This window comes from Heterocephalus glaber, unplaced genomic scaffold (assembly GCF_053883595.1).
Source record: "Heterocephalus glaber isolate CG9 unplaced genomic scaffold, H.glaber_assembly_v1.0 deba00001571, whole genome shotgun sequence".
Taxonomy (NCBI): Eukaryota; Metazoa; Chordata; class Mammalia; order Rodentia; family Bathyergidae; genus Heterocephalus; species Heterocephalus glaber.
In genome coordinates, this window is record NW_028258356.1 from 10,769,586 (window position 1) to 11,057,943 (window position 288,358).

The following is a 288,358-nucleotide window of genomic DNA, read 5'->3' on the forward strand; positions in this document are numbered from 1 at the left end:
AAAGTGATTTGTTTTTCATGCAGGTATGTGAAATCTTTTACAAACTTATGATGGACTATTGGCCACAGTGAGAATTTACACCAGAGAATCAACTAGCTGTTTGTGCAGTACAGCATTCATCAAATAATTATGGAGCATGGGGGATAGGATATGGGATTAGAAAACATAAAGGCTGGAAAAAGCAAATGTCATCCTCAAAGACAATCAAATATTTTCAGTCTAAATATGTAAAATACTCATAAGTAACTTACACAATTTCAAGCAGATAAACTGTAAAATTAATTCATACAAAGAAAAAGCTTTGGATTTAGAGTTCTAAGAGCTCTGCACTGCAGCAGGCTTGGGGGGGAGATTTGTAACCTGGAAATCTCAATTTTCTTATCTGTAAATTAGAGATATGCCCTATTTACCTAGCCTGTTTAAGGATCAAATAAGATTAAGCATTGAGTACATGCCCTTACCAAGACCTATTAATATTGCTCATTTCTTCCAAGTTTTCCTCTTCTTCTTGGAGTTTTTTAAAAATGAAAATCTAGTTATTTCTGTGCCCCAGACATTTACTGGAATTTAAGCAGCTACATTTTGAGATAACCTGGCTCAAAACAGCTTATTTCTAACAAACTTTAGAAAGTTTTTAATAAAAACGCAGTTACAGTAGTAAGATAGAATTCATTATTTGTTACCTTATTACAGAAACAGCATCTTATACTTCTGGCTCCTATATTTTATTTTTAATTTATTACTTTTTAATCTAGTGATTTTGTAAGTATGGAACAGCAATGCAATACTCTTTATGTCACTTACCAAAGAGAAAGAGCACTATGTTATTTATATGGTAATTATCCTGAGATGCTTTCCAAAATGAAAGCCAAGAAATAGATAATGTTGACAGACATATAATAAAAGAATAAGTAATTTACACTTCATTAAAAACCCAGTATTTTTGGACATCGGAACTTCGATATATATTACCTTTTGAATTTGCATACTGAAGACAGATCACACACATAGTACAAAACGCAGAACATGACAGAAAAGACTGCACACTGGTCAGCTTTCATCTTTACAATACGGGTTTTCATTAGCACGGTAGGGTTAATGGATAATTAATAATCATTAATGGAGTTTGTTGTATCTTCTGTTTACAATGATAAAACAAAAGAAAATCTACCAAGCTATTATGTCCTTGGAAAAATATGGTCCTAGTTTTGAGAGAAGAATTTGGCCTCTGGTTATTTTCTTGTGACAAAGTCATTGAATGCTAGCAGTGGGCGTCATGACAGTCTCAGATAAGCCAGGAAAGACCAAGAGGTAAAAAACTTTTAGGCAAACGAATAAAGTAGCCAAAAGGATTAGAAAATAACTATTTTACTCTTACATAAGAATGCTCTCCTAGATAGTTCTATAGTTGCTTTTCATTTGGTTTTCTGGTATTTGCTTATGAATGCTTTCTTTTTAATAGAGGACAAATAACAGCAATACCAATAATTCTGTGAGAATGAATAGGCAAAGTTTTGGAAGTAGAAAGGTCAGAATTAAAAAATTTAGCTAAATATAGGCTTAATACAAATCTTGCATCAAAATCAAAAACCAAAAGTGCTTCTTAACAGAGATGTTAGCAGACTGAACCCTGGACAAATCTAAATTGGAAAATGGCCTAATATTAAATTTTTTAATTTCAAAGATATTTTATTTATGTATGCATAAACCTATGTTTTAGCTAAGAAAAAAGTGTAAGTTTAATTTTTAAAAACCACAAAATGTTTATGGGAATGAGACTTTGTGCTGTAAACCAACTATCTTGAAACTCACAAATTATTTTTTTACCCACTTATCATAAAAAACTAGTTCTCAGATTCTGCATACAGACAGCTTTATGTAAAATATATAAACAGTTGTCCAAATTGGTACACAGATTGCATAAATATGGCAGTTAAGATTGCATTTACAGATGTGCATGTACAATGTGCAAATTACAATATTACAATTTCAAAAATTATTAAATTGGTATCCAAGAAACGCAATTAGTGAAAAAATACCCATGCAGAATTTAAATATCTCAGAACAAAATTTAAAATGTCTTCATTAAAAGTTCACACATTTAAAATAGTTTTATTCATTTTATTTGTATATGTCAAAATACATTTTTATGTCCAAAATAGTGGGTTTTGCAACTAGTTTCATGCAGAAACAAGGTCTGCTCAATACTACCAATAAAATCAATATAGCACAGTAGCTGTTCAGTTTTAGATACAAAGAATAAATAACCTAAATACAAAACACTAAAATATTAGAAACAAGTATTTAATCATTCTTCACAGGCACCCAAACTTCACAAATATAAACCATAGCATGCCTAACTGTTGTGCAACCAGGATATGTTGCAGTCACTCAAGCTGGTCAATTATTTGTACATTTTACCTCCACATTAGACCATAGAAATTCTCTATATTTAGACCCACCATTCATACAGTTCAAATATAATCAAAAATATAATCCCACAACTATCCTTGTACCTTTAAAATCAAGAATCCTGAGCTTGGTAGTAAGAGCATAACCTTATATCTTCATAAAACCAATCAAGAGAGAGGACTTAAAATCCTGCTTACCAAAACACCCTTTTCCCAATCCCAAAGTAATCTAAAATAGGCAGTAGAACACAATGACCTTTTAAAATGAAGGGGTACAAATTCACATTTAATATAGTATACAATACACTCAGTAATACAATCAGCTACTATAAGCTTTACAATGTACAATTTATTCAAATGGCTGAACTGTTCAGTGGTTAAGGAGACAGTTATGTGCCAGAAGTATTATTTTTTGCATGGTTTAATGAAAATACAAAAGCTATTTGTCCAAATAAAAGCCTTCTTCACTATGTACTTGGTTTTACTTTTTTCCCCTTAAAAAAGGCCACTGAAATGTATAAAATGGTCTGAACATGATGGTGGTATCAAAGTCAATGCCTCTTCACATGGCAATAACAGTGCATTTAACACTAACTCAAGGTTAAGTCTGCAAATAATTTCATAGTGTCACTTTGGCTAGCACAACAGTTTTAGACAGCATTCAGATAAATATAAGTATGTGAAATGTGAAGCAATTATCTTATACAATTTTAATTATGGTTGAATACTATCAAATTAAAAAAAGTAAAAGCACTTTACAGTAGAAAATTTTTGTAAAGATAGGGCTCCTCAAAATGTGTAACTTTTAAAGTCTTCATATCACATAGTTTTAGCAAATTTTGTTTTTAACACTATCATGGAGTAGCCTACTTTGCATTAACAGACATTTGAAATAAGAAAATAGTGAAGCATGCCATGTGATGGTCTAAAAATCAACACAATACACTTATTTATATATACAGCATCACTTAGTACCTACTAAAATGAATGTGAAGATTACAGAATCTAACATGTTATACTACAATAAAAAACAAAAAGTGACCAATGAAGACAGAATAGGACTTAAAAGATCTAATCTCAATTGACTTTAAAGCATTCATATAAGAAATAAATGCATATTGCACAAACAGTGAAAGCAAATATTCCACCAAGCAATTCAGTTCCAGGTGGGCAACAATACATTAGCCTAATACATGACAATAATCTCATAAGAGCAAGTTTGTTTTTTCTGTAAATGAGAAAGCTGTAAAAACATAGAGGACTCTGCCACATGAAGAGTTAGAAGGAAAGATACAAACCCAAACTCAGATGTAAAGAAAAAAAATTAAATATTGAAAAACTGGAAACTGTGGCACATCAAAAAATGTTGAATAACTGTCTTCCGTGAGAGCTGAAAGTTTCTGTTGACACAAAGGTATTTATGTACAACTAAGGCTTACTGGTTAAGTATCTGAGGCATATCTGGCCTTGAACACTTTCCTTATATGCTGGAGCTGTAAACAAGTTTTCTCAGTCATTAAAAAAAAAAATCTTCTCAGCAGCTGCATTAACATGAAACAATGGTCTTGATTAAAAAAAAAAAACAAACCCAGAAAACTAAACAAAACAAAAATCCTAATAAGAGGGCATTTGGCAGGATATCCGAAAATGACAGCCTCCAAGGATTCTTCCCAAGCTTCCAGTGACTGCCAATTATGGTCCACGGGGGTACTAATATGTGCAATTTTGCTGCTTTTTTTTTTTCCTTTTTCTATTTGGAAAGTTTGCTTATAACTCTGATCAAGGCCCCATTTTCATCCTTTAGCCTCTGGTTGTCTGCTTTTAGGTCTGGTAACATCTGTGAGAACAAAAACAGAAAAATGTTTTACCTCAATAAAAAGATACAACATTATTCTTAACAAATGTTACATTTCCACTACAAAACAAATGATCAAGCTGTCAGCTATATGTATTTCTAATGTCTAAAACATGTATCATGAAGATGGAAAAAACACCTGATTTGTGAAGCTAATTAGTTTAAGAAATGATGAAATGAAGTTTTATTCTCTCAAAGTTATCTGCTGTAATTGATTAAATCATTTGATTTTATAACTCACAAGCACACCATATTAGAGCAGCCAAGAAAATGAAGCCTGTATTTGTTAGGATAGGCTTTTTTGGGAAGAGTTTCTGTAACAGTTCCTATGCACACCTAAACCCAAGTCTCTTGCTTTATGCCAACACTAATGTTCCACTAATGTAATGTAACTAATGTAATGTGACAATAATGTTCCACAAGAAAACCAGCTTATCTAGGAAAGTTTTGAGGGAGTTAGACTTGTTCTAAATTATTAAAATTCCTTGAAGGATTCACCTATAGGGCCTAAATGCTTAGTACAATGATCTAAGATAGGTGCTCATTACTGGCAATTATTACTGTTATTGGGGTAGTATAAAATAATTTTTAAGTTAAAGTAGTAAATGTGCATCTATGAAAACATTCCTGTATAAAAAATAACAAGCATCTGAAGCACACAGAAAAACACACCTCCTCTATACTGAAACAAAGCAATTCAATTTTCTGGTGTTTTACGACAAACTAAAGGAGGAATAGAAATGTCACAAATTTTCTACCGATTCGAACTGTATGTACTTTACCAAGATGATTAGGAAATGGAACTAATTAATTGTATGGAGCCAGTTAATTCTTATTTGTGTTCAGCATGCTTAAATATAAAAATACAGTAATCTGAAATTTACATATTAAGATATGTGTAACAGAAAGCTAAATGAATATAAACTAAGCTGGTTTTCACTGAAAATGACATTATTTCCCCAAACAGATAATGTAGGCACAATCTTCAGTGTTTCAAAATGTATTATATATATATATATATAAAATAAATGTTGCATTATGTACAACTTTCCAGTAAATGACTCCAAATATTAGCCTTATGTTAAGCCCCAGAGTATTTTTAGATGCAAAAAATGTGCTCAAGCTTTACAAAGCTGAGACATCTTTAAATTCTTCAATCACTCCTAATTTTACTGTAGCTTATCAGCTGCAATATATAATTAGTGACATTTTCTAACATTCTGAGAAGCCATGCATAATTAAACAGTTATATGATAAGCTCCAGACACAATGGCATTAATTGGTAAAAGTAAGCTCTTAACAAAAACACGCTTACTAACACAAGAACACCTGCCTGGCTCTACCAAGAAGAAATGATGAAACTATAAATTATAGGCTCACAGACTGCAGTTGCCTACAGAACCCTGAGCGTTTGGCTACCACTCTTGCCAAGGCCCTATTCTCAGTCAGGAGTCGTTCATTTAACTCTCTCAGAGTTTGAATTTGCTTTATTTGGTGCAGATTCTGCAGGAATCAGAACATAAAGAAATAAGAATAAAAAAATAAGACAACAGTACAATAAAAATATAAAGGATCACAGGTAATGAATACAAAAATAAAAAATTAAGAGTATTAGAATATTCCAAGAGAATAAGGTAAACAATGTAGTCCTAATTCCATTTGAAACTAAACAATACATAATCAAAATTTGTCTCCAAAGCCATTCAATGACAATGTTGTAATCACAAACTAATTTCAATAAAAATAACTTTTGAAATTCTAATTCTGTGGTACAATTTCCAATGTAGTAGTTGATTCATAATGTGATAAATATTTTAGGTAAGATGCTGCAATAAGTCATCAATTACCTCTGGTTATTTTTCCCCTGTAGTGTTCAACCTTCAAAACAAATAATTACACCTCCAGGTAATGCAGAGTTTTGTTTTGTTTTGTTTTTTTGGTACTGGGGATCGAACTCGGGTCCTTGCACTTGCAAGGCAGGCAACGGAACCACTGAGCTAAATCCCCGGCCCAGTGCGGAGTTTGATACAATACACCTCTGCCTGTCCCTTCTTCTAATGTCTTTTTGTTTTTTGGTTCCGGGGATCAAACTGGGGACCTTGCACTTTTGAGGTAGGTGGCGGCACCACTGAGCTAAATTCCCAGCCCTCTAATGTCTTATTTTTAAAGAACATTTTATCTTTTATTAAACCCTCTACCATTTACTCTCCAAGAAGTACAGTATATAAAAATGTAAAGAACTAATAAATCTCACATCTTACAGTTATTATGACCTAATATTTTTATACCTGAATATAAAAAGTGCTATATAAACTGATTATCCAAATAATTTGGGGTTTAATTCTCTTCTAGCTCACTAAAACTGAGACTTATTAAGAAAGAGAAGCATAAGATTTAAATAATTGACAAACTAGGTAATGGCTTTGAGAACAATTTTTAATATCTACAATAGTATTAAATATAAATTCATAAACAGCAATATCTCTCAAACATAGCATTAGTTTACTTACTTTGAGCTCTTCTTCCATTTCAGATATTCTTCTTTCTAGAGCTCTTCGTTCCTAGATCAATTTAAGGTACTGATATTAATTATATAATTAATACATTAAGTTTTCTTCTATATTATGAAATAGTGCTACTTTAGAATTAAAGATAAAATCAGGAGCAGTGTAGAAAAAGACGTGATGCCAGTGATATGTAAAGAGCTCCCCAAAATTTGAGAGAAATAAACATGAAGATCTTTATTACTTTTTGCAAGCTCTTTCTTTAAAGCTTTGATTTTTTCTGGTAACATGCTACATATTTAAATTATTACCATATTTTAGTATATGTAAAACAGTGACAGAGGAAACCAATACTCAAGACTGAAAATTGAATAGAACAGAAAAAAAAATTCACACAAAGATGCAAATATACTAAAGTGATAGAAGCGAAATAGCAAGAAGCAAACGTGCCTAAAATACGTGTACTTTACAATCTCAAAAGAATCTAAGACAATCTCCTCAACCCACAATGTTTACTATCCACTATTCATCCAACTGACTTTATAGTTTTATATATAGGTTGATATTGTGTGTAGCATTAATGCAGTGAATCTAATGGAGAAGCAACTGCCGCATTTATTTTAAACTCAAAAGAGTGACAGGCAAAGCCAACATAACAATGTATTATTGCAGTGTACTGTTTTATTCTCCCTTATAAGATAAGCATTGTGTTATGCAAAAAGCAAGCAGCAGTAAATGATGAGCTGTAAAACTGGTTAGGTCATACCGCCCAGAAGATACTGACTCTTGCCGGTCACCTTTCAGATACAAACCATTTACATTTAGTTTAATCACACTGACACTATTTCCAAGACATTCTTTCCCAGATTAATAATTAATGTTGATATTTAGTAATGAACCACATTTACAATAAATGTCAATGTTTTTAGGGTATGTGAGTTTTAAAAAATGGAATCCCATTCAAAGTCTTACATTATTCTAATATTTACATGCTTAAACATAAACACGTTAATAGATGAAAATGTTGTTTTCTATATATAGACCCTTTGCTTAGCTAATACTTTAGTCATGGCAAATTTATGCAAACCACTGCACTTCCCAAAATATAAACATATACGGTGCTATATTTGATTCTCATAATTTTTTGAAATATCAGAAATAGAATATTTCTTCAGATTGAGAGGTAATTTAGCTATATGAGCCCTCAAGTTTTTTAGGAGTCTTCAAGATTTTAACTTGGTATACAGCAAGACAAGAACACTATACCCAACTGCCTCATCCTGTTGGTAACTAGAAACTGCAGGTAATTTCTTGTGTTGAACAAACAAAAGTTACTAATATAAAAATTATTAAGAAAAAATATATGTAAATTGCTTAGCCCAGTGCCTGCCTGATATATACACAGTGCTGATTAAATGTTATTAATACTATGATCAATGTCTATAAAACTGAGAGTGAATATAGCTACTTGTTTATCTGCATTCAAAAGCAGAAAAAGAAGGCTAGTTGAGAACGTGTGTCAATAAAATTCACGTGTGTGATTATGAGGATAAGTAATAAAACATTAGTTATCTCTGTGTGAAAAGATTGAGTGATTTTATATTTTCTTCTTTTGCTGGCTGATATTTTTGTAGTGAACATAATACTTTCATGAGAAAAATATTCTTAAAAATGTGATTGTCTAAAATATAAATAATATTTTGATTAAATATAGTTTGTTATCTTTCATGTTGACCATTAGAATGGGTAATACAATAACGATTTTATTATTTCTGCCTATCTTGGAGATAAAATTCAGTAACAGCTATATATTATAAAATATAACAAATATCAATATAAAAATTATAAAAGTCAACATTAAATTTAATAAGCAACTATATTTTAAGCCATTATTAGTTATATCAATTTTAAAAAAAATGACTAAACAATGATTTTTAAAAGCTGCTACAATCATAAATGGCAGCTATTGCAAGTCATAATTTACTAAGTAACGGGCATTAACAGACTATATTTTAATTTTATATTTTACATTTTTTAAAATCTTTTTTGGTAAAAAGGTAAATTGGTTATTTAAACAACCAATTGAAAGAAAAATGTTTTCATGACAATTGCTTCTGGCTATTCATTCTTTGACCCAGAAATAGCTACCAAGATGAATTTCTTCTCGGTCAAAAGCCCACAAGTCTAGCCACTGTTCAGCTGCATTACAAATATTCTTGAAGCATTTTAACTTTTAGATCATTTATACATTCTCAACTGGTCATTCCCAACTAAACTTGTGGATTTATTCCATGTCCAAACTTCTAAGCAATAACAAGTGGAGAGAAATACAAGAAAATACAAGACAGTCAATAAAAAATTATAAAAAGGCATAAAATGGCATAAAGATATTTTGTAATCTCAATTTTTGTTTAAAATATCCTACTAAAGCTCAACTCAAATTTCAAATATTGTTTAAAAAGAATCTGAAGTCTCTAGATTTGAACATTTTATTTCAAAAGATATTTTAATTTTGAAAATAATATACATGTGATTACAATGTTTTAATAAATATATCTATAAAAAATCAAAGAGATGAACAGCATTTTGAAAGTATCAGCTTCACTATCACAATATTATATTTACATTTCAGTAATAAGAAAAAAGCTTTAATAAATAAGAAGAATGTGAGCTGGGCTGGAGGCACACACCTGTAATCCCAGAACTCTGAGAGGGTGAGGCAGGAGGATGACAAAAAACAAGATGGTGTGTGTGGGCAGGGATATAGCTCAGTGTGGAGATCCTGGGTTCAAACCCCAGTACCACACACACGCACACACGCACACACACACACACACACACACACACACACGAAGTAGTTCATTAAATTTTATTTAAGTTCATTTCATCCTTCAGAAACCCCAGAGAACTTTAAAAAGCTAAGCTGTAAAAAAAAAATTCCTTAATGAATATTAATTTAAATTAATGAAAACTATTACCTATAAAAACACAAAAAGCTAACCACTGCTTATATAGAGGGAAAATAACTACTTAGTCAATAAGATGGACACTTACCCTTTTTTCCTTTTCCAATAGTGACCTATCAGTATACCTTTCTTGTCTCTGCAAAAAAGTACGAAATGATAAAAAGGGATTAAGTGTGATAAAAATGGGCAGGGTAACTTTTCTTTTACAGGTGCTAAAGGAAATCACATTTTGGTGGCATAATATACAGATGTGAGAAAAAAAAGAGAAAACACAATGTGTACTGAAATAAGAATAAAAGCAATATTCAGAAATGGAGTGAACTCCAAAGCTTTCATTTTATGGTTTATAACACCTTTCCACAGGAGTTTTCATAGTTTAGTTGGGGGTGAAGATGGCTGAGTGCTGTGGAATAAGAACAAAAAGATCCTGGTTCCACTCAGATGTTCAAGTTCCCTTCTTATACCATCAGGAGTGGCTCATCTGAATGGTCAGATTCCAGGACCCTGAATGAAATGTTTATTACCACACTGAGTGACTTTGTATGCAGAGCTAGACCATTAAACTGCACTTTTTTGTCCTCTTTCACAAGTGTAATAGTCTTGCTCAATTGACCTACATATTTCTTTTCCAATCATCCATGCTCTAGAATTGGTAACAGGGTTCATACATATTTTCACTTATAAAAATCCTTGCTACACAGCTTTCTTCTCCTGGTGAGCACAGGCTTGTTATTTGATACACTATGCAACCAGCTCAAAAGCTGGTAAAATACTGAGACCTAAGTTTGGCTGTAGGGAAGGTGAAAGGGCCCTTGAGTTTTAAGTCATGTTACACCATATCCTAGACAGCTCTTTATCTGGTTATTGAGCATGAGCCTAGTTAAAGCATTTTAGATCTTATTTACCTTTATATAAATGTTTTTGCTGAGGTTCTTGATCAATCTGCTGAAAATGAATTCCTCAAAAATCAATGTGCTAACCAATTTTATTTACAAAAATTTACTGACAACTTTAATAAGAATGATCTTTTATGACTACTAACCACAAAAATAAAACATTTCATCAGCAATTAAAGCACAATTTCATCTTTTAATGTAATTCAATGGCTTTTTTTTGGTAGTACCTGGGATGGAACTCAAGCCCTCTCGTGCACCCTGAGTAAGCACGCTCCAATGGACCCACATTCCAGGCTTAATGGAGAAACTTACAACTTTTTCTTTTATGTTTCACATTCATGTTTTAACACCTTTAGCACCAGTTATTTTTTGATCCTTCTCTCAGAATTTGTTTTTTATAGGTATAGTATATAAATTTTTTAAAATTAATCATGACCAGGTTATCTTTATTTATTGTCATTTTAAGTAGCTTTATTATTTTGGATTTACTTTTTCTGATAAACAGTTGATGTATTTCAATTGCTTCTTGTTAGAAATCCAATTCAGAGTTTCAGATATGAACAGAACTGTTTTAGGTAATTTTGATTTCTTTTTGATGGTTTAAACTTTTTCTTTTTCTTGGTACCAGGGACTGAACTTGGGACCTTGCGCTTGCAAGGCAGGCGGTGGAACCACTGAGCTAAATCCCTGGCCCTAAAATCATTTTAATTGCTAGATATGCAAGTTAAAGACTGACAGGTCACTTGAAGATCTACAAATGAATCATAAAAACACTTAAAAGGCTAAAAGTAATTTTAAATGACACTCAAATCACCTGAAAAAATTCAGAAATAGCTGGAGCAATGCGATCACATAAAAATTAACACATTTTAGAGGGAAAATTAGCACTTTATTGGAGCCTTTCCCTAATGGAAACATTTTATCAATTTTATGATTTGCTTGCCAATTTAATGGATTAAAAAAATCATCAATTTAGTTAATACTTTTAATTACACATTCTAGTTAAAGCTCCTAAAATCATGACTTGTAAATCTAGTGAACTTGTCATTTGGCAAAGTGGTATTCGGCACACTGGGAGTTTCCCTCCTTGTGTAGAATGGAGGGTGCTGGAATAAAGAAGGATTCAAGAATTCAGTGTTTCTTAGCTAAATACTCTCAAAGAGACCTAAATTTCAAGATTATTATTTCTTATAGTCCTGAAGATTGAATCTAGGGCCTCAAACATGCTAAAGATTCTTCACAGGATGATAGTTTTCCTTGGGAAAAATTTCACACAACTATCGAAACTGCCACCAATATGTATATTCATGAATAGTTATAAAAAGTGATTAAAAAATTAAGTGGAAGAATTCAGAGTAGACTTTACTCAAGACAGATGCTCTAAAGTTAAACAAAATAATGTTTATCACTTTGTTTTTATGAATTATCCTTCTCATTATTAACTCAGTAAATTGGGCCTGATACTCAGAACGCCTGCCAATTGCCAATTTGGAAGCTGTTTTTCTTTGTAAACCAGTGACTTCTTTCTCCAGATAAAGAAGGATTTGAAATTTGTACCTGACCCACAGGCAACTAGCTTTTTTTCTTTCTTAATTTTTGGTGCTGGGCTCTGAGCCCAGAGTTTTCCACATGTTAAACATATGCTCTTCTACAGAGTTACACTGCCACCTCCCCATAAGTAGTATGCTATAGGTTATTCAGTGATCTAGGGCCATGTTCATCAAGTAGAACCATGAGCACCAACAGGCTGCTTTATACTGGATGGGAACTAATAATAATTCTATCAGTTCCTCTCTCTTGAAAAGTTTGAATAAAACACATACAAGAAGAATTAAATGAAAAAATATGTAGATAGAGAAACACAGGAAAGGAACTAAGTAGGGGAGACAAATTAGTTGTGTCACTATAATAGGGAACAGTAGCAGGGGCCAGTCACCCAGAAAACATCATGACCAAATCTCAAGAGCTAATGCTATGTTCAGAAAATTTATTAGAATATTTTCATGTATGGACGCTCACTAGGGTTCTTTTGCAACTTGAAGGATGATAACTTTCTAGTTTACCATGAAGTCTAAGTCAGTAACTTTAACTTGTATGACACTCCAAATCAAGACATCTCACTATGAGAAATGTTCTTTTTACTTTTCTATGTATCATCACAGTAAATCTCCATCGCCTGAAAGAATCTCTAGAGCTTTTTCACTCTCATAATGTTAGCCTGACTCCTGGAATTTTAGCACATCATCCATTTTGCATAGACAACTGCTTTATAACACAACAGAGGTTTTTAAACGAAAAAAGAACCTGGTAACAAGTATAAATTCAATGTAGTTAATAAATTTTACAAATTGAGAGAAAGTGAATATAAATGTAGTCCTATTCATAGAATTGAATATGCCATTTTTGGGGGGAGAGAGGATCTCGCTATGTATTCCAGGATGGCCTAGAACTCACTATGTAGCACAGGCTGGTCTTGAACTCGCAGCCATCCTCCTGCCTCGGCTTCCCTAGTGCTGGGATTATAGGCATGTGGCACCATAACTGGTGAATATACTATTTTAGATCATTGTCACTTATACTAGACAGTATCATATTAAAATTAGGCAAGTTTGTTTTCTTAAAAATTATAGGACTCGGCCCAGGAATTTAGCTCAGTGGTGCTGCCAGCTGCCTCCCAAGCGCAAGGTTCTGAGTTTGATTCCTGGTACAAAAAACAAGGACTCCTCAAAAAGAGCAATGTTATCACAACATGTAATTTCTAAATATACTATAGTGCCATGGTGACAAAAAAAAAATGCTACAGTGGTATAAAAATGGACCTGTAGATGAATAAAATACAATAGGGGATACAGAGATAAACCCACACAGCTATAGCCATATGATTCTTCACAAAGGGGGCAAAAATATATTGGAGAAAGAGACAGACAGACTTTATAGTAAATGGCGATGGGAAAACTGGTTATCCTTATGTAAAAGACTAAAACTAGATCCCTATCTCTTATTCTGCACAAAAATTTGCACAATATGGATCAAAGATCCAAATATATGATCTGAAATTTTGAAACCGTTGGAAGAAAACACTGCAGGATACAGGCCCAGATAGTGACTTCCTGGATAGGACACTTAATAATACAAAAAATAACAGCAAGAAATGATAAATGGGATTGCATTAAATTAAACAGCTTCTGCAAAGGAAACAATTACATGGACAGCCCATAGAATGGGAGAAAATCTTTGCCAGCCACTTTTCTGAAAATTAATATAAAGAATATATAAAGAACCCAAGAAACTTAATTCCAAAAAACCAAATAATCCAATAAAAAATAAAAGACAATACCCAAAAGAACTACAAAAGAGCAATAAATACATGAAAACATGTTCAACACTTTCAGCCATCAGAGAAATGCAAATGAAACTACACTAAGATTCTATCTCATCCCATTAGAATAGCTATAATAAAAAATACAAAATAAGCAATAAATGCTGGTGAAAGCAGTATGATGATTTTTCAAAACAATCAAAATAGAACTAAAACATGATCCAGTGATATTGTTCCTCGGCATATAAATGAAGGAATTTTAACCATCATACTACAGAAATATGTAAATATCCATGTGTATTATAGCACAATTCACAAGAGTCAGGATATGAAAACAACTTAAGTGCTTGTCAATGGATGAATGCATAAAGAAAATATACATAAGGCAGTATCATTCAGCCATAAAGAAGAACAAAATTATGTTATCTACAGGAAAATAGATGGAACTGGATATCATCATGAAATGAGTCAGACTCAGCAAAACAAGTTTTGTATGTTTTCTCTATTTGTGGAATCTAGAAAGAAAACAAAAAAGGATGATGTGTCAGGGTGGTGTGTCAACTTGACTGGCTGTGGAATCTGCCTGGGGGATTGGTGAAACACATTTCTGGGTATGTCTGGGTGGATTATGGAGGTATGACCTTGAGGGGGAGGGGGTCTAAGCCTGTTCCCTGATCCCTTCCTTTCTGGCATTGTCCTCTTGCTAACTACCATGCAATAAGCAGCTTTGCTTGGCCACACCTTTTCACCATGATGTTTCTGCCCTGGAGATAGCTGACCATGGTCTGAATTCCCTTGAATAGTGAGCCTCTCTTCGTTTAAGTTGTGGGTGTTGGGTAATGTGTCCTAGTGACAGAAAAGCTGACTAATATACAGATGATATGAAAACTGAAGAGGAAGGGGACTGGGGAAGCAGTGTAAGGCAAGGTAACGGGGGATAGGTATGATCAATATATGTTATATGCATGTGTGAAAACACCACAATGAAATTCAGTATTTTGTAAAATTAATATGCACTAATAAAAATATATTAGAATAACGTAAAGGAAATTTTAACATATAAATAGTAAGTGTATAATACTGAAGATGTACAAATATAGCATTTCCTGAGATCCTCTGACCATAAAGTTTTGATTTATCTTGTTTTTAAAAGGAGGCTAGGGAGGAGATGTGCCTATTACTATCTCCCAAATTAAGTGTTTCATGGGAAAAGAACTTGGGAAACAATTCCTAAATCATTTGTGCAAGGTTTTAAGTTTCACTTGGCTGTCTCAATTTGTTATGTGAAACTATCTTCTCTAGGCTACTGCACAGAAGGAAATTATAAAAGGAGTTAAATTATCCTCTTCAAATCACTTGAACAAACAAAGTTTTCACAATATACAAAAATTACCATAAAGAAATTTTGGGGCTGAGGGTATAGGTCAGTGGTAAAGAGTAACTGTGTAGCATGTGAAAGAAAAAGAATGAGAAGGAAAGAAGGAAGTATGGAAGGAAGGAAGGGAAAGAGGGAGGGAAAATCATCTTATGGCTGTCAGATAATTCCGTATAGATACTTTTAATATCTTGCTACATTTAGTATGATGAAAATAAACATTTAAATCTTTTATGTACCACAATATTGGTATTAGAAAGATTAAAAACATCTTGACTTTTGACTATACTTTTACATTTTTAACTTACCCCATAAAAAGTGATAAGTAAATGCTACTACTGTAATTTCTTTTTACTAATAAACAAGTTACTATTAATAATCAAACTTCTTTTTAATACTAGCATTAGAGAAAATTTTAATGTAATTTAAAAATAGAATAAATCACAACCTAATTCTCAATTATCTTGAGAATAACAAAGAAAAAAATGATACAAACCTGGGTGGCCTTTTCCAACTGCAATTTAAGGTCTGTTAGTTCCATATTTGTATCATGTAGCTGTGCCTTCAGCTTTTCATTTTCAGCTAAAATTTGTTCATAAAGCTATGAAAATTAGGGGAGAAGAACAAATTACTTTTCTGCTCTCCTAATATTTTAAGGAGGTATTCTCAATGGTTAGTTCACAATATTAAAACAGAAAGATTAATGTAACTTATGTACTATCAAGGATATACTAAAAATGCTTTTTAATATTTTATAGTTGCAAGGTGGAGATTGATGGTTATATGCAAGTACTGTAGTCTAGCATAAATTCATAAATTATTCCAGCATTTAAAATGTGAAACTTTACTGAAAAATAATCTGAGTTTGCCCGTTCTTGTAACAAAGATTAACTTATCTGATAAAGTGGGACCACATATCTACACAATACTTGACTTTACTGTTCCCCCGCCCCTCTCCACTATTTTCATGGTAATTTTCACTATAATCATCTCTTACCTGGACTGTTCTAACAGGATGTTTTTTCCTGTCCTTCTTCTGTTTTACACAAAGCAGCACAACTTTTCAAAAGGGAAATCTCATACTTTTCATATGCCAACTGTTCTTGGGTCGCCCCCCTGCCCCAAGACCTCTGAATAGCTTCCTGAAGTTTTTAGCATACGGCCATCTTTAAAATGGTCTAGAGGAACTACATGGTATAGTTCCAGCCTGTATACTGAAACTTTAGCTATTTCAATGCATCATATACCCTTTTGCCACCAGGTCCATGTGCTTACAGTTTATCTAGAACACCTTTCTCTTCCACTTTTAGCAGCTTAAACTAATCATTCTTTTATTTTTGGCTAAAGCCTTACTTCCTTAGAAAATATATTCACAGGACCTATTGCTTTTTTTTTGTTATACACTTTTATAAAATTATTATCTTTTTTTTTTTTTGGTACTAGGGATCGAACTTGGGTCCTTGCGCTTGCAAGGCAGGTGGCAGAACCACTGAGCTAAATCCCTGGCCCTAAAATTATTATCTTTACTTCTGGGTAACTGTCTCAATTTTAAACTTATAATTCATTAGTTTGATGTTTGTTTTTCCCACTACATGGAAGATGATCATAAGAGTAGGACAATACCTCCATCTTCACTTGCTCATGAGTACAGTATCATTAGGTAGCACATTTCAGTATCCTAAACTTTTCTCAGTATATACCTGACTGTTACTGTAAAATAAGTGCCTTCTTCTTAGTTACTGATCTGGCTAATCAGAAAGCATTATAATTCAAATAGGTGCCAGGTAGCCAGGGAAACACATAAACACTGTAAGCCTTTTCAACAAACCACTTTATCCTAAGCTCGTAATGTAAAGATTAATAAAAATTCTAGGTTCCAGAGTTTCTAGGATTTCTCATAGTACTTTCATCCTTAATCCTTAATAGCCTGGGCTATCAGAAGTTTTTTAGTTATCTAGAAAAACTACCGTTACCTTTAAAAATCCATATTCTCTGTCTGCCTATTAACAAAGAAAAAGAAGGAGTGTGTAATGCTACACATACCCCACACCTCTGCATGCCCCCTTTCAATTTAATCACAGTAATGGTCTGAAACACTTAAATCTGGAAAGTCCTGAATACTTTTCCCTTTGAAAAAACAAACAGCTATTCACATTCTGCCCGTCATCACTTGTCAAAAACTATGTAAGTTATTTCAAGATATTGATTTCATTATGAGGTCATCAAAATATAAATATCTCAACACAAATGATAACTTAATTTTAACTAAATATAACTAAATAACCCAAGTACCTTTTTAAAATCAGTTGAGTCGTCCTTTTCTAGCCTGCTACTATATGGTTTTCTTTCTTCTAAGTAACTGTATGATCCAGAGCGACCCAGCAGGGAATCATAACGATCACTAGTTGATGTGGAACTGGTTTCATACCTTCAAAAGATGAGTTTAAATCAAAAGCTTTATTATAGGCTTCCACAAATTACATTAACATATATTCTAGTATATATTTACTTAATACTCCAAAATAGTAATAGTATCCCTAACTTGTTATCTAATCAATTTTCATGATACATAATAAAAGGGGGATTATTTTTAATATTACTGACTTCCATTATTTGAAGATTCAAAATTTTCATATCTAGAAGTCAAAAGTAGTTTCACGTTATGATAAATTATTTCAACAGTTTTAAATTATATAATCTTTTCTCACATTTTAACATCTCTGATGTCAGAACATAGATTATAAAGGATGACATATCATTTAAGTGGTAGAACTTTTTCTTTTTTGTAGTGTATAGTGTTGTTTTAAAATTAGTACCATTTTAGATTTTATAAAATACAGAATATCCAAAATGACAGTGAGCTGGTCCTAAATAGGAAGAATGTTTCTTATTTGCGTGAATTATTTTTTCTATCTGGTTCTGAATTTAGGTTACCTTTTCTAGAAAATGCTATTGCTACTGTAAGTCAGAATCATCAGAGCTATATATAAATACATTCTTGGTCTTACAAGGCTTTGGTTAACAATCATGAGTAAGAGAAAATCACTTTCTTTTACCTAATGCAGAGATAAGGAAAAAGATGCTGAATACTTAAATAAATTTCTGACCAAGTACGGATTTCATCAGTCCCTGATATTAATGAGACAGTCAATGCTGAAATAACTTAGAAAACTTTGGAAAAAGTACCACTGTTGTACAGATTTGGGAAAAATTTTTCTTCTTTCATAGAGACCTAGTATAACCAGTGAACTAAAAGTAAAGCAATCAAGAAAGCTAATAACAGTGATTAAGCCATCTAAATTTTTACAGATTTTTATTACCGAACTAATTCTAAGAATGTACAAAACCCATAATTACCTAGCAACATATTTTTAGTAAAGCTAAAATAGAGAACATAAATTAGTACAAAAAAGTAAAACATACCTAGAAATGGAATCCGTCTAGAAAGAAGAAAACAGACGTAATAAATTTTATGTTTTCATTAAATCAAGTAAATTTAATATAATATTACTAATGTTTCTTAGCATTAACACGTTCCTGCTGGCTTGAACCAACACTGGTATACGCACACCTGTCCCACTGAGTAGCTTGTACCAGTGGTGGTACAAATGGATCTAATCACTTCTATGGTTTTTTACTAATAAAATTAATAAAAAGCTGCCTGATGCATGTACCACTGGTGATTCAAGCTGCCTGGCAGTGAGACATGAATTACGGCCTGGTCATGAATGTGTCAAACTAACTTATCTATGCACTATGTATGCTTTAATTTTACTGTGGCTATTTTTAAAAAAAATTGTAGAATACAGAATCATTGTATTTTTTACATGCACAATATCATATATATTTGGAAATTCATCATGTGTGACTTCCTACAAAAATCACTATTCATTACTTTTTAATCAGAAGAAGAAACAATAGACTAAGAACGTATCCATTACTTATACTCCCTCAACAGGAGTGACATATTTCTATTAAGAAATGTCAGTTCATTATATGACATCTCAAAGCAACCATTTTAGCCATTTTTTGTTTTTGAGGCAATAAGAGACAAACGAATACCTATTTCATGCAAAACAGTACACATGTATTTTGTTTAAATTTTACTCTGGAAATCTAGTTATACGATATTCTTTCTCAGTTTAGCAACTGGGGGTAGGACATTATGATTAACTTAAGTAACTATGACTACCTCATGAAAGTGGTATGCTACATTTAAAATTCCTATAACTCTTCATATCTAAATGATGCAGTGATTAATATGGTAAAACACTCTTAATGGGAACCAAAGTAGCTTTTTGGGGTGAATTTTACTTTTGTTTTCTTTCTACTTAAAACTTCATGGAATCTACAATTTTATGTAAAGGAGCTATTCAGAAATGGTTAGCTTTCTGAATTTAGGTATTTGTAATTTTCCATTTATTAATCTTTAAATGCACTGTTAAATTACTAGGTTCCTTTAGGACTGTTTAAAATCTATTTCAGATTTAAAATGTTTTACTAAAGTCTGCATAAATTTCCTTTGCAAGGATCAGTCTTGTCTTTTGCATTTTTTAAGATATAATATTTAAGATATAATATTTAAGATTGTGATTATGAATATAAAATAAGTCTTTTGCAGACTCTAAATTTCTAAACACAGGTAAAGAAAGTCAGAGGCCTATTTTCTCCAGAACATACTCCTAACTCTGCCTCTACAGAAATAAAATCTGAACCTATTACTTCTGAATTTCTATTACTTCTGAGTCTCTTTTAGATATTTTCTTTTTAAAGATGCTATTCAACATTTTTTCTTTTTCTTTTTAATTCTTACGATAAAATAACAATCAACTACATTCATTTAGGGTATACAATTTGATAAGTTTTAGCAGTTACTGTATTATCATAAAACTGCCAGTAAAATAAAGATTCTAGAATTCCACACTGAAATATTATATATTCCTGTTCAGTCCTTCTGCCCCACATTTATCACTTATACCCACAGGTAGGTAAGGTGTATAATAACTATTTCGCATGAGTAAATACAATTAAACACATTTAAAAGTAATATTTAAAAATATTAATACTGCTCAATACAAAAAGCAATGCTATTTACCTGAGTTTCTTTTTTATTGGATCCCTCTTCTGTATCTGACTGTTGCTCTTGTTCATTTTCATCACTCTAAAACAGATTGTCAATTTATTTTAGGAAAGAAAACAGATTTCAAACAGTTGGTATTTAAGAACTTTAGGGCTTTTCCCATTTAAAATGACTCTTGAGAGAAACATACTATGAAATGGTCAAAAGAAAAATGGATTTTTAAGTGGAAATTTTCTATCCTATTAGGAGGAAGCCTATTCTGCTGGCATAGCACAATATAAGCACGCCTAGTATATGTGAAGAGAACTTATCTAACATGTGGTGTAGGAAATACATCTATTTGAAGATGAATAAAAGCAGAGCTTAATACATTATATTATAATGATACTGCATATGCTTCAAAAGTCAATATAAGTACTATGTATTTTGTCACTCAATTTTAATGAAGCAGCAAAAACAATTTCAAATTAAAAAGCTAAATTTGCTAAACTTAGCAAGACTTTACCAACAGTCCTACTACATTTACATGGAGTTCTTTCTAGAAATTTCTAGGAGTTTAATAGAAAATCAAGGTTATAGTAGGATATATCTAGAACCTCAGCCTATGAGAATATTCCACTAGAAGGTCTTAAAAATATCAACAAGCAAAAAAAAAAACAAACAAAAAAAACCAACAAGCTTTAAAAGGTTAGAGAATAGAAAAGAAAGATTTGTGTTCAAATATCTGGCTCAAGTTCACTGTAGAAATACTGTAGGTTTTAAACTACATAAATCTAGTTTAATATTAGTATAGTTATTTTTAGTTGTGTGACTTAAGATACATTATTTTAACTTTCTGAGCCATTGTTACCCATGAGTGAGGACATAAACTATAGAATTTTGTTTCATGGATTAGAAAGACATTTTGTACAAGATACCAGTTTGGTACCTAGCAAAAATGTTATGTGAAGTTAAGTGAATAGGAGCAATTAATGATGTTGTTGCTATACTATTATTAACTCCATGCCATGAACTCATAGTCTTCCTGCAATTTTATGGGGGAACACAGGAACTAGAAAGAAAGGAATGGGGGAGGCTCAGTGTTTCTAAAATGTAGTAACTATGAAAAGGAATCTAATACTACGATAGAAGAAAGAGCTACCTAACTACACACCATCTCTTTGACTAAGCCCTTGGGTTCTTTTTGTATGCTGTCTGTGGTTAATAGGTTCAAACAGGAAGTATTTTATCTTTTCATTCCAGAAAAAAATAGTTCTATGCCTTGACGGCTCAGTTATTCTACTCAAATTAAAAATATGGGTATCCCAGGCTAGGGATTTAGCTCAGTGGTTTCGCCACCTGCTGCGCAAGCGCAAGGACCCGAGTTTGATCCCCAGTACCAAAAAAAAACTATGGGTATCCATCCCACTATGGATCTGAGGAAGAATCCTTATAATGCTGGTTAAGTGCATAATTTTACAAAGTGGATTTCTGAACGAAGAAGCGGTCTGAATAAAAGTGGGGAAAAATAAATACTAAATAATAATAATACAGCTTTGCCTATGAAACTTCTAATACATACGAGTTACTAAGAATAATTTAAGTAGTAAGACTTACTAAACATTAGGATGGGAAGACTAAGGTTTTATTTGTTATTAAAAATGTTACTGAGCAATCAGTTAAAATCAACAAGACATTATGCATTTTCTCACCAAGAAATAAAAAACCTTGCCCCAAAAATAGTGAACCAGAATCAATTAATAAAAAAAAACAACATGTTAACTTACACGTCACAGAAATAATTCAGTTCCTTCAAAAATAATTGTAAAGAAAAATGGAGAATCTTACTGATTGAGAGACTTCAAAGAATTAATATAATCCTTATTTCGATCCTAATCAAACCAACAAATGATAAAGCTAAAACCACAAACCACTTCTGACATTTGAGTCAACTGGATCCTAAAACTGGGGAAGTGGAGGACTGGGGATTGAGCTCAGTGGTTCCGCCACCTGCCCCACAAGAGCAAGGACCTGAGTTCCATGCCCAGTACCAAAAAACAAACAAACAAAAAAGCCAGGGAAGTGCAGGAAATTTAGCTGAAACAACAGATATTTGGGATGAGATCATTATACCATTCTTTAACTTTTATATATATATTTTGGTACCAGGGATCAAACTCGGGACCTTGCGCTTGCCAAGGCAGGTGGCAGAACCACTGAGCTAAATCCCCAGCCATGTATATGTTCGAACTTTTCTATATTAAAAATGAGAAGAAAATACGATTTATCTGTTTTCCTCATCTTTATTTATCCTTGTCATTTATGTATTATTTTGTTTTCTATGTCTTTTAAAACTGTTTTAAAGCCACATACACCGCTGATCCATAAAGAGTAATATATGTGAGTACTCTGCCCACATCATGGAAAACTGAAGGATACTAAAACTATTCAACTCCATTTAATACTTTCCCACATTTTGTGCTACTGCTTTTATGTCTTCTTAGTTCTTTATATGTTTTAAGCTATATATAACATGATATTCATAGTATATATAATTATATTATTTAATAAAATGAAAATGAACTAAATCACTGTAATTAAGATAGAGGTATTCAAAAAAAGTTTTCCTAAATATGTGTATAAGAAAAACAGCTGAAAATAAAAGTATACAAAAGATACATTATGCAGTTTAATCAAAAGAAAGCTTTCCAAAAGGCAGCTATAAGATAAAAAATTATTAGAGACAGTTCAATAAGAAGACAGATGATCTGCTTTTTCATGTAAAAATGGAGACATAAAAACTTTGGTTTTGGTTGAAAACAGGTTTATATTTAAGATCAATACATAGGTTATGCAACCAATTTTAGCTTCAGTTATGTCATTTCCTTTCTTTGGAAAAGCATTTTTATACTAATGAAAGAAAGTGTACTGATACATGTAACAGCACAGATGCATCTCATAAACATATATTGAGCTGCATTTCTACTTCTATAGTTCTATTCAAATGCTTTTCAAAAACAGGCAGTTAATTTCAATGTTAAAAAATCGGGATACTGGTGCTGGGTGTGGTGGTGGACACCTGTTAGCCCAGCACTCTGAGGCTGAGGCAGGAGGATTGCAAGTTCAAGTCCTGCCTGGGCAATTTAGTGAGAAGTGGTCTCAAAATTTAAAGAGATGAGGATGTAGCTCAGTGAAGACCATCCCTGTGTTAGATCCCCCAGTATAAAAAAAAAAAAAAAAAGACTGGATTCTGGTTGGCTTTGAAAATGAGGATGATTAGGATTGAGAAGGAGAGAAAATATGTGGGTGTATGCATTGCTCTTTTTAGGTCAATTCCTTATGCTAGACATTTAGGAATTATGTTTCTGCATACATGTCATGCTTCAACAGGATTCTTATTCTAAAACGAGAAAAAATCAAGACGCTAAAAAAGAAAAGACCAATTACGTTTGCTCTTCCATAGTTACATACTGTTTTGAAATATAAATTTCACATTAATGCTGCTGTCTCATAATTCTCTTACATACAAGAAAGAGATCACACACAGAGATCTGAATAAAATGTCAGGCATATAGTAGAGTCTGGAAAAAATTAATTTTTAGGGGATTGTTGTAATTTCATTAGTAAAACACTCTTTCTACCCAGAATCCCTTGAGCTAGAAACAATTCTGTTACATAGATCTTATAATACTACTTGTGAAAATGAGATTAATTAAAGTAAAACATCTTTTGAGAAATCTCTAAAACACATAAGCAGTTTAGTTATTATAAAATAATCATATAATATATAGGTCCTCCAAGCAGCAGCCATTTTAATTTTTATTCCAAAACTGGGGCAGATCTCCTTTTAAGTAATTTCGAAAAATCTAAGTAGCTGTAACTATCTTTATAAAGGACTTTTATTTAACAACCAACTCAGAAAACACAATGATGATTTAAAGAAAAGTAAGAAATTATTAGTATGCACTTTTAGAAATATCAGCTATTCTATAAAAGTAGTTTTAGCAGATCCTCACATCTTGTGTCCAAAAGGAAACTCCTGTAGATCTTCTTTTCTCTCTTGGTCGCCGTCGTTCTCTGATGGATTTAGGTTGTGATTTATCTTCACCTTCTTTTTCGTCTTCTTTTTTTTCTCCTTCTGTTAAGGATTACAATAAACCACATGATAGCACTGTATCTTGACAGAACTGTAAAGCTATATATGTCAAAACTATTCTAAATCAGCCTACTTTGTGAAGCTTCCTAAATTTCTCCAATCAGAACTTTTGGCCCCCTCAGTGCTCCTATTCTTTTGGTATAAACATGCATCTTCATCTCCCATTAAAATATGCTCCCAAGAATCACAAAAACTAATGATTTCCATTTTCCTAGTATCTAAAATAAAAATTTTGCTCAAAAGATATATTTGCTGAACAAAAAACAATGGAATTCTATGAGGACAGGGTTCTAGTTATTAATGTGTGCTAGAGATAGCTATGATCCCCAAAGCTAACACTCATGTGCTTTTGGCTTGCCTGGGCTACAGTGAGTGAAGTGGAACTGTCTTGGGCCACATATAAAATAAGCAATATAGTTTATATAAATACAGAACTTCCTTTTTTTGGGCTAACGGCCTGTGGGCCACAGATCAGGCATAGCCACAAGTCGGGGGGGGGGATCAATCCACAACCATCTTAATGATGGGACATGTAGTAGGAATGATATCAATCTTAAGTTTCTTTTTTTAAATTTTGGTGCTGGGGATCAAACTCAGGACCTTGCATTTGAGAGGCAGGTGTGGTGCCACTGAGCTAAATCCCCAGCCAATCTCTTAGTTTCTACTCCTGTTATCAGTCCTCACTTAGGAGAAATACAGATTTGTTTCATTTCTACCACAAATATCTTTCTGGAAATTATCTTTTATTTAAAACCAATCAACATAAAAATATTACTCTTAAAATTTGTTTCCTCCCTGCAACACTTAAAATGGCTTTAGGCTTACATACTACAAGAATACTAATGTTTTAAAGCATACTAAATAATAGACACAAGGAACAAAGATGATTTTTAAAAGACTATTAGCAGATGGGCTGGGGATTTAGATCAGTGGTGCCGCCACCTGCCTCGCAAGCGCAAGGTCACGAGTTTGATCCCCAGTACCAAAAAAAAAAAAAAAAAAAAAAAAAGACTATTAGCAGGTTGGGGATTTAGCTCAGTGGTGCAGTGCCTGCCTTGCAAGCACAAGGTCCTGAGTTCGATCCCCAGGAGAGGGGGTGGAGGCTATTAGCAAACAGTTATGGGAAAGGACACCCTAAAATTAGTTTTAAGAGAAATTCTTAAAGCTATTTGAAAATTAGTTCAGAGCAAAGGTCTGAAAAAAAAAATCCAATGCTATAGTGTCTATCCATATAATATAAATGGATAAAATGGACTAGTAAAGCACTATCCAGAGGAACGAATAGCTGCTACACTTAATTCCAGCCAATTGCTGACAAATGTGAATTCAGACCCAGTTTTGACAAATTTTTAAGTTTTTTTTAAGAAAAGCCAAAAATCTGAATTTTATCTGAAATATCCCTAAATTTAAATTTGGCTCAAAATTTTACAAACATTACATGGGCCTCATAGACAACAGCTTAAAGAATTGAAACATCTTGACCAACACAAGAAAATCTAGCTGGAAATCCAGAAAAATTTTCTGATGTGTATTCTATATTACTGATTTTAATAATGATTAATACTATGAGATTTAGCTTTTAAATATAAAATGGAATCACTTAGCACTCATCTTTGATATGAAATAGGAATTAATCAGACTTTCAATAGGAAGTTGAATAAGAATTAGAATTCCAACAGGAAGTCTGTATCAATAAAATGGTAATAGTGTCCATTAGTGTGTCAAAATATAGCTAAGAAATCTAATTTTCAAGAAGCATAAACATTTTTTTCTTATCAAGAATATTACATATGTTAAATGATTTTAGTTTAAAACAGTCTCCCAAAAATAAATGAAAAGTATGATCTGCATAAGAAATAGATTAATGTTCCTGAAAAGCCCTGCACTAAAAACCAATCTTAGTACTAGTGGCCCACTACTGTTTCTAAATTTACTTTTTCAGTAGGAGGGCATAAAGGTATTAGGTTACAAAGATATATGTATGAACTCCAGATTGTAACATTTTCTGTATGGTTTTTTTCCCCCTACTTTTCAAATTCTCAATCTCAAGTTTTTTCTGTTCAGGGTGAATAAGTCACAATTTAGAATGTTGTTCTTTTCACTGCACTATTAGGAAAAGCCAAAGGACTATTTGAAGGCAACAAAGTATTTTCAAAATTGTTCTTCTTACCTCTTTCATTTTCTTTTGTTAATCCTCTGGAGTAAGCAGAAGTTATTCCCACAAGACTATTTGGCCTATTTAGTTGACTTGAAGAATAAAGTGAACTGCTCATTGTAGAATGTGAAGAGGAAGTGGCTGAACTCGAAGTTGATACTGGTCTATAACGTGGATAAGTCTGTGAAACAATAAAATTAAAACCCACTTGAAATATTAATTACAAAAAAGACATACAGAGGGCCGGGGATTTAGCTCAGTGGCACCACACCTGCCTTGCAAGGGCAAGGTCCTGAGTTCAATCCCTGGTACCAAAACAAACAAACAAATAAACAAACAAACTAAAGACATACAGAAAACTTAAAAACTCATTTCAAGAGAAAAGTAATGTTCTAATGCCTAAGTAATAAAAAAACTGCAGGTAAAATAATTTCACGTTTTATGTAGTTTTGCTGGTACATAAATCTCTTGTGTATTTAAGGTCATAAGATCTATTCATACCACTTGACCCAACTGTACTGCTAATCCACTATTACCTCATCATATGTTCTGGAATACTTTTGTTTATATTCATCTTCTCTAGATGTTTCTGATTCCCTCTTTTCCTCTTGTTTCTCCTTATCCTGTTTTTCTTTTTCCTCTTTTTCTTCATTTTCTTGTTCTCTAGTTCTGGTAGAACGACTTCTTCCTATTGTTTTTTCAGCTTCTTGAAGATCAGTCAATGTCACTCCCTGCACACAAAAAAGGATAAATTTAATTATGAAGTGTATTGAAGCTTGTTTCAAAATAACATTTTAGAAATAGATATATTAAATATGAATGATTAAAAGTCAAATATGCATGTTTTCAATTGGTTGATAAAAAAGAAACAATTACACAGCACATCACATTAATTCTATGAAGAATCACCATGAGTAAGCAAAATGACAGGTTCTGGGGAAGATACCAATGTGGATGAGAAACTGTCCCCATATTCAGAAATTAACAAACTATTAAGAGAGACAAAAATACTATATGAATGTAAATGTTTCAAAGTTCAGAGAAGGGACAAGGAAGCAATAGATACATTGTTTTTATAATACATTACATAAATATGTGAGTTTATGTATTTGCATGTATAATAACATTTTCATATTATGAATTACATTATGATTAACTTTGAAGGCTTAACAGAGATTTCAATGAAGAAATAATTTTTTTAACTCTGAAGAACAGGTTAGACAAGAAGTAAAAGGCATGAGGACAGCAAAAGAGGCCAGGTGTCATGCATGCCTGTAATCCCAGCACTTCAGAAGCTGTGCTGGGAGGAATGCCCCAAGTTTGAAGCCAGCCTGGACTACACAGTGAGTTCAAGGACAGGCTGGAGTACAAGCAAAATCTTGTCTCAACTCCTCTGAACCCTCAAAAAAAAAAAAGGAAAACAGATGTTAAGACCCAACCAACAGCTCAGTTTGAAAGTTAAGCATTGCTAAGGATCTAATAGTTGAATCTGTACTGTGGAGCTCCTCAGCTGTAAGGAAAGACAAGAGGGCATTATCTTATATATCATAACCAGAATAACAGAGAGGAAGAAGCTAATAACTAGCCTGAGAGACATTTTTCTCATACTTGCATATTAGCTGTTTGATATATACTTAATAGAGGCTTATTCCTTACCCTACCCTGCCTCCAGAAATTCACAGAACTCTTCAATCATTATTAGACATCATACACGATTAATTTATTCTAACACAAATCAAACACTCTTCCAGACATCAAATTAGAAGTGAGGAATAAATAATAATTAAAGCAACACAAAAGTATACAGCTAATTAGATGAAATATAATAATAACAGAGCAACTATATACAAAGGCTATGAGGGGATTACTACTACAGCATTTTTTAATGTTGACTAATACAGTGATATTCATATTGTCACAAAAAGTGAAAAAAGGGAATTAGTTTTTGCATATCAAGCATATGCTCCATGTAATTCTTATATATTACATACACAGAACATACCTGTGTTGATCTTCTAGACTGTCTTGCTTGTCTAGATCTTGCTTTTCTTTGGGATTCAGATTCTTCATCCCTAACAGGAGTGAGGTATGATCTAAAATAATAAATAAAAATTATTAATTAGGAAATTGAATATCTGTGAATGTAAATATATATATATATAATGTGTGTGTGAATATAAATATAGCATTTAATGAGTTTTAAGAAAAAGAACCTTTACACAATGGTTGTACCCACTCAGAAATTCAATATACCATCTGATCATTTCTTTTTAGATTAGAACTAATTATATTTTAGTATATCATATTTTAATTTCTTCAATTATATTTTTAACCATATAATTTTAAGAACCACATTTAGAAAAATTTAGAGAATCAAAGATTCAAAATTTTATCTCTGACACTGTCAGAAACATTTAACTTAGCAAAAGGTCAATTTTTCAAAAATGGATAGGGAGTTAATTTTTTTTATTTCTAACTTAGGAAAGTCCTTTATCCTGCCCCAACAAAATCCAAAAAAGTGACAATCTAACCTCATTTAAAAAAAAAAAAACTCATTCAATGGTAATTCTCTAGCTCCTCTTAAACGTCTGTCAAAAATCTCTCCATTAGTTCTATACCTTTAATGGGCCATGGTCTATTACTAAAGGGGGAGGGCTTTAAATTCTTCTTTATCTACAGTGTTTTTAGATGAGACTGGGAGCGTTCGAGGTTGTATGGCCACAGACATCCACCTACAGTATTTTTAAAATTAAACTACAATATTAGATAAGTGTCAAACTTCTCTCTAAATTTCTTACTAGAGTACAGAATCCTAATTCTTTAAATCATTCCTTTTGCCCCCATTTTGGCGTCATATAATATAATCTCAAATGATATATGAAGTTATGTGACCAAATTCTAGATTCTCCATGCTTTCTTTTAGTATAATGGTTAGGATGGGATGCAACATTTTAACTACAGATGTTGTTCCATGCATTTTTTGTCAGTGTGCCTTCATTAATACTGTTTTTTTGGCAGACATCATACTTTTGTTCATACTTTGAACAAGAACCTGATCCAAAGTTAAACAATTAAAGGGCCGAGCAGAGATAAGACAGAGCCCTGCAACACGACATGAAGACCTCCCTCTACTAATGAGTTATTACCTAGGAAATTCAGTTGCTAACTCTAATTATATTACTACACAGCACATATTTCCTCTTAGAGCACTTAGAAATTGACTGTCTCTATTTTCTATGTTTAGTTTATTTACTTATTTATTTTGGGGGGTACTGGATATCGAACTCAGGACCTTGCAGTTGCGAGGCAGGTGGTGGCACCACTGAGCTAAATCCCCAGCCCTTCTATGTTTAGTTTAATAAGTTTAATTTATTATATGTGCACCTTTCTTAAATCCCCTAAGTAACAGTCTGGGAGTTTTCTTTATTCAAATGCTAGTTTTTAAGAGTTCTTTTGTTAAGTTTTGTATCCTTCTCAATCTGTAATTCATTCTGCTTTTTAATCTCTCTGACACTATTCATACAAGCATAACAAAATTTTGAATTTGTAGTTTTATGCTTTTTCTATTTTTTTGTGTGCCCTTTAACAACTCTAAATTCAAGGAATTCAGTAGTATGCCTTCAATTTTCTTAGAATCTACATTTTCTTCAGAATTTTCAGAGAGCTCTCATTCCTTTTATATAGAGGAGCTTACTTTTCTTTCCCTCCACACCACTGAACTTTTAAATATATGATTTATTATACCTAGTACTGTATTTACCTCCTTAGATAACTAACCCTATGATGACAAATTTCTTACTTAAATCTTATTAGACTCAGTTTTATTAATTAGGTCTTACTTATTAGTTACAGTTAGCTTCAGAGGACTGGCTCTCCTTGTTGCTGCCATTACAATAACCAACGAACTGCAAGCAGAGTAAGTCAAATTCTCAAGCGGGTGCTTTCACTTGAGTAAGACATCCAGCAAACTTAAGAGAGAAATGAAGATTCTATTACAATTACATTTTGGCTTGTTATTTTTATGATCTAGTTTAAGAAAACAGCACCTATTTCTGGTTGAATAACTTATGGCACTATTGTATCATGATATAACTACATTTTCTCTTTATTTATATGTTCTTTATCATGTTTTGACTTCCATGTTGTTAGACTACTGAAAGATGATGTGTTTTTGCTCTCATAGTAATACATTATCTCATAATGAAGGCACACCTCTTCCAACTAAAGCACTTAGTAAAAGAGTTCTCTTATCAAATTTCTACTAAAATATTAGTACTGTCCTAAATTTATAACATAAATTTTTTTGTGTGTCACTTTAACTTGTTCTCCTAAAGTGGAGGCACAGGGGAAAAACAGAAATAAAACAATTTGGTGGTTGGCCTTTTCTTAGTTTGACTTTCTCTTGCAATCTCAATTCACATTCTGCTACACATAGTTTCACTGTACCAATGCACAGATACAAATGAGTACAACTGGGAAGATCTGCTTTCCCTTCCTTCCCTGATGTTACACTAAGCTTAATATTTTTATTTTCTCATTGCTTTATAATGCTCATTTATATCACTAATCTTGAGTTTTCGGGCTTTTATTTAAATATGAGATACTTCCTGTTTTTAAAATAATTATACTGAGTTTTCTGGGACAAACAACTTAAAAGGAGGAGGCACTGACCAGTACTCTTATTAATTAAAGTTTAAGACACATTACTGCTAGGATATAAGGACTTTAATTCTTATTTATGTACCTACTGGCTCTTTTTGGACTTCTATCAGATAAACACAAATAAAACATGATACCTAAAATGAAAGCTAATCTGGTTAAAAGAATTTATAAAGGCCAGATAGATTATGTATTTCTTCAGCATTTCATAAGCTGCAGGCAGGCTTCAATGAGCCTAAATTCCTTTTTTTGGGCAGCAGTAGTACTGGGAATTGAACCTGCGGATTGAGCTACATTCCCAGCCCTTTTTCATTTTTTAATTTTCAGAGAGAGGGTCTTGCTGAATCACTAACTTATCCAGGCTGGGTCTGAACTTATGATTCCCAGAGGCTGGGATTACAAGCATGCATCACCATGTCCAGCTGCATTCCTTTTTTTTTGGTACCGGGGATAGAACTCAGGACCTTGCGCTTGAGAGGCAAGAGCGGTGCCACTGAGCTAAATCCCTGGCCCTGGATTCCTTTTTAATACAGCTTCAGGCTCCTGTGAGAGTTTCAAAAACCCTATCTATCATACCTGCTTTGACATATGCAGGTTAGGGATGTAAGTTATTAGTTAAGACACTTGTAAAATTTATTCATTTAATTTTCCATACAACATTTGCCTCAAAATAGCATAAATCTAGCATATTAATTTGTAATATTTAAAATATTTCCTATATTTGATAGTTACCATCTGATTTTCAATTACTGTCTCATCCCTTGAGATGCCTATGTAGAACAGACCTCCAAGAATAGGATGGAGAGAAGAAAATAATTTATATATTTTCTATAGTTTTAATTCCAAAGAGGTGATCATCAAAAATACCTAAGAATATATCAGCCAAACTCTACTGTTGTCTGAATCAGTGCAGTATTATACTGTCCTACTGTGTTTGTTCCTCATGACTTACACAGGGTATAATCTTATTCATCTTTCTTAGATTGTTTAATATTTTGTGAGCAACCTTAAGATTTTTTCCAATAAATCATTTGACATTTTTATTTCACTGACATTTATTGGCTGTTAAAATATTTATTTATAATGGTTATATTTTCACTAGTTAACCAAATTACACCTTTAAAATACTGAACATTCACCCGTGTTATTTCACACTCAGCATATTTTTTTTCAGAGAAAATATAAGTGAGCAAATAGGGGCTGGCTAAACCAAAATGGTAGAAGAGGAGTTATACTGAAACAGTTCATATAAAGTTATTTTAAGGCAAATTTCAACTATATACATTTCAGAACGACTGATGAAATTTAATTAAAAGACAGAGAGGCCAACGATGTATTAAAAATTGCAAATAACTATTTCACGTGGAAGAAAACACAAATGCTGTAACAAACATCATTGAAACAAGGTAAGACAAACACAGTCTCTACAATGTACACCAGAAACAATGTCAACAGACAGATTTTGTTTCTTATGCTATGATAATCTTCTTTGTCCTAAAAATATACATCAAATTTAATTTTCAATCTTCAATATCTTTCATCAATTAGGATTAGTTCTAAAAGTCAAAACTCAACTCTCTCCAACAGAATTAAAATATAAACCTAATGTTTAATGTTTATAAACATTAGATTTATATTTTAATTCAGGAGCTGGAGGTATATAGCTCAGTGGTAGAAGGTTAGATCCCCAGCACTCCCTCCAAAAAAAGGAATTCTGGGAAGGATTCATTAGGTTAAGTGTTACTGAAGTGAAAAACTTTTTAAAAAGCATGGGATGCCAGATATAGGATTTTAGAAGTTAAAATATGTAAATCAAACATCTTTTTTTTTTTTTTTTTTGCAGAAGAAATTATAATCTGGAGAAAGGATCAAGATATAGAAAGAGGCTGTGGTACGTATCAGTTTTGCCAACAAAAAAATCAAAGCCTATGTTCTTACTCTAAATATTTTGACCAATTAATGGGTTATTTTGATGAGTTTGATGTGTACAATCCTCTAATTTCTGTTGCTTGTGTGGTCTTGTTGAAAGTACCACAATAACCTAAAATAGACTTAAATTTATAGAAAAATAAAGGAAGAATAATTAAAACATAACATGACATACTGGCATTCCACTTACAAAGTACTAACCACTTGCAATGATGTTATGAAATTATCATTAAAACTCACCATTAATAAAATTTAAATTGAAGATGTAAATAAACAGCAAAATAAAAGATAGGTGATAGGAAGTAGGGAGTCAGATCTTTTTCAAATGGAAAGGGAATATACATGTACCAACTCCCCCACAAGGAATGTAATCATTATGTACTGCAAGCATACTAATAAAACTGAAAAAAATAAATTTCACATTTTTTATAAAAAGATACTGACAAAAACTAAAGATGCAATAGTAAAATATTTAATAAGAACTTGTTATTTTTCATATATTCAAACACAAATATTAACTAGTACAGACCAAGCACTTTGATAGGCACTGTAGAAAAGACTGTATGTACTATGTGACAGAAAGTTAATCTAGTCAGTATTTTAGTAAGGAAAATACTGTATATAGCTAATTTAATTTTACAAGAATAAAGTCTCTGGGTCTCAGTCTTCTTCCGTAAAATAAAGATAACCCAAAAGATAATGAGTAAGTACTTTTCTATATCTGTGATTTCATATTAATAGGTTGCAGCAGAAGATGTAAGCAATGTTTCTAAATGTATTTAAAGAACACATAATAAATTCGTAAGGTTCTTAAATAAATTTAATTAGTGAAAAAAATTTTTTAAATTAAAAATTGAATTTTTATGTACTAGAACTAAAACTAAGTGAATGTACAAGCTGTATTTAAATTATCTGGCTTACTCATACATACAGAACCTTTTCCTCACCTAAACAATCTCCCTTCTTTTTCCACCCCATTTTTGTAGAGCTATGGCTCAAACTCAGGGCCTCACACATGCCAGGCAAAAGTACTCTAACCAGGCTACATCCGCAGCCAAAGATGAAATGAAACTTTCAAAAACAATTTAACATTCATCAAATTTCTTAATAATGGGAAGAAACAATGAGAAGAATGACAAAAGCTGTTTTTGTCACACTGCATCAAATTTCCCATAAATGTGTTTAGGGCTTCATCACAAAAGTTTTTTTTGAAATAATACCACTAAACCCCAAAAAATGGCTAAGTAAGGAGATAACTGTTTAGCTCACTGCCTTTACATAACATTAATTGTCTCGGAGGGTGGGTTACCAAGCCTAAATACTAATAATTGCTAGTTATATCAATTTACATAGTTCTGAGCTAAAACAGAATTATTTTACTTATTAGCCTACTAAGAGATGGTCATTAACTTATCAAAATGTTTAACAGCCAAACCCAACTTTCATCACCAGACAAACATATCAGCAGTACTTTAGGACCTTTACACACCTGCGTCTCTCCCTGACCTCTGATGTAGAAGAGACAGTGCCAGCAGTAGTTGTTGTCAGGGTTGTGGTAGGAGCTGCAGCATTTACAACAGTTGGAGCAACAGGAATGGTCACTGCCGTAGGAACACTGTCCTTTTCTTTTTCAGTACCATCCTCAGCCCACAAACGATTTGAGGTACTATAGCATCATAAGCAGCAACACAAAAAGAGAAAAGGAAAATAGCTAAACAATGAAAGCACTTTGTAGCAGCTGAAAACATGTGACTACAGGGATGGATTTTTTAAAAACACGTGAGACATCTTTCAACTATAAACCAAAAAGCTCACTCAGAGCTGCCAGACAGAAATTTACATTTTAAGCAGTCTAATTCAGGAACTTAATTTCTTCCCTAGACATGCATAGTTGCTTCATTTTGGAACCAATTTTTGGTTTGGAAATTAGTTAGGTAAATGAAAAAATCCAGAGCCCCACAATCTTCTAAACAAAGATGCATGCACATACATAAGCACACAGTAGATCTGAAGACAAAGTGCACCTGTGGCTTACCTGCTCTGTGTGCCCACTGAGGAAGAACCCGTCGTAATCTTTGCAGTAGTGCTTGTGCTGGAAAGCAGGCTTTTCTGAAGTCCAGCTGCAGAGGTAACTGTTGGTGTTGATGTCGTGCTTGGAACACTAGAACTAATCAAATCATCTTGTCTTCTACCAAAGGAGCAACTAAAGGAAAGAGTCATTTCTATATAGGATGTGTCTGTATGTATATTCTATATTTAATGTCTTACACATTATACAAATGCACAAGGCTAGGAAAAAAATCTAGATACTGTGTTCCTAAATAAATCATCAGCTCCAGCACCAAGAGTTGCATCTATAACTTGCTAGAGTTTGGATGACTTAGCTAATTCGGTAGTGTCTCATTTTATTGTCTCTGCCCCACTCCTTCAATAAAATTCAGATGATTTCATTTAATATTTCACATTCGAGAATATTCTAGATCATGTGATCACACCAGGCCAAGTGTATGAAAAACTTTGGCCTGGTTTTATCCAGGAAAAGTAAGACATTTGGCATTTTTGAGGAAATTGTTTTTAGTCATGGGTCAGATAACTAGGAGTGACCCATATCTACATTAAACTTGTCTATCTTACTTTTCTTTTTAGCTGCTTTCAGTAGAGCAACCCCCCCCCTCCGCCCAGTACAATAAAATTTCCAACTGAAGGAGTTCTAGGATAAGCAGAAAGCTTCCAGATTACAAGTGATGACTAGATCAATTAAGATACTAATTTGCTTCAGTTGCTCTAGTCAATCATATAACACATTCCTTTTAAATATGCTACAATCTAAAAAATGCTTCCATAACATATCAAGTTAATTAAAAATATAGAAAGATATGAGCAAATCATCCCCACCTTTAAATATATATATATTCTCTATATTCAAATCAAATTTTACTTAAAGAACAAAGGATACAAAATTTAACCAAAGAACTTATTTGCTTAACTGATGTTAAATTGATGGTTTCAAACTGCCTCATACTGGGGTGGGGATGTATCTCAGTGGCACTGTGCCTGCCTGGCAAGTGCAAGGTCCTGAGTTTGATCCCTGGTATGGGCGGGGAGAGCAAACTGCTTCATATTTTTTATGAAAGAATTCATAAAAACCACTTCAAAAGCATATTATTACCTTTTATGATAAGTTGATCCTTCATTAATTGAGCTATTTTTTTTAAGATCATCTTCCCATTTTCTTCTTGTATAAGAACTGCTTGTTCGCAAACTTAAAGAGTCTCTGCGAAAAGAACACAGGCAATTTCAAAGTATAATTCTAGTAGTTTTGAAAGAGGATTAAGAAAACTGCACACTAATAAATATTAGAATTAGAAACTAGTAAAATCTCATCGGAAAGTACTTTGGGTATTTATCAAGAAGGGAACATAATTCCAGTTCTAAGACTCTATTCATGAAGGTCTAATACTAAATATATGGACAAGGTTAAGATGTTTATAAAAATACTATTTATGATAAAAAATACCAGACAATATGTCCATAAAATCGGAGGTGTTATTTTTACCTCATCAGATCTATTCTATTGTGTATTACATACTGATGAAAAGCAATGCTTATTCAAAGTATGCATTAACATATAAAAATGCTTATAAGATGTTAAATGAAAAAAATCAAGGCACAAAATGAGATAATATGATTATGATTATACTAAAAAATTCTCAAACTCTGTATGCAGAAAAATCAGAAGAAACCAATGAAAATATGGACACTAAGTATGGGCTTTTCTTTCCTTTTCTCAATGTCTGAAATGTTTAGAAAACTTGTACTAGTTTGTGGTCTCTTTTATGACTTTCCCCTTACTCTACTTCAGCCACAATGCTTTCTTTTCACTCTTATGAACATATTAAGCCTGTACCTCCCCAGGGCCATGCACCTGGTGTTCTCCCACATAACCACAATGCTAATGTGTTGCCTCTATCACTAAATAATAGACTTCACAGTAAAAGTCAATTTTAATCAACTTACCTGTTTTCTTTCTCTTCAATGTCAGATGTACTAGCTAGCCGTCTTGGTATTGTAGGTGTAACATACGCAAGCCTTGTACCTTTACTATCTCTTTCCTGTACAAAAGGAAACAAAATTAAGGAAAACAACATTGTGTGCTGATTTTAGACACTGCTGAAAGTACTAAGAAAAGGTTATTCAACAATGTATAATTAGATGGCCAACACAATTTACTTTATATTTCCATAGTGCCTTACTAAACTCTAAAACTGATGTATAACAATAATCAGTACCACAAGCACAAAAGAAATCTGTTCAAACTAATTTTTTTCCATTCTCCTTAAGTCTAGAATTAGAAAATAATTTAACACAAGGAAGAAAATTTCTTTCACATCTTAGTGAAATTTTCTGTAACAGACTAAAGTAGTGTCATAAAAACACTGATTTTTTTTTTTCAGAAAAATAAGGTCTCAAGGTTCACTGAGAAGTCACAATCATTTGTTATATAAACTATTCACAACCATGATAATCTAGGCTTTTAAAATACATTAAATAGTCAAAACAATGACCTAAGCTAAATTTTTCAACTGTTATTATTAGTACATGTTTGCAGTACATAATAATTACATTCCTCATGGGGAGCTGATACATGTACATAACATATCTTAATTCTTATTTTACTCTTTTCTTCTCTCCTTCATCTCTTGGTCTTCTTCCTATTTGTAAAAGATCTATTTCCCTCTTTCCTATTTTCTAACTTGTACTTTGCTCTTTATTTATATTTTGGGTTTTTCATATAAGAGAAATTATTTAATATTTAACCTTCTGTGTCTGATTTATTCCACTTAACAGTATGGTCTCATGGTGCATCCATTTTCCTACAAATGATTTTAGTTTATCCTTCTTTATGGCAGAGTAGTCCTTCACTGTGTATCAAAAACACAATTTCTTTATCCATTCATCTATTTATAAACATATAGGCCACCTCCAAAATTCAGCTATCATGAACTGTGCTGCTATAAACAAGGGTACACATATACCACTGTAACACAATATCTTTAACTCTTTTTGGGAGGCTACCCAGAACAGGAACTGCTGGGTTGAATGGAATTTCTATTTTTAGTTTTTTGAGGAATCTCCATTCTGATCTTCATAGTGGTTTTATAGTTCATATTCCCATCAACAGTGTAGAAGCATTCTTCCCCTACCAAACACCCTTGCCAGCATTTGTTATTATTTGATTTCTTGATGATAGCCATTCATTCTGGAGTAAGGTAGAATCTCAATTTGCATTTCTCTAAAGGTGAGAGATGTTGGATGCTCAGCTATCTGGTCTTTGGTAAAGTGGCCAAAAATATACACTACAGGAAAGATAGCCTCTTTAACAAATGGTACTGGGAAAACTAGCTATTCACAAGCAGAAGACTGAAGCCATATCCATATCTCTCACTGTGTACTAAACTAAAATTAAAATGGATCAAAGATCTAAATGTTAAAAGATATGCTGGAAGATAAAATGGTAAAAATTTTTAAGATATAAGTATAGGCAGGACTTTCTGAACAGAACCTCAATTGGATAAGAAGTAACATCAAGAATGAATAAATGATAGGTGAGGGATTTAGCTCAGTGGTGCTGTGCCTGCCTTGCAAGTGCAAGGTCCAGAGTTCAATCCCTGGTACGGGGGTTGAGGGAGGGGAATGAATAAATGAGATATCAAAGTAAAGTTTCTGCGCAGCAAAGGAACCAAGAGAGTGAAGAGACAACCTGCAGAAAAGGAAAAGATTTTTTTCCCAGCTATCCCTTGGAGAGAGGAGCAATACTAAAAATATAGAAAGAACTTAAAAAAAAAAAAAAAAAAGATCTCCTACAATAAAAGACCCAATCAAAAATGTGCAAATGGGGCTGGGGATTTAGTTCAGTGGTTCTGCCGCCTGCCTGGCAAGCAGAAGGTCCCGAGTTCACTTCCCGGTACCAAAAAAAAAAAAGGGCAAATCAAATAGGCACTTCTCAAAAGTACAAATGGTCAATAAATACATGAAAACAATGTTCACTATCTAAGGTATATTTATTCAAATATGCCTGAGTATGCAGTGACATTGACACAGACACATTCCTGATATACTGTCATAAAATACCTAAAAAGTGGGTAATAAATTTATAAAAAAGCACACTATTCAAATTAACTGATGAGATTCCACCCTAAATTTCTGATATGAGGAAACATTCTTCAAGAAAGTAAACTATATAAGCAAAAAAAAGTTCAAGCACAGAAAATGCAGTAAAAAACCCATAGTGCTGGATAAACTGTGATATACCTATCTGATGTAATACTCATCCTGCTGTTTTTTTAAAAAAAATTTTTGGTGATAGTACTGGAGATCTAAGCTACTAAGCTACATCGCCAGCTCTTTTGTCCTTTTTTATTTTGAGTGAGGGTCTCGCTAAGTAAGTAGCCCAGGTTGGGCTCAAACTTGTGATCCTTCTGCCTTAGCCTCCCAGAACACTGAGATCACAGGCGTGCATGCCTCTATGCCTGGCTAATACGGCCTTCAGAATAGAATTAAAACTGCTCATTAAGACAAAGTCATTTGTAATGTATCAGATCAAAATGAAATTGGAGATACTGCATGAAAGTAACTTATAAGTATGCTCGTATTGTAGAAAATATTTGTTTCTAAACTTTGGAAAACTTAGGAACCATAATAAATAAAATAAGCCTAATCCTTCATACATTCTATGATAAAGGCTTTTTCACTTGAGTACATGTTATGTTTTGAGCAAACAATCTGATCTTTCTGGTACTTACATTTTTTCTTTTTTGGTACCAGGGATTGAACTCAGGTCCTTGCACTCTTTCTGGTACTTATAATGCCATATATGTTTATGGAGATATATTGTGTATTATAAAATTTATTAAGTCAGGTATATTAAATTGGTTTCTAGACTCTAAAGATATCTACTAGAAAATCTATCAGATTTGGTATTCCTGGACAAGAAATTATTAGAGTACCTATAAAAACCACATGGTGAGCCAGGGATTTATTAGCTCAATGGCGCCGCACCTGCCTGGCAAGCACAAGGTCCTGAGTTTGATCCCCAGTACCAAAAAAAAAAACCTCACATGGTAAAATATATTACCTTTTCTTTATTATCCAAAGAAGAGGAAAGTCTGGGGCTTGAAGCTGAACGTATAACCCCTGCAGTGTCTTTTTCTTTCTGAGCTTCTTTTGATGCTGTGATTTCAGCAAGTGCACCATAACTCCCAGTCTTTCTGAGTCCTAGCCTCCAAGATGCAGGAGACTCATCTTTTCTCTCTTCTTCTTTGGGAGAAATTTTTGTAGTTGATGTTGGAAACTATTTAATTTTTAAAAGAAAAAAAAGAAAGAATTAGTTGATCAATCCTTAATTTGGAAATGATAAGGTCTCAAGATAATGTCTAAAATTATAGTTAATAGTTTCAGGAGAAAAAAACTTACTCATTAGGTTAATATCTTAGTAAAAATTTAAAAATCTAAAAAAGAGTAGACTATCTTTCTAAAGGTTAGATTTAAAAAACACACTACACACTTTTTATTACACAGAAAATTATGATGCACATACAGAAAACAGAAATGAGCACACCATAAGGACTTAAAACCATGCATCTCTGGAACCAATATTTGTATTAAACTTGTTATATTGTAACCTAATATAAATTCTTGCACGTAGAAATGCCTCACCATAGATTTTTCACCCTTATTGGGCACAAGAACAATGCCAGTTTTGCGCAAGCCCTGCCTCCATGATGCAGGATCTACAGATTCCACCACAGGCATGATAGGAGCAATGAAATCATACTGAAGCCAATTAAAATAAGACAGGTGAAGAGATAAAGAATGAAAGCATGACAATAAAAAAGGAAAGTTAAGAGCAAAAAAATACTTTGTTTTTCTTTAAAAGAAAAAAAAGTTTTATAGTGAATTAAAGCTCAATTGGGCAGATCCAGGAACAAATACCTTGTTCCACAAGGAACAAATTCTAGACTTAGCATGAGATAATGTGAAAGAATCTAATAAAGAAACTTCTATTGCAGTAAAAGTAGATAATATTATTGCACGTAGAGTAGATAATATTATAGTCCATGAGTGAGTGAACAAAGTATTGCATGTAAATTTTGTTTTTATCTATGTACATATTCTGGGTAAAAATTTTAAACTTAAAATAATAAAAAGTCTAATAACTGATATTTTCTATCATACATTTAATTCAATAATATTTTAAAATATCACAGCTTTATACCTACTGTCTGATTTTCTTGTTAAACATTTCAAGTAAAAACTATTTTTAATATTCCACCTTTAGGGCTTTGCAACAACTGCATTTTTCCTTCAAAGTGCAACATCTCTTACCTTCAACTAGTTCACAAAACTTCATTTCCAGAATTTAAACGTTCGACCACAGTTAAATATGGACATGTGACCATCGCAACTATCTATTCACTACAAACAGAGGGTATGGGTTTTTTGAAAAACAATTCCCTCCCTCCCTCCCTTCCTCCCTCCCTTCCTTCCTCAGGACCTTGTGCTTGCCAGGCAAGCACAGTGAAACTGAGCTACTTCCCGGGCCCTTGGAATTTTTAAAAAAATCTTTCATATTTATTTTCATAGTTTGCTATAACTAGCAGGTCAACAGATTTTTGTTAAAGCTCCCATGATGCTAGAGGACCATTTTATAAACAAAACTATCATAAAATATCTCTGGTTCCCCCAGTAATAAATTTGTATCAACATACTCTATGCATTCCCCAGTTCCCAAAATGTTGACTGACATATTCAGGGTGTCATAACAAAATCACAGAGGCTCTGAGGGATATTTTAAAGTTTGAGAAATGCACAGTGACATCTGATGCACACTGCACAAACTGCCATTATGAACTTATTTGCAACTAATTACTTAAAAAAAGAAAGAAAAAGAATTGGTACCGTAAAAAAAAAGCTAATAAAACACCAGGGGCTACAGTGACCAAAAAAAGCTGCAACCTCTGTAATATTGTATGCAATATAATAGGCACTGAGACAACTGCTAATTTGTTTCTAAGTTTTAAGGGCTAGATTATACATTTTAGGCTTTGCAGACCATAGATAACACGAACAAGTGTGGCTGCATTCCAATAAAAATTTAATTACAAACAGTGAAAGCCAGGCCAGGGATTTAGCTCAGTGGTTCCGCCACCTGCCTGGGAAGCGCAAAGTCCTGAGTTTGATCCTCGGTACCAAAAAACCCCCCAAAAACCCAAAATGGAAAAAAACAGTGAAAGCCATTCTTAGTGTGGGCTATACAAACAAAGGCAGTGTGGCCCACTAGCCAGTTTGCTAATCCCTGTTCCACACCTCTCTTTCCTCAAAAATCTGCAAACAAATGTTTTACCTCCACAAAACAAAACATAAAATGGATAGACAGCATTTAGCTGGCTTTAAGCTAAGTGCTTCACATGGGTTATTTTATTTAAACCTACAACTACTCAGTGAAATCATATCATTACTTTCATTTTAGAGTTGTGAAAACTGAAGCAGCAATAACCATTTTGAAATGTGTATTTGTTGTGCTGTAATGGCTTATATGTCTCCACTCTGCAAGACATGAATCTGGATTTAAGTACTGATTTTTATGCTTAAAACTTCCTTTTAATTTTACTTTGGTGCATAAAAAAATCTGAAACACTTAGACACCTCTTCCCTGAAACTTCTAAAAAGAAAAGTGTATCTTGACTTTCCTAGCCTTCCACCCGACCCATTTATGTTAAAAGCTGTTTTTTCCTATCCATGAATCAAAAGCACTCCAAGAGTCTGCTGTTAGATCTCTTATTTTCTTTCCACTTTCTTCCATTCAGAATTGGGAACAGGGGCTTGAGTCTAAATATTAATTTTATTCAGCTTATTCTCTAATTAGTTATATTCCAGTACAGTCTGACTCCTAAATTCCCAGTCCTGAACTTTTTTTTTTAGGCCAGAATTACTAATTTATTTTCCCTTAGTACTCTTAAAATTTTAGCTTCATCAAGTAATAGGCCCCAGTCCTGAATTTCTATTTCCTATATAATCTCAGAAATGGAAACTCAACATGTTTAAAATAAAACATTTTTACTACCAGACCAACTCTTCTCAATTCTCCGTTTCTAGTAGAGGCACTAATATTATGTCTTTAATCTCCTGTTTGAAACTTTGCAATCATGTTAGACTTCTTTTCTGTCATCATCTCCATCCATAAATTAGGTGCCAAGTATCTACATCTCCCTCCTCTCCTTTATAAGCCCATGCCAACTGGTTTATATTCTTATAATTGTTGGCAACTTCAATGAATTTCTAAAAAGCCATTTCTTAGTCAGCCCTTCATCTTAAAATATACCTGCATACTGCTGCCAGAATATTTTATTAAGTATAGTTTCCTTATGACATTATTCAAATATTTTCTATTATTCTTTACTATATATCAAATAAATTATAAACATCGTCCTAGAAATGAAATATTCCGTAATTTTACTAACTTGTGTTTTGCTTTATATACACATACCTTATAAATCAATCAAATTTGACAATTTTTTCTTACTAAATATTATTATTGCTTGCTCACATTATTTCTCTTCTCTCCTTTTTTTTTTTTTTTTTTTGGTACCAGGGATCGAACTCAGGTCCTTGAGCTTGCACAGCAGGAAGTGAAACCACTGAGCTAAATTCCTGGGCCTCTCTTCTCTCCTTTTAAACAAATTATATAAACCCCTTTCTCTCAGCTGAAGTACTACTACTTACCTATTCTTCAAAGTCTCAAGTGTTGTGTTCCTATAATTGCAACTCAAACTTAATTTTTCACTATTGCACCATCATGCTACATCTGTATACTGTCACTGGCATACTTCGTAGACCCACAGCACACAGTAGTCTTTTACTAAATTATTGTTCGGATTATTAAACTGGATTCAAGTTTTTGGGACCCGTAATTCTGAATTTCTAGAATCCATACAGAAAATTTAATTTATACTTCATTAGAAGGTGTACCCATACAACAGAGTTTGTAATCTGTTTTATATATTCTAACATTTACTTTGGCTAGAGATTTATATAAACTTATTGGTAGGTAACATAAAGCATAAAGTCAAACTAATGGTTTTATATATAACATCTCCACAAATTATCATTCTGATATCACTGATACAGAAAAAGTATTTTTAGTTCAAAACTTAGGAACTTAAGGAAAGAGCATTTAAAATGAATTAATTTAGGCTGGGGATTTAGCTCAGTGGTGCTGCTGCCTGCCTTGAAAGCACAAGGTCCTGAGTTCGATCCCCAGTACCAAAAAAAAAAAGAATTAATTTATTGTTTTTGCTGTGTTACTTTGTGCTATTAATAGAAAGTAAGTGAAATTTAATACAAGGTTTTTTTGGTGCTTTCTTTTAAATGATCTCCTTTCCATGGGCACACACAAATACAAATACAGTGGTACCGTGGTTCACGAATGAATTTGTTCGCAAACTCTGCATCAGGTGACAAACACGACCACAGTCATCTTTCCCATACAAGCCCAAATGTGGCCATCTTTTCCAGAATCATAGAACAAATCAGGTTTGTGAACCAAAGTATCATTGTAGCTACAGTTTATGCACTGGTGGAGGAAGCTGGATAACTTAAAATAACTGCACAAATATTAAAAGCAGAGTAGTGACTGGAAACCTAAAATTAGAACTCTGTAACTGCACAATCTTTTATGATACATTTACAAATTAACAATTCATTTAAGGAAATCTGTATTTGTTAGTTCTCTAAAGTTACAGGAAAATCTTGATTAAACTTAAAACATTAAGATGCTAAATTAAAATAGATAAAAGAATGTAGGTAAGTATCAGTGGATTCAAGAACAAATTTTAAAAGTCACATAATACTGATAAGACTCCCAAACATTGAAAATAATACAAATCTTTAGCATATAATGACTTTATTGCTTTGAGTAAAATTCAGATACAAATCGTGAAGCACAAAGACTAAATCAAGGTAATTAAGTTATAATGCCTGAAATTGAGAATAGAGTTGCTAAATACGCAAATTACAGAAGCAGATGTTTCTCATACTTCAGTTTACTTACAGAATCCATCAAAAGTGATTTTTGAGTAAGAATTCAGGATATCATTGCCCCACTAAGCTAATACAGGTATAAAGTATTTCTTTCAGTTAGGACACTAGGTATAAATGGAGAAGTAAACTGATGTAAATCTGGGGCTATGCTCAAAAAAGCAATCTGGACACAAGAAGTCTATTGTAACTATTTGACCACAGTAGGAAAGGGATTGCTTTGCCAAATACCCCCCCAAAAAGAACTAGTTCTTGCCCAGTTATACCAGTGATAGAGCTTCTGGAAACTTGTAATAATTCTATGGTACTAACAGACAATATATATCAAAAGAAATCAAAGATGCAGACACAACTTTAGTATTCAATGATAGTACATGGGTGTCCTAGAACCGAATTTTACTTAATTCAACTTGGTTTACTTTAGTTCAATTTAACTAACCACATTACAGAATAACAGTTTTCAAAATTTTGCAGAGAAACTACTTTTAGAGTTAAAAGCATATGTAATTATGATCACATGAAAATGGGTTCTAACTGAATTCAAGTTATCCTCAGTTCTGGAACACAGAGGGGAAAATAACTTATTCACGACAATTTCTTGACATTTGAACTATGTACCAGTGAAACATACATTTCTACTCTCCTCGGGAAGAGTTTTAAATGACTGTTATTACTAACATAATAAATTTTAAAATGTTTTCCTAGTTTATTATTTTTAAAAGATCTACATTTTGATCACCTTGAGGAAGACTGAGAAGAAACAGAGTGGGGATCTAAAATCAGTTCTTCAACTCATGGAACCCAAATAGTGCCAGACAAGAAACAAAATAAGTCTAAAGGCAGAGATGTGACAACCATGTCTAATCCCTGACTGGGTCCTTAATTTGAATCTTAGAAGAAGCACATCTGGAAAAATGTGACTATGAGTATTAGTTAACACAGGTAACAGTATTGAATTGCATTAAATTTCTGAAGTATTGATCATTTTTTGGTGGGAATGAAGGATAATGCCTTTGGATTTAGGGAACATATTTAGGGAAGAAGTTTTATGATGACTGTACTCAATTCTTAAATGTTTTGGGAAAAAAGTTTGTGTACAGAGATGTACACAGGGATGAGGATGTTCATTAAAGATACGTAAGGTCTGGTGAGAAGAAACTTTATAAGGAAACTAGTGGGTTAAAACCCAACAAAACCCTTAACGTTTAATTTGGTGAAGAAAAAAACTTTTTTTTTTGGTACCAGGGATCAAACTCAGGACCTTGTGCTTGCAAGGCAGGCGCCAGCACCACTGAGCTAAATCCCCACCTTTAACATTTAATTTGGATTAAAAGAAGGACAGGATCCAGAGTAGCAAGGAAAAGGGATGTTTTTAAGAGCAACACAATAGATGGAAAACACTGCTTTGGTAGAGAACAGAGGCGGAGAAAAAAGGGAAAATGGAAGAAACGTGAAACTAACATTTTGGGAACCACTTAATGACTGGCCAGCATTTCAACCAACTCTTGTAATAGTTATTTCTGTTTGTTTTGTGACAGATGAGGAAGCTAAGTTGCTCCAGGTCTTAACAACTAATAAAATGTGGGGTCAGAACTGATATGTGGTTTGCTCTTGCTGGCATACTAAAATGGCATGCCCCCTACTGTGTACGATGATTTAGAAAATCTGGATTCTAGTTCTCATTAAACTGTGGTAGCATTTTTTGTGCCTTACTTATTTATGTATGGAATTATAAATATACACCTTTACTTAACAGTGATAAAGGATATTAGACTTGAGTTTCTCAAAATAAATGTTCAGTAGAAATAAAAACTACCATGATCACTGGTTTTAATATTATTAAAAAATGTTATCTTATAGCCATTTTACAATTTATTATTATTATTATTACTATTTTTTTTTTTGTACCAGGGATCAAACTCAGGACCTTGTGCTTGTGAGGCAGGCGGGGGCACCACTGAGCTAAATCCCTGGCCCCACAATTTATTATTTTTAACTGTCAAATATATCAACTGTGATTTGCAAAAAAAACCAAAAAACAAAAACACAACTAATTATAACATGGTTCAGAGGAAATGCCAAACTAAAAACAGAAAAGCACAATAAATATTTTTTTAAAAAACTAAAAATTTAGAACTTTTAACAAGTGAGTTCAAAAGATACTTAAAATAGAGTACATACATTTTTAGCAAACACAATTTTGGCTTACCTTTTTAATAGGTGATGTGGGCGTTGCCTGACTGGATGACAGAGTAGGTGTTGTAACAGCTACAGGAGCTGCTTGTGTACTAGAAGTGTTGGCATTAGTTACAGAAGCAATGGGTTTTGTCTTATCTATAAAAAAAAAATTAAGAGTCAAGGTTCTACAGGAATTTACCTTCAATGATTGTCTTTTACTATTCTTTTTCACAAGTCGGTTTTTAAAGTAGTATCTAGAAACATTTCCACATGTATGCTAAAGTTAAAAAATAGTAAAGATAATATGAAAGAAACACAACAAATCTTCTGAGGATAAAAAAGCACAATTTCAACAAGCCTTCTGTATTTTTAAGACTAGGAAAATTTTAACTAAGATTTAAAAATTTAAATTTATAAAATCAGTATGACTAAAAAAATTATAATAGCCATGTAATTTTATAATGAATAAACAACTATTATTGATGATCTAAAATTGATTGCGCTTTATTTCAGGAAACCTAAAAGTATTTTTGTCAATAATCAGCTTATATTCACGTCAAACAACATGGTTAAATGTCTCAAAGAACATGCCTTTTCACTTTTAATAGATATAAAGTTAAATGAGCACAATATCATTTTCCTAGAAAATATTTCATGTGGCCTGGGGATTTAGCTCAGTGGTTCCGGCGCCGGCCTCGCAAGCGCAAGGTCCCGAGTTCAGTCCCCTGCACGAAAATATTTCATGTAACTGAAGAACGTCATTCAACAAATATTCTGTCTCTCCATTTCAAGTATATCCTAAACACTGGACATATCAGCCAATGAAATTGTCTTAGCTAGATGGCACTTACAGTCTAGATAAAGAAATGCTAAATAAGATAAACTCCATGCACCACCACCTAGCTTAGTGAGTAAACATTATCAATATTGTTGAAGCCCTTCTATTTGATTTTTTTTTTTGGGGGGGTACTGGGGATCAAACTCGGGTCCTTGCGCTTGCGCAGCAAGTGGTGAAACCACTGAGCTAAATCCCTGGCCCCTTTCTATCTGATTTTAATGCAGTATGAAAATTTTAAGGTCAACTCTAAAAGTAAAAATACATTTCCCCTTTCTCACTGTCTCACCTCAAATTTATAAATCATTTGGGAGACAGTTAAAACTTTTTTTTTTTTTGGTACCAGGGATTGAACTCAGGACCTTGCGCTTGTGAGGCAGGCACTGGAACCACTGAGCTAAACCCCCAGCCCACAGTTGAAACTTTTAATTGCATTCCTATTTTCATTTGACACATGAGAAGAGAAAGAACAGTGAAGGAAAACTGGCTTGGTAAATAACTTACAAAAGAAAATTCAGCGAAATAGTTATTTTATGTCAAATAGTTTCCAGAGGAAGTAACTTTACAAAAAGTAGAAAAAGCAAACTATTTAGAAATTGTCAAATCAAGCTTTAGGTCTACAGGAAAAGGGCTGCTTTCTCAAGCCTGCCAAATAAACTACGATACACCCTGGTTGACATTAAAAGCGTGAAAGAGAAGAAACCACACAGCATTTACATGGGTTAATACTTGAGATAGAAACAAATTTTTCTGGCACAACCGACAACCAGGAACAAGTGGAATGAAGTTATCACAGTACAATGCTTAGATGAGCATTTAAAGTTAGCTTAACAAGGGCTGAGGATTTAGCTCAGTGGTTCCGGCACCTGCCTCACAAGTGCAAGGTCCCGAGTTCGATCTCCGGTACCAAAAAAAACAAAAAACAAAAAAAACCAGTTAGCTCAAGGAGATGTTGAGCAGAGGCTGAGTGTCGTGCTTAAATTCCAAACAGGAATTAATATAATCCAATTTAACATATTTATGGAAAGTATTATTTGTAGTTATAGAACAAAAAGTTTAAAGAGCTATCCAGATCATATAGTCCAATTCTTCTCCTTTTAGAATTATTAAAAATATTTCAACTAAAAAATGCCAGCACATTTACTAGTTAGGGAACTAGCATAAGATTAGTCTTTCATTTGTTTTAAATGGCTCCTCAGTACCTAATACTGAACAATGAATTCACTGAATATTAAATAAAGAATACATTAAGAAAATGTTAACAAGAATCAGAAATCTCTGAAAGAAATGCTGCCACTTCCTGTTCTTGAATTCTACCACATAAGACTTGATACAAGAGTTAGGAGACCTCAATGCAGGGCCTGACTCTTGGGGACATGTACATACATGGAAGTTTTTAATCATATGAAGTACTTTACTACAGAGTGGGAGCCAAGGTATGTCTGGCAGAGAAGAGATTAAAAGCATAAAAATAAACTTCTAAATACTCTCAAAATTACATCTATTTAAATATCAATGACATCATTTGACTTTTTAGTTTTTGTAAAATGCACAAGGTAACAGTATAAATTCAATAGAAGTTAACATTAGGTAAGTATGTATACTGATAATATTTGGATAAGTTATTATCCTGATTTCACAGGTAAGAAATATGAGATTAAATGATCTGAATACATAATTGCTTGCATAAATCAGTCCATGTTCTTAAATACTATACATGCTGATTCTCATATAATTTGCTTTTTATAATTAGAAATATCTTAATTAACATGTTATATAGGTACATTATAATATTCACTAAATAGCTATTGATCTGTCTTCCAATTTTCCCCACATGATTATCTCACCAAGGCAAAAGATATGCTGATTCACGGGCCCAAACAATGTTAACACCAATGAGGAAAAATTTAAATCTCTAAGTAACTAGAATAATCTAGCCATTCATGTATTTGATAAACTCTTTGTGTGTTACAGAAAAATAATTTACTTGTTGGCTTAGCAACTTTCAGAAAACAAAAAATCCAAAACACATCACCGCAGCAACAGAGGTAGCCTACATCTGCATCTTATTTTTTAAACAATTATTAGTATGTTCTTTTCCAAGTGTTATATTTAGAAAACCATAGCTGCTTACATTTTCTTAGAGGAAATATTTTGCTAAGTAGAAATAAAATGATTTGAAAGTTTTGTTGTTTATCTAGAGGAAATATAGGGATTCCATCATCAAATGTGTAACTCCATTTGTGTTTACCAATGACCACCAAACTGGTCCTGATAAAACAAGTTTTTTCAGTGATCAAAAATGTTAACGGAAAGTGCAATATTTTCTTCTGAATAATACATATGTTAAAGTGGCCAGTTCTACGTTCAAACACGGCAATATCGGTATCTCATGCCATTCACAAGTTTTGAGTGATTAACTGACACAAAAAGTAAATGTTATTGGGGCCGGGGATTTAGCTCAGTGGTTTCGCCATCTGCTGCGCAAGCGGCAAGGACCCGAATTCGATCCCCAGTACAAAAAAAAAAAAAAAGTAAATGTTATTTAACAAAAACTTTGTGGTAAACAAAAGCTATAAAAACATGTAGGCCAGACAAAAAAGATAGCGAAACCATATTTTTAGTAATAAAAAGGAAATGAATAAATTATTATAGTAGTATTATGAAACAATTTATGAAAACTGAAAATTTGTGCAGCTTATGACTAATGGACTCAATTTTTAAGTCCATTAGAGAATCTCCTACAAATTAAACAAGGAAGCACAACTGCTGTATTATTTAAAACAAAAAACTGAGAATATGTTAAATGTTAATCAGAAGGGAAACATGTATTTTTTGGAATGCTATGCAACAGTTAATGTGATCAGTATGGAGATAAAGGTATGGATTTATGGACATATCTAAAACAAGATGCACAAAATTCCTAGAGTATGAGAGTAAATACGAACCAAAAATATAGTTGCTACATTTTTTTTTCCTGGTACCAGAGATAGAACTCAGGACCTTGAGCTTGCAAGGCACACACGGTGTCACTGAGCTAACTTATGAGTATACATACAAGATAAAATTAGAAACATGGACTAGAATATTACACATCATGATAACAACTGCCTTTAGAAAGGAAGGAAAGGAAGAGTAGACTAAAGCAGGTGGGCAAAGAAGGCAACTGTAATGTTTTACTTTTTTATTTATTCATTCATTTTTCAATACTGAGGATTGAACCCAGGGCCACTGCAAAATAAACACCTGAAGTATGATTAAATATTAACAGCTAGTAAATCTGAAGTCTTAATAGCTAAAATATGAATACTTATTTCACTCTTCAATATCTTATACTTTCAATATCTTATCTTTCACTCTTCAATATCTTATTTTTTCCAAAACAATGCAAATTCCCTCATATTCTCAGAAGAGTATCTTGATTAATCCCCACTTTACTATTTCTTAGGGAGAGTTTGAGATGCTGCTGGAAATATTTTCCTGGGCTTTTGGGTCTCAGAAAGAAGCAGGAGCATTTCTGAACTGCTGAGAACCCATTCACACCCTATCTGTACCAACCTAAGGGAGTCTTAAAAGCCTCAGCATCTTCTTTAAATCTAAAATATAGAGCAACAATGCACAGGGATGAACACCTCCAGATAATTAAAGAACAATAAACTCACAACTACACATAAGTTTCTAATATTCTCCAAAAGGTAATTTCTGGTTTGGCAGGTTATTGAACAAGTAACAAATCCATCTGAAAAGCTTAAAAATTAAGCTTTTTCATGTTTTACTTCACACTGCCACAAAATTCAGTAAAATTTTATTTATTGTTCAAATTCTACCTGTTTCAGCTTCTGATTCTGAGTCATCTTCCTCATCTTCTTCACTGGAACAACTGGATTCATCTTTCTTCCCTTCTTCTTCTTCATCAACCTTTTCTTGTTCTAGAGACTCAATACGGGATGCATTTTTCTCTGGCTCAATAATCAGCGTTTCTTTGCTGTGAAAGAAAAACAGCTTTCAAATGATTATAAACACAAAAGGTTAAAATACATTGGTTTTTCCTCAGATCCACAACAACTGTGCCTGTGGCCATTATGCCAATGCATTCATAACTTAAACACGCCCTTTACATTTTACTTACTTTTTAAAGGTCTTCTGTGACTGGTTATTGTCCATATTTGCTGTTGATTCAATTAATGGAGATTTCTTATCTCGTTTTTCACTATGGAGCTTTACACAAAGTTATGCAAAGAAAAATAAGAATACTATTAAGATAATAGTATGTGTGAAACACAGAGTTTAAAATAATAAAGTAGTTTCAAATAATAAAATAATAAAGTATTTCAAATGCTAAGCAAAAACAAAATGAAGAAATAAAAGATTTAAGTTTTCTGTAAAGGAAAGGGCTTGAGTAAAAAAAAAAATAAATAACACTAGACAATTAAAATTCCAAGCAGGACTCAGTTCGAAGTTTTAGACCCCTCTAACTTCAGTTTCTTCCCCAAAATGGTCAAGATGCACTAATTACTTAGGATGGGCAGTGCCATTTTACTTAGAAGTCTAGTTTCCTGGTAACACAACTCCTTGCTTATGTATGGTATGCTATTAGAAATCTGAGATTGTTTTGAAATAAACTTTGTCCTGGAATTACAAGAACATGCTATTGTTGAGAACACACAGATTATTTAAGGATTTGTTGTATGGTTGTATGAAGGAGAGGAAATAGAAACAGGGATAAATAATACGAAAGTCTATCACAACCATCTCTCTCACTATTATTTAGTGTTACTGCTAGGAATAAATTAAAATTAAAAAACACAAAATATCACAAGAATACTTTTTTTTGGTACCGGGGATTGAACTTGGGTCCTTGGCTAGCGAGGCAGATGGCGGAACCTCTGAGCTAAATCCCCGGCCACAAGAAACTTTTTAAACTGAGAGTCAAAGCTATTAAAATTCATTTCTACAGGAAATTTTTAGGCAGTCATTAAACATACCAGATTTTGTTTTTTTTGCAACTCTTCTAAATATCCTAAAATGTCTTCATCTGCTACATCAAAGGCTGTTTGGCCCTAGGCAAGAAACAACAGGGGATGTGATAGTAAAACAGTCAAGTTACAAAATACTTTCAATAATTTTGTGTAACTATGTACAAAGAAGTTAGTAACTTTTTTTTTGATTGTTAAATGACACAATACACATAACTCAGAGGAAATGTATAAGAAACCCATGTGAGAAAGAAATTGCTGTAGTATCTCCCCTTTTTAAATTAAAAGATCTAATTTAATTAAGATCTAATTCATATACCATGCAAAATATCACCCATTTAAAGCATATGATTCAATGCTGTTTTAAATATGCTCACAAACTGTACAACTAGTCTCGTAATCAATTTTACAACATTTTCATTTCCCTAAAAGACAGAACATTGCTTTCCCCATTTTTCCATTACCCTCAGCCCAAGGTAACCAATGATCTACTCTGTGGACTATGCTTATGCATATCAATGGAATCTTGTAATATATGGTCCTCTGTGACAGGCTTCTTTCACTTCGCATGTTTTCAAGGTTGATCCACATTATGGTATGTATCACTACTTCACTGCTTTTCACTGACAGGTAAGATTCCAATGCATGAAATACAAGTTTTGCTAATATAATCATCAGATGAATATTTGTTTTTTGCTTATACTGTAAATAATGCTGCTATGAACACTGACGTACAAGGTTTTTTGTGGACATCTATTTTCATTTTCTCGGCTGTACTGCTGGGAGTTGAATTACTGGGTCATCTCGGTAACTATAATTTCAACCTTTTGAGGCCTTCTTTTTTGATACCTTCCTAAAACTCCATTCTTGGTAGACTAACAGAATACAAATATATCTTTCTTTCTCTTTTTTTGTACCGGGGATCAAACTCAGGACCTTGCACTTTCGAGGCATGTGCAGCACCACTGAGCTAAATCCCTGGCCCAAAAATATGTATTTCTAAACTGCTTAATGCTCAGCCAGGCATACGTATTGCTTAGTTTCAAAAATTAGTCCAAATGAACATTTGTCAACCAATTTGCATTCATTATGAAAAAGAAAACTTCAAAGGGCTGTTACCTTTCCTTGCCAGAAAAACTTTCCAGCAGGAATTAAGACCAATCAATCCTTTCCCACCCAAATTAAGATGAAAAGCTTTAAATTTAATAAATTCTCCCCATTCAACCTTGAGTATTAAAAATAAAAAATTAAATTCCTTATAAAAATGTTATGAAATAAATGGCTCAGAGATTTAAGATGCCTTTTAAACTAGCAATATGTTAATTCCAGTTCTTTAGGACATTCTTTCTGTAATTAGTTCTGAAATGTTATAGGTGCTATACTCGTAAATTGCAATCAAGACCACATTATTACACGAAATAACTCACCGATCCTTCCTTCCCTCCTCCCTCACTTTCTCTCTTCCTCTCCCCACCAACACTCTCCACCCTGGACCTTTGCACCAACCTTATCTCAAGCCCTTTAGGTCTTGGTTGGGCTCGAACTTGCCAACTTCCTCCCTCAGCCTCCCAGAGTGCTAGGATTACAGGCGTGTGCCACCATGCCTGGCTTTGCTGACTTCCTTTTAAGTATTATTTAACATGTTTCTCAATCCTTAAGAATGAAAAACCCACCTTGAAAAATATTTTCAATTGTAATTAAATTTCTGTGGCAGTTAAATGGAACCAACGCATTTATTTTAATAATAAGGCATTTTACTGCTTAAGAATAAGAAATCAGGCCACCAGATAAACCCTTCTTTTCATTTCTTCCCTTCATGAATGAGTCCACTTCGCAAACAGCAGAACAGAGAATAAAAACTAGAGTAAAATTCAGGCTATAAACAGAAAAATTTCTAATTTTAAAAAAGCATAGCCATCACCTTAATAAGTTAATCATGCTCTTCAAATAATCTGTACTACAGTTTTGAAGCAAACAATTGTGAAATGATGAGCATTACCTAATTCTTAGCTACCATAAGGTCACTACACTTCACAAAAGGAGTACAAATGCAGTGAAGTATGCCCAAAGCAGTCAGGAAACAAATGAAGACACAATGGTGAAGTGTAAGAAAATAGGAATTCTATCTATCAAGAGAATTATCTTAAATGAGAAAGTCAAACAAAACAGGTTGCTTAAAAAAAAATCAGTTCAATACACCTACAAGTTACCAGGGCTACAGAAATACTACAGCCATTTTCTAAGTCTAACTTCGTAATCTCTTTTGCTTTACTCACTTACTATATAAATGGATTATTTTTGTAGATATGATCTTTCTTCATCCTCAGAACCACCAGTGTAGTAGTTGAAATGTGGATTATTATGATTCTCATTGTACAGATAAGAAAATCCAATCTCTGAGTGCTGGATATTTGCCCAAGTCATGAAAATAATGAAGGGGAAGTTGCTACTATTTTAGTATCTCATTTTGTCTTTATAGTAAATAAATTCAAGTTCACACAGAATTAGAGTAAAAAAAAGAAATATTTTTGCCTAGGAAAAACAGCTTTGTTACTCATTTACATCAAGTTATCAAGCTAAAAACTTTTCTGCTAGTCACTGTATTATTACACTAAAAGAAATTCCAACTAAAAAAGCAGCCTAGTTAACATTTAAGAAGGGAGAATACTTAGATGCATTCTAGTAAAACAATGGCTTTAGTAAGTTAAGGAACCAAAATAAAGGGTCTTTATCCCTAAAATCAGTATCACATAATTTATAATAGTTAAAATGATAGCAAATGTATTTTATAGTTTACAAATAAGTTAAATAAATCAGATCAAAATGTCTAAATATTACTTTCAGAACATTTTACCTATTTGCATATAGAAAGAATTTCAGATTTTCTATAGGATTTATTGTATTTTCTACATTACACATTATTTTCTCAAATCATGTCTCCTACTACTAATGAACTCATCTAAGATCTGGTAACACCTTTAGTGTATTTCTTTGATATTTTAAAAAGAAATTTAGTAAAGATTTTTCATCTATAAGTACTACTGAAGGTATAAAAGAAGATAATTTCATATAGTCAGGCTTACAAATAAAGACAAAGTGATTTTTTTCTATTTAAACATATTATTTTACAACACAGCCAGTAAAAACAGAAGACAGCTTGATGTACAAAGGCAAAGTTATTTGTTAAAATTTTAATAATTAAGGGCCGAAAATTTAGCTCAGTGGTGCCACATCTGCCTGGCAAGTACAAGGTCCTACGTTTGATTCCCAGTACCAAAAAAAAGATAGGAGAAAACTAAAAATTTCTTCCATTACCATACAAGTTCTTTGGAACTTTTATTTGGATATATTTAAGGCACAAAGGCTTTTAGAATGAATAAAGTGTTTTAAAATAAAAATATTTTATATAAATTTAAAATCATATTTTTATAAGAATAAGCATCTGAAAAAGCAAAACATGAAAATAAAGTCAAGAGAAGAACTTAGCAGAGTTTTTTTTGGTTTTGTTTTAAAAAGCAGCACTCAATTTTCAAGGCTTTAGGAAAATTACTCAACTTCTCCAAACATTTTCCTGAATAAGAAAAATACTTCACAACTTCATAGCATTGCTGAAAGGGTAACATTAGATACATGTGAAAAACAAAGGCTGAGTAATGCAAAAGAATTATGAAGCACAATTATTTCAATATTGTATAAAGTTCAACTGAAGTGATGGAATAAAGAGGTAACATACTAAAATTTAGGGTGCAATCAAACTAGAGGGTGGTGGTTCACGCCTGTAATCCCAGCGCTCTGAGAAGCAGAGGCAGGAGGATCATAGGTTCAAGCTCAGCATGGGCAACTTAGTGAGACCTTGTCTCAAAAAATAAAAATTTAAAAAAGGCTGTGGATATAGTTCAAATTTGGTATATATAGACAATATTTTTTTCTTATATATACTACATATTATGCACGTTTCACTAGATTACTAATTCAGCCAAGGAAACATTAACATGTTTAAACTAGGAAGTAATATAGTCTTTCTGGGAAGGAATTTCAATTAATAAGCATGATTTTTCTGCTCTTATCTGGAAGCAAATACATACTAGTGAATGAAATAATTATTAGCACTGTCTATGAGAACAGACAGGTAGCTTTTAGAGTCACTAGGAGAGAGACTGGAATCCAGGCTAGAGTTCAGAAAATAATAGGTATCCACTGATTTCTTTAGAAAAATCCTATCTGCAGGAAGAACTTTCATATGAAAAGAGGAAATATGAATCATAAGGCTAAAATTACCTGGTCTTTTACTTAAAATTAAACAGTATCAACATTTAAGAGAAAAAGCAAGTTATTGAAAGTTTGCACTAAAAATTCAGACTGAAAACTCTTGTATTTACAAGTACAGATCTCTTTCAGATGAGTCATTTTCAAACCTTCTGACTTTCCCGAAGATTTTCACTACTTCCTATGATTTTTACATGTGTTTTTAAAATGTAAAACATATTTTAAAATCAGTTATTGAAATATATATTGAAAAGAGTTCAGAGGGCTTCTTTATCTCTTTATGTCAGTACACAGCACATAAATCTAGCCTCAATCTCCAACTATTTATGCATGGGCAAATCTTAGGAATATGGCATGCCTTTGTTCTCTTTATTTTGTAGGTCCCCATTAGAAACTAGCACCAGCACTCATGGCAATGTATACAACAGAATTAAATGGTCCTATTTTAAATACAGATAAGATTATTTTATGAATCTCTGCTAAGTAATTTACTCTATTACCTTATGAAAGTCAATGTATTAGAAACATTCTATGGAAGTTAATGAGTAATTAAACTCACTAGAGAACACATTTTAGCTTACTACTGTTGGCAGAGTTCACTATCAATGTCACTTAATCACTGTAAGGACACTAATGTGACTATTGGCTAAAGACAATCTGAAACACCCTTCTATGTGTTCCAATTCATAGTGATGACAGAAAATATTTATATAGAAATGCAAATTTTCTTAAATTATAAATCCCTAAGTATCCCTACAGTAACAATGCAATATTCAAATGTTCTCTATATGTACATGATTATGTAAAGAATACTTTCTTTGCAGAACAAGTCCAGAACCATTCCATTTGAGAAACAGAAGGACTTCAACTATTACTTAATAAATCAAAGGACAAAATGTTATTTTATATAGTTGATGAAAATATAATTATGTAATTTATATTTCTCATAACCTTTTCAAACTAAAATTTTATTTCTAAATTTTAAATACATTTTAAAAGGCCTACCACTTTGTTGACCATCTCCATATCACACAGATTGTCCACTAAAATTCGGCATGCTTCTTCTTTACCCCAATGAGCTGCAGCATGAAGAGGTGTCCAGCCATCATAATCTTTAATGTTAACATCATAGCCTGCCTGTATCAAAAGTCTGAAGAAATTAGAGTGAATTAGATAATCATTAAAGTCTAGAAATTAACAAACATGATTAACTGCTTTCTACCATGCAATTTATCCAAAATTTGCCATATAGTTCTTTTCAGAGTTCTCCTTTCCTTTAGTGAATTAAGTAGAGCAAGTAGAAAGTGATTTTCAGGAAAATGCAAAAAGAGGATCTTGAGTCACTGTCATAGCACTGCAATTTTAATTAATTTCCACTGACTACCGTATATGGTTTGGGGTAACACTGATTAATTCTTGTTAGTATCACTTGTAAGTGAAATTTTCAGAGAAAAGCCCATCATTTTTCAATGTAAGATCAAAAACTGATGGATCAAATTGTATATAAAATTGATGTACTTCAGGAACTATACTTAGGCATCCATAAGATATGTTATCTCAGGCTAAAAATATTCTAGAATCAAACAAGCTTGTATTGTAATGTTTTGTTGCCTTGTAGTTGAAGAGCTGGTTTATGAAAGCTTTCATGAACCATGATGATCTTCCATGAGAAATTTTCAAAGAAAAGTGAGAATCTGACTCTTAGAAACAAAACAAAGCAAAACACATATTCTAATGGATTGAGTTTATTTTTCTGCAGTAGTAAAAAGCAGATATTCTAATCACCAGCAAGCTAGATAATAGTAATAAATTTTAATACAATGCAGAGTGGCATAAATATGTTAGTATGCCCTTTTAACTGCATAATGCCATCAACCTTTATTTTATTTAGAAATTATGCTTAGAGAGAGCAAGGAGTAGGTCCATAAATTGCACAAAGCACAGATCCACACACACAGGCGAAAACTAAATACTTTACAATTCATGAAATCTAGTATACTTTTACCTTACTTTCCAAGAAGTTGAGCTTGAGAAGGGGCTTCCTTTTACCTACAGAAGGTGGTAGTGATAGCTAATATATAATCTCCCCTTTATTTTTAAGACGTGATACCCTACTTCCTAACAATATCTGAAGTAGCTGTCTCCAATCCTGGCTAAATAAGAAAACTATCTGAGGAACTTGCTTAGGAGAAAAAAAAAAGTTCTCCGGCTCCAACCAGTACTATTAATCAGCAAGGTGGGGCTCTGTTAATCTGTGTTTTCATTAAGTCTCCCTTATGACACCCATCAGCAGACCAACATTTAAAAGCCACAATTTAAAGAAAAGGCTAACAGATGAAAAGTCCAGAGATTAAAGAAATACTGCTACAATTGTATATATTGTCATAAATTTTATTGAAAGAGGCAGAAATAATACTGGAATATAACAATAAAAATATACTCCATTAACAATGTGAATTATAATAATGTTAAATATCATAGGCAACATAAAATTGTAAGTAACTGGGAGTCTGTGGAGAGGTAAGAGAGAACTAAGAAAGTAGATTATTGTTTTTCAACAAACATGATTCTCCATATATGCCAAGCCCTACCAGGAAATTTTTGAGAAACAAAGAAAAAACAACAGAACCTATATTCAAGGAGCTTCTAATGGAGGACAAAAATTAAGAAAAACAACAATCAGCCTTCAAGTATAGTTTTGTGATGGAGATGGAATGGAAGTACAGAACTGAAAATCATCAAAATCAAATCAAAAGGCATAGTGTATTTGGGGGGGGTTATAACTGAGAGAGACCCGTTCCATTTAGTTATATAAGTACCACACACATGTGCATGCATAAAAAATATAAAGGAAAGTCAGTCTCCCAGTGCAAAACATTAGTCAAATTTTTCCTTTCTGTGGATCAAAATATTATTAATTTTGAGTAGGCCCTTGTTGAAAGATTTCATGTACAAATAGTTTTTAAACTTAAAGACAGAAAATATATACTCATATCCTTCCTTTTGACATTTCACAATATGCCCAAATATTCTTTCTATAACAATGTTAAAGGATATTTCTTACTCATGTTTTACTTACTGCAGAATATTCCAGGAAAAAGATGTATCATGCTTTATTAAACCTTCTATTATAAATAATAGTATTAGCAAATTCCTTTCTTCCCATATGGATAAGAATATCTGTAAAAAGTCCTAGAGGCATAATTGCTGAGCTGAAGAATAACTATTACTTTGTCGGAATTCACTGAATTGTCACTTAAATTTCCACCAATATTGTAAGAGTTCCTTTTCCCCCACATTTTGCCAATACAGTAGGCCAAATGTTTGATGTATGCAATATGATTTAAAAATGGCAACTTATTGTAGCTATATTTGTACTTAATTATGAATGATGTTGAATTTTTTCCCATACGTTTAACACACTTGAACTTGTGATAGGATCAAACAAAATTTGCCTCCAAGTTAAAGAGATGACAACAAGGCACTGAGACAAAAACAAGAGGAGGTATAGTATTAAGATATCATAGGGCCGGAGATTTAGCTCCGTGGTTTCGCCGCCTGCTGCGCAAGCACAAGGACCCAAGTTCGATCCCTGGTACCAAAAAAAAAAAAGATACCATGACAGAACTTCAAGTAGGTATAGGTGGCTGAAATAATGCATGGCTGAAGTGCAACAGTGGCAGTTTAGCTTAAAAGAACACATAATGGCTAGATGATAAAAGCTCTTATGTGCTAAGTTGAGAAGTTTAACATTTATCCTGATTCCTACCCAGAACCTTAATAAAGGATTTTAAGAGCTTTCATAACCTAATTACAAAGCTCATTTGGAAGCAATATAGAAACTCATTTCACAATGCAATCCATATCCATATACATGTTTACAGAAACAAGTTTTAAGAACCAATTCTTATCACTACTATAAAATTTAAAATTGCTGTTAATAACTCACCCTGCTCATTTCATGACTTGCTAATAAGAATTTGAGAAATTTTAGATTAGAAAGAAAGATGGGGAAAAAAACTGCTTAAAAAGCAACATTCTCTTCTAGGAGAAGGCCTATGTTATTGAATGAGTGAAGATGGAAAAAAGTAAGAAACTTGGGAACAGGTGATCCACTTTACTGCTTTACTGATGAGCAGGAATAAGGAAGGCATCGATAGCAGAAATGCAAATGTATTACTACAAGTGATAGAAAGAGTGCAGGCTCTGCCAAGGGCTGGCCTTACTACTTCCAAATCTGTTCAATAACAGTTATGCACTGAATACATTTTTTAATATAGTTGGCAAGCCTTTGGCACTGCATAAGTAAAATGAGCGTGCGTCCACACATACACTCACTCTCTCTCCCATTCACACTGTGATATAAAGAAACTTGGTTCCAAGGCAAATGGGTGACCAACATATAGCTCCATATACTCATACTGCTGATGGCTGGACATTTAACATTATGGCATTAGCACTCTGAGTTCTAGTGCTCCTGTAGTAAAAAAGAAAACCGCATTTTAGGTAAATTACATGAAAATAAGTATTCAACAGAAAGTAAGCTCTCAATTTGATATGTTTATGTAATATTGTTCTTAGTCTCAGGAACCAGTTAGTCAATTTGGGAACCTCAAAATGACTCTGTAATAATTTGTCTGGAAGGTAACATAATGGTTGAGTGACATTTAGATTTAGCTTATGAGAAAACTGCAACTTGAAAAAGAACAGAGTAGAATAGTCAAAATTTGAGTGAAAGAACTTTGGAAATAATATTCAAGGTAGTTCTTTCTGAAAACAGTCACTAAGTAACTCCTTCATAAGCTGTTTCAAAATAATGTTTGCAGAATTACAAAAGTTATAATGAAATAAAGAAAACAAGCCAAAATATAACACATTTCTACAAAAAACAATACTTACTTTAAAACTTCTGTATAGCCTTTAGCGGCTGCAACATGAAGTGCTGTACCTCCAGATTTCGCATGCCGCACATCATTTATATGGCCACTATTCAACCACTGCCTTGCATCTCTAAGCATTATCCGTTCTTCTTCCTTTCGCGCTGCTTCTATATCAACCCCTGATAAAATAAAAATGATTGTACTTTTTCCCAACAGAACATGTTCTAGTTCTATGCTGAGAAATAAAACTATACAAAATATTTCTAAAAGTGAAGACATTTTTTCAAAAATAGGCAGTTTATACCATCCATATTGGTTAAATAAATGAATGTGGGAACACTGTAAATAGTCTATTAGCTTTCTCTATGAATTACTTTTTGCCTCGCAATATTATTTTGGTTCTCTTTCTGCTTTTTCATATTATTTTGTTTTTAAAAACTTGAACAGGGGGCCAGAGATTTAGCTCAGTGGTTCTGCTGCCTGCTTCGAAAATGTAAGGTCCCAAGTTCAATACCCATACCAAAAAAAGAAAGAAAGAAAGAAAGAAAGAAAGAAAGAAAGAAAGAAAGAAAGAAAGAAAGAAAGAAAGAAAGAAAGAGAAAGAAAGAAAGAAATGAAGAAACAATTCAAATTATCTACAAAATAAGAAGTTTTGGGCCAGGGATTTAGCTTAGTGGTGCCACTGCCTGACTTGGAAGTGCAAGGTCCTGAGTTCGATTCCTGGAACCACACACACACAAAAAAACCCTTGAACATTTTCTAAGGTATAACAATCCATTATAGTTTAGGGTAAGAGTGACCCACAAAACCCTCATACACTCAGAGGCAGGGCTTTTGGAAGGTGGCTGGATCTTAGGAGCACTGTAGGTATCACTGGACTCATTCACTGGCAAGTTCAGTGGCTGAGTATTGTTGGGAGGTGGGGTCTGTTCAGAAGACGGGGTTCACTGGGAGTGTGACCCAGAAAGGTCACATCTCCTACACCAGCTCCTCTCTTTTCTCTGCTTTCTGGCTACCATTCTGTCTCACAGCCAGCTGACCACAGACTATAACTGTGAGCCAAAATAAACCTCCTCTTAAGTTATGAGTACTGGGTATTTTGTCACAGTGACAAGAAAAGGTGACTAAAATCAGGGGCGGGGGCAAGGTTTCTTTAAAACAATTATATATGAGTATTTTCAAATTGGTATCTTCAGTTTTAACCAGTTTTCTGAACTGCTAAAGATATATATAAATATAAATGTTTACTGAACACTTAAACTTGGAAGACCTGATTTGACCTAAAATTTATCAGCCCTACACTCCCTTCTCTTTCTCTAAACTCCTTTTCTTTTCCCAACACAGCATATTCTTCACATCGTTATGATTTTCATGTAATATTAACAAGTTAGACAGATGTCTATTCATTTATAATCACTGTGCTAGGCTGAGGTGATAAAAGTGAGAAGAATAAAATATTAATAGGGCATTCTAGTTCCTACCTTCAAAGAGCTCCATATCTAGAGAATAAAATTAAATTACTGAAGACAATACTGAACTCCTGAAAAGTTCCATGCTGTCTTATACTTACTATTTAATAAGTAAAAATGTAGTATATTACATTTACAATCTGTACTTCATATTTAAGAAGCATAGGTAGCTCATGAGTCTGAGCTATTTGAAGGTAATTGATACTGCCTTACAGATTAATTTGTATCCCCACTATCTGGCAAAATTCTTTTTTTTCAGGTACCAGGGATCCAACTCAGGACCTTGTGCTTGCAAGGCAGGTGCGGTACCCACTGAGCTAAATCCTCAGCCCTCTGGCAAAATTCTCGAAACAAAGAGCCAGGAAATTTTTACTAAATGGAAAAATAAATAAAAATAATCAATACACTTTTAATTCTTCAGCTTATATCTCTCCCATAATCCATATGTCTGGGCAAGATTTTTCACCTACCCACCCACCTACCCACCCACCCATATATCCATTCTTCCATCCAATATGTACTGAGTGCCCACTATGTGTTAGCTACAGTACGCATTAAGTGCTTAAATACAGAAGTGAATTTATTATTATATGGCAGAAGATGATTAGTCTGTGAAATTAAAAAGAAAATGGTACTGAGAAGAGGTTTTATGTAGATAGGTAAGAATAATCTTTTTGATAAAATGACATTACAGCAAGAAATAAAGTGTGTGACCACATTATTATTGGGAAGAACAATTCAGTGAGTAGGAAGGAAATAGTGATAGGCTCTGAGGTGAAAGCCTGGTTGGAATGTTCTTCTGTATAGAAGAAGGTCAAAGTGTCTATAGAGTATTGAAGATGACAATGAACAGAGACACAAGGGTCTTGAATTAATTTAAGAGGATCACTAAGGCTGAAAAGTTAAGATCTGAAATTAAGATATCAAATAAGAGACTACGGCAATGATGGTAGTGAAGTGATTGGATTCTGGATTCTTCAAGGGACAGTAATAGAATTCGTATGTTTGGATATAGATATTAGTATGGATATAGGAGAAACTGAGAAGTGAAAAATCAGGTTTTTAGGCTGAGCAAATGAAAAAATCAAAATCTTGAATTTCATAAATACAAAGTATGACGTCCCACAGACATGTAATTAGCCTATCAAACAGTCAGATGGCTATATGAGCCAGGATAGAAAAAAGTAAAAGAAATAATAATACATCACAGCCAGCTCAAATTAAAGGCTACAGTCTTAACTCAATTTTTCCTAACTAATCTGCTTAGTGTCTATCTAGTATTTTCTGCACTAGGTACCACCACTTACCCCACAACCTGGGAGTCATCTGAATTCCATCCTTTACCTTATTCCCACTTTCCGATCAATTACCAGATTTCAAGTAGTCTTCTAGATGGCGTCTATCACTACCTTAGTTCACATCTTACATTTCACACTTTTGACTACTACCACTGATCCTTAACTCATTTGGCCTCAGCTGTTGCCAGTTCATTCCCTCCACTACTGCCAGACTGAAAAAACCCCAAGATACGATCATCTATTTTCTCTGCATATATAAAGTTTGTTAATGGCTGCTCACCTTCTATGAGACAAAGCTCAAGCTCTTTAGAGTAACGAAGCCTTTTATGACCTGGTCTCAATGCATTTTTAATTTCATCTCTAGTCTCTCTTTTCTACCATCAGTGGTCTAACAATTTAAATCTCCACATAGGTTGCCAAGTGCATCATGCTCTATGCTGTTGTACAAGATACTATATTATACTCTAACTGTATTATATCCTTATTTACCTTGCTTAGCACATTACCATTTCTTAGACAATAATTCAAAAATATTTTAAAACTTCAAGACTATACAAGTAATAGGAAAAGTATCTTCAAATTAGAGATATCTCATTACTGCATCTGAAACTTATAATAGAATTTTCCAGACTTCATAAACACAATCAACTCTATATGCTATACATAGGTAATGAACACGAGGTAATTATACTTTTTACAAAAATAAAACGTGCTGGGTATGGTGGTGCACATCTCTAATCCCAACACTCAGGAGGCTGAGGCAGGAGGATCACGAGTCTGAGGCAGGCCTGGGATACAAATCAAATTCAAGACCAGCTAGGACTGCCTAGTGAGATCCTGCCTCAAAAAACCAAAAATAAATAAATAACATGCCACTACTGCTAAAAGACAGCAATACTATGTAACAAAAATGTCCTATCAAAAGATAATCAGAATACTTTAAGATGCCTTCTAATGAAATTATAAGGCTATAACTGTAATACATTAATAACAATCTTTTTTACTAAATGATTTAACTTTGCTTTTCTTATACTTTATTCTTTTACTGTGTCTTTAAAACATGTACCTCCCGCTGGGCATAGTGACACATGCCTGTAATCCCAGCACCCTGGGAGGCTGAGGGAGGAGGATCCTAAATTCAAGACAGCTTGGGCAATTTAGTGACTTAGTGATACCCTGTCTCAAAATAAAAATAAAATAACATTTACAAAAAGGCCGAGGATGTAGCTCAGTGTGAAGGTCCTGGATTCAATCCCCAGTACTGCAAAAACAAAAATAAAAACACAACAAAAAACACATGTACCACTTTATTATTTATATTTCTACTACCTTCACCATCTTAAACACTGACTCTTATTTTTGTTTCCTCTGAACTTGAAATTTTAAAAAAAACCCTATTTCTTATGTCTCTAATTTTATGCTACCTTTTCCTAATTACAAAGCAATACTCCCTTCCATTTCCAAATGATGCTTATATTGAATCTGATTTATATACAAAAACAAAAGATTCAAATTTAAAGTATATCTGAAGGGAAACTTGTAAATTTAAAAGAAGTTAGAAAAGAAAAATCCTTTTCTTGTTCTTAACTAAAAAAAATACAATTGGGCCGGGGATTTAGCTCAGTGGTTCCGGCACCTGCCTCACAGGCGCAAGGTCCCAAGTTCCATTCCCGGTACCAAAAAAAACCCAAAAACCCAACTGACTGGAATATACAGACCTTGCATAATTCATCAAAAATCCAAAAAACATAAGTACTCTCTCTAACCTTACAGTACTATATATTAGGACACTTGTTTTCTAATTTCAGTGTCTTGACTAATTAGTGATGTTGAGAAAGCTCCAACTTTTTGGGATGACCGGTTAAAAACTGGATAATGAGCATAAACTGGTTAAGAGTGAACCACCTTATTAGATGTGCTATTTGAGCAAGACACTTAACCTATGCTATGCTTCAGTTTCATTTGTAAGATGGGAGAGATCATAGTATCTATCCCACAACACAGAAGAGAAGCAGAATCAGAGTTTTAGAATTGGTAATAATAGTTAATGTCTTTGTACTTATTGCATATCTAAGCATTTGACATATGCAGATATTCCTCATTTAACAACCTACCTGTTCAATGACTATTTGGACTTCCAACAGCTTCCAACTTCACTCAAATCAAAACCTGAGTCCTCCCAATGGCTCACAAGGCTTTACATGATATGGCCTTCTGCTATTTCTGCATCATCTCCTAAGCAGGGTCTTCCCTTGCTCTGCCTACCCTAGTCATCCTTGCCTACTTGCAGCTTCTCTGCAATATAATAGACACCCTCTCATCCTTGTTGCTTTCTTTTTGTGAAATGCTCTTTCCACAGATTCATAGGACTCATTGTCTTATCTCATTCAGATCTCAGTCTAAATGCTGTCTTATCAGTGAGGCCTTCCTAACTACTGTACTTAAATTTGCAATGTGTCACAACCACCCTATGCACTTTCTCTCCCCTTTGCCTGATTTATTTTGCTCTACAACATTTATTTTCATGTAATATTAAGCCCAAATTTGTTGCTTATACTTTCTTCATGTTTTTAAAATATTAAAAAGATACAGAGGTGAGAATCATTTATTTTTTAACAGAATCACTGTGCATATTATTTGGTAAGTTGATGATTTTTTCATTCAAATTACTATCCTTCAATGTTAACAAATACATTTATAGGAAAACTCAAGTATTACATTTTTTCTAAAGCAGTTTTTACTATTTCTCCCATTTAGGTTTCTTTGTATATTACCTTGCCGGTTAACTTCATTTTGAAGTAGTTCTTCCATTGCCTCCTCCTCTGCAATATCTAAAGGCGTGTCTCCTTCACTGTTGACAGCTCCTACATGTGCTCCCTGACCAATCAAAAACCTGTAAAATCAAAGGAAAGTTAGTTATGATAATATATTCTTTCACTGAGCCTTTTCATTATCTTCAAATGTAGTGATTTTTTATTTGATCTCCATGCCTCTAGTCTTATCACCATAAACAAAGAGTTCTTAATCTGTGGTCCACAAGGAGACTTTAGAAAGGTCATAAAAATTCAATTTTGGCTGGGTGCAGTGGCACATACCTGCAATCTCAGCACTCTAGGAGGCTGAAGCAGGAGGATCACAAATTGGAGCCAAGCCCGGGAAATTCAGCAAGACTCTCAAAAAATGAAAAGGGATGAGCTCAGCGTTCAATCCTTAGCACCATAAGAAAACAAAACAAAACAAAACACCAAAAGAAAGATCAGATGTATAACTCTGTCACAAATATTGTTTTCCTAATATTCTGTTAAATGAATTGCAATATAATTGGCTTTCAAATTTCAAATAAAATATTCACCTCAAAGAGTCTAGTAAGAGTTAATTACACAAATAAACGTAAAGATGGGTTGAGTCCTATGACAGAAAATGATGGGTCATCTACAATTACAGGTTGAGTATCCTCTCACTTGAAGTCCTTGAGACTAGAAGCGTTTAGATTTCAGATTTTTTTGAAATTTGAAGTGTTGACATATACACTACATAACAAGATATAATGGGGGCCAGGGATTTAGCTCAGTGGTTTTGCTGCCTGCTGCGCAAGCGCAAGCCCGAGTTCAATCCCCGGTACCAAAACAAAACAAAAAAAAAGAAAAAAAAAAAAAGATATAATGGGGATGGGACCCGAGACTAAATATAAAATTCATTTATGTTGTAGGCCTTTATAAATATACCTTATAATCATAGCCTGAAGGTAATTTTACACAATGTTTGTAGCGTGCCTGTGTTTTGACTATGACCTATCACATGAGGTCAGGTGTGGAATTTTCTACTTGTAACATCATGTTAGAGCTCAAAAAGTTTCAGACTCTGGATTTTGGATTTTCAGATTAGAAATGCTCAATTAGCAATAGGGAAAACTGATTAAATGAAGTAAAGAAAGGATTTTCTGAGAGAGGGACAGTATTTCCTGGTTAAGTGAGAACAGAAAGTACCAAAGCCCTGTGACAAGATGTACAGCAAAGGGAGCCAGTACATTTCTGCAGAGTAAATGAAATAATTAATTAATTTATGTATCTTTATTATACATATACACACACAGCACAGAAAGAGAATGAAATAATTTATACCATATGGTTATCAATGGGTATCTCTAAGAGGTAGATTAGAAAAGATTTACATTAGTTGTTTTGAGTATTGGTTGGGGGAAGATTGTATTTTGTTATACAACTCCTCTGTAATAAGTTTATTTTGTAGATTTGTATAATACACAAAAATAGTAACCAATCATTGTGTAGCCTGATATTTTCACAATAGACTGTAAACATTTTTATGATTTTCATGCAACTTCTATTACAGACTACACTTGAATTAAACAACTTTTTGTTTTCATAGTTTAAAAAATGTAATATAAGGCCTGGGGATTTAGCTCTGTGGTTCCGCTCCCTGCCTTGCAAGCACAAGGTCCAGAGTTCGATCCCCGGTACCCCCCCTGAAATGTAATATAAAACTAAAAGAATATTTCATTAAGTATTACAAATAAATAAATTACTGTAGAGTAGAAAGACAGGTTGTAATTGGATTAAGAAACTGTGCTACACTTCAAGATAATAAACATGTTAATTATTCTGGCAGACAAAATCCCAAGCAATTAAGAAACATTTACCTAAAAATTCTGCTTAGGAATTAGAAAACAGTCAAAGGCTCCAAAGACTGAGAATAAAAAGAATACTCCAGAGTTGCCGCAGTGTGTTATATGAAGCACAGTTCAAGGAAATACTGTTGAAGCCACACAGATAATTCAAAATTTATATAAACAGGAAAGACAGTAAGAGAAACTAAAGAATGTTAAGTTCCAATGGCCGGCAAGAAGTGGGGCCTGGAGCTGTTCCTGGGCCAAAATGTATATCTAGAACTGTCATTTAAATAATAAACGAAATCCCATGGCATTAATTCTTACTATGAATAATTGCCAAAAACCATTCAAAGGTGATTGGGTAAAGAAAAGCAGAAAACCTTATGTTTTTCAGATTCAGGTTTAGTTCCCACCTATAAGTGTATCTATTTGACATTAATTCACTTAAACATTTGAAGCCTAACTTATAACTTACAGTCCTCTGTGGAGTTTAAATGAGTTAAAAACAAACAAACAAACAAACAAAAAACAAAAAAAAAACTACTCTGTTATGACATCACGCTAAAACATTACATTTAGAAAGCAATGTTTAAAGTAGTCTGTGCAAAACACAGGTCACCTGGAACACTAGACATTAACTTTGAGAAACCCTGAAGATACTGAAAATAGGCTAGATTTTCTCAGAACATCAAAAGCTGGGGTTACAGAAGCAGCCTGTGTGACTGTTAATTTGGAAAAATATGCAATACTTACTTTAAGTTTTCTTGAAAAGGAAAAAAATAGACTTTGCATAGAAGTTCCAAAATGATGGGTCAGAATATTGGGCTGCTTCTAAGATGGACAACTCTATTCAAATGGTTCAGGGTAAAGAAAATCAGACATATATATGCGTGTGTGCGTGTGTGCGTGTGTGCGTGCGTGTGTGTGTGTGTATTTTTTTTTTGGTACCAGGGATCAAACTCGGGACCTTGCACTTGTCAGGCAGGCATGGTGTCACTGAACTACATCCCTGGCCCTGACTTATATTTTCTTAACACTGGTTAATGATTTTCTTAAACAATACAAAGGAGGCCAATGTAGGAGATTCCAACTAGTGCAGGATGATATTCTTTTTTTTTTTTTTTTTAATCAGAGATCGAACTCAGGACCTTGTGCTTGCAAGGCAGGCGTGATACCACTGAGCTAAATACCCGGCTGCAGGATAATATTCTTAATCAACTGTAAAAATGAAAAAAAGGGATCTAGCAACTCTGACTTGATTAATAAATAAGCCTGAAAAATCAAGACATGATTTAAATGGAAATTTTACAAAATATGTATGTGCTAAGGGAAAAAAAATCTAGCAAAAAGTGTAAAGTTGCTAACAAAGCTATTACTGGTTGCAATTTGGCTATGGTATGTTAGATGAGCACGAAGAAATCGGTGTTAAGTGAATTTGGAAGACAAATTTTGACTGTCTTTATTCTGAATTTTGTCAAAAACCAAACTATACCAGGGATTATTTAAGACAGGGAAAGAGTTCATCTTAAGAATTGGGTATTTTAATAAAAACTCTGCTTCTAAGTTAGGGCTGGGGATGTAGCTGTGGTACAGCACCTGCCTAGCACACATGAGGCTCTGAGCCTGATCCCCAGCACATGTACACATACATACACAGTAGAAGCTGATAAGAACACAGAGAGCAATGAAGGAAACAAAAAGTTACTGCATCAACAAGAGCTGAGGAATTTTTTGCTTATTTATTGTAGGAAAACTAATATCATTTTAACCACTACATGAATTTTTTTTAAAAAAATGAGGAAGTCAGCAAAGTAACACTATAATAGCTGTATCTCAAAATAAATTACTCAGATCTATCCTGGGGATAGAAATGGTTAAACCCATCTACCTTGAACTTTTTAAAGATGGGCTAAGTAGAATATTTATAAATGCTATTTTGTGTTTGAGCAACAAAAATTACAATAATGTGTCTTTAGTGCGAATCCACTTTCCCATTTCATTTTGAAAATTCTACACCTCTATTGCTATTTAGTATTTAGTGGTTTTATTTTTTTGGCAATGTTCCTTTCACCTCTCCCAATGGAGAAGACATTATTGTCAGCACCACCAGCCACCAACTTCTTGAAACATCATAATCTGTTATCTGTGCCTCCTGAATGTTCCTTGTATCACCAACTTATGCCAATGCAAAAATGACTACCTGTGGGAATGCATTAACAATTGGTAATTGTCATGGATCTCTCTTTGAATCATTTCTGTAAAATACAGCTTTTCCCTGAAAATGTGGGCTTCATCTTTTATTCCTACAGTTTACAGAAGTCCCAGCAAAAGTGGCTATTCCTGTTACTGGAATTTTGGTCCAAATTTCATTGATACCTAAAATTTCTGTCCGGAAGTATAAAAGTATTACTTTGAATTGCATCCAATACAGCTTGGTGATCCTTATCATTATTTGCAAATCACTGAGTCTTGCTGCAGTCAAAAAAATCAAGTACCGTCATGGCTATACACTGAAGAGGGAAATATGAGTTTCTGATATCACAAATATTACCATCAACCAGCTACTGGTTATTTGGAAACTGTTACCAACTGTTTGGCCCAAACTTTGCTGCAGAACATATTATCAGTGACTGAAGAAAACCCTGAAGCAATAATGGAAAATTATTAAACAATGTTTGATCAACAATGTTCTAAATAGCACAGAGAATAATACTGTGTGAAAAAAAGACCTATAGGACATAAACAAAAACTATATAAACCTTTTATTTTTAACATTTTAAATTCATAAACAATGTACTCTGCTATAATATGACAGCTTAGATTTGATGAAATCCAGTATGTATATAAAACATACCCAAAATATTGCTGGCTTCCTACCTCACCTTTCTATTGGCATCTCAAATTAGGCCAAACTAAAGTTACTTTCTATTACATTGTCTCCTTCTTCCTCTTGGAATTCTGCTCTTTAGATCCCTTACTAAATTTTAACAGAATCATTTTCCAATTACAAAGAAAAAGGGAGCCAGAATAGTATAGTGGCTAAAAATGCAGAACTAAAAAGACTGTTTTGGTTCAAATCCTAGCTCTGCCACTTACTGTGTGTGATTTCGATCTATAAAATAACAATTACTAATATAGATCTATCATCCGTCATTCCAAAACAAAATGGCAAACTTTCCGTGTTTATAAAAGGAACATTATGTATTATACCTCCACTAGGTTTGAGGAAGCACTCCACAAACAAACACACTAATGTTTTTATTAGAAATAAATTTACCATTGTGTAATAAAATTACAAATAGCCTCCTAGTCATGGTTTGTTGTCATCTAAGCCTACACCAAACTTATAATTTAAAGCTCTTTGGAGTTCAGAATTGTGTGTAAGGGACGGTGAGGTAGTAGTAGTCCATTTTCATGTGACTGTTAGGATGACTAAAATTATGTTAAAGAACTGAGAGCAGTAAAAAAGCAAGTAAGTACTTTTGAACATTAGCTATTATCATCACCACCACTTTTGATTTTTCTGCCTACCTTAATAACTATATCGAATAAATCATAGCAACCCTTCTCAAGTTTATTTTACAATTTTTTTCTGCTATTCTCCATTTCTCCACTGCCCTAGCAGTCTTGTTCAACCTCCTTAATCTGTCAAGGATAATCTTCCTAAAAAAAATAGACTGAATATCATCTCTTTCTTAAAAATGGATCTTCACTCAAGGACAAATTCAGCATGGCATATAAATCCCAGTGTACTGTGACTATCTCTGTGTTCCATTAATGTCATCTCCTTAAAAATCTACGACTTCAAAGAAGGCCTTTTATTTAACACAGTCTGGCTGAATATTTGCTTGGTAATACAGTTATTAAACTAAAAAATGAAAAATCATATATATATATAATTAACACATTTACTTCAATATATAAGACAAATGTGTAATAATTTACTCATTCTTCAGTGAAGGCCAAACTTTTTCTTTGGGTAATGTCTCCATGCTGCCTTTCTAACATAAATCATATCTGTAATGCCTTATCTAAGATTTCAAAGTACCTTTAGTATGAAGCACAAACCTGAAGTTAATAAGCAAAGGAATATCCTAGATTTTTTTTTTCAGTATTTTAGTTTTCTCACCCACAGCTAATTCAACAGTAATTATAGGTCTTAATAGGCCTGGCCTTTTCATTTTTCCAAAGTATTCGACTTAGTTATCATAGCAAAAATTTCTTTTTTTGCGCTTTTCATCTGTTTGGTGGCCATACAATTAAATTACACAATGCTAATAGGCATTAACAGGCTGAAAATACATTCAACTAACTTTTTATAGACTTGCAATCCAACTGATGGAAACAGCCCGTGAGCTTAGTAGAAGTAGTCTATTTTTGCTGCAGTGTTCAGGTTATCAGTCACTATGTTTTAACAAAGACAAAGCAAATATTGTTAATACGGCAAGGGCCAGTTAAGAGAGTTTTACTGTATGTTAGGCTTTCCTAGGTAGTTGGCTCCCAACTCCCAAAGGCAAAAACTCTGCTCATCATTTAATGTAACTCCTCTAGAGAATCCTCTAGAATCTGTTTAATTGGCCTAAGCAGAATTATCTCTTCTTCCTCAGTGTTCCTGGTATATTTGCTGGTCTATTTATTCGATCAACTATTAAGAGCTAAATTACTTAAGGGCCGGGGATTTAGCTCAGTGGTTCCGTTGCCTGCCTCACAAGTGCAAGGTCCCAAGTTCAATCCTCAGTACCAAAAAAAAGAGTTAACTTACTTGATATGTATCTATAAGCTTGACAATTAGGAACTAGGTTGAGTCTTTTTTGTATCACAGTGTCCAACTCCACTATTTGAGATAGATGTGATATAACAGAAAAAATACATCGACATTTAACCTCAAGAATGAAGATTCAGTTCTGATTATGTAAAAAACGCAACAGGAAATATTCTCACAAATTTCCTTTAAAATCTGAATAAGGATATATGTAAGAACACGATCTTTACAGTTTTACTCAAGTATATCTAATTATTTCATAAAAAGATATTTTAAAATTTCAGTATTTTCATACTAGATTTAGTTTTCTTTTCTGAGACTTCTCAAAATGCATAATCTATTCTGCACTAACAAAGTATCATTAATGACAAAAAAATATGTAAATAAAACAGAAATTCACTGATTTGCCAACTTTCTTGTTGCCCAACAAACTACCTGCCACAATCAGTATGAGAAATCTCCTTTGCTCCTCTCATGTAAACAGATGTGCCCTAAAAGCAAAAGTTTATTTGTTAAATAATACAGGGAAACCAAGAATACATATTTTTCACTGGAAAGTGGTGACCAAAAATTACTGAAAAATAAAGTTAATTTAGCTACCATTTAGTAAATATAAATATGCGTCATATATTGTACAAAGTCTTATCACATCCAATATAATCTTCACAATAATCTCATGAAGCAGGAACACATTAATATTGCCATTTTATGGGTGAGTAAATAGAAATGAGTAATTTATCCAAAGTTAATAGTAATTTCTTGTAAGAATTAAGATTAAATCAGAATTGTCTGATTCCTCAGCTTCAGCTCTTCACCATTACTGTATATTAAAATGTTGCATGTGAAACCTGAAATTTGGAGAGAATTTCTGAAATTCTTAAAATTTATATTTTTTAAATTTCTATTTTGAAAAGCATCAAAAATAACATTATTGAATTTCAGACAGAAGAATCAACAGGTACAAAGATCATTAAACAAGATGCCCAGTTTGCTTAAAGGCCAAGGAAGAGGACTAGTGCAGCTACAGCAGAGAGCCTAGAGAAGAGCAGAGCCACAGCCAGAGCCAGAGCCAGAAAGTGACTGGGAAGCAAATCATACCCTAATAGGACACCAAAACTCTGGCTTCTACCCTGACTGCAGCATAAATCCATTAGAGGGCTTTGAATAAAAATTTGATGTTATCTAGCTTGAAATATTTTAAGGGATCATTCTAGCTGTTGTGAAGAAAACAAATGAAGGAAAGATGATAGTTATTCTTAGGAGGCAACTACAATAATTCTAGTGAAAAATAACATGGTACAGGATCAGGGAGAAATAAAAGAGGTGATGAAAAATAGTTAGATATCGAACATATTTTGAAGGTTGGGCCAACAAAAATCTTAAGGATTCTTTTGGATGTTTATGAAACAAAAGTTAAAATGAAGAATGTACAAGACATAAATAAGCCATCACAAATACTTGAAGTTATCATATCCTTAAATAGCCAAGTCTTTAAAATGACAGGACAAAGTTAATGAAGCTTTTTCCATGCTGAAGATAAGACTATGAAAATGCCATTGAATGTAATCCTATAAGCATTTTATGGGACACAGAATCTTCAGCAGCAGTGACATTAAATTCACTCCAAACATGAAGAAAAATATATTAAAGGTACAAATTAATCAAGTCTATTTTATATTCTATGAAACCATACAATGTTAGGTTAATATAGTGCTCATTTTCCTGATATTAGATGACATACTGCACAATAGAGTACTACACGTAAGAATATGGAGTACCTCTCTATTCTAGTACATGGTAATCTCTAGACTAGACTAAAACAAAAAAAAGCAAATTGGAGAAACAGTGTGATATTCTATCACTTACCTAAAAAGGGGAGGATTACTTTGGAAGTGGGGAATTTGAGGGGATCTTTCCTGCCTGAGTCTCCTGAGTACTGGGATTACAGGCACACACCACCACACCTGGCCAAAAGTAAAGACATTTTTAAAAACCACTTTATTTGGTCCTGTCCCAAGGACTTCAATGCCAACTTGAAGAGATTCTTCGGGACCAAAGACTGCATAATTTGCTAATAAGGATGACTGCAATGGATTGAAACACATCAAACATGTTCAAACACATAAGCTCCTGTTATTAAATTGCAAAAAAAAAAATTATTCCCTGTTAAAGGTTAGCGAGCTAACTCTATTCTAAGTATCAGTACAGTATACAGGGAAGAAATAAAGAATATAGCCTGTTTTGACAATAAAAATTGTTTTACAGGTAAAGAAATAGTAGATGTTTCTTTTATAAAAATGAAAAAAACAAAATGCTGCCACAAGACTCCTATATTTCTAATTATTTTCTTCAGAAGACTTGATTTTCAATGTTTTGCACATAGTAGCTTAAATTTATCATTTTGTTTATTTATGGTTATACAGTTATAACTAATTGATGGTTACATACTAGAACAATATACTGAATATAGTTTATTTGGCCCTAATCATGTCTTTTCTAGTACACATTTTGTACCCTGTGAAATGACTGGGACCAGCAGTAAGTGTTTCAGATTTTTGAATTCTGGAATATGTGTATATAATTTTACCAGCTGAGCATCTTAAACCCAAAAACCCCAAATTTTAAATGCTCCAAAATCCAAAACTGAGTTTCACACTGGCACCTCAAAGAGTTTTGAATTTTGGAGCATTTCAAATTAGGGTTGCTCAATCTGAATGTCCAGAATCATATTTTTAATTTTTTGATCCAAAGACAAAAACATTGACACGGAAATGTTTTATTTACTTTGATGTGGTAGTGAGACTTTTACACTGTCCATACTAGTTTGCTGGAGCTACCATAACAAAATATCACAGACATTGGGTGGCTTAAACAATAGGAATTTAAGGGCCGGGGATTTAGCTCAATGGTTCCTTCGCCTGCCTCACAAGCACAAGGTCCCAAGTTCAAACCCCAGTACCAAAAAAAAAGGGAATTTATTTTCTCACAATTCTGGCACCTAGAAGTCAAAGATAAAGGTGTCAGTAAGTTTGGTTTCTTCAGAGGTCTCTCTCCTGAGCCATTTCCTGTTTTCTGCCATCCTCTTCATGCAAAGAACCTACTGTTTTTGTGTCCAAATCACTTTTTATAAGGACACTCTAGTCTGAATTACAGAGGACCCAAACAGCCTCATTTTAATCATCTCCTTAAACACTACTGTATTCAAATACCAACCATATAAAGTATGTGTATCATACCAAATACAGTCATGTTGCAAGATACTGAGGTTTAGGATTTAAACATATGACTTTTTGGTGACACTATTCAACCTATAACCTGCTAAAAATGGAAAAAATGATGTTAATGCAATACATTTCAATTATCTGACCTGATACAGAGTAGGTTCATAAGTATTAACTTCATGACTTAAAAAAAAGTTAAAGTAATAATAGTTGCAAGAATTAAAAACTGGAGACAGTATTTATTCAAAGAATGCACATGCTAAGTACAACTTCAAACTCCCCTCAACTAATCTCATTTATTTATCCTCCATTCCATTCAGGAAAAGGGACGTTATTTTAAAAAACACACAAAAACAATTTTTTAGATTTCAGTACACATCTAACTTTTGTAGAAGCAGGAAGAGCTTGATGGTAATTATTTTGGTGAGACTTAAGGAGGAATAAATCAGCCAGAATTTAAAGTTCTATCATTCACCTATTTACTTCTTTCTTCTGCTAGGTTACAGACAGACGTAAATTGTCTAATGTCTAGTGATAAAACAGTGACCTTCAATTCTTTGTTTCACTACCTCCAACAGAGGCAAAAAATTTAGAATTCAATATTACTAATCATCCCCAAATCCTCAAAGTAAACAAATCTGGAATAATCAAATGATAGCACAATGGGACAGGCCAACATCAACCAGGCAGCTCCGAAGTGGCCCAGGCTTCCAGTCGTCTCCCTCGAAAATGTGCAGAGTTGGGTACCCAACAAGTAGCATTTGCTAGGGTCTCTGGGAGGAAGACTGCTGTGGTGGCCTTGTGGGCAGGATGTTCGAGGGTTTAGTAGTTGGTCTGGCTTGCAGTTGACTGTTATCTTTGGTGAAGGACACTCCACCACAGCAGCACTCAGAGGACCAGGTGCTCCTTAACCAGGCCTCAGCAACTATCTGCTTAACTTTGCAAGTGCTGCCACAAAGAAGATAACTGAATCAGTTGCTGAAACAGCACAAATGATAAAGAAATCCATAGAAGGAAAAAAATAGATGACATCATTGATAGGCAATTACAGGAGACTTTCAAAGCAGAAAAAAATTGAGGAACAATATACAAAGCTGTGCCCCCACAGATTGACTGTAATGTAGAAACAATTCAACAACAAAACTTTTTTTTTCCAAGTTCTTTTACTGGTATATTTTAGGTATACAATACGTTTAGATTTATCATTGGGTGTTTGTACCTGTACATGATGTATCTTGGTTTTTATTTTTCCCCATTACCTGTGCGCCCTTCACCCCCTCCACCCTTCCCTATTTACATAGACATCATTTCCATTTTTTCTTTTCTCATAATTTTTCCTTTCCCTTCTTTCCTTTCCCCTTCCCCTCCTTCACCCCTACGTCTTTGGACCTTTTTTCCTATTTCAAATCATTTTAATAATTTTAACCCTTATTTACACTATCCGTTTCTCACACTAGAGAAACTATTCAGTATTTACACATGTGTGTCCTATTTATTTCACTTAAGAGTATGGCCTCCATATGCATCCATTTAGCTATAAATGACTCTAGTTTTTCATTCTTTATGGCTGAGTAGTACTCCATTTTATATAAAACCACATCTCCTTTATCCAGTTTCCAGTTGATGGGCACTTGGGCTGCTTCCAAGCTTTAGCTATTATAAACTGTGCCACTATAAATATGGGTGCACATATATCGCTGTGGTATGATTCTTTTAATTCTTTTGGGAAGATACTCAGCATCAACAACAAATCTTGACCTTATCAGCTGACAAGAAAAATTTCCTTTGCAACCCTCTGGTATGCAGTGTCACTTTGACTTTGATCAGATGTACCCCATTGCTCTGCTCACACAGCAAGAAGAGGAGCTGCAGAGCAAGATGCGCTTGGCTCAGGTTCCCAAACTTGTGAAGGAAGAGGTGTTCTCTACTTTTATTGTGTCTCCCTGATCAAGCAGTCAATCCCGCTTACAGCCCTGGCCACCCAGCCTTATAGCAGGAGGAGAAAACTGTGGAGGGGATGATTTGCCTCTGACAGGTAGGTTCCAAGGAAGAGTCATCACTCAGGAAAGAGAAAAAGAACTGCTGTAAAAATATTCTTAGCTTAGAGATGCCAATGAGTTTGTCATCTCCTAAGTACCATAAATGAATGATGCCATCACAAAACCATCCTTTTCTCTCCAGAGAAAATTTTCACTTTTCTCATTGCCCTCTATCTGACCCAGCTTGTACATGTCTTCCTTACCACATTGTTTTCTTAGTACGTTTGTGCACGTAATTCTTTTTATTCCCTTTCTCCTCCCAACTTTCCTCCATCTTTTGCTTCCCTTCCTTTTCACAAAAAACTATCTCTCTGTCCCAATTATCTATCTTTCATTTTGCTCTTTATTTATACTTTGGGTTTCTCGCATAAGAGAAACCATGTGATATTTAAGCTTATGTGTCTGAATTGTTTTACTTAGTATTATGGTCTCAAGGTACATCCATTTTCCTACAAATGATTCAAATTTATCCTTTATGGCAGAGTAGTCCTCCATTACGTAAAACACCACACTTCTTGCCCTTTCCCATGTGGCCATTTTGTACCTTTTGTCCTCCATTCCGACTCAGCCCTCTCCTCCTGTTTCTCACCCTTTAATTCTACTTGCTTTCTAGGTATGCATAGTCTGCAGAAGAAGTTAACCCATCCACTCTGAGCTCGACACTGCTCAGTTAAACACTGGAGTCTTTTTTATGGTGACACATTACCCCTGGTTGTGGAGGACAGTGTTTTAGCATATGTAACACTAATTAAAATAAGGAATGTACTTTGTGTTGGATTGATTTTAATGAGGACCGGCTATGTACAGATAGGTAATAATTACAAGTGGACATTCATCCTACAAGAAGGTAATTTAGTTCATGAAATCCTAGATGATTAAGCGAAAGAGTGTGTCCCAAGGGACAGGTTGTACAGATTCCTAGAAAAGGCTCTGAAACTGCATCTAGGATTAGGGAAACGTAATAAAGTTGCTGTACACAATAAAAAAAAAAAGACCTATTTTGTTCATAAAGCAGTTGGAAAAGAAGAATGTTAACTGACATGTTATAGATGATGAAGAATCAGACAAATCAGCAAAATTTCCTAGAAGTAGCACTATGAAACAAGCTCCCTTGAGAGCTTAGTAGGAGCTATAGAAGTAATGCAAGAGGCAAATAAACCACTGTAGGAAAGACATACTGACACAAGCTAGTAGGAAATGTTACAGAATTAAAAGTATTCCAGTACTGACAGAATGAAAATAGTGAAATGCAATGCAATATGAGAAATGAGTTAAAATCTTCAATCATATGTGCTACACACCTTGGCCAGCAGCATAAAAGCTAACGAATGGCAGGATCAGGATTTGCAACCAACTCCAAAATACTTCACTTAGCAGAGTGATCACATGCTCTATTTTCTTTAGATCGTATCTAGTTTTTTACCACTGTGTCTGTTTATAACCATTACCTCTATAAAATTCTCAGATCTGGGAATATCTTTGGCCTATCAAGCCACTATGATACATTTTTTTACCGAATAAAAACAGGGTTTTATTAATTATTTTCACTCAGTGAAATTAATTGCTGAAAGAGATTAATGACGCTGATAAGAATAACTGAGTATTTGGTGAGACTATCATCACATTAATATACAATCCAGTATATACTAAACTTTTACAAAAATACTGTCATTATTTTTAAAAAAGACCTCAGATGGCAGAAATATCAAAAAGGGAAACTTATTATACTTCTAATTTTACTATGATTCAAAGAAACTGTGGACTTAAATATTTCATATATTCCACAGCCATAAATTCAAACAGACTGACAAAGCTCTAATCAACTTTAGCCAAAACAGGTCACCTTTGTCTGTGTAAGTCTTGTGAAGCATATTCCACTACCTTGCCTTCAAAAAATTTTAATAGTTACATTACTGATAATAGTATGTGCTTATCCTTCCTCATAAATTTATTGGCATGTAAAAAGAAATATGCCAGTTAGATGCTTTTCCTAGCTGGAAATAATAAAGCCTAGAAGAGTTCCTTAAGGGAAAGTGCGCACCATTAGAGGGCTCTCTGGGGAAGGTTTCCCTCCTTGATATACACAGAATATGGAAAAGATATTTTTACCCTTGACCTACTTTGTCCTTGCATGGGAATGTGCAAAAACACAATTTTGGAGCTGCGTCAATCATCTTGCAGCCAAGAAGAGACAAGGCTAAGAATAAAGTCCATATCTGGGAAATTCAGAGGAAAAATGGAAAGATCTCAGGTCTTTGTTACATCACCAAGCGGCTTAATCAACCTGAATGCCCTTCCTCTAAACTACATATTATCTGATACAAATGTCCTTATTCTTCAGGTTATTTAAAATTGGGCATTCTGTGCCAAATGTTACGAACACCTTGCATATTCCTGTAACTAAAACCAGGCTAACAGTCAAAGTTGTCACTGAACAGATGATTTACCTACACTTGAGGTGAGTTAAGAACCAAGCCCAATACATCTGGGCCAATGGGCCACTATAAGCATTTCCACTGTAATGCCCACATTGGTCAACTGATCACCCATTTAAGGGAATATAATTACACACCTCAGCCTATGCCTCCCTGCTCATAGGGCTTCTGTATGCACATAATGTCTCAAAAACTTCACATTATTCTTGCTATAAAACTTGGCCCTTTCACTGATTTCCACCCCTAACAATTGTCCTGTTTGTCTTAACAGAATTCTACTAAAAGTTTTGGGGTAAAGGTGGCTCACTATCATACCCTGTCTAACTCCCACTGTTGGCTTTCCCACATTCTTGGAAACTCCATTCTATGAATTAATCTTCTAATCTTAGTCACAGAAATTTAATAAACATTTTTTGCTGCTTGAGAATGTACTGGAAAGCTTTACTCATGCTCAATAAGCTTATGAAAGTGCCTCTTACAAACACATATAGTACTTTTCCAAAGGGACCTAAAGAAATAAAAATTTCTCAAGGATAAATATGGGTGATATAAGATTTTAAGGGTGAGGTTTTACCTTAGTTGGTAGAGTACATACTTAGAATGCACAAGGCCCTGGGTACCACAAAGATCAATCAATATAAATACATGATTTCATAAATAAATCTAAAAAAAAAGTAAAAGAAAAAATTAAATGTCTGAAGAGTCTGAGTTTTCATTTTCTCCAAAGAGATTAAAAAAAAGATAATGGTAAAAAATTAATACATAATAATAGGGAGGGGAGGAGGGGTTGAAGGAAGGGCAGGGGAATGGGGAAAAAATAAAACCAAGAGAGATTATGTAAAGCTACAAATTTCCAATGATGAATGTCATTATATTGTATACCTAAAATGTACCAATAAAACAAAAAAATTAATACATACTATTTTACACTATGTTTGATAGATTACCTCAGGTAAGCCTCAATAATTCAGGAAATACTGATTTTATAGAGAAGAATACTTACATTTAGAAAAATTAAGCCATCTGTCAAGGTCACATCACTCAATAGTGGTATAAAGAACATTCATAATACATATTATTTGACTAAAAGCCTAAGTATCAAGTCTTTAAGTATAGGTGAAGATAAATGCATAATTATCTATTATTTTTCTATGAAAAAAGAGATCTAAGACCCCTACTGAGTGTATGTATCAATCAGTGATCCAGTAGCTGGAACACAAACCTCACTTACAATTTAAAGGAGGAGAGTTTTAATTTGTTTCATGGCCTAGGGGATTCATGCTGGCTCCAAGGCAGAAATTTCATGGTGGAAGCACATGGTGGATGGAGCAAGGCTGCTCAGTCCAGAACAGCCAGGAAGCAAATCAAAGGAACAGTGCCAGAAGAATGAGCTAGGGGCCTTTTATAACACCCACGGCCACACCTACATGACCCACTTAAGACACACCTAGGAGTAGGCTTTACTAATCTACCAGGCACTTCTTAATCCAGTGAAGTTCATGAATCAGAATTAATGGTCCCACAGCATGGGAAGTACAGAAAGGAGGTAAAAAAACTTGAGAACCATGGTAATAATTTTGAGTAATCACTATTGTTTTGTGAGGGCCAAGATTTCCTCAGCTTAAATATAAAGAAATCAAGGCTCAGAAAGGGAACAAATTATTACAAGATGCAGTGCAGTATCAGAGTCAGTAATACAACTCAACTTATTCATTTTTCTGACTTTCAGGCCAGGACCTTTTCATTTCACAGTACACTGTTTCCTTTGAAAATAATGTATACTATTTCAATGTAGGCAGAGAAAGAAAATGAAATGTAAAGAAAAAATTATGAAAGCTTATTAAGAAGGATTTATAATAGCTCCATGATCTGCAGTTTCACTTTCCAAAGTTGCAGTTACTTATACTCAGCTGTGGTCCAAAAATATTAATATTAGTCTTGACACTTTGAGAGCCCACAGAACTTGTATTACAGTATCTTATAATTCTTCTAACTATTGTTGTTAATCTCTGAGACCAATTTATAAAATAAATTATCATAAATACATGTATGTAGGAAAAAATCATAGTGTGTATATATGTACACATATATAGGGTATGATATTATCTGCTATTTCATGTATTCACTGGAGATCTTAGAAGGTATTCCTTAGGGATAACAGGGACTAATGTATGGAATGGAGCTACAGTATCCAATATTTATTAGATAAGGATTGATAATGGACAAATACGCTTATGGTTTGTATATACATAGTAACAAAAAAAGCTGATGAAAAAAACTTCAAGATAGCTATACTTCCATGTTAAATTTTGAAGAATGAGATTTTCTTGGAAAGTGAACACACAGTAATGGTAATTGAGAATATAATGATTATTTATCACTAAATGCTCTAAAAAACAAACTTTTAGAAAACAATCAAGAAAAACTAAGCAGACTAACTGTAGTATGTATCACATTCTCCTACAGTAGAGTAATCCAACTAAAATTTACTATTGATTTCTCCTAACAATTCATAATTATACAGGGATAGACTAGACTGCTAAATATTAACTCTGAATCTTTTGACAATACTGTATCTGTATTCAAAAGAAAAAAATGGTAATGGAGAATATGTACGATTACTGATATTAATATAAAAATACCAAAGGCCAAAGATACTTGAAAGATAAGATCTGGCACTGCAAAATTCAGTATTTGGACTCCCAAGAACTACTTACTCTCTTTCTCAGGAAGAATAATTTTCATAAATTAAGGTAATACATGGATTCACTCATAAGTCAGTAACAATAATTTCCTATAAAATGGTAGATCTTTAAGATGAAGCTAAAACACAGAGAACTGGCTTACTCTGCAATATCGAGATATCCACAGGAAGCAGCTGCATGTAGTGGTATCCAGCCTTCATTATCAGGTTGATTAATATTTGCTCCATTTTCTACCAGAAACTTCACCATATCAACATTGTCATCAATGCAAGCCTAAAAACAAAATAGAAAGCATGACTGGAAAAAATTTGAATCATTACTCCAAATCAAAAGAATAAAATTTCTGCTCTATAGATTTTAAAAATATAAATATTATCTGTAAATTAATCTATAACTTTCTTGATTTCATAGCCATCAAACAGGTCAAAGCTACTAACTAACTTGTAACAGTCCTTGCTTACATATACATCAATAGTGTGCATTTGATTTTTTTTGACTTTAATGTGCATTTTTCTTTATGGTAACCCAATTAAGAAAAAAATATTAAAATGAGAGGAATCAAATATTATGATTAAGTACCAATCATATCCTCTAGAGCAGTCGTCCCCAAAGTGGGATCTGCTAGATTTCTGAGGGGAATGGCAATATCCTTTTATGGAATTAAGAAAGCTAAAACTATATTCAAATGTTATTAGGATATTATTTCCCCTTTTTTTCACTTTATTGACATGTACACTTGAGGGTACAAAAATCAATAGTGGTAAAACTGCACACATCTTAGCACAAATCAAGGTAGTGACAAAACTGAACAACCACTTCTATTAATAGTTACTGTACTGACCACTATGCCCTCAAGTTTTTTAAGCTGTTTCTACTAATGAATATCCTTAACAAAGCAGTGAAAGTTACAAGTTATCAAATCTTGACCCTTGAATATGTATATTTTTAATATTCCGTAGAAGATGGCAAGTGTGCATTAAAACAAGTAAGTTGTCTTGAGGAGAAACACTTATGCAACTGGGTTGCAAGCTGAACTAGCAACTTTCCACAGAATATTACTTTTATTTAAATGAGAAATTATGGTGAGCCTAACTTCGATTTGTGACATTTTCTTGAAAGTGAATGAGACCGTCACTTCAAAAAAAAGCAACTAACATCATTATACAACATGCAAGTAACAGTTAGCAATGAGAAATTCAAGCTTTCAAGAGGAAATGAATTAGCCATTTAAGAAATTTTACTTATATGAGAAGATTAAACAAATTAATAAATATTTTAAATCCAGTTTTAACCTGCAATACAATCTACAGAAACAAAAGTTCACCTGGGATTTTCAATAATTCTTAAGAGTATAACAAAGAGGTCCTGAGATAAAATAAAACATTTTGAGAAACACAGTAAATAATGGAGGAACTTTTATCAACAGTTTGTGCCAGATAATGATATTTGCTTTCATTATTATCCTCACAAAAAACCTCTAAGGTACTCACTGTTCTCCATGGTTGTTCCTAAGGTCACTAAATTTCAGACATAGAAAGCACCTTTCTATTCTTTGACCAGGTATCTTGGAGCTCTTGGTCTTGTTCTCACTGTTGCGCCCTAGTTGTGGGCATGCTGATTTATTTTTCATCACACAAGTCCTAAACTAGATGTTTATTCCTCAGAAACAGCTCTTCTGGATGTCTTTTATACGTAATTTCTATTACTTTATCAACACCAATACTCACAATTATCTCCTTTGTATTTATTTTCTACCTCTAAGCTCCACAGAAAAGGAACTTTGTCTCACTCATAACCCCAATCAAACCTAGAACAGGGCCTGACATACCAGAAAGTTATCTATAAAAATATATTTTTTTCAAATGTGTTTTGACTATTCTTCCTTATGTATATTTTACCAAGTTAGCTTGATTTTCTTGCTGTTCTCTACTTGGATGCCATGCTTTTCAGCTTTGGTGTCTTAACTCATTTTCACTCACAACAATGAATGTACACAAGAAAAATCATGTACAAATTCTTCCCATCCTTCAAGGCCTATCATGTCACCTTATCCAAGAAGCTGTCCAGCTAACTGAAATATCTGTAATTGGCATGTTTGGGCATCTCATAATGGCCAATATTTTCTACTATATTATGACTATTTACATATAAATGTATCTGTGTCTTTCGTTGTGCAGGCATGGCTGCCTCAATGTCCTAAATCAAAAAATGTTTACCTTTCATGGTCATTTTGACTTCGGAGAACAGAGAGAAATCTCATGCTGCCAGATCCAGTGAATAAGGTGAATGAGAACACACCATAACATGTTTGCAAGCCTGGCTTTCTGCTGGATAGCACTCAGCAGCATTTTAATCACACCTCATAAAGACACAAAACAGGACTTCCAGAAGGGGTTCAGAAAATGCCAAAAATGATGGGATAAGTGTATTTGAAGCAAGAGGAGTATTTTGAGGGGAATTATTGGCAATGTGTCCTTCACAGTAATGTATTTTTAAATTTAAGCATTCACATATATTTTGATCAACCCTTGTATATTATGGTTACTGATGTGTAAAATCTTAACTTTTTAATTTAAGTATAGTCCTATAAATGAAACTACCACTAACAGTGTATTTATTACATGGCAAATACAATAAAAATACTTCACATTGGGCTGGGGATTTAGCTCAGTGGATTCACTGCCTGCTGTGCAAGCACAAGGACCTGAGTTTGATCCCTGGTACCAAAAAAAACAAAAAACAAAAAACAAAACTTCATATATGTCCTATGGGACAGGTTGTATTTATCAATATGCACTCAATTTATTTCTGAAAGGCTTTCTGGATTTGCCAGTATTTATGATCATTATAATACAGTCCTTATGCAGATAAAATCACCATGTATTAGCAGAACCTCTAAGAATCTGAGGCCAAAAAAGTATGTGATTTGGGGAGGCTGGATGGAATCTACTCAAGGAGCCAGTTTCTTCCCTTTCTAATCAATACAAAGTCACTATTTCCCCAGAGGGCCAAGTGATTTTTTTTTCTAATTTGGTTAAAAGGGGTAAATTAATTCATCAGCCACAATTTTAAAAAAAATCTATGATAAATATATAACTGACACATAATTAGGTCTATATGAGCTGATGGCTATCCCCTCTGAATTTTAAAAAGTATTTCTAATTAATAGACATTTATTTAGACTCTCTTCAGTTTACTGCCAAGAGATCTCTGTGGGAAAAGTGTGCTTCCCATTTAAATGTACTTAAAAAAAATCAAGTTTATTAAGAATCCAGAAAGATTTTTAAATAGCTACTGAAAGTAATAAAGATGGGTGTGTCATAAAAAAGGGTTCTAGCAGATTTTGCTGCACATACAACATTACTTGCATTTATCTATCCCTTTAAAAGAGCCTTAAAACTTGCACTTTAACACCTGGCCAGTTTTTAACCACCAGAGTCTATGTTTATATTCAGGAAAAGAAACTGTTTTCTGTGAGGGAAAATACATCATCAACAAATATATGAATGGTAGAAACAAAGAGAACAAGTGGTGGTAAGACACAAAAGGTCCACTAAGGGATAGCGTCAATTAGGAAAAAGTGTGGAGCCGGCTGATCACATAAAATGAATCAGCACTGTAACAGGAGCGATGCATAAATGAGTTAGTTCTGTGTGTATCCTCATTTTGAAAAGGAAGTGTTTGCCTAAATGGCAGTTTTATGATAAGGTCATCCCTGTCTACTATGTATTAAAAGTATAAACCTTCCACCATTTTTCCCATACCATATATTATCACAAAATATTATACACAGTATTTCTGCTTTTTTATCTGTTTACCATATATTGGCACGAAGGCCTGATGAGAACAACTCTTGGCTTTAGGTTCTTGTTCTGGCTCTGCCACAAATTTTGAGGCTCTGGACAAGTAACTTAATCATTTTGGGCTTTGGTGTCTTATTCTTTCAAGTGGAGGGAAGAGGTTGAAGGGTGTATTATATCATTAAAATTCCCTTCCGTGTTAAAGTTCTTATGTGCCCATGCTTCTTACCTCTCTAACAAGTTTTAACCTTATGGTCTCAAAGTGCCAGAACATAACTCACACATAAGAGAAGATAAATGAATGTGTAAATAACATTTACATATTACTTGAGAAGAGAACTTTGTGTTTTTCCTGGGGCATTGGTTAAAATGAGAAAGTTTAGAAGAGATTTGAGAACCATAGCAATAAAATAAAAAACCCAAGAAATCTAGTTGTATTGTATTAGAAAGTAGTTTACAAGGGCCGGGGATTTAGCTCAGTGGTTCCACCACCTGCCTCGCAAGGACCTGAGTTTGATCCCTAGTACCAAAAAAAAAAAAGAAAGTACTTTAAAAAATGCTATCTGAGACAAATCTAATGATTCAAATGACTTAAAACAGTACTAGAGCTAGATACAAACATAATCATTAATTTCCCTTAAGATACTGATTAAATTTTATTCTCTTAACTTTTTAATTCTCATCTCTATGTCGAAATAGTATCTTGATTTTTATCAATATACAAACATAAAACTCTATTCAATAAATGTGTATAATACAAATATGATTATTGTTTTAAAAGAATAAGCAAACAAGAAATGCTGCCTTATAAAAGGATATCTTGCACTCTACTCCATCAGTAACTGTGGCTCAATTCACCAATGGGGTAAGGAGAAAACATTTTGGAATTTCAAGATGATGTTTTGGAAATGCTATTCAGTTTTTAAGAAGAGGGATGACAAGATCACCAGAAGCAGTATGAAGAGGACAGAACCTAAACTAAGCAGTAACATACTCAGAATGGGACTGTATTAAGAGAAACTTAAGAGAAATATGCAAGACTTAATGAGAGACTGAAGAGCAAGGGGCAGGGAGAAGCAGCCATTCATAGAGACATCACAGATTCAAGGCACAGAGGAAAGAAAGAGGATGACATCTGAATTTTTAGGTGTCTTGATCTAACCATGCAGACTTAGAGCTTTGAAAATAAACGGGAGATAAAAATATCTACTTGTGAATTATATGCATTGAGGTAATAATTAAAATAATGGGATTGAAATCACTCATGTAGAGTGCAGAGAAGTGATTATGAAATGTTAAAAAGGCTAAATTAGGGCCGGGGATTTAGCTCAATGGCGCCACACCTGCCTCGCAAGCGCAAAGTCCTGAGTTCGATCCCGGAAAAAAAAAGGGCTAAATTAAATTACGACCAGTATGGAGAGGGATCTAAGGACGGAGAGGGAGGGGAAGGGGAAGTAAAAAGGATTACGATAGGATATAGGTACACATATGTACCAACTCTCCATGATAAATGTATTCACTACGTACTGCAAACATGTACAGTATTAATAAAAAAACAAAACAAAACAGGCATTTGTGTCATTTTATTCAATCAGTAGAGAACTAAAAATACAAAATTCAAAACACTAGTACTGAACACAAATATATGATAATATCAAAAGGATGTAAATACAGTTACAGAGATGTATAGTTTATTATGCAATCTCAGAGAAAGTGAACTGAAAAGGAAAGGATAGTCTGGGAATATTTTCCTAAAGCTGATTCTACATCTGAGTTTAAAGATGTAGAGCACAGTAAGGTGAAGATAAAGGTAAGGAGGACCCAGAATAAAGTCTTATTTGCCATCTTATGAATAATTCTTTGACAATGATGATAAAAGATTTTTAGAAAAAAATTATCAATTTTTAAAGTTGAAGAAGGCAATATGCTTAGCTCCTTAAAAATTTTAATATACAGGAACAGCTATTCTCTAATAAATGAAACACTAATTTTGATTACAAATATGTATGCTTTGAACTCAATATAAAAACATCAATAAAAACACCTGAAGCAGTTAATGTTAAATCTGTTTCTTTTGTTTATAAATGTAAGGTTTTTGAATGTTTTAATATAAAATGCTAAAAGTGCTGTCACAGCATACATTATATATGAATCTCAAATTCACAGAATAAATTGTTCAAACTGTTCTCCTGAACATTAAAAGGTCTACAAAAGAAACTGGCAAAGCATACCCAGAAAAATACCGTTGCTAAGAGAATCAAAAGCTAACACACGCAGCACATTAAGAGACACATGACTTGCTGACTTAAAATATCTTACTAAATTTGGTCTGTTTATTCAGCCTTATAAGGAAAGAAACAGAATGAAATCAAATATACTTCCAAAATCTTATCAAACATGGTTTATCCTTTTATTGAATGCATATCCAGAGCAATTACCAATAGTAAATGGCTGTGGGAAAACATTTTCATTAATTCCAGATACAGGCAGCAATGTTAACTTGAGCTGCAGACTCACTGAAGAAAGTAGTTCAAGTACAAAAAACTTCTGTTTTTATTGTTCCACCCATGTTTACAGGAAAAAGTTGAGAAAGTTGATGACAAAGAGTTGAATAAAGGGGTTAAACAATGCTCAAAATAGAATCCATGGCTTAAAGACAAATATTTTGTAAAATGTGTGTAGCTTGAAAATTCATTAAATTTCATTCCTAAAACAGATCAAAACAAATATGCTTACCAGTTATGTAATTTAATTGGGCAAAAACACAATCACAAAATTAATAGCATTTGAAATAAATGCTGACACTGTTATATTTCTTTTCATGAAAGTGTTTTTGTAAAAAACACATACTCCAGAGCCATATTGCCTGCAATTAATCCAGTTCTGCCACTTACTGCCTGGGAATCTGTTATGGTTTAGATCTAGAATGCCCCCCCAAAGCCTCATTCGTTCAGAGGTGGGGCTTTAGGAAGGTGATTAGATCACGGGGGCACTATAGCTGGCTTGCTGTTAACAGGTGGGGTCAAAAGAAGGGGGATCACTTGGCGTAATCCTATATTATCCCCCTCAGCTTCTCCTTTGGGTCTCTGCTTCCTGGCTCCCATGACAAGAGGAGCTTCCCTCTGCCAGATCCTTCCACCACACCACTTCTGCCCTCGAGCAAGCCAACCACGGACTATAGACTAGAGGACTGAATCCTCTAAAAATCATAAGCCAAAATAAACTTCTCCTTTAATTTGTGGGTTGCAGATGAAGACAGTGAAGAAATGAAGAAAGTGACTAAAACAGTGTCCTTGAGTAAACAACCTGTGTACCATAGCTTCCTCTGAAAAATGAGGATAATAACTGTACACCCACTATCTCAAAAGTTTACTATAAGAAGTAAAAGAATGTACACAGCATAGTACCTGTTATATTCATACAAAAACACAGTCCATGTGCTAAATCTTCCCTGCTTATTTTTTTTTAATATTTGCATCCAAGAATACATTTTCATCCTTCGATAAATTAAAAAGCAAAGCTAAATGGTAGAAAACTCTCAAATATTTCTTTTAGTACCACTTTCGGTAAAAGTTCCACCTAGGAATGATTTCTAAGAGGATGACTAAGTTTTAAAAGATGTACTAAGAAAACCGTGGAGATTCCAAATCTCCTGCAAACTTCTGTAAATCTCCATACAAATTATATACGATACAAAAGAATAAAGCAATAGAAAAGACTTAGTTGTACATAAATGAACTACAGCAATTTATGGTAAAAATGTGATCATAGTCAAGAATTGAAATGCTTGTGCCTAAACATTAGTAACATGGTTAATTATGGATAGGTAAAAGATAAATTAATTTAAATGTATCAAGTTGTCTTAGTCAATTTCCACTTCACAGAAACAACTCTTGATGCCCCTTAGCAAAGCCAAGTTCAAGCCATGGGAGCAGAAATTTGTGGTTATACTAAGAAATAGTTCATGCTCCCAACATTCATTGTGACACAGATGTCAGTGAGTACTAACTGGATATTGTCCAAGTAATGTTTCTATTCTATTTTAAGGAAAAGTGAAGCTGGATATTTTAAAAGGGTATTTGGGTGTGGTTTATACAAGCATGACAATGAAGAACTTCAAGCACTACTGCTATTGCTAAATAATAAGAAATAAATACCTTGGTGTTGGGTGTAGTCGCGTATGTCTATAATGCTAGCTACTGTGGAGTCAGACAGGAAGATTGCAAGCTCTGGCCAACACTGGCAACTTAAAAAGACCCTGGTCTCAAAAGAGAAAGGGCAGGGTGTGTAAGCTCAGTGATAGAGTGCTTGTCTAGCATGCACAAACCCCTCCCTGGGTTAAATCCCAAGTAACATAAAAATATTTGAATGAATGAATGAACAAATGAATAAATAAATATCTTGGTCTTGCAGTAAGACTGGCAAATAAACAAGCATATATAATTTTAGGAGGCCATTTATTGTAGTTAGTTATGAAAACAAGAAAGAGTTCGGTGTTACGAAGTTTAAGTTTTTCTACCTTTCTATTCTTTTACCATGTAGGTATCTGGGAAATCTAGACACAACAAAAACCTGTCCTTTAACACATGTTCACAACAGGGCCATATAATTCATATGTCTCACTGGCAGGCAGCTCTGAACCACAGGTGGTAACAAGCTGGTGGGAACATGTTAAAAAATGGCATATATTCAAATGATCCAAAACACAGAGTAAACACAATGTTAAAGCCATTGGAAATTCTTCACTTGTAAAGAGAAGTTTGAGCTTACATCTCCTAGAGAGATTAGAGAAGACAACAGTGCCTGTCAGACAAAAATACTGTATGTATGTTATGACTGAATGAACCAGAGATGAAAAATACAGGCTATAAAAAAAAATCTGACAAAAATATTTTTTGAGACTTTAAAAAAAAGTGTCTACAGAAAAAGTAATTTCAGTATTGCTCAAACATTACTCAAGGAACACTATTTGAAAACACAAAAAAACTGGAAACTGTAAATATTCAAAGATTAAACTATGCCTTTTATCTATTTTTGTTTAACAATTCTATGATTTTCTTTACTGATAAACATCAATGGAGTACACAGCAAGTTCAATCTTGATTTTGAAAGGCCAACACTCGTTTAGGGACTCAGCAACTGAAGAGCATTTCTTTCTTTCTTTTTTTTTGGTACTGGGGATCGAACTTGGGACCTTGGGCTTGCAGGCGGCCACATCCCTGAGCTAAATCCCTGGCCCTGAAGAGCATTTCTTTAAAAATACACATAATTTTCATTGCCTACTACATACAATGCATAAAATCATCCATTTTAATAGATACAAAGACCAGCTCTAAGGGGAATAGTCTATTTGCTTGGCATACAACAAGTACATAATACACATGCAGTGAATCAAAATAAATTTATGATCCAGTGTGTATATATGTGTATACAAAACTATGTTAAGCATTGTCTGAGACACACTTCCTTTATGTACTTTTAGTCTTTACTCCCAACTAGATTATAGTTGCTTAAAAACAGAAACTGGCTTATAACTCCCATAATAACTAACAGTATTATTTCAATAAATGTTAATGGACTAAAATAATAATGTAGTCCTGTAGCATGACCAATATTTTTTGTGTTTTTTGTATCCGGGATCTAACTCAGGATCTTGTGCTTGGGAGACAGGCGTGGCCCCACTGAGCTAAATCCCCGGTCCATGCCCAAGTTTTAATTAGGAAAAAAGCAGACAAAGTAGAAAACTACTGTAAGCAGTTTATGCAAAGTAATGGACAGCTCAGTGTGTGAGAAGAGACAAGTCACTGAAAACTTTGGAGAAAAAAAAAATCTCATGCTTGATCTCATTACTTTCTGAACTCCAATGATGGGAAAGCAGTTACAGTTAGTTGTTTTCCAGTTGAATCCTGTATTCTATCAGACATGGTCACAAACCCAATAACGGGTTTAATCAATGGATATACTAACAGAAAACTGTTTATTCTAGTTTTAGGTCAAGAAATAGAATCTAAATACTATCTTATTCAAATAAATGGGAGAAATAAATTACAAAAGCATATCCATAATGACACAATTCTTGACATTGACATGTATAATAAAAAGTCTAGAAGAATACAAGCCAAGTTAAGTTCCTGAGTTATTTTCCAAAACTTTATCTATAGTAAGGATATAAAATTCTTACGCTTTTCCAAAATAAAAAAATTCAGTATTTCACTATCTAATTCTGATGAACTTCTTCAGTCTTCTGCAAACTTGGTGGGCAATAAAGAGCACAGATTCTCCACTAGTTCAACAAATCTCTGAGTACCCACTATAGCCAGACACTATTTTATATGTCAGGAATTCAAGAGTGAGGGATTGAGACCAGATTTTTGCACTCATACAGCTTACAGTCTAGCAGACAAGAAACACAACCAAATGCACAGTAACAAAAGGAGACATAGTTTTGTAAATGCAAAGGACTTAGATACTTAATCTACATTTGGAGGGGAAAATAGAAATCTCTTGAGAGTGGTGTCCAGGAATTCTCATTTTAAGGAAGTCCCTGTCTAATCTGTAAAATACACTAGATTGAAAACCACTGATAGCCATGGTTACTGATGTTGAGAAATAAATGGCAAGACATGAGCACCCTATTAAAAATGTGAAGAGAAAAGCTAACGTTAGAATCTAGAGTAGTAAGTAAAAAGAAGGAAACAACAAAAACATAACCAGCAGCTTGAAGAGGTAGGAGAGAAAGAAACAGAATGACTGCAACTCTAAGGAAGCAAAGGGAAAAATGGAAAATAAAGTTCTAAAGAGTTCAGGGTTTCTTCCTAAAAATGGCAGCATGAAGCTAGATTTCACAGAACCTTTCCCAAATACACACTAACCTTTTACTGCACCTTTGTATGTGCCAGGGGACTGTTGTAGGTGCTTTACTTCTATTATCTAATTTGTATGCATTTAATCCTCACCACAACTCAATATGTAAGAAACATTATTATCATTTAATAGCTGACTGGCAAGATTGGCATTTTAATCCAGTAGTCTAACCAACTAGGTTATGCAACTAGACAGTAGCTGCAGGACAAAGTAAAGTAACATTCCCAAACAATTTGGACCTACCTATCAAAACTTCAAATGCATATACCCTTTGACATTGTAATTTAATTCTAGGATTTTTTTTCCTGCAAATATAATCACACATGTATAAAATGACATGTATAAAATTATTCACTAAAACTGTAAGTATAAGATGGTAAACAGTTCATATGTTCTTAAAAATTAACTTATGGGCTAATTTAAATAAATGTTCATCAATACAGAACTAATATGGACTAATATGAAATAAATTTCTGGATATTTTTCCAATAAATAAGTATAAAAGAAGTAAAATCTCTAACCAATATATTAAAAATAAAACCAAAATAATTTATACATGATTATATACATATTTGTTCACATCACATAAAATATTTCTGAAAGGATATATAATATGGCAATTGTGACAGGACATATCCTGGCCAACCACAGGCCCCATAAAGTAGTATGAACTGCTAGGAGAAGAAACAGCCCTATATGGTAATACACTATAGCACGGAGAAGAGGAAGCTAAGTGGCTTTCTTCCCGCTTTCCCCACTGCCTAAGGATACAAATGACAACAAAATTCAGGTTCTGAACTTCTTTTTCCTAATGGGCTCCTTACTCAAGTGAGACAAAACACCTACCAACACATAAATAACTAGGGAGATACCCACATACCTGTATTCTTACCTGTTTTATATCCTTTGTACTATTTGCTTGCCATTTGGTACAATTCTGTTCTGAGTCTAAGTCTTTCTTGCCAATCCTTGAACATCAACCAGACCTTTTTAAAAGTTTGGCTTACTTCAGCAAGTATGAACAGACTACAGGAAGAAAAACATTAAATGGAAAGAATTGGGGGAAAAAGTATGTGACTTAGTCCATTTAGGCGAATACAAAAATTTCATGAACTAGGTGGTTTAAAATCACAAGCATTTATATCTCACAGTTCTGGAGGGTGGGAAGTCTAAGGTCAAGGCACAGGCAAATTTGCCATCTGGTGAGGGCCAGCTACCTGGCTAATACACAGTTAGATGGTCACTTCTAGCTGTTCCTCACACATTGAAAGGCAAACAAACTCCCTTAGTCCTAGTTTGTAAGGGCATTAATCCCATTTGTGGATTTCTGGGGGAGGACATAAACATTCAGACCACAGTAGTACTGTACACGCAAAACTCCAGATAGCAAAAGCAGTATAGAAGAAAATATAACTGGACAAATCAAAACCAAAGGATAGGGACCAGGGATTTAGCTCAGTGGTTTTGGCGTCTGCCTCGCAAGCGCAAGGTCCCAAGTTCGATCCCCGGTACCAACAACAACAAAAAAAACCAAACCCAAAGGACCTATCAGACATTGAATAGAACAAGAGATGAAAGGTAAAATGATAAACACTACTTGACAAGAAAATCTAGCATATTAAAAGAAAAATTCAGAATTCAAGGCAAGGTGGTCAAAAGATTCCTAATAAGTAAATAAAAAAGAATGTAAATATTTTAAATCCTAACTAGGTAGAAACATTAACATAGCTAGCAAAAGGAGATGAGGGAAGAACAAAAATAGTGTTGATTTTTAAAAAACTTCTCTGGTGAGCAGCCAATTAAATGTCTAAAACTGAAACAATGTGTCTAAAATTGGATGGAGGTTAGAAATTACTGTAATGTTTTCATGGCCTATCTTGTTAACCTTAAAGGAATCCTTAAGGAAATATTCTCTTTAGTTGTAAAGAAAAAAATTACTTAAATTCATTACTTCATTCTTAGGTGACAAATTTAAACAAATTGAACATTTTGATTAAAACAGTATATACAATATGCATTCTTTTAAAACAAATGTATCAAAGGACTTCTACAGAGAGAGATACCAAAACAATACTTTCTATTGAATTGATTATTACCTATAGGTGAACAATATTCACTGAGAAGTACTGGTTTTTTTGGCATCAAGCATAGTGCCTAGGTGACTGATACACTTCATGTGAGACTTACATATTTTGGAAGTTTTTCCGCTATCTGAAAAATTCTGGCCTGCACAGGTTTCTCTGCCAGAAAGAGGAGCTACAAAGCTCTGCTGAGGCAAATAAAAATTCTTAGGTAAAACAAAAACCAGTGCTGAAAATCCCACATATTCTTAGCTATACTATGGTTTGATACGTATTCTCAAGGGTTCATGTGCTGGAGACCCGGTCCCCAGAGTGGTGAGGTGAGAGGTGATAGAATCTTCAAGAGATGGAGCCTACTGGAAAGGCACTGGAGGAACTGCCTTTTGAAGAGTTTAAGGTGGTTATCATGAAACAACCAAGTTGGTAGTTTTAAACGGGCAAGGCTGGCTTCTTCCCTAGCTGTCTCTGGCTTCCTGTCTTGCCATGTGATCTTCCCTCTCACAGGCACTCATTCCTGCCACAGTGCCATGTGTCAATAGGCCTTCCTAAGACAGCAAAATGACAGGAGGCCTGATCTTGGGCTTCCAAGCTTCAAAACTGAGCTAAATAAATTTTTCTTCATCATCAAGTAGCCAGCTTCAGGTATTTTGTTATAACAATTAAAAATAAGTAATCCAAGCTTTACCATAAGAAAGCAAGTTAGGGAAAGTAACTGAGTTCAGCTGCCAAGATAAACAAAATTTCAAATCATTCTGATCACAAGAATTAACTTGATAGTTTAGAACTTGATAACTTCTCTGGACAAAGACAAGGAGTATACATTCTTCGGCTTTGCCTAGTTATGGTTGGAGTTTTGCTATATCTACCGATTCTTCCTCATTTTAGCTGCCTTTTACACCTTAGCCTTTATTTCAAACCTCTTCCCCAGCCTAGTTAACGTAACTAGGAGTGATTCTTTCCCTCCATTTTCTATAACACTGTGAACATACCTGTCCTACCACACTTAAAACAGTTTTAATTATCCACTCATATATACTAGTTCTGCATTTTCTTCCTCCTGCTTCAGCCTCCACTCCTTCAAATGCAGGGAGCCTATCTTAGTTGTTACTATACCCATACTATCTAGAATACATTAAATAGTAAATCAAATGTTGAATGGAAGGAATCTACAGTACATTTAAAAATTTTTTTTGGTACCAGGGATCGAACTTGGGACCTTGCGCTTGTGAGGCAAGCAGCAGCACGACTGAGCTAAATCCCTGGTCCTAGTACGGTTTAATTTTAATCAGAACTCAGGACTGAGTTGGCAATTCCTTGCCACTTCTAGATCACTTTAATCAGAGAAACTATTTTTCTGCATCCTATCTGACTTACTAAAGGAATATGGATAAGTTACAAAGCCTCTGCAAGTTTTCCTATATTAAATGGGAAAATAATTTTCCCTTTCCTAAATGAAAAATATGAAGTAGATAGTAAGAATTTTCTATGAAATATTAAATGATCTTGGAATAAAGTGTGCAAGGTGTGATCAAAATATAGTGAATGTTTAAATTTTAAAAATTTAGTACAGTAAAATCCACGGTGCCATTAATTCTCAAAATACTCCCCCCTCACTTCAAATACACGTATACCAGCATTCTTCTCACGTTCTGAAGCAGTTCTAGAAAGTCCTCTTTTGTGTCTTTATGAAGTATGATAAAAAGATATATAGTGAATTCTGCTGTTGTATACCATCCAATAGAAAGGTAGTCTCATAAAAACATTATGGAGCATGGTCATCCACCTTTTATTTACCAGACTTGTCATTGTGCAATTTCTGGCTCTGCCCCAAAGTCAAAATGACCATGATACATATTTTGAATGGATTCAGGACATGGAGACAGCCACAATAATACAACTAAAAACACAAAGACACTCATGAAAGAGGACTTCCAGAACTGCTTCAGAAAGTGGTAAGGACAATGGGATAATATGTTCAAAGTGAGGAGGAGTAATTTGAGGGGGTGATGGGGATAAGTCTTTTATTGCAGTACATTTTAAAAATTTAAACATTCATCATATCACATTATATAATTGAGATATTATGACCATTCCGAAAAATCACATTCACCAAGCCAAAAAGAACCGTATTAGAGCAGAATAATAACACAGCAGAGTAGTAAAAAGTCATTATACTAGCATCTCTATGATGGTTATTATTGCTGCTTATGAATGCTTACACCTTTTCCACCTCTGTCCGCTATTCACACAGTTCCAATTCCATGGTGGAAACACTGAAAGAAGTAACTTCACTTTCCCTAGTACCTGCCAATAATGAATTTTACATTTCCTAGTTGTGCCACAGGCAGATACAGCCCCTTTCCCTTGCTTCTAGCGACATTAACCGGAACTGCTTTAAAGTTTCATTTAAAAAAATCAAATTAAATAACCAAAAGCATGTACTGTTTGTTAAAATAACATTAGCATTCTAGCATAAAACTACTGCCCCAAAAGGAATTCCTTTCCTTACTAAGACACCACCAATACACAAAAGGTTCTTAGCAATTTAGCTACTGGGGTAATAAAAGCAGCCAAGATGACAGAATAGAAGACAAAGTAAACACCAGCCAATTTTTTCTTTTTCTTTTTTGAAGTGGTGCCTTGCCTTTTACTGACAATTAAAAGCTAAGTCTTGACCATATAAGGCTTTGGGATTCCCATGAGTGGTATGGTGGAGAGAAAATATTAAATTCGAGAACACTAAAATACATGAATATAAGTACAAAACTACCATGAGAGGGTTTATATGTTTTAAAATTCTAGTTACACTAAAAAAATCCCATAGCCAATTCCAGAAATGTTCCTGTAAAACATTACGATCAAATTCACAAAGTAAAAAAAAAATATAAAGCAGATAACTGAAATTTCCTTAAACAAATTTTGCTGGAAATCTTTCCATAGTGTATTATACATTCCTTTGTTATTCTAAACAAATCAAACAATTTAAGTTTTCTCTATAACTCATGATAGCAATGAATAAGGTTAGACAACAATGTCCTTGTACCAAATAGTTTACACTTAGATAATGGCAACTAAAATGATACCTAAGATTCTCCTAAACAATCATGTTTGCTTTTAATAGTTTTTATGCTTTCCATCTTGCTTTTAGCTGTCATCTCTTAAAATTATCTGACAGCCTCTATATTCTATTTGAATTTATACCTCTTAATCTCCAAATACTTTTTTAATGGAACCTAAACAACAGAACACAGAAATTAGGTGAAGTCTACTGAATAAAGTAAAAATGCTTGTGCTTAACTGTATGGAATCTGCAACTTGTTTCAGATCTATGAGTAACATATTTCTCAGTTACTTTTAGTTCAGTTTCCAGTCTGGGGGGGAATTATTAAAGAAATTATACCCTGTAAAATGTAGAGGTTGACATATAACTAAGTACTGTAATATCAAAATTGATCACTTTTTTTTTAAAGGAAACTAATAAAGGTTTTGTTTTGTTTTCTTTGTATGGAGGTGATTAAGATGAGCTATCAGGGCTGGAAATGTAACTCAGTGATAGAGCACTTGCCAAGCCCCTGAGTTTAATCCCCAGCAAAACCAAAAAAAGAAAAAAGAAAAAAAAGAAAAGAAAAGAAAAGAACAATCATATGAAACAGCTCCTGGAGATAATTTCAGAACTGCTAGGAAAAGCTGGAAACTCAAACCCTAAGCTAATAGTTTATCTTTGTATTATTTATAGCTTATTTGAAACTTAACATACTCATGATTTTAGAATAAAATATATTAGTAAATCACCTTGTGATTTAACTTTTCAGTATTCCAGAACAAAGGGGAGAGGTGTGTGTGTGTGTAAGCTCATTTTATAAAACTTAGTAATGTAAAAAGCTCAATGAATATAGCTTTTTCATGATAATAAAACAGATTGTATGAATAATAGATAATACATAGAGATTGGTAAACTTTAAAATTCTATTTTATCACAATAAACTTCTTCTTGCAGAAAACATCTTTCAGAAGACCAAAAACAGTTGTTTGACTTTAATGTCCTTCACCAGCAGTGCTACAATGTTCCAATCTCTTCAGTAATTACTGGCATTTCTTAGATATTATATGCTGGGTATAGAAAGACATACCATAACTGATACAAACCCTTATGAAATATATTAACAGAAAACCAAAGAGAAAACAAGATAAACTACATTTAATACCTCAATATTTAAGTGGCATTTTTTTTTTTTTGCAGGCTCTCAGAAAATTAGTCAATAGCCTAAGCAGGAAAAAGATTTCTATGAAAAATCTAATCTGTATCTTTATGGATAAAGTGACAAAGGTTAAAACTTTTTAAATTAAGCTTATCGGTAACTTTTTAGGTATACATTATTGATCACATTCATCATTGGGAATTTGTACCTGTACATGATATATCTTGGTTCTTCTTTTTTCCCCATTCCCCTACCCTCCCTTCCACCCTCCTCCCCATTTACAAAAAACTGTTTTTACTTTTTCCTTCTTTTCTCATATTTAAAAGTTTTTAAAAAGGGGCAGAGAAGTGTATCTGATAGTGAACATTAATACTACTTAAGGATCCTAAAGGGCAAGAAAGGGTGCTATGTGATTAGAGAAAATTAAGTTGATATAAGGAGAATTTTAAGTTGACCTTATAAACCATGCTGAAGGGATCAAGTTCACTCTGCACAACAGAATTTTTCCAATATAAGTAAAATAAGAGAATCCTTCTAAATGGAAAAAAACAAGGTCCTCTAATACTGACTGAAATTATTTGCATTACAATGTTATTTTAATAGGTACTAACATAAATCTACACTTTTATATATTCTTCAGTGCAAATACAAATCAAACTAAATTTATAAATTTTCTCACCACCTTTCACTTTATGTTTGCAAAGGTGCTGGTCAGTGGCATCATTTCACTCCCCATTCATTATAAATATGACGTTTTCATTAAGTTCATGATCCTTCACCATTTGTCTGTGGCAGTGAATCTAGGTGGCACAAATGCATTATAAATGTAATTTTGTGCAGAACTAAAATTTAAGAAGCAGTACACAGCTATAAGACAGCCATTCGTCTACCTTTTTAGCTAGTCATATTACTACATTTTACATTATCTCCACAATGAAAACTCAAGAATTAAAACTTCTTCTTGAGATGGAGATTTAGAGAAAAACAGGTTTCAAGAAAACCTAATTTCAGGATTATAATATGAACAAGTGGAGGATGATGCTGCCACTATCAAATGTTTTCCCCAGAAGACCACAAAACTGTGAGTTTCCACAGAAAAGTGTGCCCTACCCTACACTTTTACCGTCTTTCAAAGGAATACCCACCCCGTGTCTCCATTCTCACTGTGAATTTCTGAATCTTGCCAGCTCCAATTCTCCCCAGCCCACCATTCAATGACTTTACTCCTTTACAGTTCAACTATGCAATTATTACTTGAGAATCTCATATGACTCTTGCCAATCTCTAAGACTGAGTAATATAAAGCAATGCTAGGAAAATTAAACTATGTTGATTTAGCTACTCTAAATTCACTGTGAATTTACAGTGTATTTACTTATACTGCACAGATTTTTTAAAGTCTTCTTCCTGAATTTCTATCACATTCTACTTACCACTCCAAATATCCTCTAGTATGATGATCTCACTGATACTAAACTGCACTATTCTACAACCCCACTTACGATAATACCCAATGCTTTACCCTTATACTATTAAGAAAACTGACAGTCAATTAATTGCACTTCTCTAATGAGTCTCTTTTTTTTACATTCTTCTTTCTACATTTCTTATACCTTCATTTTCTCCTTCCTTTCCTTTGGTTTGGAGGAAGACAGGTTTTATCATTCACAAATGAAATTCCTAATGACTTTTTCTTTCTTCCCCCAGTACTGGGGATCAAACGCAGGACCTTGCACTTGCAAGGCAGGTGCAATGCCACTGAGCTACATCCCCAGCCCCTAATGACTTCTTACACAAACAACACCTGCTTTCCATCCTCATGTTTCAATTTTTTACCCTATGCTTCAGCCAAACCAAACAACTCACTAGTCTAATTCTGAATCTGGTATTTCTTCTGCTGCTGCTCTCTCTATGCCTTCCCTATACCTATACCTATACAACCCTCCCTCCAAAATCAAAATCTTTTCTATCTCTTCATATCCTAAAAGCTTACAGAAATAAAAATATAAACATCTTTCTTATTCTACTTTCCAAATATAAGATTCCTCTCTTTTCCCTTGTATTTTTATTACAAAATTGTTTATTTTATAGCAAAGTTGAAAGAATTTTACAGGGAACTCCTATATATCCACCACTTAAAATTCCTATTAACATGTTACTACATGTTTTATACATATATAACCATTTTTCCATTTCTTTACACATCCATTCATATTGTCATTTAAATGTACAGTTGTCTATCAGTATGTATGGGGACTCTATGGATACCCAAATCAAGTTCCTTATATGAAATGGGATAAAATTTACATATAAAACCTACACACTTCCTCCAATGTACTTTAAATCATTTTTACATTCTTATAATACTGAATACAATGTAAATGGTATATAAATAGTTTATTGTTTCAGCAATAATGAAAAGAAAAAAATGTGCACATGTTCAGCACAGATGCAATTATTTTTCTGAATATTTTCAATCCATGATTGGTTGAATACTATATTTGGATGCAGAATCCATGAAAACAAAGGGCTGACTGTACCAAAAGAGTAAAACTATAGAAATTAGTTTCTGCCTTAATACTTCAAGATATGTATTACTTTTGGTGCAACATTTAGATACAATGAAATGCAGAAACATTAAATACATATTTGTTGTTTCACCAATGCCTACAACTGTTTACCTAAACTTCAGTAAGATCTAAGCCCAGCACTCTGAGAAGTTAAGGCAAGAGAGTTGAAAGTTTGAGTCTAGCCTAGACAATTTAAGGACTTAGTGAGACCCTGTCTCAAAAGGCAAGGGAGTAGGTTGAGGAGAGCTAGGAATATAGTTCAGTGTGAAGGCTTTGCATTCAATCCTTAGTATCACAATAAAAAACCATCATTTAAAGAATGCCATCATTAAAGAAACTGTCTTCATGTCCCATTTTAGTCAATCTTCCTGGCCAAGGACTGCTCTGATTGTTTTCCATTATAAATTAAGATCTGGCCATTCTACAATTTAACGTAAACAGAGTTTATCCTTATTTTGTGAAGCTTCTTCTTTTTTTGGTACCAGGGACTGAACTCGGGTCATTTCGCTTGCGAGGCAGGCAGTGGAACAAGAGGTAAATCCCCAGCCCTTGTGAAGCTTCTTTACACAAATATGTTTATAAGATTCATTCATGTTGCTCTGGGTATCAGCAGTTCATTCCCTTTTATTGCTGAATCCCTCTTCCTTTTTATAGCTATCATAGTTTATCTACTCCCCTAGTGATGAACACCTGGGCTGCTTCCAATTCTCAAATATTCCAAGTTCCTATGAACATTCCAGTGCATTAGTGTTTTTGGAACATGTCTTCTTTTCTCTTGGATAAACATAAGGAGTGGTGAAATGTCTGGGCAGGTGTATAACTTTTACAAGAAACTGCCGAATATTTTCCCAAAATAATTGTACCAATTTACATCTCCCCATAATGAGTGAGGAGCTCCATACTCTGCCAACATATGATGATGTATTTTTTCATTTCAGCCTTTCTGATTAGTCTATGTCTCCCTTTTTGAAATATAACTGGCACTGTCTTATAGTTTTCATTTTATGTTGCATTGTTATACATTTCCTTGTTTATAAACTATACATGTCGTATAGGTACAAATGGTTAGCCATTTTCCCTCTTACAATACTATGGCAGAGTGCTTTGTACATGCTAGAATAAATATCAGTTTATTTGTTTAATAGAACTTATTTGCGCTTTGTGTTCTGAATAAGCTGAAGGAGTGCTGGGGACACCAAAAAAACAAGTCTATGTAATAAGGCTACAGATAACCACAGATTGGCAACTATCCTCCAATTTTATCCTAGTCTCGTGTTAAAATACAAAACATCCTTAAAACTATCTTAATACATTGACTCTCCTATAGCAATGTCATATCCAGACACCGGTACATAAAAACACACAGAAACAGAACATAAGCCACATGTAAATGTGTAGGGACTTTGTCTACTTTGTTCATCAATGGATCTGAGTACAGTGGACTCTTGAGTTAAACTCAATTTGTTAGAAAGGGCTGATTGTAACTCAAGTTGGTCAGCTGAAGGCTCAGGCTCCGCTACACAGCCTTCAAAGTTTCTCTCCTGTATAAAGGCAGATCTGTGTCCTTAGAGACACACTGACCCAGGATTTCTCAATTAACCCTACACGGGAAAGGATGTTGTAATGTTTCTTCCAGAACTCTTTAAAGGTTAAATCTGTATCTGAGACCTTCTGGAAGCACAAGCAGTCGGCATTTGGGTTGTAACTCAAGACTTTACTCATAAGTTAAAACTAAAATTCCAGTCATAACCCAAGTTGCTTATATGTCAGTCCAATTGTAATTCAAGGGTCCACTGTAACTACCACATAAAAGACAAACAAATACTACTGAATAAACACCCGTAACACACACATTTCCATACTTCTTAACAAGTCATAGCAAACTTAAATCACAAACAACAAAGCTTCTTTCATTTACAGTTTTTAGCCCAATACTCATGAACCTGTCCTTGTAAACACAGAAGTAGGTTTTGTTCCAATTTTTTCAAGGTATATCTTCACACAATCTGGAATAACAGTTCACTTTAAGTGCCCATATACATACTAAGACCATACACTGAATTTTAAGGGAAGGAGAAGACTCCTGAATAGTTGCCCCAGATGTACCAAGTCAACCTATCAATCAAAATGTTAGATTCTAACTACTCATCTATCTATACACCAAATAAGCCAGTGAGAAAAATTTCAAAGTGTTCAATTCTATTTAAAGTCTTAATATGAAGTCTTTGAAACTGTTCATTGTGAAGAAAATCCTTCATACCATTAAGATTTCCTGAGTATCTATTGACCAATACTCTAGGTTCAATGCTAGGTACTAAGACTACAAGGACAATACGCAAGAGTTAGTGCAAGAGACAGTCAAGTAAATAATCAAAGGAAAGTTACATTATAGTAGATGGCTATGCATCGGGAACAAATTAGGATAAACTTCTTGGCAGAAGTCACTAAGATACTTCGTCACATAACCTCACATGATGCATCCCTTAAGGAAAATTTTAGTAGTAATCATACTCAAGACACAGCTTTTAAGCAATCCTTTTCACAAGGGTTCCTACTGTTACTGAAATTTGGTTACTGATATGATGGTGAGGTATTGTCAGTTTTGGACTAAATAAAACACTACAAAAATGTGTATATATGTTTCTGTGTGAACATATGCTTTTATTCCTCTGGAAGAGGCAAAAAAGTAATCTCACTCCAACTTAACTTGCTCCTTGCTTTTTGAATAAGGTTATTAGAAAAAAATACGTACAGGACAACTGAATAGCTTCCTGAATAGCTTCCCAAGGTGACTATTACCATGCAGTTTATAACAAGAGTGTAAATTAGTATCTAAATCTGGAAAAGAAGGAAAGAATGTAAGACAGATGGACAGAAAAAAAAAAGGAAAGAGAGAGAAGAGAGGAAGGAGAACAAAAATTGGATTATGACCAAAAAGATCCTTTAAATTAATCATTCTAGAATTCTTTTCTGATATTTCACTATGATTCAGGCACTAGAATAAATATTTGGGCTTCACCAGTGAACACATAAAAAATGTATAATTGTGTCTTAAGCGAAGAAGCATAAATGAACAGAATGCCAACACTGAAAGACAGGTTTGGGAAGAATCAGACAAGTGGTGAGCAAGGGCTTCTTTGAGAAAGTCACAAAACTTAATGAATAAGAGTTAATCAAATGACGGTAAATATAAGGGGTGGAGAGACTATACCAGGCAAAAAGATATACTGTACAAGGGCAGAGGTATATAAGAGCTTAGCATAGTTAAGAATCTGAAGAAATTTAGTTAGAATACAAATGAACAAGACAGAGACTACCAAGGAAAGCCAATTCTGATAGGTTTTGTTAAGAATCTCTGATCTTACTCCCTAAAAACTTGGAGAGGACTTTGTACCTTTGACAATTCTTTTAAGAGAAATACAAAAATCCAAAGTAGATTTCATTATCATTATATAATATCATTATATAATTATATCATTATCATTATATAATAAATGCTCTCTAATAAAAAATACCATTTCCTTTGATTCAACTGCTAGTAATATCAGTAGCATTGTTTAACACCTGGTACTGTAATGCCACAAAGGATAAACCTGAGTCATCTTTGGGAAAATGGATGCACCTTGAGAACACAATGTTAAATGAAATAAATCAGATATACAAGCTTAAATATCATATGGTTTCTCTTAGGTGATAAACTCAAAACATAAGTAAAGAGCAAAATAAAAGATTGACAATAGGACATAGGGAAAGGGACAAGGACCAAGACATGGAGGGAGGAGGAGAGAGGGAAGAAAAAATAATTCACATGTGTTATGTACAAGTACCAATTCACCTATGAGGAATGTAATCATTATGTACTGTAAAAAATATACTAATAAAAAATAAAACTAAAAAACTAGAAAAAAATTTGTCATTCCCTCTCAAGCCCTTTTAACACTCCACATTATACATCATTTTATATATTCAGCATTTTAGCTGATCCTCACAATAAGTTGGTCAGCTTATTCCAACAAACTTATACTAGATTCTTAAAATTTTTTATCTTAAATTGAAAAATCAGTAAGATTTTTATTTTAAAATTAAATAATATTTAGTTCAATTAGCATTCATTTACCAGCTACACAAAAGTTCTCAGTTTTCAGATATTAAAAAATGGACATCGAATTTTCAAATTCACCTTAAAAAATTCCCGTTTTCTAGCTGTTTACCTTATAAATTTATTTTTAAAGGAATCTCCCTAAGTACCAACTAAGTAGAACCCAAATTTTTACATTATTATAAATACCACAATCTGGAATGTGATACTATAAATTCATAGCCTGGATATGCACTATTATATTACAAAATTAATTATTTGTGGGCCGGGGATGTATCTCAGTGGCACCACACCTGCCTGGCAAGAGGAAGAAGGTCTTGAGTTCAATTCCCCGTACAGAAAACAAAACAAAAAGAGAAACCACCACAATTAATTGAGAAAATAAAGGTAAATATAAATACAATCATAATTTCATAGCTCCTCAAAGATAAAAATGAAAATAAAACCACACTAAAAAACTATTACTGTCTAGCTGGTTCATTTTTCTCTATAATCAAACAATTATTTTCCATACCACATCAGACTTTCTTCCCCTGAAAGTCTATCTGTACATGTCATCTACAAACAGGAAGATAATTACTTTTATGTAAAAGCTCAACCTTTTTCTTTCCAATTCTGGATAAGAATAAAATGATGGCATTTATATGCAGTGTTTTATTAAAGAGAAAATATTCTAAACGACTAAAAGTAATTTTAGATCCACTCATTTTATATTTGCAAATTTTATAAAAAGCAGACTGTTCATGTGCCTCAACAGCTAACAAACAAGATGCTGGGAAGAGAGAAGTTACTCAAATATTAGCTCCCTTTCTCCTTTGGCGGGAAAGTCTGTGTGAGGTAGTTTCACATAAACCATCTCATTTCAACCTTCTGAAAGCCTGCTGCAGAATACTGTAATCCCCATTTAGTAAACTCTGATGGGCAAAGAACTCAAGAGAGAAGTAATTCCTTTCAGTAGTGCAAAGTTCTTCCTCTACATTTTACTATTTAAAAGAGAGTGAGATCCCAAGCAACATATTTAATTATTTCATACCTTCAAAAAGCATGCTGCTTGTAGGTATCTATGATAACTGCCATACCTAAAAGAGGCTCAAATTTTATTCCAAAATAGGAAGAGAGCAGTTAATAATAATAACAACAAACCAACGCCTTTGATTACTTTTTTCCCTGAAACTAAGAACCGCTTTTCCTGTAGTCTTTTCTTCCTTTATCTCCCTGTCATCCAGAGTCCTGTAAAACGCAGTTCTAAAATTGGAATCAGATAATCCAATAAAAACAAACAAGCTTTTAGTAATGGAAAAAATGACTTAAGAGCAGAAGCCAAGAGAAAGCAGGTATATGATCCCATATACTTGAACTGAAAATGAAACAGAGGCATTTAATAAGGCTTTTACACAGTGTTTTTGTTAAAAGAAACATTTTTAAAGAGCAGAAACATAAAATGCTAACGACCTGTGGCCTGTTAGTTTAACACTATACTTTGACCATTTTATGTTCAGTTAACATTTTTCTGGTAAAGGTGCTCAGACTAAAGAGCTGATAATACAAAAATTAGCTGGGCACCAAGAGGGTCCTCCATTTCTTGTCTAATACCACCTACTATTGCCCTAGGACAGCAGAATGTTTTGGCAAGAAGTGCTAAACCCTGGAGATCCCTGGCTATAACCAATAAGTTTCTGGAACACAGCCCTGGTGCAGTACTAGGAGATAACTGTCCTATCAGATCTGTTCTGGCCTATCAATGGCTCTATAATTAGGCCCCAGGGATTCCTGAGGATACCATGAGGCTATAATCTGGTGATTCAAGTAATCCAGATCAATTATAGCAGAGTGTCCTAGAGAATAGTGTCTAAGCTACCCATGTTCAACTCCCAGCTCTGTAATATAAGTTTTGTAGTGACTTTGCAGTCACAGCCGTACCTTTCTTCACTGACATAATGAAATAATAAAAATAATACTCACCTCATATGCTTTTATGAGGTATTGTAACTGCCTAAGACAGTGTTTGATACACTAAATTTAAACACTGTTTTAAAAGTGTTTACTATTGGGCCAGGGATGGTTCCGCCACCTGCCTTCCAAGTGCAAGGTCCTGAGTTTGAGCCCCGGTAACAAAAGAAGTGTTTACTATTTATCACTCCGAACAGGTAAGTTCCTCTGAAGACGCAGATATTATTTCCCATACTTGTTACAAGACTATAAGAACCCATTATAAATGAAAAGTTCTACATTCCAGCCACAGCCCATTTTAATGTTACATTGATTTCACAATAAAGGGGGGTGCTGTAAAACTGACAACAAATCATATTTACCATGGAGCGGGTGGGGTGGGTAAAGAAACAAGAAGCTTACTGTGTGAGAAAAGGGCCTAAAGATTTAGCCTGAAGAAGCCTACTCACAATGGGATTTGATAACTATGACATCTAATTAAAATGTATTTTATAAAGTGTATTTCAAAATATAATCTTCATGAATTACTTTGTTCATTATAAAACTTTTGAATCTGTAAAAGCTATATAAGATTTAAATGCTGCAAACCTAGTCTATTATTCTACCTTGAGTTTCACTCTTAAAAACAATCCATTATCAGAACATACATATGCTTATGTTCTCTCTCTGTCTCTGTCTCTAACTTCAAGTTACAGTACAAAGATGGGTACTATTAATTCAAATTACTGAAAAATGTTAGTTTATTGTAAATATATGTAACAATTAAGGAACAGATTATTGTGGTTCATGGCTAAAATATTACTGACAGGAAAAGGAAAAATAGAAAAAAATCAATTCCTTGCTTTTTATAGTTTCTAATGCAAACTAATTTATAAACTAATTTCTGAACTGCAAAGATTAAAATTGTAAAATATAGATCAAAACCGAACTTTTTTAGTGAAGAGGAAACTTACAAGGTATGATAAAAATATACAGTGAATGTTTAGAATTTTTTTTTTAAAAATTACAGTAAAAGATACATTGCCATTAACCTCTTATTTTTAGCACTTACCCATCATTCTTGCCACTTTCTGTGCAAGGGGGCAGAAGTATACTTGAAGCAAGAGGAAGTACTTTGAGGGGATTAATAGCAATGTATCTTTTATTGTAATATATTTTATTTATTTATTTTTTAGTACCAGGGATCAAACTCGCGACTTTGCTTGGGAGGCAGGCGGCGGCACCACTGAGCTAAATCCCTGGTGTGACTATTTAATTTTTAAAATGTATTACAGGGCAGGGGATTTAGCTCAGTGGTGCCAATGCCTGCCTCCCAAGTGCAAGGTCCTGAGTTCCATCCCCGGTACCAAAGAAAAAAAAAATTAAACATTCACCACAATTTTTGACCACACTGCATATAGCAGCAAACAAAATAAAAGACTGAAAGGAATATTTTCATCTCTGAGGTAAACTAACGAAATGGGTTCCTTATGGCTGTGTTATTGCTATTTCCCACAGCTAAATTAACCCTCATACAGTAGACTTTAGTTCATTCACTCTATTGTTACAAATTCATCAATTTATAAATTGAAGTCCATACCACCAGGCTCCTATGATTTATCCCTCTAGTCTTCTTTCAAATACTATTTTTCTGGTTCCTAAAACCAAATCTTCTCCAAGTCAAACACTCTCATTCCATTTCTATTATACAGGTTCAGCTTCTTTTTCAGCTTCACTCCATTTCAGGGTACTTTACAAGACTACAAAATTCTAGCAAAATCTGCTTAACCTTGTTTAAAAGAGTAGCTGTAAAACCTGGTGGACACAAAATTTTGATCTTTAGTGTGCCTTTTAACTTCTTATAAAACAACAGTGTTTGAAAAGGCATATGGGAAACAGATCTGTTTAAATTGCAAAAGCCTCCTGGCAGATGTCCTCCTACCCTCCTCGTATCCCAGTCTCTTCTACCTAGCGGTATAGAACAGCTGTCTCTGAAAAATGTAAATCTGATTATACTATACAATTACAAATTTTCAAAGCACTCCTATATCCCTCAGAATGAAAATAGGCTTAGCAGGGCCTCCTGGGTCCTATCAGATCTAACCTCAGTCTAACTGGTTATATCTCAGTCCCACTGGTTGCCTTCTAATTCCTCCAAAGAGCCCTGCTCTCTCCTTCCTTTCTCTGAAGGGAGTTTGTATAGCCTTTCCTGTATTTCTCCACCCTCTGCCAAGAATCCACCTCTCTATCCTCTACCACCAACTCTTTACCAAGAGTTTATTTTTTTGTTCTCCCCTCAACCATTACTTCCAGAGACCCCATCCGAAATTTCAAAACCTCATACTCCCTAGCATATCTAGCAATACAAGGCACTCAACAATCATTTGCTAAGTGAACACTGACAGTAAAATCACCAACTAATCTTTATAAGAGAATCCTTATAAACATAAATTTCAACATTGAATCAGTTTAACAAGGAAACGTAGCAATGTTTAATGAAATCTGAGATTTAAAATATGTATTAATCTATAAAGCAAATGTCTCCAAGGCTAATACATCTAATTCAGCAAGAAACAATGTTTTAATACATTTGAACTTTTTAAATCAGCAGTATATGAAAATTCTACCACATCCTTTCCATCTGCTACTGTCAGTCTTTGTAATTTTAGCTATCTCAGTGTATGTGTAATGACACCATTATCAGTTAATTCCCTTTTTTTTTTTCAGGAAAACATGTTTATTATAAAGGACATTACAAAAGACACAAGGGTGAGACATGTGGGAAAGGATATGGAACTTCTTTGTGGGGTCTTGCCTGTATTGGGCTAGCAGGCAGCCCTCAGAATCTACAAATGGGGGAGGGGGGTTATGGGTGCTTCATTACTTAGGCATGATTGATGAATCCTTGGCCTTTGCTGATTCTAATTTTCAGCCACTCTCCACTCCACGGAGGTTGGTTGTGAATTGAGTTAAAAGTTTCAACCCTCTAGTTCTGCCTTGGTATTTTCAGTAACCTGCCCTCATCCCAGAGCTACTAAGGAGCTGCCAATTTTTAATCCACAGGCAAGCATGCAAAAAACACTATGACCTTGGAGATTCAAAGGATATTATAATTTATATGCCAGAAAACAAGAAAAAGACATAATATATATTTCACAATGTCACAATTATAAATCCCCACTAATTCCTTTCTAATCCCAATGACATTCTTCAAGGGATATCTGACATTTTCAGTAATTACTTTTCTTTTCCTTATAGTTTTACAACATGTTTGTGCCTCCTTGGAATATACAGTTTAGTTTTATATGTTTTTGAATTTTATATAAGTTGAAACATACTATCTGTATTCTTTTGTGATTTGCTTTTCCCCCTCAATATGATGTAGGTAAGATTCACCCATACTGCTATCTGTAACTAGTATTTATTTATCTTCATTGTAGGACAGAAACCCATTGAATAAATATGCTTTAATTCATTTGACCATTCTATTATTGGTGGTCATTTGAGTTGCTTCCAAGTTGGGCTATGATGAATAACACTGCTTTGAACATACTTAAGCTTTCTTTAGACACATGAATACTCACATCTTTGAGGTATCTCCTAGGAGAACTGCTGAGTGATGGGGTATGATGGTCTTCCACTTCGCTACATAATGTCAAAGTGCTTCAAAATAATCCCATCTATATATAATCCCTTCAGCACTGTATCAGTTTCCAATGCTCTGAATTTTGTTAACATTTACTAGTGTCAAACTTTAACTTTTATTGATATGATAGCAAGGCAATAGTATTTTATGTCATTTTTGTGTTTTCTTTTTTACTTCCTTGACTGCTGATGAAATTGAATGCACATTTATTGGCCTTTGCACCTCATTTTTTGTAATGTGAGATGTTATCAAAAAATAAAGCTTGTTTTTTTTTTCTGGTTTTTGAGACAGGGTCTTGCTATATAGTCCAGGCTGGCCTTGAACTCACTATTTAGCCCAGCCTGACTTCAAACTCTCGGTGAGCCTTCTGCCTCAGCCTCCTGAGTGCTAGAATTATAGGTGTGCACCACCATGCCTGTTAACAGTGTGTATTTAAATACTGAAATATGTACTACAATAAAAGACTCACTGCCATTGCCATTAATCTCCCTAAAAATATTTCCCTTTGCTTCAGATTGATTTATTTCATTGTTTTTGCCACTTTTTTGAAGCAGTTCTAGAAGTTTTCTTTTGTGTGCTTACGAGATGTAATTAAAAAAAAAATAACAGTGAATGCTGCCATCCACATGTAGTCAACTGGAGTCTTTAATGGCGGGAGAAACTTTTCATCATGAGTTGATTACATGTTGTTCTATCTTCCTAAATTCCTGAGTAGAAATACAGATCTATGTGGAGAAACCATCTTATTCCTCAAACAAGGGGAGCTGGTGGTGGTCTGCTTCTTGTGCCAGGATCAACAGGTGCAAGTACGGCGGTCTGGTGTGCCTTTATTGCAGAGATTCTCTTCACTTTTCCAGTGGGCTTCAGTTTTCATCAGGGAGCCTGAGAAAGGCCTCTATCTGTTGTTCACTTCAGCTCTATCTTCTGGAGCTCAGGACAATGGCCTTTATGACCCGCTATGACTTTGCAGTGTGGAACCAGGTAGCAGCACAGCCAGGAGGCCAGAGGCTTGGCGGGGGGGGGCTTAATTCACTTTTTTTGGGTGAATTATTTTTTCAGTTTTTCTATATTTATTATCACTTGAATGTTCTCTTTAGTGATGTGCCTGTGTATTTTCTATTGATTTGTACATGTACAGATACACATGTACCTTCTTTTCCTTTATAGATAATTACTTTGGTGTCCTGGTTTAAACTTTTTTCCCTACTGCAAGGTTATAAGGATATTCTCAAATACCTTCTAAAGTACTGTACCTGTTAACATCTTGTAAAACAAGAATGCATTTGTGTTTCACATTTAGATCTACAGTATAATCCATTTGGAAATGAGTTTGGGTACGGTATATAAACAAGAGGGTCAAGATTAAACTTCTTTCCCATATGGATGGGTTGGCTGAGTTCTACTTATTGATAACACTGTCATTTCCTCACTTCTCTGATGTGTCACTTCTTGCACTAATAATATACTATCCTAATGACTGTGGCTTTACAGTCTTATGTCCATCAAAGTATGTACTCAACTGTTTTTTTAAAAAAGGCTGACTTAGCTACGCTTGGCCCTTTTCATTTATGCATCAGTGCCATTTTCCACACACACATACACATACACAAACAAACAAGACATAACCTGAATTCTGGTTGGATTTGTGTTGAATCTATAACTCGTTTGAGGAAAACTAATATCTTTGTAATACTAAGTCTTCAAAGGCATGAACATAGTTGTTAAATGGTTTGAATTTGAAATGTTCCCTCAAATCAAGCTAAAATATTGGTTGCCAGCTGATAGGCTTTCTGGGAATTTACTGCATCAGGAGGATTTTTGCTTTATCCTGGATTAATCCATTGATGAGATCTTATTTGATGGCATTACTGGAAGTGATGGAATAGAAGGTAGGGCCTTCTCTCGCCCTCTGGTCCCCCCGCTTTGTGGGTGCTATGAGTAAGCAGCTTTGCTCCACCACACCGTTCTGCCACGATGTTCTGCTTCACCTCAAGCCCACAGCAATGGAATTAACCAACCACAGACTGAAACTTCTGAAACCTTTCCTCCTTTTAAGTTGTTTTCCTAGGTATTTCATCATAGCAATGCAAAGCTAACATAACACATTCCTTCCTTTATTTAAGCTCAATGATTGTTCTTAGACTCTCACAGGTAGTCTACAATATTAATACTCTCATTCTCAAAAGTGTACGATGGAGTTTTCTAGGGGTAGTACATGCGATATGTCAGCAGACTAGATGCTGAAGTACAAATCTGAGTTCAGCTGTCTTAAGTAAAACATTAAAGAAATTCACAAAAATATAAAACAATGGTATTCTTTTCTGAAGTTTTTTGTTTTGCAAAGTACACTTATTTTTCATAAACATTTTTATATTGAAATGTAATGAGTTATCATTTGAAATAAATACTTTAAAGTATTTTTTTGCTTTATTTTATTGTTTGGTAAACTACAAATAAGGTAACCAATATAAACAGAAAGTTCTTCGGGTTCCTCAATATTTTCTTAGCATTAAATAATAATAGATAAAGGGCCGGGGATTTAGCTCAGTGGTTCTGCCGCCTGCCTTGCAAGTACAAGGTCCCGAGTTCGATCCCCAGTACCACAAAAACCCCAAAACCAAACAAATGATGATAAAAATAACAAGGACACTGACAGTAATACAATTAATTTATCTTATTCAGACTTCTTCAGTGTTGCTTGTACTCACTTGTGTATTGTCTTCAATTTTTAAGAGTATACAGGAGGTCTTGAAGCCCAAAAGGCTAAAAACTGCAAATTCAAGATTTAATATCTATTACAGACTGTGGTTTTATACAACTTATATTTGCATCTTTCTGAACTTGTTTATTACTTCCAGTTTAAAAATTTATGATTCCACCAAAGATTGTTCAGAGGGGTCCACCAATAGCTACCACTGACGGTCAAAAATGATAAATGAACCTAAGATGATCGAATGATCCCTCTCCTGGGAATTTGAATTTGGAACTAAAAAGGACATCACTCTCTCTAGATATCTAGACCAGAATATAAGCTCTGGAATTGTTGGTGAATTTATTTTTTGCCTTCTAACCTGAAAAATCAGAAAATTTAGCTTGCTACAAGGAAGAATAAAAGCAGATTGTTAGAAACAATGATTTAAAATGTAAGAGGTTCTTCTGTGTTACATATAGCTTCTGGTTCTTATTCCAGAAAGCTGGGTTCTATGTGATCTCTATAATCTTATAATAAGCTCTAGAGGCTTGTTCCAATGAACTATTCTTACTTAAAACAAAGACTCCTAACTAATACGTGTACAAAATCCTTCTACATTTTCTTACTAGTGGTTGGTTTAAACCTGTGGATAAGTATGTGGCTTTGAAAACTGGCTCCTTTTGTTTCTCAGGAGGCTCAAAGAAAAATCAGTTGAGCTGATTGGCTAACTGTTGTACAGTTTCTAGGGCACTGGAAGAACTAATTTTGTTATACAGATCCATTCCCCTTGTGGGTAAAGGGTAAGTTTTATCAGAACAGTAGACATATTCTAAAGTACACCTCTCACAGGTAATCTCACAATGTGAAGAAACAGATTTAAAGTTCTTGCTCAGCTTCTACAGCTTTATTTACTAACATATTAAATAAGGTAATGTCAAGATTAAGAATCAAGAAAACTATTTCCCTTTCAGGTTGATATGAACAACAACTAATCAGAATGCTGTCATGTATATAATGACTCATCCAGCTGTTAACCTGCCTAATCTTGGCCAAAATATATGCCAAGTTAGTGTCATGTTAACCATAAAAGCAAAAAAAGCTGTTCTGTTTTACTAAAAATCAACCCATACTCAATTTGCAACATTTTCCTTATTTAAATTTATAAGCCTTCTTTAAAAAGGAAGTGAGTCAACATAACTTGTTTTCCAAAAACTCAAGCTGGCATCTAGTGCTCAACGCAATCTCTTCCAGAATTACCTGTTCCAGGAGAGATGGTAGGAAACAAAAAGGTAGATTTATTTTTTTAAGTAATGGGGAGGGGGAACAGAGAGAAAGGGAGGGAGGTAAAGGGATAAAAAATAATCAAAGTATGCTATGTTCATGTAAAAGTCCCCCAAAACAAATTTAACTATTATCTACCACAAACATTTGCTAATAAAAAAAACTGGAAAAACCCCTAAAATTATGTCACGCTACATAATAAACATTAGAATTATTTTTTTATTAAATTCTTTTATTGGTACATTGTAGGTATACAACACAATTACATTTCTCATTGGGAATTATACCTTTATATAATGCATCTTGGTTCTTATTTTTTCCCCATTCCTAGCCCTCCCTTCACGCCCTCCACTCTTCCCTATTTACAAAGACTTTATTTCCATTTTTTCCATTTCTCATCATTTTTTCCTTTCCCTTCTTTCCTTTCCCCTGTGCCTCCCACTATCCCTACCCCTTTGGACCTTTTCTTCCTATTTTACATTATCGATTATTCATTCTAATCTTTGGTACATTTTAGGTATACAATATAATGACATTCATCATTGGAAATTTGCACCTTTACATAGTCTCTCTTGGTTCTTATTTTTCACCCTTGCCCAGCCCTCCCTTCAAACCCTCCAGTCCTCCCTATTTACAAAAATTTTGTTCCTATTTTTCCATTTTCTCATATTAATCCCATTCCCTTCTATCCTTTCCCTTAGCCCTCCCACTTCCTTCCCCTTTGCCCCTTTTCTTACTATTTCACATGACCTATTATACATTTAATCCTTATTTACACTTTCAGTTTCTCACACCAGAGAAACTATTTGGTATTTACACATCTGTGTCCTATTTATTTCACTTAAGAGTATTGCCTCAATGTGCATCCACTTAGCTATAAATGTCTCTAATTTCTCATTTTTTATGGCTGAGTAGTACTCCATTTTATAAAAAAAACCACATTTTCTTTATCCAGTCTCCAGTTGATGGGCATTTGGGCTGTTTCCAAGTTTTAGCTATTACAAACTGCGCTGCTATGAACATGGGTGCACATATATCACTGTGGTATGATTCTTTTAATTCTTTGGGGAAGATCCCCAGCAGTGGAATAGCGGGGTCAAATGGGACTTCCAGTCCTAGTTCTTTGAGGTATCTCCATACTGATTTCCACAGTGGTTGCACCAGTCTACACTCTCACCAGCAGTGGAGCAGGGTTCCTCTTTCCCCACAGCGCCGCCAGCATTTGTTATTGGTTGATTTCATGATAGCAGCCATTCTTTCTGGAGTGAAGTGGAATCTCAGCGTTTAAACATTAGAATTTTGCCAGTCCATGGGAGAAGAGCATTTTAGATAAATATGCATATAAAAATATAGATGTAAATGCTATTCCATCAGTTTCCTTTGTCTTCCTAGTCTTGGTCTGATTTATAACTTTAAAGTCTTTCACTAGCCTCAAAGGTATTTTCACAAAATTCATATAATTCTGTGCTTTAACATTACCAATTCTTTTAGAAATTTGTGGTCATCTTTAAATTTATTCTTAAAATAAATTTTCATTATCAAATGCTTTTCATAGCCACATTAAACAGGAAAAGAGCTCACTGTATAAAAACTGCTTTTGTAGATCTTTCCTCTCTCTCTCTCATTGGAACTGTCTAAAATTCTGAATTCCAAATTGTTAGATTTTAAAATCCTTCCATATCTAAGACCTACTTGTCTTTTTGGTAATTATACTTTTCTTCAAACCTTCTGTAGCTCACTTGCCAAAAAGCTACAAAATATATCTAACTACACTCAGAATTTTCTTGTTTCTAAAACTCTCCAAAGGTATCCATCACAATGCCAATCAGCAATTCCTTATGAAATAAAAGGTTGAGAATAAAGGAGAGTGTAACACAGAAATAAATACTTAACCAAAAGACTAGCAAATTAAAATTTATTATATCAATGTGTTAAGCCCTTAAAACATTACTGGAAACAGCCATTTAGGCATTTTTCTCCTGTTCTGCTTATAAAAGATTCAAAGATGACACAATTCAAAATTTTTATTTTCCCAGATTTTTGTCCAATGCAAGAAACTTTTCTCCCCAAACAGATCATACCATACAAACTAATGTGCAATTAACTTTCTTATATTAACGTGTTTTTGGAAAGAGAACAATTTATATACTATCAGTTCATTTCATACATCAAACACATACATTCCAACTAAGATTGGCTTTAAATGTCAAGGACAGGTTGAAAAGAGAACAAAGATGTCATGTTAAATTTAGACTTAGAATTATATATATAATAACTCCATTTAAACTGAAAAAAGCCTAATGATGCTTCAGGTCAAAATAATCCACAACATTCTGTATAAAAGCTAGTTTCCTCATTAACTGTGCAACTTTAAAACACATTAAAATATGCCAAAAAGAAAACCTCACGGTCAAAGCAAGCCTAGCACTATTTTGGGCAATACAGAAAAAAAAGGTATATTAGGCATAAGAAAAATGTATCATGCGTAAGTTTCTTTGTTACAGCTAATATTTTACACTTATTTTCTCTGAAAACATCCCTGAGTAAACTGAGAAACTGAAAGAGAGCAGAGATTATTGCATGAATTCTTTAACTGTATAATTCTTGGGAGAATCCAATACATTCTGAGAAAATATACTCTTACTTCCCACTTTAAGCTGTGATCTTATTTTCTTTTCTTTTTTTTTTTTTTTTTTTTTGGTACAGAGGATCGAACTCGGGTCCTTGTGCTTGCACAGCAGGCGGGAGAACCACTGAGCTAAATCCCCGGCCCTGTGATCTTATTTTCATAGTGCACTGTTTCAGACAACAAAGAACCTGCAGATTGTCAATACTAGCACTCCTTCCTCTCCAAAAATTCTGGGCTCCATTTCTCTTCATATTCCTAAACACATACCTTGCACACCCTTTACCACATACACAATAATATCATAAAAATAAATTTATCCTTACTTTAGATGTTCCTAATTCTAAACTGAGAAACAGATAAATCCTAAAACAAAAATTTGCATGTATATTTAGGTAGTTTACTGAAACCCTAAAAGAACTTAGCATGAATCCCCTACCTGTGTGGGTTTTAAAAATAGTTTCATTAAGCTGTTTTATTTGGTCTTCACATTTCCAAACCACGACTAAGAACACGACAAAAGACTCCAAGCAAAATTTCAATATATTACTTATAGTAGTTAGGCTACCGTTCCTCCATGTGCCCTTTAGCATACATTTCATATTTGACTGTGAATTCTTTTGTTTGCCTTCCCTGATATCATTCTTATGTAATATGCTTCCAACCTAAATATAAAGCACGTAATAAATCTTTACTGTATGCTGTGAAACACACCTCATTCCCCTGTTGTCCATACCAGAAGCCAGGTACACACACATCTTTGACTGCTCTCCCTCTGCCCAAATCACTTCTAATTCCTACCCATTCTATGTCTTAGATATCTGGAGACAATGTACTGTTTCCCACTCTGATTACTACTGAGCTACTTCACATCACAGTCATTTCTCTGAGACTACTCAAATTCCTCAACTATCTTTCTGCCTCCAACCTTGCACTCTTTGCGGTGCACTGTCCATGCCACAGCAGGGATAATTTTTCTTAAAAAGAAAATTGGAATGTTTCAATTAACCAGATGAAAATCTTTCATCATTTGTTTATCTCCAAGTCTTTGTATGTATGTTATTTCCTCCCTCTGAAATAGTTGCTCAGTCTTCCCTCCCTCACAAAACTAGTTAACTTCTATTCATCACTCAGCACATGAATTTTATCCAGGAAGCCTTTCCCCTTCCTAAATCTAGGGGAGATTTGCCTTCATGAGCTTCAAAACACAGCCTACTCTCGTTATAATATCGTTCATTACACATAGCTGATATAAATGTATAATTGTCTCTTTAGTTACCTATGTACTCTAATAGACTGCAAACACTGTTAAAAGCAAGGGCAACATCTGGTAGTCTTGTTTGCCATCATAACTACATGACTAACAACAAGCTTAGGCTGCAGCTGGGGGACTGCCAGTGCCTCAAATGTTAGTGATGAATATTGATAAATATATAAGCAACTTCACTTTAAAAAAATAAAAGCATATTGAGATATAATTCATATACCATTTAAACTGTAAAATTGTGTGGGTTTTCAATCCCCGGTACAAAAAAAAAACCCGAATGGGGCCGGGGATTTAGCTCAGTGGTTCTTCTGCCTGCCCCGCAAGCACAAGGACCCGAGTTCTATCCCTGGTACCAAAACAAAAAACCCCAAAAAAACCCACCTGAATGGGTTTTAGTCCACAGAGCTGTACAACCACTGCCATAAATTAGAACATTTTGGGGCTGGGGATTTAGCTCAGTGGTGCCATGCCTGCCTCGCAAGCACAAGGTCCTGAGTTCGATCCCCAGTACCACAAAAAAAAAAAAAAAATTTTTTTTCATCATCCTAAAAAGAAACAGTGCACCCATCAGCAGTAACTTCCCAACTCCCCACACCTCCAGCCTCTGAAAATCATTTATCCTGGCCTTCTTTCCATAGATGTCTATTTTAGACATTTCATTTAAAAGAAATCATGTAACGTGGTCTTTTGTGACTGGCTTCTTTCACTTAGCATATTTTTAAGATTCATCTTCGTAGCAGATATCAGTTTTCTATTGCTAAGTAATAAGTCTCCGATTCCAGTGACAAAACATACTACTCTATTCCCTGCTTTATAGGTATCTATAATGTTTCTACTTTTTGACTATTAGGAATCTTGTACATTAAAGTACAAGTTTTCAATTCTCAGGGATACTGTATTAATGTTTTCACCACTAAGACAAAATAAAGGAGAAGAGGTTTACTTTGGCTTGTGTTCAGAGGATTCTGTCCACGTTTAGTTGTGTCCAAGACAGAAATGGCATGGCACAGAGGTATGGCAGAGGAAATGTGCTCGACCTAGGGTACCCAAGAAGCAGAGAGGGAGAGAAAAGGGAGGCGCCAGGGACAATAATACACCTTCCAACCTGGCCCTACCACTGAACAACACAGCCAGCTAATGAACTCAACAGGGAACAAATACACTGATGTCTACAGTGCTCACATGACCTAAACTGTAACATATATATACATGCCAAAGTAGTTTGTTGGATCACATGTAATTCTACTTTTTCTTAGTAGTACATGTTTAGAGTATATAATGGTTACATTCGTTGTGGGGAGTTAGTATATGCACATAATATATCTTAATGCTTTTTTAAAAAATCCCCTTGCTTTCTCCGGCCTGACCTTCCTGCTGCTGGGTCATCCGATAGAGCCGACATTGCAGTTTCCTTGCGATGGGGTCCGACTTGCCCCCTCTCACGACACTATGGTGGCCTACTGGCGACAGGCTGGACTCAGCTACATTCGATACTCCCAGATCTGTGCAAAAGCAGTGAGGGATGCCCTGAAGACAGAATTCAAAGCAAATGCCGAGAAGACTTCTGGCAGCAGGAAAAAAATTGTGAAAGTGAAAAAAGAATAATCAACTCTGATTAAAGCTTGAAATGCAACATTTTCCCATGAAGATGTGTGGGCACGTTATGGCAGATTGAAATCAGTGTCACTTTGTTGGGGGAAAAATACCTAACTTGTTCATAAATTAATGATGCCAATAAACTGATATGTGGTTCACTGTTAAAAAAAAAAATCCTCTTGCCCACCCCCTCTTTTCCTTCTCCCCTCTCAGGGCCTCTTTCCCTTTTGCAAAAGTTCTATCTCCCTGTTTCCTATTATCTGTGTTTTATTTTGCTCTTTAATTTACTTATACTTTAAGTTTCTCCTATAAAAGAAACCATACAATATTTAATCTTGTGGCTCTGATTTATTTCACTTAACATTCTGGTCTCATAGTGAGTTCATTTGCCTACAAATGAGCTAAATTTACCTTCTTGATGGCAAAGTTACTCCACTGTATATAAATACCATATTTTCTTTTTTTTATTCTGCTTTGTTTATGCTTTAGTTTTTTCATATGAGAAAACATAAGAGTATTTAAGCTTGTATGTCTCATTTATTTTACTGAGCACTATGTTTTCAAGAAGAATGCATTTTCCTGTAAGTAGTTCAAATTCAATCTTTTTACAGCAGAGTAATATTCCATTGTGTATAAATACATTTTCTTTACCCATTTGTCTATTGATGGACATATAGGTGGCTTCCAAGATTTGGCTATTATGAATTGTGCTGCTATAAATACTGGTATGCATGTATCAATCTGATATTCTTGAATCTTTCAAGAAGACACCTAGAAGGGAAATAGCTAAGTCAAATGGAATTCCTAGTTTCAGTTTTCTGAAGAATCTCCATACTGATTTCCATAATGGTTGTACTAATTCACATTCCCACCAATAATGTAGGAGGGTTCCTTTTTCACCACAGCCTTTCCAGTATTTATTATTATTTGATCATTTGATATTTGCCATTCTTTCTAGAGTAAGATAAAATCTCACTGTTGTTTTAATTTTCATTTCTCTAGTGGCCAGCAGCATTGAACATATTTTCATGTACTGAACTTTTTCAAGAAATGGGATTATTTAAAAAATGGCTACACATTTTACATTAATACTGACAGTGTATGTGGGTTCCAACTCCATATCCTAGTCAATACTTGTTATTATATATCACTTTCACTACAACCATCTCTACCAGGTATAAAATGGCATCTCACTGGTTTTTATTTGCATTTACCTGATGGCAAGTAATTGCATTTTACTGCAGATTCCATAAGAATACTACTGGTATCTGTTTTACTCAAAAATATATACTCCCCCAGGATTTAATAGTGTCTGGCACAATGTAGGTCTTTTAATGTTTATTAAATAAATGTTAAAGGGCCAGGGCTTTAGCTCAGTGGCACCACACCTGCCTCTCAAGTGCAAGGTCCTGAGTTCGATCTCCGGTACCAAAAAACAAAAACAAAAAACTAAACTAAATAAATATGTTAACACTATAATGGATTTGGAAGCATTTCTTGTCCAAGTGTAAGTGTGTGGGGGGAGATTGACTTTATGGAAGGAAAGAGAAAATGGAAGATGACCTTTGAGACTGCAATTTAGTAAATAAAAGACTGATGTGATAAATAAAAATGAGATATGAATTATATAGAAAGGAGAAAAAAATCCAACAACAGGAAAAAAAATCAAACTACAGGAACGAATATAGGATGAATGAGACCTTGGAAACATTCATCTTTAAGAATGAAATAGATCAGAAAGAGAAACTGAACAGAGCCTTTTAGAAAACAGTCCAGGAGAGAACAGGCTCATAAAAGGCTCAACACATCTATGGATAAGTTACCTATAACTTACAAAGCTTTCCCAGGGTTGCTCTTCCTGACATTCAGGGTTAAGTCCTCCAATAAGTAAAATGTTTGCAGGGTGTGGTGACACTGCCTATAAATAATCTCAGCACTTGGAAGGCTGAAGCAGGAGGATCACAGTGAGTTCAAGGGCCACCCTGGACTAAATATCGAGTTCTAGAGCAAACTACATAGTGAGACTCTGTCTCAAGAAATTCCAACCAAACAAATAAATAAAATCTTCATCTAACCCCATATCTCTACGCTGGCACTCACTGAAATTATAATCATTTGTTCATATTGCTATATCAACTACATTGTGCACTACATGCAGGCAATGACCACTGTTTTCAGAGATTAGTAAGTACAGTGCCATGTACATGGTAAATGATGACTTACGTATTTGCTGCATGAATGAATTTATCATTAATTTAAATTACTACTTAAATACAGAATACAAACGGTAGTATTTTTAATAACCACACCCTCTAAAACATAAGAGCTAAATCTTATATGAAAAAGGAAGAATATCTTTTCTCTATCATAAATACTTCTGAGTGAAATACAACAAATTTTATACACACAGTAATAAACCAATAGAATAATTTTTCTATGGGTGACCTAAAAGGGATGACATCATCACATGAATTCAACATATGTATGTCAACAAGAATACTTTCAAGGTTAGTATTCCATATTTGACACACTAGAAACACTGTTGAAAATGTTTTTTTATATAAACAAGCATTAAAATAGTGTATCATTTTAAATAAAACTGCAGGTGAGATTTTAAAGAAACAATCCTAGGAATACAATGTTGAGTAAAGATGTAAACAGTGTAATATTAACCCAATATCATGAGAAGTGGAAAATATACTGAATGCTCATCAAGACTAGAAAAATAAAATTTTATATTTATTCCCAGACATAATGGAAAGCCATAGAGCCATTGAAGGTAAAATGTATATAAATATTAACAAGTATTTACAAACATTTACATTTTTAAAAAACAAGTTATAAATCAGAAATGTAAGTATGATCCCATCTATAAAAAAATTATATACTTGTGTAGGGATGTATAAAAAGGAGTCTTTGAGACCAAAATAGGGCCACCTCCAAACCTGGAAATTTGAGTAGGATTAAATTTCTTTTACATTTTTCTATGATGCTTTAATTATTTAAATAATGGTTATTAAATTTTTAAAACCATTTTTATTTAGATAAAATGCATATACAACAATAAACTTGACAATAAGTCATGTTTAAAAATAAGAGATGGGAAAGACACTAAAGATTTAATTAACAGCATTTTCATGTATAAGAGAAAGAAAAACACTGAGATCAGAAACTTAAAAGACATTTTAGTGTTAAAATGAAGCTGAAAGAGTTAAATAGCAATGGATATCTTAAAAGAAAAAAAATGCAAAGTTTTTATGAATACTACAACACCATGTACTTGGAAAGTATAAAGGTTGCTAAACATGTCCTCTGTTCAAAACTTTGTTCTAGGGCTGGGGATTTAGCTCAGTGGTTCCGGTGCTTGCCTCGCAAGCACAAGGTCCCGAGTTCAATCCCCAGTACCAAAAAAAAAAAACAAAACACCTTTGTTCTAAAGAACTATAAAAATTGAACTATGTGAGAAAATTAACTTAATGAAATACAGTGTCACGATCTGGGAACAGGAGTATCAAATCCATTTTTTGAGAAATACATTCATATAGCCCCCCCCCCATCAAACCACAAACTATAACAGTGACCTATTTCATGTAAAATGTAGAACACAGAGAAGGAATACACAAGGTTCATCACGAAGACATTCTGAAGCATACTTAAGTCCAGACAATGTGAAAAGTTAACTAAAATCCAAGATTACTCTCTAAGCTCATGTTCTAATTAAGAATAAGCTTTTTAGAAAATATCATTTAGTTACTGATAATATTAACCACAATTATTATGATCTACCTTATTTACCAGATACACCTCCAAATGACTCACTTTCAAAAATTAAAAAACTCCCCTGAAAGAAAAAAACCCCTCAATACTGAGATATTCAAAAGAACCTTTTAGAGTTGAAGCTCCAGAAGAACAGCTCTAAAAATGTTCCCAGAGCATAAATATTAGAATGAGTTTATATCCATTCTGAAAGCTAATTACTATATATACTTCAGTATGTTTACTCTAAAGTATAGTTAACTGGTGTGTGTGCGCATGCATACATGCATGTACCTTTTCACAGTAACTTCATGAAAACATTTTCTCACAGGGTTACTGACCTTTAAGAAAGTATCAATTTACATATCACAAAATTTAATCCTCTTTGTATTATGTAGTACTCAAAATGACACTTTTTATAATCTTTTGTTAGATTATGTCAAACTAACTACACAGAAAAGTAATTTCAGCTCAATAGGAGTTAATACTCAAGGTAAAGTTTTTTACCTTGTGAGGATCTCCCAGTAAAATACCTTACTCAATGCACATGACATACTTAAACAGATTGCTAAAAAGGTGACAGCTGAGGAATGCTTTCACATCTTTCCATGGTTTCTAGTCAATGTCATTTCAGAAATGCCTATATAAAACATGACAATGTGGAATGTCTCCACCTATGAAAGAGCATGAGTTGTTGTCTTTGTATGGTCAGCTAGCACAACAATGGAATGAGAAACAACTAAAAATCTAATGAGGTAAGAAAATACTAGCATAGAAGGAACCACAGTGAAACCTTATTTTAAAAGACCCTAGGATTAAAATCCTAGAATACTATATGTCTTCCTTCTAATGCCACTGTGCTAATTCCCTTTCTAAGTGAACCCAAGGATTTGTATAGAGAAATTTATTTTAAAAGAAAATGATATACACTAAGCAAAATTTTACTTGGAGGTAATCAGTATATATTCTATTTAAAAATACATCTAAAATATCAATGGCTATATAAAAAGTAAGTTATTGGTATATGCTTTTGTGTTAGAATATTTTTTTGGGGGTACTGGGGATCGTACTCGGGTCCTTGCGCTTGGCGCAGCAGGTGGCGAAGCCAATGAGCTAAATCCCCGGCCCCTAGAATATTTTTTATGCTTGTATTATTGTCACACAAACTGCCATCATTTTGTTTTCTAAGAACTTTGTTCAAGACTACATTATGCTGTTTTTTAAAACCACTAAACAATTACTGTGCACTTCCTAAAATGATACCAAAGGAAATTTAAAGAAAAATGAATCAGATTTCCTATCGTAAAGAATTCACTATTTTCTCTGGAACTAAGATACAATAACAATAACACGCAGTGTATAACAGACAAATTTATGGTTTAAATGGTAAGTTAAAGAATCACTGTATGCCTTAATGGTCAAACAAGTTCACACTTATTGCTTTGGGCTGTGCCTTAATAAAAATAAGTTGGGAAATACATTCCAGAGGGAGGTAACATGCAGAGACTTATGAAAGTATAAACATGGAACCAATGGTTCCCCCAAAGAAAGCTTTCTCCAATCTCCTGAATCTCTTTGGATAAATTCATTACTCTACTGGGTAAGCAAGGCATGCTAGCAGCTTGATGACCCAGCCAGTCAAAACCTATGCTTGACCATGCCTTACCAAAAAGGAGGACACAGGAAATAAGAGTTATGAGATGATGTTAGCTTAGCTACTCTACTTTCATACAACAGTATAAAGAATATCTGTTACCAATCTGTCAATAATTATATAGACTAATGTATGAGTTCCCCTGTCCTTCATTTGACTACATCTTTTTGTTGTTAAAATATCTGTATGAAATAATGATAGTATCAAGTGATCAAACTTTTCAATAATTTTACAGGGCAAAATATAAGGCTACGCTCTTTCAGTGATTGAAACTTCTAAAAAACATATTGGCCTATGAAACATAAAATCAATGAATCAATGATTTGACAGACAATTAAGTATATCATATTGCACATTTTTACCAATAAGAAAGATTTACTGCCTATTCTGAATTAAAAACTAAAATACGACGGCTAAATTATGCAAACTAATTTAAGGAATGGACTATTCTTATAACTGTATTCTCATTAACAAATGCTCCCAACTAAAATCAAACATAATTAACACAAGTTCATTTTACTAACTCAGAAATCATTTTGGATAACTTTACTAAGCATTTATACAATGTCCCAAGTCCTAACTACAAGCATCAATGGTCACTGTACAGAAAGTAATTTGCAGAGATTAAGCTTAAGAGTGGTGATAAATTATGGTTTTCTTTGAGGTAAACTTGCTTATAGTTACTCTAAAGAGTCAAATATGCATTTATGTATAAAAACACATAATAAGGCTAATTAGGATAGAAAAATAAAGGTGCTTAAAAACATCCCGAAGGATGTTTTTATTGTTGTTGTAGCTTCCTTTGAACTTCCTAAAGCATTTGATCAAATATACTTCACATAATGGTTACTTAAAAACAATCTGCCAGCCTGGATTACATAGTGAGTTCAAAGCCAGTCTGAACTATGTAGCAAGACCCTGTCTCAGAAAATAACAACAACAACAACTCAAAAAAAACCCCACAAAACTTTGTCAGTTTCTAAAATTTAAGATAATTCTGAATTATAAGATTAATGTAGATATAGTGCTAATCCATTTGAATCACCATTGGAAGGTGATTAAAAGTGCTAACAAAATTACACACAGAAAACAATTATGCTTGTATTTGTTTTTCATTTGAATCTCTCTTGTTTTATAGGGAAATCTCCAATTATTAATCACCACCATAATGACTGAAAGATTTAAGAATGGTTCAAGAATAAAGTTTGGGCTCTGGACTCAGCCTGTATTAGAATCCCAGCTCTATCATTTATGTTGACAATTTGAGCAAGAGAAAAAGGATATCATGAGAATTAAATTATCTTGTATGCAAAAGCACTTCTCAATAAAACACTGGTAAGTCATAGCTACTACATATTCAACCCCAACTTAGAATAAACTAAAACAACTGTTAGAGGGCTTCAATCTTTTAAAAGGGCATACCAAAATGTTAATACTCTACTTTTCTACACAACTGTGGAGCCCCATAAACTTTCAAGAGAAAGGTGTAGTGAAAAATGGAAATTTTTTTGCAGGCAAAATGAAAAGAACAACTTCAGGAAGTGTCAAGAAGTAACATGTTAGTTACAGTAGTGACAGAACACTGTTTTACCCCTTCCCCTAGTAAAAGGTCTCTAAATAGTTATTCTTTAAGAATCAACTAAGTAGATTTTTAAGTACAAATACTTTTCCTGTGTGAATAATACGTATGGTTATAACAAATGGGTGAAGAAAAAAATTCTTCGATTCCATCCAGGGCTTCTTCTACCTGGCTATACTAGAAAATGTTCACTCACAGCTTGCAATCATGGTGCAGCTGAAGCACATGAAAGATGGTCTTGGTTACGACACTTTAAAGTCAGACCACAAAACTGCTGCCAGGAAGCACACAGGCAGTAACTGCAGAGATAGCGTTGTAACATCAGCAATGTAGGCATTGGTTCACTACCAGTGCATCCCATATATGGACTGGGTTGTCCATATATTTATCACAAGTGAGGGTTGTGAATGTGGGGTTGTGCAATTTGGTTAGGTGGGTTTTTAAAAACGGAGCTAGGATATTTTCAATGAAACAGTTTAAGAGCCATCAGAATAAAATCTTTTTGAAAGAAAATCATGCAGAAAAATTTCACTGTACAGTCTTTTGAACACAAAAAGTGATCCCATAGGTACTCCAAGAACTTAACCTTTCCCAGCCCCCACAAAAGGTAAAAATTATAAATTATAAACTCTATGTTGTTTCAAAAAGCTTCAAAATTGCCTGTTTCCTGACTCTCCAATACTTTATATATTAAGAGAAGACTGCACTACAGCATTCCTTTAAATGACAAGAATGAAATCTATTTTAGTATATGTGCTGCTGAAGCGATCACAAAGTCATCTGTTTTATAAAAAAGCTTCATGTGGCTCCTTTATAACTTGATATAATTTGTATTTTAAGAACAAATGGAAAAAAAGGATAAAAAATGATCAAGATATGTTATATATGTACCAAGTCTCAAAAATGAATATAAATATCATATATTGCAAACAAATACCAATAAAAAGGAGCAAAAGGATTTCATATAAAACTTATTTACAGTCTACATAGGTAAGTAAAAGAAAGGTATTATTAAAAAAAGAAAGGCATTATAAAATTAGAATAAAATAAGGACCTAATTCAATTTTGGATTCCTCTGTAGCTTCTAGCTCAGGCTCTGTGGAAGTAGTTAACTAATGATTCAGTTAAACACAATTTTCTTTCACTTAACCAAAACTGAACTGCTTTAGATTTTGTGTGTGTGTGTGTGTGTATACCAGGGATGGAACTCGGGACCTTGTGCTTGTGAGGAAGGCAGCGGAATCGCTGAGCTAAATCCCTGGCCCTGCTTTATAATTTTTTAATAGGAGGTTGATATTCAGAACTTTTAAATCTCAAGATATTAAAAAATATGGACTGAAGAGCTACAACAAAATTTCTCATTTACTTCATAAATATACAAGTTCTATTATGTGCAAAAATAATAGTCTAAGTATAAGCAGTATTTTAATAACAAAATAAACTGGGCATGGTGGTGCACACCTGTAATCCCAGCACTCAGGAGGCTGAGGTAGGAGAATCCCCTTGAATTTGAGGCCAGCCTGGTCTACATAAATTCAAGTCCAACCTGAAATACATAAAGAGATCCTGTCTGAAAGAAAAAAATAACAACAACTAAAAAGGCAGAATGTAAGGTATAATGAATACACCAGAAGAGCGAATGTCTCTACACTACCAGTATTATACAAGTTCAAAGAACAAGATCTCTTTTGTTTGGCAACTGGATTGAACCCCAAAGAATGATCTGGATTGGCAAAGAAGAAAGGATATTGTAATGGTGGAAAAAACATGGCTAAAGGCATGGAAATAAAAAAAAGTAAAAATCTAGTTCAAATGGAAGTTACCCAACTTCTATAGCAAAGGGTACAACACAATGAAAATGTGTTAAGCATAAGCTAAATGAGGAAATATCTTAAGTCTAAATTTAAAGAGAGTGACACAAAGTGTTACATTGTAGTCTGACAGCAATCTGCATGGTGGATGGAGCCAGAAAACAGAGGCAGGGAAAACAATTAAGCTATTACTATATTGTAGGGAAAAAATAATAAAGGTATGAAATAGGTTGATAATAAGAACAGCAAAAAAAATAAATAAATAACTGATGCAAAAGAATTGTGAAGACTGAGTCAGAAAACTGAATACATACATTTGGAGAAGAGGAACAAGTAAACATCTAAAATGCTTAACTTGACATAACCAAGAGACTAATAACATCATTAACAGAAACAGGGGCACCAAGAGAAGAGCAGTCTTAGTGAGGAAAGATGTTTTAGGATGAATTTAAATTCCTGACAAAGATCTAAAACTGCCTAACTGAATAGGAAAAAGGATGCCAGTGAAGTCTAAAAATATGAAAAACATATGCATCTAAATTACTGTTAGATGATAAAAATAATTATAAAACTATATTGTAACTGAAAAATCTATCTTTGAACAATAAGGAGTCTTTGAAGAAATCTCAAAAAGTTAATGTAAATACAATAATGGTCATTCTACAGTAGAGGGGGGTGGACCTGTATTACTACTTAGACATATTTTTAAATATAAAATCACAACATATTTAATAAGAACAAAAATTAAAATGAGAGAATGGAGCTCTGCAAAAACAAGCAACTGGAAACTGACTTGGAAGCCACTCACACAGAGGAAAACAGAAGATTTGAAGGGTAAGATCAAAAGGCTAAACTTAAAATTGTAAGAAGAAATTTGTCCTGCAAGTTACGAACACCCGTGAGGATCAGCAAAAGATATCCTACATATAACCTTATTAATCTCTTAAACCTCTAAAGAATGCTGAAATATAAATATAATCACATACTATAAAACTACTATATAGCTATAAAATCAGAAGCTGATTATTGCCTACTGATAAAACTGAAATTGTATTCTAAACCTCAGTTCTACAAAGCAGAAATTTATATCATAAACTTAACTTTGCATTGTTTTCCAGCTATTCTGGACACCAGGATAGGAAGTTGATTAAAAAAAAAACCACCCAAACAACAATCATAACGACAACTACAACAACAACAAAACAACCACTGCTTGTTCTCCATGTAGGATGACATTTCCATACAGAAAAGACAGCTGTAGACTATCTTTTATAATGTCTAAAGAATTCATTCAATGAATAAACTTTTAAATATAAGCTTATAATTAAATATAAGTTTATAATTAAAATGCAAAGCAAGTATTAGATTAAGAAGTATATTTGTGAGTTGAGACGTTCCCATAACTTTTCTCTTAACAATGAAATTTAAGAAACTCAATCAAAAATTTTTAAAAAATGAATATTCTAAAAGGCTAATCAATAATTAACCCAATAAAAACATTTTACATATTCTATGATCTTGTGAGACGTTAACATCAAGGACTACTTAACTAATTACCCATAGATAATTTTAATATTTCTTAGAAGCTTAAAATTTTCTTGTTTTTTTATTGTTTTTTATCAACTTTCAGTATCTGGTGTCCTGAATTTGCCCAATGTGAACTCCTTGTTCTTACAGTTACAATAGGAAAAAAAAGTACAAGATACATGACAAATTACAGCAAAGAAAACATAATAAAAATTTTAATCCTTGATCTTTCAAAGACATTGGCTTTACTGATTTAAAGAATATGCAAATAAATTACAAAAAAGGGTTTTAGGAAAATGGCATAAAGATAGACTCTTCTGGTTGCATGCTGTAAATTAAAACAAAACATGCAATAAAGACTGTATCTACATAATACTAAACTAACCACTGAATCTAGTTAATCAAGAAGACATTGGTAAGTCTGATTAATTCCTGCAACATGTGCAAATTGGAAGGAAAGAAAAAAAAAACCTTAAGAAGCCCATTACACTTACTTTCTCTTACTACCTAAACCAGTATCATATTAATATTAACGTATTAGAAATATTCCTCTTCCACCAAGCCAAAATGATTACGTTCCTCCGCAGCAACAGCAATTTTAAATTTATCTTCAACAATTTTAATAAGATATATTGATATGATTAAAATTAAAATGATCTCAGACATATAATAGTTGTCTTTCAAAATCAATATTATACTAAAAACGTATTTGAAAATATTTTTCATCTTATATAATTACACTATCACTTTTAATGTCAAAAATTGCTTTCATTCTCAAAACCATTTTTTTGAAGCTATGGTTATATTATACCTTTAAAAAAACCCTTCAGTTAAATATAAGTTTGTTGCACATTAGAGAACCTAAATTTAACAGAATAGAGAAAGAGCTAAACGCTATATTTTTATTGGGTGCCACATTCTGAATTTCAACTTGTTCTGCAATATGTCAATCATTTCAATCCATCCAGTCAACTTTGTAAACAAAGGCCACAAGCCAAGTATGATATGAGAATTTGATTAAATAAAACTTAATATAGTCATCATTCACTTAAACAGGAAGCAGTGAAATGCCATTAGTCACCTCTCTTTTAAAAGGGCATCAATATTCATGAAATATAAACCCTTAAGTTTCAACATCCCAAGCACGTTTTTAATACGGTATTATTCAAAGCTACATCTTCCACATGCAATCAAAGCAAGTCTGTGATATTCCAAGGCTTTTCACTGTAAGATTTTTTTTGTAATTTCGAGTTGCTCAATAAGAAAATGGAAAGAGACTATGTTGTTACCTATTACTATCGCTTAGAAATTGCTTTTTATGCAGAACTCTACGGGTTGTGTTGCTTTTGGCCTGTTAAAGGCAACGCAACATTATCTCTGGATTGCCAATAGTTTCTCCTTATTTGGCTAACACTGCGAGATCCCCATCAGACTACTATAAAACTTTAACATGCACAAAGCATCCATTTTGAGAAAAGTTTGGGACCAGCTTTTTAAATTCCCACTCCCAAAAGAAAAATCAGAACTTGGTAACTGTCTTGGAAGAGTGCACTGTGTTTTCTTGTTTTTCTTGCCCCAGAGCACACCCCAGGACCTAGAGCTCAAGGATCTCTGACACTGCGGCAAACTCTGGACTCAAAACGTTCCGGTCCAGAGACAGGGGAACCTTTTGGGGAAGCTCCTTTACCCTACACGTTCCAATTCCCTGTCTCTCAGCCAATGCAGATCAGCTAATTACATCCCGTTTTCCCCTCCCCAGTGACCAAGAGTAATAAAGGAGAAAACAGGAAATCGTTTGCTCAGGGCATTCAGCTTAGGGCCCTTGATTACTATTATCATCATCATTTGTAATCAAGTCCTAAAAAGTACAACACATCCAATGCCCACCTACCAGCCGACTACGTCCAGCTGCCCAAAGCGCCCCCTTGTTAGTCTTTTTTTTCAGCACCCCCTCCCAACATATCGTTGACACCGGTACCCCGGCACGATCCAATACACACACTTTCCCGGTCTCGACCCCAAATACCAGACACATGTTCACAAACGGCCCTGGGCCCCAAGACGACCACAGTCCCTTTCTCCCTAAGCCCCGGAAATCAGCCAGTTGGTTCCCAACGCCAACAGCAACCGGTCCGAACGGGGCCTGGAGCCCAGCGCCGCCACCGCTCCTCTCCCTCCCTCCCTCCCTCCCTCCCCCGACAAGCCAACCCCTCGCCCCGCAGCAGGGAGGGAACCTCCCGCCGCCCCCAGGCTCAGGGAGACGCGAGCCGCGAGGAAGCCTCGGCGCGCGGCCGAGAAGGACCCCAGGCTCGGGAGACCCGGCGGCGGAGCGCACAGACCTGATGCAGGGCAGTGAGTCCGTCCACATTGGCGTAATTGATGTCCGCGCCGCGGTGCAGCAGCTTGAGCACCTCGTCCGTGTCGCCGCTGGAACAAGCAGCCAGAAAGACGGCGCCATCGTCGAACTTCACCTTGGTCTTCTGGCGCTTCACCACGGGCGGCTCAAGGTCCGTCTCGGAGCCGATCCAGCGCTTCAGCTGCTCGTTCCGCTTCTGCTTCGCGTCCGCCATCTTCATCCCCTCTCCTGCCGCCGGGTCTTCTTATCGCGAGGGGGCAAGGGGGAGGCGGCGAGGGAAGAGAGGGGAGGCAGGGGGTGTGTGACTGTTTCTATGAGTGCGGGCCAGAGGGAGGCTGGGAACCGGGAGGAGACGCTCAAGACTTCCAGTATCCCACAGAGCACTGGGGCGGCGCGCCCGGCCGAGTGGACCTCCCTTCCTACCACAGAAGCCCTCCCGCCCCCGGCTAGGCCACCCGTCACCGGCGGCTGATCTAACGTAACTTCGCGAGATCCGGGCAGGGAGGCGCCCTTCGGTCAGTGCGCATGCGCCCTGGCCTGTACCCGCCCCAGGAAGAGCGCTCCCGCGAACTACGGCGGGGGCGGCCGGGCCACCGGAGGGAAGCGGGTGTGGTCTGGGCCGTCCGGGCTGCGGGGGCTGGGACCAACCTGGGAGGGAGGAGGAGAAGCGGGAAGGTTGTCCTGCCCGGCTGAGGGCTCACAGCGTTTCTGAGGCCAGCAGTCGCTCCGCAGGACTCTAAAGGGCAGACCTTCCTCCAGGGCTGACCTAGCTAGCCCAGAGATTTGCTCAGGCCCAAGGATTTTCCTATTGGCTGCGTTATTTGAATGGGATGAAAGATAGGTCGTGAATTAGGTGCTTTTGGTTGCGCTTTCTAAGGCATTCGGTTGAACTTCGACATTTCAGTATTGATAACGTTTTAAAAGTAGGGTTTGTGTAGCAGACCGCTTTCGTGGTAGTTACCGAGGTGACCACCTATTGACAAGGGTTGACCTGTGGTAATTGCGGTGGCTTCCTGCCAACACCCACTGTAGAAACGTCTTTCCTCTTAAGCTAGCTTGTTATTGTTGTTTTGTTTTCTTTCTCTTGAGCTTACTTTGAGTCCTCTTGGCCTTCCTTCAGTGCGTTAAGCCTATGTGGCACTACCCATGAGCTTAGCTCAGCCTTGTTAACTGGTCCTGGCCTTTTAAGGGATTTCTGGTTCCAGCTCCATTGCTTTCTAAGGAGTGAAGACCCAGCTGTGTCTAGAACTCAGAAGGAATGTTAATAAAGGCAATTAATTCAACCAGTATTTATTGAATACCTATCTAGTAAGCCTTGACTTACTAGGCACTGAAAGTACAAGGGGAAAAAATTAATTTATTTGAATTCATGTGCTCAAAAAGATTTAATTTATCATCCTCATAAAGGACTTTGCCTTGTATGACTGCAGGCACGCACATGCATACAGTTTGTAATACTGGTACCTGATAAATCATCTATCTGCAATCTCCACCAATTGGAATATTCCTAAACACCCACTTGATAATCATCTACTATTTTCTGGAGCATTTAGAGCCAAAATAAGTCATAAAACTTTTATCATTCAATGGGAGTTAAGGGGTCATCTAAACTGAGGCTAGGCTAAATGGTTTATTACTGAGAAACAGAGTTAGGATTTATTATGCAGTTGTTCTGGGTCAGGTTTTGGGATGTGTGTGCTGAGGATACAGCCATTAACAATGAGAAATAAAATAATTGAATACAATCTGATTAGGAAACCATCCACCTGTAAATATTCTGAACCTCAAAATACTGAAATAGTAATAGAATCTAAGTTGTTTAAAAAGCATCCCCCTTGAAAATACTGCAGAAACAGCAGATAAGTGTAATGCACCAATGATGATATCAGACTTTTGCATTAATAAGTTAGGTGCTGAACACTTATTGACATTAAAATAATAAAATCCCTTTCCACAGACTGTAATTCTCAGAATAAAATAAAGGACTTTGCGGATTGCCTGGTCAGCTACCCTGTCTACTTAGGAAAACTGACAGCATATCCCTGTTTTCCAAGAACATAACAGTCTATTTGGTAGCCCTTAGAAGTGCTCTTTGAGTATAGATCAGTATCTCAGGTTTTCATTTGTGCAAGAAGAATCTGCTGGGAAGGATAGTATTTGTTTCAATCACTTATTTCTAGATATAAAATTAATAAAACAGCAGTTTAGTAATAAGTATAAGTAAATCCAATTTCCAAAGTTTACCAGCTTAAAAAAACAACAACAAAAAAACCCTGGTCTGTATCTGAGTGTGGCCTTGGTTCCAACTGTTAAATGTGGAGATTTATTATTATCCATTAGGACTTAGAATACTGAACCAAACCCTGAAAATAGTATTTGATTCTGGTATAATATATGAACACAAGACAAGGGAAAATAAATGAGAGTTGGATTTTAAAGTCAACCTAAGGTAAAACAATAAAAATTCCAGAAATAAAATATTGTTCAGTAAATTATTATTTGTCATTGATAGAATTTTTTTTTTTCTGTGCTGAGGACTGAACCCAGGGCCTTCCCACTGAACTGCATCCCCAGCGCTCCTCACCCACCTTTATTTCTGAGACAGAGTTTCACTAATTTGCCCCAGCTGGGGTCCAATTTGTGATCCTTCTGCCTCAGCCTCCCTGAGTACTGAGATTATAGGCACTTTCCCCAAAATCTTTTTACATGTTAAAAGAAGTTAGTCTTGGTTATTAAGAAAAGACTTAAGAACTCTTGGGTCCTAATGGAATCTAAGTTGTTTCTCTGCTTAATTGAGAACTCACTGCTTTTCTAGCTTTTGCATTATAAGATGATGTAGCATACTAAATGATGTAGCATACTGAAATTTTCTAAAAACCATTTTTTTTTGGTTTGGTGAGCCCTTTTCCCCCATTGACTTTTATTATACAATTGGAACTATATTTTGGTACAAAAATGTACATAGGTTGTAGATAAGTACTTTAAATCCATGTATTTATTTTCTCATTATCCTTAATTTAAATCTAAGATTCTAATTTACATTTATTCACTTGAGAATAAAATAGTAACAAGGCACTTCATTCTTGCTCTTATCACTTCCTGTACTCTCCATGTGGCCTAAGCTCTCTCCCACTGTATAATTACTTCTTTCCACTGTTATTATTTAAGAACCTGAAGAAATCTTTACAGTCTGCTATCCTCACAAGATATTGGATCCCAACCAGGGAGTTGACCAAAACCAATAATAAATCACCCCAACTTTCTTTGGATTTCATTTCTAAACTAATCCCACTTGTAGATCAGAGCATCTCACCCCTTTGTAACCTCAGGTTTACAAAGTGGATGTCACTCCCAGGCCTAGTGGTCCTTAAACCATTCTGAAAATTAGCTTTCTTCTACTTCTTCAGGCTAAATTTTCTGTCACATCTGGCTTCATCCTAAGAACCTGATCCTAAATACAAGTAGTGGCTGATATTACCGTGGTGCTACACTGATCCCCCAAACCAGGAATCACGTGAGTTTCTGGCAACCATCCAAAGTGCAGGCATGGTGCGAAGGAGATGATAACTCACTTTCATTGCACATGACTCCTAACCTGTTTCAAGTTCAGTGTCGGACATCACATGACCATTCGCATGTAGTATTTAACTTAGTGTTTCCCAAACTCATCACAATTGTTTGCTAGATACAAGAACCACAAATATTATTATTTACATAATGTTTTCCTTTTAACCTTTTAAAGGTTTGAAGGAAACTGTATTGGTTGCATGAGTGAAAAACATTTCCAATAGATATAAATAAAAAACCATAAAAACAAGTACAATGAAACCAAAACAATATTAGCCTAATTGGTTGCCTATCAGGGAGCCCAAAGACCTGCTCTATATTTATATTAAAAAGGAAGACAGGTTAGGGTTGGACATATTCACATCAACTTGAGAGTTTTCTACTTAGCATAGTCATAAAGCATTAGAGACACTAGAAAGACAATAACATTTTTGCTAAGGGTTTCTTTGTTATTTTTAAATATTTTTATTAGCACGTTTGTAGTACACAATGATTCATTGTGAAAAGTTGGTATATGTACATAATACATCTTAATTCTTTTTACTTCTCTTTCTCTCTCTCTTCCCTCTCTCTCCTTCTCTTGGTCCTCTTTCACTCTTATTTTAATGGTACATCCACTACAATTACTTCACCAGTCTATGTCTTAACTTTGGGAAATTAGCAGGCTTTAATTATCATGTATCATAATTATAATTAATGGACACTACAAGAAGAGCCATAGTGGCACACCTGCGTAATGGTATGAAGGCAAGCCATTGGTGGTTTATATGAAAGTATCTGTGCAAAAATCTAAAACAAAATCTAGACAAAAATCTAAAAGGAACTTCAGTACTAAGAGTCATATTCCATAGCACTGAAATTACAAGAACAACTGGGGTCTTCCCCAACATCTGGAAAGAGTTTAAGTGCATGAGCTCCGTATTGGAGCACCAGTATTTATTTGTGGAATCCATTCAGTTGTTCTTCAAATTAAATTCTAGGAAAGGCTTCTAAATTCCTCCGTGGACCCAAGAGTATAAAAATGGACAGAATAAGATACTAGTGAGAACAAAAATGTGCAGTAATAGCAGACATAGAATTACTAGTAATGATTCTGTCTGTGCTTAGTTTGGGCAGGTGGGAATAATAATCATGTTTCAGGTTGTCTTCAAAATTAAATGGATAATGTATGTGAGAAAAAAATTAAAATTTTTATTTGTTTTCTTGTGTTTGTTCCTTTTCTTTCCTTCATTTAAGCTGGTAGCAACTCTACTTCCTTACCTTAGGTCACGTTTGTGGCAAGAAGGAAAGCAGAAGTTGCTTTCAAAATTCTTTCCTAGCTTGAAATGGCCACCCCTAAATTTCTATTTAATAAGTGTTTAAGACTAGTAATCTGGCTGGAATTAGAATTATGAGATGGCTAGGAGTGTACTAAAATTAATTTGCATAGTATTAGAGGTCAATAAGAATAGCAACATTTTCTAAATTTGCTTTTCTGACTGTAAAAAATGTTGATTCACAATATCATGGAATGCTATTTTTATTTAAGATAGAGAAGAGAGAACAAAGCAGAAGGATTTGCCCAAACCATCCTTTGGTGATGTCATGGGGGGAAAAAGGATTTCCCTGAGAATGAACATCAACACTTAGACACAAAAGGATGAGAGAGAAATTTATGAGTCTCTTAAAGAGTAGAGATTAGCTTCCTAATACTACCTGGAAGTACCTCCAGTGTGCAATAAGATCTCAAAGTAAATGGCTGAATACCGCTTCAAAAGGACTGGAACATACAAGCCAGGGACCCCACTTGCTGCATATAGTTGTGCCACAAATGTGCCTGGAATATATCTGTTTGGTAGATCTGAGGACAGCCAATGGATACCTATTGATTGATACCTATTATTTATCAATCTGTTTGTCATTCCTTATTCTAGGAATGAGTGAGAGGAAGTACCTGCCATCACCAACAAGTTTACATTCTCATGGAGAGGGACAGAGAATGAACACATTTTACATTTGATCTTAGCCACAAGGCCAACAAACAATTGAACACATTTTAAATTAACAGATTCAAGTATGGGTGTAACAGAGATAAAAAAACAGGACAAGAGAATAAGCAAAAGGCAATGTCTGAAGTCACTGGTAATTAGGGGATGGAGGGAGAGGCGAAGGGATTACTTTAATAAATTAATCGGGGAAGGTCTAAAATGAGGGGAGAGCCAGGTTTTCTGAGATCTGATATTTGTACAATTGGGAGATTTTTTCCTTTGAGAAAGAAAGACTTGAAATTACAAATAATTAAATACAGGCCTTAGAAGGAATCCATTCAAGTGAGAAGTCCTGAAGTTTCACAGAAAATCTATCCCTGGCTAGGCCTTGATTGTTGGAGAAAGAAACTCCTACAGGGGAGAATAGATGTTTCAGAATTAATAGTAGGCAAATGCACACAACTCAAGACCACATTAGCCCTGTGTGGGTGTGATCCCAGAAACTTGACACAGCCATAGTGGAGATGAAAGACCAAGTATGACTGATACAGAGTTTGCTATTTAATAGGTAGTAAAGTTGAAACCGAGTTCTTTATAGAAAATCAGGAGAGATCTTGAGAAGTGTTTACCAAGAGTCATTCCCAATACATACGTCAAGAGACTTCTATATATTTGGCAGTAGAAGCTTGTTTTCTGTTGCTACAGCAAGCATATTAAAACAATATCCATGTGTCCTCTCACAGTTCTGTAGGTCAGAAGCCTGGTTGGGCCTCAGCTGGGTGCTATGCTCAGGGTTAAAAGCAACGTGTCAGCTGGTCCAGGTTAAGAGCCCAGATAAGATCCATGGGCTCTGGGGAAGAACCTGCTTCCAGTTTCATCCAGGTTGTTAATAGAATTCATTTCTTGCAGTTGTAGGAATAAGGTCTTTGGCTGTTTTGTTTGTTTTGCAGTACTGAGGACTGACACTGAGCCACTCTTTCTTGTGGTGGTTGATTGGGGTCACTCTCAGATATCAGAGGCCTCTGCTTCTTAAACATGGTGTCCTGTCTTCAAAGCCAACAACACTAGGCACAAACATGATGTGTGTGTGAACAGCAGGTTAGCATGGAGGCAGATTTTCTATGCATAAAGTCACAGAGAGCAACAGTTACAAATCAGAACACAAAGCAAGAAGAAAGTCTTTGTAGGATTCAAAGCTAGAGAATAGCAACCTAATCTCTGAAACTGTTTGATATAAATTAGGTGACATATTTATCATAAAAAGGATGGGAGTGATTGTAAGATTTCTTAAAGTGTTGCACAAAATTATTAGGAGTAGCTCAGACTGCTCTAGGTAAAATGTAAAGAAAGCTTTATTTATCTGTAAAATGTTTCCCTCCTTCAAAAGCATTTATCCTTATGGAGATACTTCAAAGAACTAGGACTAGAGGTCCCATTTGACTCAGCTATTCCCCTGCTGGGTATTTTCCCCAAAGAATTAAAAGAATCATACCACAGCAATATATGTGCACCCACGTTTATAGCGGCACAGTTCGTAATAGCTAAAACTTGGAAACAGCCCAAGTGCCCATCAACTGGAAACTGGATAAAGAAGATGTGGGGTTTTTTTTTTAATAAAATAGAGTACTACTCAGCCATAACGAATGAGAAACTAGAGACATTTATAGCTAAATGGATGCATATGGAGGCCATACTCTTAAGTGAAATAAATAGGACACACATGTGTAAATACCGAATAGTATCTCTAGTGTGAGAAACTGAAAGTGTAAATAAGGATTAAAATGATTAAAATGAATAATTGATAATCTGAAATAGGAAGAAAAGGTCCAAAGGAGTAAGAGAAGTGGGCGGGGAAGGGGAAAGGAAAGAAGGGAAAGGAAAAATTATGAGAAAAGAAAAAAAATGGAAACAAAGTCTTTGTAAATAGAGAAGGGTGGAGGGGGTGAAGGGCGCTCAGGTAATGGGGAAAAATAAGAACCAAGATATATCATGTACAGGTACAAGCACCCAATGATAAATGTAAATGTATTGTATACCTAAAATGTACCAATAAAAGAATTTAAGCAAAAAAAAAATTTTATCTTGTGACTCATTGTTGCTATTAGTGGACTTAATTAATCATTGGCATAAACTCCAAATTAAGATCTTAGTTAATAAGGCTAAAAATATAAACTATCTCATTTTAAAAGAAAATTTTCAAAGACTGGGAAACCATTAGCACAATGATAAGCTGCTGATTCTCTCCTTTTTAGACTTGGATGGATGATGCTTTTTTTTTTTTGGAAGGCTAGTATGGCTGGTAGCTGGACTTGCAGGAAGTAGCTAATGGTGTGTGTCTTGCTTCTTTTTTTTTGTTTTTTGTCCATTCTGATAGTATCTTGGAGCAGTAAAAGTGTCCTACCGGGTTGTCCCCCATTATGCTTCAATCAAATCATCTGATCAGGCTAAATGACTCCATGGTTTCTTTTTTTTTCTTTTCTTGGTACTGGGGATCAAACTTGGGACCTTACACTTGTGAGGCAGGTGCCGGAACCACTGAGCTAAATCCCGGCCTGACCCCATGGTTTCTTACAAACTTAGAAGGAACATTTATTTCTACACCACTACCATAATTTAAAGGTAATGTATAAATGAAGATTTGGAATATCATCATTAAGACACAAGAGATTTATGATTAAAAATTACTACTCTGGGCTAGGGGATAGAGTGATAGAGTGCTTGTCCAGAACACATGAGGGCCTGGGATCAATCCCTAGGCAACAACAACAACTCCCCCACAATTATTACTAAAAATAGACAAAATTAAATATAAACTAATATGTAGATAACCAGTTAATTTCTTCTAAGTTTTGTACACACACACACACACACCACAGAATATAGAAGACCTCTGTTTTCCATGTGTCTGTTTGAATTTCACATTTCTGGCATCCCTTTCATCTTCTATTAATAGTGATATATAAGTTTTCCTAGGAGGAGGAGAAAGAGGACTATTCCTTTCTTTGCACACTCTTGTGACTCTCCATAAAGGTTCCCTGGTCAACAAATACATGACCGAATCAGGGTTCTTGATTGCAAATAATTAACACTGACCCTGCCTATTTGTATCAAATTTTTATTGCTGTATAAAAAATCACTATCAATTTAAAGACTTAAAACATCGTAAATTTTTGAACTCTGTTTCCCTGGGTCAGAAGTCCAGAGTGTTTTAACTGGGTCCTCTACTCAGGGTCTTGTCTTGGGTGGCTGGAATCAAGGTGTGAGTCACCTGTAGCTCATCTGAGGCTTGGGCTCCAAGCTCACTTGTTGGTGATATTCACTTTCTTGTAGTAGTAATTGTAGAACTGCGGTACCATGGTACCATTTTCTCTCTCTCTCTCTCTCTCTCTCTCTCTCTCTCTCTCTCTCTCTCTCTCTCTCTCTCTTTCTCACTTGCTCGCTCTCGCTGCTCTTAGCAGCTACAGGCTGCTCTCAGGTCCTTGCCATGTCAAACAGGCTGCTCTCAGGTCCTTGCCATGTCAAACACAAGGTCTATGTTTCCAGGTGAATCTCCCTTGAGGAAGGCCTGGTCTGTCTGCCCCTTGCCTTATTTATAGGAGGTAGAACCCACAGCCTTTCTCATGCCAGGCAAGGGCTCTAACCCTGAGCTGCATTTCCAACTTCTAGTCTTTCTTTCAAGAGCTTTCCCTGATTAACAGGTCCATTCAGGATAATCTTTTTCTTTTAATTATTTATTTTTAGAGTTGTGGTAAAATATATAAAACTTAAATTTATAATTTAAGTGTGCCGTTCATGAAATTACTCACGTTTTTGTTCAACCATTGTCAGCATTCATCCACTGAAGTAATTCATGTTGCATAATGGAAACAACCCATTGAACCCTAGCTCTACTTTCTTCCCTCCCTCCAGTCCCTGTCATTCATAATTCTATTATCTGTTTCTATAAATTTGATTACTCTACATACCTCATATGACTGGAACCATATAACACTTGTTGTTTTGTTAATGGCTTATTTCACTTAGCCTGATATCTTCAAGTTTCATACATGTTACAGCATATGTCAGAATTTCCTTCTATATATGTGTATATATGTAGCACATTTGGTTTTTCCTTTCATCCATTGATGAGCACCATGTATTGCTCCTACATTTAGGCCATTGTGAATAATGTTGCTACAAGTATGAGTATACAAATACTGTATATGCTTAAGTCCCTGCTCTTTCTTCTTTTGGGCATATACCCAGATGTGGGATTTCTAGACCATATAATAATTCCAGTTTTAAGTTTTGAGGCATGACTATATTATTTTCTGTAGTGTCAGTACCATTTTACTTTCAGATTTGGCAGCACAATTCTCCCAAGGTGAGTGATTCACCAGAGTGAAAAATAATCAGGAAAAAATAATCTGCTTTTGAATAACTCAAAGTGAACTGGTTTGGAACACTAATTACACCTGCAAAACCCCTCCACCTTTGTCATGTAACATAACCTAATCACAGGACCAAAATCCATGTTATTTACAGTTCCCCTCACACTCAAAGGGGATTATACGTGGTGTACACACCAGGATGAGAATTCTGCATGCAAACTTACAATTCTGCCTAATATACTTTCATAAGCAAAAAAGACATCTATGAAAAGGATGATGAATGGTTTCAGAACTAATGGGAAGGCAGGAGAAGGAACACCAAAAGTAAGCAGGAAAAAATGTAAGGCAAACAATAACAAACAGATCATGCTATGAGACAACTCTGATAGAATGACAGTCTTGGTGCCACTGCCACAAGATAGTAATTTTCATAACAACTTGTGGTAACTAGCTTCCAAGAGGGCCCCCAGTGATCCCCACCTCCTGGTATTCATACTCATGTAGCCTCTATACTAACCTGCATGACCAAGAGCATATAGCACAAGTAATAATCTGTCATGTCCGAGATTAGGTAATAAAAGACACTGTGTCTTCAGTCCTGGTTGTCTGTCACTCTGGTGAATCACTCACCCTGGAGGAATTATGCTGACAAGTCTGAAGGCACTTAGGCAACTTATTGAGAGGCTTACCTTGTAAGGAAATGAAGCCTCCAGCTAAGTGAGTGAGCCCTCTAGAAGCAGATCCTCCAGCCCCAATCAAATCATCAGATAAGTGACTGATCCTCTGGCTGCCAGTGAGTTAAGAATATTTTTTATATCCTTAATGGTTTTAAGCAAACAAAGATGAACATGGGACAGAAAGCATATGTGGTTTGCAGGATCAAAATTATTCACCACCTATTTTTTACAGTTGCAATTTGCTGGCCCTTCCATCATTACTAATGGGAACAATCATAAACTCTTCCTACATCTTTCCAACACTTTCTCCAATTCAGAGTCTTTGGTATGAATGCCCAGTTGGTCAAGCCTATACGCCCAATCCCTAGCTGCTGAAGGTTTAGAAGAGAGATTGCCTAGCTTTGTTCAGCTTCTGTAACAGATGGCATTCTCCTTCTAAAATTACAGAAATTTCTCCCAAAATAAAAAATGTTCAAATGCCAGGTAACAAACAACAAACAAAAGAAGTTGCATAAATATTGAAACCAATCAGATTAGTTCTTTTTAGTACTAACAAAGTCAGTTTGTTCAGATGATGGTGACCTGAAGAGACTAGTATTCCAGTCATCACCTATTTTGGTCCCTGTTCTTTGTTTTTAGCTTTTATTTCAAATTTTAGAAGTTATCCCAAATACTTCTGACATATGCACTTTTGCTTGCAACTGGAGAAAGTTTCTATGCTGGGACCTCCAAAACTTTACCTGATAACATTATTGCTATTGTGTGAAGGTTATCAGAGAAGAATGTAAGGTTTAATTATAATGTTATTTCTCTAAGATGTTTTATTCCATGAAGATAGTTTCCCCAAATGTTTACTCATGGTATATATTTCATTACTATTTCACTTTTCATAAGCAAATGACATCAGGATATATATGTATTGTATATGTTTGCTTAATAATAAGAATAAAGAGAAAATTTAATGTTCATTATAAACCATATGATTTAAAACTATAAATCATAGTAATTAACTTTTCTCTTAACTTAATATATAACCAAGTATTCTAGAACATGTGTGTTAAAACCCAACTCTATTTTGTTAGTTAATAATGAACATTTAATCATTCATTCAGGAAATATTTATGGGCCAAACCATGTGTTAGTGCTAGTTAGGATAATATAACACTCATTTTCTGTAACCAATAATATATAGTAGACAACTCAACTCCATGATCAATTTAGTATTATTAATAACACAGAAACTTGCATTAAGTGCCTCAGCATTATCTATATTTTTTGCCAAAAGTTAATATCCTGGGTCCAACCAAGACTTTTACATAAAATATAACTTTACAAGAAATGCTATGAGAGATGTAAGAAAATATTAAATAATGCCACAAGGATTTAATCAAAGAAACAAAATGTAGGGCAGTCTATCTGACAATTGACCTGATGCCTTGAAAAATAGGTAATGTTGTGAAAATTTTAAAAAATGACCCTGAAAATCCTAACAAAATTACATATGGAAATATTGATTAGGATCTTATATGGAAAAAACTTATAACTGATTATTAGAAAAATTTGAATAAAAGTTGCATTTTAAGAGACTATTAAGGAGAACTGCCTCCAGCGCCAAGGAGGTGAGCCTTCCAGGCTGCTGTACCACCACACCCAGCACTGAGGAGGAGTCTTCTGGGCCCCAGTACCCACTGCCCCCAGTGCTGAGGAACAGAGCCACCCCCCTTGCCAAGGAGGTGAGCCATGCCAGCGCCAGCAGCACACACACCCCTCCCTTGAAAATAAGAAGACACATAAACAAGCCTCAAAACCAGACTTCCAGATCACCTAAAGCAACCCCAAAGGGAAACAAGATGGAACAATCTGATACTCAACCACCTGGACTCCCTGAAATGGCAACAAAAGAGGATCTGGAAAAAATGAAATCAGAAATAATTTCTCAGATAACAGCAGAGATTGTGCCCAAAGTGCAAGACATGATTAATAAATCTAGAGAGGACACAGATTAAAAAATAGAGGATCTGAGGAACATAATGGAATCCCAACACAGGAAACAAATGGAATCCATAAAACACATGCAAACACATTTCCAGGAGTTTAAAAATTCCACTGAAAGTTTACACAGCAGAATGAACCAATGTGAGAACAGGATTTCAGATATAGAAGATAAGACTGAAATTAGTGACCAGGAAAAGAAAAATTGCTTTAAAATAGTAAGGGACCATAAGAAATCAATCCAGCAGCTACTAGACAATGCAAAGAAGAATAACATAAGACTGATTGGAGTCAAGGAAGAAACAGGCGACAGTGCAGATGATATAAAAAAACTGTTCACAGAAGTGATGGCAGAAAACTTCCCGGGGGGGGGGGGGGAAGAACTTGACATACAGATAAGTGAGGCATATAAGACTCCAAATAGCCTTGATCAAAAAAATCTACACATAGGCATATGATAATTAAGATTCCAGAAATCCAACAGAAGAACAAAATTCTACAAGCAGTTAGAGAAAAGAAACAAATCACACACAAAGGAAAGCCCATCAGAATCACAGCAGACTTCTCAGCACAAACCCTCAAGGCAAGAAGAGCTTGGAGTGACATATTTCAACCCCTAAAGGAAAACAGCCTCCAACCCAGACTGCTGTACCCTGCAAAACTATCTTTCAAAATTGATGGAGAAATAAGATACTTTCATGACAAAGAGCACCTTAGGAGCTTCTGAGCTGTTGTCCTACTGCTCCTGGTCCAGAAGAAAGGGCTTCCTGGCCACCATCCCTCCCACTGCCCCCAGCCAAGAGGAAAGGGCTTTTGGGCTGCCTTCTGTCCCACCGCTCCTGGCCCAGAGGAAGGGGTTTCTGGGCCACCATCTCTACCACTGCTCCAGGCCCCTATCCCACCTTTCCCAGCTCAGAGGAGGTGATCCTCATGGGCGCCGACAGCACCCCCCCCCCGCCCCCCCAGTTGAAATAAGAAAACACACAAATAAGTATCAAAACAAGACTTCCAGATCACCTACAGCAACCCAAAGGGAAATGAGATGGAACACTCTGATACTCAACCACCTGGACCCACTGAATGGGGAAAAAAAGGGGATCTGGAAAAAATGAAATCAAAAATAATTTCTCAGATAACAAGAGAGATTGTGCTCCTAGTGCAAGACATGATTAATAAATCTAGAGAGGAGCTGAGGAACATGATGGAATCCCAACATAGGAAACAAATAGAATCCATAAAACAGATGCAAATAGATTTCCAGGACATGAAAAACTCCATTGAAAATCTACACAGCAGCATGAGCCAATGTGAGGATAGAATTTCAGATATAGAAGATAAGATTGCAATTAATGACCAGGAAAAGAAAAATTGCTTCAAAATAATAAGGGAACATGAGAAATAAATCCAGCAGCTGCTAGATGATGCAAAGAAGAATAACATAAGACTGATTGGAGTCAATGAAGAAATAGGAGAGAGTACAGATGACATGAAAAACTCTTCACAGAAGTAATGGCAGAAAACTTCCCAAGCAGGGGAAAAGAACTTGACATACAGATAAGTGAGGCATCTAGGACTCCAAATAGCCTTGATCACAAAAAATCTACACATAGGCATATAATTGTTAAGATTCCAGAAACTCAACAGAAGAACAAAGCTCTACAAGCAGTTAGAGAAAAGAAACAAATCACATACAAAGGAAAGCCCATCAGAATCACAGCAGACTTCTCAACACAAACCATCAAGCAAGGAGAGCTTGGAGTGACATATTCTAAGACCTAAAAGAAAACAGCCTCCAACCCAGATTGATGTGCTCTGCAAAACTATCTTTCAGAATTGACGGAGAAATAAGATACTTTCATGACAAAGAGCACCTCAGGAACTTCATGAATACCAAACGAGCACTCCAAAAAATTTTACACAATATCCTAGGAACAGACATTGAGGATCACAACCCCAGGAAGCCCAGCAGAATGAATCCATTGGGCACGACAAGAAATTAAATGCAAAGGGGAAGAATCCAACAAAAAGAAAAGGTCATGACAATGATAAGTCAATATGTATCAGTTATAACAATCAATGTTAAGGGTCTCAATTCACCAATCAAAAGAAATAGACTGGCAGAATGGGTCAAGAAGCAAGATGCAACAATATGCTACATACAAGAAACACACTTAATTCAAAAAGAAACTCATAGACTGAAAGTTACAGGATGGAAAACAATACTCCATGCAAAAGGAACCTGAAAAAAAGGAGTAGCTAACTTCTTAGCAGATCAAGTGGATTTCAAACTAACACTGATTAAGAGAGATAAAGAAGGACACTACATCCTTGTAAAGGGAAGAATCCAAGAGGAAGAGATGACAATCATAAATATATATGCACCAAACACTACTGCGCCCAACTATAGAAAACAAATACTAATGGACATGAAAAATCAAATAAGCTCTAATACAATTGTAGTGGGAGACCTCAATACCCTACTGTCACAAATAGATAGATCAGCTACACAAAAAATAACTCAAATTCTTGAACAAATGAACTCAACAGATGCTTACAGAGTGTTCCACACCACAAAATCAGAATGCACATTCTTTTCAGCTGCACATGGGTTGTTCTCCAAAATAGACCACATACTCACTCATAGAACATGTTTAAGTAAGTGTAAAGGAATTGAAGTTATCCCCTGTATATTATCAGACCATGGTGCAATGAAATTGGATATAAATAGCAAAAGAAACCACAAGTTTCATAAACACATGGAAATTGAACAACACACTTCTGAATAACCAATGGGTCACAGAGAAAATTAAAGAAGAAATCAGATAGTTCCTAGAATTAAATGACAATGACAATACAACATATTGGAATCTATGGGATGCAATGAAAGCAGTCTTATGAGGAAAATTCACAGCAGTGAATACTCATATTAGGAAAACAGAGCAAGCCCAATTAAACAACCTGATGTGAACCTCAAACTTCTAGAAAAAGAAGAGTAGGGCAAACCCAAAGATCATACAAGGGAGGAAATTATACAGATCAGAGCAGAAATTAATCCAATGAAGACTAAGAGAATGATACAAAAAAATCAATGAAGCCAAGAGTTGGTTCTTCAAAAAAATAAACAAAATTGACAAACCCTCAGCCAAACTTATTAGAAAAAGGAAAGAAAAGGCCCAAATCCATGCAATTAGGAATGAAAAGGGTGAAATGACAACAGACCCAGCAGAAATTGAGAGGATCATCAATACCTATTTCAAGAACCTATATGCTAATAAGATGGACAACACAGAAGAAATGGACAGATTCCTAGATATGTATGAATTACCAAAGTTGAATGAAGACCTAAAAATTCTAAACAATCCAATATCAATCAATAAAATTGAATATGTAATTAAAAACTTACCAAGTAAGAAAAGCCCAGGTCATGATGGCTTCACTGCTGAGTTTTACAAGACATTTAGAGAGGAACTACTGCCACTACTGTTTAAACTCTTCAATTAAATTGAAAGGGGAGCAGTACTCCAGAATTCATTCCTGGAAGCAAGCATCACCTTGATCCCCAAAGCAAAGAACGACCCAACTGAAAAGGAGAACTATAGGCCAATCTCACTAATGGACATAGATGCAAAAATCCTTAATGAGATACTGGCAAATAGAATCCAGAAGATCATCAAGAAGATAGGGCCAGGGATTTAGCTCAGTGGTTCTGGCACCTGCCTTGCAACCACAAGGTCCTGAGTTCGATCCCTGGTACCAAAAAAAAAATAAAATAAGAGGATTTATTTAGGGCTGGGGATTTAGCACAGGGGTTCCGGCGCCTGCCTCAAAAGTGCAAAGTCCTGAGTTCGATCCCCAGTACCAAAAAAAAAAAGAAGATCATACACCCTGACCAAGTGGGATTCATCCCAGAGATGCAGAGATGGTTCAACATATGCAAATCAATCAATGTAATAAACTATATCAATAGAGCCAAGGACAAAAACCATATGATCATCTCAACAGAGGCAGAAAAAACATTTGACAAAATCCAACATGCATGTATGATAAAAGCCTTACAAAAATTGGAACAGATGGTCTCTACCTCAATCTGATAAAAGCCATCTATGAAAAACCAACAGCCAATATCATTCTAAATTGTCAAAAACTGAAATCCTTCACACTAAAATCAGGAACAAGACAAGGATATCCACTATCACCACTCCTGTTCAATATAGTCTTGGAAATATTAGCCCCAACAATTAGACAAGAGAAAGAAATAAAAGGAATAAAGATAGGAAATGAAGAAGTCAAATTGTCATTATTTGCAGATGACATGATATTATATGTAGACAACCCTAAGAATTCCACCGAAAGTCTTCTAGACTTAATAATCCAATTCATAAAATAGCTGGGTACAAGGTGAACATACGAAAATCAATAGCTTTCCTCTACACGAACAACAGACGCATTGAGAGAGAAATAGGGCAAACAATTCCTTTCGCAATAGCATCCATAAAACTGAAATACCTAGGAATCAACCTAACGAAAGAAATCTAAGACCTGTTCTCTGAAAACTATAGCACTCTGAAAAGAGAGGTTGAAGATGATATCAGAAAATGGAAAGCCATCTCTCGTTCCTGGGTAGGAAGAATCAACATAGTGAAAATGGCCATATTTCCAAAACTGCTATATAGATTCAATACAATCCCAATTGAAATTCCAGCAGCATATTTCACGGACCTTGGAAAACAATCCAAAAATTCATTTGGAAGAAGAAGAGACCTAGAATAGCAAAAGCAATTCTAGGCAACAGAGACATGGCAGGGAGTATCACAACCCCCAACTTGAAGCTATACTACGAAGCCACTGTGCTAAAAATGTTATGGTACTGGCAAAGAAATAGCCCTGAGGATCAGTGGAACAGATTAGAAGATACAGGAACAACTCCAGACACACTCAGCCACCTCTTCTTTGACAAAGGAGCCAAAACACCCTCATTGGAGGAAAGATAGCCTCTTTAAGAAATGGTGCTGGAAAAATTTGGTTTCAACTTGCCAAAGATTAAAACTAGACCTATATCTCTCACCAGGCACTAAACTAAAATCAAAATGGATGAAAGATTTAAATTTTAAAACAGAAATGCTGAACTGGCTGGAACAGAGGTTAGGAAGAACTCTTGAAGACATTGGTATAGGAAAAGATTTCATGAACAAAACCTCAGTTGCCCATGAACTAGCACAAACAATCAACAAGTGGGATCTCTTCTTATTAAAAAGCTTCTGCACAGCAAAGAAACCACCAGCAGTGTGAAGAGAACCCACAATGAGGGAATAAAATTTTACCCTGCTGTTTCTCAGACAAAGGTCTACTATCTAGAATCTCTAAAGAACTTAACAAAATCAGACCTCCCAAATTTAAAGACCCAATCCAAAAATGGGCATCTGAAATGAACAGACATTTCTCAGACAAAGAAGTAGAAATAGCAAATAAACATGAAAAAATGTTCAACATCACTAGTCATTTGAGAGATGCAAATGGAAACAACACTGAGATTCTACCTCACTCCAGAAAGAATGGCTGCTATCATGAAATCAACCAATGACAAATGCTGGCAGGACAGTAGGGAAAGAGAAACACTGCTCCAGCGTTGGTGGGAGTGTAGACTGGTGCAACCACTGTGGAAATCAGTATGGAGATACCTCAAAGAACTAGAACTAGAAGCCCCATTTGAGCCAGCTATTCCCCTGCTGAGTATCTTCCCCAAAGAATTAAAAGAATCATACCATAGTGATATATGGTGCACCCATGTTCATAGCAGCACAATTTTTAACAGCTAAAACTTGGAAGCAGCCCAATTGCCCATCAGCTGGAGACTGGATAAAGAAAATGTGTTTGTTTGTTTGTTTTTGTAAAATAGAGTACTACTCAGCCATAAAAAATGAGAAATTAGAGACATTTATTCCTAAATGGATGCACATTGAAGCAATACTCTTAAGTGAAATAAATAAGACACACATTTATAAATACTGAATAGTTTCTCTAGTGTGAGAAACTGAAAGTGTAAATAAGGACTAAAAGGTATAATAGATAATGTGAAATAGGAAGAAAAGGGGCAAAGGGGAAGTAGTAGTGGTAGGCGAAAGGAAAGAAGGGAATGGATTAAATATGAGAAAATGATAAAATGGAAACAAAGTCTTTGTAAATAGAGAGCGATGGAGGGCTTGAAGGGAGGGCAGGGAAATGGAGAAAACATAAGAACTGAAAGAGATTATATAGAGGTGCAAATTTCCAATGATGAATGTCATTATATTGTATACCTAAAATGTACCAATAAAATTAATTTAAAAAGAGAATATTAAGGTTTCATTGTTGATTTTTATGTTCTAAGAAATGTTAATAATGTGATAATGCAAGAATTTAAGTAGATGCATGTATGGAGAATTATGATGTTGTCAACTTTTTTCATGTTTCAGTAAAATAAAAACAAAATAAATACAAATTCAAGTAGATAAAGGAAATTTAGTGAGTTTTCAATTTCTGAATTTAGGTGGTCTGAGCAAGTATTTAAATGTTTATCCTACTATTGTTTCAATGTTTCTGTTTAAAATTCTCCATAGTAAATTGTTGTGGGAGAAAAAGAACCTAATGAGAAAAAATAAAAGCAAAAATCTATTCTGTGGAGGTGTGCTATGATTCTCTAATAGTGCCCTAGATGCATTTAGAAAGGTGGGCAGTGTTCCTTTTGGTAAAATGATTGTGTAGCACTACTGTGATTTAGTGGGGAGAAGGGTAGTAGAAATGTTATAACTTGTAATGTGTGGGAATTCCCTAAGCAACCTTTTTCAAAACACCATTAGTGGGCCATGGATTTAGCTCAGTGGTTCGGCTGCCTGCCTCGCAAGCGCAGGGACCAGAGTTTGATCCCCGGTACAAAACAACAACAACAACAAAAACCCACTAGCTCCCTTGCTGAGATGTAAACCAGTAAATAGCTCATTCCAAAAATATTCCCTTGATCCCATATCCAACTCTATTGTCTATTTTTTAATACACAAAAAATAATCCTGATAGAATACTTTACATTTATATTATTTATTTATTTTTCCATCTACTCAAATTTGGTTCTATAATCATTGTTCCTTAAAAACTGGTCTTATCTGGATGAATACTGATATTAGTTTTAAATCCAAAGGACATTTTGTAGTATTTACTCATGATGAACACTTCCTCTTTTTTGAAGTTTTTTTTCTATCTTCTATGAGACCACTTTTTTCTGGTTTTGACTACTTTCTTCTGGGTTTCCTCCTAATACTTTACTTTTCAGACTCCTTTTTTAAGCCCCCTTTATCTTTGCCTCCAGAATTTAAGTTTGCCTACAGTTCTTGTTTTAAAGAATTTCCCCTGACCCTCTGTCTCTCTGGGGTTTTTTTTGTTTTGTTTTTTTTTGGTACCAGGGATCGAACTCGGGTCCTTGCTCTTGCACAGCAGGCGGTGATACCACTGACCTAAATCCTTGGCCCGCTCTGTCTCTCTCTTTCTCCCTCTCCTTCTCCCTCTCCTTCTCCCTCTCCCTCTTTCTCCTCTCTGTAGCTTTTCTCATATGCCCACCTCAAGGCCTAAGGTCGATACTTAGTTATATAATTGTATGTTGACAAGCCTAATACATTTGAAATGGAACTTACTATCTCCCCACACATTTCTGTTATGTTTTGTTTTGTTTTGCTGCAGACCAAACCCAGGACCTCTTGCACTCTACAAGAGCATTCTATCACTGAGCTGCATCTTCAGCCCTCTCTCCTAGTCTTCATTTCAGATGTTTCTTAATGCTTTGGTAACCTATTGAAGAGACATCTATTCTAGGTGGCAAAGGAACAAAAGAGCAAGAAAAAGTATGGTTCAGGCCAGGGATTTAGCTCAATGGTTCCACTGACTGCCTCACAAGTGCAAGGACCCAAGTTTGATCCCTGGTACCAAAAAAAAAGTATGGTTCAAGAAGGAGGTAACACTTAAACTAGGTAACTTTATCATGAGGGAATTGGCTGAGTTTAGGAGTGATACAGTATGAGTTAGGGAGTGTACTCCATGTGGAAGAGCAGAGGAAAGCACAAAGATAAGTAGTACCACACTTCTGGAAGTGAGAGCAATTCAGAATCAAGCATGCATGCTTTTCTATGGGAAGGACTGGCAAGAGATATGGTTGAAAAGGTAGGCAGGAAATAGATCATGAATAGCTTTATTTATTTAGGAGTTTGGATTTTATTCCTCAAGGTCAGAGTTCATAGGCTGATTGCCCACAGGCTACAGAAGTGTTTTGTTTAGTTCATACTGTGGTTAAAAAATAATAAATTCATTTTCAACACTTAAAATTGAAAATGTTCATATTAAAATTGGAATTTCTAGCCTCTCTTGAAGGACTAGAAGTTCTGGCCACATCTTTTTTTTTTTTTTTTTTACATTTGACAGGTTCTGCTATCACCACTCTGCAATAGTCCCCATGTGATCTGCTTTATTTAACTGTCACTTATGCACCTGTTCAGCCCTTGTGGGCTTTGACAATTGCTACTTCTGCTTTATATTATAGAGAATAATTTAAGAACTCAAAGCAGGAGAGTAAATACTGTCAGATATTTGGGTCAGAAAGATTACTCTGGAAGAAAAATAGAAGTTGGATTCTGGGGCATAGAGAAGAAATGAATCTGAAAATTTTACAGCAACAGTGAGTTGTGCTATGCCTAGGAGTGGAGAACAAACACAGTACATTTCCTTAGACACTATTTACCATCCTAAACACTGGATAAATCAGAGGAGGCAACACTGTTGAAGTACTGAGGTGACAGTTGAAGACAGAGTTAGGGCAAAGGCAATACAGACGGAGATGAGAGGTCAGAAATCAATTAAGCTTAATGGTTAATTATATGTGGGATATAAAAACTAGAAGGGATTTAGAATAGTTTCTGAATGGATGACAGGTTCTAATTTTACTAAAAATCCTCATCTGTCATGCTGCCTATTAGAAGATAACTTTTCTTGAATTAATTGAACAGATTTGCTTTTCACAGTGATTACTTCATTAGATGGATTTTCACATATTGCTAATAATGGTAAGTCAATAAATTATTCGAGTAAAACTCTAAGAAATGTAATTAAACATGAAATGAATAGAAGCTTCACCAAGAAGAACTTGGTGATTACTAGGAAGAATTCAAGATTCTTGAAAAATAGGTCATGCTAGATTGACTTGTTGCTCATTTTTTTTGTTATAACAATGCTGGACTAAGTTAGGATCACATGGAGATAGAGTCTAGTAGAATAGGGACATTTATAAAATTTCTCAAAACTAGTTTGCCTTCATGTATTCACATTATTTTTCAAACTCTATAAACTTTCCATTTTTTTCTTAAGTATTGTCCATATCTCCCTAGTCTTTGCATTCATCTTATTTTCCATTTTAAAATTGAATTCATGTGCAGCCCAGGCCTGCCCCAAACACAAAATAATGTTCCTGTCTCTACCTCCCAAGTGCTGGGATTACAGGTGTGCACCACGATGCTAAGCTCTTAAAATTCTTTCACTTGCTTTTCAGTCACCAAAGTTCATAGAGCTATAAATGAAAAAGACTGGGACTTACTGTAAATAGATTATATTTCACTAAAATAAGAGACAAAGAGACCACCTAAGCCCTAAGGTGTCAATGTTGCAACCAGAAAAATGCCTATGCTATATTTATGTCAATTTATATTCAGGTGATAAATTTCCTGTTAATAAATTAACTATTAATAATATCACTGTCAATTCAACCCAATTTTGTTTTCTCTCTCCTTTACAACTTTAAAAGAAAAGGTATTAGGTCTTACAGCCATCTTACATTCTAATCATTTGGTTTTCAGAAGTTTAAATGTAAACTTCAGTTAACCACATTAAACTGGTTGACAGAGTAAGTGCCATACTGTCTCCAAGGAGGTGATTGATTCTCATCTCCTGATGTTCACATCCCTATAGTTTCCTCCCACAGTGAATAGGGCTGATCTTTGCAACCAAGAGAACATCACACAGACTTAATACCTTTTGAATAGTTTAGAATTCTAATATTAAAGGCATTAGTCCTACTGAACTCTACCATATCAAAAATTAAGATGCATTCATGAATTTTTCCTGAAAAACAATAAAAAATATGTTTTACTTTATTTAGCATAATTATTCACCAAAATGACATCAAGATGTGATATTCCTCAAATCTAAATTTTCTTATTGTCTGGAGTTTACATTTTAAGTATTATTTTAAAAATATTTTACCAAAATATTGTCAACCTATATTCTTGCCTTCTTAAATATCTTAATAAAATGTGGTATTTTCTTCATAACTTGTTATAATGAACATCCACAGAGGCTACCTCCAATATATAAAAATAAATTTAGACCACTGAAAAGCATATGTGTCTCATATATGAGTATATGTGTCACACTCATCCTAAACAGTGTGAAGTGATACATCATTGTATTTTACAGTGATCTTTATTTGGATATCCCTGATGATTACGGATTTTGAACAATTTTCCATCTGCCTATTGGCCATTTGCATATCTCATTTTGAGAAATGTCTTTTTTATTTATTAGCACATGTTTGCAGTACATAATGTTTACATTCCTTGTGTGGAGTTGGTGCATGTACATAGCACATCTTAATTTCTTTCTTCATTCCCTTTCCCTCTCTGCCCTCCTCCCTCCCTCCATCCCTCGATCCCTCTCCCAAATGAGAAAGATTTATCTTCCTATTTCCAATTATGCATATTTTATTTGGCTCTTTATTTATAATTTTGGCTTCTCATATTAGAGAAACCATGTGATATTTAGGCTTATGTGCCTGATTTATTTCACTTAACATTGTGGTCTCAAAGTACATCAATTTTCCCACAAATAACACATCTTTCTGATCCAGCCAGACACACCTAAAACTTTGCTTTACTAATCCTTTGGGTGGCTCCCAGGTCATCAAATGGACAATCTACCTTAACCATCACAATGATAATTTTTAATTTCTTGCTAAGCAGTGCATGAGTCTCCATTTCCTCAGGGTTAGTTTGGGGAGATTTATCAGTTTTTTTTATTGGTGTCATGTTTGGCGAATTCTTCATAATCTATATATCCTTGAGTTGGTGTCTATGAATTTGAAGGTAACCCATATTTATAGGCTCTTTCAGTAAGTAAAAACCTGCTGGTTTCCTGAGGTCATGGGACTGCCTTTTGACTGTGATCAAGCAGGACTGTCACAGAACAGAGTCGGAGTTGGGCCCTGAGGCTGCTTCAGTGTCTGTGGCTTGGTCTGAAGTTAGCTGGCCTGTTACTAAAGGCAAAAACAAGAATATTCCTCCCCTTGTGGTCCTTTACTGCATGAGTCTGGTGGTAGGACTGTGCCTAAGGGGGTTGAAATCAAGTCTTCATGAAGGGAGAACTGCTTCTGATCTGTAGCTTGCGCCATAGTTAGCAAGCCTGCCACTGGGGAGTGGCCTGCCTTCTCAAAGCAGTTCTTTTCAGTCTGGGGCTCTGGTGGGGTTTGCAACCTCCTACCTGAGTCTCGAAGCTCCCACAAAGGCATTTTTGTCCATGCATGGTTGCTAAATTATTATATCTGTGAGGCATCATGGTGGGTACATGCTAGGGACCTCCTATTCTGCCATATTGCTTATCATCTCCAGGTTTTCTGTTCATTGTTTTTTAACGGGATCACTTTATACATACAACTTCATAATGATTTTTTTCATTTAATCATATATAATTGATATCTTTCCATGTCAATAAATACAGATCTATAGTATATGAATATCATTCCATATACTGGTTTTAATTTAATCAGTCTTTTCTTGCTTTTTAAAAGTATTTTGTAAATTCTCTGTCATAAACAATAATCAAAACTCTTTGACTCACCTTTTTTGGAATAATTTTTTAAAATGGAATTGCATAATGGCATTTCAAGCTCCAAACATGAAATCAACAAATACTTATTGACTGCTCATAGACTGATTATGATCAATGACTGAAAAATGACACATTATAAGGACACAATTATTTTTTAGCTGATTTAGAATGGTTAACCTTTTTGTGATATGAAGGTATGTTATAAAAGTATATTTTTGAAGTCTTTCTAGTTAGCTTCACTGTATCTTGAAATGGCTTATCAGCAAAGAAACTTCTGAGGATCTTTGTGGTATAAAGTTTTGTATAAACTCAATATATTATGAACTATCAAAGTCTTGATATCACTATCTCCTATGGGAAATACCAAAACACAGTTGTTTTTGTGGTTAATAATAGCAGCATTATTAAACATTAATACTACCCCTAATCAATGATAGGATGATTCTTCATAACTGTAGTTTGGTTATCACATATCAGAGGAAATAGTAAGTTCATACTAGACATGAAAACCTTTTTTGGTAACTCAAAAAAGATTCTTGGTTGACCTTTTTATTGATTTGAATTTGAGAAAGCTTTTTGATGAACTTATATTTATACAAATTTATGAATTCTTAAAATTATCATGGTACAATTTTATAATATAAAGTAAATATAGTATGGTGGTTCCATGCATATGTGGTCTTTGATATTTGACATCTTGAAATGTATTCCACTTATCTCTCTGGAATAATAAGTAATACCTTCTTAAAGTTATTCACCAATTTTCTTCTTTTAAAAATGGAGAAGATTTTGGAGTTAACAGATAAGTTGATGGAAGGCACTTGCCAATGGTAGACAGTTGAAAATATCAGTCCTTCTCAATGATTACAATGATGCCATAACCAGGGCCATGGTTATTGGACTGTTTAGTCTCAATGTATCAAAAGTGACCTTTAGGCTTTATTCCTTAGTAATGTAGAGCTCTGTGTACCTTTGAGAGTAATTACATAAATAAAGCCACACTAATTTTACTGAGTTACAGATTTTTTGAAAAGTAAGGATAGCAGTATTAACTATGACTAATAATCATAAACTAAAAGGAGAATTTTCTATGAGTTCTTTGAGGGAATGCATTTTGTTAGGCAAGTAAAAATGGTGTTTTTTTACTTATCAATTGCTAGTAATTATGCATATCTAAAACTTCTTGAAATGTCTATACAATCTGTACGAGTACTTTAAAACATTTTTTTTTACTCTGAAGTCTCATTCTCTTAGAAAGACCTTTCTACTCACTACTAAAGACAAAATTTGCCAACTCAGAGTTTTAGAGGCATAATTTAACTTATTGTGATTTTCTCACTGTGAATGGTTTTATGTAAGCTAAAAGAGAAGTGCAAGAAATCTTTTCTTGGAGGTTTAAAATTTAATTTAAACATAATTGAAAGCAATGTTAGGTTTGAACTAAAACATTATAAAACTGTTTTAGAGACCCTGGGGAAACTTCAGTTAATTCAACTGATAAATATTAAGCACATATTAAGAATCCGTATTGTGTTGGGAATACAAAGACGAATTTATCATGGATGTTAATTCTGGGAGGGGGAAGGTTTGGATAATTTAATACAAGCCCCTGTCTGGACAGAGAAGGAAATTAAGATGAAGTGGCTTTCCCACAGTTAGTAGATACGTGGTAGAGCCAAGATTAGACCATTTGCAATTTGGTATTCCTTGCATAGCCTTATACTCAGTGCTCCAAGGTTTTACAAAAGATACAGTTTTCACATTCGCTAGAGCTCTTTTGCCTGGGCTATCCCAACAAAGCAGGTTGGGAAAATTTCCATGATAGTCAGCATCTGAAAATAGCAGCTGTTCACTGCAGCTTTGTTCTTAACTCTGGAAGAATGAAAGAAATTCTAATTATACAACTGGCACTGGACAAATAGTCCCTCTCAACAAACATTTGAGGGCTTACTATGTGCCTGGGTGTGTGTTATATGCTAGGAATATAAAACAGACCTGGAACAGTCCATTCCTTAAGAAAGTAATAATCTGCTAAAGGAAATAAACTTGTAAAGAGATAATTTTAGTAATATTACACAGCCCAAACCAATGCTTAGGAAAACACTCTCCAATTTTCTTTTCATTTAACAAAATCTTTTTTTGTTAAAATTTTGTTAGACTGGGAATGCTTTGGCCAGGGCACAAATACCTAAATTTCACTTCTACACTTTCCCAAGAAGTCTCTGTGGCAAAAATATGCAAAAGAAACAATGGCAAAGCATAGCAAATTAGCACTATAACTCCAACCATCATCACAGAGGACTATGATAGATGGAAATGTAGTTTTAGGGGCGTATCCATTGCTGTATCTTGTTGGGTTTGTGTGTCTTAGGTCAAAGCCCTATTAACACCCAAACTTGTTATATCGATCTTTATAACTGGAAGAGGGGGGTGGGGAGAGGAAGAAGGAGAAGGAGGAGGAGGAAAGGGAGGAAGAAAAGAGATTCCCCACATCTAATATTTTAACTCTTGGAAATTCTGTCCACTGGAGAGGGCCTAATCAATGACTTTAATCTGTGTAATGTTCCTTCTCTTCTCTGACAATTCTGTGCCCTTTCAATAGACATCATTTCCTCCCTACAGTGTTCTTTCTCCTTCTTATGCCAGATAATATCCTTGAAAAGTCCATTTTAATTTCATTTACAAAATTACTTTTAATGTTAGCCAATTTGGATTAATTCTTTTTAATAATGATATAAATCATTATTTTCAATATAGCTCCTATCACCTGCTACATCCAACATTAGTGGCCAACTTGCAAAATGCAGTTAAAACTGACTTTGTCCTTATTTTGCTCTTGAGAGTCAACAGAGATGCTAACCATCCATATAGTGGACACAAAATATTTAAGTACTTAAATATCTTTAGCCCAGTCATGAGAAGTGAAAATTTTTGGATGACCATCGACTTTCAGTTCTACTGTGAACACAGTTTTCTTTTTAAGATTCTTTTGAACGGTTAGTTGTGGTATTATACAAGAAATGAGTAGTCTGACAGAATCTGATGATTATCTCTTGAGGAAGTACAGCTACATATAGCAAAAAAGTGGCAACATGGCAACTGTGGTGTTAAAAGCTTTGGTTTTCTTTTTTTTAAAAGCTTTGGTTTTAATCTTATCTTTCCATAAATATGATCTGAAGAGTCCATAATACAAGGTGTCTGCTATTAAAGCTTATCACTTTTAATAGCATTGAGCTTATAAATTTTTGCATATGATACCTCAATAGTGGTTCCCCCAAAATGCTGGGTATTTATTCTCTCAGTTATTCACATGCACTTAATTAGCTTTTCCCCCTCAGATTACAATTGGCAGGAAAGTTAATCTTTTGGTTTAGGCACTCAGTTCAATTCTACACAAGTTGATTGTGTGCTTACTATATGTCAGGCCCTATGCCAAGGGCTGGGAATACAAAGACATGGAGAACACAGTTCCTCCTCCATAATAATTCATAGTGTGTAAGAGTAGGTAGACTAGGTAGCTTTAAAAAATACTGACAAATGACATAGGAGCACTACGAGTATAGTACTGAAGGAAGACAGAGAATGGAGGCTTCTTCTGGGTGAAGAAGCAGGGCTGGAGGAAAGCAACTATTAGAATTGTTGCCACTTCAATATGGTACCCAGTTTTAGCTGCACCATGATGTTTCTTGAAGTTCATCCCTCCAGTTTTTCTGTTCTGTGTCCCTCGTCCTTTCCCCTCTAGTCCACCACCTTCCTTTCTTCATAGAAGCTGCCTTAACTTCCTGCTCTCCTTTTCCATTCTCCCCACCCCTAGTATTTCTTATGAAGAGATCCCTGCCCCTAGTTCAAAGCTTAGACACATCTACCTGTGATCTGTGGTAAAGACACCTCTTCCCTGGGGAATTAACTGCATCAGTGATGTTTTTCTTTACTCGCATATTTCCATCCTTTCAATTGGGAGTCTTTTTCTTTGCACATGAATATTTGTCAGCTTAAAAATGAAACAAAAACAAGCAAGCAAGCAAGCAAACAAACAAAAAACCTCTTGCTCCAATGATTTCTTTTTTTTCCTCTCTATCAAAGTCTTGACAGAATCTATACTATCATTATTTCTGAGATAACTATTATCTGGCTACTGCTTCCATCATACATTGAAACATCTTTGACAAAGTTCATCAATGATTTCCTTTTCAGTACTGCTCTTTTTAAAATCTTGTATCACTTTATATAGTTAACTACTCCCTTCTTCAAATTATTTTTTTCTTCATCTTCTAAGACATTGCTGTCTTTGGGGTTTACTTTAACTTTTCTGTTTTATTTGTTGTTTTCTTTTGACTTCTCTACACATCTCAGGAGTAATCATTGGTTCAATAGTGAAGATAGATACATAGATACAGATAGATAGATATAGTTAGATGAGCTAGACAGTCTTTTAATACCACTCAAGCCACATGGACTACTCAGAGGAGCAGTATTACCGAAGAGTGAGGAAATGTGTACCACCCGGTATGGTGGTACACATTTGTAATCCCAGCCAGCACTTGGGGAGCTGAGGCAGGAAGATCTCTGTGAGTTCAAATTTGAGGCCAGCCTAGGCTACATAGTGAATTCAAGGTCAGCCTGAACTACACAGCAAGACAATGTCTCAAAAACTAAAAAATCCAACCAACCAAACAAAAAACCAAGCAAATAATCAACAAAAGGGGAAATGTCTATTTATCGGTCGGTCTATCTATCTATCTATCTATCTATCTTTCTATCACATCCTTATCTAATTTATCTTTTGATAGCTAGCAACATGTGTTGGTGTATTAAGTTCACTTTGTAACCTCAAAGTTAGGCAATGATCTCAGCTTGTCCAATTAGACTTTTCTACTTCATAGCCATGGTAACCAGTCTCAGGATGGACACCAGTCTTCATTTGTGGATTGTAGCACATTTCTGCTGTGTGAAGTTGAGGGAATGTATACATGGGACTGCCAGATGTCACTGTAAGGAGAAAGTCTCACCTTCTTGAAGCTCTTTCCTTTCTGATCTTTCTTGTAGTTTATTTTTGGTTTTCTTGATATTTTTATGATATTATCTCCTTGTTTCCTTTTATGGCCAGTACCTTCACATTGGTTTGCCTCAAAGTTCTAATCTCATGTGCTATTCTTATTTTACAGTCCCACTCAATACAGTTTCATCTAACGTTGTGGCTGCTATAATTCATTAGCAAACATTTGTTAAGCATCTACCAAATATCAGTGCCTAGAACTATGATTGGCCCATATTGGTACTGGATACATGGTTTTTCTGAGTCAATGCACCCATGAATGAATGTATGATGTATATCTGTGGTAGATGCTGGGGATACATATGGCAATAAGATGGGTTGCTTCCTACCTTCCTACCACTGTGGCCAGCTTTCAGCCATTCATAGTGTAGTAGATCCACATTTGTTACCCTAAAGTATGGTTTACTACTAAGCTCCAGACCCACAGATTCATCTCATTATCATTTTCATCTGTCTGTTCTCCATGTGCTTTAAGCATAATATGTCTAATACTGTATTCCTTCACACTCACATTTGCTATTTACCTTATTTTACCTGGCTTGGTGAATAACAGCACCTTCTGTCTAATGGCTCAAGCCAGAAATCTGGAATTCTAATTAATCACCCAAACCATCTGTGCAATCCTCTTAATATACCTCATTCCCCTTTCTCCACCCCCTTGGCTGTTGGGTTAGCTCCCTTATTCATTATCATTCGCCTGAATTATTATAATTGCCAGCCTGGAGGTAGCTATTTTAAATTCAGCCAATTTCTTGGGTATCAGGCTTTATATCTCAATAGCCAACATATTACTGCTTCCTAATTTTTCAGATTATTATTTGTCACTTCCAAAGATGAAAATTGAACTATCTCTTTTTAAAAATAATTTTCCTACATTTATCAAATGCAAAAATTGCTGAGTCTATCAATATCATATTTTTATTTTGGTGAGATCAACATTGTTTACAGTTTTATGACACTGAAAATGCTAATCAAAACAGATATATGTAGTACCTATTATTACATGTCATTTTCTGCAGAACTTTTTCCCTCAAGGTAATTTTTATTCCTTAGTTGTGTACTAAATTGAGCCACATGAAATTGGCACTTTCAGAGGGCAAAATTATTCAAGATTGGCATCACATGGTTTAAACAAACATGTTCTCTATATTAATAAAACCCAATTATCTTCCACTGCCTGCCTTGTAAGCACAAGGTCCCGAGTTTGAACCTTGGTACCAAAAAAAACAAAACCAAACCCAATTATCTTCCAGTTGCCTATGTATCTCAAGAACTCCAAGTGATGGTTCTATCATTTTCAACCTCTTGATGCCTTCTAATAAATCAAGTGGTTTTGTTGATTTGTTGTTTTTGTTGTTTTTATCTTCCTAAAGAAGTCTATCCTCGAGCCTTCTGACTTGCTCCAGTTTGGACTGGTTGCCAACTATCCCAGAACACAGATGTCATTTTAGAGACTTTCTACACTAGAGATCTGTTTCTGATATCCCATGGCTTTCAATTTCTTTGTTTATTCCCTAATTTTGATGGTTAGCATCTGCTGATAGCCTCTAAGAAAGGGTGCACACCGCCTGCCTCAAAAGTGCAAGGTCCCAAGTTTGATCCCTGGTACCAAAAAAAAAAAAAAAAGAAAGAAAGTGTGCACAGAGGTAAAGTCTTGTCCCTTTAAATTACCTTTAGTCCGTCCTCACAATTAGTTTCATATGGTATATATATCATTCCATGTTGAAGACATTGCTGCAGTGTCTTCTAGCTTCTCGTTTGCTGTGGAGAAGTCCACATTTGTTCTGTTTTTAATCCTTTGTTTCTCATCAGATTTTTCTATCACCCCTAGAATCTTTTCTTTCCCCTAATATTCTGAAGTTTGATGTTATTTAGCCTTGTGGGTAGAACCTATTCTCATCCATTGGACTGAGTACCCTGTGGCTATTTTAAACCTCACTGGCCTGGCTTGGGTCACGTGCTCATCTCTGAACAGATCATGGTGAACAGAAGGACGCTGGGCTCTGATTGGCTGGCTCTGGGTGATTTGTATTCTTGGAACTGATAACTGGTTGGAAGTATATGGACTGACGATGTGGGAGTGTTGTCTCTCCAAAGAAGGTCGTGGTGCTGGTACCAAAAATTCCGCGAAGGAGTTGGCAAACAACTCTCAGAGCTGTCCACTACATAATGTAAATAAATTCTCCATTGCACAAGTAGCTTGATAGAAGCCTGACTTGTAATCAGGATGCTGAGTTTGGAATGATTGAAATAATTGTCCAAATGACAGAATAGCATGCAATGATTCACATTTACCACTCCAAGAATGCTTGTGAAGATAGAATCTTGTATTTTATATAGAATATGCTAAATTTTATTCTTTTTAGAGAAAATACGTGAAAATATCTATCTTGATGGATTCTGAAAATGAAAAGAACTATACACATATCTTTTCCCTCAAAGCCTGAAAATAAGTGTCCTTTTACTTGGTGTGAGTTTATGAAGTAGTAAGGAGTCAAATTATTGGTGTGAAGGAAATGAGACCACATTCCCAGGTTAGGGCAAAAGCATGTTTATCATTGACTCTTTCCACACATTGTCCTAGCAAGGCCCCAGTGTACCTAAGGTTTGGGGCCTTGGGTCTGATTGAATCTCTCAGTGTATCACAGAGGGGAATTACTCTCTGTATTAATAGGAAATGAAAATTCATATTAAAAAGACACGGGACACATTCTGAGAACAATAAACCTCACAGGCAGGCAATGATCTTTATTAAAAAGGCTGAGGTAAAAATAATAAGTAAATTTGTGTACCAATCTTTCATAAATACCCCAAACTATATATTTTAGATTTACTATATCTACGTTATAGAAACATTTAGCTTTGCTTAAATAGTACATAAATTAGAGGAAAGCCTAGTGATTATCATTATTAAAGCATTTGTTGAAAATTCCTTCAGATAGACTCTTAAAACAATAATGAATGCATAAATGACATAAGTTAGTAAGTATTAAGTGTAAGCAAAGATAAAGTGCCTTTTGAGTAGGGTTGCCAGATATAATACAAAAAACTCCATTATACTTAACTTTCAGATAAAAACAAAAAAATTTTACTGTAACTATTTCCCAAATAACTCATGAGACATAATAAAAATATTTATTGTTCATCTGAAATTCTAATTTAACTGAGTTTTCTGTATTTTTATTTGTTATATCTGGCAAGTGAGCCAGTGCATAGTGAAGTAATTTCACACAGGTACACAAGGAGGATTATCAGAAGTTCTATGTTTGTGGAACCCGTGTTTGCAAGAATTTGTTAGCAAATTTACAATTGGTTTGGCTCTATTTCATTTCAAGGAATTCAATTCAGTTTGAACAATATATAGAGAGTGTTTCCTGCTCCCAGATGGAGACGTTGGTGCTGGATACACAAAGAATAACTTTTCTTAAGATTCTCAGAGCTCCAGTGAAAATAGTTTCAAGCCTAAGGGGAGGTGGTCCAGAAATTGTGTCCGATGAGGACAAAAACAGGAAGCTGCTTATCCAGCCAGTGGAGATTTGAGCAAATGTGATTGTGAGGGAAGAAGTGAGTAGGTAAAATGATGCAACCTATGATGATCATATTCATGCCCTATGAATATATAGAAAAGACATTAATAATGTGTTCCATGAGAACTTTAGCTTGTTTTATCCTTGGTTTTCATGCCTACCTCTGGAAAAGGCTTTCCCAGGTATTGTTTATACAGCATTAAGCTTGACACTGAGCCCTAACTCCAGAGTCACATTATATGCTTCTGAGCATTCTATATGATGAATTTTGTGTTTTCAGGATGCTCTGCAACCTTATCCCTGTGATGATAGCATTTATGGAGGCAGAATTTCTAAATCCTCTATAGGAATTAAATTATTTCTCACAACAATTCTACGAGGTGAATACAGCTGTTATTTCCATTTCATAGCTGAGGCAAGTCAGGAATGGAACCCCAAATGCCTATCAGACCACATAGGTAATAGAAAGAGGGGGACAGGCCAAGAGTAAGGCAGCAAGTGTAAGCAACCACCTGAGAAGTGAGATGTAATAGGGAGACTGTGGAGAATGGAAGCAGGTGACCTATTTCTAGCACTTTCTGGAGTGATATGAGGCTTAGAAACCCAAGGATAACTTTATTTTTTGATTTTGAACCAAGAAAATATTTCACAAACCAAACAGCAAAATAAAAGATAGATAATAGGAAACAGGGGGGAAGATCTTTTGCAAATGGTAGGGGACCCAGAAACAGAGGGAGGGGTGAGGGAGAGAAGAGGAAGGGGAAGTGAAAAGAATTAGGATGTGTTGTATACATGTACCAACTCCTCATGATGAATGTAATCCTTATGCACTGCAAACATACTATTAGAAATTTTAAACAATTAAAAGAAAAAACCTTTGGATTTTCAATTGAAAAAAGAAAATGGTGTACATATTAAACCACACAAGATTAATTTTAAAAACACCTAAGATTGAAAACTGAAACAAATAAGCCTTACTGTCTGTCAAATTCTAAACATAATCACACGGAGAAAAATAATTTATTTTCAGTGAATTTTAATGGTAATACTCTGCGGTTCCATAGTAAGATGTAACCTAAGAACTAAAAGAACTAAAAAAAGCTTAAACATCACTTGGTGATTTTTAGTGTTAGTAGTAACATTGGTATTAGAATTTTTAAACCACAGTTGCATATTTTTCAGAAAAGTAAATGTTTTTGAAGACAAGATTTTAAGCGCAAGGAAAAAGAATCATAATGAAATAAAAGAATTTAAGGAAAAATCCATGTAATGTTAAATTTGAATTGGAAAATCTGTATCAACTCATATACATACCATATCTCTTTTCATCAAAAATGTCTAAAAGTAGTGACATTTCTATGGTGCTTAGTTCTTGATTATTAAATTTCCCCCTAAAGGAACAAGGTTCTTTAAATAAAGGGCTGATTCTAGGCCTGAGACAGGTAAACAGAGTACATGCAATATCTTGTGTCAGAAAGCAAGAAAGTCCTTAAACACAGGAGCCAGCTCAAAGCAGTTTTCACTGACCAAGTATGGAACAAATTAAGAATCCCAAAAGAATTACTAAATGATCATAAAACACTTTTAGTTAAAAAGCTGAGAGAGAGAGAGATTGATTTTCATTTGTTACAGGAGGATATGACATATCATATATCAGCAACTTATGTTATTCTGGAAACAGGGAAGAAATTATTTATCATGTCATCTTTTGAAAGAACTGTTAAAACTAGTTAATGAGTAAAAGTTTTTACACAGGAATATCAGTTCATTAATATGGAAGAAATAATGTTAGAAAAGTCATCATTTAGAACCTCTAAAAAACAATTGATTCAGGCAAAGATAATCAGTAGGCATCAAAGTCTATAGATGAGAAGTTGATGAGAACAATATTCATATAGTGTGTCCAAGTGTCACCCCAGAGATTATCTGTTAATTGCAAAGAGAAAATCTTACCTTTTCAGTGGCGATATCTGATTATTAGCAGTGATCAAATCTAGTAACATTGACAAATAAGTTGAAAATCTATGGCTCCTGGTGTAGTCACTCAATTATAGTGCCAATGTGGAGTTGCTAGTGTTAAAAATATTTAACCTAAATCTGATCAAGCTCTTAAACTCAATTCCAAGCTTACAGGAAACAGGAGGATAAAAAAGAAAAGTTAAATGACACCAGGAAAAGGCAGGTCAAGTGGCCAAAAAGCAGTGTTTTTTATGTTCCTAGCATAAAATTTAATCAGAGAAACCTGAATGACCTTTCAGTTTTGAAAGTACGCAGATATTCAGGAAAGGGTTGCTTCCCTCTGCTTTTACTGAAATCCTTATGGTTTCATAAGGATAGCACACGGATGCTGCTGGGCTAGGCATATCCAACTCTAAGGGAATTGTACATTGTACAGAAGACTGACTCTAGTTTCAATATTAAAAAGCAATTTAAGTTTGAAAAACAGTGGGCTCTACCTACAATTGGGGATTTTTTTCCTAAATAGAAGAAGAAACTCTTCTTGTCTAAATATGGGCATTTTGATTGCTTGATTCCACTGATCCTTTTTGAAGCTTGCTACATTAAATTCTCATTGGATGTGCACTTGCATTCTTTTCAATGACAGTAAATTAATCTCTAATGTTGAGATTTAGAATTCTAACTGGATCATTTCTTGTTGTGGCATTATTTTGCTATGGCATTTGGGCTTAGAGAAGGGCATTAAAATCACCTTTCCTAAATTATATTTAAGCTTAGGAAAAATAGAAGAGAAGCATATGATTCATTTCTTCCCCCACAGATGCTTCAGCTAAGGGCTCTCCTACTTTTGAAGGACTGAGGCCCAGGGAGATGGCAGAGCAGCTGTGCCCTGTTTTTGAGAGAGGCGAAAATTCAGGCTCAGCCTTATGGAGCTGAGACACAGCTATGCTTCTGAGCAGAACTGCTCTGCTTTTGCAACTGGCAACTCCACTCTTCCTGCTGTTCCCAGAAACACCTTCCAGTTCTCCCCTTTTTCAGACTATCATTTTCTTCCTCTTCTGGTCTGCACAAGCATTATTGTTAAATAAATAGATTTTCTTGTATAGTTTGAAGAAATCAACTTATTTTATATCTTAATATATTTATAATCAAACTTAGATAACATTTCTTTTATATTTTGTATAAGAACTAGGCTAAAGGTAGAGAAAAATGGTTACTTTCTCCACCATATAATATATAGTCTTATAATACTTCGTCTCTTTCTTCCAAGCCAGTACTTCTCAACATGTAGTTATTTGCAGAATCACTATCACATAGAAACTGGTTAAAAATGCAACATTTCAGGTGCTGACCAACTTTCCAAATGAGAAATTAGGAATGAAGCCCAGAACTTTGTTTTTAAAATGTTCCAGGTGATTTATTTTGCACACTAAAACTTGAGAACCACTCTAACTCACAGGATTCCCTAAGTTCCTCTATTAAGTCAGAAAACGTGCTTAAACAACCCATGTACTACGATCTATAAGGAAATGATATAACAACCACTTAGCATGGTGATATGATACAAAGGGAGAACAGAGATTATGCAAAAACCTATCACAAGTACTTCTGATAATGTATTTTCTCTACTTCAGCGTGTTCCCTAATGTTAGCAGATGAATGAATCAAGAAATATGTTATATTTACACAATGGAGTATTATTCAGCCATAAAGAAGAATGAAATCTTGTCATTTTCAGGAAAATGGATCGAAATGGAAGACATCATGTTTAACGAAATAAGCCAGAGTAAGACAAATATCACATATATGGAAACAAACAAAGTGGACCTGAAAGTGGAAGAGTGATTATTAGGGACTGGGAAAGGTGCAGGGTGTGTGTTTGTGGGGGGCACGAGGGTCGAAGAGGGGTGGATGGACACCATCAGTGCACGGTGATGCATGCATGGAAACATCACAGCGAATTCCATTAATTGAGGCACTTAACGTGTTAATAAAAAGAGTGGATGAACCATGTTAACCAATGGCAAGGAGGCTAAATAGACTTAGGGTTTATAGAAAAGATCAGCGCCCGATGTGTTTGAAGACAGTAAGTTTTTAGACGCAGTATAAAAAGGAAACCCCTTCCTGTTCAAATATATTGAAAGTGAAGAGCTAATAAAAATCATTGGAAAGTGGTGGGAAAGATAGGGGAACTGGGATGATCTAGTTTGAAAGGATAATTTAAATTATCCTTGTGTATGAAATTAAGTTTAAACAGCATTAAGTTAACTGTAAACAGCATTAACTGTCCTTAGACTACTGGATCAGTTGGTTTCAGTTCTAGTCACTGATCCAGATCGCTACAGAGAACAAGTAAATCTTTCCGGTTCTGCTGCCCCAGCGTGTGTTTCACTGCGCAGGCCAAGAGCGACGGGGATGGAGAAAGAGTTGTGGATCACTGCACATTTATCCCTATTCCTGGGCAGTGAATAATAAATATCAAATTTTTCTACTTCTTTCCCAAATCTTTCATTGGTATAGTTTATTTTTAAAGGCAAATTTATATTTTTGAAGAAAGAACATAATAATTTCTCAAGGAAAGTAGCATATAACTTATATATCCATGGTAATTTTCATATTACGTAATTTGTAAAATGTTTCACTTGGTCAAATTAGTTCACTTAAATATTTATATCAACATATAACAGTGTAGTTCTCCTATGCACATTAAATAGATCTTGAAGATATATATATATATATAACTTCTATATATATCACACACACATACACACATATATATGTTGGAGGTTAGTAACTTGCATTTGTGTGACGAGACACAAATTAAATGCCTCACTTTTAAATGTAGCTGCTGAATCCACTAAGACTGGCTGAAGATGCCTCCATGTTTCCTTGCAAAACCCGTTCCTAGATTAGAAGATGCAGAAACAACTCCAGACACTCTCAGTCATCTCATCTTCAATAAGGGAGCCAAACACCCTCACTGGAGGAAAGATAGCCTCTTTAAGAAATAGTGCTGGAAAAATTGGGTTTCAACTTGCCAAAGATTAAAACTAGACCTACGTCTCTTACCATGCACTCAACTAAAATCAAAATGGATTAAGGATCTAAATATTAAAATAGAAATGCTGAATCACCTGTAACACAGGTTAGGCAGAACTCTTGAAGACATTGGTGTAGGAAAAGATTTTATGAACAAAACCTCAGTTGCCTGTGAACTAGCACAAACAATCAACAAGTGGGATCTCTTCTTATTAAAAAGCTTCTGCACAGCAAGAGAAACCACCAGCAGTGTGAAGAGACAATTCACAATGTGGGAAAAAAATCTTCACTTGCTATTTCTCAGACAAAGGTCTACTGTCTCAAATCTATAAAGAACTTAAAAATATCAGACCTCCGAAATTTAAAGACCCAATCCAAAAATGGGCATCTGAAATGAACAGACATTTCTCAAAGAAGTAGAAATGGCAAATAAACATATGAAAAAATTTTCAGCATCACTGGTCATTCAAGAGATGCAAATGAAAACAACACTGAGATTCTACCTCGCTCTAGAAAGATGGCTGCTATCATGTAATCAACCAATAACAAATGCTGGCAGGGCTGTGGGGAAAGAAGAACCCTGCTCCACTGCTGGTGGGAGTGTAGACTGGTGCAACCACTGTGGAAATCAGTATAGAGATACCTCAAAGAACTAAGTCTGGAAGTCCCATTTGACCCCGCTATTCCCCTGCTGGGTATCTTCCCCAAAGAATTAAAAGAATCATACCACAGTGATATATGTTCACCCATGTTCATAGCAGCACAATTTATAATAGCTGAAACTTGGAAGCACCCCAAATGCCCATCAACTGGAGACTGGATAAATAATATGTAGTTTTTAAATAAAATGGAGTACTACTCAGCCATCAAAAATGGGAAATTAGATACATTTATTGCTAAATGGATGCACGTTGAGGCGATACTCTTAAGTGAAATAAATAGGACACATGTGTAAATACTGAATAGTTTCTCTAGTGTGAGAAACTGAAAGTGTAAATAAGGACTAAAAGGTATAATAGATAATGTGAAGTAGGAAGAAAAGGGGCAAAGGGGAAGGGGAAGTGGGAGGGGTAGGGGAAAAGAGAGAAGGGAATGGAATTAATATGAGAAAATGAAAAAATGGAAACAAAGTCTTTGTAAATAGTGAGGGATGGAGGGGTTGAAGGGAGGGCAGGGGAAGGGGGAATAAATAAGAACCAAGATAGTATGTAAAGGTGTAAATTTCCAATGATGAATGTCATTATATTGTACACCTGAAATGTACCAATAAAAGGATATAAAAAAATTCAAACAAACAAACAAACAAAAAACCAAACCTGTTCCTAACTCAGGAAGCTGCCTTCAGGTAAAACTTGAACAGAGTATCTGTCATTCAGCAGATTGTTTTATGAAGTTTCTGAGTTTTAAGTTGCCATAAAAAGTGAACATGTAGTGTAATATTCGTTTGTCCTGGTTTCCCTTGTATCTGATGTTTGAACAAATAGCAAAAGTTTACAGTGAACATAATAAAGTACTGCATGTCAATGAAAAGCATTTTTCTTTATATTTCCCCGTCATTTAACACTAAGAATGTCTACATGCTATAGGGGAAAACCATATATATACAGTGGTACCTTGGTTCTTTGGTTTGCAAACAGAAGTATTTGGCAAAATTTTGTTTTTGTTTGCAAACTGCTTCAGGTGACAAATGCATCTGCAAGCATCTTTCTCACACAAGCTCAAACATGCCCATCTTTTCAAAAATTGTAGAACAAATTAAGTCCATGAACTAAGATATATGTATCACTTTTAAATAAGTAAAAGACAAATACTTTCATAAGACCCAGATGCCAGTGTACCTCAGTCTTGGGCTGCCTCCATGGAAATATGCCATGCTTCAAATATGAGGATAATGTTATTTATAAGATATCATTAAAATTACTTTTCTTTGGAAATATGAATTACAAAAATATGGAAATATGAATTTACAAAAATATATATTTTTAAAAAGTTAATATTCAACTGAGTAGAAAGACATTATTTTCTACTTTTAAAAGCAATAAACAAAATATCTTAGGTTCCACAACAGAAGGGGAAAGAAATGGAGAAAACAAAAGTTTATTTAACTAGTTTAGCAAGTATTTAAATTATGGAATAATGAAATCCAGAGATTACAACCTGAAATGTCTATAGAAATCAGGGAGGTAATAGAAATAATGAAGAAGAGAATATAGTATGCAGACAATCTAAAGACTGTCTAAGGAGTTCACACCCCATTTAAAGGAAGTATATCCTGTAATCAGCTCAGCACATGAGGTTGTGATGGATTCTAATGTTTCCAGATCTTTTGATTATCCAGAGGACCTACAAATCTAAATTTATAAAAAATTGCAGTTATTTAATGCTGGGAATTAAGTAATTCTTTTTTTATTCATTAAGTTTATTGGTACATTTTAGGTATACAATATGATGACATTCATCACTGGGAATTTGTACCTTTAAATGATTTATCTTGGTTCTTATTTTATTCCCCATTTCTCTGCCCTCCCTTCAACCCCTCCATCACTCCCTATTTACAAAGACTTTGTTTCCATTTTTTCCTGTTCTCAAATTTATTTCTTTCTCTTCTTTCCTTTCCCCTACTCCTCACACTTCCCACGTCCCCTTTCCTTTTGGACCTTTCTTCCTGTTTCACATTACTTATAATACATTTTGGTCCTCATTTACACTTTCAGTTTCTCACACCAGAGAAACTATTAAATATTTACACATGTGTCTCCTATTTACTTCACTTAAGAGTATAGCCACAATGTGTACCAATTTAGCTATAAATGACTCTAGTTTTGCATTCTTTATGGCTGCATAGGACTCCATTTTATAAAAAAAATGAACAAACCACATCTTCTTTATCCAGTCTCCAGTTGATGGGCAGTTGGGGTGTTTCCAAGTTCTAGCTTTTACAAACTGTGCTCTATGAACATGAATGTACATATGTCACTGTGGTAAACATTTTTTCCCACATTGTAGGTTGTCTCTTAGCTCTATTGGTGATTTCTCTTACAGTGCAGAAGCTTTTTAATAAGATGAGATCCCAGTTGTTGATTCTTTGTGCTAGTTCCTGAGCTACTGAGGATTTGCTCGTAAAGTCTTTTCCTATGCCAATGTCTTCGAGAGTTCTACCTAACTTATCTTCCAGCAGGTTTAGTGTTTCTGTTTTAATATTTAAATTTTTAATCCACTTCTTTTTTAGTTTAGTGCATAGTGAAAGATGTGGGTCTAGTTTTAATCTTTGGCAAGTTGAAATCCAGTTTTTGCAACACCATTTATTAAATAGGCTATCTTTCCTCCGGTAAGGTTGGTTGGCTCCTTTGTCAAAGATGAGGTAGCTGAGTATGTCTGGAGTTGTTTCTGTATCTTCTAATCTATTCCACTGATCCTTGGTCTGTTTCTTTGCCAGTACCATGCTGTTTTTATCAGAGTGGCTTTGTAGTATAGTTTCAAGTTGGGGATTGTGATAACCCCTGCCACGTCTCTGTTGCCTAGAATGGCTTTTGCTATTCTAGGTCTCTTCGTATTCCAAATGAATTTTTGGATTGTTTTCTCTAGTTGTATGAAATATACTGTTGGGATTTCAATCAGGATTGCATTAAATCTATATGGCAGTTTTGGAAGTATGGCCATTTTCACTATATTGGTTCTTCCTACCCGGGAACAAGGGATGTCTTTCCATTTTCTTATATCCTCTTCAATCTCTTTTTTCAGAATGCTATAATTTTCAATGTAGAGGTTTTTGCTTCGTTTGTTAGATTGATTCCTAGATAATTCATTTTTTTGGGTGCTACTGTGAAAGAAATTGTTTCCCTAATTTCTCTCTCAGTGAGTCTGCTATTTGTGTACAAGAAGGCTATCGATTTTTCAGTGTTGGCCTTGTATCCCGCTACTCTACTGAATCTGTCAATTAAGTCTAGAAGTCTTTTGACATAGTTTTTTAGTTCTTCTATGTAGAGTATCATATAATCAGCAAATAATGACAGTTTAACTTCTTCTTTTCCTATCTTTATTCCATTTATTTCTTTCTCTTTTCTAATTGCTGTGGCTAATGTTTCCAGAACTATATTGAACAGGAGTGGTGATAGTAGACATCCTTGTCTTGTTCCTGATTTTAGCATGAGAGTTTTCAGTTTTTGACCATTTAGTATGATGTTGGCTGTTGGTTTTTCATAGATAGCCTTAATCAGGTTGAGATAAAGACCTTCTATTCCAATTTTCTGTAGGTTTTTTTTAAAAATCATGAATGGGTATTGGATTTTGTCAAATGCTTTTTCTGTATCTATTGAGATGATCATATGGTTTTTGTCATTGGCTCTGTTAATATAGAGTATTATATTGATTGATTTATGTATGTTGACCCATCTTTGCATCCCTGGAATAAATCCGATTTGGTCAGGGTATATGATCTTCTTGATGACCCTCTGTATTCTGTTTGCCAGTATCTTGTTGAGGATTTTTGCTTCTGTGTTCATTAGGGAGATTGGCCTGTAGTTCTCTTTTTTGATTGGGTCTTTTCCTGGTTTTGGAATCAAAGTAACACTTGCTTCCAGGAATGAATTTGGAAGTATTGCTTCCCTTTCAATTTCATTGAAGAGTTTGAAGAATAGTGGCAGTAGTTCCTCTCTAAATTTCTTTTCTTTTTTGTGTGTGTACTGGGGATTGAAGTCGGGTCCTTGTGCTTGCGCAGCAGGCAGTGAAACCATTGAGCTAAATCCCCGGCCTCCTCTCTAAATTTCTTATAGATTTCAGCAGTGAAGACATCAGGACCCGGGCTTTTCCTTTTTGGTAAATTTTTTTGATTGGAAATTTCCACCTTTGCATAATCTCTTGGTTCTTATTTTTTTCCCCATTCCCCTGGCCTCCTTTCAACCCCTCCATTCCTCCCTATTTACAAAGACTTTGTTTCCATTTTTACATTTTCCCATATTGATTCCATTTCCTTCTTTCCTTTCCCCTACCCCACCAATTCCTCTTCCCCGTTACTCCTTTTCTTCCTATTTCACATTATCTATTATATGTTTTAGTCCTTATTTACACTTTCAGTTTCTCACACTAGAGAAACTATTTGGTATTTACATATGTGTATCTTATTTATTTCACTTAAGAGTATTGCCTCAATGTGTATCCATTTAGCATTAAATGTCTTTAATTTCTCATTTTTGATGGCTGAGTAGTACTCCATTGTATAAAAAGAACCACATTCTCTTCTCCTATTTTTAATTAATTATATTGGTACATTAAAGGTATACAATATAATGACATTCATCATTGGAAATTTGCACCTTTACATAATTCATCTTGGTTCTTATTTTTCCCCATTCCCCTGCCCTCCCTTCAACCCCTCCAACCCTCCCTATCTACAAAGACTTTGTTTCCAGTTTTTCTTTTTCTCATATTAATTCCATTCCCTTCTTTCTTTTCCCCTACTCCTCTCACTTCCCCTTCCCCTTTGCATCTTTTCTTCCTATTTCACATTATCTATTATGCCTTTTAGTCCTTATTTACACTTTAAGCTTCTCACACTAGAGAAACTATTCAGTATTTACATGTGTGTCCTATTTATTCCACTTAAGAGTATCAACTCAATGTGCATCCATTTAGCTATAAATGTCTCTAGTTTCTTGTTCTTTATAGCTGAGTAATACTCCACTTTATATAAAAACCACATTTTCTTTAACCAATCTCCAGTTGATAGGCAATTCGGCTGCTTCCAAGTTTTGACTATTACAAATTGTGCTGCTATGAACATGGGTATATCACTGTTGTATGATTCTTTTAATTCTTTGGGGAAGATACCCAGCAGGGGAATAGCTGGGTCAAATGGGGCTTCCAGTCCTAGTTCTTTGAGGTATCTCCGTACTGATTTCCACAGTGGTTGCATCAGTCTACACTCCCACCAGCAGTGTTCCTCTTTCTCTACAGCCTTGCCAGTCATTGTTATTGGTTGATTTCATGATAGCAGCTATTCTTTCTAGCTTGAGGTGAAATCTCATTGTTGTTTTCACTTGTGTCTCTTGAATGACCAGTGATGTTGAACATTTTTTCATATGTTTATTTGCTATTTCTACATCTTTGTCTGAGAAATATCTGTTCATTTCAGATGCCCATTTTTGGATTGGGTCTTTAAATTTGGGAGGTCTGATTCTTTTTTTTTTCTTTTCTTTTTTTTTTTTTTGGTGCCAGGGATCGAACTTGGGTCCTTGTGCTTGCAAGACAGGCAGCAGAACCACTGAGCTAAATCCCCAGCCCAGGTCTGATTTTTTAAAGTTCTTTATATATTCTAGATAGTACACCTTTGTCTGAGGGACAGGTGGCAAAAATTTTTGCCCACATTGTGGGTTGTCTTTTCACACAGTTGGTGGTTTCTTTGCTGTGCAGAAGCTTTTTAATAAGAAGAGATCCCACTTGTTGATCATTTGTGCTAGTTCGTGGGCAACTGAGGTTTTGTTCATAAAATCTTTTCCTACACCAATGTCTTCAAGACTTCTTCCTAACCTCTGTTCCAGGCGGTTCAAGGTTTCTATTTTAATATTTAGATTTCTCATCCATTTTGATTTTAATTTAGTGCATGGCGAGAGATATAGGTCTAGTTTTAATCTTTGGCAAGTTGAAACCAAATTTTTTCAGCACCATTTCTTAAAGAGGCTATCTTTCATCTAGTGAGGGTGTTTGGCTCCTTTTTTGAAGATGAAGTGACTGAGTATGTCTGGAGTTGTTTCTGTATCTTCTAATCTATTCCACTGATCCTTGGGTCTGTTTCTTTGCCAGTACCATGCTGTTTTTATCACAGTGGCTTTGTAGTACAGTTTCAAGTTGGGGGTTGTGATACCCCCTGCCATGTTTCTGTTACCTAGAATTGCTTTTGCTATTCTAGGTCTCTTCTTGTTCCAAATGAATTTTTGGATTGTTTTCTCAAGGTCTGTGAAGCATGCTGCTGGGATTTCATTTGGGATTGCATTGAATCTATATAGCAGTTTTGGAAATATGGCCATTTTCACTGTGTTGATTCTTCCTACCCAGGAGCAAGGGATGTCTTCCCATTTCCAGATATCATCTTCAATCTCTCTTTTTAGAGAGCTATAGTTTTCAGAGAACAGGTCTTCGATTTCTTTTGTTAGGTTCATTCCTAGGTATTTCAGTTTTTTGCATGCTATTGTGAAAGGAATTGTTTGCCCTATTTGTCTCTCAGTGAGTCTGTTGTTTGTGTAGAAGAAAGCTATTGATTTTTGTGTATTGACCTTGTATCCAGGTACTTTGTTGAATTAGGTTATTAAGTCTAGAAAACTTCTGGTGGAGTTCTTGGGGTCTTCTATATAGAGTATCATGTCATTTGCAAATAATGACAATTTGAGTTTTTCATTTCCTATCTTTATTCCTTTTATTTCTTTCTCTTGTCTAATTTTTTGGTTTTGTCTTTCTCTGCTTTGGGGATCAAGGTGATGCTTGCTTCCAGGAATGAATTCAGGAGTATTGCTTCCCTTTCAATTTCATTGAAGAGTTTAAACAGTAGTGGCAGTAGTTCCTCTCTAAATGTCTTGTAGAATTCAGCAGTGAAGCCATCATGACCCGGGCTTTTCTTAGTTGGTAAGTTTTTAATTACATTTTCAGTTTCATTGATTGATATTGGGTTGTTTAGAATTTTTAGGTCTGCTTCATTCAACTTTGGTAATTCATACATATCTAGGAATCTGTCCATTTGTCCTGTGTTTTCCATCTTATTGGCATATAGGTTCTCAAAGTAGGTATTGATGATCCTCTGGATTTCTGCTCAGTCCATTGTAATGTCATCCTTTTCATTCCTAATTGCATGGATTTGGGCCTTTTCTTTCCTTTTCCTGGTAAGTTTGGCTAAGGGTTTGTCAATTTTGTTTATTTTTTTTGAAGAACCAACTCTTTGCTTCATTGATTTTTTTTGTATCTCTTAGTCTCCATTGCATTGATTTCTGCTTTGATGTTTATAATTTCCTCCCTTGTATGAGCTTTGGGTTTGTCCTGCTCTTCTTTTTCTCGAAGCTTGAGGTTCACATCAGGTTGTTTAATTAGGCTCGCTCTGTTTTCCTAGTATGAGTATTCACTGCTATGAATTTCCCCCATAAAACTGCTTTCATTGTATCCCATAGATTCCTGTATGTTGTATTGGCATTATCATTTAATTCTAGAAACTGTCTGATTTCTTCTTTAATTTCTTCTGTGACCCATTGGTTGTTCAGGGGAGTGTTATTCAATTTCCATGTGTATGTCAAGGTTTTACAGTTTCTCATGCTATTAATCTGCAATTTTATTGCACTATGGTCTGATAATATACAGGGGATAACTTCAATTCCTTTACACTTACTTAAACATGTCCTATGAGCTAGCATGAGGTCTATTTTGGAGAATGTCCCATGTGCAGCCCAAAAGAATGCATATTTTGATTTTCTGTGGTGGAATACTCTGTAGGAATCTATTAAGTCCATTTGTTTGAAAGCTTTGTTCAGTTCTACTATTTTGTTGTTGACTTTTTTTCTAGATGATCTGTCTCTTTGTGACAGTGTGGTATTAAGGTCTCCCACTACTATTGTATTAGTGCTTATTTGGTATTTCATGTCCATTAATATTTGTTTTATATAGTTGGGGGCATTAGTATTTGGTACATATATAGTTATGATTGTCATCTCTTCCTCTTGGATTGCCCCTTTACAAGGATGTAGCGACCTTCTTTGTCTCTCAATTAGTTTTGGTTTGAAATCTAATTTGTCTGCAAATAAGATTGCTACCCCTGCTTTTTTCTGGGTTCCTTTCTCATGGAGAACTGTTTTCCATCCTTTTACTTTTAGTCTATGAATTTCTTTTTGAATTAGGTGTGTTTCTTGTATACAGCATATTGTTGGATCTTGCTTCTGGACTCATTCTGCCAGTCTATTTCTTTTGATTGGTGAATAGAAACCATTGACATTGATGGTTATAACTGATATTATTGACTTATGCTTGTCATGACCTTTTCCTGTTGTTGGATTCTCCCCTTTGCATTTAATTTCTTGTCTTGCCTGATTGATTCATTCTTCTGAGCCTTGTGGGATTGTGAACCTGACTGTCTTTTCCTGTGATATTGTTTGAAATTTTTTGGAGTGCTGGTTTGTTATTCATGAAGGTTCTTAGGTATTCTTTGTCATGAAATTTTCTTATTTCTCCATCAATTTTGAAAAATAGTTTTGCAGGGTACATCAATTTGAGTTGGAGGTTGTTTTCTCTTAGGGCTTGAAATACTTCACTCTAGGCTCTTCTTGACTTCAGAATTTGTACTGAGGAGTCTGCTGTGATTCTCATGGGCTTCCTTTTGTATGTGATTTCTTTTCTCTAACTGCTTGTAGTATTTTGTTCTTCTGTTGGGTTTCTGGAATCTTGACTATTATATGCCTAGGTGTAGATTTTTTTATCATGAGTAGTTGGAGTCCTATATGCCTCACTTATCTGTATATGAAATTCTTTTTCTGCTTGGGAAGTTTTCTGTCATTACTTTTGTGAACAGTTTTTTTTTAATGTCATTTGCACTATCTCCTGGTTCTTCATTGACACTTATCATTATTATGCTTTTCTTCTTTGCAATATGTAGCAGTTGTTGGACTGATTTCTCATGGCCTCTTGTTATTTTTAAAAAATCTTTATTTTCCTGATCACTAATTGCAACCTTGTCTTTTATATCTGATATTCTGTCCTCACATTGGCTCATTCGGCCTTGTAAACTTTCAGTTTTTAATCTCCTGGATATCTGTTTGCATCTGTTTTATGGATTCCATTTGTTTCTTATGCTGGGATTCCATCACATTCCTCAGCTCCTCTATTTTTTTTTTATCTGTGTCTGTTCTAGAGTTATTAATCATGTCTTTCACTATGGACATAATCTCTGTTGTTATCTGAGAATTTATTTCTGGTTTTATTTTTTCCAGATCCTCTCTTGTTGGCAATACAGGGAGAACAGCTGGTTGGGTTTCAGATTGTTCCATCTCATTGCCCCTTGGGGTTGCCTTTGATGATCTGATTGTCTGGTTTTGAGTCTTGTTTAGGTTTCTTCTCATTTCAACAGATGCAGTATGCTGTGCCTTCATTGAAGTGACTCTTTGCTTTCCCAGTGGGCTTCAATTCTCAACAAGCCTCAGAGAGGCCTTCTCTCTGCTGTTCACCCCTGCTGCAATTCCTAGGTTCAGAATGATGGCCTTCTGGATCCCTGTGCTGGGCTGTTGTCCAGGTGGGCTTCTGTCTGAGGTCTGCTTGCACTGAAGGATTTGTGACTGAGTGGTCCTCTGGCTGGGGCCTGCGTTCCTACACAGCAGTTGTCTGAAATTAAGTAATTCTTGAAAACACGGTGTTTGTTGAGCAAAATAAACCTACTAGATAAGATTTGTCCCAGAATCTGTCAGCTTGTGTCTCTTCCTGTTCACTCCAATTGTAGTATACTCATCTTTCTTGGGCACATGAAATACTGAGTGCTAGTTGTAAATAATCACTTGCTAGTGTAAAACAATGAGGAAAAGCCTCACCACATTTAATATTTGGTGAATATATTAATGGTAAGATTCATAAAATTTACATTTTGGGGGTGGAGGCTTTACCAGTTATCAGCACGCACACACACACACACACACACACACACACACACACACACAGAGTGGCATGTGAATTTGTTTCTAAAAAATAAATGGGATAAGAATGTAAATTTTACTGATGCAACAACACTAACTCATCAGGGGAAAAAAACTGGTCTCTATCTCTGTCTCTCTCTCTCTCACACACACACACACCCCTACACACTATATAACATTATATACATCAGTAGAGTATTCAATTGCCAATTGTATATCTGAAAGTTCAGGGTCCATATCTTTACACATAATATCTCTTCAACCCAGTGCTACATGTCTAGTAAAGTATGTGTAAACATTAAGCAGTTTCCAGTACTTATTAGACCACACCATTTGAAAGTGACAGAGATAGTGCCCTTATAATGCTTATCTTTATTTAACTTCTAGCACCTGAAAATACAATATGAATTATTAATAGAAATGGGCAGTCCTTGCCATGAATAAATTAGTTGTTTTAATAAACGAAAGTGATTCATGTTGAGGAAGATAAAAATAGTGAGTTTTACATTTCTGTATTGATAATTTAGAATTATCAACTCATGTGCTTTCTAAATGTGTTCAAGTTTTTAGAGCTTTAAAATAAGCTTTTAAAACTTAAGCATGACATATACACAGAAAGTGTATACACCACTAAACAGCTGAATGAATTTTTACTAAGAAAACACAAGGCTGTGTAATATTTTCAAAAAGTTAAGATTTAAAGTCTTTTGAAATAACTTGACCATTTGATTACTTATGAAATATTTGCATAGTTTGTTACTTTTGAAATATACCTCTGAAAATAACATTATCTCTATTACATTTTTATTTCTTTCTCTTTTTGGCCCCAGACTGCAGTTGAACTTTAGATGACTTGTTTCTGTAAAGTATCCATCACTGAGAGTCCTCTCTCTCTCTCTCTCTTTCTCTCTCTCTTCTTTTCTTTTAAAACATTTTCAATTTTGACACAGGGTCTTACTAAGTCACTAAATTGCCCAGGGTGGGTTCAAACTTGGGGTTCTACTGCCTCAGCCTCCCAAAGTGATGGAATTACAGGTGTTTACCATACCTCCTAGCTTACCTAGGCTTTTCATCACACACTGTCAAAAAAGGCTGTGTCTGAGAAAATTCATCAGTATCATTTCTGAGTTATTCTTTGAAGTTACAAGATAAACATTCTTTAATATGATGCCTCCTTTTGAAAAGGGGAAAATATTACTTTAAAAGGAACATTAGTCACAGAATCTAAAAATATATAAATAATAATGATGCCTTTATCCTTTCCAGGGATAAAATTTCTATATTTTCAAATTAACCTTGTTGCAGAGAAGAGTAAAAAGGTGGCACATTAAAAATCTTGTTAAAATTAGAGTTTGCCATAGATTCATATGAGCCACTTTATTGTAAAGCATACCTATGATCACATAATATAGTATTTCTTGTCTGAATATTAAAGCAGGTCATACATCATAATCAAATAATCATAAACATGCATGGTAACCTAGAAACATGATTAAAATTTCACTATGTTACATAATCAAAATATCATTTAAGTAGGTGAGCCAAAATGGTTATATATAATTAGGTCTATTAATCTATAAATTCAGACGAAAATTTATTGTCCATATATAGTAAGAATGCTGCTGTGTCTGCTTGAAGCTTCTGATTGATTGCTCATAAAAAGTTAGACTATTTTTCTAGAGTTTTCAATCGATGCCCAAAGATCCTCTGGCTCATCTCCAGAATGATGGTGCAAAGTAGGCTCTCTATAATTATAGTTGAAGGAAACCACCCAAGTTTGGAAAGTTTTCTATCATCTTCACAGATAAAATATACATATTACAGAAGTACAGGCTAAATATTAATCAATTTATATCATAGTCTCAGCAAGATTCCAATTAAGTAGAATTTTCTCTATTGTAATTTGTTGATATACTTCATTCTAATTTATTAAATTCTAAATTTATTTCTAATTCATAATAAGAGTGATCTATTGTACTATAGGTGCCAAAGCAAAACTGTTCCCAATATGCAGGACTGATAATGGTGTTTTGTTTATGGGCATGCAACTGGAAGAGAACTGGTAATATGTATTTATTCAGTCCCACCTTTAAGAAAATATTGGACAATTTGGTCAGTATCCAGTCAGTGTTACATGCACATATACCCATAATTATAATATAATATTATAAATGTTAAGTAAGAATCAAACACACAATAATGCTGGAAAACAGAAGAACTATGTGAACCATGAGTTTTAGGGATATGTACCTCAAGGTAGAGAATTCAGTTGAAGTATTCTACATTGCCTTATGGCCAGTCTATTCTGTAATCTCATTTTTGAATGAGATTATTTATATCTCATTTTAAATGTATAATCATTTAAAAACATGAATACTTCTGGAGCTATGGTATCGGTCAACAACAAAAGTGTACATAACATTGACATTCTTCTAAAAAATGTATCACAAAAACATGCATTGCTGCCTCACTGTAAACATCATTAGACTCCTCAACCTGGATTGTGTACTACGGTGACTCATTAATACTAACACTTGTGCCTCAGTATTCTCTGCTATTTCATCAATTTTTCTAGTTATGGTGCTAGCCTAAAGAACTGCAGCCTCTCCTAGAAGTTCATGTAAATGTCCTTAGCAATAAGCAGGATCAAATCTTCCCCAACAGTAAAAGTAAAGGTTCTTAGCTTTGGCAATGTAATTAGCAACTAAAAATGCTGTTCTCAGTGGAGACACATTCGATGAAGTGGTGGCCTTCAATAATTGCTTCTGTTCTTCATTTTTTTTTTTCTTTAGAAAAAAATCCAAAGTCTTGTGTTTTAATGCAGGATGCTTGGTCTCCATGTGGCAAAGTAGTTTTGAAGGTTTTACGGCTTTGTTGGATAACTGATAACTGTATATTATACAAAGCAGGGTCGGAGAATATGGATCATCTTTTTCAATGAACCTATAATTTAAGTAGGACTCTTGGTACTTTTTTAAATGCAGCTTTCTTTTTGTTGGCAGTTTTAGAGGCTTCTGTTATTTTGTCTTTGAGTCTTTCCTTCTTTCCAGAAGCTTTCCAGTGACTTCTTTTTTTGTTTTTTGGTACGGGGGATTGAACTCAGGACCTTGTGCTTGCAGGGCAGGCAGTGGAACCACTGAGCTAAATCTCTGGCTCTCCAGTGACTTTTAAAACTCATTTTGGCTTAAGTTAGCTCATAGGCTTACCAAAACTGTATCTGAGACAAGTGCACAGTACAGGAAAAAGGCATGGATGGAACTGGTAAATAAGATATTAGGTGGGACATACCTGGACTAAAATGTGTCAGTCTGACGTAAAGCTTGCCATCTGATACAGCTGTACAATTAAAGTATATCAACTCACTCGTCACTTATTAAGCCTGCTATCAGATGCAGTTTAATTATCACTTACCTCTCACTGATAGGGTTCTGATCTGAGTCTGTAAGCAGTTGACATCTTATGGTCTCTGTGCAGTCAAGCCTCTTTGCTAATATTAATCTGTATTTGCAGCCATTCCTCAGTGCTAGCATCACCACCTCAGAGCATGGGGCGGTAGATTCTCATAAGGAGTGTACAACCACCGAGATTCCTTTCATGCACACTTCACATTAGGTTCCATCTATGAGAAACCAATGCCACTACTGATCTGATAGACAGAGCTCAGATGGTAATGGAAGCAATGGATGGTGGCTGTAAATATAGATGAAACTTGGCCCACCACTTACCTCCTGCTGTATTTTCCAGGCCACAGTCCATGGTCTGGGGTTTAGAGGACCCCTATCTATGGCACTGTGATCCTAGCTTCAGTCTATTACTTGTCATGCCTTGTTTTACATGTTTTTTTTTTGGTACCAGAAATCGAACTCAGAACCTTGAACTTGCCAGGCAGGTGCAGTGCCACTGAGCTACACCCTTGGCCCTATGTAGTGTTTTGCAAATGTCATAAAAAATAAGGATTGAATAACTTTATGAAGTCAGGTGGTAAAAAGGAAGGTAAGGGCATCTTATGAATCAGGAAATGTTAGACACATATTCATTTATTATACGTACAGTCACTCATAGAAGCATTTAAGAATCCAGTTTGATAAAAAAGAGCAAATAACAATGATCACAAATTAACATTGAGCCTACACTCGTATTTTCTTTTCTTCCTTCTTCCTTCAAAATATATTTATTAAACTGGACCTTAGTACTGTTTTAGAGGTTGAAGTGCAGCTTAAGCCTACAAAAATCCTTTCTCCTATGAAACTTGCATTCTAATGGAATGAAATATTGAGTTCAGAGCCTTTACACATAATTCCACTTAAACAACATAATTTTTATCAGTAAGGATATCGAGACTAAGGGGCATGGTTATGGGACTTGTTCAAGATCTGACTAAGGGCAGGGACAAGATTCCAACCCAGTGTGTCTGACTCTAAAAGGTCAAAAGCCCATGTTTATGGTAGAAATCAAGATAAGCTGTTGACATTTGTAGCTCAGAGTGAATAGTAGAATGACATTTATTAGATAATACTTTACAAATCGAGCACCTTCTGGAATGGAGTACTAGGAATCATGAAAAGAATCTGGGGCAGTTTTTCTATGAGGTGAAAATAAACAAAACATTTCAAGGTTTGGAGTTGTAATTTAGTTAATATCCAGATGATATTCTGGGAGGTTTTTTTTGTTTAGAAAACCATTGTTACAACAAGAATATTTCATGTCTGTTCATAAGAAAATAGCAAAAATATAACCAATTTATGTACATTGCCTATGAATTCTTCTTGTAAAATCTAAGGGAATTAAAAGTACAGCAGTATGTATTATGAATACCTCTGCCTCAGCACAGCGCAGGAGTACAGGGGACCCTCAAGTTTTGACTGTCCTGACATGCGAACAACTTGGGTTAATTAGATTAATGGAAGATTCATTTGCCTCTTGTTATCTATAGCATGTACTCAGGGAAACTTCCAGATCTCAGCTGTATTGACTCACAACCAACTTGAGTTACAATCAGCCCTCAGGAACTGATTGAGTTCTTAAGTCTTGTTTCAAGCACAGAGGCATTCCTGTCCCTCATTGGGACTTTTGAATTTGGAAATTGAGGGTTGGAGTCTTGAATCTATTTTCAGAAGCCTTTCTAATAGTTTTCATAACCAGCAAGATTTGAGAATTCATGTTGAAGTTTCCTGCTGTTGATTTATAGCTATGCTTGAGGTAATTCTACTAGGTTGTTGACTTCCTTCTTTAATCAATCAGAGTTTGCACAGTTCAATCTGAACCTATAGACTCAATATATTTATACTAAAGTTTCAGCCTTGAACCAGAGGTAAGAAAGTATTTTGGAGCTAAGTCAAAACCAGTGATGGAATGTAGAATTAATCTAAAGTTTTTAAAAACTTACTTGTCACTGTTGGTTAGTTAACAAGCTCTACCTATAGTACCCTAATCATTACCAAGTGGATCTAGTCTACACAAATAACCATCTTTTCCTGGTTCCCAGCTCATAGTCTAGACTTCAGTACTGCTTATAGCATTGCTATATACACTGGGGTTATCACTACACTAATCAGGACTCTCAGATTAATGTAACAACCTAGTAAGTCAGATTGTTTTGAGTTAAAAGGTTATTTATTAGACAACTTAACTAACACATGCAGTTAGGAGATCTCCAGATATGGTAGTAGCCAGTGTGAAAGACTTGTTCTCTCTGTAAAGGTGGAGGTGGGAAAAGGAAGAGCTGGGTTTGGAGGACCAGCAGTGTCCTAGAGGCCTAGTTTGGTTGTGGTGGGGCCTAACTGTTAGCTCACAGGATCTCAGAGCATATGTAAGTATTAGAAGTATCACTGTGGGAACTGCCACATTCCAGTCTGGTCCAAGCTGAATCACTAGGGTGAGAGTCTGTAGCAAAGCCAAACAAAGTGGAGGAGGAGCACCTGAAGAGAGAAATTCCAATTAAGAGGTGGTAAGAAGCTCTTGGAAATATTCCAAAGGCTAAGAGCTGGGAATATTCTTATTTCTTTCCTGTGGCTGTGAGCAGAATAGCACAAAATAAAGGAGAAACAAAGGCTGATTTTTTGGGTGTTTGATCATTTGACCTTTAAGATTTGATTTTTACCCTGCTTTACACTACTTATGGTCATATCTAATCATCACCTGGCTTTTCTTCCTGTTTAGATCTATTCATTTAGCCAACAAATATTTACTGACAACCTATTAAGCATTGTGTTAGGTTCTAGAGATATAGAAATGAACAAAACAAAATTGTAGCCCTCAAGGAGCTTATATTCTGGTGGAGGGAGATGATAAACAAATAGAAATAATCTCAAGGGTGAAGACAAGTGTTATGAAGAAAAATAGATCAGGGTACATATGATACAGAGAAGCAGGGACGGGAAGTTTTAGATACAGAACTAAAGCCAGATTGCTATTAGGCCATGCAGAAACCAAAGGAACAAACTTTTTAGGCATAGGGGGCAGTGTGTGCAGCAGGAGCATGCTGATTGGGTTTGAAACCCACAGAAAAGCAGCAGGAGGATGGGGGGAGAGATTGTAGGAGAGGAGGTCACAAGATAGACAGCAGCCTGATGATCAGAAATCTTGTATTCCATACTCAGGGCTCTGGATTTGGATTACAGTTCTCCAGTTCTAAATTGCCAGCTCTTTCTGTTCAAGGTTCAGAGTTGAGAAGGTATGAATCAGAGATAAGAGTTGGAGAGCTCAGGGAGTGGGTAAAACAGGTAGCAGTGCATAGGCTGTGGCCAAACTGACATCCCAATGTGTAACCACACTTTGTTTAGATTTCATTTCTATCTTTAAACTGGAGTTTGAGCAGAATGGAAATGGGGGGTCAAACTGCTTCCCTGTAAGATTCTTTTCTGATTCTTTTCCACTGTAAGCCTGGGCAGAGAAAATGGAAGATCGGCACTAGTGGCTGTGAGATCAGAGAATTATGCTGTTGATACTCTATTTAAAAGGGATTCCAGCACTCACTCCCACTCCAAAATATCAGGGTATATTTCTGCCACCAAAAGGCAGACTCTGTAATGCTATCTCAGTTTGCTCTTCATTTTAACAGAAATTATTTGCATAACTTAAAGATACAAGACAAATCAAACAGAAGACACTATACGATGTGATCTCTAAGCTTGTCTTTATGTTATAAATTAAAGTAAATCTTTCTGAAATTACCAGGTTATTTAGTCTGCCTAAAAAAGACTCATTATTTGTTTTAAATAGTGGTTTTAAGAGGAAGTTTTTTCTTCCTTTTACACTTTCTTTGTTTAAAGGGAATTTATTCTATCACAGTAAAAGGAAACTGAAAATAAGGAAGATGTTACATCTGATATTAGAATTGTATGAAAGTGAATGACCATACTTAGATTTGTTGTTGGCAGATCAGAAGACTAGAATAGAACAGGATTGAATGGAAAAGAATAGAATAAAATAGAATGGAATGCAATTACATATTTTTGAGAACTTAAACATTCTTTCAAATCATCCCTGAATTTTTTTAATATGAAGAAATTGGAGAAGTTCAGCCTAAAAAGTTTGAAGTTTGTCTTCTCAACTTTACATGGAAATTTAGGTAACCTTGCCTCTCTCCTAACTTTTAGTTATTACTGTTGTTAAAGATAGTCATTTTTCTATTATGACTGTATTTATGAAGATGTCTATTAATGTTATGGAAGAAGGTGTCTCCCATGGTGTTGGTTTTAGTATTTTGGGGACAGCTAGCTATTTCTTTCATATATCTATGTCTATATTTGTATTTATATCTCATTTATCTTTTAAACTGTAATCTACAGTTGAAAGAATCTACAGAAAGAATTGAATTTAATATCGGAACTTAATGTGTGTACACATATGCAACTAAGCACATACACTCATACAACTAAAACAAAAGTTTTTTCCTTTGCTTGTCTTCTCTATTTTTCAGGAGTATTTTGCTTTCTTCTTTTTAATTAAAAATTATGGTCCTCACTCACAGAAGGAATTTTATAACCTATTTATAAGTCACAATTCACATTAGAAAAGAAAGCATGCTCTTGGAAAAAAACCCTTCTTTTAGACTGAGAATTAAAATTTAAGTCATTATCTAATGATGGAATCAATAAATGGCTATATAGGGAAACTAGAGGTTAATTTGGGGCGATATTCCTAGGGTAGGTGGTTGCTATCATATAATGAACCCATTCTCTCTTCCACATCTAGCCATCTTTGAGTTTGGTCACAAATGTCATTTGTTTTCTCCCCGTATTCCTGACATTACTAATAAGCTTAATTGACCTTGTAGTACTTGAAAAATAGTCACAAATTCTTGTACTTCCTTTATACTTATGTAAATATATGCTTCTAGCTTTATAATTCTCAGTTTTAGGATAGAAAGAAGAGAGAGAGTGAGAGAGAGAGAGAGAGAAATTAAGAAGAGCAAAGTTCATTATCCCATTCACACATGAAACTAAATTATCAGCCCAAAGTTCATTTAGAACCCTTAGTGAACTGTGAAGTCTTTAATCATGTCCAGTACACAAAAGTCCACATGAATCCCACAGAAGTTAATGATTTTGAATGGAGGTTGCATAAGTCTCTTAGAATAAGTACCATTATTTAAAAACCCTCTATATTAGACAATAACAACACACTGAAACTCACAGTAGGGCATAGTTTTTGTTTTGTCTAGTCATTTTCATAAAATCTTTCTCTGGCAAAACAATAACTCTATTTTGTCCTGGGTACCTTCTTCCTCTTCTTCCATTCTACTTTTCAGGGTAAATCATGGGATAAGAACCAATTTCCAGAATTGTTTATTGGATTTTGCAGTATTTTCCTTCTCACTCAAGTTCCCAAAGCACACTTAATTTTATCCTAGCCTTCTGGACTGTTATTGAGGAAAGGTAGTAGTAGTGTGTAGAATTTTGTGGTCCAGCATCACGATTTTTGCTTCTGAGTTGGTTTCTCACTTTGTGGCTTAGTTCTAACAATGTGTTATCCACTTTGATACATGACCCAGGAGTCACTGTATGTAATTTGTCTAATTGTCCCTGAAAATTTGACAGTTTAACTCTTACTTGGTACTAGAGATTTATATTCTTTATATTATGACTGCATCAGTTGTCCAATTTCGCTGGTCCTACTGACCTGTCTTATTGGCTCTGCTTTTCTATAAGCCCCCAGAGGACTAGACTGCAGTCATTAGGCATTTCATGATAAACAGTGTTCCTATCTGCTTGTAAAGGCCTCCTGAGGGCTATTTTCCTGGGAGACACACTCCAGTCTGCTGCAATATTCAATATATTCAGTATCGCTCTCTTCCTGAGCTTCTCCCAGAATTTGTTACCAGGGTGGATCTGAGTGTCTGCTCCAATCTGTGGATGTCTATGATCAGAGCTCCCTTTTATCTCCCTTCCCCCACTGTTAACTGGAACATATTGGGTAGAGTCTCAGGATACTTGAAATTAACTTTTTGTTATCTTTCCTTATGCCCAACATAGTATATTCTTCTCGAAATAATTGTTGAATGAGCACGTCCGTTTGAAAATGAGTATCAGTTGTCACTTTGTGTGACAGGATTAGATTCATTCACAACATGAAATCTTGTACCCTGATAATTATTTTAAGTGTGAAAATGTCAAAAGAATGAGCTCATGTCAATTTTTTTAATGAAATAAAGTGAAGCATTTAAGTTCTCCAAGATATTTATTTAACTTAAACATTTCATTTTGGTGCTAACAATTTTTGGGTGTAGTATTCCCATATGCTTCAGTGGTAGAGTGATTACTATACACAAGACCCTTGGTTTGATCCCCAGTACTGTAATATATATAAATTATACTTTGAAACTGCTTCATGGCGACCACAAAGTGAGAGGTAAAGAGAGAAAGAGAAGAAAGAAGGAAGCAAAGAAGAAAGGAAGAAAGGAAGTAAGTAAGTAGGTTAAGTTGCTATAATTAATAGTCCTCTCATGAGTTATCTATACAGAGATTCTGAACTCTTTTGTGTTCATCTGGGAACTTTCATTTTGAAGGAACTAGAAATTGGGTTTAACTAATATTATGTGACAATTTTCACATAATATTGGCAAAACACTGTTAATAGTGAAAAAATAGGTTGTTTTGCTTCCTAATAAAGGACATTAGATTTGATGTACAATGACTGAAAGTACACTGTGTTGGTAAACTAAATGTGTATTAACTAATAAAAATATACTGGCCATTTTCCAGAGAACACAAATGGGGTTGAAAAGTTTCCTAATGGTCCTTTGTAGGTTTGGATATAAAATATTGAGTCCTTAAGCTTATGAACCTTGCATGGGGATGTTTTCTCCTGTGTCTGGGTCCTAGAGTAACAAAATAGAAGATTTAACTGTGAAAAGGATAAATGCAAGATAGCATGTAGGAGAAAACAGTACTCGAATTGCTTTACATGTAGTGACAAAGCACCATGGAATGAGATACAAACCATCTCTTTGAACCAGGTTTTTAAGAGAGATGAGAATGTGTTGGATGGGGAAGAAAAGAAGAGTATTATAGGGCAGGGAACAGCTAGAGAAAAGGCACAGGATGTTGAGGGAAGAATGAAAGGCCTATTGCAGCTCTAAGAACAATACAAATTGGGAAAGTGGTTGTTAAGGTTTATATGTAAATGTTTCCTTGAAGCCTCATGCACTCATAGATGAGGCTTTTGGAAGGTGACTTGTCTATGAGGATGTTACATATGACTTTCAGTTAAGTGGTGGGATCTGGTTGGAAGAGACTGGTCAATGGAATCCTGACCCAGAAAGGTATATCTTCCTTTCTGGCTCTTCCTTTCACTCTCCCTCTGCTTCCCATTCACTATGAGGTGAACAGCTTTCCTCTGCCCAGGTCCTTCCCTTGTGCTACCCTAGCTTGGGGATTCCCCACTGTGAACTAAAAACATAAACCAAAATAAACATCTCTGCCTATAAGTTGTGCGTGTTGGGTATTTTTGTGTCAGAGACAAGAAAAGTGACCAAGACAATGGTTCTTAACATAAAGTGCCTAGAAAGATAGACTGAAACCAGTAAGTGAAAGACTTTATATGTAGGTCAAAGGATTTTGGACCTTATCTCATGAGGCAACAGATTTTTAAAAGTTTAACAAGACATTTAAAATGAAGAATATATACAATCTCATTTTTTCCCCCATTAAGTTTATTGGTACATTTTAGGTATGCAATACAGTTACATTCATCATTGGGATCTTGTACCATTACATGAGTATCTTGGTTCTTATTATTTTCCCCTTCCCTTGCCCTCCCTTCACTCCCTCCACCCTTCCCTATTTGCAAAGATTTTGTTTCCATTTTTTTCCTTTTCTCATATTTTTTCCCTTCTTTCCTTTCCCCTACCTCTCCCACTTCCCCTGCTCCTTTAGACCTTTTCTTCCTATTACACAATATCAATTATACATTTTTAAAGTTAAAATATCAAGACCTAGGAGACATTACCATAGATTTTACAGAATTTAAAAGGATATAGAAAGCATATTTCAAAAATCTGTTTTGAAATAAACTTGACAACTTCTAAGAAGTACCTTGGAGATGAATTAATGAAACTAACTCTGGAGGGAATATAAAATTTGAATAGCACCTATTAAAGAAAGTATATTCCTAGCTTGAAAACCTACCTGTATGACAACAGGCTCCTATACATTTTAACTGATAAATTATATCAAACATTTAAAGCAGAAAAATAAAGGAACACTTCTCCCCTCATCTTAGGAAATCAACATTGTGCTAATCCTAAAACTGGATAAAGATAATAGAAGAAAAAAGTATGAACATAGATAGAAATTTGTTTAACAAAGCAAACTCTTAGAAGTCAGATCTGGCAGGATGTAGAAAGTGGTTTTGTTATAGGGATGGCAGTATTGGTTCAGCATTGGAAGATCCATCCCCAAAAGTCATCATTTTAACAGAGGAAAGGAAAAAGCCATATGATCCTGTTACTAGTTGGATAAAAAGTATTGAACTGAATTCCACAGCCCTTCATGGTAAAAGCTAGCAGGAGACTAGAAGTAGAACAGAACCTTCTCAACAGATTAAAGACATGTACTCCATACTTCCAGCAAAAATGCCTTATATGAATGGAGAAGATACAAAGCTTTCTCCTTAAGGTGAGGAACAAGGGCAGATATGCCTACTCTTCATCTGTCCATTAAACTTTGAAACCTAGGCCCCACCAAAATAGTCTGGCAATAAAATGACACACTTAGGATAAGATTGGCAAGGTAGAAGCAAAATCTTTATATGTAGATGAAATGATCATCTACAGAGAAAATACTAAGAAATCTCTAGGAGCCTCTAGAACTTGTAGTTGAATTTAGCAGGATTAGAAAACACAAGGTATATATAAAAATTCAGGTCTGTGTATACTTGCTATAAAGGAAGAATTGGATATTGAAATTTAAAAGTTATGTAGGAGTACAAAGGACCTAGAAGAGTTTAAAAATAACAAAACAAAACAGTGTTGGAAGATGTTTAGTACCTAATTTTAAGACTTCTTCTAAAGCTACAGTAATCAAGGCAGTGTTGGTGTAAGGAAAGACATATAGATCATTTGAATAAAACAGAGAATCTAGAAATAGAACTGCACATATATGGTCCACTGAGTTTTGAAAGATTATTTAACATTAGCATTTTATAGAATACAAACTCAATTCAAGAGCCGAGGAAGAGATAGTGTTTTCAGTAAATGGCACTAGAACACCTGGTATCCATATATAAAAATTAACCTCAACCCTTTATTTCCATACATGAAAATAACTTGAAGGAATCTATGAACCAAAATATGAAAGCATAAAAGTATAAAACTTTAAGAAGAAATTATAAGGGAAAATATTAATGAATTCAGGGTAGGCAAGAACTACCTAGTATACAAAAGACATGATGTATGAAAGAAAAAAATTGATAAATGAGATTCCATCAAAATTTAGAACTTTAAATGACATCATTAAAATGAAAAGTAGTCCTTAAACAGACCATATTTACAATGCATATAACCTATGAACAGAATATATAAAGAATTCTCAGAGCTCATTAATAAACAACCCAATTAAAAAGTAGACATAAGATGATAAATAGTCAGCATAGCACAAGGAAAGGTGTGCAACTCTAGAATCAGAAAAATACTAATCAGTACAATAACAAGATTGAATTATACACTCATTAGGAAGATGAAGTTAAAAGTTTTAAAAGCCTTGTCATGACTTTTTCTTTTTGTTGGATTCTCCTCCTTTGTGTTTAATTTGTCACGCCCAATGGAGTCATTTGGCTGGGTTTCCTGGGGTTGTGATCCTCCTTGTCTTTTCCTAGGGTATTGTGTAAAATTTTTTGGAGTGCCAGTTTGATATTCATGAAGTTCCTGAGGTGCTCTTTATCATGAAAGTATCTTACTTCTCCAACAATTTTGATAGATAGTTTTGCAGGGTACATCAGTCTGGGTTGGAGGCTGTTTTCCTTTAGGGCTTGAAATATGTCACTCCCAGCTCTTCCTGCCTTGAGGGTTTGCATGGAGAAGTCTGCTGTGATTCTGATGGGCTTTCCTTTGTATGTGATTTGTTTCTTTTCTCTCACAGCTTGTAGAATTTTGTTCTTCTGTTGCATTTCTGGAATCCTAACTATTATATGCCTATGTGTAGATTTTTTTTTGATCAAGGCTAGTTGGAGTCCTATATGCCTCACTTATCTATATGTCAAGTTCTTTCCCCCTGCTTGGGAAGTTTTCTGCCATCACTTCTGTGAACAGCTTTTTTATGTCATCTGCACTGTCGCCTGTTTCTTCCTTGACTCCAATCAGTCTTATGTTATTCTTCTTTGCATCGTCTAGCAGCTGCTGGATTGATTTCTCATGTTCCCTTACAATTTTAAAACAATTTTTCTTTTCCTGGTCAGTAATTGCAATCTTATCTTCTATATCTGAAATTCTATCCTCACATTGGTTCATTCTGCTGCACAGACTTTCAGTGGAGTTTTTAATCTCCTGGAAATGTATTTGCATGTGTTTTATGGATTCCATTTGTTTCCTATGTTGGGATTTCATCATGTTCCTCAGATCCTCTATTTTTTTAATCTGTGTCCTCTCTAGATTTATTAATCATCTCTTGCACTATGAGCACAATCTTTGCTGTCATCTGAGTAATTATTTCTGATTTATTTTTTCCCAGATCTCTTTTGTTGCCATTTCAGGGAGTCCAGGTGGTTGAGTATCAGATTGTTCCATCTTGTTTCCCTTTGGGGTTGCTGTAGGTGATCCAGAAGTCTGTTTTTGAGACTTGTTTACATGCCTTCTCATTTCCAGGATGGGGGGGTGCTTCTGGTGCCCGTGCAGCTCACCTTCTCTGCCCTAGGAACATGGAATGGTGGTGGGGGAGCTTCCTCTACAATCTGATTTTTACATCATTGAATCAAGCCCTTTGGAAAGAGTTCATGTGGAAATAACCACTTTCCCTGCTGAAAACTCTTTACAAGGCTTCTAACATGCCTCATAATATCACTGTCATTCTGATAGTGTTCTATTTCCCAAGAACTATGATCACTATACATTCATCCATCATGAATTCTCCAAAGGGATAAAATCCCCTCAATGTTCTTTGGACATGTCCGCCACCTTTAGTTTTAATGATAGCTCCTTTTTTATAAACATTTTCTCCTCAAAAGGGTAAGCTTTGCACATGATGTCTACTCTGTAGGGTCAGAGCTACCTCAAAACAAATTTGTAGTCTGTCTTTTTCTGAAGCTATCATCCAAGGCTTTTAAACAGAGGAAATGGCTGCCCTCTGGGTCATTGCCACCTTTCATGTATGCTGCCTCTCGCACACAACCTCAACTAAGCAATCTGTTTTTGTTCTCCTTTTATTTCCTATCTTCATTCCTTCCAGACCTTCACAGCATCTTTGAAACCTCACCAATTACCTACATCTTCTTTTCTTTTTTAAGCAAGTGGTTATTACCTTTGCTTCCCAGACTGTGTTTCATTTCTGGAACATTTATGGTTTTCATCTTGCTATCCAGGCAGTTAAAATCATTCTTATGGTCATCTATGGCTTTGGTGACCTTGGACATATGACCTCCGTGTCACTTCAAGCAAGTGCTGCAACTGTATCAGAGAGTGCACTATTCACATTTTAACAAATATTTACTGAGTATCTATTAGATGAGGGATATGGTAGGCTCTGGGAAAACAATGAAAAATAAAACAAATGAGACATTTGCCCCATTGAAAGATTATGGCCTATAACAGCTGTAGTCAAACTACAGCTCATGAGTCAACTCTAGCTCATTGTCTGTTTTTTAAAAATAATTCTATTGGCACATTTAAGGTATACAATATAATGACATTCGTCATTGGAAGTTTGCACCATTTCATAATCTATCTTGGTTCTTATTTTTCCCCATTCCCCTGGCCTTCCTTCAACCTCATCAACCCTCCCTATCTACAAAGACTTTATTTCCATTTTTCCTTTTTCTCATATTAATTCCATTCCCTTCTTTCTTTTCCCCTACCCCTCCCATTTTCCCTTCCCCTTTGTACATTTTCTTCCTATTTCACATTATCTATTATACCTTTTAGTCCTTATTTACACTTTCAGTTTCTCACTCTAGAGAAACTATTTGGTATTTACACATGTGTGCCCTATTTATTTCACTTAAGAGTATCTCCTTAATGTGCATCCATTTAGCTATAAATGTCTCCAATTTCTCATTTTTAAGGCTGAGTAGTACTCCATTTTATAAAAAAAAACCCACACATTTTCTTTATCCAGTCCCCAGTTGATGGGCAATTGGGCTGTTTCCAAGTTTTAGCTATCACGAATTGTGCTGCTATGAACATGGGTACATATATATATATCACTGTGGTATGATTCTTTTAATTCTTTGGGGAAGATACCCAGCAGGGAAATAGCTGGGTTAAATGGGACTTCCTGTCCTAGTTCTTTGAGGTATCTTCATACTGATTTCCACAGTGGTTGCACCAGTCTACCCTCTCACCAGCAGTGGAGCAGGGTTCCTTGCTCCTCACAACCCTGCCAGCATTTGTCATTGGTTGATTTCATGATAGCAGCCATTCTTTCTGGAGTGAGATGGAATATCAGCGTTGTTTTCATTTGTGCATCTCGAATGACCAATGATGTTGAACATTTTTTCAAATGTTTATTTGCCATTTCTACTTCTTTGTCTGAGAAATGTCTGTTCATTTCAGATGACCATTTTTGGATTTAGTCTTCAAATTTGGGTCTGATTTTTAAAGTTCTTTATATATTCCAGATAGTAGACCTTTGTCTGAGAAACAGCAGGTGAAAATTTTTTCCCACATTGTGGGTTGTCTCTTCACACTGTTGGTGGTTTCTTTGCTGTGCAGAAGCTTTTTAATAAGAAGAGATCTCACTTGTTGATCATTTGTGCTAGTTCGTGGGCAACTGAGGTTTTGTTCATAAAATCTTTTCCTACACCAATGTCTTCAAGACTTCTTCCTAACCTCTGTTCCAGCCAGTTCAGGGTTTCTGTTTTAATATTTAGATCTTTCATCCATTTCAATTTTAGTTTAGTGCATGGTGAGAGATATAGGTCTAGTTTTAATCTTTGGCAAGTTGAAACCAAATTTTTTCAGCACCATTTCTTAAAGAGGCTATCTTTCATATAGTGAGGGTGTTTGGCTCCTTTTTTGAAAATGAGGTGACTGAGTGTGTCTGGAGTTGTTTCTGTATCTTCTAATCTATTCCACTGATCCTTGGGTCTGTTTCTTTGCTAGTACCCTGCTTTTTTATCACAGTGGCTTTGTAGGTTGGGGATTGTGATACCCCCTACCTTGTCTTTATTGCCTAGTATTGCTTTTAGCTCATCATCTGTTATGGAGTATAAAGTTTTATTGAAACACAGCCATGTTTATTCATTTAAGCATTGATGCTTCATGCTGTGGATGCTTTTTTGCTAAATGGACAGAGTTAATAGTTGCAATGGAGAGTATGTAGCCTGAAAAGCCCAGAATTTTAGTATTTTCCCCTTTTACAGAAAAACCTTGGTCCAGAACCATGGTTCTTGAAATATCTGTAATGAAAATTAGTTTAAGAGTGTTTTAAAATGTCTATTATGACAGATACTTTTATAAGGTTATAATAAAAAAATTAAGGGTCAGGGATTTAACTAAGTGGTTCTGCCACCTGCCTTGCAAGCGCAAGGACCCGAGTTCTATCCCCAGTACCAAAAAAACCCCTCAAATGCAAAACAAAAAACAAAAAAGTTACAAGAAAAACAAAATAAAAACATCAAAACATACAAAAAGCAAGTTTAGAATCCCGTGTCAAAGTGCTGTAAAAGTTTCTAAATAATCTTAGTTTTTGTATTTATCTCCTAGTGGATGAGTAACAGTTTGCAGACCAGCACTGGTCAGTATACCCACGCTTTGAATAGTGTTGGCCTAGATGACAGAAATCAAGCAAAAATAACACAAAGAATTATCCCAGGTAAAATGTACTAAAAACCATGATTAAACATCATAGAATGATATGAGACTTAGTTCTAGGGGAGACTGCAATGGGGATTTTTTTGAAGCAATGAACTCTGAAGTGAGGGTGAATATACCCCGGGTATAGTGGTACATGCCTGTAATTCCAGCACTCTGGGGGTGCTGAACCTGAGGACTGCAAGTTCAAGCCCATCCTGACCAACTTAGTGAAACCCTGTCTCAAAAAAAAAAATAATAAAGTGCTGGGATATAGCTCAGTGTGAAAGTCCTGGGTTCAATCCCCAGGACTGTGTGTGTGTGTGCATATATGTACACATGCACACATACATATGCATATACACACACATGAGTGAATGTAAATTAAGCATACAAAGAGTATATTTTTGCTGGGGATGGTGTTAAGAAAGCACCATGGAAATGGAACTACATGTGCCAAAGCTTTGACAAGGTGAGGAGGGACTTTCAGTATCTAGAATATTATTAAGCACTGTATGTGTGTTTCTGTTACAAGCACTTCAACAATCCCATAAGATCATTATCATTTTTTTTTCATGTTTTCCATTCTCCAGTCAGAAATCCATTAACACGCTACCTTTGTCACCTATTTTACACACGAGAAACCTTCAGAATCATGTAAGTAGCTATTATGCAGCAGAGGTAGAGTGGGATTCCAGGATTATTTTATGTCACAGTCTGTACTTTTACCTACCATACTACAATACTGTCATTTTAAATTCTAATAACTTATGATTTCAGCCCTGGAGGCATTTGCCATTAGTTTTTTGCAATCCTAGAGAGCTAACTTAATTGTATTGTTTTCCTTGGCAAGGACAAAACATATAATTAACATCATTACATTTCCAACTACTTTTGCTAAGAAAATGAGGTGGGAAACCAGAATATCAATGTAGTCAAGTATTATACCCTGCAGTCATTTGCAGAAACACATAGCAGAAGATGTGTATGACTTGTATCAGAGTTACCTTCATCAGTGAGTAACAGAGACTCCAAGAAACAGTTGTTTCAGGGTTCAAATTTGTTTCTCTGTAATGTAAATCTCCAAAGACAGAAACATAGCCCAGAACTCTACTCTCTGAAGTCATCAAGGCCCCAGGCTTCTTTGATTTTGTGTTCTAAGATCCATACAAGCCATCTCATGATCCAAGATGGATGCTTGGTTTTTGTATTATTTCCTAGGTCTGCCAAAACCGCCCTCCCCGACAAAGTAGGCAATTTATTGTCTCACAGTACTGGAGGATAAAAGTCCAAAATCAATGAGTTAGTATGGTTATACTTTCTCAGAAAGTTGTAGGGAAATATCCTTTCTTGTTGCTTCTAGGTTTCCCTGTTTGCTGGCATTCCTGGCTGTTGTTTGGCTTTTAGGTATGTCACTGTGATTACTGCTTTTGTCATCCTGCAACCATCTTTCTGCGTGTCTCTATATCATCTTCCCTTTGCCCCATGCGTCTTTACATGACATACTGTGTGTGTGTGTGTGTGTGTGTGTGTGTGTGTGTGTTTAAATTTTCCTCTTGCACTTCCAGTCAAATAGGATTAGGGCTCACTCTAATGACCTCATCTTAATTAAATCTGTAGAGACTTATTTCCACATAAGGTCACACATATAGGCAGCAGAGGGTAGGACTTCAATATATCTTTTTTGATAACATTTTAATTCATAAGAGATTTTAACCTCATGGGTCCATTCCAACCCACAAAAGTAGTGAAGGAAGAAGATTATGCCTCTTTCCTTTGAGAATACTTTCTATATGGCATACAAAAAAATTGTGCTTATACTGGTCATACTTTGGTACAAGGAAGTTGATGAGTTTTGTGCCCAGCTAAATTGTGACTTGTTATGAAGGAAGAAGGAATGTATCTATTTAGGGTCACAGCAAGCAGTACCTTTCATGCCACTTAAAGCTGATCTTTACACCAGCTGCACTTAAGTGTTTCTCTGACCTGTTGGATTGCAATGTTTGATATTCTTACAAACAAGCAAACCGCCTATTTAGGCATTTCACTCTGTCCTAGACAGAGCTATATGAACTTGCAGGAAGTTTCTAACAAGCCACTAGCATAGCACAGTGGAGAAATGTAAATGATTATATAATTTACCGAAGTGATCTTGAGCTCATTGAATAAATTCCTTTGAGCTTCAATTTTCTCATATGTAGACTGCAGATCATACTATCTACCTTATAGAATTGTTGTATGGGTTAAGTAGGATACGACATGAAAGTTTCTGGTATGAATAAAGAACTTTAAGGCTATTAGATACAAACCTTAGAAAGGGGAAAAGGCAGGAAAGATAAAAGGAAGCAGCAGGAAAGAAAGAATGGCTTTCTGGATGTAAAGTTTAAAACAAAGAAAAGCTCAAGAAAAATGGGTATTTTTCTTGTGTCTTTTAAAGAAAAGAATGGTTCTTTTGAGACAATACTAATCTATTTACTCTCCACCATTCTTTCGATGTGAATTATAGCTATGAAACATAGTTTGAATTGTTATTTGAAAGGTAATTCTCATCCATAAAGCAACCACTGGACAGACAGTATCACATGGCCTGAAAAAGTGTCAGCAACTGAAACTGTAGTGAATTTAGAGGAGTAGACTAAGAGACTGTTTTTGGTATTGTATAGGTAAGGAACCCAGCAAATAATCTGCTATTTGTCTTCCAACATCCAACCCTTCCCTCCTTTCTGTGAGGTTGACATTTTAGCTGGGGCATATGGTCTTCCATTGAGTGACATTTCTTAAACTTCTTCTCACCTAGACAAAACCATTTTGTTAAAACTATTTTCACTTCGGGATTTATTATAGTGATTGAACCTGTATCCTAAAAAACCAGGTTTTTTGAACCTAAGAGTGGACATTAGCTAAGGACTCAGGTATTGGATACAACAACACAGTTATTACCATCTGGAAAGTACAGTGACTAACCTTCTTAGACGGTGAGAAAATATGTGAAAAGCTGTTATCTGCAGTAACTCAGAAAACAAAAAATTCCATGGAGACCACCACTTTAAGAAAAAAGATTAAAACATTTCAAGATGTTGGAATGTATCAACTGCTTCTTTCAGTAAACTTTTCAAGACAGATGTGGGCTATACTGAATATAATTTGCAAACAAAGATGGAAGAGAATATAGTTTTTCCTAAGTAAGGTCTTTCCACCAGTGGCCAGAAATTTAAGTGGGCAAATTGAGTAGTTTAGGGCTTCGGGAAGGCTGAAAGAACCAACTGCTGGTGCAGGCCAAATCAAAGAAATGACAAGGTGTAACTATAAGCAGTAGAGGTGGCAAGAAGACTGCTTTAGTTCCTCATTAATCTCTACCAACTCCCTCCCAAACATGTCTAACTAAAAATGATAATAGTTTCACATAGACTTTCTTCAGTGTCCAATAAAAGCATCTTCAGAAAGTTTTAGTTTTTTTGGATGAAACAAATAATATAAATAACAATAGTTTTCTTATGTACTGTACAATTGTAGTTTTAAGTCAATTCATCTAGATTTTCAAAGCAAAATAAGCACATATCTGGGTGAGAGGAAGATTTCCCAGGGGGTACTTAGACACACATAATGTTAAGGGGGGTGGTATTAAGCTTTTGAATCTATTCTTTCTAATAACTGATGTTCCTGAGGATTTCCTCATGGACAAAAGTCATTTTACTTCTCCTTTGCTGCCTTTGTTTCTTCATGACTGTCCTCCTTCTACTTGACTACAAAAGGCCTGCTATCTTCCCTATCTCCAGGATTATCATACTGTGAATGTGCAACACTTTAATAATGTTTGCAACCATCAATGACTAATAATAATAAGGAGTTGACTTTTAATGAAACTCTTAGACTTTTTTTTGGTACCGGGGATTGAACTCAGGACCTTGTGCTTGCAAAGCAGGCGGCAGAACCACTGCGTTAAATCCCCAGCGAGACACTTAGACTTTTAATGAAACACTTGGTAATAGGGGAAAATTAATTTAATTTCAATTTGTATTCATTGTTTTATCATAAATAAATATGACAATATGATGGAGATGATCAATGTGAGGCTCAAAGCACAAAATTATTACATTAACATACAATTCTGTAAGGTGGTGAAAAGGAAATATGAATTCAAGGAGTAAAATGTTTGATAAAGGCTTCACATTTTAAAGAATGAATGATTGTTGCATAAATCACATATTTTTTATACTTGAAAGAATGAGATAAGTATTAAATAAAATTTAAAAATAATTAAAATAAATTGTCAAAATGTACAATGTGTCAAAATTCTATCTTGCTACTATTTAAACTTCTGTGCTGAAAAATTTTTATATTTAAATTGAAAAACTGTTGTGGGAATTCATGGTATTTAAATGTTATTTAATTACATACACAATCAAAGATATTTTGAGATCAAATTTCTAAGATGGACATGGTGACATGCCTGTAATCCCAGCACTCAGGAGACTGAGGCAGGAAGATTGCTGTAAATTTGACACCAGCATGGGTTACGTAATGGGTTCAAATCCAGCTTAATCACATATTAACTACATATTGAGACCCGTCTCAAAAAACAAAACCAAAGAAACAGCATTTTTAGTACTCATTGCAGCTAGATTACTTCCCATAAGCCCCTGCTTGTCTATAGAATTAAGGAGTCTTGCTCCTGATCAAAGAATGCCTTTGTTTAGAACTGTGGATGTCTTCTGGATGGTTATACATTGTCTGGGGAGCCAAATGAAATCAGCAGAAGTTTGTCAGCATAAATTGTGGGAGAAATGAAGCTTCAGACTTGGGAATAATGGATGGGCCTTTCAGTTTAAGTATAAACGGTAACACTGGGTTGTTTGAGGTGAAGAAACATACGAAACAGAAATGGTAACAATGTCTGTCTTTTTTCTTCTTTTGGTGAAGCTTTCTTTTTTTCAGGAAAGGTTGAAAATATACTTTGTTATGCCTTCCATATTTGATACTGATACATGGAGATAATCTTACTGATACAGTGTTACTCTACATGCTTTTCTTGTATCCAAAGCAAACACTAGTCCTTTGCATTTTTTCAAATAGGATTGTTAGGAGTTCCGAATTATGAACTGTGTTCATTCTGCTATAGCTAGAAGGCTTGGCAAGTGCTTTCTAATGAAACCTTGTATTCCTTATTAGGTTTGTTACTTTTTTTTTTAACAAAGGAAACTGGGAAAAACAAGTCCATGTGAGACAATAAGGAGACAAGTATTGGACCTGATTAGTACACTTATGCCTTCTTAAAACATGAGAATCACATTAAGAAGATTTTAGTTTCTCTTTGACAGAAACTTCCTTTATGTTAATTGTTCATATTAAAGCTAACTGTGAAAAATACTAACAAAACATGGTATAATTTATCTTATAACTGGTTATACTTTTTTTCCCAGTTGAAGCAAGAGCAATAATACTTGGATTATTCTATCTGAAAATCGCATTTATTTTATATATGTATCCAACCAATTAAATTTCTCTGAGAATTTCCTATATTACCAGAGAGATGTCTTGATCCTATTATTTCTATGAAGAGAGCCACTTTCAATGTTCTTGATTGGACCAAGGATCAGACCTCCAAACTAAGCTGAGCCAATCAGATTCTCTCCCAGGAAGTTAGGGCTGAAAGGAGTTTGTTCTTTATCTGTGACCGAGCCTATTGCTTGTTATGCTGGGGCATCCTGCCTTTGTGAAAGAAGGGTTCTCTTATCCTATTTAATGGGAACTATCAATAACAATACAAATTGTGTCTTGTGATGTGTTTCTAAACATTTGAAAGGCACAAATTAAGGAAACACACAATATATACCCTATTTTTTCTTTCTTGACTAATATACTTTATAACCACCTGTGAGGTGAAGTTTGAAAATTTAAAACCCTGGGACTGCTCAGAATTCTACAATAGAAAGTGATCTGAGGAAGATAGAAGGGCATCAAGTACCAGTAAGAGCCACACATTGCTTGTGCATGGACACCTCAGGATCTTGTCTAAGCATCACCCACAATCTCCACATACAGCTACCACTTTACCATAATTTGGGAGCAGAGAGGTGCATGTGTGGAGCAGTTGGACCTTGAGAAGAAGGCCCCAGGAAGGAGTCTGGTGCAGCTCTGGAAACAGACTCAAGTGCACTGGGAACAGAGAACCCTAAATTCTTGAAGTGCCAGAACAAGGTCTAGAGGGGGTTACATGGACTCTGGAAGGGTACATTTTTCTTTTTCTTTTCTTTTTTTTGAAATTAATTTTATTAGTACATTTTCGGCATACAATATAATGACATTCATAATTGGAAATTTGCACCTTTACATAATCTCTCTTGGTTCTCATTTTTCCCCATTTCTCTGCCCTCCCTTCAACCCTTCTATCCCTCCCTATTTACAAAGACTTTGTTTCCATTTGTTCACTTTCTCATATTAATTCCATTCCCTTCTTTCCATTCCCCTACCCTCCCACTTCCCCTTTGCCCCTTTTCTTCCTATTTCACATTATCTATTATACCTTTTAGTCCTTATTTACACTTTCAGTTTCTCACACTAGAGAAACATTGGTATTTACACATGTGTGTCTCATTTATTTCACTTAAGTGTATCGCCTCAATATGCATCCATTTAGCTATGTCTTTAATTTCTCACTTTTTATGGCTGAGTAGTACTCTATTTTATAAAAACCCCCCACATTTTCTTTATCCAGTCTCCAGCTGATGGGCAATTGGGCTGCTTCCAAGTTTTAGGTATTATAAATTGTGCTGCTATGAACATGGGTGCACATATGTCATTGTGATATGATTCTTTTAATTCTTTGGGGAAGATACCCAGCAGGGAAATAGCTGGGTCAATTGGGACTTCCAGTCCTAGTTCTTTGAGGTATCTCCATACTGATTTCCACAGTGGTTGCACCAGTCTACACTCCCACAGCCCCGCCAGCATTTGTTATTGGTTGATTTCATGATAGCAGTCATTCTTTCTGGAGTGAGGTGGAATCTCAGCATTGTTTTCATTTGCATCTCTCGAATGACCAGTGATACTAAACATTTTTTCATATGTTTATTTGCTGTTTCTACTTCTTTGTTTGAGAAATATCTGTTCATTTCAGATGCCCATTGTTGGATTGAGTTTTTAAAATTTGGAGGTCTGATATTTTTAAGTTCTTTACAGATTCTAGATAGTAGACCTTTGCCTGAGAAACAGCAGGTGAAAATTTTTTCCCACATTGTGGGTTGTCTCTTCACACTGCTGGTGATTTCTCTTCCAGTGCAGAAGCTTTTTAATAAGAAGAGATCCCACCAATGTCTTTAAGAGTTCTTCCTAACATCTGTTCCAGCTAGTTCAGCGTTTCTGTTTTAATATTTAGATCTTTCATACATTTCGATTTTAGTTTAGTGCATGGTGAGAGATATAGGTCTAGTTTTAATCTTTGGCAAGTTGAAATCCAATTTTTCCAGCACCATTTCTTAAAGAGGCTATCTTTCGTCCAGTGAGAGTGTTTGGCTCCTTTGTTGAAGATGAGGTGGCTAAATGTGTCTGGAGTTGTTTCTGCACTTTTTAATCTGTTCCACTGCTCCTCAGGTCTGTTTCTTTGCCAGTACTCTGCTGTTTTTATCACAGTAGCTTTGTAGTATAGTTTCATATTGGGGATTGTGATAACCACTGCCATGTCTCTGTTGCCTAGAATTGCTTTTCCTACTCTAGGTCTCTTCTTGTTCCAAATGAATTTTGGATTTTTTTTCTCAAGGTCTGTGAAGTATGCTGCTAGAATTTCAATTGTGATTGCATTGAATCTATATAGCAATTTTGGAAGTATGACCATTTTCACTATGTTGATTCTTCCTACCCAGGAGCAAGGGATGTCTTTCCATTTTCTGATATCATCTTCAATCTCTCTTTTCAGAGTGCTATAGTTTTCAGAGAAGAGATCTTTGGTTTCTTTTGTTAGGTTGATTCCTAGGCATTTCAGTTTTTTGGATGCTATTTTGAAAGGAATTGTTTGCCCTATTTCTCTCTCAGTGAGTCTGTTGTTCATGTAGAGGAAAGCTATTGATTTTTGTATGTTGACCTTATATCCAGCTACTTTATTGAATTGGGTTATTAAGTCTAGAAGACTTCTGGTGGAGTTCTTGGGGTCTTCTATATAGAGTATCATGTCATTTGCAAATAATGACAATTCAACTTTTTTGTTTCCTGTCTCTATTCCTTTTATTTCTTTCTCTTGTCTAATTGTTGTGGCTAATATTTCCAAGACTATATTGAGCAGGAGTGGTGATAGTGGACATCCCTGTCTTGTTCCTGATTTTAGAGTGAAGAATTTCAGTTTTTGACCATTTAATATGATATTGGCTGCTGGCTTTTCATAGATGGCTTTTATCAGATTGAGGTAGAGACCATCTATTGCAATTTTTTGTAAGTTTTTATCATAAATGCGTGTTGGATTTTGTCAAATGCTTTTTCTACCTCTGTTGAGATGATTATATGGTTTTTGTCCTGGGCTCTATTAATACAGTGTATTACATTGATTGATTTGCATATGTTGAATCATTCCTGCATCCCTGGGATAATCCCACTTGGTCAGGGTGTATGATCTTCTTGATGATCTTCTGCATTCTATTTGCCAGTATCTTATTAAGGATTTTTCCATCTATATTCATTAGTAATATTGGCCTATAGTTCTCTTTTTCAGTTGGGTCTTTCTCTGCTTTGGGCATCAAGGTGATGCTTGTTTCCAGGAATTAATTTGGGAGTATTACTTCCCCTTCAATTTCATTGAAGAGTTTAAACAGTAGTGGGAGTAGTTCCTCTCTAAATGTCTTGTAGAATTCAGCAGTGAAGCCATCAGGACCCAGGCTTTTCTTAGTTGATAAGTTTTTAATTACATTTTCAATTTCATTGATTGATATTGGGTTGTTTAGAAGTTTTAGGTCTTCATTCAACTTTGGTAATTCATATGTATCTAGGAATCTGTCCATTTCTTCTGTGTTTTCCATCTTATTGGCATATAGGTTCTGGAAGTAGGTATTCATTATCCTCTTGATTTCTGCTTGGTCCATTGTAATTTCATTCTTTTTATTACTAATTGCATGGATTTGGGCTTTTTCTTTCCTTTTTCTGATAAGTTTGGATAAGGGTGTGTCAATTTTGTTTATTCTTTTGAAGAACCAACTCTTGGCTTAATTGATTTTTTGTATCATTCTCTTAGTCTCCATTACATTGATTTCTGCTCTGATCTTTATAATTCCTCCCTCGTATGAGCTTTGGGTTTGCCCTACTCTTCTTTTTCTAGAAACTGGAGGTTCAGCATCAGGTTGTTTAATTGGGCTTGCTCTGTTTTCATAGTATGAGTATTCACTTCTATGAATTTCCTCCATAAGACTGCTTTCATTGTATCCCATAGATTCCTGTATGTTACATTGGCATTATTTAATTCTAGAAACTGTCTGATTTCTTCTTTAATTTCCTCTGTGACCCATTGGTTGTTCAGGAGAGTGTTATTCAATTTCCACGTGTATGTGGGGGTTTCGTGGTTTCTTATGCTATTGATCTGCAATTTTATTGCACTATAGTCTGATAATATACAGGGGATAACTTCAATTGCTTTGCACTTACTTAGTTAAGTACATGTTCTATGAGCAAGTATGTGGTCTATTTTAGAGAACGACCCGTGTGCAGCTGAAAGAATGTGTAGTCTTATTTTTGGAATTGGAATGCTCTGTAAACATCTGTTAAGTTCATTTGTTCAAGAGTTTGATTGAGTTCTAGTACGTCATTGCTTATTTTTTGTCTAGTTTGTCTATTTCTGACAGTGGGATACTGAGGTCCCTTACTACTATTGTATTAATGCTTATCTGATCTTTCATGTCCATTAGTATTTTTTTTTTTTTTTGGTACTGGGGATTGAACTCAGGTCCTTGTGCTTGCACAACAGGTGAGTATTTGTTTTATATAGGTGGGTGCACTAGTGTTTGGTGCATATATGTTTGTTTATTTATTTATTTATTTATTTTTTCCCCATTAACTTTATTGGTACATTTTAGGTATACAATGTAGTTACATTCATCATTGGGATCTTGTACCATTACATGAGTCTCTTGGTTCTTATTTTTTTCCCCCTTTCCTTGCCCTCCCTTCACCCCCTCCACCCTTCCCTATTTGCAAAGACCTTGTTTCCATTTTTTTTGTCTTCTCATATTTTTTCCTTTCCTGTTTTCCCTTCCCCTACCCCTCCCAATTCCCCTGCTCTTTTAGACCTTTTCTTCCTCTTACACAATATCAGTTATACATTTTTTAAATTACAATATTAAGATCTAGGAGACATTATCACAGATTTTACAGAATTTAAAAGGATATAGAAAGCATATTACAAAAATCTTTTTGAAATAAATTTGACAACTTATAAGAAGTAACTTAGAAGACAAATTAATGAAACTAACTCTGGAGGAAATATAAAAGTTGAATAGCACCTATTAAAGAAAGTATATTCCTAGCTTGAAAACCTACCTATATGACAACAGCAGGCTCATAAACATTTTAACTGATAAATTATATCAAGCAATTAAAACAGAAAAAAGAAGGAACACTTATCCTCTCATTTTAGGAAATCAACATTGTGCTAATCCTAAAACTGGATAAAGATAATAGAAGAAAAAAGTATGAATACAGATAGAAATTTGTTTAACAAAGCAAACTCTTAGAAGTCAGATCTGGCAGGATGTAGAAAGTGGTTTTGTTATAGGGATGGCAGTGTTGGTTCAGCATTGGAAGATCCATCCCCAAAAGTCATCATTTTAACAGAGGAAAGGAAAAAGCCATATGATCCTGTTACTAGTTGGAGAAAAAGTATTGAACTGAATTCCACAGCCCTTCATGGTAAAAGCTATCAGGAGACTAGAAGTAGAACAGAACCTTCTCAACAGATTAAAGACATGTACTCCATACTTCCAGGAAAAATGCCTTATATGAATGGAGAAGATACAAAGCTTTCTCCCTAAAGTGGGGAACAAGGGCAGATATGCCTACTTTTCATCTGTCCATTAGACTTTGAAATATAGATCTAAACCAAAATAGTCTGGCAATAAAATGACATAACTAGGATAGGATTGGCAAGGCAGAAGCAAAATCTTTATATGTAGATGAAATGATCATCTACAGAGAAAATACAAAGAAATCTCTAGGAGCTCCTAGAACTTGTAGTTGAATTTAGCAGGATTAGAAAACACAAGGTATATATAAAAATTCAGGTCTGTGCATACTTGCTATAAATGAAGAACTGGATATTGAAATTTTAAAGTTATGTAGGAGTTCAAAGGACCCAGAAAAGCCAAAAACAAAAACAAAAACAGTGTTGGAAAATGTTTAGCGCCCAATTTTAAGACTCTTCTAAAGCTACAGTAATCAAGGCAGTGTTGGTGTAAGGAAAGACATATAGATCATTTGAATAAAACAGAGAATCTAGAAATAGAACCACACATATATGGTCCACTGAGTTTTGAAAGATTATTTAATATTAGCATTTTATAGAATATAAACTCAATTCAAGAGCCGAGGAAGAGATAGTGTCTTCAGCAATCGGCACTAGAACACCTGGTATCCATATATAAAAAATTAACCTCAACCCTTTTTTTCCATACATGAAAATAACTTGAAGGGATCTATGAACCTAAATAAGAAAACCTAAAAGTATAAAACTTTAAGAAGAAATTATAAGGGAAAATATTAATGAATTCAGGGTAGGCAAGAACTACCTAGGATACAAAACCCATGATGTATAAAAGAAAAAAAATTGATGATATTCCATCAAAATTTAGAACTTTAAATGACATAATTAAAATGAAAAGTAGTCCTTAAACAGACCATATTTACAATGCATATAGCCTATGAACAGAATATATAAAGAATTCTTAGAACTCATTAATAGACAATCCAATTAAAATGTAGACATAAGAAGATGATAAATAGCCAGTATAGCACAAGGAATGGTGTGCAACTCTAGAATCAGAAAAATACTAATCAGTACAATAATAAGATTGAATTATACACTCATTAGGGAGATAAAGTTAAAAGTTTTAAAAGCCTTGTCATGACTTTTTCTTTTTGTTGGATTCTTCCCCTTTGTGTTTAATTTGTCACGCCCAATGGAGTCATTCGGCTGGGTTTCCTGGGGTTGTGATCTTCCTTGTCTTTTCCTAGGGTATTGTCTAAAATTTTTTGGAGTGCCGGTTTGGTATTCATGAAGTTCCTGAGGTGCTCTTTATCATGAAAGTATCTTATTTCTCCATCAATTTTGAAATATAGATTTGCAGGGTACATCAATCTGGGTTGGAGGCTGTTTTCCTTTAGGGCTTGAAATACATCACTCCAAGCTCTTCTTGCCTTGAGGGTTTGCATGGAGAAGTCTGCTGTGATTCTGATGGGTTTTCCTTTGTATGTGATTTGTTTCTTTTCTCTCACTACTTGTAGAATTTTGTTCTTTTGTTGGATTTCTGGAATCCTAACTATTATATGCCTATGTGTAGACTTTTTTTGATCAAGCCTAGTTGGAGTCCTATATGCCTCATTTATCTGTATGTCAAGTTCTTTCCCCCTGCTTGGGAAGTTTTCTGCCATCACTTCTGTGAACAGTTTTTTTATGTCATCTGCACTCTCTCCTGTTTCTTCATTGACTCCAATTAGTCTTATGTTATTCTTCTTTGCATTGTCTAGCAGCTGCTGGATTGATTTCTCATGTTCCCTTACAATTTTAAAACAATTTTTCTTTTCCTGGTCAGTAATTGCAATCTTATCTTCTATATCTGAAATTCTATCCTCACATTGGTTCATTCTGCTGTGCAGATTTTTGATGGAGTTTTTAATCTCTTGGAAATCCGTTTGTATCTGTTTTATGGATTCCATTTGTTTCCTATGTTGGGATTCCATCATGTTCCTCAGATCCTCTGTTTTTTTATCTGTGTCCTCTCTAGATTTATTAATCATGTCTTGCACCATGAGCACAATCTTTGCTGTTATCTGAGTAATTGTTTCTGATTTCATTTTTCCCAGATCCTCTTTTGTTGCCAGTTGAGAGAGTCCAGGTTGTTGAGTATCATAGTGTTCCATCTCGTTTCCCTTTGGGGTTGCTGTAGGTGATCTGGAAGTTTGTTTTTGAGGCTTGTTTATGTGTCTTCTTATTTCCAAGGGGGGTGGGGAGGGTACTTCTGGCACCCATGCGGCTCACCTTCTATGCCCTTGGAGCTTGGGATGGCAGCAGGGGAGCTTCCTTCCAGGTGCTGGGACCAGCTGAGCTTCACTGCCCTAGGAGCCTGGGATGGAGGTGGGGAGCTTCCTTCCATGCACTGTAACCCGCTGAGCTTCTCTGCCCTAGGAGCCTGGGATGGAGGTGGGGAGCTTCCTTCTGGGTGCTGGGACTGGCTGAGCTTCACTGCCCTAGGAACCTGGGATGGAGGTGGGGAGCTTCCTTCCAGGTGCTGGGACCGGCTAAGTTTCACTGCCCCCATATATGTTTATGATTGTCATCTCTTCCTCTTGGATTATTACTTTTACAAGGATGTAGTATCCTTCTTTGTCTCTCTTACTCAGTGTTGGTTTGAAATCCACTTGATCTGCTAAGAGTTTAGCTACTCCTGCTTTTTGGGGGGTTTCTGTCACATGGAGTATTGTTTTCCTCCCTTTAACATTCAGTCTATGAGTTTCTTTTTGAATTAAGTGTGTTTCTTGTATGCAGAATAGTGTTGCATCTTGCTTCTTGACCCATTCTGCCAATCTATTTCTTTTGATTGGTGAATTGAGACCATTAATATTGATGGCTATAACTGATATATATATTGACTTGTCATTGTTATGACTTTTTATTTTTGTTGGATTTTGCCCCTTTGCTTTAATTTCTTGTTATGCCTGATGGATTCATTCTGATGGGCTTCCTGGGGTTGTGATCCTCATTGTCTTTTACTAGGATATTGTCTAAAGTTTTTTAGAGTGCTCGTTTGGTATTCATGAAGTTCTTAAGGTGTTCTTTGTCATGAAAGTATCTTATTTCTCCATCAATTTTGAAAGATAGTTTTGCAGGGTACATCAATCTGGGTCAGAGGCTGATTTCCTTTAGGGCTTGAAATATGTCACTCCAAGCTCTTCTTGCCTTGAGAGCTTGTGTTGAGAAGTCTGCTGTGATTCTGATGGGCTTTCCTTTGCATGTGATTTGTTTCTTTTCTCTCACTGCTTGTAGAATTTTGTTGTTCTGTTGGGTTTTGTACAATCTTAACTATTATATTCCTATGTGTAGATTTTTTTTGATTAAGCCTAGTTGGAGTCCTCTATGCCTCACTTATCTATATGTCAAGTTCTTTTCCCCTGCTCAGGAAGTTTTCTGCCATCACTTTTGTGAACAGTTTTTTTTGTCATCTGCACTCTCTCCTGTTTCTTCCTTGACTCCAATCAGTCTTATGTCATTCTTCTTTGCATTGTCTCTCAGCTGCTGGATTGATGTCTCGTGGTCCCTTACTATTTTAAAGAAATTTTTCTTTTCCTGGAAACTAATTGCCATCTTTTCTTCTATATCTGAAATTCTATCATCACATTGGCTCATTCTGCTGTGTAAACTTTCAATGGAGTTTTTAATCTCCTGGAAATCTGTTTGCATGTGTTTTATGGATTCCGTTTGTTTCCTATGTTGGGATTCCATTATGTTCCTCAGCTCCTCTATTTTTTTTTAACCTGTGTCCTCTTTAGATTTGTTAATCATGTCTTGCACTATGGACACAATCTCTGATGCTATTTGAGAAATTATTTCTGATTTCATTTTTTCCAGATCCTCTTTTGTTGCCATTTCAGGGAGTCTAGGTGGTTGAGTATCAGATTGTTCCATCTTGTTTCCCTTTGGGGTTGCTTTAGGTGATCTGGAAGTCTGGTTTTGTGACTTGTTTATGTATCTTCTCATTTCAGCTGGTGTTTTGGGGGTTTGTTCTTCTGGAGCAGGTGTCACTCACCTCTTTGGGTTGGGGACAGCTCTCTTCATGGGTGTTGGGGGCAATGGTATGGTGGCCCAGAAGGTTCACCTCCTCTGCACTGGGGGCAGATCTGCTCCTGTTTTTTTTTTTTTTTTTTTTTTTTTTTTTATTCCGGGTCTTACTTTGTAGTGCTGGCTGGCCTGGAACTAGGGCATAGCCTTCTTTTTTTAAATTTTTTTAACTGTATATCCTTTTATTGGTACATTTTAGACATACAATACAATGACATTCATCATTGGAAATTTGCACCTTTACATAATCTCTCTTGGTTCTTATTTTTTCCTCCTTCCCCTGCCCTCCCTTCAACCCCTCCATCCCTCCCTGTTTACAAAGATTTTGTTTCCTTTTTCTAGTTTTCTCATATTAATCCCATTCCCCTCTTTCCTTTCCCCTACCCCTTCCCCTTTGCCCTTTTCCTTCCTATTTCACATTATCTATTGTACCTTTTAGTCCTTATTTACGCTTTCAGTTTCTCACGCTAGAGAAACTATTTGGTATTTACACATGTGTGTCCTATTTATTTCACTTAGGAGTATTGCCTCAATGTGCATCCATTTAGCTATAAATGTCTCTAATTTCTCATTTTTTATCACTGAGTAGTATTCCGTTTTATTTTTAAAAACACACATTTTCTTTATCCAGTCCCCAGTTGATGGGCATTTGGTCTGTTTCTAAGTTTTAGCTATTACAAAGTGTGCTACTATAAACATGGGTGCACATATATCACTGAGTATGATTCTTTTAATTCTTTGGGGAACATACCCAGCAGGGGAATAGCGAGGTCAAATGGGACTTCCAGTCCTAGTTGTTTGAGGTATCTCCATAGTGATTTCCACAGTGGTTGCCCCAGTCTACACTGCCACCAGCAGTGGAGCAGTGTTCCTCTTTCCCCAGAGCCCCACCAGCATTTGTTATTGGTTGATTTCTTGATAGCAGCCATTCTTTCTGAGGTGAGGTGGAATCTCAGCATTGTTTTCATTTGCATCTCTTGAATGAGCAGTGATGTTGAACATTTTTTTCATATGTTTATTTGCCATTTCTTCTTCTTTGTGTGAGAAATGTCTGTTCATTTGAGATGACCATTTTTAGACTGGGTCTTTAAATTTGTGAGGTCTGATATTTTTAGGTTCTTTAAAGAGTTGAGATAGTAGACCTTTGTCTGAGGGACTGCTGGTGAAAATTTTTTCCCACATTGTGGGTTGTCTCTTCACACTGCTGGTGGTTTCTCTTGCTGTGCAGGAACTTTTTAGTAAGAAGAGATCCCACTTGTTGATTGTTTGTGCTAGTTCATGGGCAACTGAGGTTTTGTTCAGAAAATCTTTTTTGTTTCTTTGTTTTTGTTTTTGGTTCTTTTATTGGTACATTTTAGGTATACAATTCATTTACATATATTATTCTTAACACCTTGAACTTCTTGCCTTGGGGGAAGTGCACAGTCAGGGAAGGGCAAGGGTGGACCCTCAGAAAGTCCTCTTTCATAGCTTGGATGTTTTTCCAATTGTGTGTGTGTGTGTGTGTGTGTGTGTGTGTGTTTAATAAGGTACCATAGCATTCCCATAAATGTGTCTCAATTTCTATTAAGCTACTTTAATATATCTTGTATCATTTATAATCAATGAGCTGTAACTAAGAAAATCAGGACACCCAAGTGGGAGAATTGAATCATCAGTCCAATTAAAATTTTATTATCTGAAATTATATAGTTATGCCTTCACATTCACTCCACAATTTCCCAGACCCCCTGTGAGGTAAGAATTACTGTCTTAATTTTGGAGATATAGAAATGGAACCTCAAGTAATTTGTCAAACTTTCAAATGAAATTTCATTGTGGTGATGAGAAGGGACTTGGGTCTGTTTTTCTCCAGACATAGATGTTCATGAGAAAGCACACCAGCAGGTGCCAACAGTGTGTCAGGAGGAAATTTCATCTCATTAAAATGGTTACTGGTAACAGTAGACAAAAAACATCATTTGTATTCATTTATAAATATTATCCTTGTAATATTTCTTCTGAAAAAATATAAATGGCAAGAATAAGAGACTTTAGTTGGCAGTATTTTTCATTTGATGGTCTTCACCAAGTGCTGAGCCAAAAGTATACTAAAGTGTGGGTGTGTAAGATGTAAATCCAAGTCTTTCTAGACTTGGCGGGAAGTCACAATGAGAAAGGAAGCAGGTATTAAGCCTCTGAGATACACAGGGATTCCTGAGTTTTGAGAATCCACAAGTATCTGATAGTATCCCTGATTACAGAGTGAAAGTGAAAGTACAGCATGTGGACAGCGAAGTCTTCTCTGAGTTTGCCCATCTGCCCCCCTCACAGTGGGTCTGGGACAGGCTCACAGACAGTCCACTGCCTGTTAACAGCCCTTTGTGTAGCTCAAGGAATGGTGCAGCGGTGGTGAGGTGTGTGTGTCTCTGACAACAACTGATAAATAAGGGCTGTTACGAGAAATGAGAGAACCCAGAAGAATAAGCACAATGATTTATTAGGATGCCTAAGAGCACACTAAGGAAAGTGGATCTTTATGAGTTTTTCCTAGTGAGTGTGGAGTGGGGCATAATGTTAGTGTCTGAATTCTCTCTGCTCAGAGCTTGAAGTATAAAACCCCAGTAGGAATCATGTCATCACAGGGGTAGTTACTGATTAAATAACAAATGGCAGTCATCTTAGGGGTTCCTTAAGTGAAGGATGAGGAGATAATTTTGTGATGATGGTGGATGGGGGCTGAGAAGGAATGGGGGAGAGATGCGATAAACAGGCCTTGCTTACTCTGAGAAGTGGCGATGGGGATATTGAAGGAGGGAAATAGGGAAATGCCTTTCTGTCATTTCAATCATTCTCTTCATGTAGCAGGAAAAGGAAAAAGAGGCTCACATACACCATTGTTAACAAAGTAGCTTTAGGTTGTTACTTCTGATAGCCTTAGGAATGCACTTTTTTTTTCATTAAGTTTATTGGTACATTTTAGGTATACAATACAGTTACATTCATCATTAGGATCTTATACCTTTTCATGACTTATCTTGGTTCTTATTTTTGCCCCATTCCCCTGCCCTCCCATTTCCCATGTGGTCAGAGAACAAACATTATTTAGGCTTTCAGTCCTTTAAATTTCTTTGATATTTATTAAGGCCTTTTAAGACAATGTCATGTTATGTTGCTCAGGCTGGCTTGAACTCATGGGCTAATATGGTCAAGTGGTCCTCTTGCTTGGTCTCCTGATTAGCTGGGACTACAGGTGCAGGCTACCATGCCCAGCCTTTTTTTCTTTTAAAGATCTCAGAATATGCTCTATTTTGGTCAATGATTCATGTGCACTTGAAAATAATGTGTTTTCTGCTCTTGTTGGGTGTAGTGTTCTATAAATATATTTAGGCCAAGTAGGTTGATACTGTTGCTCTTCCATGTTTTTGTTAAATTCATGTAGTTATTCCCTTGATTCCTGATAGAAAGATGTTACAGTCTCCAAGTATGGCTTTGTTTACATTTCCATTTAATTTTGTCAAGTTTGGTTTTATGATTATTGAATCTACGTTACTAGGTATAATTATAATCATTATGTGTTCCTTATGAGTTGAGTTTTTAACAAATATGACATATATTTCTGATAATGGTCTTGATCTTGAAGTCTATTTGGGAAAATAATATGGTTCACTAGACTTCTTATACTTTATTACTCTTTACATGATATATCGTTTTCTATCTAATTATTTTCACCTGTTTATGCTTAAAGTTGTCTTTTGTAAGCAGTAGTCAAATATTGCTTTTTAATCCATTCTAACAATCTCTTCCTTTTCTTAAAATCACCATTTATATTTTTTCTTATTTTGGGGGTAGGATTTCTAGTATTATTTTGAATACTAGCAGTGATTATACTATTTATTCTCTTATTCTGGAGCCCAAGGTAATGCTGCTAAAATTCCCCCATTAACTGTAATATTTGTCTTATTTTGTAGGTTGCTTTTATGTCTTTATCATATTTATGAAATTCTACTCCTGCTGTTCTTAGCTTTTCCTGCATGTTTATGTTAAATTTATCAAATTTCTTTCTTGGTCTACTCAAATTACCACTTTTTTCAAATTTTTTTCTCATTTGGATTTAGAGTAACAAAACAAGTTAGAGTTGTTTTTGGTGTTGTTGTTCTTTGAAATGATTTGTACAAGGAAAGACTAACCTGTTGCGTGAAATTTGGGGAGCATATACATGTAAAACGATTTGTACTTGGAACTTTTTTTTCTTTCAGTGGAGTCTATATAGGTCTTTGATTCATATGTATCTAAATTTATTTTGTTATTAATTTATTAAAAATTTAATTTTAAATTTATTACTAGTTTTAAATATTTGTTGGGATTTAATTTTTTATAATGTTTTTTCAACCTGTGGTGTATTTGCATTTTCTTGTATATATCTTCCTTATTTTGTGTAATTTTAAAAGACCTACATTATACTTCTCCAAGTGAAGGAGAAAGCATGATTCTCATGATGGAGAATCTCCAGGTTGGGCCACTCATTTACATGATCTCTCTTCCTTTTTTCCTCTCCCATCAAGTGTTCAATGCCAGTGACTCTTTCCTGGGCACAGATTCTTTCAAGATCTGCCTCTTTCAACTGTGATTATATTGTATGGTGGAACAGAAGATGTGTAGGAGAAGGGGTAGGAAAAAAAGGTGAAGAAGTGAGAAATGAAAATGCTCAGTGTCCAGGCTGCCTGTAAGAATGTTTTTCCTTCCTAATGTCCAGTAAGCTCCTGTGCTTCCCTGGTGTTATTCTTCTCCATCCTGCTGGGTCTAGGCTGGCTCCATTTTACTATGGCAAAGAGATGAGCAGTAACACCTTAGGTAGTGTTGTGAAAATAAATGGGCACCGTTAGAAGTGCTTTGCCAGCTTTCTCTTGTAATTGTATCCCAGTCTTCTGCATTATGTTGCGGCTTTTCTCACAACACCCTTCTCCCTATTACATCACACCCTGGCCTCTGCTTCTTTCCCTGAAAGCTTCCTGTACTTTTGGTGCAAAGTTTTGAGATTGCTCAACCTCTGCATCACTTCTGTGGCATCTTCAGAGTTTGATTTTAGAGGAGTTATGCTTGTTATTCTGCTGTCTTTTCTGAAAACAAACAAATGAACAAACAAACAAACCAGTGGGTTATTTATAAAATAAAGAATCTATTTGCCTTGTAACTAATGTTTTAAAAAATCTTTTAAAGAATATTGTGATGGTTCTAAATAAAATGTTTTTATTTCTTTTCCTGGGGACATGGCAGGTTTGCATTTCCTTAGGCTCTTGCTCAAATTCAATGTAACCCGTGATTTGCTTTGGATGATGAGAGGTGAGCCAAAGTCTGTGTCACTTCTGGTGGATGCCCTAAGAGTTCGTGCCCAACTTGCCATTTTCTCTTTTACTATCTTATTTTATTTGGTACTGGGGATCGAACTCGGGTCCTTGCGCTTGCTCTCTTTTACTATCTACTGTGGCAGCCACTAAAGCTCTAGTTCAAGGGTTGGGAAATTTTTAAATGTAAAAAGCAAAATAATAAATATTTTAAGCTTTGTCAGCCTAATGATCTCTGTGGTAACTATTTACCTTTGCCATTGTAGTGCCCAAATAGCCACAAGCAACATATAAATGAATGGTTGTGCCTGTGTTCCATAAATATTTCTTTTGTGCACAATGAAATTTGAATTCATGTAATTTTCACATGCCACAAAGTATTATTTTTTTAAAAAGTGCTTTCGACTCTTTGAAAATGTAAAAAAAAGTTCTTATCTCCTGGGTCAGACAAAATCAGGCAGCAGGCCAATTTGGTCCACAGGCCATAGTTTGTCAGCCCCTTTCCACATGGAGCCTGCTACTTCAAAAACCTAATTCCCAGAGGGAGACAATGCAGGAAAAAAACCTCCAGCTGACCAACATAATATATACAGTTTGTGACAAAATGCAAACTTTTAAATTTTAAGCCACTAAAATTTTTTTGTATATTATACCACAACCGAACTCATCTAATCCACTAATTATATTTTTAAATGATAAGGCAGCAATAAATAACTGGAAGACAAAGGTTAATGGAAAGAAAGAGAAAAAGGGAAGCTGAGAAAAGACCAAAAGGACTTTGAACGTTAAAGAGCTCATTAAAATTCTGACAATTCATCTATTCTTTTCAGCTGAACTCTTTATCTTTAACTACTAAGCATCTGCTTATTTACACATTTAATAATGCATCATCTATTCTTTCAAGGATGTTGGAATGTTGATAGTTTTAAATTTTACAAAAGTCATGGCAGGGTTTTAAAGTAGATCTGAAAACTGCGTCAGAAAGTCAAGAAGGCCAAAATAAGGAGTTCTGTCAAAAGACATTCCGTCAACAAAAATATCTCTTCTCTCTGCCATGGCAACTCCAAAATAGTAAAGAATATGTAATATGCAGTATCCTTATTTGAACCAGGATGTTGAGAATCATGTAGCCAGCACATGTCTATTTTCGTGGCAAGAAGGGGCAGATTCTGAAAAGAGATTGTTCTGATTTTATAGCATTTGTTGAGCTTTCCCAATTTTTTTGGTGGCAGAATTCCAGAAACACTATATGTCTTCTTTCCAAAGGCTTAGAACTGCGCAGTCACCTTTTGCATCTTTGTAATCGTTGGAGATTCCAACACAGTTGATGTGTGTTAAATAATGTGTTTCACTGGACGTGCCAGGGCAGGAAAGAGAAGAGATGCTTGTGGTGATAAAAGTTGCACTTGTCAGAGCCTCTTGCCCTAGAAATGTTCGTGGGGAAACAGTCCTTATTTGATCATTTTTGAGGTGAGGGAAATGAAAATAAGTGGTGCACAGAATCTCTAACTCCCTTAGGGCAGCTGAGTGGGAGAAAGAGGCCCTTTGGAAAACCTACAGTTTATTCTTACAAAACAATGTAGCCTCTAAGAAGTTGAAAACATTTGGAGAAAGTACAGAAATGAAAAGCATTATTGTGTGAAGTTCAAATTCTCAGAAGGAAAAAAACGTATTCTATAAAAGGCTCAGACTTTACTTTTTGCCTTGGAAATCCTCTGGTCTACAGTATGATTTGTTTAAAACGTTGCACTTAAATATTTAAATGTAGCAGGCCCCATGTGTTTAATTTCTTTGTTTAACTGATACATAGTTTCCCAACTATGTAGTGACTGGTGCAAAGTAGGAGGCTGTTCTATATTTATGTGGTTCAGCTTTCAAGAATATTTCAATACTGGACTCAAATATGTACAGTATTATTTCTTTGCCCAGCAGTGTTGACAATGCCCACATATATGAGCTGTATATCCCCATAGTCTAGTTTTTCTGACATGTGGTTAACAAAGAACAAAATAAATTAAATTTATTAAATAGTTTATCAAAAATATAGGGACTTCAGAAAATTGCAAAGTAAAATTTCTGTTTACTATGTAGAAAATCAGATGTTTGGAAAATGTTTTAACTATTTACATTTTAAACAACTATATCCCTAGTATATGAGTTCTTTGTGCAATATCAGTATGTAATCTGAAGGAAGTGCTGTCACTTCACAGCATGAAGCACAGAGCAAGGCAGTAAGCATTTAAAAATAAATTGTTTAGTAAGACTTTAAAAATAAATTGTTTAGTGGAAATTTAAAAATAAATTCCTCAGCTGATTTTATGTCAGATGCAATAACATTTTTTGAAAAGAAAAATATTGAAATATTACTCTTTGATGAATGATTTTACACAGGAATGAATCTGTCATCTAATAAAGATCTGTCTATACCCTATGGCACCAACACATTGTTCTAAAGTGGAGAGAGGTGAATGTGGATGCCATGACCTTACTGAATGCATAGGACCTCTCCCTCGGGCGGACCTTCAATGGTGTGAGATGAGAAACAAGAATTTGGCCTGGAAGAAATCATAAATTGATGAGCAAGCAGAGGATCTGAAAGGGTATATTTTCTACCAATCAATTTTTGTTAGTATCTAGGATGGTTGCATATTTCAGAGAAAGTAGTTCCCATCCCTGGGAATTGAAGCATGGGGCAAAAGTGAATGGAATAGCAAAATAGCCTGAAAGCTCAAAATCCCAAAAAGTTTAGAAGAGTTACTTTTATAAAGAACATGCTGGATTCTATAAGGGGTAATGTTCAACGTAAACATGTTAAATGTTTAACAATGTTCCCAAGACATAAAGCATTTTATGGTTCTGAGAGTTTTTAAGAAGCTGCATAGACTCTTACAGTTCAGGTAATAATGTTTTTGTGTACTCTATAGGGTACCTAAAAATCTAAAAAAAAAAAAAAATCTGTAGAATGTCCCCAAACAATTTATCAATACTAGAAAAAAATAAAGTTGTTTCTTAAAAGCCTGTTTTTTCCCCTGGTTATTGCTCTTAGTCTAAATTTAGAGACGACAAATATTAAGGATTAAATTGTGCCTCACCCCCTGCACTCATATGTTGAAGCCCTAACCTCCAAAGCAAGCACCTCAGAATGTGACTGTATTTGGAGATAGGTCCTTTAAAGAGATGATTAAGTTAAAATGAGGCTTTGGGGGTGGGTGGCAAACTAAGCTGACTGGTATCCTTATAAGAAGAGGAAATTTGAGCACAAAGAGAGACACTAGGGATGTGTGTGCCCAGAGGAAAGACCATGTGCCGACACAGAGAGACAACCTAGGAGAGATCCCTCAGGAGAAACCAAATGCGCAGATGCCTGATCTTGCATTTCTAGATTCCAGAACAGTGAGAAAATACATTTCTATTGTTTAAGCCACCCAGCTTGTGGCATTTTGTTGTCGAAGCCTGCAGAGACTAACCCAAGACATAATAATGCTTTTCCTTGATCCAGTTGTGAGAGTTCACCCTTGGGAAGAGAATAAACTGAACATAATGGAAATCAACTAACTTTCAGTTATGTATCTTCCTTTCTTTTATCTGGCTACAAATCCCAATATAGTCTTCATTGCAAACATTAGGATGAAGAGATAAGGAAGCCAGATTTTAAGACTGTCAGTAAAGAAAAAGCATCTATAATACTACTGCTTTACCACAATGATAGAAACTGATCAATACTTTAATTCTAAATCTATGAGTCTGAAAATCTGATATCCACAGATGTCCATCCACTTATTTTAATATTAAGAATTTGTTTAATGTTGGTGCAGTGGTGTATCTCTGTTGTGGTCCCCAAGGGGTTTATTAAAGTACACTTTTGGGTGAATCTGGGTGATCATGAAGTCATGGCCTTTGGTACTATATCTGCTCCTTTGCCCCTTTCTCTCTGGCACTCTTTTCCAGTTGTGCTTTCTAGATGCCTTGAACCTAAGCAATTTTGCTCCACTGTGCCTTTTGCCATGAGGTTTTTGCCTTGGAGCCAGCAGACCATGGACTGAATCCTCTGAAACTGTGAAACATATTAAATCTCTTCTCCTTTAAATTGTGGGTGTGAGGTATTATGTCCCAGCAACAGAAAAGCTGACTAATGAAAACATCCATAGTCCCAGCTCATTGAGGGAAAAATAATGTAATACAAGAGAAAATAGGTTTTGATTAATATTAATATTAAAATACTGCATATTTTGGTTCTATGGATTTACAGCAATTATAGTATTTGTATTTTGAATGCACAGGTAGGAAGGTATTCAAAGGTTAGAAAGTTTCTGTGGTTACATATGCCAAATTTAATAAAGTAAAGATTTTTAAAATTTACTTTTATGAATTTGTGGCAAGCTTTTTTTTTTTTTTTGGTACCAGGGATCAAATTTGGGACCTTGTATTTGCGAGACAGGCACTGGAAACACGAGCTAAATCCCCGGCCCTGTGGCAAGCTTTTTAAAGGCGTGTTCTGGAAAAGGTTGTCCCATCTTACTACACACAAAGTGGAGTCCGAACATGGGGAAGGCTTGGAGCAGGCTAGAGGAATTAGGCTGGTCTTGTTCAAAGCTGTGGGAGAAGCTGGATTACCAAAAAATAATGGATTGTTTAAAGTTGGAACTACAGTCAAACACACACACCAAATCCATGTTTCTACTCCACCTGCGATAACTCTATGGGATCAGTGGAGTGGTTCTATAATAAAAGTTGACACATCAGCTAAGCAGGTAGTTGAGGAGTTGGGTGGAAGGAACAGGTTCCCAAAGTAATAGCATGAATAATATTGAAAGTAAAGGCATGATATGAAAAGCTGAATTACCACAGGGAAGCAATATCAGTTTGTACACCTGTTAAGAAATTGAACTTGTAGCCCAGCACCCAGAAGGAAGCTCCCCCCGCCACCATCCCAAGCTCCTAGGGCAGAGAAGCTCAGCCGGTCCCAGCACCTGGAAGGAAGCTCCTCTGCCGCTATCCCAAGCTCCTAGAGAAGAGAAGCTGAGCCAGTCCCAGCACTCAAAAGGAAGCTCCCCCACTGCCATCCCAAGCTCCTAGGGCAGAGAAGCTGAGCCGGTCCCAACACCTGGAAGGAAGCTCCCCCAAAGCCATCCCATGGTCCTAGGGCAGAGAAGGTGAGCTGCACGGGCGCCAGAAGCACCCCCCGCCCCGCCCTGTGGAAATGAGAAGACACGTAAACAAGCCTCAAAAACAGACTTCTGGATCACCTACAGCAACTCTAAAGGGAAACGAGATGGAACAATCTGATACTCAACCACCTGGACTCTCTGAAGTGGCAACAAAAGAGGATCTGGGAAAAATGAAATCAGAAATAATTACTCAGATAACAGCAAAGATTGTGCTCATGGTGCAAGACATGATTAATAAATCTAGGGAGGACACAGATAAAAAAATAGAGGATCTGAGGAACATGATGGAATCCCAACATAGGAAACAAATGGAATCCATAAAACAGATTCAAACAGATTTCCAGGAGATTAAAAACTCATCAAAAGTCTGTGAAGCAGAATGAACCAATGTGAGGATAGAATTTCAGATACAGAATGTAAGATTGCAATTACTGACCAGGAAAAGAAAAATTGTTTTAAAATTGTAAGGGAATACGTGAAATCAATCCAGCAGCTGCTAGACGATGCAAAGAAGAATAACATAAGACTAACTGGAGTCAATGAAGAAACAGGAGAGAGTGCAGATGACATAAAAAAAACCTTTCACAGAAGTGATGGCAGAAAACTTCCCAAGGAGGGGGAAAGAACTTGACATACAGATAAATGAGGCATGTAGGACTCCAGCTAGCCTTGATCAAAAAAACCCTACACATAGGCATATAATAGTTAGGATTCCAGAAATCCAACAGAAGAACAAAATTCTACAAGTAGTGAGAGAAAAGAAACAAATCACATACAAAGGAAAGCCCATCAGAATCACAGCAGACTTCTCCATGCAAACCCTCAAGGCAAGAAGAGCTTGGAGTGACATATTTCAAGCCCTAAAGGAAAACAGCCTCCAACCCAGATTGATGTACCCTGCAAAACTATCTTTCAAAATTGATGGAGAAATAAGATACTTTCATGATAAAGAGCACCTCAGGAACTTCATGAATATCAAACTGGCACTCCAAAAAATTTTAGACAATACCCTAGGAAAAGATAAGAAGGATCACAACCCCAGAAAACCCAGCAGAATGACTCCATTGGGCATGACAAATTAAACGCAAAGGGGGAGAATCCAATAAAAAGAAAAAGTCATGACAAGGCTTTCAAAACTTTTAACTTCATCTCCCTAATGAGTGTATAATTCAATCTTATTATTGTACTGATTAGTATTTTTCTGATTCTAGAGTTGCACACTTTTCCTTGTGCTATACTGGCTATTTATCATCTTCTTATGTCTACTTTTTAATTGGGTTGTTTATTAATGAGCTCTAAGAATGCTTTATATATTCTGTTCATAGGTTATATGCATTGTAAATATGGTCTGTTTAAGGACTACTTTTCATTTTAATGATGTCATTTAAAGTTCTAAATTTTGATGGAATCTCATTTATCAATTTTTTTCTTTTATACATCATGTCTTTTGTATCCTAGGTAGTTCTTGCCTACCCTGAATTCATAAACATTTTCCCTTATAATTTCTTAAAGTTTTATACTTTTAGGCTTTCATATTTAGGTTCGTAGATCCCTTCAAGTTATTTTCATGTATGGAAAAAAAGGGTTGAGGTTAATTTTTTATATATGGATACCGGGTGTTCTAGTGCCATTTGCTGAAGACACTATCTCTTCCTTGGTTCTTGAATTGAGTTTATATTCTATAAAATGCTAATATTAAATAATCTTTCAAAACTCAGTGGACCACATATGTGCAGTTCTATTTCTAGATTCTCTGTTTTATTCAAATGATCTATATGTCTTTCCTTACATCAACACTGCCTTGATTACCGTAGCTTTAGAAGAAGTCTTAAAATTAGGTACTAAACATCTTCCAACACTGTTTTTGTTTTGTTATTTTTAAACTTTTCTAGGTCCTTTGTACTCCTACATAACTTTAAAATTTCAATATCCAGTTCTTCATTTATAGCAAGTATACACAGATATGAGTTTTTATATATACCTTGTGTTTTCTAATCCTGCTAAATTCAACTACAAGTTCTAGTGGCTCCTAGAGATTTCTTTGTATTTTCTCTGTAGATGATCATTTCATCTACATATAAAGATTTTGCTTCTACCTTGCCAATCCTATCCTAATTGTGTCATTTTATTGCCAGACTATTTTGGTGGGGCCTAGGTTTCAAAGTTTAATGGACAGATGAAGAGTAGGCATATCTGCCCTTGTTCCCCACCTTAAGGAGAAAACATTGTATCTTCTCCATTCATATAAGGCATTTTTGCTGGAAGTATGGAGTACATGTCTTTAATCTGTTGAGAAGGTTCTGTTCTACTTCTAGGCTCCTGATAGCTTTTATCATGATCATCTGTAGAATTTAGTCTGATACTTTTTCTCCAACTAGTAACAGGATCATATGGCTTTTTCCTTTCCTCTGTTAAAATGATCACTTTTGGGGGTGGATCTTCCAAAGCTGAACCAACACTGCCATCCCTATAACAAAACCACTTTCTACATCCTGCCAGATCTGACTTCTAAGAGTTTTTTTTGTTAAACAAATTTCTATCTATGTTCATACTTTTTTCTTCTATTATCTTTATCCAGTTTTAGGATTAGCACAATGTTGAGTTCCTAAATGTTGAGGGGATAAGTGTTCCTTCTTTTTTCTGCTTTAATTGCTTGATATAATTTATCAGTTAAAATGTTTATGAGCTTGCTGTTGTCATATAGGTAGGTTTTCAAGCTAGGAATATACTCTCTTTAATAGGTGCTATTCAAATTTTATATTTCCTCCAGAGTTAGTTTCTTTAATTTGTCTTTCAAGGCACTTCTTAGAAGTTGTCAAATGTATTTCAAAACAGATTTTTGAAATATGCTTTCTATATCCTTTTAAATTCTGTAAAATCTGTGGTAATGTCTCCTAGATCTTGATACTGTAATTTAAAAAATGTATAATTGCTATTGTGTAACAGGAAGAAAAAGTCTAAAGGTGCAGGAGAAGTGGGAAGGGTAGCGGAAAGGAAAAAAGGGAAAAGAAAAAATATGAGAAAAGCAAAAAAATGGAAACAAAGTCTTTTCAAATAGGGAAGGGTGGAGCGGGTGGAGGGAGGGCAAGGGAAGGGGAAAAAAATAAGAACCAAGATACATCATGTAAAGGTACAAGATCCCAATGACGAATGTAACTGTATTTTATACCTAAAATGTACCGATAAACTTAATGGGAAAAACAAAGAAATTGAAGTTGTATAATATTTTTGTGGTTGAAGTTTACATCTACTTTGAGCACTATAACATGGAGTGGCTGAGATATCAATTATTTCATGGTTTCTCCATCTCTTCTTCAAGCTGTGGCCAACATAGTATTAATGCAGAAGTATGGAGGGGACATGAGAAATTATATCTGGCCTAGGTTGTTTTAACCAGTTCATCCAGGACTATGTCGAGTTAGACATTGTAAGGTCCATTTATCAGTCCTTGCAGGACTGATAAGTGCTGAACTTTTTCTTGGTTTAGTTGCTAGTCCTCTTCACTAGGGGACATAGGATCTCTATGTGCTGTTTTACTCTCTCTTTGGCTATATATTTTCTGCAGCCAATATTATTCCATTAGTCCTCCTGCACTTCAGGGAGCCCTAGAAGCTCAGAAACTCCCTGATTTGAATATTATCTAAGAAAAGGGACCAAACCACTCTCATTCTTCAATTCTTCTATTCTCTTACTCCTAGATTTGGTTTTAGGCAATGTCAGTAGACAAGGCTCCTCAAGAGTTCTAGCATTCAAGTTCTGTCTTACAATTTTGGTCTCTTTTCTACCCCTAGCCATTATCATTCTAAGATCTTATTTCTGAGAACTATAAACACCACCTCTGACTCATACGATCTCATAAAGCTGTTATTAATAGCATATATTTATGATCTGAGTTCTGAGTGCCACCCCTTTAAGTTAATTTAAGTTATGATTGTGATTTATAAATGACAGCTTTGCCAAGTATAGTATTTTTACCTGGTAATTTTTTTCTTTCAGCACTTCAAACATCATCTGACTCTCTTTCGGTCTGCAAAGTTTCTGCTGAGAAGTCCATTGACGATCTTATGGGTGTCTTCTTACCTGTGATGATTTGCTTTTCTCGTTTTCAAAATTGGTTTGATTAAAATGTGAAGTCTTTTTTTGGTTGAAGCTATTTGAGGACTTTTGAGTTTCATGTGAGTATATGTCTACGTATCTTCCTTTTTCTTTCTTTTCTCCTGAGACTTTCATAATGCACATATTAATTTACTTGACTGTGCTCCCTACATCTTGGAGTCTTTTGTCATTCCTTTTCCTTTAACTCCTCTGAATTTATAATTTCAACTGACCTGTCTTTGAGTTATCAAAGTGTTTCTTCTGCTTGAATCACATCTGCTACTGGTACTCTTTGTTGCATTTTCCATATCATTCATTGTATATATCAACTGCAGATTTCTGTTTGATTCTTTTTCATGATTTCTGTGTTTATTGAGTTTATTATTTTGTTCATATATTGTTTTTTGTATATTACTGAGTTGTATAATTTTCTTCTCTTGTAGCTAATCAAGCTCCTTAACACAATTATTTTGAATTACTTTCCAGGCAATATGCAGATCTTTATTTCTTTGGTGTTGCTTGCTGCAACTTTATTACTTTCCATCACAGTTTATCTGATTCTTCATGATCCAGGTATCGTTGTATAAATGTCTGTACATCTGAAGGAGCAAATGCTTCTTCCTATCTCTACCAGCTGGTTTCAGCAGATAAAGACCTTCTTCTGCCTGGTTTTTGAGCTAAGAAGACTGCCTGCAGGATTTCAGGATTGTAGAACTGGAGCTAGAGCTGGTTTATGAGGAGTTGGATCCATGGTTGGCAAGCCTGTTGCCAGAGGTGTAGATGAGTGTGCTTTTTGCCAAATTCTAAAGGGAGAGGACTGCTTCTGAAAGCACGCTCAGGCAGGGATGAAGTGGGTCAGAAATCCACTTTAGACCTGCAATTCAATCTGCAGACAGTGGGCCTGTTTTCTGGGGTGTGAATGTGTGACTCTCCTACTGAGATCTTGAGTGGATGTGTGGATGGCTGCCTCTGGGACTGAGGTGGAGCATGTCTGGAGCCAGCCCACAAGGCTGTTTCCTTGGTTTTGAGCTCTATTGAGTTTTTCAATGTCCTGTCTGGGTCCCAAAGCTCCCACAAAGACACTTTAGTTCATAGATTGTTACCAAATTAGTGTTGCCATGGGGATACAACAATGAGAGACCTCTTATTTCTCTATGATGTCCTGCCCTAAGTGCCTCATTTAGTCTTTTTTGATGTTCTAAAGCCTAGGTTCTAGAAACAAAAGCCAAAAATTTTTAACATTTTTCTTTGTTCTAAATGGCCTATACTGCTGCCAAAATGGGAGAATGGATCATATGTGAGCAGGAGATATTAAAAAAGGAAAGCAAACCAAACAATAAAAAAACCTCTAAACACACAAAATTAGTGATTGTAACAAACCTACAAGAGAGCATAGAATCAAAACCTTAACTCAAGTCTTTAAGCCAGAAGTCTGGTTGTCAAAGCAAAGAAGATGATCCCAAAATGAGACAGGTTATAATCTGTCTCTGTATTTATCCTTTAAAACCCCTGGAGCCTAGCAAAATTTGAGTAGGCATGACTTTAAATATGGTATAATTATCAGTAGCAATGAAGGAGAAGCAGAAGCAGGTTAAGTCATTTTAAAGGCTCATTAAATGTTATGACTTTAGATGCAATAGCTTCTTGCCTCTGGTCTATATTCAGGCCCTGTCGTCATGGACAAGGGGCAAGTTCCAAATATTAAGGTAGGGAGTGGATAGAAGTTATGGCCACCAAATTAATGTACCAAATGTCAAGTGGGGACAGCTGAAAGGGATTAATTCTTTTAAGCTCAGAACTTTGTAATAACAATAGAATGGGTAACAATGACTAAAACCACCCTGAAGAATAGACTATATGCTGCTTACATTGACTGAGTACTATGGTTCTGTGATTATGAACCTGGACCCTGAAGCCCTATAGCTTGACTTAGAAACTTGGCTTTTGACTTAACTAATTTTTCACCTTGAGGACATTGCTTTCCTTTTTTCAATTTCTATTTATCTGCAGAAATGGGAATAATAGTAGTAGTATATCCATAGGGTTATTGTTAGGATTAAAATGTTGAATGAATTTGTTTAAAATACTTGTGGAAGTTCTCAATAAATTTTAACTTCAATATTATTTTAAGATTATCATTATTATGTCATATGCTATGTATTTTATAGCAGTAATTTCCAATGTTTCCCACACACCACTGGCAAAATCCTCACAAAGGTGTGTGATTAAGTGAAATGACATTTCATTTCTTCTTGTTCTCTGACTTATTTTTTATTATTCTTTCCTAAATTTATTCCCCACTGATTCTCTGTCTCTCACTGACTGTCTGGTATGCTCCATGCGAATTCATCTTCTGTTCTTTATGCCAAAATGATTACTTTACATTGTTAGGAATATCCCCACCTCCTTCTCACTTACAGAGGATTACCAGTCAGTCTTTCCAGTCAGCGCTTGTTTAGATTTCATCTTTTCAATTGTAGTCAGTACCAACTGTATTTTGCAGCTCCCTTCCTAATTAGGATTGTCAGCATCTCTACACTTACTGAGACTATACAGGTTGGAGCTCACTGTTTAAAAGTATTTATTGAGTTCATCATATATGCTGGGTGCTATGCCAGGTGCTGCCCCACAGTTTCTGTTCGCTTGGAGCTTTCAGAGAACAGCTCTATAAGATGCCTAAGAGCTCCTTTCCCTGGGAGGAACGAGATGCATTTTTCTTTGTTAAAACTCCTTATTCTACATGTTTTCTCACGAGGCAGGAGGGATTTTTGTACTGTGCCTTGGCATTGAGGTGAAAGAAAAGTGTTGTCCATTGTCTCTTGTCTCATAATGAACAGAATGTGTTCACTCCATAATTCTTGTTTTTCTAAGGTGATTTATTTTTTAGACAGTTTGCTATGTTCCTGGCTGGACTTGAACTTTCTAGGTATCACAAGCTGGCCTGGACTTCATGATCTTCCTGCTTCATTTCATAATTCTTGTTGCTCTGTTGCAGCACTGCTTTCTGGGACTTGGTCGGATGGAAGCTTTCTCACTTTCATTGTATTTTTCCCATTCTTTATGAAGACTGAAATGAGAAACTTACTTTCTCCAAGTCTATGTATATTGAACTTTAAAATAAATTACACTGAAATATGTAGACTTGGTATAGCAGAGAGTTTATTTGAGAACTAGATAAACTGGGTTCAATCCTGACTCTTCAGCTTGTTAGTATGTGCCTTTAGGTAGAAGTATTCTAGTCTACGTGGTTCCCAGACTCCTATTTTCTCATCTATACAAAGGGCCAATAACTCTCATTTAGAATGCTTTACATAGGAAATGAGTTCACGAGTGTTGAATTTCTGACACTGTAGCACTAAAATGGAAGTTTATATTGCATTGTGCAAATGATCCTATTATTTGTGTTCTGATGATGCAACTCTGTTAACACTGATGGACTATGGTATATGCCATTCTGGGCATGATTCATAGGTTAAGGGAAAATATTATGATGGCATTATCTTTTGGATAGGGAAACCAAGGAGGAAAAAAAACTAAGAGGAGGAAGTTATTTCTCTTCATCTAACCTAATACATAAAAATATATGTTATAAACTCACAAAAATACATTAGTGATGTCTAATATTTCCAGTTTGATTAAAATATTAAGTTACTGTATAAAATTATATATATAAACTAGGTGTGGTGGCACATGCCTGTAATTCCAGCCCTTGGGAGGCTGAGGCAGGAGGATTGCTGAGAGTTTGAGGCAAGCCTGGGCTACATAGTGAATTTAAGGTTAGCTTGAACTACATAGTGAGACTATTTCAAAGTACAAAAAAAGATATATATATATATATATATATACATAACTTCAACAATACATTGCTTCAACAAAATCTTTTAACTCCTTTGAATGAGAAATCTATCTAAGGTACACATTATTCCCATGCCTTCTTAGAGAATACATTACTGACTCAGGAATATGATAATCCTAGTGTAGAGAAATTCAAGAGAGAAGGCTGCAAAGTTTAGTACCTTGAATTTTATGTGAATGCTTATTTTAAAATAAAAATTCAGCCTAATGCACCACTGAAACATAAGTTATTTTTTTAAGAGTACATTACATGGTTCCAGGATTTTGTCATAAAGATAGAGAAAAAAGAAAGGAAGAAAAATCTGTTAAGTAATAATGACCTTATCAAAGCTAACTGTTCTTAAGTATTTTAATATTGAATTGAGAAAAGATGATGCTGTTTTATTGCTGTTATAATCATAGCACTGTTTGAAAAAAGTCTGGGAGGCCAAATCAAAGCCAACATGTCGCCTAGCAACTATAAGCAACAAACACTTTGTTTCTTAAACTGACATTAAAATACTACCAAAGATCCCTAAAAATACCTGCCTTAGAGTTCAGGTCTTAGTTAATCTTTTTATTCTCAAACATGCTTTATTCCTCCACTAGTTCTGACACTTTGAAGTCCTAAGATTCACTTTAGTGAATATATCAGCAATTCACCGGTTTCCTTTTAAATATGAATACCTGTTATTTAAATTATTTTCAATCTTAGTACTCTGAAATAACAAATCAAATGCTTATAAATACAGATAACCAGCCGAAACCTTTCTTTTGGCTTAGAATATAAATGTGAGGGAGATGGCACACAGCTGAAAACTTTTCGTTCAGCAAATGTGTGCAGAAAGAAGTAGTGCCAAGTTGGCTTTTACAAGTCAGTTCCCACCGACTGGGTCCTCATCCCACGGAAACATGGTCTGTGAAGGAGGTGGAGGGAGTCTGTTTATAGCTGGATCACTCATGCTGTGTCCTCAGAGCAGAATTAGAAAAAGTATGTCTTCTAGATCAAGGCCTTGCCTAAATAGGAAGTCTGGAGATCACCTAAACAAAGAGATGGCTGTGCGACTTTGAAGGAGCGTTGGCTTATGTTCCTTTTCAGAGAAACAGCAGTGAGTTTTTTCAAAATATGTTTTAGAAAACATTTACAATTCTAATCAACAAACTAAGTTTTGTGTTATTATCTGTTTCTTTTTTATAAGAATCTTTTTGGTTTATGTCGTACTCTGAGTAACTACTTTGAAGATAGTGATACACAGTGTATTTATATTGTTTTTCTCTCATTTAGTTATGAAATTGCATTTTATTTTTCATAAAATAGAAAAAGAAAGCTAAAGAGACAAAAGAAGATATTTGATATTCAAAGAAGAATAAATGACCTATTGTCTCATTTGCTTGGAGAAAAATTAAGATAAGTCAAGTGGGTAAGATGTAATATAAATAGAAAAATAAATATTGTTTATTTAAAGTCAGAGAAATGATAACAATGGTGAAATATTTATTGTGCATTATCCTATGTGATGTTCTAGGTGAATGTCTTATATTTAGCACTTATAATTACATTTGAAATAGATAATTAATACTACTTTTACTAAACATGGAGAATTAATGGATAGAAAATTTAGATATCATGCCCATGGTTATGCTTGGAAGGTGGCAAGAACCATTTTCAAACCTAAACCTACCTGGTACAAAGGCCTTGTTCTTGACCAGGTATTTAAGTGCGATTTGTTATTCAGTGTTAGCTAACTGGCCTATATTAATAGTTTTTATTTTATTTGAAGTTTAAGATTGCCAGATATCCAAGAAGTTAACAAATTGATTTGAAACTAGGCCATTTTTGATGAATTTAATCAAAATTAAAAAGTTATACTTAATAATTCATAAGAAAACAAATACTTTTAGCTTATACATGTGGGCTTTACAATTTGCCTTAGTTGCCTTGGGTCTTATAGAATTTTATTCCTCTAAAGCTTAACTCAGAGCCTTAATTATAAGTGCTCAATGTAAAATTATTAAATGAGTGAATACAGTTTACATACAAATCTTAATAGTCCTTTTTTTTAGTGGGTAAAGCTTTCATTATGCATTGACGTTGTTAAGGGCTAGATACTGTAGCCACACAGAAGCACAATGGATCACAGTAATGGTTACTACATCAATAGTGCTTTGCAGGTGTTAGATTCTGATTTGAATGATTTATGTATATAGCTCATTTAATCCTCACAATAAGCCTATGAGATAGTTACTAGTGTCCCTAGAATACAGAGGAAGACCTGTGGCAGAAAAAGTTTAAAAACTTATGGCTTGTAAACAGGATAGCTAGCATTTGGACTCAAGCTGTCTGGCTCCAGAAACTTAACATTTATAGCTTGCAGCTTCCAGGAGGTCAAAAGGAAAAGAATTAAATAGTATAAGCTTGACATCAAGTTGATATTTCCCTTCCTTTTTTTCTTCATCTAACCTCATACCCTCCTCCAGGGAACACTCTAATCTTTCCCTCACTTCCAAGGCATGTACCTAGGGTGATTATCTTAGTTTGGACTGCTACAACAAGTTAGAGACTGAGTGGCTTATCAACAACAGAGACACATTTCTTAAAGTTCTGGAGACTAGAAGTTTGAGATCCGGGGCCAGCATGGTTGGCTTCTGATGAGAACTTTTGTTATGGTATTAAAATGTTCCCTAAAAGACTTATGTGCTTAGATATAAGGCTTTTGAAAGTGGTTAGATCATTAGGGGCACTAGCCTCATTAATAGATTAATCCATAGATGATTTCATGACTGAATACGAGGTTAGGAGGTGGTGCTGATTGGAGGAAGTAGGTCATTGGTGGCTTAACTTTAATATTCTCATCCCCTGTCCCTTCCCTCTTTGTCTCTTTCCAACCATTTCTGCTTCCTGACTGCCACGGAGTGAGCAGCTTTGCTCCATCATACCCTTCCACCATGATGTTTCTGCCTTGGAATCAGCCCACCATGAACTTAACTGCTTAAACTGTGGGCCAAAGGAAACTTCTCCCCCTTTAAGTTCTATGTGCCAGGTATTTTGTTCCAGCAATAAAAAACAGACTAAAACACTTTTCTCTGGGTTTATAGATTGCTCACTTTCTGCTGTATCTTCGCTTGACAGAAAGAAATTTGAGAGAGCCGTTTGGGGTTCCTTTAATAAGAACACTTGTCCCACTTACGATGGCTTCTGCCTTACAATTTCATTACCTCCCAAATGTTTTACCACCTTAAGGCTATCACATGGTGGGTTAAACTTTCAGCATGTGAATTTTGGGGAGATACAAATATCCAGTCTATGGTAGTAACCAAATTATTGATCATACAATCATACACATGAGGCACATTTAGGAGTAATAAGCAATGCCAACTGGAGGGGCCATGACAATGAGTATAAGACACATCACTCTTGAAATTGGGATTTAGGATCATCATATATATGCTATAGATATATTGTTTCCTTTTTTTGGTGTTTGGAGTTATATAAAGTAAGCAATTTTATCCACCTCTACTGAAGGATATTAAGCTGTGTCCATAGTTTGCTATGAAAAAATGTGGTAATATATAACATATATGGTTTCATATTCCACACATATGTGAGTAAATCTGTAGAATAATCTTGGAATGTATGGCAGGTTGAAGAGTGTGCATACTTGTAATTTTGATAGACATTGCTAAATCACACTCTAAAGAGTTTTTATCAATGCCCTTTCCTGTCAACTTGCATACAAGTGCCTGTTCTAAATGTACTTGTCGACAGTGTGCAATAAAATTTTGGATCTTGGCCTATCTGCTGGTTGGAAAATGAAATTTCATTGTAGAGGTTATTTGCATTTCTCTCATTTAATATCTTTTCTATGATCTGTTTATTTATACTCTTACCTATTTTTTCCTATTGGATGAATAGCTTAGCTTTGATTTGTTTGATCTCTTAATATACTCTCTTTGTGATACTTATTGAAAACATATTTTCCAAATCTGTCATTTGTCTTTGCACTTTGCTAATGATAGATTTTGTTATGCAGACATTTTTACTTTCTTTTATTTGTTTTTACTTTCTTTTATTTGTATTTACTTGTTCTATAAGGTTTTGAGTCAAATATAAAAAGTGTCACACACTCGAAGATCTAATTTTCTAAAAACTCACCACAGTTTCTTCTATAACTTTAATATTCAATTTCTGAGATTTTAAAATTGATTCAACTGAAACATGTTGTGTGTAAAGGAACTACAGATAGGATAAACTTGTTTTCTAGGTTACTACCTGCTTTTCAAACATTTATAAGTCCACCTTTTCCCAACAATTTGTAATGCCACTTTGCTACAGATTAAAATTTTATTATATTTAGGTCTAATTCTGAGCTTTCTATAGTGGTATAATGCAGATTATAGACCTGTAATCTCTCTGTTTAATCATGTACAGGTAGAAATTGTTTTAATTATTATAGCTTTGTAATATGCTTTACATTTCTAATACATTGAGTTCCTTTTTTTAATCTGTTTTTCAGAATTGTCCTAATGTTTTTGCATGTTTATTTTATATTTAACCTTTGGAATCAGCTTGCCCAGTTGAAAAAAATCCTATAGTAATGTTAACAAGATCATCAGGGTTGTATAAATTGTGGTTGAGAAACTTGGTGTTCTTATTATAATGTGTGCTCCTACCCAAAGACATGGTATGCCTATCTAAGTCTTTTTTGGTTCCTTTTTTTAATGCTCTAATTTTTTTCTTCAAATAAATCTTGAAAATTTTATTGTGTTTATTTATTATGATTTTTTCTCTTATTGTTACTGTTGTATATGGGATTTTCAAAACCAAAAACCATACAGAAAAGAATTTTCCCTCCTTTTGAAAACCTAAAATCAACCCACACTCTGTTCTACAGAGTTGAATATTCAGATGCACAAAGTATATAAAGAGCCCATATAAAAACTTTTACGTATACACGTCAGTATTTGTACATTTCTTTATGCTATCACAGAACATTTCATTCACAGCAAGAGTGTTAATTGACACCAATTAAATAAGAAGAGTATTTTTTAACCAGTGGATGAAGTCAAGAGAATTCTAACTTAAATTTATTTCCTTTCTTTTTGTTTTTTTAAATCCTCTTCCTCAGGAGTATCCAGGTATACTCATAATATTAGTTGGTGCATGCTAACTTCTTAGAGAACAGAAAAGAAAGAGAGGAGAAAGCCCTGAAAAATGCACTGTTCACACTCTTTTGGCCCTTGAGTTCCAGAGCAAAGTTTAGGAAATTATTTCTCTCCGTGATATACTCTTGTTGGATTCAGAATATGTTTACTCAACTTATGAAAGGGAAGACATAACCTCAGATGATTCCACAGTGATTATATTGAAATAAAAAATGGAGCGTTGTGTTTAGAACACGGGATTCCCTTCTTGCCCACAGATATTATGCTTACTGACATCATTTTGCCATTCTCTTTAGTTACCCCTGCTGGGCTCTGGCTGAGATAAGATTTTTTTTCCTTTGTCTTTCTTGGTGACACTAAGGACATTGCTACCAGGAGAGGTGTTGACACGTAACCAATGGGCACAAGACTGTCAGCTGCCAGGAGATTATTGCTTTCAGATCCTGGCTGAGGCTGGCCTTCTTTGATTTCTGCCCCAAATTAAGTTTTTTGAATAAAATAAACAAACAAAATTTAAAAAGTTTCTACACTCACCATCCAAACTCTTTGTTGTGATTTTGTTGCTCAAGATAATTTTAGAAAATCATTTCTGTATCATGAGAAAAGAAATTTGCTCCTGGTTCTTGACAGCCCAAAGTGTTCAAGATGAGTACTTCTCTAAACAAGTGGCTTAATGTGCAGATTATTTTGAATGTTTGGAAATTCCATGCTGAACGTGTGGAGCAGAAAGTGTCACTATGATAGGAGGTGAACATTTCTGCTTGGGCTGAATGCATACCAGTGTCTTGCAAAGGAAAATTAACTGTACAACAGTTAGGGATGTAATTAGGGCATGATTTTCTGGCCAAATAGTGAAATTAATAGGGTGGACTTTGAAGTCAGATAGACCTGGTTGGGAGCTATGACTATAATATACAAGGGTCATGAGCTTGGGTATATCTCTTAATCTCCCCAGACCCCTCAGCCTCTTCAACTCTCTGTCTCTCTCTGTCTCTCTCTCTCTCTGCTAAGACAGGAGGATCACTTGAGCCCAAAAACTGAAGACAGCCTGAGAAACATAGTAAGATCTCAATCCCAAAACAAAAACATAAACAAAATACAACAAAACCACCACCCAATTACCCTCAAAACCAGCCCCAAACCAAGAATTCAATTGGCAATTTTATTCAGCTACATCGAGCTATTAGAAACAGTGAGCTGTTAGTGCTAGGACAAAGCACTGTTGGGAGCATTTCCTTAGGAACAAAAACTTCAGGCCAACTATGGATCAAAGGGGGAAGAAAATCAAACAATGACACTCTCCCTAAAACTGCTGCCACAAACCAAGTTTTTTCACATTATAGTGTGGCAAACTACGTTGGTTGGAGTTTTTTTAACAGGAATTTATTAAGTATATGGAAATATTCAGAAGATGTATGAGTTCAGCCCTTTTCCTCAAGAAGATTATTGTCTCACTGAATTCCTCATTGAGGGAACACAAGATGTACATAAATAAGTCAATGAAACCCAGCATTGAAATGAATGAAATTATGTACTGAATTCCAAAATGTGTTGCAAGTGGAAAGGGTGCCAATCTAATAAAAAAAAGGTCCCTACTCACATGTTGCGTCTGTTTGCCTAAAACCATTGTTTTCCTTGTCTGCCTACCTCTTTAGTAAGGATAGCTCTTCTCCAACTACAATCACATGGTTTAGATGGGACTATCAGTCATTCCAACTTGCTCTTGGTATACTCCCCAAGTGGACAATTGACTTGGGTTATACTAGCATATCACCTTACTGCTCATAGAGATTAATCATAGAGTGAAGGAAATGACTCAAGTAAGACTACGTGGCACAAGGCCCTGGCTCCATTTGTTGCTGTCCTGGAGTTTTGAGTCCAGTTGCTTGCACTTTTGGTCAGAGGCTTAAGGTAAGTAAGTCCATCCGGTGTATAAAGCCTTGCTTACCTCACTTGCCTATTTTCATCACCAGGATAACGACTGCAGGCTCCAGCTGAGTCTGATTCAGGCCATCTCTCTAATAACTGCCAAAGAAATTCCTTGCTTTCTGAATCACAAATAGATTAGTTGAAAAAAACAAAAATAAGTTTACAAATTAAATTTATATAATTGACTGTGCAATCTTTCTTTTTATATTTACCAGAGTACTCCTAGTATTACTGATTACTGGATTTATGACTTGGGGTAAGTGCCTTGATTTTGCTACGTTTTGTTGCATAAATTTAAAATGGGTAGAGGAATACTATATACCTTACCTAAGAGGCGGGATAGGATAATGGTTAAGGACACTATCTTTGGGAGAAGGACTTCCCATAGCAAATCTTTCCTCTATCATTTATGTGTTTATGGTTTGTTGTTTATTAAATAAGTTTCTTAATCTTTAGTTTTTAGAAGCATTAGTTTCCTTATGTAAAAAATGATAATATTGCAGACTAGATGTTTGTGTCCTCTCCCAAATTTCATATGTGAACCCCTCCATCTCGCACCCTGTAGGATAGTATTAGGAGGTGGGACTTTGGGGATTTAATTAGATTTAGAGGAGGTATGAGTTGGGGATCTTGTTCTTATAAGAAGGGCAGAAGTTTGCTTTCTCCACCAAGTGAAGATACAAGGAGAATATGACTATATAAATCAGGAAGAATGCTTTCATTAGACACTGGACCTTAATATTGGACTTATTGTTATGCTCATTTAGTGAGGTCATATATTTAAAAATGTTCACATAACAAGTGACATATATATATTAGTAGTAGTATTATATTGTTCAATTGTAATAGGTATTAAATAGAGTACTTACCTCAATGTCTTCTTCGCAGTAAGCATTCATTCAAGTTCCAGCTTACATTGATAATTGGCATAACATTCAGATTGATTTTATTAAGGTAACAATTCTTGTCACATCATGATTGTGCTAAAACACCTTCTGTGGATAGTCATTACCTGTAGATAATAGTCTTACTCAGACCATCTCTTGTCCAGTCACTTTAATATATTCCCCAAGAAAGTCTCATTTGATCACTTCACTTAGATAAAATATTTTTTCATCATTTGCTATCTGTCAAGTACTGTGAAGAGTCAGATTTTTACCTCACTTCCAGACCAACAATTAGTCTTTCACAGTCTTCTGGATACTAGCCGAAGACAAAAATTCCTGGGCCTTTAGTCACAGCACAGAGATCAGTACAAACTTCTTTGCATTGGTTACATTTGCTCCCCAAGCCTCATGGTAGGGAGATAAAAAGGTGTAGGTGGATGTTCTGCATGCAGTGTATTTGTGTGACAGCTCAGAAGCCCTAAGCTTAAGGTGCCTGATAGTCTTTGCTAATAAATCAAAACTCAATAAATAGTAGTTTCATAAATTTTACTTGCAATGTAGAATCTGAGGCCATATAAATACATAGCTATAGTGCATTAAAATCCATGGGTCTATAATTCTTTTTCCCAAGTCTTATTTTTTAACATTGTGTACTGGCCATTTAGAAAATATTGGTTCTCCAAGTTATGTAGATCTTCAAAATGTTGACATATTAATACAAAAAAATCACACTTGTTATTATCACAGATCTCAACAGAAAAATCTGTAGGTATTGATAAGCAATCTGGCTCACATGCCAGGTACAAGATTTCTAATATTTTAATTTTTCTATATTCTAATTAACTAATATTCTCATATCTTTTTCTAATTTTCTATGAAAAAATTGACTAGTTTAGCTTATAACTAAAAACACAATTGCTTTTCTTCGAGATAAGCATTATTTCAATATATTGGAAGAGCTTAACATATTTCAACTCACAGAATATTTAAGGGGTATAAGTTTAAGAGTTACGATTTTAGTTTTTGAGCTCAGCCTGGGCAACTTAGTGATTTAGAGAGACTCTGTCTCAAAATAAAAATATTAAAAAAGAACTGGAGATCAGGCTCAGTTAGAAGATCCTGGGTTCAATACCCAGTACCTAAAAAAGTCAAGATTTGAAAAAATTGATACATTTTACTGCTTCATCAAAGATATGTATTTATTTATGGTTACCATGTGTTTTGATATGTATATACATTATATAATGTTTAGATGATGGTAGACATAAATCTTTCTCCTCAAACATTTACTATTTCCCATGGTGAAAACATTCAAAATCTTTTCTTCCAACTTTCTGTAATACACAAGATAATATTATTATCTATTGTCACCTTACTGTGTAATAGAATAGCAGAACTATTTATCCCTAACTATAACACAATAACCATGGGTCAGCCTTTCCTTATCCTCCCTTCCTCTTACTCTCCCCAGCCTCTGGTAGCCACTTTTTTACCTTCAATTTCTACGAGTGAGATCACACTGTACTTGTCTTTCTGTGCCTGGATTATTTCACTTAACATAATTATCTCCACTTTCATCCATGTTGTTTCAAATGACAGGATTTCATTTTTAATGTCTAAACAGTATTCCATTGTGTGTATGTGCCACATTTTTTATCCACTCGTCAGTTGTTGGATGTTTAGGTTGTTACCATGTCTTAGTATTATAAATAGTGTTGTAATAAACACAGGAGTGCAGATATTTTCTTTATACTGACTTCATTTCCTTTGGGAATATACCCAATAATGGAAGTGTTAGATAATATGGTAGTTCTGTTTTTAATTTTATGAGATAACTCCACACTGTTTTTTCCATAATGGCTGTAACATTCCCACCAAGAGTGTGCAAGAGTTCCCTTTTCTCCATGTCCTCTCCAGCACTTATTATATTTTTGTATTTTGTATTTTTTTGGTACCAGGGATGGAACTTGGGACCTTGCACTTGTGAGGCAGGCGGCAGAACCACTGAGCTAAATTCCCAGCCCTGTATTTTGTATTTTTGGTAAGACTATTCTTACTGGAGTGAAATGATATTAGGATTTTGATTTGCATTTCCCTGATGATTAATGATATTGAGCATTCTTCAATATGTCTTCTTTTGAAAAATGCCTCTTTAAATATATTGTTCATTTTTTTATTAGGATTATTGTGGCTGTTGCTTTCCTATTGAGTTTTTTGGAGTTAGTTACATATTTGGGAGATGTATGTTGTCAGATGTATGGTTGGGAAATATTTTCTCCCATTCAGTGGGTCATCCTTTTTTTAAAAATTTTTTTATTTTTGAGACAGTCTCGGTATTAGTTCAGGCTGGCCTTGAACTCACAGCGATCCTCCTGCTTCAGCCTCCCGAGTGCTCAGTGGGTTATCTTTTCACTCTGGTGTTTGTTTCATTTGTTGTGCAGAGAAGCTTTTTAGTTTGATAAAATATCTTTTGTCTATGAGGTGTGATCAAAATATACAGTGAATGTTTAAATTAAAACTTATTTTAATAAATTAAATTTTTTAAATTACTGAAGTAAAAAACACATAACCCTCACTCCATTTCAAAATACTCCCTCTCTATTCAAACACACATAGCCCATCATTATTGCTACTTTGTGAAGGCAGTTTTGGAAATCTTCTCTCTTGAGTGTTTTTAATTGTTTTGTTGTAGCTAACTCGATGTCCTGAATCATTTCAAAATATTTACCTTTCATGGTCATCTTGATTTCAGAGAAAAATTCAGAAGTCATACAATGCCAGATGAAGTGAATAAGGTGGATGAGGGCACAATTCAATGTTTTTGTGGATGTATCTTTCTGTTGGGTGGCACTCAGCAGCAGCATTCATTGTATTTTGGATCAGACCTTGTAAAGACATTCACAAAAGAGGATTTCCAGAGCTACTTTAGAAAGTACTAAGAACAATGGTATAAATGTGTTCAAAAGGAACAGAGCTATTTTGATGGGATAATTTATTATTAGCTGATAGCAGTATTAGTGATTTTTGTATGTTGATTTTTTTATCATGCAACTTTGTTGAATTATTTAAGAGTTGTAATAACTTTTTGGAGAGGTCTTTGGGGATTTATATATATATATTTATTCATGTCATCTGCAAACCGACCATTTGACTGCCACTTTTCTTGTAGGTCTTTTGTTTGTTTTTCTTGCTTGATTACTTTGGCTAGGACTTCCAGTATTGTGTTCAGTACTGTGTCCAGTATTCTGTTCCACTATTGTGATGAATATAGTAGTAAAAGTGGGCATCCCTGACTTGTTCCAGATCTTAGTGAGAAAGATTTCAACCTTTCCTCATTTGCTATGATGTTAGCTGTGGACTTGTTATATTGTTTTCATAAAGGTATATTGAATATCAAATGTCTTTTCTGTATTTATTGAGATGACCATACAGTTTTTATCCTTCATTCTTTTATGATGTGCTACACTTATCAATTTCTATATGTTGAATCATCTTTGCATCCTTGAAACTGGCTTTTAAACATTTAAACCTGCAGTGTACAGTGGTGAGTGGTGAAGAGTACAACATAGTCTAGCATGGTTTGTTGTCACTGCCCTATTTGTGCTAAGTTGCAGGCAGTTTTCCAACAATTATTTTTTTCACTATTAGGACAAAAGTCAACATGGTGAAAAGGGAAAATAATGTCTTAGTGTTATAAGAATAATTTTGACCTTGTGTGTGCCTGAAGGGTCTCAGAAATCCTTAGATGTTCTGGTGTCACACTCTGAGAACTGCTGGTATTGGGAGACCTGTTAGGAGGTGATTACAAAACAGGATTGAAAAGGACATGAACATATATTGTTCATGAAATAAAAGGAATTTTAGAGATTGAATACCACCTTAGTCTGTTCAGAATGCTGTGACAAAATACCACAAACTAAGTAGCTTATAAACAATAGAAATTTACTTCTCACATCAAGGTGTTGGCTGACTCAGTGTCTGATGACCTGTTTCCCCGTTCACAGATGGTATCTTCTAGTTCTGTCCTCAAACAGTGGAAGGGGCAAGGCAGTCCTTGAGGCACTAATGCCATTCATAAGTGCTCCACCCTTATGACCTAATCACCTCACAAAAGGCCTCACCTCATAATGCCATTACCTTGGGGGTTAGGAGGTCAATATAAGAGCTTTAATGGCACAAATATTCAAACTGTAGCAAGCACACTCATTCTGTGATATCTTTGGAAAGTTCAAGTACAGATGCCTGGCAGCCATTACAAAATATGAGGCTAAATATAGAAAGTTACAATTTAATGAATTATCTTGGGGAGGCATACTTTGGTAACAGTTTGAAGAAATGGTAGTGTGCATAGATTGTATAGCATTTAGGTCATGGATTACCTTGGTACCAATTCTAGTTTTGCTACTTTCTTAACCAGTTCTATGAAATGAAAAAGAAAATCTACTTCAAATAATTATTACAAGGATTACATCAGTTAATATTTGCAAAACAGAATAGTACATGGACCATAACAATCTCTAGCTATCCATGTCTGTTTATAATTTTACTATGATTGAAATAAAAATGGAAGTAAAGGAGAGAAAAAAGGGAGAAAGAAGCACAGAGAATTAGATATAGCCAATATTTAGGAGAAAAGCAAAATAAAAGAAACCAGTGAAGGAGACAAAGTGTTGAGGGATACAGAGAAAAGCACTGGAGAGAGGTGTCCCGAGAGCCCAGGAGGAGTTTGTCCCAAGGTGAACTCAGGCAGGAATATAAATCTTGAAATAGTGGGTGCTGCCTCTGGCACATTTACTGGATATAGCACAGTTTCCATTGTACAGCAGGTGCCTAGCAAATATTTGGTCAGAAAAATGTCACAGAGAAGTTGAAAAACAAAGGGCCTGAAAATGCTTATGTGTGTTTAGAAAAATAGGTCAGGTGGGGACTTAGATCCTCTATATTATGTGATATAGTAATGACAGAATTGATGTTAAAATGCTTTTAATTTTTACTTTAACCCTTGGAGTTATTGCCTCTTATTATCATAGTTTTCATTACAGTTGGTGAAACTGGTGACACATCATTTTTTTTTTTTTTTTGGTACCGGAGATCGAACTCGGGTCCTTCTGCTTGCAAGGCAGGCGGCGGAACCACTGAGCTAAATCCCTGGCCCGACACATCATTTTTTATTAACTGGATTCAGCCTATGATCATAGGCATATTTTTAGCCTTTTTTCTTAATGCCAACATGAGTCATTAGCAGAAGAGCTGGTCATTAACCAGGCCACTGGATGACTCAAGATTCCATCATTTGACCTCATATTGAAAATATGAGAGCTTGACCAACTGCACTGCAGCAGTGTTTTCTCTTAGTTTTACTGTACAGGCAAAATAGATCTAAAGTACTGATTCTGGGGTGGTGAGGGAGCTCAGTGGTAGAGTGCTTCCCTAGCATGCATGAGACCCTGGCTTCAATCCCCAGCATCACAAAAACAAACAAACAAACAAACAACCCAAATCTGATTTTCTTTTATTTATGCCTGTGGCATGTAGCATTCTTAACTGAGATTGGTTATAAAACCTTCCACATGAGTAGTAGTGACATCTATATACTACCACCACACAGGTTCTTTTAGGCTAGTAGATTCCATGACTTTTGTCTCAGATTAAATTCTCCAAATATTGCACTATTTTTGCCACTTCCCTGGTCACAAGCTTTTTATAGAATGTATATTCAAGAGCCTTTCATTTGGCCAAATTCCTTTTCAAAATTCCTTCTGTAAACCCTTTGCCATAGTCCCATTACTTTACTTTTTTCTCTGTAACACTTTATTCCCCATTTGTGTGTTTTCTTAAATTTATTTCTAGATATCATATAGAATTAGAATGTTATTTTCTGTTATATTATCCAGATTGTTACTGGTACTTAGAAATATGACATCAATTTTTGTACATAAATACATCTGTGGACTCTTTTTAAATTTTAATGATTGAGCGAAGCTGAGTGGGTCCCAGCACCCAGAAGGAAGCTCCCCCAAAGCCATCCCATGGTCCTAGGGCAGAGAAGGTGAGCCGCACGGGCACCAGAAGCACCCCCCCCCACCCTGTGGAAATGAGAAGACACTAAAACAAGCCTCAAAAACAGACTTCTGGATCACCTACAGCAACCCCAAAGGGAAACGAGATGGAACAATCTGATATTCAACCACCTGGACTCTCTGAAGTGGCAACAAAAGAGGATCTGGGAAAAATGAAATCAGAAATAATTACTCAGATAACAGCAAAGATTGTGCTCATGGTGCAAGACATGATTAATAAATCTAGGGAGGACACAGATAGAAAAATAGAGGATCTGAGGAACATGATGGAATCCCAACATAGGAAACAAATGGAATCCATAAAACAGATTCAAACAGATTTCCAGGAGATTAAAAACTCCATCAAAAGTCTGCGAAGCAGAATGAACCAATGTGAGGATAGAATTTCAGATACAGAATGTAAGATTGCAATTACTGACCAGGAAAAGAAAAACTGCTTTAAAATTGTAAAAGAACATGAGAAATCAATCCAGCAGCTGCTAGACGATGCAAAGAAGAATAACATAAGACTAACTGGAGTCAAAGAACAAACAGGAGCGAGTGCAGATGACATAAAAAAAAACTGTTCACAGAAGTGATGGCAGAAAACTTCCTAAGGAGGGGAAAAGAACTTGACATACAGATAAATGAGGCATGTAGGACTCCAGCTAGCCTTGATCAAAAAAACCCTACACATAGGCATATAATAGTTAGGATTCCAGAAATCCAACAGAAGAACAAAATTCTACAAGCAGTGAGAGAAAAGAAACAAATCACATACAAAGGAAAGCCCATCAGAATCACAGCAGACTTCTCCATGCAAACCCTCAAGGCAAGAAGAGCTTGGAGTGATGTATTTCAAGCCCTAAAGGAAAACAGCCTCCAACCCAGATTGATGTACCCTGCAAAACTATCTTTCAAAATTGATGGAGAAATAAGATACTTTCATGATAAAGAGCACCTCAGGAACTTCATGAATATCAAACTGGCACTCCAGAAAATTTTAGACAATACCCTAGGAAAAGATAAGAAGGATCACAAGCCCAGAAAACCCAGCAGAATGAATCCATTGAGCATGACAAATTAAACACAAAGGGGGAGAATCCAACAAAAAGAAAAAGTCATGACAAGGCTTTCAAAACTTTTAACTTCATCTCCCTAATGAGTGTATAATTCAATCTTGTTATTGTACTGATTAGTATTTTTCTGATTCTAGAGTTGCACACTTTTCCTTGTGCTATACTGGCTATTTATCATTTTTTTATGTCTACTTTTTAATTGGGCTATCTATTAATGAGCTCTAAGAATGCTTTATATATTCTGTTCATAGGTTATATGCATTGTAAATATAGTCTGTTTAAGGACTACTTTTCATTTTAATGATGTCATTTAAAGTTCTAAATTTTGATGGAATCTCATTTATCAATTTTTTTCTTTCATACATCATGTCTTTTGTATACTAGGTAGTTCTTGCCTACCTTGAATTCATAAATATTTTCCCTTATAATTTCTTCTTAAAGTTTTATACTTTTAGACTTTCATATTTAGGTTCATAGATACCTTCAAGTTATTTTCATGTATGGAAAAAAAGAGTTGAGGTTAATTTTTTATATACAGATATCAGATGTTCTAGAGCCATTTGCTGAAAACACTATCTCTTCCTCGGCTCTTGAATTGAGTTTGTATTCTATAAAATGCTAATGTTAAATAATCTTTCAAAATTCAGTGGACCACATATGTGTGGTTCTATTTCTAGATTCTCTGTTTTATTCCAATGATCTATATGTCTTTCCTTACACCAACACTGCCTTGATTACTGTAGCTTTAGAAGAAGTCTTAAAATTAGGTACTAAACATCTTCCAACACTGTTTTTTTTTTTTTGACTTTTCTAGGTCCTTTGTACTCCTACATAATTTTTAAATTTCAATATCCAGTTCTTCATTTATAGCAAGTATACACAGACCTGAATTTTTATATACACCTTGTGTTTTCTAATCCTGCTAAATTCAACTACAAGTTCTAGTGGCTCCTAGAGATTTCTTTGTATTTTCTCTGTAGATGATCATTTCATCTACATATAAAGATTTTTTGCTTCTACCTTGCCAATCTTATCCTAATTGTGTCATTTTATTGCCAGGCTATTTTGGTGGGGACTAGGTTTCAAAATTTAATGGACAGATAAAGAGTAAGTATATTTGCCCTTGTTCCCCACCTTAAGGAGAAAGCATTGTATCTTCTCCATTCATATAAGGCATTTTTGCTGGAAGTATGGAGTACATGTCTTTAATCTGTTGAGAAGGTTCTATTCTACTTCTAGGCTCCTGATAGCTTTTACCATGAACAGCTGTAGAATTTAGTCCAATACTTTTTCTCCAACTAGTGACAAGATCATATGGCTTTTTCCTTTCCTCTGTTAAAATGATGACTTTTGGGGATGGATCTTCCAATGCTGAACCAACACTGCCATCTCTATAACAAAACCACTTTCTACATCCTGCCAGATCTGACTTCTAATAGTTTGTTTTGTTAAACAAATTTCTATCTATGTTCATACTTTTTTCTTCTATTATCTTTATCCAGTTTTAGGATTAGCACGGTGTTTATTTCCTAAAATGAGGGGAAAATTGTTCCTTCTTTTTTCTGCTTTAATTGCTTGATATAATTTATCAGTTAAAATGTTTATGAGCCTGCTGTTGTCATATAGGTAGGTTTTCAAGCTAGGAATATACTTTCTTTTATAGGTGCTATTCAAATTTTATATTTCCTCCAGAGTTAGTTTCATTAATTTGTCATCCAAGGTACTTCTTAGAAGTTGTCAAATGTATTTCAAAACAGATTTTTGAAATATGCTTTCTATATCCTTTTAAATTCTGTAAAATCTGTGGTAATGTCTCCTAGATCTTGATATTGCAATTTAAAAAATGTGTAATTTTTTTGTGTAACAGGAAGAAAAGGTCTAAAGGAGCAGGGGAAGTGGGAGGGGTAGGGGAAAAGAAAAAAGGGAAAAGAAAAAATATGAGAAAAGGAAAAAAATGGAAACAAAGTCTTTTCAAATAGGGAAGGGTGGAGGGGTTGAAGGGAGGGGAAGGGAAGGGGGAAAATATAAGAACCAAGATGCTCATGTAAAGGTACAAGATCCCAATGATGAATGTAACTGAATTTTATACCAAAAATATACCAATAAGTAAATGGGAAAAAAATTTTAATGATTGAATATGGAGGCTCTCGAATTTCTGTGCAGATAACCATATTTTCCACAAGAAGTGCGATATATATCTTCCTTTACAATAATTATATAAAAATTTTATTGGCTTACATTTCTAAATATACATATTAAAATGTTTAATAGAAGTAGTAGTAACTGGCATCTTTGTTTTATTTTATTTTATTTTTATATTTTGGTACTGGGGATCAAACTTGGCACCTTGCACTTGCGAGGAGGCAGAACCACTGAGTTGAATCCCCGGGCCCTTTGTTTTATTTTTGACATTTAAGGAATGCTTTTTAAATTTCATATCGATAGATCTATCAATCAATCTATCTATCTATCTATCTATCTATCTATCTATCTACCTATATTTCTAAGTGGTTAAGAGCTAGGACAAACGGATCCAATCTACCTGGGTTTAAACTTTATCTCTGTTGCTTTCTGCAGTGTTGCCTGGGATAAAGAAACTCTACTTTGGTGTCCTGATATGTAATGTAGGAAATAGCAACAATTACATCATAGAGTTACTTTAAAGATTCAATAAGCTATATTTGTAAAATGCTTAAAACTATCTGGTACATGGCAAGCATGATGCAAGTGTTCCTTATATAAATATATTGAAATTTCTCATTCAGTATATTACTTTAATTGATATTATTATGTTGAATAGCCTTTAAATTCTTTTTAAAGTATTATATCTTTAAATGTATGTATTTATTTTGATTAGTACATGTTTACAGTACATGATGTTTATATTTCGTGCATGGAGTTGGTACATGTACATGATACTTAGTTCCTTTTTCATTTCCTTCACCTCCCCTTTTGCCCCCTCCCATATGTGATTATGAGTTTAAAAATAGTTTACTTTTATTTCATATTTTATTGAAGTTTGTATATCCAGGACAATCAAGAAAGAAAAAGGTATTTTGATTGGAAAAGAAGTTATAAGAGAAAATAGAGAGATAACATGATCTTGCATATAGAAACCATAAAGAATCCACCAATAAGAGCTAATAAGCAAAATAAAAAATAAATTATATTTCTATACAATAGCAATAAGCAATCTAAAAGAAAGTTATGAAAAAAATTCAATATATAATAACATCAAGAAGAATGAAATATTTAGGAATAAAGTGATTAAAAGGAGTGAAAGAATTATAAATACCCAATATTGTATGATTCCATCTGTCTGTCTGTCTGTCTGTCTATCTATCTATCTATGTATATATTTTCATTAAGTTTATTGGTACATTTTAGGTACACAATACAGTCACATTCATCATTGGGATCTTGTACCTTTACATGATATATCTTGGTTCTTGTTTTTTCCCCATTCTCCTGCCCTCCCTTCACTCCCTCCTCCCTTCCTTATTTACAAAGACTTTTTTCCTTTTCTCGTATTTTTTCTTTTCCTTTCTTTTCTTTCCCCTACCCTTCCCACTTCCCCTACTCCTTTAGACCTTTTCTTCCTATTTCACAATATGAATTATACATTTTGATCTTTATTTATACTTTTAGTTTTTGACACCAGAGAAACGATTTGGTATTTACACATGTGTGTCCTGTTTATTTCACTTAAGAGTATGGCCTCAATATGCATCCACTTAGCTATAAATGTCTCTGGTTTCTTATTCTTTATGGCTGAGTAGTAGTATCCTATTTTATAGAAAAACCACATTTTCTTTATCCAGTCTCCAGTTGATGGGCATTTGGGCTGTTTCCAAGTTTTAGCTATTACAAACTGTCCCACTATAAACATGGGTGAGCAAATGTCACTGTGGTATGATTCTTTTAATTCTTTTGGGAAGATCCCCAGCAGGGGAATAGCTGGGTCAAACGTGACTTCTAATCCTAGTTGTTTCCAGTATAAATGAATCCATAGAAACAGAATGTAGACCAGATGTTTCCAGGGGTTGGGAATAGAGGCTGAGAATGTTTGCCAATGGTTAGACGATCTCTTCTTTGGGTGGTAACATGTCCTGGAAATTATATTGTGTAAATAGCTTTGTAAATATATTAAAGACCACTGAATTGTGTACTTTAGAAGGGTAAGTTTTGTAATATGTGAATACTATACTGTCTTCCCCAAAATATTATAAATGATTGTCTAGTATTTTATTTAGAATTTTTGTATCTGTGTTTATGATGTTTGTGAGTGTGGTTTTTCTTGATTTTTCAGTTCTTACATTATTTAGCATTGGTGTCAGAACACAAATAATCTCACTACTCCCTTATTTCTCCTACCAACTGTCCTTGTTCCTGTCTAAGTATAAGTTTACTTTTTTTTTTTCCTTCTGGCAGTACTGGGTTGAACCCAGAGCCTCTTCACTGAGCTACATCCAAGTCCCCCTTCCTTTTTTGAGGGGTGGGGAGGTTCTTGCTAAGTTGCTAAATTGCTGAGGCTGGGTTTGAAATTTCAATCAAGCCTCCCAATTGTTGGGATTGTGGGGATTCACCACCACTTTACATCTATTTTTGCACCAATTCTAGTCCTTTCTTACTTATTTGAGGCCATAACACCAGCAGATTCTCTCATATCATCATTTCCTCTCTATTTAATAATTCCAGTAAGTATTCAAAAGTGGTGCCATATCTGTTCTTCCATGAACACTCTCCCTTGACCCCGCAGTCTCCTTCAGCTGCTGCCTCATTTCTTTGCTTCTCAGGATAGCAAAGCTTATTGAAAAATTTACTCATAATCAACAGCTTACTTTCTCCCTTCCACTCTCCCTTTGATCCACTTTTTTTTTAAAGTGCTGTCTAATAGGTCTTTTGTTCCCCTTAAATTCTTTTATTGGTACATTTTAGGTATACAATACGTTAACATTTATCACTGGGTGCTTGTACCTGTACATGATGTATCTTGGTTCTTATTTTTTCTCCACTCCCTGTCCTCCATTCACCCCCTCCACCCTTCCATATTTACAAAGACTTTGTTTCCATTTTTTCCTTTTCTTATAATTTTTCCTTTCCCTTCTTTCCTTTCCCCTTCCCCTTCCCCTCCCACTTCCCCTACCCCTTTGGACCTTTCCTTCCTCTTTCAAATTATCAGTTATTTATTTTAATCATTTTAATCCTTATTTACACTTTTGGTTTCTCACACTAGAGAAACTATTCGGTATTTACACATGTGTGTCCTATTTATTTCACTTAAGAGTATGGCCTCAATATGCATCCATTTAGCTATAAATGTCTCTAGTTTCTCATTCTTTATGGCTGAGTAGTACTCCATTTTATAAAAAAAAAACCCACATCTTTATCCAGTTTCCAGTTAATGGGCACTTGGGCTGTTTCCAAGCTTTAGCTATTACAAACTGTGCCACTATAAACACGGGTGCATATATGTCGCTGTGGTAGGATTTTTTTAATTCTTTGGGGAAGATACCCAACAGGGGAATAGCTGGGTTAAATGGGACCTGTAGTCCTAGTTCTTTGAGGTATCTCCATACTGATTTCCACAGTGGTTGCATCAGTCTGCACTCCCACCAACAATGGAGAAGGGTTCCTTTCTCCCCACACCCCCGCCAGCCTTTGTTATTGGTTGATTTCTTGATAGCAAGAAATTTCTTGATAGCATTTGTTATTGGTTGATTTCTTCCTTTGGTCCACTTTAATCAGTCTTTCAAAATTAATCTGTTAAAGCCACCATATAGATGCATGCTAGTAAGTTCTAATAATCAGTTCTCTGTTATCTAACTTGTATATCAGAAGCATTTGATGTAGCTGATAACTCTCTTCTTGAAATAATTCCTTCCATTTATTTTTGGGTCACCATTTTCTAAAGGTTCTCTGGTTTTACTCATTAGTTCATCTTTTCAGTCTTTTTGGTGGGTTCTTCCTTGTATTAGTTTTGTACTGCTGTGTAAGAAATTGCCAGAAATTTAATTGCTTAAAACAACACACATGTATCATCTGACAGTCTGTGGATCAGGAATCAGGGCGTGGTTTAACTGGGTCTTTCGATCAAGGTGGAAGAGATTGCTAACAAGGGGATGGCTTTACCACCTCAGCTGGAGGCTCACTGGTGATGAGTCTGATTTCTGGCTCATTTTCCTGTCTGCGTAAAACTGAGAGTCCAGTTTGTTGCAGGCTGTTGGCTGAAGACCACCCTCAGGAGCTTGAGACCACAATCAGTTCCTGACTACATGGGCTTTTCTCACATGACTGCTTATTTTGTCAAGACCAAGGAGAATCTCTCATCTCAGGGTGAACCTGGTGCCTCCTTTAGGACTTTTTTTTTGCCTGAGTAAATCGGACTAACAAGGAAAATCTCCTTTTAAAAATTTACTCAAAACAAACACATTCAAACCTTACTTACATATAGAAATCCCTTCACCTTCTGTTGGCTGGAAGCAAGTGGCATGAAAATCAAGGGCTGGAAATCCTCATTAGTTCTTCCTACCACAATCTTTATCTGCTTAACCTTTAAAACTGGAATTCACCCAGGCTTGGTTCCCGGACCTTTTTTTCCTTGTCTGTTGTGATGGATGTCCTCATTTGTCATGCTACACTTGCCTTCTCTCCATGTCTTTTTTTTTTTTTTGTACCGGGGATCGAACTCAGGACCTTGTGCTTGTGAGGCAGGAGGCAGAACCACTGAACTAAACCCCCAGCCCCCCTCCATCTCTTTTTGCTTTGTGCCCTAATATGTAAGTTGAGCACCCTGATCAAAAAGTTCCTTTGCCCTTGACTTCCTATTAGAAGAAAGTAGAGTTGAGTGTTTATTCTTCTGGCCTCCTTGGTGTTAGGTGGTTTCCACTGAGTAAAGGTTACTGTTCTTATCTGGGGACATCTCAATTCAGCCATCCCTTTAGGTTTTCATCTGTTGGGCTTGTGCATTATTCCTTATTCCTTAAACTCTGACGCATCATTTGAATAGTAATTTTTTTTTTTGGTACTGGGGATCGAACTTGGGTCCTTGTGGTTGCAAGGCAGACGGCGAAACCACTGAGCTAAATCCCCGGCTCTAAATAGTGTACTTGTTGAGTTCTTCCCAAATTATATGGTTAGACTGACTCATAAATATACACACTCTTCTTTTTTTGATCTCATCTAGTCTCATGGATTTAAATTACATTATTCCACTCATGACTCTTAAGTTTTTATCCATAACCTGGACCTCTCCCTTGGGATTCCTACTAGAAATTTCCACTTGGATATGTTCTATATACCACAAACTCAGAATGTCCGAAATTTTGGACTCTGAGTCTCACCAAACTTCCAAGTGCAAACCTTACCTCTCCACTTACTTTCCAGTCTCAGTGAATTGCAATATCATTCTTCCAGCTCTGAAGACCAAAAACTCTGCAGTCATCTGTGGCTTCCCTATTTCTCTCACAGTTACTGTTTCCCCCAACAATAATCTTCTTATTTATATCCTCAGTGTATATGCAGGCTCTGAAGACTTCTTGCCTCCACTGCTTCCACTCTGGTCCGAGCTCTCATCACTTCCAGTGACTTGAGGAGATTTTCATTTGTCTCTATGCTTCTTTTCATGCTTTTCATCTTTCACTCCAGTCTTTGCTCACCAAGGCTGACACTAATGATTGTTATTTTTTTCAGTTTTTGTTTTTTAATTAGCACATGTTTGCATTATTTAATGATTACATTCCTGTGTGGAGTTGTTACATGTACATAACACATCTCAATTCTTCTTTTAATCCCCTTCCCTCTTCTCCCTCTCTTGATCTCCTTCACGTTTGAACAAAATCTATGTCCCTTCTTCCTATTATCTATTTTTTATTTTGTTCTCTTTTGTATTTTAGATTTTTCATATAAGAGAAACCATGTGGTATTTAAGCTTGTGTGTCTGACTCATTTCACTTGTATGGTCTCATTTGATATATAAACTACACTGTGTTTCTCCTCTCCATAAAACCTCTAATGGCTTCTCATTTCATTGGGAAGAAAAGTCAAAGGCTTAAAAAATATTAATCTCCTAGAAGTAGAGAGTAGAATGGTGGTTTCCAGGGGTTGGGGAAGTTGACAGGGGGTAGTGCAGACTGGGGAAATTGTTGGTTAAAAATACAAAATTGTAGTTAGGAAAAATAAATTCAAGAAATCTATTGTATAGCATGGTGTTTATAACTATGATAATACATAGTTGCTATGGTTTAGATTAACAATGTCCCCCTAAAGGCCCCAGGCACTCATAGGGGGCACTTTTGGAAGGTGATAGAAGCATGGGTTGATATAGCTGACTTGCCTAGGAAGTGCAGTCTGGGTGAAAGAGACAGGTAGTTGGGGTCGTGATCCAGAAGGGTGCATCTCCCTTCCCCAGTCCTCCCTCCTCTCTCTGCTTCTTAGGTGCCATGAAGAGAGCAGCTTTCCTCTGCCAGATGCTTCTGCCATGCTGTTTCTGTCAGGCTACGAATTGAAGCCTCTAAAACTTGTGAGCTTGCCAGGCATGGTGGCCCATGGCTCTCATCCCAGTACTTGGAAGGCTGAGGCAGGAGGATCACTGTGAGTTTGAGGACTGAACTATAGTGAGTTCAAGGCCAATCTGAACTACATACATAGTGAGACCCTCTCTCAAAAACAAAACAAAACAAAACAAAACAAAACAATAAGCCCAAATAAATCTCTCCTCCTTTAAGCTGTGGTGTTGAGTACTGTGTCCTAGCAATGAGAAAGTAACTAAGACAATGGTATCATTTAAAAATGGTGAGAGTAGATATTAAGTGTTCTCACAAAAAATCATAACTATGGGAGGTAGTGCATTTGTTAATTAGCTATATTTAAACATTCCACAATGTATAATGGATATATATATATATATTATTTTATACATGACAAATACATACAATTTCATGTTGATTAGAAAAGAAAGAAGGAAGTAAGCAATTCAGCAAGCCAGCAAACAAGCAAGCCTAGAAGGCTCCATGTGATCTGTCTCTTTGCTAAATGCCAGCTGTGTCCTCTGCTTGCTTACTTCTCTCCTGTCACACTAGTCTCTTTAGTATTCCTTGAACCTACCATGCATATTCCTGCTTTAAAACCTTTGAACTTCCTGGGACCTTTGTCCCCCACTTATCTATGTAACTGGATCCCTCCAACGTTACAATCTTGCTAGGTTTTCTTCAGCACTCTTGATACCAAATTATCCTCTTTCCATTTTGGTGCTTTTCTTTCTCAATACTTTATTTACCAAGAACTTTTACACTATGACATAGTGTACACTCACTTGTTTATTTGTGGTCCACTCCCCACCTCCCCCAGCTACAAAGTACACTCAATAAGGTAGAGACTTTGTTCTATTCTCTCATTTTTCTCCAGTACCTGGAATGCTGCCTGGCATATAGTAGCTACTGAGAATACAGTTGTTGAATAAATGATTGAATAGATGAAAAATAAGTATAAGTTCATATGATTAAGGTATTATACAGGTTTGGTATGTAAGATCTATAAAACCTGTAGAATTGTTTGGGAGCTCCATGTTTGGGTATAGTGCAGATAGGAGCTAGCATGGAGGTAGGGGGGTCTTTGGCTTAGCTTCTGATCTTAAAACTGTTTTTTTCTTTTTTCCTCTCTCTTGCTCAGGTCGAACATTTCCTAATAAACCACAGCTCCTCAAAGCAAGTGGATTGTTTTAGAAGCCTCCTGCATGTTTATAGAAGTCCCAACCCAGCTGCCCCTTCAGGCAGGCTGCCTGGTTCTGGCCACTCATCTCTTGCTCACTGCTTTGGCTTTCTGTTCTGTTTCTGGTTCATGGAGATATTTATCTTGATTTTGTACCCAGCTAATGTCATAATGCTTTTATCTTTTTATGCGTTTCCAACCATGGCTGAGTATTTGGAATAGAGAGGGTGTGGTAATTTATGAACTCACTAAACCCTCTTGATTAGAAGTCCCCATACATTTCTAAACAATGTTTGAGTTGTTGCCAAATTGAAAATCCAGGAGACAGCACATAAAAATTTAGATTTACAGTTTGTTCTGAAAATTGGTAACGTCTGGCCACACTAGAGTTGCATTTCTGCATGTGACCACTGCCTGGAGGTAAGTTACTAAGACCCTTCTGTGGGTCATGTCCTCTGCAAGCTGCCAAGTCCTCATCTTGGCATAATTCTCTAACCTTGACAGAAATGACTTCACTCCTTTGCTTTTTCTATGTAACCCTTGTAGGCATTTTAATTTGTGATCCCATTTGGAGTACATGATGAGCTAAAGCATCGGGTAATTTATTAAAAGGTTAAAAATAAAACTCACAAACCAGAAATATAGTTCTTACTGTGAACAATATATGAGAGAGAGAATCTGAGTTTTTTTCTTCTTTGTGCAAGTTCTTTTCTTCTATTTTCATGAGTTCAAAGTTGCAAGCCTACTGAACTTGCAAATTTTCCCTTTTAGGTGAGAATATGCCCATAAGGAATTTTTCCCCCATAAAAATGTCAAATACAACTTTATATGAGGGATACCCTGGAATAGAATGATACTGTTATACAATGAGTAACATGATACTGAAAATGTAACGTGTACTCTTATGTCTTAATAAATCTCTCTAATTCATCAAGAAAGGACTGACTCATTCAATGATATGGATACCCTTTTCATCTTAAATTGAACTGATTTTCCCCAGAATGACCTGTTGTCAGTTTCAAGTATCCTGTATTTCTTGAAGTATAAATGTCTTGTTTACACTGTTGAACTTCTATCCAAAGTATGCAAGTGTTGCGAGTCAGCATGGGCTAGGCCTTTGCTTAGTTTGTATGATTTGTGGAGCATCAGGGAAAACCTATTGCTCTTCATGTTTGCTACACTACTGTGTCACGGTGCCAGAGTGACTGTGTTCCTCATTTATTCAGGTTAATGCAATGAAGCTATTGTTGAATAGCAAGTAAATCCTCTTTTGATTGTGTCATTTGTCATCTCATTACAGATTTCAAATTTGCAAAGGCAGTTTATGCAAGGCTGCTTGTTCCTTCCTGAATACTTTGCCAGAAAACTTATCATACTATGACTTGTTATTCATTTACATTTATTACTTAACTGTGCCTAAATGGTCTACAGAGTTTAAAATTCAAAAGTATGGTCTTGAAGGTGTGGTTGTAGCCATTTTTTGCCAACTATTTCCTTCCTTTAAAAGTTACAACTTTCATTAAAATGAACATTTATTATGGGTTAGTTGCTACATTTCCAAGAAAGAGTCATTATTACATGGGATAAGATTTAAAGAAAACCAAACATTAGGCACAATTAAAGTTTAATAATAATAGTAGACATTAGTCTTTAATAATCTAACTTTTTAAGCCAACTTTACTTTTTCTCCTGAGCTTGAGTTACAAATATTGTTTCATTTGTCATTTTGTTATTTTGCTTTTATTGATTACAAGTCCTAATGGTTGATTCCACTCAGCATTTGATCTCTCTATAAAAGAGAAAAACTTTCATTACTTAGGAGCTTAAATATTACATGTTTTCTCTTACATGAGAATTTCAAAATAAAATATAAGTGAAGAGCAAAATAAAAGTTCGACAAGAGGAAGAAATAGGGAGATAGATCTTTTGCAAATGGGAAGGTGACGAAGAGATGGAGTGAGGAGGGTGGGAATGGAAAAAGAACTGAGATGTGTTATGTTCATGTACCAACTCCACACAAGGAATGTGATCATTGTGTACTGCACATATCTACTAAGAAAAATTTTTAAAATGAAAAAATAAAAATACTCATGAAAAAAGTTAAGTTAAAATTTCTTGAGAATATTTGGTTCATTGGATGGAACAGAGAGATGTATTTTTGTCAGCTTCTCTATTTCTCCCTGAGCCTGGCATAGGATAAGTCCTTCTGAGCCATTTAGATTTGAGTTTCTATTAAGTCAAAGCAGGGTCTTTGCTTCCAGAAACTCTTAACAGTTTCCATTACCTTTCCTTAAATTCACATGTGCTTAAATCCCTAAACACTTCATTTTAAAAAAATCTACCTAGAGATTGGCTGGCCTGTTCCATCTTCAGGGGCTCTTGAGATGTGCTGGAATTTTATCCCGAAAATTCAAATTTCAACAGTTTTTTTTATTGGTACATTTTAGATTTACATAATGATAACATTCATTACAGGGAATTTGTACCTGTACATTGTATATATTGCTGCTTCTCTTTTTCTCAGTTATTCTTAAAAACTAGTTCATACTGTTAAGTGAAGTAAATCAGACACACAAGCTTAAATATTACATGATTTCTTTTATATGATAAACCCAAAATAAAAATAAATTAAAGAGCAAAATAGAAGACAGGTAACAGGAAACAGAGAGGTAGATCTTTTGCAAAAGGGAAAGGAACCAAGAGATGGAGGGCATGGGGGAGGAAGTGGAGGGGAAGGAGATGAGAAAAAGAACTAAATTGTGTTATGCACATGTACTAACTTCTCATTATGAATGTAATCATCACATACTGCAGACATACACTAATGAAAAAACTAGCTCAGCCTTTTCTGTGTCCCAAGTAATATTGTGAATTGCAGTATTATTATTAGTGAACTACAGTCCTCCTTCAGTTAGGCTTGTTCAGATAGCCAAGACAGTCATTCAGGCAACTTCATGTGAGTAAGGATAATCTGTAAATATATGAAGAGAGTAACAGCACCAGAGGGAAGCTTCTTAGCAACTGTCTAGTGTTCCTTATGGAATCCCATTCACCATTGTTCAGAATCCAGCTACTGCAACTCCAGTTACTCAACTGCAGCCTTGGTTCTCTCTCTCTTTCTCAAATTTAGAACAACTTTTGATCTTATTTGAATTTCAACTGCCTTGTACCTCACAGTGTGGTCCTCAGGCCAGTGGTATTAACATTACCTGGGAAATTGTTAGAAATGCAGAGTCTCAGGTCCCCCATCTAGTGTTGAACCATATTCCGCATGCTAACAAGATCTTCAAATCTTGAGTAGCATTGCCCTAATGTACTGGCCATTTTATATTCTCCCAGTTTACCAGCTGTCAGCTGTTCATTTTTCTTTATTCATTCATTATCATTACCTTGTTTAGATCTCACGGTTCCTTATGTAAATAACACCTTCAACTTCCTTGTCCTGTTTTCCTCTTTGTCTGACAAATGCATAACTCTGGATAGATGCGTCTATATGCCTTCTCTATGCCAGTGCCAGAACAGCCTGGCACTGCCACAAAAGTCACTGAATAGGGCAGACTAGGGCAACACACCGGGGCTGCCAATTCGTCCATGTTTCCCTGATAAATTCTCTCTCAACTGGAGTGTTTGGGGCTTTAAGCATATGAACAATGAAAAATTCTACATTCTATGCAAACTTCAAGTTTTCTTCACTCCTCTTCATTCTCAACAGATGACTTCACCTCCTACTTCCTGAAGAAAATAGAAGGCATCAGATGGGAACTCCCTCAGCTTCTTGCTTCCAAATTCATACAGCTCCATCTGCACTCATGCTCTCTCTTTCTTCTATTTTAATATATGAAGTATTCCTCTTCACATGTAAGGCCAATCCCTCCCCCTGTGCTTCGGCTTCCATCCATCCCCTTCTGCCTTCTTGTTACTTTATCAACCTTGCATTATCAAGTTCTCCTCTCACTGTGCCCCCATATTGCTATTTACTCAACATGGCCTTCTCAATTGGACTATTTCCAATTGCATCAAAACATTTTCATGTCTCTTTCAACTTAAAAACAAACTTTCCTTCATTCCTGCACTTTCTTTACAACTTGTAATCTTCCCTGTTTCTTTCAATGTAAAATTTCTAAAGAGTTCTCATTATTTGGTGAGTCCATTTATCACCTCCAACTTACTCCTCAACCTTCTCCATTTTGGCAGTAGACTGTAACAACTTTGGCTCCGGTCATCAATGACCTCCATGATTCAAATCCAGTGGAAAAATTTCAGTATTTTTTTCTGATTTCCCAAGACTCTTGCTCACTCTTTTTTGTTTTTTTTAAACATGTGTTATATTTATTTTGGTTCCCAAGACATCGTGCTATCCAGGTTTCTTTCTCACTTTATAACATTTTTTTTTCTCTACTGTTTTGCAGATTTACCATTCTCTATCCATGGTACTAAGCAATTACCTCTTTCCATTTTGTACTCTGTTATAGGTTAGGTTCTCTAGATTAGCTGCTGTTGAGATAGAGTTTGGAGTGCAAAATATTTATTATTAATCAATATCTTTGGAAGGAAAGTGAAGAAAAAGAAAGAAGTTGAAGCTGAGCTCAGGCCATACAAAACTTTCACTAATGTGAGCATTCTGAATCATGGGCTCATCCCACATTGAATGGAAGTGGCTGGACCTTCATATTGTTGTCTTGTGATTCACCAGATGTGGAGTCCCCAGAAAGGAAATGAGGTTCTGTGAGGAGGCAGACCCTGAAAGAGCCGAGAGCTGGAGGCTGTTTGTGCATCTCGTTCTCTGTTAATCTGGGAATCAAATCTTTTCTTGGAGGTAGAGTCAAGTGGTGGATCTTTGTGTTGATCATATATTGTCTCTCCTAGGTAATATTTTTGATATCCATGGCTCAATTTTCATCAATTGATTGATGGTTCCCAAATTTATACCCCCAGACTAGACTTCTGAGTTCTTGACCCTTATGCTGAACTGCCTATTCAATATTTCTATTTGGATTTCTCAAACAGAGTTGAACACCTCTAAACCCATCAACACCTCTAGACCCATCAGTCAATAAATCTTGTGAAATTTACTTCCTACGTATGTGTAAACTCACTCATTTTCCTCTTTTTTCTACTTCCATCACTCTAACAACCTACACTACCATTTTCTGTAGCCTGCGTTCCTGAAAAGTCATTCTATATGGTTTCCCTGCATACATTTTCCCCTCTTTCCTCGGTTGACAATCTTGTAGCTGGAGCAATGTTTGAAAGTGAAATTTTGACTATATTACTTCCTTTCTGTGTCTGACTTTCACAGCACACTGTCGTGTTAGATAGAGACCAAAATACCTACCTATGTTTTCCAAATACTCTGACTTACTTTACTGGTTTTCTTACTTTTACATCCCTTTGACAATAATTTTCCTTTGTTTCTCTATTTGGCTTACAGATAGAATCCCACAATACTATTTTCTTCAGTAGAAATAATTCTCTCCCATTCTTCAGCTTATTTGCTCTTATTTCTCTTCCAGTTCCCAGCTCAGGCTTCATTTTCTTTCAGATAAGACTTGCTGAAGCCTCTCCTACTGGGTCAGGCTCTCATAGGATTCTGTTTTATTTCTTCTTAGCACACATGTTAGAATGCAAATATGTACTCATTTATGTGATTATTTGATTAGTGTTTGACTTCCCACTAGTAATCTCCATGGGTACAGAAAATCACTGTCTCACTTCAACATTCTCAGGACATGGCATTTACCCAGAGTATGTTCTCAGTACTTATTTGTTAAATGAATGAAAACCTCCAAAACTACAGCATCTGGTGGGGTTGTTAGCCACAATTCAATATGGAGTTTAGTTTGCAAAACTTTCGTCCTAAGTTACCTATCAGGCTCTTGGTTCAGCCTATCTGTTGAAGAGATGGGCTTAAATCTGAGTAGTCTCATCCCATGCACCAACTTCAGTCAGTCTTGCATTAGGAAGTACTATTTGTGGCTCCTTTCTCTTTAGGTGCCTGCCTACCGGCACAGCAAGCATTGGAGTGTGAAAAGGCTCTTCTCTACTTCAGCCTTCTGAATGATTATGAAATTAGAGATTATATAATATTAAAATTATTTTTTGGGTGGACCCATAAGCAGCAAAACCTATTCACATTTACTTTCCTGACTGCTAGGTGTAATGTCTACACATAATCTGTAGTAAGTAAGACTTATCTGACATACTATTAACTGTCACTGAGTAGTTGAAGGAATGTAACCTTAGAAATGCTCATTGCAGCTGATATTACACAGAATCTAAACATTTTGTTTATATAAGCCACAGTAATGGTGATTTTCCTCTGATCAGAAAATTCTCAAAGTGATTTGCCAAGACACAGTACCATCCAGGTCTATGGCTGCCACTGGTGGTAGCTGTTTAATGAAGCACAATTAAGCCTTTCAAAATGCAAATGCAGAGGAACACCTTATTCAACTGAAGCTTTAGGGGAAATTTAGAAAGGTAAATGCAATTATGCAAATTGGACAGCTGCCAAGGAAGGAGTTGGCCAACATCTGTAATTTTGCAAAGAGAGCCATTATCAATTTATATATATAAATCTTCATCTGCCCCTGGAGAGATAATGAGTCCTCTAGGGTACAAAGTGAAGAGATGTTTTTATGGAGAATCAATAATATCAGAAAAACAATAATGTTGATGACAAGATACATATAGCATCAGCTATCAAACAGATAATTATTCTGCATATAATTAGGTTAAGTAGTGGCTAAATTCTAGAATTTTCATTATGCATGAATTTTAATATTCATATTATGAATAAGTCCTTGGTGAGCATAGACAGAGGACAAGCATATCACTTAGCATGTTGTCTACTCAAAAGTGGGTTGGAAAAAAATCTAGTCAAATATATACAAACAACCACTAACCATTACCGTCATCAACTTTAACCTCTAACCACCATTAACTTTAAAAAGTTAAAGCTTAAAAAATATAATATAAATATATACTTATAATCTTTCTTACTCTCAAAGTAAAATCTTGAATTCAGTGAAAATTATTTCCAGTTTATCTTATATTTTTCTTTCTTTCTTGGAAAGCTAAAGGAACAATTGAAATGAGTTTATATTTTTATGTCAAGAATTAAGAAATAAATTGACTTATATAATCATTTTATTGGGCAACAACAATATATTGAGTATTACAACAGTGAGCAAAGCTAGATACAGTTCCTATCCTCTTGGAATTTCAAATTAAATGAATGTGACAGACCATAGTCAAGTAATCACACAACTGTTCCATGAACATTGAAAATTAATGCAAGAGGTGGGTTGATATGGTCAGAGAAGTTAAGAAGGGCTTCTCTGAAGAGTGGAACCTGGGTAAGATAAAAAAAAAATTGCTAGACAAAGATGAGAGCTTATGTGACAGGTCTGTGGCAGGAGGTGGCCTGTCGATAGGAAGAGCTGAAAGAAGGTCAGGGGTCTCTAGCTGAGATAGCGCATGGTAGGTCTGACATGATCAAGTGGTAGTAGGGGCTGGACCAGGTTGAACTCTGTGTGCCATGTTAAAGCATTTGGTCTTTTCATTCAGAGCAGTGAAAAGTATGAAAGGGATCTAAGCAGAAGGTAACAAGGTGCAATTTATATTAACTCCTAAATTTAATGTCAATTCAACTTGGATTACCAATATATATTTGCTAAAATATGGGTAGAATAATGCACTACGCATTGTACTTCATATCACATCCTTATATCTGTGATATTTTGAAAATTAAATTTGATGCTCTTCTCACCACCATTCTGAGAATGATTAAAAAGTTAATTAAATTCCATTCATTGAAGAGCTAAAACAGCTTAGCTTTTTAAGTATTGAACAACCTTGGTCAAGACTGAAGGATTTAAAAAAGGTTAGGATTAATAAGTATTTTCAGTGTAGATGAATAAAGACATGAAGCCAGGAATAGAATGACAGAAAAGTATAGAGCAGAAAGATTGAGTTTGGCTATTCCAAAAAATAAAATGTGTAAGGTTTTTTTGGGTGTTAAAAGACAACATTTGGTTTCAGTTCTAAGGCAAGATTTGGAAAATAAAATGAAGATAAGTTGTAAGCTTTTGAAATTTACCTTTCTTTTGTTATCTCCCTCCTTCATTCCCTCCTTCCTTCCTTCTTCTCTTCCTCCCGTCTTCTCCCCTTCCATCTCCTTCCCCCTTCTCCCCTCCCCCTCCCCTCCTTCCCCTCCCCCTTCTCCCCCTTCTTCTTCCTCTCTCTCCTCTCTCTCTGTTTTCAAATTCATGTCTTTTTCATGTAACACTAATACATGCATACCCATGTTTACAGCAGCAGAATTTATAATAGCTAAATCTTAAAAGTAGCCTAGATGTCCATTCACAGTTGAATGGATAAAGAACATGTGGTATTTACACACAATGGAGTGCTACTTTGCCATAAAGAAGGATACACTGAAGTCATTTGTGGGAAAATGGATGCATGTTGAAACCATAATTTTAAGTGAAATAAATTAGACATGCAAGCTTAAATATCATATGATTTCTCTTATATGAGAAATCCAAAATGTAAATAAAGAGCAAAATAAAAGATAGATAATAGGAAGTAGGGAGATAGAGTTTTGCCAAGGGAAAGAGGTCAATAAATGGAGGGAGGGGTGAGGCATGAGTGGGGAAGGGGTAGTAAAAAGAATGAAGATGTGTCCCATGTAACATGTTTACAGTACATACTGATTACATTCCTCATGGGCAGTTGGTCCCTGTACATAACGCATCTTCATTCTTTTTACTTTCTTTCCCCTCCCTTTATCACTATTGATCTTTTGTGTGTAAACATGTTCATTAAAATACTCCCTTAATTTTGTGTCCTTCTCTACCCATGACCTATCCTTTTCTTTTCCCACACAGCTGTTGTTTTTGAAATACTGTGTCGATATGACATGTGGGTTTCTGTACCTCTGGTTCATGTTGTAATTTACTACAATCTGACCTCTGCCCACTCCCTATCTGCTCAGGCTAAGCTCACCAGTGACTTCTGCATTGCCAGATCTTGTCTATCCTTGTTTTCCTCGACTTCATAGCTGCTCCTGGCATTGTTAATGGCTCTTGCTTGGAAATGGTCTTCTTCCTTAGCTTTTCTGCCCTGAGCCTTCTCTCTCATGACGTTCCTTGTAGCTGTCAGGTTGCTTCCCTCAGCTCACCACCCAGGACTTGGCAGGCCCCATGACATGCGCTAATAATAGAATGCACGTTCATTGAACATTGATTTTGTGCCAGGCCCATTAGCTTACATAATTATAATAACTCTGTGAGGTATGCATTATTATACTTGCTTTACAAAATAAAAACTTGAGGCTAAGGGAGTTTATATAACTGGCTTAAGATTAGGCAGTTTATAAGACATGGAGCCAGGACTTGAATTCAGAGTCTTCTTTATATTAAGTAATGAAAGTACAGTATAATATACAGAGAACTGGGAAAATGTTAAATGAACAGCTGGTTGAATTTTCACAAAGTGGACCAACCTGTGTAACTAGTACACAGATAAAGGAGCAGAATGTTCAGCCCTCTAGAAACCTGCTCATAGCATGGAGGTGCTACATAAAGGAAGTCAACATCCAGATTCTAATACCATGGATGATCTTTGCCAGTTTTAAACCTCATATACATAGAATTGTAGAATCACTCAGCATATACTTAAGGTTAATTCATTAAGCACAGTATTAAAAAGCTCATCCATTATCATTATACTTCAGTGTTTCATTGTGTAGTTGTATTACTATTTATTCTATTCTTGAATGGGCTTTTGGGCTGTTTACTGTATTTTTTCTACCATAGACAATGCTATGAATACTCTTGTGCACATCTTTCAGTGGACATTGTATGCCTTTCTCATGGTTCTACACTCAGAAGTAGATTGCAGGGTCATGAGGCATTCCTGTGTTGGTTTTAAGAGACACTGCTAATTTCCCAATTGAATTTTATCCCGATCGTTGACTGCTTCAGATCCTATGTACCTCAACTAAGGCCATAATTTTCTCCGAAGAATAAAAATATATTTTTTTATTGATCATATCCCTTACAGAAACTCTTTACCCAGAATTTGTTTTTAAATATACTGAGAATATTTTTATTTGTTCCAGGCTAAAAATTTGCCATTATATTATTAAAATCTTTATCTTTTTCATTTACTCCAAAAATGGAATTCAGGACTGAGTGAAATTCTTTTACAGTGTGCATTGTTCTCCTTTTTCTTCACCCAAATGTCATGGACACATCTCCTACAAGTTATATACTCCATCTGCTACATGGTTATATTACTCCAAACGTGGTCACCTTTTATTTGCCTACTTTGAAACATTGTTCATGGACACCCTAGTAGTCAAAGATACCATTATCACATCCTTTTGTCTAAAGAAATTTCCTGGGCAGGAAGACTTTGTTTCAGTTAGTGCCATGCCAAGCAACTATTGTTACACAGTGTTCTAATTGTCATTTCCACTGGGACCAGCTGACTTGAGTCCTAGAAAACCATGTGTGATGGAATACATACTGCTAACCCAGTGATTTTCTATAAAGGAAGCCCATTGTGAGGACTCATTTTCCACTGTACACTTTTGAATAAAGTCTCTCTTCATTCTTTGAGAGATTCCTCTGTCCCACAGATATGCAAAGTTAAAGTCTAACATTACCCAGCTGAAATGTTATGTGAACATATGCAGGAAAAATGCTCCCAATAATGTCCCCATGTGTTTGGCTGACTTACATTTACTTCTTGATTGCGTCATGCCAATGCTCCAGTGGTATCTTCTACCCCTTTTGTCAAGCGAAGACTACAGTTGCCCAGGCATCCACACTGTTTATCAAGGCAGAGAAGAAAATCATCTGTTTTGTTCTTCTCCCATGGAATTCCCTATTTTAAAAAATGACGCATGCACACATGATATTACGTAGTGTTTACTTAAGTACTCTGGAAATACACCCTCATTTAACCATTAGGAAAAAGCAGTGCTTTGTTGAGCATGAGTGTTTTAATTTAGTATAGAGTCACTGTAATACAGTGACAACTAACACTCAGAGTGCTGTGAATGATTTTTCTGTGGAAATAGGAAAACACATCTCTAAAAGTCATTTTTCACTTTTTAATATGGAGTGTATCTACATTTATTGTGAGCCCCAATCTATTAAGTAATTTCATGATAAATTTAAATAATAGATGTAAATTGTGACTATTAGTTTTCTATAAATGCTAAATACTGCCTCAAGGAAGCATAACTAATAAAAGAAGCTTTGTCTGTGCTTGTTTTAGTGTAGGCTGAATTACTTGTGTGATGACCAGTCCCACTGAGTTTGCTCTTTTCCTTTTGCATACTGTACCTGTATTCTGAAGGTGATTAAATAGCAGATTACAGGGATTTCTTGCTACCATATTGTTCATTTTCACTAATAGCTCTAACTATTCTCTCATTTTTCTTCATTATTTTCCTTCCAGTAAATTGTTTGAAAATCTTTAATATCTACCTCTATTCTTATACTCAAGTAAATGAGAGTGTTAAGAAGAATGTCTTTAACCTCATGCAGAGGGCAACATTTTCTCCTTTTTTAAATTATGAGGTTTTGAGAGGGCCAAATCTGTTATAAACTGACAGTACAGTTACACTTTCATTTTGACATCTCTGTGTTAGCCCAAGATTTAGAGATAATGGCTCAGCCTTTTGGTTCCTATATTATTATGGTCAGTTTATTAAAATCTATCAGTTTCTTTGTAGTAATGAATAATGGCTCTCATTTATTGAGCCAGACATTATGGTAAATACTTTGTAGACAGCAATTAATTTAATATGTATAGGAATCCCTTTGTTAGATATTATCATGCCCCTGACTTACAGATAAAGAGAAGAGACCATTATTATATCAGTTTATGGATAAAGAAACTGATGTCTGGAAATTATATTACTAACCCAAGGAAGACAGATAATAATGGTAAAGCCAGTTGGGCATGGTGGTGAATGCCTGTAATCCCAGCACATGGGAGGCTGAGGCAGGGGGATCAACATGAGTTCGAGGGCAGTCTGGGCTACACAGTGAGTTCAAGGACAGTCTGAGCTACATAGTGAGACCCTGTCTCAAAAAAAAGGTAGAGCTGGGAGGAGATGAACTAGATTACACTTTACTGGCTCCGACTTATCGGTGTTCACTGAGGGAAGAGGCATGGAGAAGGCATGAGAGCATGACAGGTGAGGGGTCTGTCATGTCTCCTTTGGGTTCCCCACCTCTGGGACAGTACTTATAAGGCATGAATGAATAAATGCATGAAGTGTGACCCTAAGACAGGGTTCAGCTGGACGTAGTTGATAGGAACTCTACAGAAGGGTACAAAGCATCTAGGAGTACAATGAATGTTCTGGTTCAATTAAAGTTCCTCTTTTTAAAAGTAAGACTGTGTATATAATTTTTATATTTCTTGCAGAGAATTGGTACATGTACATAATGCATCCTAATTCCTTTTTAAAAAATCCTCTTTGCCTTCCCTCCTTCCCCCTCTTTGCATCTCTTGATTCCCTTCCTTTTTGTACATGTTTGCAGTATACAATGTTTACGTTCTTTGTGTGGAGTAGGTACATGTCCATACACATTTAATTCACTTTTTTGTCCTCTATCCCCCTCTCTCATCTCTTAATCTTCTTCCCTTTTGAGAAAGATCTATCACCCTACTTCCTATTAGTGATAATAAAGTTGAGGAAGGATAGTAGGAATAGAAGGAATGAAAATAGGTTATAGAAGAAAGTACTTAAAATGCTATCTGCTGTAATAATTTTATCAATTGTATTTATCCCTACTAGCAAAAGAGAAAAGAAAGAAAAAGAATTAAAAATGAAGGGATTAAAAGAGGAAAGGAAATGAAACCCATAATTAGATGTCAAATAATTATAAATTTATCAGAACCAAAACAAAGGAAGAGCATTGGTTTGATTATAAAGTATTTGGGAAATTTTGTGAATCTGAAACTATTTCAATTTTTTGAACGAATACTGGAATTAATGTTAATGCAGAACTTTTGTTAATTCACCTTTCTGTGAAATTCACTCTAACAAAATGTATATAGTTGCATAAACATTTCCATGAGCAATGTTGTCTCATAAAATAGTAATTTTAGTTTAATAGCTATTGTTATCCTTTTTCAATAATAATAATCACTTTATTTAATTAAAGGGTGTTTTTTAATAGTTCTGGATAACAACCCAGATTTTATAAATATGTGTAATTCAGCAGAAAAGAAGCTACTAAACTACTGAAAAAGAAAATTTATTTGTGCTTCTCTAATCTCAGATGCATTAATCTTCTGTAAGTTTTCTTACAGAAGATAGAACAGCATTAACACAAGCATATGCTCCATATTAAATCTTTTATAACCCTGTTATGATTAAAACTTCTAATTTTTGAATGTTGGATATATTGTAATATTTTACTAACTGCTGTTGTTTGCTGAGAAAAATAAAAACCAATAATTTTTCTAAAATTACATCTTTCTGAATCTCCCTAAAATGTATAGTTTCAATGTAAAGTTTACTCCCAAACAAGATATAATTTCAAAATATGCAACAGTATGGTCATTATTATTTTCTTATAAGTGATGGAGGATAATCTCATCAAAAGTCACTTTTGCTTAAATAACTATAATTCCTACTGATTCTACCTGATAGATTTCTACCGTCAATACTCCCCTAAAGAAAGAGGAAGCCATATACTGTTCCTGTTTGCTTTATTAATTAGTCCCAGAACTTCACCAATTTGTCTAATACATGTCTAACACTCAAATTGGTTTATGTGATATGAATACATCACATATGAATATTAAATTAGACTAGGGTAAATTAGCAGGATGAAAAATACTAGAGTCAAAAATTTAAGTTTTATATGTTTCATTGCGATGGATTAACCACTAGTACTTTAAATTCCAATCCAGTGGTTCTCAAGAAAACATTTGGTACATTCATATATTTATTATGTGCCAAGTTATTTTCCATACTTTAATGCATTTGATTCTCGTCAAATATCTATGGAGTAGTTTTTTATTATCTTACTTTAAGATGAGAGAATTGATGCACAGAGAAACTGAATAGCTTATCCAAGTTCATACAGCTGATAAAGTATTAATTTCTTTTTATTTATTTATTTTCCATTAAGTTTACTGGTACATTTTAGGTATACAGTACAGTTACATTCATCATTGGGATCTTGGACCTTTACATGATGTATCTTGGTTCTTATTTTTTCCCCATTTCCTGCCCTCCCTTCACCCCTCACCCTTCCCTATTTACAAAGACTTTATTTCCATTTTTTTCCTTTTCTTGTATTTTTTCTTTTCCCTTCTTTTCTTTCCCCTACCGCTCCCACTTCCCCTACTCCTTTAGACCTTTACTTCCTATTTCACAATATCAATTATACATTTTGATCCTTATTTACATTTTTAGTTTAAAGTATTAATTTCTAAGAAAACAGGGAACATTTCATGCTAGCCCATACTAAGCACTAGGGATGCAGAGGGAATAAAATAGAAGGGAATAAAATAAAATCAAGGGTTCACAATTTTAGATAGGGCAGCCTGGGAAATGTTTGCTGGAAGAGCAACTTGAGTAAAGAAAGTATTGGTGAAAAAGAACTAGGTGAAGTGAAAGAATATTACCAGGTATAGAACTCTTACAGGCAAACTACTTAATGATGAAACAATTTGTGTTGGCGATTCAATAGAAAATACTAACATCAACCACAGTGTTGGTGCTGACACTTTCTCTTTGGCTCTTCAGATCCCCAGTTGTTATTCTCCATGGTCTTCTGAGGCCCAGGAGTTTGAGAGTATGTTCCACTTCCACATGCTGATTGGTTAGTCCAGTAGGAGCCCTAGCAAGAGCTAAAGAGAGAGAGGAGAGAGATGGGTGTTTTTCCCCCTCTCTGCCTTCCAGGAGGCTGGGTGCTTCCTCGTCCCAAAGGTTGTGTCTTGGATAGGTGTCTCCCTCACAGGCCTCTTTCTCTTCCTTAACTATTCTCACACTTTAGTCTTCCAGTGATAAAGATGTCTTTCTGTTTTGCACCCGCTCTGTACTGCAGAATCCATCGTGACTTCCCCAGGCCTCATTTAGTCCTTTGGAAAGAGTCTCTATCAAACTCTCCATTGATGGCCCAGGTTCAGTTGCCTTCCATGTCCTTCTGTGAGCTGATGCAATGGACCTACTAGCTGCACAGATCTCCAAATCTTCATTGTAATAATTTTGAATTTGTTGTCACCATAAATTCCTCCAAAACAAGGCGCATGTGTAAAAGTGTGTATTTATTAGGTATCTTATACATGCAATACTACACTTTCTTCTGCCCTGTTTCAATTTTAAAAACTGTATTAATAATTGAAAAATTTCTTTTAACTTTTTTTTTTAATCCTCAGAGTAGTTTGGGCAAAATCCCAAGACATTATGGGTGGACATTGTTAAAGCAAGGAAGTACTCAAATAATCAGTCATTTGAAAATAAAGCAGTATTTTACTTGCAGGGAACAGTTTTAGGAAATGCTAGGAAGTTGAAAACAATTTATTCCTGGAAAGTAAGACTCATGGAATTTTTAAAATGAAGTAAATAGGTTCTCCTCCCTTAAATGCCATTAAGAATTTTGAGAAGGTTATTTCCCATATTTGAATAACTTGAGGGAGAATCATAGATCATAATTGACAAATAAATCATAACTCTAGTATAATTCAGAGGTTATACAGGAGTCCAGGAGCCAGAATAAATGCCTGAGCTTGAATCCCTACTTTGTCATGTGCTTGCTGGATGACCTTAGGCTGTTATTTATGGGTATAGACCTCTGTTTCTTCATCGAAACAATGAAGTTAACTCCCCTGAAAGGGTTATTGTGATAAATAAACAAGCTAATATATGAAAAGCAATTAGAACAGTGCTTGACATATAAGAAGCAGGAAAAATAGCTTTGACAAGGAGATCTTAAAGCTCAACATAAAAATGAAATGACAAAAAATGATACAGTAGACCCTCAAGTTATGACCACCATGACACAGAAATAACTTGGGTTAGGACTGGAATTTTAGTTTTAACTTATGAACAAAGTCTTGAATTACATCCTGAATGCTGGCTACTTGTGCTTCCAGATGGTCTCAGATACAGATTTAACCCTTACAGAGTTCTGGAAGGATCGTTACAACATCCTTTCCTGTGTGGGGTCGAGAAATCCTGGGCACTGAGATCTGCCTGTATACAGGAGAGAGACTTTGAGCACTGTGTAGTGGAGCCTGAGCCTTCAATTGACCAACTTGAGTTACAACCAGCCCTCTCTAATGGATTCAGTTCATAAGTCAAGGGTCCACTGTACAACTAAAGAAACTAGAGTGTTTTGCAATAGCATTTCAAAAAACTTTCTAAGGACTTCCCAGTGTTAAAAATTTATTTTTACTATAATATTATTTAAATATGTATAAATACTAAGCTAAGTATAAACTAGCAATGATTATTCCTCTTATAGGACAATAAAACTATTATAACTATAAAAACTATAGACTTAGTAAAACTATAAAAATCAATAAAACATAGAGACATTAATTTAACATGATAGATGATGTTTTGTTGAAAGGCAATTGTCAATTGCAATATGAATGCAGTGATGCCTCAGTTGTCAAACGGCTCCAAGCTTGAACTTTCTACTACTGAAATAACAAAGTTCAGGAAAAAAAATAATCTGTTCAGTGTTTGTAACTTTGCTCTGTAGTCCAGCTGAAAATCTGACTTGAAAAAACCTGTATAGGCTGAGAGCGATTCCCACATTGCATTTCGATGCAGACACAGAAGGGTGACATGTTGTTCTGTGCACCACTCTTGCCATGACAATGTGTAGTGCTTGTGTTAGTGCATTAAAACATTTGTCGTTGTGCTTTTTCTTTGCACTTTATTGACTTAAAATACCGTAACCATGTCTTCAAAGAAAGTTAGTGATATCAGCAAAGCTAAGAGGAGAATCATGATAGAGTTAAAGAAAGAAATCATTGCAAAATTTGTTAGTCTCGGGAAAATGAATTTAAAAGTGTAATTTTTGGGGCTCAGAACCAATTATTGGGTTTTCTATTTTTTTAAGGGGAAAATACATTCAGTTCTCAAACATTTTGGTGTTCAAACACAAATTTGGAACGAATTCAGTTTGACAATCAAGGTATGACTGTACTTACTATTATAGCATAGAATCCTTTGAGTTTGTTATGGCTATAATATATTTAATTATAACTCAACTTTACTACCTTTAAAAAAAATTGAACTATAAGGAAATCTTACAGCCTGTGGTGATGTCATTTCATTTTCATATGGCACAGATTCATTACTTAGAAATTCAGTCCATCTCTGCCCCTTTTTCACTGAGCAATGACAAAGGAGTAGTCATTGTTGGCAGCAAAGCCAAAAATCTAGGCACAAATATAGGTACCAAAATTGAGTGGCAGTATTCAATTGTAAGCATTCAAAAGAACCACTATCTCTTTAAATTGTATTATTTTAACATCAAATACATGACATTCTAAATCCACAGAGAATACTTAGGCCCCTGGAAAAACTTCCAAAGATTAATTTGAGAAACAATGATTTGGAAATATTTCTCCTCAGAGACTATAGATAGCCTTTAGACTCATTTTTAAAAACAGTCTTTTAATCAGCCAGCTCATCTTTGACAAAGGAACCAACCACCCTCATTGGAAGAAAGATAGCCTATTTAATAAATGGTGTTGGAAAAACTGGATTTCAACCTGCCAAAGATTAAAACTTGACCCATATCTATCACCATGCACTAAACTAAGATCTAAGTGGATTAAAGGTCTAAATATTAAGACAGAAACACTAAATTTGCTGGAAGATAAGTTAGGTAGAACTCTTGAAGATTATTGGCATAGGAAAAGACTTTATGAACAAAACCTCAGTAGCATGGGAACTAGCACAAAGAATCAACAACTGGGATCTTATCTTATTAAAAAGCTTCTGCATTGCAAGAGAAACCATCAACAGAGCTAAGAGACAACCTACAACGTGGGAAAAAATTTTCAACAGCTGTACCTTGGACAAAGGATTACTATCTAGAATATATAAAGAACTGAAAAAAATCAGACCCCCAAATTCAAAGACCCAATTCAAAAATGGGCATCTGAAATGAACAGACATTTCTCAGACAAAGAAGTAAAAGGAGGAAATAAATATACGAAAAAATGTTCAACATCACTGTTTATTCGAGAGATGCAGATGAAAACAACACTGAGATTCCACCTCACCCCAGAAAGAATGGCTGCTATTAAGAAATCAACCAATAACAAATGCTGGCGGGGTTGTGGGGAGAAAGGAACCCTTCTCCATTGTTGGTGGGAGTGCAGACTGGTGCAACCACTGTGGAAATCAGTATGGAGATACCTCAAAGAAATAGGGCTAGAGGTCCCATTTGACCCAGCTATTCCCCTGCTGGAGATCTTCCCCAAAGAATTTAAAGAATCTTACCACAGCAATATATGTGCACCCATGTTTATAACAGCACAATTTGTAAGAGTTAAAGCTTGGAATCAGCCCAAGTGCCCATCAACTGGAAACTGGATAAAGATGATGTGGTTTTTTTATAAAATGGAGTACTATTCAGCCATAAAAAATGAGAAACTAGAGACATGTATAGCTAAATGGATGCATATTGAGGCCATACTCTTAAGTGAAATAAATAGGACACATGTGTAAATACTGAGTAGTTTCTCTAGTGTGAGAAACTGAAAGTGTAAATAAGAATTAAAATGATTAAAACAAATAATAATAACCTTTAGAAAATGGTGACCCAAAAATAAATGGAAGGAATTATTTCAAGAAGAGAGTTATCAGCTACATCAAATGCTTCTGATATACAAGTTAGATAACAGAGAACTGATTATTAGAACTTACTAGCATGCATCTATGTGGTGGCTTTAACAGATTAATTTTGAAAGACTGATGAAAGTGGACCAAAGGAAGAGTGGCTGCTATCAAGAAATCAACCAATAACAAATGCTGGCAGGGATGTGGGGAGAAAGGAACCCTTCTCCACTGTTGGTGGGAGTGTAGACTGGTACAACTGTGGAAATCAGTATGGAGATACCTCAGAGAACTAGGACTGGAGGTCCCATTTGACCCAGCTATTCCCCTGCTGGGTATCTTCCCAAAAGAATTCAAAGAATTTTACCACAGTGATATATGTGCACCCATGTTTATAGCTGCACAGTTCGTAATAGTGAAAGCTTGGAAACAGCCCGAGTGCCCATCAACTGGAATCTGGATAAAGAAGATGTGGTTTTTTAATAAAATGGAGTACTACTCAGCCATAAAGAATGAGAAACTAGAAACATTTATAGCTAAATGGATGCATATTGAGGCCATCCTCTTAAGTGAAATAAATAGGACACACATGTGTAAATACCAAATAGTTTCTCTAGTGTGAGAAACTGAAAGTGTAATTAAGGATACACACGGATGAAATGGCCTAATAACATATTTCTCTGATGGTGTTTTCATCATGTGTCATATGACTGTATCGAAATTTAAATTAGGGAGAAGCTTGGCTTATGTGGAGTCTGCTAACTAACTGGAGCTTTTTCTCCAGACCACTATTTGTTCAATGGTGGTTCTGGGGATCTTTCTGAAACAAATCACATCCTCTGGTGTCTTGTTGGTGCTTGAGATGCTTTTTTAAGTTATATGAAAAAATGTTTAAGTGCTTTTCATTTCTGTTTTGGTTGAGTTCTACTGTATTTGAATATTATTCTAGTTTTTTTCACCTTGCATTGTTCTTCTTTGAATGGTTTTAATTTTTTGTATGTGTGTGTGTTTGATAATAAAGTTATTTTTTTTAAAAAAACAGTCTTATAATACTATGTCTGACAGGGTCATAATGACGTGATGGGGAGTCCAGTAAAGTGCATCACTTGATGAAAAAATGTGTAAAATGGATTTTTTAGAAAGAATACTGCTGAATACGAACATTTATAGTTAATGTGATTTTGTAACTTATCATAAGACATTTATGACCACTAATAAAATATTGTAACAATTTAAAAATGAGATGATAGATATATCAAGAGAGCATAAGCACCACAATTCTTAAGAATAAAAAAACCGCTTTTTTCAGTAAACAGTGTGAACTCAAATTTATTAAGTAAAATGAATTTTTAGCATTATCTCTCAAACATTTAGCAAAATATTTGTCTTGATTTTACATTAGATCACTGTAGATTTCATTTATAGGTGAGAAAATTGAAAACAAAAATTTGGTCAGAAAACTAGTTTTTTTAAACTGATTTTTAAAAGTACACGACTAGGTGGACAGTACCACTAAAAGAAACATCTATATTTGTAAGTGCAAAGTTCCAAGTTTGATCCCTGGTACCAAAAAAAAAAAAGAAACATCTGTAACAATTTCTGATGAAACGTGAACATACAGGAAAACACAGAGGTATCAGTGTCATTATCAACAGCACCATAGCACCAGCTAACACAGTTAAGTTGTTGCCAGATGGCTGGAACTATGCTAACTGCTTTATCTGCATCATCTCATTTAATCTTCACAATAACTTGTGATTGGGTACCATGATTATTCCTGGTTTGCAGAGAAGTAGGTGGAATAGCTTTCTGAGGGCACATAGTCAATGAATAAAGGAGATGGAACTTGAACCTAGAAAATCTGACTTCTGAGCTTATTTTTGTGACCATAGGCTAAGAAGCTTCCTAAAATAATTAATTGGTTGGACTAATATGGACAAGCAAAACAATTTTTTCTCCCTTATTATAAACCTCCTTCTCAATATGAATGTCTTATATGGCTAGTAACATAATAAATAGAGCCTCCATACATAAATATTTAGGCAGAACTACTGAAAACATCATTGTTATTGAAGTATATAAAATGACATTCATTTTTCCTATGCACTAAACATTAGTGATTGAGGATACTAATTATTTTTACCCTTTACTTGTAACTGATACACAAACATATAAAATTATATACATTAATATGGTACGTGTTTGATACATATATGCATCGAATAATGTTTGCATGAAGGTAAACATATTTATCTTCTCAAACATTTCTGTTTCTTCATGGTAAAAACTCTCAAAATCCTTTTGTAAGAGCCTTTTGAAATTTACAGTAAGTAATTATTTCCTATAGTCACAATGCTATGTTAATAGTTCCCCAGAGCTTTTCGCTTGATCTAAGTGTAGCTTTGTTCCCTTCCTCATCTCCACCCTGCTACTGTTTCCATCCTCTGGTAACCAGTATGTTACTTTCAAGTTCTATGAGATCAGTTTTTTTGTTCCTGTTTTGGTGTTGTTTTTTTTTATTCCACAATTGAATGAGATATGTGATACTTTTCTTTCTGTGGATGATTTATTTCACTTAACACAACGATCTCCAGTTCCATCCACATTTTTGCAAATGGCAGGATTTCATTATTTTAATGGCTGGACAGTATTCCATTGTGTATATGTACCATGTTTTCTTTATAAGTTGGTAGATATTTAAGTTGTTTCCATTTCTTGGCTACTGTAAATAGTTCTGCAGTAAACATGGGATGCAGATATCTCTTTAACATACTGAATTCATTTTCTTTGGATATATACCCAGTATTGGTATTGGTAGGTCATATGATAGTTATACTTTTATTTTTGTGAGGAACCTCCATAGTGCTTTCCATAGTAGCTGTACTAATTTACATTCCTACCAACAGTGTTCAAAAGTTCCCTTTTCTCTACATCCTGACCAGCAGTTGTTAACTTTGAACTTTATTGCTAACTGGAATGAGGTGATATCTCATTGTAGCTTTGAATTGCAACTCCCCAATGCTTAGTGATGTCAATCCTTTTATTCATGTACCTGTTGGCTATTTGTATGTCTTTCTTTGCCAAATGGTTGCTTAGATCTATTGTCCATTTTTATAGGGTTATTTGACTTTTTGTTACTGAAGTTTTGGAGTTCCTTATATATTCTGGGCATCAACTCTATTTCTTAGTAAAAGAAACTACATGAATTTGGCAAACAAAGTTACACAGAATTAAAATGAATTAACTATTCCATAACAAACCTAGTCTAATTTAAAAACAATTTTACATTTAAAAAACTAGTTTGCAATGGAGTAGTACTCTGCCATATAGAAAGAGAATCTTGAGTCATTTTTAGGAAAATAGATGCACCTTGAGATCATAATGTTAGGTGACACAAATCAGACACAGAAACTTAAGGATCACACAGCTTCTCTTATATGCAAAACCTAAAGGATAAATAAAGAGGGGAATAAATGATGGATAATAGGAAGTTCAAAGATGTTCTTTCTCAAGGGGAAGGTGACCAAGAGGTGGCTGGGGCTATCTGACTCCTCATGGTGGTCCACTCTGTTTTCTAGACTCAGAGCACACTTTTGCTTTTGCTTTTATTCTTTCCTCTCTGTTTGGCTCAAGTTCACTGTACAGAGCCAGTTTTTCCCTTACTCCATCACCTCTCATTTTTCAAATAAACTTTTGGCACCTTAAAAAAAAAAAAAAAGAGATGGAGGATGTGGGAAGAAAGGGGATTTGTGAGATAGATAGATATATGTATGCCAACTCCACACAAAGGATGTAAGCATTGTGTATGCCAAACGTGTACAAAAAAAAAAGGAAGAGATCAAGAGCTGCATGCAGAGGGAGGAGGGAAGGGAAGGGGATGAAAACAAAGAATTAGGATGTATTGCATATATGTGCCAACTCCCCACAAAGAGTGTAAACGCTGTATACAATGTTGGCACAAACATGTACCAAAAAATATTAAAAGTTGAGTCTACATACTCAATATTACAAAAAAACCAATTTTGAACCTTGAACTGTTAGCTGTGTGGTGAATTCTTCCTTCGCCTGAACTTGCTGCTTGATTAAGACATTAACCAGCAGCATCGCAATGTTGGATGCCAAGAACAAACATGGAATGCATATATTTCACATAGTCTAGCAAAGAAGAATTCTCAACAAGACCAAACAACTAAATAAAATGGCACTGAAAGCATGGAATATAATATATCAACAAAGTGATTTTGAATCATCTTGAATTCAGGAGTTGAAATGAATGGAACATTGTGTCTGTTTTCTGATGGTGAATATATTTTTTAAACAAATGGAATGAAAAGGAAAAAAGGAGAGAACCCAACACAGTATTCTTAGTTAGGTTTTCAATTTAAATTTTATTTTATTTTTTAACCTGGGAGAGATGTGTTAATTTGTGAAGGTCACGTGATAGCAGGAAAAAACATGAATTTCATATTAAAAACATTACATAATTTTTCTGTTTATAAAAGTAACTTGCAATCCTTGCAACAAGTTCAATAGAGAAATAATTTTATTGACATGATATTTGTGCCTATTTATAGGGTCCAGTGTGATTATATGTATATATTTATGACCAAGTCAAAGTAATTAGGATTACCATCTCTTTATGTATTTATCATTGCTTTGTTGGGAACTTTTGAACTTCTCTTTTCTAGGTCTCAATAAAATATATGAGGTGTTTTGAACTATAGTCATCTGATTGTGGTGTAGAATATTAGAATTTATTCCTCTGATGTAATTGTGTTTTGGTACTCATCATTACCCAACTTTTCTCTAGTTCCCCCTACTCTTCCCAGTCTCCACTGACCACTAGTCTCTACACTGCTATGAATAAACTTTTTTATTCAGCTTCCATATGCATAAGAATATGTGATATTTATCTTTCTGTGCTTGGCTTAGTTCACATAACATAATGATTTCCAGTTCTATCTGTGTTGATGCAAGTAATGGGATTTTATTCTTAGTATGGCTGTGTAATATTATATTGTGTATATGTGCAATTTTTAAAAATTTATCTACCGACAGACTGACACCTAGTTGACTCCATGTCTTGGCTCTTGTGAATAAATTTACAATAAACATGAGAGTGCAGGTCGGTCTTTGGTGTATTTATTTTATTTCTTTTAGATATATGTATCCAGGAGTAGGATATTTAGAACATATGTTAGTTCTATTTTTAATTTTTCTTAGAATTTCCCTACTGTTTTCCATAATGACTATACCAATGTAGATTCTTACCAACACTGCTTAAGTTTCCCTTTCTCTGTATGGTAATCAGTGTTTATTTTTTGTCATTTGGCTATAGCCCATTTCACCTGAAGTAAGATACTTTATGGGGTTTTGATTTGCATTCATTGATGATTAGTGATGCTGAGTATTTTTTCATATACTTTTTGACCATTTGTATATCTTCTTTTTGAGAAATATCTATTCAGATTATTTTCTATTTTTAAATTGGACTTTCTTATTGTTGAGTTTTTTAAGTTCCTTGTAGGTTCTGGATATCAATCCCTTGTTATAATGATTAGTTTCCAAATATTCTCTCTCATTCCTCAGGTTGTCTTTCATTCTGGTGATTGTATCCTTTCCCATGTAGAAGCTTCTTTGTTTGAAATATCACATTTGTGTATTTTTGCTTTTGTTGCCAGTATTGTTGTCTTAGCCAAGAAGCCATTGTCTATACTGATTTAGTAAAGTGTTTTTCTTATGTTTTTGTCCTACATTTAAATCATTGATTCATTTTGAGCTGATTTTTGTGGAGAGAGAGAGAGAGAGAGATTCATTCTAGTTTCATTCTACTGTGTGTAAGTGAGCTTTTCCACTGCCAGAGCACAATACTCAATACTCACAATTCAAAAAAAGAAGTGTAATGTAGCTCACAGTTTCAGGGAATTCAGTCTATAGTAGGCTAGTTCAAAGCTTGAGCTATGGCAATGACAGTAATATAGATAAAAATAAAAAATTATTTTCCTATTTTAAAATTTTTGTTGCCACATTTTTGCAGTACATAATGATTACATTCTTTGTGGGGAGTTGGTACATGTACACAACACATATCAATTCTTTTTTCATTCCCTCTCCCCTCCCTCCACCTCTTGTTTCCCTTCCCATTTGCAAAAGATCTATCTCCCTATTTTCTCCTGTTATCTGTCTTTTATTTTGTTCTTTATTTATATTCTGAGTTTCTCATACAAGAGAAACTATGAGGTATTTAAGCTTGAGTGTCTGATTTTTTTCACTTAACAGTATGGTCTCAAGATGCTTCTATTTTCCTACAAATGACTCAAGTTTATCCTTCTTTATAGCAGAATAGTACTCTGTGTAAAATGTGTAAAAGTACCACATTTTCTTTATTCATTTATCTGTTGATTGACATATAGGCTGCTTCCAAGATTTACCTATTATGAATTGTGCTGCTGTAAACGTGATTACATATGTATGTAATATGATATCTCTAAAAGACCTAAAGGATGAAAAGATCATCGTGTTTTCATTTAATTCATGATTTAGGGCCCTAAAAATTGGATGGACTCTGGCAGCTGACTGTAGATTACTGCTAACCCAGCCAACGAGTAGTCCCGGTTACTTTTGCTTTGTTGGATGTGCTATCTCAGGTGCAGCAGATTAGCACAAACTCAGGCACATGGTGTCTAACTGCAGATCTGATTACTCATTTATAAATTGGAAAGAATTTGAAATAAATACCAACTTGAAAGGATAATTGTGAACATGAATTAATATGTGAAAAGTATTTAGTAACTGTGGAGCATCTTAGTGTTATATAAATATTAGCTGTGATTATTTATTTCACAGGTGCAGTGGTCAGCATATCATCATATTGTCCCTCCATAAAAAACAAAAATAATAAAAATATAATGTATGTATTATCTATATGATTTACTATTTATTCTTGTGAAAGAGAGAAACAATATACAAGTAATTGAATACATTAAAGTTTTTGTTTACTTCTTTATGTTCTGTTTCTCCCATTAGAATATGAGCTCTATGAGGTTAGGGACTCAATTCTAGCATTTAAATTTGTGGTCAGCACACAGCACTGCAGGGGCTTAGAGATATATGATTGGATAAAAATACACACACACACACACACACATACACACACTCATTCATTCATTTAAGGCTGCATGCCCTTACCTGTAAAAGAAAGGTAATAATAAAATCATTTTTATAACATATTGTAAGGATTAAGTAAGTTGATCTATGCAAGTTGCTTGGATAGCACTTGCATCAGAGTATTTTTAGTTATTAAAACTGGTCTTCAGGGAATTTAAGAAATTTTCTTATTTTTAAGAGAGTCTATACTTGATTAATAGGTAAGACTATCTGCACTCAAATCTAATTTTATCCCTTATGAGCTATTATTTTTAGAAAGTTACTTAAATTTCTCTGTATCAGGTTTTTAATAGGATAATTTCAATGATTAAAGTGAAATTATGTATATAAAACTTTAAATAGTATTTGAAAAACGTAAGTGCCGAATATGTGATGGGGATGAGAAATATAATTATGAGCTTACTAATTAGCCATAATTGAACATTTACATAATACTCTCACTTTTCCAAACCAGTTACCTAATAAAATTTGTGATAAGAATTAAAACAGCAAAATCATTTCATTTTTTTCAGCAAGTTTTATGGGCCTGTCTCTGTTACACAATGTTAAACATTGAAAAATGATGAAGTCCCTGACTAAAAGGAGTTTGTCATTTAATTTGGGAGAGGAATCACCCACAAATGTGACAATTTAAAGATTTCAGTCCTTGACTGTCACGTGGTGGGACCTCAGCCACTGAGAACTGATATTTAAAATGAGAGCAATATGAGTTTAAATTAGTTGATTCTTTTCATTTTCAGTAGTTACGTTCTATAGAGTTGCCACAGCAATGAATTAGACGATACTGAAGCTGATTTCCTCAACAATTAAGCACCATTCCTAGGGAAAATACAAATTTCTGTGATCCTTTGGTTACAACATGTTTGTCAACTTATTAATATATAACTGTTGTAGCATGTATGTTTCTGTTTAAAGATACCTTCTTTAATGTAAATTGTTGACTCATTGACATTAAGCTCATGGCCACCAGCACTCTAACACATGTCTAAATGATACATATTGAACACAAATATTTTCCTAATGAAGCTTTCATCAGAGACTTCTGGTGCTTGAAATCAGTAGTTAACACTTGGGGATCATTTTAAACAGCAGAATCATGAGCAGAAGCACAAGAAATGCAAAACACATAGTATTAAGTGAATGATGAAAAAGACATGTGTTTACATTATGGGAGCTAAAAATAAGACAGTGTTGCCTTCTATTTCAGCTCAGAACATACCATTGTGTACATTTCTATAAATGACCTCAAAAGCATAGTGAGTAATGATTTGGGAGCTATAGATAAATTTTAACTTGTAGGTGAACTTGTACATATCGAATACACGAATAATGAAGATTGACTATATATTGTAAACCTGGATGGCTTCCTAGAATAGGTGACCTCTGAGATTGGCCTTAAATGATGAAGAAATAAAGATGGGAGTGATATGTAGGATAGATGTCACCCCCTTAATGTGTTCTTGTCTCATCCCATTTTTCCTATCCTGACCATAGTTCCTTGGCTTACTCTCCCCTGACATGCTATCTTCCAGCC

General features: G+C 35.0%; 1 protein-coding gene and 1 pseudogene across 12 annotated transcripts; one reads left to right on the forward strand and one right to left on the reverse strand.

The window, feature by feature from the left end:
* Nucleotides 1-2,107: 2,107 nt before the first annotated feature.
* On the reverse strand, nucleotides 2,108-137,109 carry Ppp1r12a (protein phosphatase 1 regulatory subunit 12A). 12 transcript variants are annotated; one of them, XM_087192494.1, is made up of 27 exons: nucleotides 136,388-136,895; nucleotides 85,214-85,344; nucleotides 68,057-68,175; nucleotides 62,535-62,694; nucleotides 58,641-58,785; nucleotides 53,379-53,453; nucleotides 52,523-52,611; nucleotides 52,221-52,378; nucleotides 47,590-47,714; nucleotides 41,001-41,117; nucleotides 40,420-40,635; nucleotides 37,302-37,396; nucleotides 36,454-36,558; nucleotides 35,320-35,451; nucleotides 34,774-34,950; nucleotides 28,699-28,789; nucleotides 27,233-27,427; nucleotides 26,712-26,877; nucleotides 24,402-24,523; nucleotides 20,422-20,487; nucleotides 18,750-18,766; nucleotides 17,619-17,754; nucleotides 15,823-15,927; nucleotides 9,825-9,872; nucleotides 6,777-6,827; nucleotides 5,600-5,769; nucleotides 2,108-4,248 (listed from the first exon to the last, which is right to left on the reverse strand). In XM_087192494.1, the coding sequence occupies exons 1-26, from the start codon at nucleotides 136,622-136,624 to the stop codon at nucleotides 5,635-5,637; spliced, it is 3,213 nt and encodes a 1,070-aa protein (XP_087048620.1). In that variant the 5' UTR covers nucleotides 136,625-136,895; the 3' UTR covers nucleotides 2,108-4,248; nucleotides 5,600-5,634. The 12 variants fall into 12 exon arrangements, with proteins under 12 accessions (XP_087048620.1, XP_087048619.1, XP_087048623.1 ...); XM_087192493.1 differs by having other exon boundaries at nucleotides 35,320-35,487; nucleotides 136,388-136,894; XM_087192497.1 differs by lacking the exon at nucleotides 5,600-5,769 and adding an exon at nucleotides 7,537-7,567 and having other exon boundaries at nucleotides 35,320-35,487; nucleotides 136,388-136,894.
* Nucleotides 123,528-123,802, forward strand: LOC101699798 (ATP synthase F(1) complex subunit epsilon, mitochondrial pseudogene; annotated as a pseudogene).
* Nucleotides 137,110-288,358: the final 151,249 nt, after the last annotated feature.

What these genes read in the sequence shown, in the direction of transcription:
- Ppp1r12a (XM_087192493.1), bottom strand. Translation starts at nt 136,624, where the DNA reads ATGAAGATGGCGGACGCGAAGCAGAAGCGGAACGAGCAGCTGAAGCGC. An exon ending in GACTCACTGCCCTGCATCAG is followed by an intron (nt 85,345 to 136,387) that starts GTCTGTGCGCTC and finishes TTTTGTTTTTAG; the next exon opens with GCTTGCATTGATGACAATGT. An exon ending in TCACAGAAGACCTTTAAAAA is followed by an intron (nt 52,379 to 52,522) that starts GTAAGTAAAATG and finishes TTTCTTTCACAG; the next exon opens with CAAAGAAACGCTGATTATTG.